This window comes from Rana temporaria, chromosome 4 (genome assembly GCF_905171775.1).
Source record: "Rana temporaria chromosome 4, aRanTem1.1, whole genome shotgun sequence".
Taxonomy (NCBI): Eukaryota; Metazoa; Chordata; class Amphibia; order Anura; family Ranidae; genus Rana; species Rana temporaria.
This window is the reverse complement of record NC_053492.1, coordinates 468,649,891-468,938,248: the sequence shown is the minus strand read 5'-3', so window position 1 is coordinate 468,938,248 and position 288,358 is coordinate 468,649,891. Positions and strand designations below refer to the sequence as shown.

The window sequence follows — 288,358 nt, the reverse complement described above, 5'->3', positions numbered from 1 at the left end:
GTCAGACCCGTCATCCCGCGATACTTGTACGTCACACGGAGAAGGAGAGACAGACGGCGCGAATTACAAGCTTGAAATCTATTAACTAGTGCGCTTGCGCGGGATTATCGGTACAAGGACGTTCTGTGGGCGGAAATACAGAGCGATGCAGACGCGGAAGACCACAGTGGAGATGGCGCCGGCGAATATGCTGCAAAAACTTTTGGATGATGAAGAATATATGCAGTAAGATAACAAATTTATATACATACAAAGTGGTCATTCGATTCATATTTAATTTGCCTTTCAGAAGGTTCTGAATATTGTATTGATGTGGGTGGGTTTACAACCACTTTAAGCCCCGGACCATTATGTGGGTTAAAGTGGAGTTCCGGCCACAATTTCACTTTTTATATATAAATACCCCTGTAATACACAAGCTTAATGTATTCTAGTAAAGTTAGTCTGTAAACTAAGGTCCGTTTTGTTAGGTTGTTACAGCATTTAGACACTTTATAAAATAGAAATTTGACTGGGGCCATCTTAAGTGTGGGCATCATGAAGCCAGACTGTATGACTTCCTGGATTTCAGCCTTGCAGATCCCGCACATGCTCAGTGCTGCACAAGCAGTGTAATAGGTTTCAGATCAGGTTTCAGCACCTGTACTGTCCAAGTCACATGATTCTTTTCGAGACTGGGGAGTGCACAGACTCCTGGAAAGTTACACCCTCTACATTCCCAGGAGTCTGCGCGGTGTAGGTTAGGAAGCTTAAAGCGGAAGTAAACCCATCGATGTAACACTTAAAAAAACTGTTAACATTCCCGGCATGCCGGGAATGCTAACTGCACATTGGTTGTGCTCTCAACCAAACTGTCAAACCATCCAATGGCTGGTGTCATAACTGATCACATGTGCAGCTTCATGGCAGTTGAAGATTGAACAAAGGCCAAGATGGCAGCTTCCTTGGCTGAAAAAGATAGGAGGGTTTACTACCACTTTAAGCACCTAGGTGCAGGAAGAGGGAAGATTAACTATTCTGCCTAGCAACAACACTTTGAAGGCATCTAAAAAAAAAAAAAATTTTCTTAAAGGACTAATGACATTTTTTTTAAACTACTGATGTAATGTTATATTTACGGGTGGAACTCCACTTTAAGGACCTGGCCCCTTTTTGCGATTCGGCACTGCGTCGCTTTGACTGACAATTGCGCGGTCGTGCCTCCCAAACAAATATGGCGTCCTTTTCCCCCCACAAATAGAGATTTCTTTTGGTGGTATTTGATCACCTCTGCGGTTTTTATTTTTTGCGCTATAAACAAAAATACAGCGACAATTGTTTTAAAAAATTCAATATTTTTTTTACTTTTTGCTGTAATAAATATCCCCAAAAATATATATAAAAACTTTTTTTTTTTCCTAAGTTTAGGCCGATACGTATTCTTCTACCTATTTTTGGTAAAAAAAAGAAAAAAATCGCAGTAAGCATTTATTGATTGGTTTGCGCAAAAGTTATAGCGTCTACAAAATAGGGGGTACATTTATGGCATTTTTATTAATTTTTTTTTTTTTTTTTTACTACTAATGGAGGCGATCAGTAATTTTTTTCGTGACTGCGACATTATGGCGGACACTTCAGACAATTGACACATTTTTGGGACCATTGTCATTTTCACAGCGAAAAGTGCTATAAAAATGCACCGATTACTGTGAAAATGACACGGGCAGTGACGGGGTTAACCAGGAGGGGGCGCTGTAGGGGTTAAGTGCGCCCTATGGGAGTGTTTTTACTGTGGGGGGGGGGGGCGTGGCACGTCACTGATCGTCGTTCCCTAACACAGGGAACAGATGATCAGTGACAGCCACACTAGGAAGCACAGGGAGAGGTTTGTTTACACACAACTCTCCCCGTTCTTCCTTTCTGTGACCCGATCACAGGACACCGGCGGCGATCGGGTCTGCGGGTGCAGTCATGGAGGACAGGACCGGGGTCTCACGACCCACAGCTGGGCATCTTAAAGGGGACGTACATGTACGTCCATATGCCCAGCCGTGCCATTCTGCCGACGTAAATAGTCGTGAGGCGGTCCTTAACCACTTAAGGACCACCTCCTGCAGATATACGTCGGCAGAATGGCACGGCTGGGCACAATCACGTACAGGTACGTCCTCTTTAAGTGCCCGAAGCTCCGTGACCGCGGCACCCGCGAACCCGATCGCCGCCGGAGTCCCGAGATCGGTCCCTGGGGCTGAAGAACGGGGAGAGGTGAGTGTAAACACACCTTCCCCGTTCTTCACAGTGGCAGCTTAATTGATCGTGTGTTCCCTAATATAAGGAAACACGATCAATGACGTCACACGTCCAGCCCCGCCCCCCTACAGTTAGAAAAACATATGAGGTCACACATAAACCCTACAGCGCCCCCTAGTGGTTAACTCCTAAACTACAATTGCCATTTTCACAGTAATCAGTGCATTTTTATAACATTTTTTGCTGTGAAAATGACAATGGTCCCAAAAATGTGTCAAAATTGTCCGATGTGTCCGCCATAATGTCGCAGTCACGAGAAAAAAAAAAAAAAAAAAACGCTGATCGCCGCCATTAGTAGTAAAAAAGAAAAAAAAATTAATAAAAATGCAATAAAACCTCTCCTATTTTGTAAACGCTATAAATTTTGCGCAAACCAATCAATAAGCGCTCATTGCGATTTTTTTACGAAAAATACGAATCGGCCTAAACTGAGGAAAGAAAATGTTTTTTTTTTTTTATATATTTTTGGGGGATATTTATTATAGCAAAAAGGAAAAAATGCTGCATTTTTTTCAAAATTGTCGCTCTATTTTTGTTTATAGCGCAAAAAATAAAAACCGCAGAGGTGATCAAATACCACCAAAAGACATCTCTATTTGTGGGGGAAAAAAAGGACGCCAATTTTGTTTGGGAGCCACGTCGCACGACCGCGCAATTGTCAATTAAAGCGACGCAGTGCCGAATCGCAAAACCTGGCCGGGTCATTTACCTGCATAAAGGTCCGGGTCTTAAGTGGTTAAAAAAAAAAAAAAAAGATTGAGATCTCCCCAGAGCGGCTCGATGATATTAAAAGTGATACCAAAGTATTTTTTTTTTTTTGTTATAAACATGTTATATTTACCTGCTCTGTAATGGTTTTGCACAAAGCAGCCCCGATCCTCCTCTGCGCCTGTTCAGTGCCCCACACAGTAAGCAGCTTGCTATAGGTGGCTCCCTGTGTCCATTCAGACATGGAGCCACAGGCTAGCCCCGCCCTTTTTTTCTCCCCACTGGCTGACTGATTCTGATTGACAGCAGCGGGAGCCAATGGCGCTGCGCTGCTGTCTCAGCCATTGAGGAGGGGAGTCCCGTGAAGCGGAGACACTCCTGCAACATCGCTGGATAAAGACGGGGCTCAGGTAAGTATTAGGGGGGGGAGGCTGCTGCACACAGAACACGGGAGCGTGACCGCAAGGTAACCCCCACGGGAGAGCGCTTCTCCTAGGGGGGTTATCTGATGCGGGGAGGAGCTGCCGAGGGACCCCAGAACAGGTGGATCGGGGCCACACTGTGCAGAACGAACTGCACAGCGGAGGTACGTTTTTTTGTTTGAACCTTTAGTATCACTTTAATGCATCAAATGCATTAGGTAAAAAACCTTGAGAATTTAAAAACCCCTTTAACCACTTAAGGACCGCCTCCTGCAGATATACGTAGGTACGTCCTGTACTAGTACCCAGCCTTGGGTCGCGGGCGCACTCCTGCGGCGCACTCCCGCGTCCTGGTCCGAAGCTCCGTGAACGGGACCGCGGGTCCCGCGGACCCAATCGCCGCTGGAGAACGGCGATCGGTCCCGGAGCTGAAGAACGGGGAGAGCTGTGTGTAAACACGGCTTCCCCGTTCTTCACTGTGGCGGCTGCATCGATCGTGTGATCCCTTTTATAGGGAGACTCGATCGATGACGCCACACCTACAGCCACACCCCCCTACAGTTGTAAACACACACTAGGTGAAACTAAACTCCTTCAGCGCCCCCCTGTGGTTAACTCCCAAACTGCAACTGTCATTTTCACAATAAAGAATGCAATTTAAATGCATTTTTTGCTGTGAAAATGACAATGGTCCCAAAAATGTGTCAAAATTGTCCGAAGTGTCCGCCATAATGTCGCAGTCACGAAAAAAATTGCTGATCGACGCCATAAGTAGTAAAAAAAAAAAATTATAAAAATGTAATAAAACTATCACCTATTTTGTAAACGCTATAAATTTTGCGCAAACCAACCGACAAACGCTTATTGCGATTTTTTTAACCAAAAATAGGTAGAAGAATACGTATCGGCCTAAACTGAGGAAAAAAAACTTTTTTTTATATACTTTTGGGGGATATTTATTATAGCAAAAAGTAAAAAATATTGCATTTTTTTCAAATATGTCGCTCTATTTTTGTTTATAGCGCAAAAAATAAAAACCGCAGAGGTGATCAAATACCACCAAAAGAAAGCTCTATTTGTGGGAAAAAAATGACGCCAATTTTGTTTGGGAGCCACGTCGCACGACCGCGCAATTGTCTGTTAAAGCGACGCAGTGCCGAATTGTAAAAACCCCTTGGGTCATTTAGCAGCATATTGGTCCGGTCCTCAAGTGGTTAAAGCTGAACTCCGGCCAAAAACGTCTGCACTGCAAAAATAAACCAACGCCAATGAAATGTGAGCAATGCGCGTTTTTTTTTTGTGATCGGAGGAGGGGAGATCGTGATGTTCATCTGCGTCCCCTCCAAATCACAGAATGCCTTCAATTCATTAACTACTTAACCCCCGGACCATATTGCTGCCCAAAGACCAGAGGACTTTTTGCGATTCGGGACTGCGCCGCTTTAACTGACAATTGCGCGGTCGTGCGACGTGGCTCCCAAACAAAATTGGCGTCCTTTTTTTCCCACAAATAGAGCTTTCTTTTGGTGGTATTTGATCACCTCTGCGGTTTTTATTTTTTGCGCTATAAACAAAAATAGAGCGACAATTTAAAAAAATAATAATATTTTTTACTTTTTGCTGTAATAAATATCCCCCAAAAATATATAAAAAAACATTTTTTTTCCTCAGTTTAGGCCGATACGTATTCTTCTACATATTTTTCGTAAAAAAAAATCGCAATAAGCGTTTATTGATTGGTTTGCGCAAAAGTTATAGCGTTTACAAAATAGGGGGTATTTTTATGATATTTTAATTAATATATTTTTTTTACTAGTAATGGCGGCGATCAGCGATTTTTTTTTCGGTATTGCGACATTATGGCGGACACTTCGGACACTTTTGACACATTTTTGGGACCATTGGCATTTTTATAGCGATCCGTGCTATAAAAATGCATTGGATTACTATAAAAATGCCACTGGCAGTGAAGGGGTTAACACTAGGGGGCGGGGAAGGGGTTAAGTATGCCTGGGTGTGTTCTTACTGTGGGGGGGGGGGGGGGCCTCACTAGGGGAAACACTGATCCACTGTTCATACATTGTATGAACAGAAAATCAGCATTTCCCCCCCTGACAGGAACGAGAGCTGTGTGTTTACACACACAGCTCCCGTTCCCCGCTCTGTAACGAGCGATCGCGTGTGCCCGGCGGCGATCGCACACGCACGGAAGTCGGGGGCGAGCGGGGGCGCGCACGCGCCCCCTAGTGGCGGCTCAAAGAGCCGCCGTATAGCTACGGGCTCTCGCCCAGGAGAGCCGACCTGCCGCCGTATAATGACGGTGCGCGGTCGGCTAGTGGTTAAAAAAAAAAGCGAACTGGAGTCGCTACAGAGTGAGCGACCCGCTGTGATCTGTCGGCGTTCGACGTTCGGTGCTGGCTGTACTGCACAGGCGAACGAAAGCATTACGTACCGCACACTTCATTTGCATTCATTTATTTTTTCAGGTGCTGAATATTTTTGTCCGGAGTTCAGCTTTAAACTTTTCCTGCCAATGACGGGGTTAATGTCCAGGTGCCGTGAAGAGCTCTTGGCCCCTGGTGAGGGTAAATATTGGCCCCTGGTGAGGGTAAATATTGGCCCCGAGCTTCAAGCACCCTCCTGCCAGGAAGAGAGGAGAAAGTAAACAGTGGATGAGAATGTACAGAGCCTCCTGTCCTCCCGAGAGCCTCGGGACTCCCCCCCCCCCCCCCCCCCCCCCCCCCCCCCCCCCCCCCCAATGCCGTGTTCTTCTGATCACATCAGGATGGAACGAGCCCATCTAGTAAAAAATTAGGAGCTCTATGGTGGAGCTCTGGTGGCCCAGTCTGCAGCCGTGGGCCTTTGGCACTTACTGTGTGGCCCCTGGCTCCCCCCCCCCATCAGCTATTTCCCTGCAGAGGTACTTTCTCAAGGCCAAGGAAAATACTAATACAGTGGAACCTTGGATTACAAGCACTCGCATATCAAAGCAAGTTTCCCCATAGAAGTCAATGGAAACAAAGATAATTTGTTCTGCATCGACTTCTATTGCATGCAATACCGCATGTGGCCAGGGGTGGTGGGGGGCACCGGAGAGCCTAGGAAAGGCTCGGGGACAGCTTGGCTGAACTCAGAAAACCTCGGGAATGAACCAGCACAGACCCCCCCCTGTCAGGAGAGCAGCCGGTTGGCTCTCCTCTAGTCATGTCTGTCAGACACGAGTGGAGGAAAAGCAGATAAATGACTCTTCCTGTTTACATCGTGATCAGCTGTGATTGGACACGGCTGATCATGTGGTAAAGAGTCTCTGTCAGAGGCCCTTTACCCAGATCGGAGATGCGGTGTGTCAGACTGACACACCACACCATTGATCGCTGCGCGGCCCCCACGGGTTATCCTGATCACGTCATATGATGTCAAGATAACAGAACCACTTCCTGGCCATTATTTCTGCATACGGCGGGCGGGAAGTGGTTAACCACTTCAATACCGGGCACTTTCTCGTGGGGGGGGGGGCGCGCATCGCATGATCGCTGGTGCGGCGTTTCAGTCTGACACAAACCGCTACACCGATCTTGGTAAAGAGTCTCTGACGGAGGCTCTACACCATGTGATCAGCCGCGTCCAATCACGATGTAAACAGGAAGAGCCGTTGATTGGCATTTTCTCACTCGCGTCTGAGGAGAGCCGATCTGCTGCTCTCCTGACAGGGGGGGGGTCCGTGCTGATTGTTTATCAGCACAGCTCCGCCTCAGATGCCCACCCAGGACCACCAGGATGCTGCCAGGACCACCAGGGATGGCCACCACACTGGACCACCAGGGAAATGCCAATCTAAGCCCAGGCAGCTGCCAATCAATGCACATCAGCAATACCTGCCAGTGATGCCTATCAGTGCCACCTATCAGTGCTAGTGGTGCAACGGATCACAGTGATCCGTGATCCGAACAGGTCACCCCCCTTCGGATCGGCACACACTGTGATCCGCGGATTGCCGCTGCTCCGGAGCTAGGCTGAAGCTGCGGCCTTTCCAAATGTTATGGCCGCGGCTTCGGCCTAGCTCCAGAGCGGCCATCTTGGTACACCCGGCGGCGGCCCTCCTCTCTGTTTACACCCACAGAGGAGGAGGAGGAGCCCGCACTCGTGGGACACACCGCTGGGAGTCATACTACTGGGGGTGTCTGTCTGTACTACCTGGGGGGGGGGGGGGGGGGGAGTGTGTCTGTCTGTACTACCTGGGGGGGATTGTCCGTCTGTACTACCTGGGGGGGATTGTCCGTCTGTACTACCTGGGGGGGATTGTCCGTCTGTACTACCTGGGGGGGATTGTCCGTCTGTACTACCTGGGGGGGGATTGTCCGTCTGTACTACCTGGGGGGGATTGTCCGTCTGTACTACCTGGGGGGGATTGTCCGTCTGTACTACCTGGGGGGGATTGTCCGTCTGTACTACCTGGGGGGGATTGTCCGTCTGTACTACCTGGGGGGGATTGTCCGTCTGTACTACCTGGGGGGGTGTCTGTACTGAGTGGGGGGTGTCTGCACTGAGGGGGTTCTTTACTGAGGGGGGACTATAGTTGGTGGGGGGGGGGGGGTGACACCATTTTTTTCTGCACCGGGTGACACAAACCCTAGTGACGCCACTGCAGTGGGGGAGATGTGGATATTACAGTGGGGGGGGGGGGGGATGTGGATATTACAGGGGGGGGGGGGGGATGTGGATATTACAGTGGGGGGGGGGGGATGTGGATATTACAGTGGGGGAGAATTTTTATTTTATGCCGATCCGAAAATTGATCCGATCCCTGACTTCTGATCCGAGGAACGATCCGAACCGTGAGTTTTTTGATGCGTTGCCATTAGTGCCCACCAGTGCCACCCATGAGTGCTGCATATCAGTGCCGCCTACCAGTGCCCATCAGTGGCACCTCATTGGTGCAACCCCATTAGTGCCGCCTAATCAGCTGCCATCAGTGAAGGAGAAAGGTTACTTATTTACAAAATTTTATAACAGAAACAAGAGAAAAACTTTATTTTTTTTCAACATTTTCAGACTTTTTTCTCGATTTGTGGGGGGAAAAAAATGAAAAAAATTCTGTTTGGGTACAACGTTGCATGACTGCGCAATTGTCATTTAAACAGCGACAGCACAGAAAGCTAAAAATTGGCCTGGGCAGGAAGGGGGTGCAAGTGCCCGGTATTGAAGTGGGTTTTTGTTTTGGGTCCTCCCCACCCCCACCTCCACTTGCTGACCTATATACATACGTTGCGGTTTGCAAGTTATCTATTGGGGTTTTAGCTAAAGCCATCTATCAGCCATAACCTTGGTAACCTTCCCGCCGGCGTTTCTCTTACCATTTTTACCGGCGCAATCCAATGGTGCGGCCGGCTGGTTCACAGAGGCAATGAGAGACTAGACAGCCTCCGATCACCTCTATGGCCTTGGAGGACTGGAGCAACGTCATGACATCACTTCCGGTCTATTTTTTTTTTTTTTTTTTTTTTTATCTTTTGTTTTTAAAAAGGTAAAAGGAGAGATTTGGGGGCTTTTTGACCTCCAGATCTCTCCATAACGAGGACCTGCCATCCCTTATTTCTATTACAATGGAAGTTTACATTTCTTGTATTAGGAATAAAAGTGATAAAAAAAAATTAAATGAACAGTGTAAAAAAGGAAATGAAATAATAATAAAAAAATAAAAATAATCTTTTATAGGGCCCCTATCCCACCGAGCTCGCGCACAGAAGCGAACGCATACACAAGTCGCACGCGTACATGAAAACGGTGTTCGCACCCCACATGTGAGGTATCGGCGCGATCGTCAGAGCGAGAGCAATAATTCTAGCCCTAGACCTTCTCTGTAACTCTAAACTGGTCACTGTAAAAAAAAAAAAAAAAATAAGAGTATGGAGAGTACGGGCTAGATTCATAGAGAGTTACGCCGGCGTATCAGTAGATACGCCGTCGTAACTCTGAATCTACGCCGTCGTAAATGTCAGCGTATTCTGGAAACCAGATACGCGCAGCGTAAGTCTCCTACACCGTCGTATCTTAGGGTGCATATTTACGCTGGCCGCTAGGTGGCGCTTCCGCCGATTTCAGCGTAGAATATGCAAATGAGCTGGATACGCCGATTCAGAAACGTACGTGCGCCCGGCTGATTTTTTTTACGTCGTTTACGTAAGGCTTTTTCCGGCGTAATGTTACTCCTGCTATATGAGGCATAGCCAATGATAAGTATGGACGTCGTTCCCGCATCGAATTTTGGAAATTTTACGTCGTTTGCGCAAGTCGTTCGCGAATAGGGCTTTGCGTAAATTACGTTCACGTCGAAAGCATTGACTATTTGCGACGTGATTAGGAGCATGCGCACTGGGATACGTTCACAGCCGTTCGTTAGAGACGTCATTTACGTTGGGGTCATGTTTTATTTACATAAAACACGCCCACCTCTTGACAATTTGAATTCTGCGCGCTTACGCCGGCAGATTTACGCTACGCCACGGCAACTTACGGAGGAAGTGCTTTGCCTCTCTAAATTGCAGCGGCGTAGCGTAAATAACATATGTTAAGCCCGCACAATTTTACGTCGCCCTACCTGAATCTAGTCCTATCTTTTTAAGCGGTGGGCGGCCCTCTTTCAGATAAAAGTGGTCTCTGCGGCGCATTCAATGTTGACGTAGGCGCACGGCGCGGCTCTTGAATGGGAGCCTGCCGGAAAAGAGCGCATGCGCGGGGATCGTGCCGTTCCGCGCGCATTGCCCGGGAGTGACGTCATCGCCGCTCCGGCCAAGTCACAGCGCCGGAGCGGCGATACCCGTAAGTCACTCCGGGTATCATGGCGGCGACGGAGGACGTGTCCGAGGACCGCTGTGGGGGCTTCGATCTAAGGTAAGTAATTGATAATGAGCTAGTATGCTAGTCATACTAACTCATTATTGCCTTGCAGGTTGTAAAAAAAACATATGGGGGAAAAAAAAATGTTTTTGTGCTTTTAACCACTTCCGTACCGCGCTATAGCCGAATGACGGCTTCAGCGCGGTACTGAAAACTCAGGAGGACGTCAGCGGGGAAATTCTGTTTTGGCCGTGTCCCCTGGACACAGCCAATTACAGATCGCCGCAAACGGCCAATCAGAGTGGCTGTTTGCTAGGCGATCTGTGCGGCCAATGGGAGATGATCTCAAATGTAAACATATGAGATCATCTCTCATTTCCGCCTCTCCCTCCTCACACAGACAGCGCGTGTGAGGAGAGAGAAGGTCTGTGATCGAACTAGCTACATTGTTGCAAACGTTTGCACCATACAGTGCCCATACAGTGCCCATACAGTAAAGTACAGTGCCATCCCTGTGCCACCTCATCCGTGCCATCCCTGTGCCACCTCATCCGTGCCATCCCTGTGCCACCTCATTCGTGCCATCCCTGTGCTGCCAATCAGTGCCCACCTGTGCCGCCACCTCAGTGCCCACCTGTGCCGCCACCTCAGTGCCCACCTGTGCCGCCACCTCAGTGCCCACCTGTGCCGCCACCTCAGTGCCCACCTGTGCCGCCACCTCAGTGCCCACCTGTGCAGCATCATCAGTGCACATCTGTGCAGCATCATCAGTGCCCATCTGCTCCGCCAATCAGTGCCCATCTGCTCCGCCAATCAGTGCCCATCTGCTCCGCCAATCAGTGCCCATCTGCTCCGCCAATCAGTGCCCATCTGCTCCGCCAATCAGTGCCCATCAGTGAAGGCTTAGCACACACACCTGTGTAGTTGCACCAGCAACCATGTCCAAAAGGTCCTATTCCCTTGAGGAGGCATTCCAAATCATTTCTGCCCCCGACGAGAGCAACGGGGAGCTCTCTCTTTCAGAGTCCCTTTCCAATTCAAATTCTGAGTTAGACGTCAATTATGAGCCCGCCCTCAGTAGCGGAACACTGAGTGACTCAGAGGAGGAAGATAGCCGGCCGGCTAAACGAAGGCGTTCTAGTGAGGATGCAGTGCCATCCGCCAGCACTGCAGGGCCATCCGCCAGCACTGCAGGGCCATCCGCCAGCACCGCAGGGCCATCCGCCAGCACCGCAGGGCCATCCGCCAGCACCGCAGGGCCATCCGCCAGCACCGCAGGGCCATCCGCCAGCACCGCAGTGCCTCGGCAACAAACTTCCAGGACCCATGCCAGCCTTCCCTATGCCCTTCAGAACCCCTTGTGGCTTCCTGCTACTTCAGGAGAAGCCAACATTCCCCCTTTCACGGCCCAGCCAGGAATCCAAGTGAACACAGAGAATTTCACTCCAATTGATTATTTCAATCTAATGTTCACAGAGGACATGCTATCTGGAATTGTGGCCCAGTGCAATCTATTTGCACAGCAATTTATTGCAAATAATCCCACGTCCTACCATGCCCGTCTCTTCCAGTGGAGAGACCTTACGGTGGAGGAGTTGAAAACTTTTTTAGGCCTCACATTGTGCATGGGACTCAACCCAAAAAACGCTTCCCATTCCTTTTGGTCCAAAAATCCCATTTACCACATGCCCATCTTCTCCACCATAATGCCCAGAGCCCGATACTTCACCATCATGAGATTCCTACATTTTAATGATAATGCCCAGTGCCACCCCCGAAATCACCCAGATCATGACAGGCTCTTCAAAATCCGGCCCTTACTCAATTATTTTTCCGAGAAATTACCCCAATTGTATACCCCGGACCAACACATCTGTGTAGATGAGTCCCTTATAAAATTTAGTGGCAGACTCCAAATAAAACAATTCATCCCCAGCAAAAGAGCCCGCTATGGTGTGAAGGTGTACAAATTGTGTGACCGAGTCACAGGATACCTGTATGCCTACAGAGTATACGAAGGCAAGGACACCCAGCTGAATCCCCCTAATTGCCCAGACTACTTGGGATCAAGTGGCAAAATTGTTTGGGAACTAATCAACCCCCTATTAGACAAAGGATACCATCTATACGTAGATAATTTCTACACCTCGCTTCCCTTGTTCCACAACCTGCACCGGAAGCAGACGCCAGCATGTGGCACCATCAGAAACAACAGGAAAGGCTTTCCTCAAAGCCTGGTGAACAAAAAGTTGAAAAAAGGAGAATCAGCAAGTCTAAGAAACAATGCGGTTCTGGCGGTGAAGTGGAAGGACAGAAGGGATGTCTATATGCTATCTACTATCCACAATGACACCATTGTTGAAACCCGCAGAAGGCGTGGCACCACCATCCGAAAGCCCACTTGCATCCAGGACTATAATTTGTTTATGGGGGGGGGGGGTCGACTTCAATGACCAGATGCTTGAACCCTATCTTGCTACAAGAAGAACGTACCATTGGTACAAAAAAGTTGCCATTTATTTTTTTCAATTGGCCATATACAATTCTTATGTAATTTACAGCAACTCCACCCAAAACCCCAAACGCTTCCTTGGCTACCAAGAGGACCTTATCACTGCCCTTATTTTCCCGAACGATGCACCCCAAACCATCCGATCTGATGTATTAAGTCGTCTCGGCGAGCGTCATTTTCCCGATAAAATCCCTCCCACAGAAACAGGCCGACGACGTCAAAAACGATGCAAGGTATGCGCCAGTGAAGGAGTCAGACGAGACACATCTTTCCATTGTGCTGATTGCCCTTCCAAACCAGGCCTCTGTGTAACTGAATGTTTTCGTCGTTACCACACCAAACTAAATTATTAATCTCCTCCATTCCTGCCTTCACACCCCTTATGCCACTGCCTGCTCTGTAACTGACCCCGGCTTGTTTTTTGACCACGATTCTGCCTAACGATTTTGTAATGCCTCTGCCTGATCTGGAACTGACCCCGGCTTGTTTTTTGACCACGATTCTGCCTAACGATTTTGTAATGCCTCTGCCTGATCTGGAACTGACCCCGGCTTGTTTTTTGACCACGATTCTGCCTAACGATTCTGTACTGCCTCTGCCTGATCTGGAACTGACCTCGGACTGTTTGACCATGTTTTTGCCTGCCTCTTGGACTGATCTTGTACCCTGCTACTGGACTAGTGGGAACACAGGGGTCTCACATATGTGAGGGGCTCCAGAAAAGTTTTTCTGGATGAAGAAAACATTTTTTTGTTTTCTCATCCTAGATTAGGGTCTGGTTGCCCGGAGGCTTCAAAGAGATTTGGGTGGGAGAAGCCTCTACCCCTGTCCCCATTCTGTCCTGAACGAGGCCCTACTTCTGCCTGCTGCCTGTAGGACCTATGCCATCATGCCTCTGCCTGTTGCATGAACTGACCACCTGCACCAACACTGACAGGATAGTATCCCTGCCTGGACGTTGCTGACCAAGTCCCTGCCTGCTGCCTGGACCAGTGCTATCCTGCTGTGTAGAACTGCGCTACTATTACAGGTAATCTTTTGTTTACGTTTTGCTCAGCATAATGTATTTTAGGGTGTAATTCTTGGTATGTGCATGCTATGTGTCTCTGGAACACCTGACGGTGTTCCTTGCATGTTGGATCTCTGTATGTGGTCAGGCTGTGTAGAAGTCTCACACATGTGGTATCGTTGTACTCAGGAGGAGTAGCAGAATTTATTTTGGGGTTTAATTTTTGCTATGTACATGCTATGTGTTGGAAATATCTTATCAATGGACAACTTTGTGTAAAAAAAATGCGTTTTCATTTTTTTTTCCACATGTTCCAAAAACTTCTGGAAAAAAATGAATCGTTCAAAAGACTCATTATGCCTCATAGATTATACGTTGGGGTGTTAGCTTTCCAAAATGGGGTCATTTTGTGGGTAATTCCATTGTCCTGGTGTTCCAGGGCCTTCAAAAGTGTAATAGGTAGTCAACTAGTTAGATGTGCAATTTATGCTCCTAAAACCCCTGATGGCGCTCCCTGCATGTTGGGCCTCTGTATGTGGCCAGGCAGTGTAGAAGTCTCACACATGTGGTATCGTTTTACTCAGGAGGAGTAGCAGAATGTATTTTGGGGTGTCATTTTTGCCATGTACATGCTATGTGTTGGAAATATCTTATCAACGGACAACTTTGTGTAAAAAAAATGCGTTTTCATTTTTTTTTCCACATGTTCCAAAAACTTCTGGAAAAAAATGAATCGTTCAAAAGACTCATTATGCCTCATAGATTATACGTTGGGGTGTTAGCTTTCCAAAATGGGGTCATTTTGTGGGTAATTCCATTGTCCTGGTGTTCCAGGGCCTTCAAAAGTGTAATAGGTAGTCAACTAGTTAGATGTGCAATTTATGCTCCTAAAACCCCTGATGGCGCTTCCTGCATGTTGGGCCTCCGTATGTGGCCAGGCAGTGAAAAAGTCTCACACATGGGGTATCGTTTTACTCAGGAGGAGTAGCAGAATGTATTTTGGGGTGTCATTTTTGCCATGTACATGCTATGTCAGAGAAATAAGCTAATACAATGACAATTTTGAGAAAATTTTGAAATAAAAAATAAAAATCTTAATTTTGCAAAGTATTGTGGGAAAAAAACAACTTCAAATAACTCACCATGCCTCTTAATAAATACCTTGGAATGTCTACTTTCCAAAAAGGGGTTATTTGGGGGGCATTTGTACTTTCCTGGCTTGTTAGGGTCTCAGGAAATGAGATAGGCCTTCAGTACATCAGGTGTGATCAGATGTGATAATTTTTTATGATTTGCACTATAGTTTGTAGACTCTAAAACTTTCACACAGACCAAATAATTTCCAAAAAATGTGGGTTATTTTTATCAAAGACATGTAGCAGTATAAATTGTGGCCAAAATTTATGAAGAAATATTAATAATTTGCAAAATGTTATCACAGAAACTAAGAAAAAAACATTTTTTTTTTTAAAAATTCGGTCTTTTTTCATTAATAGCGCAAAAAATAAAAAACCCAGAGGTGATCAAATACCACCAAAAGAAAGCTCTATTTGTATGAAAAAAAAAAAAAAATCATTTGGGTACAGTGTTGCATGACTGAGTAATTGTCATTCAAAGTGTGAGAGTGCTGAAAGCTGAAAATTGCTCTGGTTAAGTGCCAATATGAGATTTGAGGTCTTTTTGATCTTGTATTTAACCACTTAAGCCCCGGACCAAAATGCTGCCTAAAGACCCAAGGGGTTTTTACAGTTCGGGACTGCGTCGCTTTAACAGACAATTGCGCGGTCGTGCGACGTGGCTCCCAAACAAAATTGGCGTCCTTTTTTCCCCACAAATAGAGCTTTCTTTTGGTGGTATTTGATCACCTCTGCGGTTTTTATTTTTTGCGCTATAAACAAAAATAGAGCGACAATTTTGAAAAGAATGCAATATTTTTTACTTTTTGCTATAATAAATATCCCCCAAAAACATATATAAAAAAAAAATTTTTCCTCAGTTTAGGCCGATACGTATTCTTCTACCTATTTTTAGTAAAAAAAATCGCAATAAGCGTTTATCGATTGGTTTGCGCAAAATTTATAGTGTTTACAAAATAGGGGATAGTTTTATTGCATTTTTATTAATTTTTTTTTTTACTACTAATGGCGGCGATCAGCAATTTTTTTCGTGACTGCGACATTATGGCGGACACTTCGGACAATTTTGACACATTTTTGGGACCATTGTCATTTTCACAGCAAAAAATGCATTTAAATTGCATTGTTTATTGTGAAAATGACAGTTGCAGTTTGGGAGTTAACCACAAGGGGGCGCTGAAGGAGTTAGGGTTCACCTAGTATGTGTTTACAACTGTTTGGGGGTGTGGCTGTAGGAATGACGTCATCGATCGTGTCTTCCCTATAAAGGGAATGACGCGATCGATGCGCCGCCATAGTGAAGGACGGGGAAGCCGTGTTTACACACGGCTCTCCCCGTTCTTCAGCTCCGGGGAGCGGCTATAAACAAATAGCCGCGCCGTGGTCCCGGATCGCTCCCCGAGCGGACCCGACCTCCGCATGTAGCGGGGGGGGGTCCCGATCGGACCCCCCACCCGCTAATAGGCGAGGACGTACGTGTACGCCCATGTGCCTGTACGTGCCATATTGTGGACGTATATGTACATGCGGGGGTCGGGAACTGGTTAAAGAGGAGTTCCACCCAAATTTGGAACTTCCTCTTAACCCACTCCTCTCCCCCTTACATGCCACATTTGGCATGTAATTTTTTTGGGGGGGGAGTGGGGGCTTCAGCACGAGTGGGACTTCCTGTCCCACTTCCTCCTTCCTGTAGGCGACTAAGCTTAATCGCCTTCAGGAAGTGGCTGCTGTAGGCGATCGCCTAGGACACGTCACAGGTCCTAGGCGATCTCCTGGCCAATTACACAGCGCGGCGCCGGGCCACGCGCGCATGCGCAGTGGGTGCCCGGCCGTGAAGCCGAAAGCTGTCACGGCCGGGTGCCCACACTGAGAATGAAGACGCCGGCCGGAGAGGGGGGGAGAGGAGCGGAGCCCCGGCCGGCGCGTCGCTGGAGCAGGTAAGTGTCTGTTTATTAAAAGCCAGCAGCTACACTTTTTGTAGCTGCTGACTTTTAATAAAGATAAAAAAAGCCTGGAACTCCCCTTTAAGAGGACCTGTCATGTTTTTTTTTTTTATTATTACAAGGGATGTTTACATTCCTTGTAATAGAAATAAAAGTGACCCAATTCATTTTTTTTTTTTAAAGGACAGTTTAAAAATAAAAAGCAAAATAAGAAAAATAAATAATTTTAAGCGCCCGGCTCGCGTGCAGAAGCGAACGCCTACGTAAGTTGCGGCCGCATATGAAAGCGGTGTTCAAACCACACATGTGAGGTATCGGCGCGATCGGTAGAGCGAGAGCAATAATTCTAGCCCTGGACCTCCTCTGTAACTCAAAACACGCAACCTGTAGAATTTTTTTAAATGTGCCTATGAAAGTTTTTTTTTGCCTTCCTCTGGATTAAGGATGAGCTCCGGCGTGTTCGCATTGAACACGTGCAGAGCCCGCCAGGAAGTCGGCACCCGCGCTGCGCTAATCACAGCCAGGCAGACATTGTCCGATGCTCGGCTGCAGAGATCGGGAAATGTCTGCCTGGCTGTGATTAGCGCAGCGCGGGTGCCGACTTCCTGGCGGGCTCTGCACGTGTTCTATGCGAACACGCCGGAGCTCATCCTTACTCTGGATCAACTGTGGGTATAGAATAGAGTATATGGGATTGTATGATATTTTTTTTTTTTTTTTTTTTTTTGTGGTTGAACTGGATGGACTTGTGTCTTTTTTTCAATCTGACTAACTATGCAACCTATGGAGCTTTTTAAGGATCAAAATTTGTCCCCCCCCCCCCCACGTGCGGGCGCAATTTTGAAGCGTGACATGTTGAGTATCAATTTACTCGGCGTAACATTATCTTTTACAATATGAAAAAAATAAAAATATTGGGCTAACTTTACTGTTTTCTTAATTGTTTTAATTTAAAAAAAAAAAGTGGATTTTTTCCAAAACAAAATTGTGCTTGTAAGACCGCTGCGCAAATACGGTGTGACAGAAAGTATTGCAACGGCCGCCATTTTATTCTCTAGGGCGTCGAAAAAAAACTTCTGGGGCTGAAGCTGTTAATAATAATAATAATGATAAATATGAATGATCAATAGTAATGATAAAATAATAATGGTTAAAAATAATAAATAATGATAAATATTAATAATAAATAATAATAATAATAATAATAATAATAATAATAATAAATAATGATGATGATTATTATTATTAATAGTAACAAGAATGATAAATAATAATAATAATAATAATAAATATTCATAATAAATATTAATAATAAATAGTAATGTTAAAATAATAATGATGATGATTAATAGTAACAAGAATGATAAATAATAATAATAATATTAATAATAATAATAAATATTCATAATAAATATTAATGATAAAATAATAATAATAATAAATATTAATGATAAAATAATAAATACTAATGATAAAATAATAATAAATATTAATGATAAAATAATAATAATAAATATTAATGATAACATAATAATAATAATAATAATAATAATAATAATAATAAATATTAATGATAAAATAATAATAATAATAATAAATATTATTGATAAAATAATAATAAATAGCAATGATAAAATAATAATAATAAATATTAATGATAAAATAATAATAATAAAAAAGTAGAACTAAAGACAAAACTATTTTCTCCACTTTGGATAATAATAGGGGGGGGGGGGGGGGGTTATAACCCCTGTCTGAATTTGTGTTTGCCCTCTGTGTCCCCATTGGGGAGATCTCCTGTCACTTCCTGTCTGGGGTCACTCTGGACAGACCCGCCTCCCCCCTCTAACACTGACATATGACAAGGACTGGACAGCTCTCAGGCTCCTCCCTCTCCCGGGTGTGTTGTATGTGTAACCCGCCCGGTATAGAAGGTTCCCTCGGGCTCCCCGGGGTCACCCTCCTCCATCTTACTCTACTCACCGACCGGTGGCGTCAGCGCTCAGTACGTACACTCACGTGGGCGCCCACAAGACGGGCTCGTCCCCGCCGCCCGGATCTTTTCTGCCCAGACGCAGTGCGCGCCCTCCTTCCTCTACTCCGAGCGCGTTCTCGGGACTCCCCACTGACAACGCGCGACCCCGGTGTGTTCTATCGGATAGCCGCGCTGCTCATCAGAAAGCCTCTACCCGGCCTACTGCGCATGCGCGATGCGCAGCCGAAGTGACGTTGCCTTGTGGCCATCTTGGTACACCCTCACTCGTCCGCAGTAGGCCTAAAACTAGAAGTCGGCCAGCGGACATCTTTATACACCCACCGGAGTCTTGCTTTTCACAGTTAGTTTTAACATTAAACTCAGCTTATATAGTGAAATGCAATATGTAGAAGTCCCTGACAATGTTTTGATGTTGAATTTTAAAAATCTTTTAAAAATTAAACATCAAAACAGTGTCTCCGACTTCTAAATACTGCATTTCACTATGTAAGCTGAGTTTTCTGTTAAAGCGGGAGTTCACCCATTTCTAAAAAATTTTTTTTTCTTCCCCTAGATTCCTGCTCGTTCGGTCTAGGGGAATCGGCTATTTGTATTAAAATAGGTGCAGTACTTACCCGTTTTCGAGCTGCATCTTCTTCCGTCGCTTCCGGGTATGGTCTTCGGGAGCGGGCGTTCCTTCTTGATTGACAGTCTTCCGAGAGGCTTCCGACGGTCGCATCCATCGCGTCACTCGTAGCCGAAAGAAGCCGAACGTCGGTGCGGCTCTATACTGCGCCTGCGCACCGACGTTCGGCTTCTTTCGGAAAATCGTGACGCGATGGATGCGACCGTCGGAAGCCTCTCGGAAACCTGTCAATCAAGAAGGAACGCCCATTCCCGAAGCCCATACCCGGAAGCGACGGAGAGGATGCGTCTCGTAAACGGGTAAGTACTGCACCTATTTTTAAATAAATAGCCGATTCCCCTAGTAATAACGAGCAGGAATCTAAGGGGGAAAAGTGCCCTCTAAGGGTGAACCCCCGCTTTAATAACTGTGAAAAGCAAGACTCCGGTGGGTGTAAAAAGATGTCCGTTTGCCGCCTTCTAACTCTAGGCTTACTGCGGACGAGTGCAGGTGTACCAAGATGGCAGCGAGGCAACATTACTTTGCGGATGCGCAGTAGGCTGGTTAGAAAGAATATAACTTCTGAAATTCGAATTTTGAATAAAATAGAAAAGAATAGAATAGAAAAAAATAAAAATAGAAAAGAACACTAGAATAGTGTCAAATAGAAAGAATATAACCTTCTTTCGAAATTAGCATTTTCGAATAGAGAAAATTTGAATTGGAATAGAAAAGAATAGAATAGAAAAGAATAGAATACAATACAATAGAAAAAAAACAATAGCATAGAATAGAATGAATATAACCAGTTCCCCAAATTTGAATAGAATAGAAAAGAATAGATTAGAATAGAAAATAAAATAATAGAATTGAATAAAATAGAAAGAATATAACTATCTTCTGAAATTCGAATTTGGAATAGAAGAAATTAGAATAGAATAGCAAAGAATAGCATAGTATTACATTACACATCCCCCGCACCTCTAGCCCCCCTTACATTACACATCCCCCGCACCTCTAGCCCCCCTTACATTACACATCCCCCGCACCTCTAGCCCCCCTTACATTACACAGCCCCCACACCTCTGACCCCTTACATTACACAGCCCCCACACCTCTGACCCCTTTACATTACACAGCCCCCACACCTCTGACCCCTTTACATTACACAGCCCCCGCACCTCTGACCCCTTTACATTACACAGCCCCCACACCTCTGACCCCTTTACATTACACAGCCCCCGCACCTCTGACCCCTTTACATTACACAGCCCCCGCACCTCTGACCCCTTTACATTACACAGCCCCCACACCTCTGACCCCTTTACATTACACAGCCCCCGCACCTCTGACCCCTTTACATTACACAGCCCCCACACCTCTGACCCCTTTACATTACACAGCCCCCACACCTCTGGACCCCTTTACATTACACAACCCCCACCCTGCATATTACACAGCTCCCCCTGCACATCACATGCCCCCCTACCCAGCCCCCCTGCATATTATACAGCCCCCCCCCAGCTGTGTAAGAACAAAGGGATGGGGCGCTTTACATTTTATTTGTTTTCTTATTTATTTTTTTACACTGTCCCTTTGAAAAATAAATTCTGATCACTTTTATTGCTGTCACATCCCTTGTGACAGTAATAGGCACCTATTTAGACCCCTCATTTAGGCCAATATATATCTACATATTTTTGGTAAAAAAAAATCTCAATAATCTATATTGATTGGTTTGTGCAAAAGATCATGATTATGATCATCAGTGCAGCCCCAGCAGTGCCCATCAGTGCCACCAATCAGTGCCCATCAGTGCTGCCTATCCGTGCCGCCTATCAGTGTTCATCAGTGCCATCTATGAGTGCTCATCAGTGCCACCTGATCGGAGATGCGGGTGCGCGCACGAGCGGCTTGTTCTGAAGGACGTCATATGATGTCCACTCAGAACAATGAAACCCCCTGCCCCGGCCGTCATTTTGCTAAAGGCCGGGCGCAAAGTGGTTAAGATGGTGGTGCGCAGTGACGGTGCGTCCATAGTGGGCGCAGGAGTGCCGCCCCCTCTCTCTCCTGCACCGCCACTGAAAACAATACACAGATTCATGCATTGCATGAATTTATGTATTGTCGCCGGCGCCGCTGCCGCCCACTATTCAGATGTCCGGCCCCCTGGCGAGCGACGGCCATCTGAGTAACGACTGCTGGTTGGCTATGGAAGTGTCTATCAGAGCCAGAAGCTCTGATAGGCTTTCCGATTACACCCTGAGGGCTCTAATCGGCTTCCAAATAGTTAACCAGGGGACGCACGGGGTGTGTGTTCCCTGGTTAACACTGACACGCATCTCAGCCAATCAGGTTCACCGGATCTGGTTACCGGTCACCTGATTGGCTGAAGCAACATCGAGGGCGGGAGAAGACATGGAGGGATCGTGGATGAGGATGGCTGACCGAGAAAGCTAAGTGCTGGCCGGGGGGGGGGGGGGGGGGGGGGTCAATCTGGCGATATTTTGGGGCAATCTGGGGGTATTTTACGGGGAAAACTGGAGGCAATTGATGGGCACAGTGGCGACAGTGGCATGGCACAGTGGCTGCGTTGGCATGGCACAGTGACACCAATTGATGGGCACAGTGGCGACAATGGCATGGCACAGTGGCGACAATTAATGGCACAGTGGCTGCGTTTGGCATGGCACAGTGGCGACAATTGATGGCACAGTGGTGACAATTGATGGGCACAGTGGTGACAATTGATGGGCACAGTGGTGACAATTGATGGCACAGTGGCGACAATTGATGGGCACAGTGGTGACAATTGATGGCACAGTGGCTGCGTTTGGCATGGTACATTGGCGACAAATGATGGGCACAGTGGCGACAATGGCATGGCACAGTGGCGACAATTGATGGCATGGCACAGTGGCGACAATTGATGGCATGGCACAGTGGCGACAATTGATGGGCACAGTGGTGGCAATTGATGGCACAGTGGCTGCATTTGGCATGGCACAGTGGCGACAAATGATGGGCACAGTGGCGACAATGACATGGCACAGTGGCGACGACAATTGATGGCATGGCACAGCGGCGACAATTGATGGGCACAGTGGTGACAATTGATGGCACAGTGGCTGCGTTTGATGGAATGACACAGTGGCGACAATTGATGGGCACAGTGGCTGCGTTTGGCATGGCACAGTGGCGACAAATGATGGGCACAGTGGCGACAATGGCATGGCACAGTGGCGACAATTGATGGCATGGCACAGTGGCGACAATTAATGGGCACAGTGGCTGTGTTTGATGGCATGGCACAGTGGCTGCGTTTGATGGCATAGCACAGTGGTGACAATTTTATGGCACAGTGTCTGCGTTTGAAGGGCACAGTGGCTGCGTTTGATGGGCACAGTGGCGGCAATTGATGGGCACAGTGAGGCTGCAATTGATGTTTTTTTTCCGTTTGTTTGTGCCCCCCCAAAAAAATTGCGCACCCGCCGCCACTGGTGGTGCGTTTTGAGGTTGCGGGCCGAATTGCAGCGATTCTACCATGATCACAATACACCCAGGTTTGAATGGAGGCTTAGTTGGGGACGGAGAGCTGTGTGTGACGGCTTGGTCTCTGTGTTGGGCGCTCGCACTCACTCAGCACAGAAATATTGGCGCCCAGTGACGTATATGAGCGGCGTGCGGGCATTAAAGTTTAAGCTTTATCCACTGCGCATATGTGATATGTGGGCGACGACAGGTTTGGGCAGGAATTAGGAACTCCAACGGTGTTATTACCACTGTGTGTGTCTTCTGTGACAACTTCTCCCCTCCCTCCTCCCACTAAAGCTTGTTGTCACCTGGACAGGAAGTGAGGTCTCCCTAGACAACATAAACACTTTGTGGATATTAATATATAATATTCCCCCCAAAGAGCGGGAGTTGGGCTATATTGTGTCTATAATTATAACAGACAACAGGGCCCCGTAGGTATAATTGTCTGTTATGCCCACAGGGGGTCAGTATCGGGTCAACCAGTAGCCATGGGAACAGAAATCTTCCCCCACTGGCTGTACTGTCAGCCTGACCCGGCTGTCCGCGTGCCAATAAAGTTATTGAATGATGGAAGGAGGGGCGCCCCGGCGATCTGACGTCGCGCCGCCGGAGCGTCCCCGCCCTGCGTACTGGGCCGCAGTGGGGAGGAGGGAGGAGCCGGTTCGGTGACGTCAGTTGCTCCGCCTCCCAGCTGCATTGTGTTTCTCCCCGGGGCTGTGAGGTGCGGGACCGGCGGGAGGCGGAGGGGGCCACACAACCGGCACGGAGGGCCACACTCTGCGGGTGAGTCCGGGGTGGTTACCCCCCTTTTAGTTGCTGTAACACCGGGGAGACTGGGGGGAGGGGGCACACAGCTGGGGCATCCCTGGAGTGTCAGCTCTGCGGCCCAGAGAGGGGGAGGGGTCTGTCTTCTGTATAATAACCTCTGTACAGTATATAGAGTGTCAGCTCTGCGGCCCAGAGAGGGGGAGGGGTCTGTCTTCTGTATAATAACCTCTGTACAGTATATAGAGTGTCAGCTCTGGGGCCCAGAGAGGGGGAGGGGTCTGTCTTCTGTATAATAACCTCTGTACAGTATATAGAGTGTCAGCTCTGGGGCCCAGAGAGGGGAGGGGCCTGTCTTCTGTATAATAACCTCTGTACGGTGTATAGAGTGTCAGCTCTGCGGCCCAGAGAGGGGAGGGGCCTGTCTTCTGTATAATAACCTCTGTACAGTATATAGAGTGTCAGCTCTGGGGCCCAGAGAGGGGAGGGGCCTGTCTTCTGTATAATAACCTCTGTACGGTGTATAGAGTGTCAGCTCTGGGGCCCAGAGAGGGGGAGGGGCCTGTCTTCTGTATAATAACCTATGTACAGTGTATAGAGTGTCAGCTCTGGGGCCCAGAGAGGGGAGGGGCCTGTCTTCTGTATAATAACCTCTGTACAGTGTATAGAGTGTCAGCTCTGGGACCCAGAGAGGGGAGGGGCCTGTCTTCTGTATAATAACCTCTGTACAGTGTATAGAGTGTCAGCTCTGGGGCCCAGAGAGGGGGAGGGGCTTGTCTTCTGTATAATAACCTCTGTACAGTGTATAGAGTGTCAGCTCTGGGGCCCAGAGAGGGGAGGGGCCTGTCTTCTGTATAATAACCTCTGTACAGTGTATAGAGTGTCAGCTCTGCGGCCCAGAGGGCGGAGGGCCCTGTCTTCTGTATAATAACCTCTGTACGGTGTATAGAGTGTCAGCTCTGGGGCCCAGAGAGGGGGAGGGGCCTGTCTTCTGTATAATAACCTCTGTACAGTGTATAGAGTGTCAGCTCTGTGGCTCATAGAGAGGGGGAGGGCCCTGTCTTCTGTATAATAACCTCTGTACGGTGTATAGAGTGTCAGCTCTGGGGCCCAGAGAGGGGGAGGGGCCTGTCTTCTGTATAATAACCTCTGTACAGTGTATAGAGTGTCAGCTCTGTGGCTCATAGAGAGGAGGGGTCTTTTCTCTGTATAATCACCGCTGTACAGTGGTTGGAGTGTCAGCTCTGATGCCCAGAGAGGGGCCTGTCTTCTCTGTCTATGCCCCCTGTACAGTGTATGGAGTGTCAGCTCTCTGACCCGGAGATGGGGGGGGGGGGCAGGGGCGGACTGACCATTGGGGCTCTCGGGCACTGCCCGAGGGCCCCATGCCGCTAGGGGGCCCCATCAGGGTTGCCAGGCTTAATAAAACCAGGGACAGTATGTAAAAATCTGTGTTTTTTTTACATCTGTCCCTGATATGTCTGAAACCGACATGCTTTTGATGTGAAAATCCAGAGATTTTAACTGTCCTGCCTCTGCACTGCCTCCTGGCGTGGTGGCGATCTGTAAGCCTGGGGTCCCCATAATCTTCTATTGCCCGGGGGCCCCATGAGTTGTCAGTCCGCCCCTGGGGGGGGGGTGGGGTGTACATGGCCAGTGTACAGTATATGGAGTGTCAGCTCTGTGGCCCAGAGATGGGGGGGGGGGGGGGGGAAAGGCCATTGTACAGTATATGGAGTGTCAGCTTTGTGGCCCAGGGATGGGGACAGGTCTGTATCCTCTGTATATGACCCATGTACGGTGTATAGAGTGCCAGCTCTGTGGCCCAGAGAGGAGGAAAGACTTGTCTCCTTTGTATATGGAACCTGTACAGTGTATAGAGTGTCAGCTCTGTTGCCTAGAAAAGAGGAGGGGTCTGTCCCTTCTGTATATGACCCCTGTACAGCGTATGAAGTGTCAGCTCTGTGGCCCAGAGATAGAGGAAGAGGCCTGTCTTCTTTGTATATGACCCCCCTGTACGAGTGTCAGCTCTGTGGTCCAGAGAGAGGAGGGGGGTCTGTCCATTTTGTATATTGACCCTGTACAATGTATAGAGTGTCAGCTCTGTGGTTCAGAGAGGGGGGGGGGCTGTCTCCTCTGTATATGACCCCTGTACAGTGTATAGAGTGTCAGCTGTGTGGCCCGGGGAGGGTCCTGTCTTCTGTATAATAACCCCTGTACAGTGTATAGAGTGTCAGCTCTGTGGCCCACAGAGGGAGAGGGGCCTGTCTTCTGTATAATAACCTCTGTACCATGTATAGAGTGTCAGCTCTGTGGCCCAGAGAGGGGGAGGTTCCTTTAATCTGTATAAATCACCCCTGTATGGTGTATGGAGTGTCAGCTCTGTGGTCTAGAGAGGAGCCTGTCTTCTCTGTCTATGCCCCCTGCACAGTGTATAGAGTGTCAGCTCTATGGCCCAGACTGGGGGAGGGGGGTCTGTCTCCCATGTCACCCATGTACGGTGTATAGAGTGCCTGCTCTGTGCTCCAGAGAGGAGGAAGGACTTGTCTCCTTTGTATATGGACCTGTATAGAGTGTCAGCTCTGTTGCCTAGAGAAGAGGAGGGGCCTGTCCCTTCTGTATATTGACTCCTGTACAATGTATAGAGTGTCAGCTCTGTGGCCCAGAGATACAGGGAGGGGCCTGTCTCCTCTGTATATAACCCCCTGTGCAATGTAGAGTGTCAGCTCTGTGACCCAGAGATAAAGGTCGGGGACTGTCTCCTCTGTATATGACCCCCTGTACAATGTAGAGTGTCAGCTCTGTGACCCAGAGATAAAGGGAGGGGCCTGTCTCCTCTGTATATGACCCCCTGTACAATGTAGAGTGTCAGCTCTGTGACCCAGAGATAAAGGGAGGGGCCTGTCTCCTCTGTATATGACCCCCTGTACAATGTAGAGTGTCAGCTCTGTGGCCCAGAGATAAAGGGAGGGGCCTGTCTCCTCTGTATATGACCCCCTGTACAATGTAGAGTGTCAGCTCTGTGGACCAGAGATACAGGGAGGGGCCTGTCTCCTCTGTATATGACCCCCTGTACAATGTAGAGTGTCAGCTCTGTGGCCCAGAGATAAAGGGAGGGGACTGTCTCCTCTGTATATGACCCCCCTGTACAATGTAGAGTGTCAGCTCTGTGGCCCAGAGATAAAAGGAGGGGCCTGTCTCCTCTGTATATGACCCCTGTACAATGTAGAGTGTCAGCTCTGTTGCCCAGACAGGGGGGGGGGGGGTGAGGTCTGATAAAATCTCCATCAGGTGACTGTTTTATGTTTCGTGTGTCTTTGGAATTTTATTCTGTTTTCAGGTAAATCAAAAGACAAAACATTTTGGAGGAAGTTGGGAAAGGCCACGCCCCCTGGCAGGGGAGATTCTCCCTCACGTCCTGTCCCTGTGACACAACAGGAAGTGAGAGGAAATCTCTGTGAAGTGGGGGGAATCCCACCGTTCTTGTTTTCATAGAAGATTCCCCCTTTCTCTTCTTTTCTTCTGGATTTTTGATACATTTCTGTGTAAATTGTTACATTTATAATTCTCGATGTATCGGATTTTCATCTATTTTTATTCCTCTTGTATCTCTTTATTTGCCTTCCCTGGGGGCTCAGCAGCCTTGTCCCTGGCCTCTATTGTATAATTGATGTGGCGTGAGGGGGCAGGGCAGTGTCTGACACCAAGCGGCCCCTCTGCCTGTCCAGGGGGGGCCGGATCACCGGTCAGTAGATCAGTCTCGGTCTGTTCCTGGGAGTCCAGCAATGTCTTGTTCTGGATCGCCCTCTTCCTGGCTCCTGAAGTACTACAAGTCTCAGCATGTCTTCCCGGTCTAGGGGGTGACCACACATTGTACAATCTCCTTTTAGATCCACTGTGTAGTACAAAGGCCCCCTGATTGGATACAAAGCGGTGTTTGGGATTGGAGGAGATTGTACAATCGGATTGTTTAGTGTATGGCAAGCTCAGGTTCCATTCACAGATGCACGTTCCTGGAGGGTGTGCGTCTCGGTGCCATTAATTGTTAATGTCGCCTTGACGCATGTTGTGTCTGGTGGGAAAAATTGCATGGTAAAAAAAAAACGGGGAAACTGGAACGCTTCAAAATGCCCAAATGGGCGACTTTTCCACGTTTATCGCACGTAGGGAGGTCCAGTAGAGTGGGCGGGCCTGACCTGTGCTGTCCGACAAACACGTTAGTGCGGCGCACAGGTGTGACTGGTGGTCTGTTGATCGGTTTCAGGTCCCAGCATGCCCTGCTGTTGTTGTTTTTTTTTTTTGCATGCCGTGGCAGCCTGGGACTTCTAGTTTGTCGCCGTCAGGTCTACAGGATGTCAAGGCATGCTGGGAGTTCTAGTTCCTCCATGCCTGGAGGGCTTCATGATGGTGGGGTATGCTGGGAGTTATAGTTCCTCCATGCCTGGGGGGCTTCATGGTGACGGGGTATGCTGGGAGTTATAGTTCCTTAATTCCTGGAGGGCTTCATGGTGGCAGGGTATGCTGGGAGTTATAGTTCCTCCATGCTTGGAGAGCTTCATGGTGGCGGGGTATGCTGGGAGTTATAGTTCCTCCATGCCTGGAGGGCTTCATGGTGGCTGGGTATGCTGGGAATTATAGTTCCTCCATGCCTGGAGGGCTTCATGGTGGCGGGGTATGCTGGGAGTTATAGTTCCTTAATTCCTGGAGGGCTTCATGGTGGCGGGGTATGCTGGGAATTATAGTTCCTCCATGCCTGGAGGGCTTCATGGTGGCGGGGTATGCTGGGAATTATAGTTCCTTAATTGATGGAGGGCTTCATGGTGGCGGGGTATGCTGGGAATTATAGTTCCTCCATGCCTGGAGGGCTTCATGGTGGCGGGGTATGCTGGGAATTATAGTTCCTCCGTGCCTGGAGGGCTTTTTGGTGGCGGGGTATGCTGGGAGTTATAGTTCCTTAATTCCTGGAGGGCTTCAGGATCACACGGCATGCTGGGAAATATAGTTTATGGATGCCTGGAGGTATTCAGAATGGCAGTGTATGCTGGGAGTTATAGTTCCTCCATGCCTGGAGGACTTCAGGATGGCAGTGCATGCTGGAAGTTATAATTCCTCAGTTATTGCACGGCTTCTGGATCACAAGGCATGCTGGGAGTTATGGTTTCTTTTATGCCTGGAGGATGTCAGGATGGCAGTGCATGCTGGGAATTCATTTTTTTCCATGCCTGAAATGGGGAAAGGTTTTTGTCGCCACTAGGGGGGTTTCATGATGGCAGGGTATGCTGAGCGTTATAGTTCCTCCATGCTTGCAGGGCTTCTGAATCACAGGGCATGCTGGGAGTTGTAGTTCCTTCATGCCTGCAGGGCTTTGGGATGGCAGTACATGCTGGGAGTTATAGTTCCTCCACACCTGAAGGGCTTCTAGATCTCCTGGCCTGCTGAGAGTCCTAGATCCTCCATTCCTGGAGGGCTTTAGGATGACAGTGCATGCTGAAAGTTATAGTTCCTCCATGCTTGCAGGGCTTCAGGATGGCAGTGCATGCTGGGAGTTATAATTCCTCAATTATTGCACAGCTTCTGGATCACAAGGCATGCTGGGAGTTATAGTTCTTTTATGCCTGGAGGACTTCAGGATGGCAGTGCATGTGGGAGTTATAGTTTTTGTCACCACTAGGGGGGCTTCAGGATGGCAGTGCACGTGGGAGTTATAGTTCCTCCACACCTAAAAGGCTTCTGGATCACCGGGCTTGCTGAGTTATAGTTCCTTCATGCCTTGAGGCCTTCAGGATGGCAGTGCATGCTGGGAGTTATAATTCCTCAATTCTTGCAGGACTTCTGGATCACAAGGCATGCTGGGAGTTATAGTTCCTTCATGCCGGGAAGGCTTTGGGATGGCAGGGCATGCTGTGTGTTATAGTTCCTCCACACTCCACACCTGTAGGGCTTCTGGCTCACCAGGCCTGCTAAGAGCTATAGTTCCTCCATGCCTAGAGGACTTTAGGATGGCAGTGCATGCTGGGAGTTATAGTTCCTCCATGCCTAGAGGACTTCAGGATGGCAGTGCATGCTAGGAGTTATAGTTCCTCCATGCCTGAAAGGGGGAAAGGTTGTTTTATTTCCCAATAATTTGTATTACTTTTCAAGATATAATGGGGCATAAGGCAAAAAAATTGCTTTGGGAAATGTTGTTGTTTTCACCACCAGGAGGGCTTAAGGATGGCAAAGCATGCTGGGAGTTATAGTTCCTCCATGCCTGGAGGGGTTCAGCCTGTTGAGCTTTGCCGTGAATTTATAGTTCCTCCATACCTGAAAGAACAAAGGTTGTTGTTGTTGTTGTTGTATTCACTGCCTGGAGGGGGCTCAGGATGACAGGGCATGCTGGAAGTTGTAGTTCTTCCATGGGTGATAGCGGGAAGGTAGGTGTTTTTTTGCTGGCACACGTAGATTCCCGGGATGCCCAGGTCACCCCATTGTGACCTCCTATGATTTCTCCCTGGGGTGGATGTAGGGCAGAAGTCAGGACTCCTGTGTGTCATGTGACTGCGCAGACACTTCCTCTGTCCCCATGTGACAGGTATGTGGCGTCTCTATGGCACAGTGACTACTCTGCACAATTCCAGCCGCTCTCAGGCATCCGTCTGAACTTTGTTCCTTTATCACCGATTCTCAGTGACAGAAATAAAGAGCAACTGCAGACAATTATTTTTGGATGGAGTGGAGAGGGGTTAGAACACCCGCCGGGTCATTATTGCGGTCTGTGGCCCCCGGGAAAATGTAGCTTCTATTTGGCCCGGTGACGTGAAAGTAAAGAGCAATCCTAAATTTTGGCTTGTCTCCATAAAAATTCTGGTAACCCAGGGATCCCCTCACTTTGGGAACTCTGATGGGCACTCCTATGTAGGGGGGGGGCTCTGATTGGACTCTCATGTAAAGGGGGGGGGGACTCTGATTGGGACCCTTGCGTAAGAGGGGACTTTCTTGTAAAGGGGGACTCTGATGGGCTCTCCTATGTAAGGGCTCTGATGTAGTTACTCTCATGCTAGGGAGGACTGTTAAGGGGACTCATGTAAGGGGGGATTCTTAAGGGGACTCTCATATAAGGGAGTGGGGATTCTCATGTAAGATGGGACTCTGATGGGCGCTCTCATAAAATAGGGGTGCTCTGATGGGGACTCTCATGTAAAGGGGAGGCTTTGATGGTCACTCTTATGTAAGGGGGCTCTCTAAAGGGGACTTTCAAGTTAGAGGGGACTGTGATAGGGACTTTAATGGGGATTCTAATGTAAGAGGGGACTCTGATGGGGACTTTAATGGGGGATTCTCATGTAACAGGGGACTTTGATATGGATATTAATGGGACTATGATGGGGATTCTAATGTAAGAGGGACTCTGATAGGGGCATTAATGGGGATTCTCATGTAAGAGGGGACTCTGATATGGATATTAATGGGGATTCTCATGTAAGAGGGACTCTGATGGGGACATTAATGGGGATTCTTATGTAAGAGGGGGACTCTGATGGGGACCCTGATAGGGACATTTATGGGGATTCTCATGTAAGAGGGGACTCTGATATGGATATTAATAGGGATTGTCATGTATAAGGGGACTATGATGGGGATTCTAATGTAAGAGGGACTCTGATATGGATATTAATGGGGATTCTCATGTAAGAGGGGACTCTGATATGGATATTAATGGGATTCTCATGTAAGAGGGGGACCCTGATAGGGACATTAATGGGGACCCTGATAGGGACATTTATGGGGATTCTCGTGTAAGAGGGGACTCTGATATGGATATTAATGGGATTCTCATGTAAGAGGGGGACTCTGATGGGGACATTAATGGGGATTCTCATGTAAGAGGGACTTTGATATGGATATTAATGGGATTCTCATGTAAGAGGGGGACTCTGATGGGGACATTAATGGGGATTCTCATGTAAGAGGGACTTTGATATGGATATTAATGGGATTCTCATGTAAGAGGGGACTCTGATGGGGATATCAATGGGGACCCTGATGGGGACATTAATGGGGATTCTCATGTAAGAGGGGGACTCTGATGGGGACATTAATGGGGACCCTGATGGGGACATTTATGGGGATTCTCATATAAGAGGGGGACTCTGATGGGGACATTAATGGGGACCCTGATAGGGACATTTATAGGGATTCTCATGTGAGAGGGGGACTCTGATGGGCGCTCTTATGTAAGGTGGGGGGGGTGTTGGGGTCCCCCATGCTCCAGAATAGAAGTCCTCTGTGTCGGTTTCTGAGCTCACCCCCCTGAACTTGTCATTCCTCGGGACTCTCTGATTGTGATCTTCTCATCGATAATATAATGGGAATGATCAGAGAGTTCTTGGAGCGGCCCCCGGGGGCCCCACAGGCACTCTCTGCTCCTGGAATTTCCTCCAAGTGCCTCGTACCGTAATCCTGATTTATTTATATAGCTGAGTGTCTGCCACACGCCATTTCACAAGCAATTGACCAAAACTCTCCAGTGAAAGTAAATTTGCTCATTCTCCGGCTGGCATCTCGAGAACGTTCTTCAGCACAAGTCCTCTCGGGTCACCTTCAGGTGGGCGCAGTACACAGGAGCGCACCCCCCACACACACTATACAGGTGAGTGTAGAGGAGGGCCCTTCAGTCTTGCACAGTTGTACCGGCTCCTCTCCTGGACTGAAATGGCTTTCTCTGATTTCACTGCACACTGTGAGCTTCTCATAATGTGCATTAGAAGCTGCAGCAAGTCACATAGAGCCCCGTCTCATTTCCTGGCATCATCTAGCCCATGGGTGCTCACCTGTGTCCCTCCAGCTGTTGCAGAACTACAAGTCCCATGAGGCATTGCAAGGCTGACCGTTACAAGCATGACTCCCAAAGGCAGAGGCATGATGGGACTTGTAGTTCCGCAACAGCTGGGGGTTCACAGGTTGAGCACCCCGTGATTCTAGCACTTTCCTCCTCAGTCTGACTGTTGCTGGCCCGCCCCTTTCATTCATTGTATTTCAGTTCTAACAATCGTAGAGGCTCCGCGTGGGTGCTACCGAGGGCGGTCTGCATGCAAATACAGCCTGCTTGGGAAACGCCCACTTCTCCAGACTAACCTCCAATCAAGGCGTTTTTGATATTTGCATAACTCCTCCCAAGTTGCAGCACGCTGACTCAGGACTAAGGATGAGCTCTGGCGTGTTCGCATAGCACACGCACAGAGCCCGCCAGGAAGTGTGCACGGCGCTGCGCTAATAACAGCCAGGGAGACATTTCACGATCCCTGCAGCCGAGCATCGGGACAATGTCTCCCTGGCTGTTATTAGCGCAGCGCCGTGCACACTTCCTGGCGGGCTCTTCACGTGTGCTATGCGAACACGCCAGAGCTCATCCTTACTCAGGACCGAGGGCTCTTTAGAGGAGGGCTGGGGTGGGGTGCTGTGATTTTTTCATGAAGCTCTCCACTGCTGGCCCCTCCTAGAGCAGCGCAGAAACCCAACTATGACATCACTGAGTCCACAATAAGGTATTTGATGAAAATGGAAAGGATTTATAAAAAAATGTCATTGGCATGGTGATTTGGGGGGGGGGGGGATATATAAGCAGTTCTTAAAGTGAATGTAAATTTTTATTTTTTAGTGTAGCTGCTGACTTTTATAAGGACACTTACCTGTCCTAGGCGCCAGCGATGATGGGCCCCCGACGGCGATCGCTCGGTCCTGGCGCTTTCAGCCTTACGGCTTCACTGCCCGTTTCCTACTGCGCATGCGCGACTCGCACTCGGACCGTTTTCATCGAATGGACCGATTGTGTGTATGAGGCCTAAGACAGGTATTTTGCTCCCACTTCCGGGCATAGATACCCAAGTTATCCGCAGGTTTCTACGCCACTTCCAGCGCCTTCTAACGCCCCCCCCCCCCCGTGATCTTCCTGGAGACTCACAGGTCCCAGAAGACAGCAGGGACCAGTGGGATCACTCAGCGCGAGTCACGCATGCGTAGTAGGGAACCAGGCTGTGAAGCCGCAAGGCTTCCTGATTCCCTTACCAAAGATGGCGGCGGCGGTGGTACCCGAGAGCCGAGGGACAGATCAGCCTCAGGTGCCAACATCGCGGGCACCCTGGACAGGTAAGTTTCCTTATTTTAAAAGTCAGCAGCTGCAGTATTTGTAGCTGCTGACTTTTTAAAAAATTTGGCGGAACTCCGCTTTAAGGTAGCGATGCACTGATATATCGGCCAATGAAAACGATCCGATGAAAATAGGGCTTGCGGCGTTTTGCCAATTGGAAAAAAAATAAAAATAAATGTGACCACCAAATAACGCACGCGATTATGCTGAGATTTTTATAGGTCATGTGACTCAAAAACGCAACACGTTTTTGCCATGTTTTCAATGGGGAGGTGCATCACACTGCAACAGACCAATGTGTGAAGACCTACATAGAATTTAAAGGGATGCATTTCTCTTTCGTTTTTGTGCTAAAAAAAAAAAAAAGCTTAAAAAACGATTCATTAAAAAGTCAAATAATATAAAATTTTATATAAAATATAATTTTTATTTTTATTTTTTTAAACTGTTTTCGGCCAAGTGCAACCTGAATTCTTGGTTTCAGTCCACCACTACCTTAAGGATTAGCCACAGGGTAGATTTTTACTTCAAAAGCATTTTTTTCACCACTTGCTTACTGGGCACATAAACCCCCTTCGTGCCCATGCGAAATTTCAGCTTCCGGCATTGCGTCGCTTTAACTGACATTTGCGCGGTCGTGCGACGTGGCTCCCAAACAAAATTGACGTCCTTTTTTTCCCACAAATAGAGCTTTATTTTTTTTTTTACTTGTTGCTATAATAAATATCCCAATTTTTTTTAAAAAAACTATTTTTTTTCTCAGTTAAGGCCGATACGTATTTTTCTAAAAAAAAAAAAAAATCGCAATAAGCGACTGGTTTGCGCAAAAGTTATAGCGCCTACAAAATGGGGGACAGATTTATGATTTTTTTTTTTTTTTTTTTTGTCAGGGCTGCAATATTGCGCCGGATGTATCGGACACTTTTGACACAATTTTGGGACCATTCACATTTATACAGCGATCAGTGCTATAAAAATGCACTAATTACTGTATAAATGTGACTGGCAGTGAAGGGGTTAACACTAGGGGGTGAGGAAGGGGTTAAATGTATTCCCTGGGTGTGTTCTAACTGTGTGGGGGGAGGGGGGGTGACTGGGGGAGGTGACCGATGCTGTGTCCCTATGTACAAGAGACACAGATCGGTCTCTTCTCTCCCTGACAGGACGTGGAGCTCTGTGTTTACACCCCATCATTACACACAGAGCTCCACGTCCCTGCTGTCACTGACGATCACGGGTGCCTGGCGGACATCACGGCCGCCAGGCACACGCATCGGCTCCCGAACGATGCGCCGGGCACGTTGTTTCCCCGCTGCGCGCCCCCAGCGGCGCGCACAGGGAACAACAACAGGACGTCCAGGGACGTCCACCCGGCACTTGAGAGCCGCGCTGTGGATGTCTTTCGACCATAGAGTGGATCTCAAGTGGTTAAATATAAAGAATAAATAAATCAAAATTAAAAAAAAAAAAAAAAACTTTTTTTATTTATTTTTTATCGATTTATTTATTCTTTATATTTAAAAAAAATGCTTTTGGAGTAAAAATCTATCTAAAGAAAGTTTTCTATTTAAGATACATTAATAGTGTCGTTTATTCAGCATGAAGTGGAGCTTAGTTGTGTAGCATGAGGCTGTATATTCTGCAATATTTACATTTTTAGTAAACTAATTCAATGAATCCAAGCTGAGACAACCTGCACTGCATCGATGCATTCGCACAATTTCACAGTAACCGTAAGATAAACCAAAGTTCAGGAATATTCCTTTATCCCACGGGGTGCGCCTCCTGTGGCCCTCCAGCTGTCACTGAACCACAAGTCCCATCATGCCTCTGCCTTTGGGGAGTCACGCTTGTAACTGTCAGCCTTGCGATGCCTCAGGGTACTTATAGTTTAGTTTTTTTAACAAATGTTTGCAGATTCAGCGGTATCGGTATTCCTGCCAAATATGCCGTGCTGACCAAATACGTCTTTTTTTTCCTACTAAACGTCGCAGTGTGATCGCAGTTACTTCCTCACCAGAAACATCAACCACCTGAAAATTCCCATTGCTTGGCTGACACACTTCCATACATTCTGAGCCACTAAGAACTATGCAGGAGTTGAGGGCTGACTGAAGCCAGGGGACTATCATTTGCCGGGGGCGGCGGTGACCGGCTCCAAAGAGATGGTGGCTGAGGTCATGATGGGATGTGATGTCATCGTGAACCCGCACCAAGGGTTCCGCTCACAGTTCTTCTGTCCAAATCGGGTAATTCACATTGTAGGTGCTGGCCTGGGAAGAGCCCGTCCCAGCTCCATGCATGCAGTATAGGAAGGAGAGAAACTCCTGAACAGGCCTCACATCGAATTCCTGGTGTACCACCTCCGAGGAACAGGCCATGCGTAATGTGACATCCCATATAGGAAAGAGAGAAACTCCTGAACAGCCCTCGTGTTGATTTCCTGGTGTACCACCCCTGAGGAACAGGCCATGCGTAATGTGACATCCCATCCCATATAGGAAGGAGTAAAAACTTCTGAACAATCCTGATTTTGAACTCCTGGTGTACCACCCCTGAGGAACAGGCCATGTGTAATATGACTTCACATCCCATATAGAAAGGAGTAAAAACTTCTGAACAATCCTGATTTTGAACTCCTGGTGTACCACCCACGAGGAACAGGCCATGTGTAATATGACTTCACATCCCATATAGGAAGGAGAGAAACTTCCGAACAGCCCCTCATGTTGATTTCCTGGTGTACCACCCCCGAGGAACAGGCCCTACATGACATCACATCCCATATAGGAAGAGGGGAAACTTCCAAACAGGCATCACGTCAAATTCCTGTTGTACCACCCCCCCGAGGAACAGACCATACTTAATATGACATTGCATCCCATATAGGAAAGAAAGAAACTTCCAAACAGGCCTCACACTTAATTCCTGGTGTACCACCCCTGAGGAACAGGCCGTACGTAATGACATCACATCCCATATAGGAAAAAGAGAAACTTCCAAACAAGCCTCATTTTGAATTCCTGGTGTACGCCTCCCGAGGAACAGGCCATGCGTAATATGACCTCACATCCCGTATAGTAAGGAAACAAACGCCTGAATGCCAGGCAAGTCCTGACAATCGTAGAGTAAAAGCAACCTCAGCCCAGCTCCGGCCCCGACATGTTTCACCCCGCCCACTGGGCCTTATCAAGGAGATGATGAAACACGTTGGAGGCGTGGCCTGGGTGTTGCTGGGCTGAGGCTTCTTTTATTTTGATTGTCAGGTCTTGCTGGTGTGCGGAGTTTGAGAGTTTTTTTCCCCATACAGGATGTGATGTCATATTAAGCAATGTCTGTTCCTCGGGGGGATGGTACACCAGGAAATCAATGTCAGGCCTGCAGTGATTGTTTCCTGACACCGCCGGTCTTCCTGGACAGATTGCGCTCCACAACCCCGTGCATTGCATGTGATAGCAGGGTGCTTGCAGACGATTGATAGCGTCAGGGGGTATAATTCTTACTGGCATGTGTGTGTATACCCCCGGCCACGGCCTTTGCAGCGAAATGGGGTAGTGGTTGGCTTGGGGGGGGGGGGGGGGGTTTAAAGCACGGCTGAACCCCAAGGTTTTATCACCCCCAACCACTAATCACTAGTGTGAACAAGCCTTCAATGGGCTCTTCCAGTTTGCCTTCATGCTGTGATGGCAGCGGACACCCTAAAATCTGGGAAGACCGTCCTGTCTAATGACTGCTGTGTCCTCTTCCTGGGCAGATCCCCGGGGGGGGGGGGGGGATCACACAACAGACAGCTGGGCACACACACACCTCAGCACACAGGAGATGCAAAGCATTCATATGGCTGAGAACAATTGTGTCCACACTGAGCCGGCATCTCAGTCTGTAGATGGTGACCCCGGATGATGCCTGAACAAGGATGGCACCTTCCTTGGCAAAGGCATTGTCAGGGGGGATGGTGCTGTGATCTCCTGCAAGGTAATGAATACCTGGAAGTGTTACTGACACATTACTAAGAATTCTGTACCCAACATTAAATAAAATATCTGATCATAGGTCTGTTACTGTATTATTATGGGGGGGGGGGGTCTGTGACTGGATCAGCTCATCCATTCACAAGTGTCTACACCTCTTCTGTGACAGTCTGGAATAATGTTCAGAGCCGAGACAACTTCCCCCTCCGGGGTAATCCTATGAATCATTTACATTCCAAGAGCAGAATCTACCTCTCCCTCGCCTGGAGATAATGACTGAGTCACTGCGGAGAGGCCTCTGCTTCCACTGAAGACCAGAAACTCTCACTTTTCTCTCTTTCTCTCCGTCCTCTCTTTTTTTTCTTTCTTTCTCCTCCTCTTAGAAAGAAAACAAAGAGGAGAAAGAAAGAAAACAATCTCTCTCCTCTTTCTTTTCGTTCATTCTTTCTCTCTCCTCTTTCTTTTCGTTCATTCTTTCTCTCTCCTCTTTCTTTTCGTTCATTCTTTCTCTCTCCTCTTTCTTTTTTTCTCACTCACACACACACCATTTGGGTGAGGTGCTCATGTTCTTGGACCCAACAATAGAACGGGCACAGACACTTTGCTGTCAGAACTTTATTAACCAACAATCTCCATACATTAACCACTTGCTTACTGGGCACATATAACCCCCTCCTGCCCAGGTGAAATTTCAGCTTCCGCACTGCGTCGCTTTAACTGACAATTGCGCGATCGTGCGACGTGGCTCCCAAACAAAATTGACGTCCCTTTTTCCCCACAAATAGAGCTTTCTTTTGGTGGTATTTGATCACCTCTGCAGATTTTATTTTTTGCGCTATAAACAAAAAAGAGCGACAATTTTGAAAAAAAAATACAATATTTTTTACTTGTTGCTAAAATAAATAGCCCAATTTAAAAAAAAAAAAAAAAAAAAAAAATTTTTCCTCAGTTTAGGCCGATACGTATTCTTCTACATATTTTTGGTTAAAAAAAAAAAATCGCAATAAGCGACTGGTTTGCGCAAAAGTTATATCGCCTACAAAATAGGGGACAGAATTATTATTATTTTTTTTTTTTTTTTTAATAGTAATGCGATTTTTATTGGGACTGCGACATTATGGCGGACACATCGGACACTTTTGATACATTTTTGGCACCATTCACATTTATACTGCGATCAGTGCTATAAATATGCACTAATTACTGTATAAATGTGACTGGCATTGAAGGGGTTAACACTAGGGGGTGAGGAAGGGGTTAAATGTATTCCCTGCATTGTGTTCTAACTGTGTGGGGGAGGGGGGTGACTGGGGGAGGTGACGGATCTGTGTCTCTATGTACAAGAGACACAGATCGGTCTCCTCTCCAGAGACAGGACGCTGTCTCTGAGAGCTGGCAATGAGAGATGATCTCCTATGTTTACATATGAGATCATCTCTCATTGGCCGCACAGATTGCATAGCAAACGGCCACTCCGATTGGCCGTTCACTGCGATCTGTGATTGGCTGTGTCCAAGGGACACGGCCAACACAGAAGTTCCCCGATGCGCGCTCGAGGAATGAGCAAAGTGGCGGACGTCAATTGACGTTGTCCTGTTTTTTTTAGGTCCGCGATGAAGCCGTCATTGGGATATAGTGCGGGTCTCAAGCGGTTAAATAACTTGCTACACCATAGAACTAATGCCAGAACTTTTACTTTCACTGTGGATCAAGTAGGACATAGTTGCATCCCAGTCAGGTTTTTAAAAAATGTTACTGTAGAAGTTTATACATTTTTATTTTTAATGTTGGTCACATTTTTGTTATTGAAATGTATTACATTCTACAAGTATGCTCATTTTGTATTCCTTTTTGTTCTTTAGTTTGTATTCAACCTTTTATTATAGAAATTTATACATTTAGTGTGTGTGTCTAATATATATATATATATATATATATATATATATATATATATATATATATATATATATACACACAGGGAGTGCAGAATTATTAGGCAAGTTGTATTTTTGAGGATTAATTTTATTATTGAACAACAACCATGTTCTCAATGAACCCAAAAAACTCATTAATATCAAAGCTGAATATTTTTGGAAGTAGTTTTTAGTTTGTTTTTAGTGTTAGCTATTTTAGGGGGATATCTGTGTGTGCAGGTGACTATTACTGTGCATAATTATTAGGCAACTTAACAAAAAACAAATATATACCCATTTCAATTATTTATTTTTACCAGTGAAACCAATATAACATCTCAACATTCACAAATATACATTTCTGACATTCAAAAACAAAACAAAAACAAATCAGTGACAATATAGCCACCTTTCTTTGCAAGGACACTCAAAAGCCTGCCATCCATAGATTCTGTCAGTGTTTTGATCTGTTCACCATCAACATTGCGTGCAGCAGCAACCACAGCCTCCCAGACACTGTTCACAGAGGTGTACTGTTTTCCCTCCTTGTAAATCTCACATTTGATGATGGACCACAGGTTCTCAATGGGGTTCAGATCAGGTGAACAAGGAGGCCATGTCATTAGTTTTTCTTCTTTTATACCCTTTCTTGCCAGCCACGCTGTGGAGTACTTGGACGCGTGTGATGGAGCATTGTCCTGCATGAAAATCATGTTTTTCTTGAAGGATGCAGACTTCTTCCTGTACCACTGCTTGAAGAAGGTGTCTTCCAGAAACTGGCAGTAGGACTGGGAGTTGAGCTTGACTCCATCCTCAACCCGAAAAGGCCCCACAAGCTCATCTTTGATGATACCAGCCCAAACCAGTACTCCACCTCCACCTTGCTGGCGTCTGAGTCGGACTGGAGCTCTCTGCCCTTTACCAATCCAGCCACGGGCTCTTCCATCTGGCCCATCAAGACTCACTCTCATTTCATCAGTCCATAAAACCTTAGAAAAATCAGTCTTGAGATATTTCTTGGCCCAGTCTTGACGTTTCAGCTTGTGTGTCTTGTTCAGTGGTCGTCGTCTTTCAGCCTTTCTTACCTTGGCCATGTCTCTGAGTATTGCACACCTTGTGCTTTTGGGCACTCCAGTGATGTTGCAGCTCTGAAATATGGCCAAACTGGTGGCAAGTGGCATCTTGGCAGCTGCACGCTTGACTTTTCTCAGTTCATGGGCAGTTATTTTGCGCCTTGGTTTTTCCACACGCTTCTTGTGACCCTGTTGAATATTTTGAATGAAACGCTTGATTGTTCGATGATCACGCTTCAGAAGCTTTGCAATTTTAAGAGTGCTGCATCCCTCTGCAAGATATCTCACTATTTTTGACTTTTCTGAGCCTGTCAAGTCCTTCTTTTGACCCATTTTGCAAAAGGAAAGGAAGTTGACTAATAATTATGCACACCTGATATAGGGTGTTGATGTCATTAGACCACACCCCTTCTCATTACAGAGATGCACATCACCTAATATGCCTAATCTGTAGTAGGCTTTCGAGCCTATACAGCTTGGAGTAAGACAACATGCATAAAGAGAATGATGTGGTCAAAATACTCATTTGCCTAATAATTCTGCACTGCCTGTGTATGTGTGTGTGTGTGTGTGTATGTATGTATGTATGTATGTATGTATGTATGTATGTATGTATGTATGTATGTATGTATGTATGTATGTATGTATGTATGTATGTATGTATGTATGTATGTATGTATGTATATATATATATATATATATATATATATATATATATATATATATATATATATATATAATTACACACAAATACTATTTTTTTTATTATTTGATTTTTTTTTATTCGGGTTTCCTTCTCATTTGTGACACTAGAAGAGCCTGTATAGTTGGCAATGTATGCTGTGTATAGATGACCACTATCCTCCCTCACACGGGTCACCAGGATGCCACAATAAGCATTGTTCTGAGTACAATCTGGGGGGGGGGGGGGGGGGGTTATAGATGTCAGGCGATGGTGATGTTGGGATGGAGGTTCCAGTTAGTGGGGCTCAAGCTGCTATTTATTCCCCCCCCCCCCGGGGCCATGTCCTGTCACTGAGCCTCCAGCCATTGATTTCCGATATTGTCATGGACAGCCGTCTGCTGCCGGTTGGGGGGGCATCACCCGCTGGGTCAGCGCGTCCTCCTCGCAGTTCAGTCTGGGTGGCAATAAGCCAACAAAACTTGCTGTGAACTCTTTACCAATTCATCATCATGTTTGCGTTTTTCACAGAAGGAAAAAATTTTCTTTATAGCGATTTTCTCTTTGCATTTCCATCATTCCTTCTGCTTTTTCCATATTCGTTATCGGTTCTTCCGGCGGTCTTTTGGGCCAAAGTAAATTGTCAGTACAGGGAAGACTGTGTGGGGGAGATTTACTAAAGCTGGTGCAGCTCTGCATAGTAATCAACAGGGCGGTTTTATAAATCAATGATATTTTTAATTTTTTTTAACAAAATTTAATTATTTTTATTTAAATTGGATTCTTTGGATTTTCGATACGTATTCTTCTACCTATTTTTGGTAAAAAAAAAAAAATCGCAATAAGCGTTTATTGATTGGTTTGTGCAAAAGTTATAGTGTCTACAAAATAGGGGATAGTTTTATGGCATTTTTATTAATACTTTTTTTTTTTTTTTACTAGTAATGGCGGCGATCAGTGATTTTATTATTTTTTTTTTTTTCTCGTGACTACGACATTATGACGGACACATCGGACACTTTTGACACATTTTTGGGACCATTGTCATTTTCACAGTGAAAAGTGCTATAAAAATGCACTGATTACTGTGAGAATGACACTGGCAGTGAAGGGGTTAACCAGGAGGGGGCGCTGTAGAGGTTAAGTGTTCTTACTGTGGGGGGGCGTGTGACATCACTGATCGTCGTTCCCTAACTCAGGAAACAGACGATCACTGACAGCCACACTAGGAAGCACAGGGAGAGGTGTGTTTACACTCACCTCTCCCCGTTCTTCCTCACTGTGTAAACGGCTATTGCGGGACACGGCGGCGATCGGGTCCGCTGTTCCTGCGGGGACGGTCACAGAGGGGAGGACCGGGTCGCGAGCGCGCCTTACGACTTGGGCTCTTAAAGGGGACGTACATGTACGCCCTTGTGCCCAGCCGTGTAATTTTGTCGACGTATAGCGTCGTGCGGCGGTCCTCAAGTGGTTAAAAATTATGATTTAAATCGAGACTTTTTACTAGTCGTATAAATCCAATCCACTCTGGTAACCAATCCGCTTCCAGGTTTTATTGTCAAAGCTTAATTGAACAAGTTGAAGTCAAAAGCTGATTGGTAACTAATGTGCAGCTGCACCAGATTCCGTGTGCTCCAGTTTTAGTAAATCTCCCCCATGTGACTTTTGGGAACTTTGATACATTGTTTCTGTGAGATCTTTAACCACTTAAGGACCGCCTCCTGCACATATACGTCGGCAGACTGGCACGGCTGGGCACAAGCACGTACAGGTACGTCCTCTTTAAGTGCCCAGCCGCGGGCGCGCGGCCAACACGACCCAGTCCGAAGCTGCGGGACCCGCTGACCGGAGCTGAAGAACGGGGAGAGGTGAGTGTAAACACAGCTTCCCCGTTCTTTACTGTGGCGCCGTCATTGATCGTGTGATCCCTTTTTTATAGGGAAACACAATCAATGACGTCACACCTACAGCCACACCCCCCTACAGTTAGAAACACAGATGAGGTCACACTTAACCCCTTCAGCGCCCTCTTGTAGTTAACTCCCAAACTGCAATTGTCATTTTCACAATAAACAATGTATTTTTGATGCATTTTTTGCTGTGAAAATGACAATGGTCCCAAAAATGTGTCAAAATTGTCCGAAGTGTCCGCCATAATGTCGCAGTCACGAAAAAAATTGCTGATCGCCGCCATTAGTAGTAAAAAAAAAAAAAAAATTATAAATGCAATCTATTCCCCGATTTTGTAAATGCTATACATTTTGCGCAAACCAATCGATAAACGCTTATTCCATTTTTTTTTTTTTTTTTTTTTTTTTACCAAAAATATGTAGAAGAATATGTATCGGCCTAATATGAGGAAATTTTTTTTTTATGTATATTTTGGGGGGATATTTATTATAGCAAAAAGTAAAAAATATTGAATTTTTTTTCAAAATTGTCGCTCTATTTTTGTTTATAGCGCAAAAAATAAAAACCGCAGAGGTGATCAAATACCACCAAAAGAAAGCTCTATTTGTGATAAAAAAAAGGACGCCAATTTTGTTTGGGAGCCACGTCGCACGGCCGCGCAATTGTCTGTTAAAGCGACGCAGTCCCGAACTGTAAAAACCCCTTGGGTCTTTAGCCAGCATATTGGTCCGGGGCTTAAGTGGTTAAAGGGGACGTACATGTACGCCCTTGTGCCCAGCCGTGTCATTTTGTCGACGTATATCGTCGTGCGGCGGTCCTCAAGTGGTTAAAAATTATGATTTAAATCGAGACTTTTTACTAGTGGTATAAATCCAATCCACCCTGGTAACCAATCCGCTTCCAGGTTTTATTGTCAAAGCTTAATTGAACAAGTTGAAGTCAGAAGCTGATTGGTGCAGCTGCACCAGATTCCGTGCGCTCCAGTTTTAGTAAATCTCCCCCTGTGTGACTTTTGGGAACTTTGATACATTGTTTCTGTGAGATCTTTACCATTTCCTCCTCTGTACTGATCTGATCTGTGTATCCTCCGGGGTCCCTCACATTTGGTGTCCCCGGTGATGGGGTTAGTAGCCATGTTTTCTGGTGTCCTGGTCCCTACACTCTCTGGCAGCATGCGCGGTATGGGGGACAATGACTCCTTCATACAGGCACATCTTTCCAGTCCTGTTGCATTATATATGAAGGGGCAGCTGGTCCCCCCCCCCCCCCCCTCCATAGACGCCATTGTTTATTTATGAGCTGGAACATATTGTGAAGAGTCGCGGGAGAGTCTACCGCAGAGCGCCCGTCTGTCCCGTGTCCTCCATACCTTGTGTGATAGACGAGGGAGACATGGAGAGGATGATCAGAGGTCACATGACTTTTCTGGGGCCTTGGCCTCAACTATCGGACATTAGAGTGTAAGCTCCTCTGGTGCAGACACTGGTGAGAATGGCTCAGTGTTCTCTGTACAGCACTGTAGTATATGTCAGCACTATATAAATGTATAATAACAGCGTGTGACTGTGGGGAGGGGGGGGGGGTATTGGAGTGCAAGCTCTTCTTCTTATACAGAGACTGATGTGACTGGCTCAGTGTTCTCTGTACAGCGCTGCGGTATACGTCGGAGCTATATAAATTTACAATAATAGAAGTGCAACTGCTGGGAATATTGGATTGTAAGCTCCTCTGGTGCAATAACTAATGCCCCCTGACCGACCCGCCGATTCCCCACCCCCCGCCAGTGTTCCTTTGGGTTGTGCCAGTTCACCAGAGAGCACTGTATGTTCTCTGATGAGCTCTATGGTATAGGCAACCAGAAGCGACTAGTATGGTCGTCACTCCTGGTATTCCACGGAAGTAAACGGCGCCATTTTTAAATCTTGTAAGCATTTTTTTGATCACCCCGATCTTGGTGTGATCAAATGCTTTTCAGGCAGAGGAGACATCTGAGGCTTAATAGACCCCAGATATCTCCATAAAGAGTACCTGTCACTGCCTAATGCTGTCACAAGTTTTGTTACATACAATAAAAGTGATCAAGAAACTGTAAAAAAAATAAATAATTAATGCAACCCATCCCTGTACTGAGTTCCCGGGTCTGCACACCTGCTGTGCCCATTATGAGGGGTTCCCACCATCCCTGTGCTGAGTTCCCGGGACTGTACACCTGCTGTGCCCATTATGAAGGGTTCCCACCATCCCTGTGCTGAGTTCCCGGGTCTGTACACCTGCTGTGCCCATTATGAAGGGTTCCCACCATCCCTGTGCTGAGTTCCCGGGTCTGTACACCTGCTGTGCCCATTATGAAGGGTTCTCACCATCCCTGTGCTGAGTTCCCGGGTCTGTACACCTGCTGTGCCCATTATGAGGGGTTCTCACCATCCCTGTGCTGAGTTCCCGGGTCTGTACACCTGCTGTGCCCATTATGAGGGGTTCCCACCATCCCTGTGCTGAGTTCCCGGGTCTGTACACCTGCTGTGCCCATTATGAAGGGTTCTCACCATCCCTGTGCTGAGTTCCCGGGTCTGTACACCTGCTGTGCCCATTATGAAGGGTTCTCACCATCCCTGTGCTGAGTTCCCGGGTCTGTACACCTGCTGTGCCCATTATGAGGGGTTCTCACCATCCCTGCTGGATTCTCATGCACATAGTGGCCGGTAACTGGCAGAGGAATCTCACTGCTGTAAGAGATATGGGAGGCCCAGGTATGATGCAGCCTACCAAACATGTAACTGAAAGACACCTTTGATTGGATTTTTACTTTGGGGGGGGGGGGTGACTCCTCATGTCTTCGCCACCCAGATAACTGTAGCAGCAGCTCTTATATCTTCTAGAAACATAAGTCTGAGATCTGGAGAGTCGTTCCTGTTTATGAAATATTACATTTCTCAGGATGGTTATTTGGTGCGTTTTGCTGGGAGATTTGCCGCCGAGCTGAGTCAGCGCGGGGATTTGGAGAAAAATGTGGTTGTTCCGGATCTGCAGACAGAGAAGCCGTCTGCCTGGGGTGAGTGTGGGGCAGAGGTCACCTACCCGCCGTCACTGCCAGCCTTTGCTACCTTTCTTAAAGGGAATGTGAACCTCAACTGGATGACGTTTAGTTTGCTACTATTTTCCCCTTTTTTTTTTTTGTGTGATTTCAGTACTGCCCATCCCCGACAGCAAATGTCCGATGGAACCTACACACGGTCGTAATTTCCGACAACAAGCTCACATCGAACTTTTGTTGTCGGAAATTCCGACCGTGTGTACGCGGCATAAAAGTTGGATTCTCCTGCCCACCCTGAGGTCCAGTGCTCAACCAACACATATCTTCGTAGGGGATACAGGATGGCAGGAAGTGACTCTGTCCACCAGGCTATAGGATTTTTCGCTGTAAAACCGCTTTAACCGCTTAACGACCGCCGCATGTATGAATGGCACGTACAGGCAGATGGGCGTACCCGTACGTCCCTGCCTTTCCGCGGGTAGGGGGTCCGCCCCCCCCCACCCCCCCGTGCGCTACATGCAGCGGTCGTAAATCCCTGGGGAGCGATCCGGGACGACGGCGCGGCTATTCGTTTCTAGCCACCCCCTCGCGATCGCTCCCCGGAGCTGAAGAACGGGGAGAGCCGTATGTAAACACAGCTTCCCCGTGCTTCACTGTGGCGCTGCATCGATCGAGTGATCCCTTTTATAGGGAGACTCGATCGATGACGTCAGACCTACAGCCACACCCCCTACAGTTGTAAACACATACTAGGTGCACCCTAACTCCTACAGCGCCCCCTGTGGTTAACTCCCGAACTGCAACTGTCATTTTCACAATAAACAATGCAATTTAAATGCATTTTTTCTGTGAAAATTACAATGGTCCCAAAAATGTGTCAAAATTGTCCGAAGTGTCCGCCATAATGTCGCAGTCACAAAAAAAATCGCTGATCGCTGCCATTAGTAGTAAAAAAAATAAAAATGCAATAAAACTATCCCCTATTTTGTAAACGCTATAAATTTTGCGCAAACCAATCGATAAACGATTATTGCGATTTTTTTTTTTTTTTTTTTTTTTTACCAAAAATAGGTAGAAGGATACGTATCGGCCTAAACTGAGGAAAAAATAAATGTATATATGTTTTTGAGGGATATTTATTATAGCAAAAAGTAAAAAATATTGCATTTTTTTTTCAAAATTGTTGCTCTATTTTTGTTTATAGCGCAAAAACTAAAAACCGCAGAGGTGATCAAATACCACCCAAAAGAAAGCTCTATTTGTGGGGGAAAAAGGACGCCAATTTTGTTTGGGAGCCACGTCGCACGATCGCGCAATTGTCTGTTAAAGCGACGCAGTGCCAAACTGCAAAACCTGGCCTGGGCATTTAGCTGCCTCTCCATGCTTAAGTGGAGTTCCCTTTTAACTACTTGCCGACCTGCCGCCGTCATTTTGGCGGCAGGTTGGCTCCCCGTAGCTATAAGTCGGCTCTCGCGCAGGCCACTAGGGGCGCGCGCGTGCCCCCCCCCCCCCCCGCTTGCCCCCGACTCCCGTGCGTGTGCCCGGCGGGCACGATCGCCGCTGGGCACACGCAATCGCTCCCGGTTCTGTCAGAGAGAGAAATTCTGATCTTCTGTTCATACAATGCATTAACAGAAGATCAGTCATTTCCCCATGTCAGTCCCACCCCCCCTACAGTTAGAACACACCCAGGGAACATACTTAACCCCTTCCCCGCCCCCTAGTGTTAACCCCTTCACTGCCAGTGGCATTTTTATAGTAATCCAATGCATTTTTATAGCACTGGTCGCTATATAAATGCCGATGGTCCCAAAAATGTGTTAAAAGTGTCCGAAGTGTCCGCTGTAATGTCGCAGTACCGAAAAAAAATCGCTGATCGCCGCCATTACTAGTAAGAAAAAAATATTAATAAAAATGCCATAAAAATACCCCCTATTTTGTAAACGCTATAACTTTTACGCAAACCAATCATTGATTTTTTTTACGGAAAATAGGTAGAATACGTATCGCCCTAAACTGAGGAAAAAAAACTTTTTTTATATATTTTTGGGGGATATTTATTATAGCGAAAAGTAAAAAATATTCATTTTTTTTTTCAAAATTGTCGCTCTATTTTTGTTTATCGCAAAAACTAAAAACCGCAGATGTGATCAAATACCACCAAAAGAAAGCTCTATTTGTGGGGAAACAAAAGATGCCGATTTTGTTTGGAAGCCACGTCGCACGACCGCGCAATTGTCGGTTAAATCGACGCAGTGCCGAATCGCAAAAAGTGCTCTGGTCTTTGACCAGTAATATGGTCCGGGGGGTAAGTGGTTAAGTAAAGTGCTCAGAAGAGTGAGGGGGGTCGGGGCTCTGCGCTGGAAACGGCTGAACTCCATCATTTGGAGGGAAGTCCACATACGTCTGGCCATATAGTGTATCCTTGTACCCTCTGCAGATGTCTTTAATTCCAGTTCTGAAAACATCACAGCTGCCATTTTTTTATTTTATGGATTTTCAGAGGCCCTAGTTCCAGGGGTCTCAAACTGGTGGCCCTCCAGCTGTTGCAAAACTACAAGTCCCATGAGGCTTTGCAAGACTGACTGTTACAAGCTTGACTCCCTCAGGCAGAGGCATGATGGGACTTGTAGTTCGGCAACAGCGTGAGACCCCCCCCCCCCCGTCCTAGAGTAAAATGTTCCAGGGGGAACTAAATGGTCCAGCTGAGGACAGGACTGACCGTCGTACTCGGCTCTATATTTCCAATGTAAATATTAGACAAGGCAGCACATGCAGTTCTTGTTGCGCTCCCTGTAGATAAGCGAACTGGCAATATGGCAGTTGGCTGTGGCTCATGTGATGGCGTTATCTGAGTGTTATCATAGCCGGTTATATAGATTATGAGATGACCTCCGGGTCACACAACAAAGGATCGGCCCGTGGTAGGACTCGCATGACTCTGTGTACTCTGCTGAACGGAGGGCAGGTATGTGAAAGCTCCGTGGCTGCAGAACATTACTTCCGGTCCATGTACTCTGGATGCAACCATTCCCATCAGTCTGCACCAGAGGAGCTTACATTCCAATATCCCCACCATATTCACACACTAATACTATATATTTATATAGCTCTGACATGTACTGCAGTGCTGTACAGAGAACTTTGAGCCAGTCATATTAGTCCAGGGCTCGACAAATCCCGGGTGCCAGGTCGCCAATGGCGACTAGAAATGGTGTCCTGGCGACTTGGCTTGTGAGCTGGCGCCATCTGGTGGTGGCCGCTGGTATTACAAGTTAAACAGCAATCCTAATGTCATTTTTCACTATTTTCACTGCCATCTTCTTCCCTCTAATTAAAACCCCCAAACATTATATATATATATTTTATCCTAACACCCTAGAGAATAAAATGGCGATCGTTGCAATACTTTCTGTCACGCCGTATTTGCGCAGCGGTCTTACAAGCGCACATTTTTGGGAAAAAATTATACTTTTTTTAATTAAAAAATAAGACAACAGTAAAGTTATCCCCATTTTTTTTAATACTATGAAAGATAATGTTACGCCGAGTAAATTGATACCCAACATGTCACGCTTCAAAATTGCGTCCGCTCGTGGAATGCCGACAAACTTTTACCCTTTAAAATCTCCATAGGCGACGTTTAAAAAAACTCTACAGGTTGCATGTTTTGAGTTAGAGGAGGTCTAGGGCTAGAATTATTGCTCTCGCTCTACCAATCGCGGCGATACCTCACATGTGGTTTGAGCACCGTTTACATATGCAGGCGCTGCACACGTCCGTGTTCGTTTCTGCGCGCAAGCTTGGCGGGACGGGGCGCGTTTTCTGGCTCCTAACTTTTCTACCTGGCTCCTAGATTCCAAGCAAATTTGTCAAACCCTGTATTAGTCTCTACCAGAGGAGCTTACACTCTAATGCCCCCCCCCCCCCATAGTCACACTCTATTATTATTAGTATACATTTGTATAGCTCTAACATATACCGCAGTGCTGTACAGAGATCACTGAACCAGTCACATCAGTCTCTGTACCAGAGGAGCTTACACTCAAATGTCCCCCCCAATAGTCACACACTATTATTATTATTATTATTATTATTATTATTATTATTATTATTATTATTATTATTATACATTTCAATAGCAATAGAGTGTAAGCTCCTCTGGTACAGTCACTATTGTTATCCGCTTTATGACCGCCCACTATTACTGGTGGCAGATCGGTAAGTGATCCACGTGCCGGGGTAGAGAGCGCCCCCCTGGCTGTGCTCCGATTTTACTGCAGCAACAACCAATCAGCGGGTGCCGGCTGTTGATTGGTCGCTGGCGATCGGCTCCAGACATTACAGAAGAGATTCTCTTCCTGCAAAGCATATACATTTATATAGCTCTGGCATTTTCTGTAGCGCAGTACACATTCATCTCTGCACCAGAGGAGCTTGCATTCCAATGTTCCACCACAGTTGCACGCTAGTATTATACATTTTTATATATCTCTGACATATACCGCAGTGCTGTACAGAGAACACTGAGCCTGTCACATCCGTCTATCTAGGGGAACATTAGAGTGTAAGCTCCTCTGGTGCAGTCTTGATAATAATATTTATTATACATTTTTATATAGCTCCGACATATACCACAGTGCTGTACAGAGAACACTGAGCCAGCCACATCAGTCTCTGCACCAGAGGAGCTTACACTCTAATGCACTGCCACACTGAGGCTGTACACCGGCCTCTATGTATATTCATTCATTGACTTTTCACCCTGTGGGCCGCGTTGAGGATCCCCGGAGGTTCTGATTTTCCTCTCTGGTGCGATAGTCGGGTCCTGTAAGGCGATAATCCCGACCCAGGCCATTGGGTGTGGATTTGCTGGCTCAGCAGATTTCACCTTCTTATCCTTCTAAATCTCCTCTTCCTATTCGGAGTGAGAGCATCTGCCGCTCTTCTCTGCCAAGGTGACCCATCTGTGGCGTGAAGTGGACATATGGTGGGGGCGGAGCTATGACACACCTATGTTCTGTAGCTCCTCCCTCCGCACAGCTTAGGAGAGACAGTTGGCGTTGTAGGAGTAGAGCCCCCCCTGTCCTCTGTATTAGAAGGACTGTAACACATACACCTTGGTCTATGTAATATCATTTGAATAACAACTATGGATAATTAAATACCAGTTTCAGGAACTTTTTATTTTATGTATTTAACCACTTGTCCACCGGGCCTATTTTGGCACTTCTCTCCTTTATGTAAAAATCAAAATTTTTTTGCTAGAAAATTAATCAGAACCCCCAAACATTATATATATATATATATATATATATATATATATATATATATAATGTATATAAAATATATATTTTTTTTTTTAGCAGACAGGCCTAGGGAATAAAATGGTGGTCATTGCAACTTTTTTTTCTCGCACGGTATTTGCACAATAATTTTTCAAACGCCTTTTTTTGGGGGGGAAAAAAACGGTTTCATGAATTGACCTCTTTCCCACCGGGCTTGTTTTTCAGATTCCGTGTTTACGAGACTAAAACAGTTTTTTTTGCTAGAAAATTACTTAAAACCCCCAAACATTATATATATTTTTTTCTAACACCCTAGAGAATAAAATGGCGGTCATTGCAATACTTTTTGTCACACCGTATTTGCGCAGCGGTCTTACAAGCGCACTTTTTTTGGAAAAAAATCACTTTTTTGAATAAAAAAATAAGACAATAAATTTTGCCCAATTTTTTTTATATATTGTGAACCATAATGTTACGCTGAGTAAAATGATACCCAACATGTCACGCTTCAAAATTGCGCCCGCTCGTGGCATGGCGTCAAACTTTTACCCTTAAAAATCTCGATATGCGACGTTTAAAAAATTCGACAGGTTGCATTTTTTGAGTTGCAGAGGAGGTCTAGGGCTAGAATTATTGCTCTCGCTCTAACGATTGCGGCGATACCTCACTTGTGTTGTTTGAACACCGTTTTCATATGCGGGCGCTACTCGCGTATGCGTTCGCTTCTGTGCGCGAGCTCGTCGGGTTGGGGCGCTTTAAACATTTTTTTTTTTGTTTTCTTATTTATTTTTATTTAGTAAACATCCCTTGTAATAGAAAAAAGCATGACAGGTCCTCTTAAATATGAGATCTGGGGTCAAAAAGACATCAGGTCTCATATTTAGACTTAAATGCAAAAAAAAACTTTAAACTGTCATTTTTTTCAAATGACAAAAAAAATTTTTTTCTTTAAGACGCTGGGCGTGAGGGCGCAGGAGAGCGGCGGGAGGGGGGGGCCCTCTCCCACCACCGATAACGGCGATCTCGCAGCGAATCTGCTGCGGAGACCGCCGTTATCGTGTACAGGACCGGCCACTGAAGAGATGGATATCTCGGGTTGTGGCAGCAGCTGCTGCCGTTACCGAGATATCCATCTTTAAAAAGAGGACGTCTTTTTGACATGGGGCGGTGGTCAAGAGGTTAAAAAATAACAAAACAGTAAAGTTAGCCCAATTTTTTTCTATAATGTGAAAGATGATGTTACGCCGAGTAAAAAGATACCCAACATGTCACGCTTTAAAATTGCGCACACTCATGGAATGGGTGCCAAACTTCGGTACTTAAAAATCTCCATAGGTGACGCTTTTAAAATTTTTTACAGGTTGCAATTTTCGAGTTACAGAGGAGGTCTAGTGCTAGAATTGTTGCACACGCTCTAACGTACGCGACGATACATGTGGGGTTTATATATGTGGGCGGGACTTGCATGCGTGTTGGCTTCTGCGCGCAAGATAACGGGGACGTTTTGAAAAAAACAAAGTTTTATTTTTATTTTACTTAATTTTTTTTATTTTTTATTTTTATTTTTTTATCACTTTTATTCCTATTACAAGGAATGTAAACATCCCTTGTAATAGGAATCAGTGTGACAGGTCCTCTTTATGGAGAGAGGCGGGGTCAATAAGACCCCACATCTCTCTTCCAGGCTTACAAGCATGAAATCGGTTAAAAAAAAATCACTGATCAAATGCCGACAGCCGCGATTGCGGCTTTGTTTACTTCCGGGTTTCCCGGGCGTGACATCATAACGTCGCGCCCGGGCCTCCGCCAGTCAAAGAGATGAGTGGTGACCATCTGGTCACCAGTCATCTCTATGCTTTCCAGGCAGCGCTGACCGATTCGCTCTCCGGGCCCCCGATGGCACAGGAGAGCCCGGAGAAGCACCGGATGGCGGCGGGAGGGGGGGGGGGGACGTCCCCTCCCGCTGCCTATAAGAACGTCCCCTCCCGCTCTGATCGTTCTTATTGTGCAGAGAATCGGCGGATGAAGACGGCGATATCTGAATGATGCCTGTAGCTGCCCCCATCATTCAGATATCACCGCACAAAGTGGAGGACGTCATATGAGGTCCTCCCGTGGACAAGTGGTTAATTGGAGAATAACAAAAGTTATTGTAGTAAAGTTTTAACCACTTGCCTCCCAAGGTACGTTTTTATAAATATTTTTATATTTATTGTTTTTTTCCACAAATAGAGCTTTCTTTTGGTGGTATTTGATCACCTCTGTGTTTTTTTATTTTTTTGCGCTATAAACAAAAATTGAACGACAATTTTGAAAAAAATTCAATATTTTTTACTTTTTGCTATAATATATATATATTTGTTTTCCTCAGTTTAGGCCGATACGTATTCTTCTACATATTTTTGGTAAAAAAAACACAATAAACGTTTATTGATTGGTTTGAGCAAAAGTTATAGCGTTTACAAAATAGGGGATAGTTTTATGGCATTTGGCACACATATGGCCTATGAGTGCCCATCAGTGCCGCATACCAGCGCCGCCTCATCAGTGCCGCCAAAAAAAACACCTGTGTGCTGCTCGCCCCCCCCCCCCCAATACTTGACCGATAACGATCCCGCTGTCCCGCTGGGGGGGGGGCTGATTACAGGGGGAAAATGGCTATACACACAGTGTTGCTGTTTACTAGTGTGGGGGCAATGTTGGCTATGACTATTATTACAGTGGCAAAAATGGTAATTACAGTGTTACTGTTTTACTAGACCGAGTACATTAGTACAGTGAGTTGGCTAATGGCTATTAAGCCATTAGCCAACTCACTGTACTGATGTACTCGGTCCGTCTCACTGTACTCGGGTTGCATGCAGAGTCAGCGGAGCAGCGCTCTCTTGCAAAATAGAAAAAATCCACGAGCAGAGGGAGGGGTGATGACGTCAGCACGCACCGCCGCCGAGTGTACCAAGATGGCCGACCGCTCTGGAGCTAGGTCGAAGCCGCGGTCTTTCCTAAGGCCACAGCGGCGGTACGTTCCGCGGATCGCATACTGTGCCGATCCGAACAGGTCGACCCGTTCGGATCGCGGATCGGGCACGATCCGTTGCACCCCTACTTATAACTAATATCCTCCAGACCCTTTTATTAGCTTTGTTGCTCTTCTCTGCACTCTCTCCATTTCCAGTACATCCTTCCTGAGGACTGGTGCCCAGAACTGGACAGTATACTCCAGATGCGGCTGAACCAGAGTCTTGTAAAGCGGGAGAATTATCGTTTTATGTCTGGAGTTGATCCCCTTTTTAATGCTAATATTCTGTTTGCTTTGCTTGGCATTGCTGAGCCTTTCATCTACTAGGACCCCCAGGTCCTTTTCCATCCTAGATAATAGCGTCTTGTGTTTAGTACAGCCCTTGTATTTTAACTTATTGTTTGCTCTAGTTTTGCATCAGTTGATTCTGTATTCTGTATTCAGCCCTGAAGAAGTGGAAGCCGAAACGCGTTGGCTTCTCCTGGTGTTTTTATGGACTTTTTTTTTTTTTATAGAATCGCCCCTTCAATTCTTTACCGTTTCTATTCTTTATCGTGTCTCCATGCCAAATACATCCGGTCAACTTAGGAATGCAGGGAATACGGTTGGAATGGGAAACTCTTTTCCCCAGATACAGAAAGCCTGGAGAGGCAAATAAATCCTTGAGGCTGCCGGGGCGGGCGGGCGACGTGTCTCCCATTCCTGAGACCGGAGAGGTGTCACCAAGGAGATGGGAAGAGGGTGACTCATCCAACGCGGGCTGATTAACCCCGCCGCCCTCACCCTGTACATGTGTGGCATTGTGTGTCTTTGTCGGCACGCGCGTCCTCCGCTTTTATCTTTCATTTTCTTTTTTAATGTTTTTGTTTTTTTAATTACACTTCCTTTCTAAGATCTGTGAGGAATCTGCAGGAATCTGGCCATTCTTCCCTTTTTAGCCTTTTTATTCTTCTGTTTTCTTTTATTTATTTATTTTAAACGGTTGCATTTTTCTCTTTTGGTATTGCTGCTTTGTGTTGTGCTACATTGTACACCCGTAGAAATTAGGATTTTTTTTTTATTATTTGGTTTTGGAATATCAGTCACGTAGCAAAGACTTTATTAACCACTTAAGCCCCGGACCTTTAGGCAGCTAAATGCCCAGGCCAGGTTTTGCGATTCGGCACTGCGTCGCTTCAACAGACAATTGCGCGGTCGTGCGACGTGGCTCCCAAACAAAATTGGCATCCTTTTTCCCCCCACAAATAGAGCTTTCTTTTGGTGGTATTTGATCACCTCTGCGGTTTTTATTTTTTGCGCTATAAACAAAAATAGAGCGACAATTTTGAAAAATGCAATATTTTTTACTTTTTGTTATAATAAATATCCCCCAAAAACATATATAACATTTTTTTTGTCCCTCAGTTTAGGCCGATACGTATTCTTCTACCTATTTTTAGTAAAAAAAATCGCAATAAGCGTTTATCGATTGGTTTGCGCAAAATTTATAGCGTTTACAAAATAGGGGATAGTTTTATTGCATTTTTATAAAAAAAAATTTTTTTACTACTAATGGCGGCGATCAGCGATTTTTTTTCGTGACTGCGACATTATGGCGGACACTTCGGCCAATTTTGACACATTTTTGGGACCATTGTCATTTTCACAGCAAAAAATGCATTTAAATTGCATTGTTTATTGTGAAAATGACAGTTGCAGTTTGGGAGATAACCACAGGGGGCGCTGTAGGAGTTAGGGTTTACTTTGTGTGTGTTTACAACTGTAGGGGGGTGTGGCTGTAGGACTGACGTCATCGATCGAGTCTCCCTTATATAAGGGATCACTCGATCGATGCAGCCGCCACAGTGAAGCACGGGGAAGCCGTGTTTACATAAGGCTCGCCCCGTTCTTCAGCTCCAGCGAGCGATCGCGACGGAGCGGCTAGAAACGAATAGCCGCGCCGTCGTCCCGGATCGCTCCCCGAGGGAATCCGCCCGCCGCATGTAGGGGGGGGTTCCCGCTAGAAGGCAAGGACGTACATGTACGCCCATTTGCCTGTACGTGCCATTCTGTGGACGTACATATACATGCAGTGGTCGGGAAGGGGTTAAAGGGGTTGTAATGGTTCATGTTTTTTTCACCTTAATGCATTCTATGCATTAAGGCAGGGCTCAAAATTTCAAGTCCTGAGCTACTAGCCAGGCCTCAAGGGTTACTCGCCACCAGTTGCCCCACCCAACCCCTACCATGCCCCGCCCCGAATCCCACCCTCGTAAATTATCTCATGAAATGACACTTAAATGTTTTCTGCAGAATTAAGTTATAAAAATACCGGGACCGCGGGAACCCTCGGACCCGATCGCTGCTGGAGTCCCGCGATCAGTCCCCGGAGCTGAAGAACGGGGAGAGCCGTATGTAAACACAGCTTCCCCGTTCTTCACTGTGGCGGCGTCATCGATCATGTGATCCCTTTTATAGGAATACACAATCAATGACGTCACACCTACAGCCACACCCCTCTACAGTTAGAAACGCATATTAGGCCATACATAACCCCTTCAGCGCCCCCCTTGTGGTTAACTCCCAAGGACGCCAATTTTGTTTGGGAGCCACGTCGCACGACCGCGCAATTGTCTGTTAAAGCGACGCAGTGCCGAATCACAAAACCTGGCCAGGTCCTTTAGCTGCCTAAAGGTCCGGGTCTTAAGTGGTTAACAACTTTATCTGTGTCCGCCAGTGCGGCCACGTGTCCCCCAGTGCGGCCACGTGTCCCCCAGTGCGGCCACGTGTCCCCCAGTGCGGCCACGTGTCCCCCAGTGTAGCCTACCTGTGTACTGTGTAGGCCCGTAGGGGAAGAGAAAGGAGAGGCGAGATGCTGCCGCCTGGTTGATCAGCGCGCAGGGAACAGCTATCATTTCAATAGCTGTGTTCCCCGCCGCGCGTCGAGATATACAGCCCCTCCCCCTTGTCCGGGTACTTTGATAGACAGATCACCCGTCCAATCCTGGGACGGGTGATCTGTCTATCAAAGTGCACGGACAGGGGAGGGGGCTGTATATGACGGCGCGCGGCGGGGAACACAGCTATTGAAATGAAAGCTGTTCCCTGCGCGCTGATCAACCAGGCGGCAACGCCTCTCCTCTACTTTCTCTTCCCCTACTATTGCTCGACAAACCCAGGTTGCCGGCAGTGCCGATTTATTTATGCAAATTCGTCCGATTCAACGTTCCCCGTCGACCCACAAGTGTTCCTCCACACACTCCATTGGTAGAGTGCCTCTTGACACTTGCCAGAGCCGCTGAGTGTATGAAACTGACGTTTGTAGCTGAATGCAGAGAGAGGGAGGAGCTGTTAGAATGCAATGATGTCGGGGTGGGCGGGACCAAGCGGCTATCAAACACAAGCCAATGTGGTGGGAGGCCCTTTTCACACTGGGCTCGAGGGTTGCGGTGTCGGTATAGCGACACGATTTTTAGTGCCGCTATACCGTCGTATTTACCGCTATATTCGGCCGCTAGCAGTTCGGTTTTAAACCCCCCCCCCCCCCACGCTAGCGGGCGAAACAGGGTTAATACCGCCGGCAATGTGCCTCTGCATTGCCGTCGTATTACCGCGGTTTCCCATTGATTTTAATGGGATGGAGCGGTGTAGGAGCAGTAAAACACCCCGCTCCTGTACCGCTCCAAAGATGCGGCTAGCAGGACTTTTGGAGCGGTCCTGCTAGCGCACCGCTTCAGTGCGAAAGACTTCGGGCTTTCACACTAAAGACTGCAGGGCACGATTTTTTTTTCAGGCTAGCAGCGATATTTTTAGCGCTATACCGGCTGAAAAACGTGTCGGTGTGAAAGTAGCCTGAGTTTTTTTTCTTTATTTTTAGCACTATAAAACAAAAAAAGAGCGACAAATAAAAAATAAATTAAAAAAATCGTTAAAATATAGATAGATACTTTTATTTTTCTTCTACAAAAATATGTAGAAGAATATTTATCAGCCTAAACTAATGAAGGCATTTTTTTTTTTTTTTTTTTTTAGTAATTTTATCTTTTTTATGAGCTATGTTTTAGAGCAGAAAGTAAAAAAAAAAAAGTTATTTATTTATATATAACTTTTTTATTTATTTACTTTTTACTTTCTGCTATAAAACATAATATATATAATGTAATGTGTGTGTGTGTGTGTGTGTGTGTGTGTGTGTGTGTGTGTATTCAGAAAGAGTTCAGAATCTACGCCGACTTATGTTTATGTGTATGCTCAAACAGAGATACGCTTAAACATATCTAAGATACGACGGCTTGCGCCGTCCTATCTTAGATTGCAATATTTTGGATGGCCGCTAGGTGGCGCTTCCATTGCAGTTGGCGTAGAATATGTTTAATGAGTTGATACGCCGATTCACGAACGTACGCCCGGCCGACGCAGTACTTTTACGCCGTTTACGTAAGAGATAGGCCGCCAAAAAGTTAGAGCCTAGCCCTAGTGGAATAGTAATGTCAAGTATGGCTGCCGTTCCCGCCGCGAGATTCGAATTTTTTACGTCGTTTGCGTAAGTCGTCCGCGAATCGGGATTTATGTCGTTTACGTCCACGTCAAAATCAATAGGCCCGTGCGGCGTACTTAGCCGCAATGCACACTGGGAAGTGTAGGCGCCCGGCACATGCGCATTATGAAAAAACTTCAAAAACGTGAGGTCAAGCCTCATTACCATAAAACACGCCCCCCTCCAACACATTTGAATTTAGGCTACGCCGCCGTAACTTAGCAGGCAAGTACATTGAGAATCATGTACTTGCCTAGCTAACTTACGGCGGCGTAGCCTAAACACGCTAAGCTACGCCGCCGCAAGTTTGCACCGTCGTACCTGAATCTACCTAATAATGTTTTATAGTAAAAAGTAAAAAAAATATATACATATTATTCTACATATTTTTGTTTTAAAAAAAAAAATTATATATTTTTTTTATTTGTCGCTCCTTTTTTTGTTTTCTAGCGCTAAAAATAAAAAACGCAGAGGTGGTCAAATACCACCTAAAGAAAGCTCTACTTCTAGACTGTAAACCTCTAAGGAGCAGAGCCCTCTGATTCCTCCCATATTGAATTATATTGTAAGTGTACTGTCTCCCGTTGTAAAGTGCTGTGCCAACTGTCGGTGCTATATAAATCCTGTATAATAATAATTTGGGGGGGGGGGAAGGACACCAATTTTATTTGGGTACAGCGTTGCATGACCACGCATTTGTCTCACAAATTTCCTGGTCGTTAAGGGGGGTAAAAACTTCCGGGGGTGAAGTGGTTAAGAGGGGTGCGGTTGTACTCCTTTTCCCGGTGTTGGCAGAGGTGTAGCCGTGGACTGTTGGATGTCGGTCTGATCTGGATATCGGCAGCCGTCCTCGGTAGTACGAATGTCGGCCTGTGCCGATGGAGATTTGTGGCGGCGTGGATGTGAATAGTTTCTATAGAATGCCGGCAAGGTGTGTCAGGTGCGACATATATTTGTGCCGTTCCTCCTGAAGATTGTGTTTACCGACACCGAGGAGACGGCAGCGTCTTACATGGTGAGATCGTTTTGGCGGCACGTGACCTATAATAATATAACGTATATCATTGCTGTACGAGCCGCGCTGTAATTATGTCATTTAACCCCTCGCCACCTGACATTTCTCTCCTACATGTAAAAATCATCATTTATTTTTTTTTGCTAGAAAATATAGAACCCCCGAATATTATATATGTATATTAACCACTTCAGCCCCGGATCATATTGCTGGTCAAAGACCAGAGCACTTTTTGCGATTCGGCACTGCGTCGCTTTAACTGACAATTGCGTGGTCGTGCGACGTGGCTCGCAAACAAAATTGGCGTCCTTTTTTCCCACAAATAGAGCTTTCTTTTGGTGGTATTTGATCACCTCTGCGGTTTTTCGTTTTTGCGCTATAAACAAAAATAGAGCGACAATTTTGAAAAAAAATAATATTTTTTACTTTTTGCTATAATAAATATCCCCCAAAAATATATAAAAAGGCATTTTTTTTCCCTCAGTTTAGGCCGATACGTATTCTTCTACATATTTTTCGTAAAAAAAAATCGCAATAAGCGTTTATTAATTGGTTTGCGCAAACGTTATAGCGTTTACAAAATAGGGGATAGTTTTATGAAATTTTTTTTATTTTTTTTGCTAGTAATGGCGGCGATCAGCGTTTTTTTTTTTTTCCGGTACTGCGACATTATGGCGGACACTTTTGACACATTTTTGGGACCATTGGCATTTTTATAGCGATCAGTGCTATAAAAATGCATTGATTACTATAAAAATGTCACTGGCAGGGAAGGGGTTAACATTAGGTGTCGGGGAAGGGGTTAGGTATGTTCGAACTTCTAACTGTAGGGGGGTGGACTCACTAGGGGAAATGACTGATCGCTGTTCATACATTGTATGAACAGACGTCTGGTCAGGCATTTCTCTCCCTGACAGGACCGGGAGCTGTGGGTTTACACACACAGCTCCCGGTCCTCGCTCTGTAACGAGCAATCGCGGGTGCCCGGCGGCGATCGCGCCCGCCGGGCACGGGAGTAGGGACGAGCGGGGGGGGCACGCGCCCCTAGTGACCGCTTCGAGAGCCCGACGTATAGCTACGGGCTCTCGCGCAGGGGAACCGACCTCGGCGGCTGGTCAGCAAGTAGTTAAGCAAAGACCCTAGAGAATACAATGGCAGTCGTTGCAACTTTTTATCTTGCACGGTATTGGCGCAGCAATTTTTCGAACGCTTTTTTTGTGTAAAAAAAAAAAAAAAAAAAAGTTTTGGGCTAAGAAAAAAAAAAAAAAAAAAAAAAAGTACAGTTCGCCCAATGTTTTTGCATAATGTGAAAAATGAAGTTACGCCGAGTAAATAGATACCCAACATGTCACACTTCAAAATTGCGCACACTCGTGGAATGGCGCCAAACTTCGCTACTTAAAAATCCCCGTAGGCGATGCTTTACATGTGTGTTTTTTTTTTGGTTTTTTTTTTTACTGGTTACATGTTTTGAGTTGCAGAGAAGGTCTAGGGCTAGAATTATTGCTCTCACTCTAACGTTCATGGCGATACCTCACGTGTGTGGTTTGAACACTGTTTGTTTTTCATGTGTGGGCCGGACTTGCGTATGCGTTCGCTTCTGCGTGCGATTTCACATCCGTGACGGGTTAAAGCTTGTAGGAGGAGTTTTTCTTTCTATTCCGACTGTCCTATGAGGCTGCAGGATCCCTGACCCTCTGCACAGTTCTGATTGGCCATGTGCTGATCACATGCACTCTCAAGAGAAAAAAAAAAAATCCTCTCTAGCTATACATGCCAAACTGAGCATGTGCAGCTTGACTCCATAGGCTCTGTTTTATCAGGAAATGATCAGGGGGACAGTAGAAGAAGTGGAGGATCTGTGCATACAGGATCAAACAGCCTTTTTACACAATGCAGAGTATTAACCCCTTGGGCTCTACAGTGAGCATAACAAGCATGCTTTGTTGCATATACAAACTGATTTCACTGTTGTGTGTTTAGTAACATTTTAACCACTTAAGGACCGCCTATTGCAGATATACGTCGGCAGAATGGCACGGCTGGGCACAAGCACGTACCTGTACGTCCTCTTTAAGTGCCCAACTGTGGGCACGCACACGACCCGGTCCGAAGCTCCGTGGCCACGGGACCCGCAGACCCGATCGCCGCTGGAGTCCCGCGATCGCTCCCCGGAGCTGAAGAACGGGCAGAGGTGTGTGTAAACACAGCTTCCCCATTCTTCACTGTGGTGCTGTCATTGATCGTGTGTTCCCTAGTATAGGGAAACGCGATCAATGACGTCACGCGTCCAGCCCCGCCCCCTACAGTTAGTAACACAGATGAGGTCACACTTAACCCCTTTAGCGCCCCCTTGTGGTTAACTCCCAAACTGCAATTGTCATTTTCACAGTGAACAATGCATTTTTAATGCATTTTTTTGCTGTGAAAATGACAATGGTCCCAAAAATGTGTCAAAATTGTCCGAAGTGTCCGCCATAATGTGATCGCCGCCATTAGTAGTAAAAAAAATAAAAAAAATTATAAAAATGCACCAAAACTATCCCCTATTTGGTAAACGCTATACATTTTGCGCAAAGCAATCGATAAACACTTATTGCGATTTTTTTTATTTTTTTACCAAAAATATATAGAAGAATACGTATCGGCCTAAACTGAGAAAAAAACATTGTTTTATATATTTTTGGGGGATATTTATTATAGCAAAAAGTAAAAAATATTGCTTTTTTTTTTTTTTTTTTTTTCAAAATTGTCGCTCTATTTTAGTTTATAGCGCAAAAAATAAAAACCGCAGAGGTGATCAAATACCACCAAAAGAAAGCTCTATTTGTGGGGAAAAAAGGACGCCAATTTTGTTTGGGAGCCACGTCGCACGACCGCGCAATTGTCCGTTAAAGCGACGCAGTGCCGAATCGCAAAAACTGTCCGGGTCCTTTACCTGCCTAAAGGTCCGGGTCTTAAGTGGTTAAAGCGTTCCGCCCCCCCTCGAAAAAAAATAATTAAAACCCAATGGCCGCGCTGCTATCAATCTATCCAATGAAGAGCCGAGAGCGACGCGTTAACAGAATTTTTTTTTTTTTTTTAATGCACCTATAAACATTTCATAACATTTTGAGAGACGGGTATACACTACATTTATATAAAAACGGATCTATCCTACAAGGCACTCCTCCACTAGCCCATCATTTTAGGCCCCTTTCAGACGGACGGCTGTTTTGCCGCAGTTAAAAGCACTACAAATGTTTTGTGAAATTCAAGGCTCCAGGCACTGCGATTAGCTGCATTTGCACATTGCGATTACATGCGTTTACGTGCGTTTAACTGCGGCTGCGTTTAGCTGCGGTATTCATTTCCATAGCAACCATTTGTTTCTTTTTTTTTGTTTGGGTCCCTTGAATTCTAAAACGCTGCTATCCGCAGTTGACAAAAAAGACTGCGATTACCTGCGGTTATGTGCATATAGCTGCGCTACATCGCACCTGGACGCATTCAATTCTATTTTTTCTATTCGCACCAAACCGCATGTAACGTAATCGTGCGTAAACGCTGTGTGTGAATGGGGCCATAGGAAAACATTGTGTGCTTTTAGCTGCGGTAGAAAAATAGAAAATCCGCAGCTAAAAGCACCATTCTATCCGTCCGTCTGAAAGGGGCCTTAAAGTATAAGGCCCCTTTCAGACGGACGGATAGAATGGTGCTTTTAGCTGCGGATTTTCTATTTTTCTACCGCAGCTAAAAGCACACAATGTTTTCCTATGGCCCCATTCACACACAGCGTTTACGCACGATTACGTTACATGCGGTTTGGTGCGAATAGAAAAAATAGAATTGAATGCGTCCAGGTGCGATGTAGCGCAGCTATATGCACATAACCGCAGGTAATCGCAGTCTTTTTTGTCAACTGCGGATAGCAGCGTTTTAGAATTCAAGGGACCCAAACAAAAAAAAAGAAACAAATGGTTGCTATGGAAATGAATACCGCAGCTGAACGCAGCCGCACGTAAACGCACGTAAACGCATGTAATCGCAATGTGCAAATGCAGCTAATCGCAGTGCCTGGAGCCTTGAATTTCACAAAACATTTGTAGTGCTTTTAACTGCGGCAAAACAGCCGTCCGTCTGAAAGGGGCCTAACATGTTGGGTATCTATTTACTCGGGGTAACATCATTTATCTTTCATATTATACAAACAAATTGGGTTATATATTTTAAGCAATTACTTTTGTATTTTTTTCCAAACAAGTTGCATCTTTGTAAAACCACTGCGCAAAAACCGTGTGATTATAAAAAATGTAAACAACATTTTATTCTCTAGGGTCTCTGCGAATTTTTTTTTTTAATAAAAAAAATATATATATATATAGTGTGTGTGTGTGTGTGTGTGTGTGTGTGTGTGTGTAATATATATATATATATATATATATATATATATATATAATGTGTTTGGGGGTTCTAAGTAATTTTCTAGCAAAAAATACAAATTTTAACTTGTAAGCACCAAATGTCAGAAAAAGGCTGCGTCAGCAAGTGGTTAACGAGGATCTTTACCCTAGGAAATTTAAAAATGAGAAATTCTGTACAAATCCTGTAGCTGCTGACTTTTTCATAAAAGGAAACGTACCTGTCCAGGGATCCAGCGACGTTGTCACCGCTCTTTGGGTCCCCAGCGCCGGTATGTTTACTAAGGGAAACCTGCTGTGACGGCTTCCCAGCTGGCTTCCCGCTGTGCATGCATGAGTTGCAAGATAGGAAGGAAGAAAGAGAGAAGGAGGGAAGAAAGGAGAGCGTCAGGAGGAAAGGAAGAAAGGGGAGAGCGAGAGGGAGGAAGGGGAGAGCAAGAGGGAGAGAGGGAGCAAGGGAAGAAAGTGGAGAGCGAGAGGGAAGAAAGGGGAGAGCGAGAGGGAGGAAGGGAAGAAAGGGGAGCGCGAGAGGAGGAAGGGAAGAAAGGGGAGAGGGAGGAAGGGAAGAAAGGGGAGCGAGAGGAGGAAGGGAAGAAAGGGGAGAGGGAGGAAGGGAAGAAAGGGGAGAAAGGGGAGAGGGAGGAAGGGAAGAAAGGGGAGCGAGAGGAGGAAGGGAAGAAAGGGGAGCGCGAGATGAGGAAGGGAAGAAAGGGGAGCGCGAGATGAGGAAGGGAAGAAAGGGGAGCGCGAGATGAGGAAGGGAAGAAAGGGGAGAGCGAGAGGAGGAAGGGAAGAAAGGGGAGAGGGAGGAAGGGAAGAAAGGGGAGCGCGAGATGAGGAAGGGAAGAAAGGGGAGAGCGAGAGGAGGAAGGGGAGAGCGAGAGGAGGAAGGGAAGAAAGGGGAGAGCGAGAGGAGGAAGGGAAGAAAGGGGAGAGCGAGAGGAGGAAGGGAAGAAAGGGGAGAGCGAGAGGAGGAAGGGGAGAGCGAGAGGAGGAAGGGGAGAGCGAGAGGAGGAAGGGAAGAAAGGGGAGAGCGAGAGGAGGAAGGGAAGAAAGGGGAGAGCGAGAGGAGAAAGGGGAGAGCGAGAGGAGGAAGGGAAGAAAGGGGAGAGCGAGAGGAGGAAGGGAAGAAAGGGGAGAGCGAGAGGAGGAAGGGAAGAAAGGGGAGAGCGAGAGGAGGAAGGGAAGAAAGGGGAGAGCGAGATGAGGAAGGGAAGAAAGGGGAGAGCGAGATGAGGAAGGGAAGAAAGGGGAGAGCGAGAGGAGGAAGGGAAGAAAGGGGAGAGCGAGAGGAGGAAGGGAAGAAAGGGGAGAGCGAGAGGAGGAAGGGAAGAAAGGGGAGAGCGAGAGGAGGAAGGGAAGAAAGGGGAGAGCGAGAGGAGGAAGGGAAGAAAGGGGAGAGCGAGAGGAGGAAGGGAAGAAAGGGGAGAGCGAGATGAGGAAGGGAAGAAAGGGGAGAGCGAGATGAGGAAGGGAAGAAAGGGGAGAGCGAGAGGAGGAAGGGAAGAAAGGGGAGAGCGAGAGGAGGAAGGGAAGAAAGGGGAGAGCGAGAGGAGGAAGGGAAGTAAGGGGAGAGCGAGAGGAGGAAGGGAAGTAAGGAGGGAAGAGAGGAGAGGGAGGAGGGAAGAGAGGAGAGGGAGGAGGGAAGAGAGGAGAGGGAGGAGGGAAGAGAGGAGAGGGAGGAGGGAAGAGAGGAGAGGGAGGAGGGAAGAGAGGAGAGGGAGGAGGGAAGGGAGGAGGGAAGAAAGGAGAGCGAGAGGAAGGTGGGAATAAAGGAGAGCGAGAGGAAGGTGGGAAGAAAGGAGAGCGAGAGGAAGGTGGGAAGAAAGGAGAGCGAGAGGAAGGTGGGAAGAAAGGAGAGCGAGAGGAAGGTGGGAAGAAAGGAGAGCGAGAGGAAGGTGGGAAGAAAGGAGAGCGAGAGGAAGGTGGGAAGAAAGGAGAGCGAGAGGAAGGTGGGAAGAAAGGAGAGCGAGAGGAAGGTGGGAAGAAAGGAGAGCGAGAGGAAGGTGGGAAGAAAGGAGAGCGAGAGGAAGGAGGGAAGAAAGGAGAACGTGAGGAGGAGAGCGTGAGGAGGAGAGTGATAGGAGGGAAGAAAGGAGAGCGAGAGGAGGAAGGGAAGAAAGGAGAGCGAGAGGGAAGAAAGGGGAGCGAGAGGGAGGAGGGAAGAAAGGGGAGCGAGAAGGAAAAGGAAAGAAAGGGGAGCGAGAAGGAAAAGGAAAGGAGAGAGGGAGGGAAAGGAAGAAATGAGAGAGGGAGGAGAAGGAAAGGAAGAAAAGAGAGAGTGAGGGAAGGCGGAGAATCCATTCTTCCTCCCTCTCTTCCTTCCTTCCTTCCTTCCTTCCTTTCTCTTATTCTCGTTCTCTCTGATTTCTTCCTTCTCTCTGACTCTCCTCCCGGGCCTGTCCTGTACATTCAGTGATGATGTGGGGTGATGGTGACACAGGTCTGGCTGATGATGGTGGCACAGGTCTGGCTGCTGATGGTGGCACAGGTCTGGCTGATGATGGTGACACAGGTTTGGCTGATGATGGTGGCACAGGTTTGGCTGATGATGGTGGCACATTCTCAGGAGGCGAGTCTTGTGATGGGAATATGGTGTCACCCGGGGTGGGTTGGGGGTCACAGGCAGACCTGTGTATATCAGAGACATGGAACTATCATTACATCTCATATTACTGAGTTCAATGAACTTCCACATGGAGATGTCACATGATCTCCGCCCGCCGATTGCTGGCGCTCACCGTACTATGACCAGCGCCAGGTGAAGAGTCGTATTCCGAGGTTTTATTATAGATCACTGGGAGCCGAGAGAAGAAAATTCTACCAGAAACACCGCAAGAGAGAAGATCTTCTTCACCCTCATCATCATCACCCTCATCATCCTCATCACCCTCATCATCCTCATCACCCTCATCATCGCTGTGCCATCTGTTATCGGCTAAAGAAGGCTCATCAGTGACTGCAGATCACCGGACAGGAAGTCTTCTGTGCGCTGGAAATTATCACCCCAGTTTTGTTGCTGATTCCTTCACATAGGTGTGACTTGTTTATTTTATCATGTGATCACAGCGGAGCATTAGAGTGTAAGCTCCTCTGGTACCTGGTGAACGCTCCATACCAGAGAACTGTGGCTGCAGAAGATCACTTCCAGTCCATGTACCCATCAGTCTGCACCACAGGAGCTTACATTCTAATATCCCCACCATATTAACATGCTAGGACTATATATGTATATAGCTCTGACATATTCTGCAGTGCTGTACAGAGAACACCGAGCCAATCGCATCTGTCTCTGTGGGTGAGGTTAAGAGTGTAATCTCCTCTGGTGCAGAGACTGATGTGCCTGGCTCAGTGTTCTCTGTACAGCACTGCGGTATATGTCAGAGCTATATAAATGTATAATAGTGTGTGGCTGTGGGGGGGGACATTAGAGTGTAAGCTCCTCTGGTGCAGAGACTGATGTGCCTGGCTCAGTGTTCTCTGTACAGCACTGCGAAATATGTCAGAGCTATATAAATGTATAATAGTGTGTGGCTGTGGGGGGGACATTAGAGTGTAAGCTTCTCTGGTGCAGAGGAATATGTCGGAGCTTTATAAATGTATCATAATACTGGTGTGTGTATGTGGTCGGGCATTAGAGTGTGAGCTCCTCTGGTGCGGAGACTGATGAAAATGGCTCGGTGCCGTCTGTACTGCACTGTAGTATATGTCGGTGCTATATAAATGTATACTGATAATGGGGTGTGACTGGCGGAGGGGGACGGCAGCATTAGAGTGTAAGCTTTTCTGGTGCAGAGAATGGCTTGGTGCTCTCTGTACAGCACTGTAGTATATGTTGAAGCTACAATGTATGATAAGTGATAATTTGTGACTGTACGGGGGACATTGGAGTGTAAGCTCCTCTGGTGCAGATACTGATGTTACCTGACTATTATAATGTGTGACTGTGGGGAGGGGGCGGGGTCATTAGAGTGTAAGCTTCTCTGGTGCAGAGACTGGTGAGAATGGCTCAGTTCTGAATGTACTGTGCCATGGTATATGTTGGTGCTATACAATTGTATAGGGAAGATGATAATGGTGTGTGGGTGGAGGAGGGGGGGGGGGGCATTAGAGTGTAAGCTTCTCTGGTGCAGAGACTGGTGAGAATGGCTCAGTGCTGCGGTATATATGTCAGAGCTATATAAATGTATAATAATCATGGTGTCTGACGAGGGTGGGTTGGAGGTATTGGAGTGTAAGCTCCTCTGGTAGAGAGGAATATGAGAGCTATATAAATGTATAATCATACTGTGTATGTGATCAGGCATTAGAGTGTAAGCTCTTCTGGTGCAGAGACTGCTGGAAATGGCTCGGTTCTGAATGTACTGTGCCATGGTATATGTTAGTGCTATACAAATGTATAGGGATGATGATAATACTGTGTGGGTGGAGGAGGGGGGGGGGGGCATTAGAGTTGTAGCTTCTCTGGTACAGAGACTGGTGAGAATGACTGACTTGGTGTTCTCTGTACAACACTGTGGTACATGTCAGAGCTATATAAATGTATAATAAAAGTGCCTGAGGAGGGGGGCATTGGAATGTAAGCTCCTCTGGTACATTAGAGCAGGGCTCGACAAATCCCGGTCGCCATGGCGACTAGAAATAGCCTCCTGGCAACTTGGCTTGGAAGGTGGGCAAAAAAAAAAACATTTTTTTTTTTTTTTGTGAAGTCCTCAACTCTTCCTGGTGGTGGCCGTTGGTATTACAAGTTATTACCACCAGATGTGTGAGCTGGCGCCATCTGGCGGTGGCCGTTGGTATTACAAGTTAAGCATTACAAGTTAAACAGCAATTCTAATGTCATTTTTCACTATTTTCACTGCCATCTTCTTCCCTCTAATTAGAACCCCCAAACATTATATATATATATATATATATATATATATATATATTTTATCCTAACACCCTAGAGAATAAAATGGCGATCGTTGCAATACTTTCTGTCACGCCGTATTTGCGCAGCGGTCTTACAAGCGCACTTTTTTGGGAAAAAATTACACTTTTTTTTTATTAAAAAAATAAGACAACAGTAATGTTATCCCCACTTTTTTTAATACTATGAAAGATAATGTTACGCCGAGTAAATTGATACCCAACATGTCGCGCTTCAAAATTGCGTCCACTCGTGGAATGGCGACAAACTTTTACCCTTTAAAATCTTCATAGGCGACGTTTAAAAAAATCGTCCGGTTGCATGTTTTGAGTTACAAAGGAAGTCTAGGGCTAGAATTATTGCTCTCGCTCACATGTGTGGTTTGAACACCGTTTACATATGCGGGCGCTGCTCACGTATGCGTTCGCTTCTGCGCGCAAGCTCGTCGGCACGGGGCGCGTTTTCTGGCTCCTAACTTTTTTAGCTGGCTCCTAGATTCCAAGCAAATTTGTCAAACCCTGCATTAGAGTGTAAGCTCCTGTGGTGCTGAGGTGACTGTCTCAGGGAGACATTCCTGTGTGCATTGGTGGGGGTTTATCTGTAGGGAGGTGGATGACGAGGTTTCATGTTGGGTGGTCAGTCTGGAGGGTGTAGTTGGCCCGTTATCAGCGTGGAGCAGATGCCACCCCCGGGAGCCACATGTGACCCGCTGACCCCCGTCATTTATTGTCATCTCAGTCCCGTAATCTTCTCCTTTCTGCCGGATTCTGAGCGCCTGCAGCAAATTGGCGATTAAAATTTGCACAGAAAATGTAAATCCGGTGCCAGTGGTTTTGTGGATAGAGCCGCATCGGTCATGTTGGGTAACTCGGCTTCAACGGCACTAATACTCGTTGGTAAATGGTTATTCAATCCTCATTTATTTCATTCATTTTATTTATCTTAAAGGAGAATTATGGGCAAAACATTTTTTATTTCATTTTTTCATTCTGGATAGAGTAAGGAAGATTTTATTTTATTTTTTTCCGCCATTTCTGTCCCATTGCGGAGATTTTCCTTCACTTCCTGTCCCATAGGCAAACAGGAAGTGAGGGTAAATCCCTGAAAATTAAGGGAATTCCTTGGGGGATCCCCCAGGTCACCAGAACTAGTGTCCCCATTGGAAGATCCCAAAGCGTGGGATTTTCTTTTACTTTCACTTTCAATGATAATGGTAAACAGGACGAATAGAGATGGGGGAATCTCCCTAATGGGGGCCACAGAGAGCAATAAAAACTGACAGGGGGGATCTAATCCCTTCCCACTCCATCCAAAACTAAAATGGATGGGCTAGATTCACGTAGCTCGGCGTATAGTTTGGCCGGCGTAGTGCATCTCATATGCGCTATGCCGACGTAAAATAGTGAGCCCAGACCAGTATTCAGAAAGATCTGGCGCCGGCGTAGTGTAACTAGGCCGGCGTAAGCCCGCCTAATTCAAATGTGGAAGAGGTGGGCGTGTTTTATGTAAATTAATCGTGACCTCGCGTAAATGACGCTTCGAACGAACGGCGCATGCGCCGTCCGTGAACGTGTTCCAGTGTGCATGCTCCAAATCACGTTGCAAATAGTCAATGCTTTCGACGTGAACGTAACTTACGCACAGCCCTATTCGCGTACGACTTACGCAAACAACGTAAACTTCGACGCTGTCCCGACGTCCATACTTCACATTGGCTACGCCTCATATAACAGGGGTAACTTTAGCCTTATGTAAACGACGTAAAAAAATCCGCCTGGCGCACGTACGTTTCTGAATCGGCGTATCTAGCTCATTTGCATATTCTACGCGGAAATCAACAGAAGCGCCACTTGGCGGCCAGCGGAAATATGCACCCTAAGATACGACGGCGTAGGAGACTTACGCCGGTCGTATCTTAGCAACATTTAAGCCAGGGGTCGACAAATCCCAGGCGCCAGGTCGCCATGGCGACTAGAAATGGGGTCCTGGCGACTTGGCTTGGAAGGGGGGGCAAAAAAAAAAAAATGTTTTCTTTTTTTTTGAGCTGGGGCCATCTGGTGGGGAGCCGTTGGTATTACAAGTTATTACCACCAGATGTGTAAGCTGGCGCCATCTGGTGGTGGCCGTTGGTATAACAAGTTAAGCATTACAAGTTAAACAGCAATTCTAATGTAATTTTTCACTATTTTCACTGCCATCTTCTTCCCTCTAATTAGAACCCCCAAACATTATATATATTTTTTATCCTAACACCCTAGAGAATAAAATGGCGATCGTTGCAATACTTTCTGTCATGCCGTATTTGCGCAGCGGTCTTGCAAGCGCACTTTTTTGGGAAAAAATTACACTTTTTTAAATTAAAAAATAAGACAACAGTAAAATTATCCCCATTTTTTTTAATATTATGAAAGAAAATGTTACGCCGAGTAAATTGATACCCAACATGTCATGCTTCAAAATTGCGTCCGCTCGTGGAATGGCGTCAAACTTTTACCCTTTAAAATCTCCATAGGCGACGTTTAAAAAACTCTACAGGTTGCATGTTTTGAGTTACAGAGGAGGTCTAGGGCTAGAATTATTGCTCTCGCTCTACCAATCGCGGCGATACCTCACATGTGTGGTTTGAACACCGTTTACATATGCGGGCGCTGCTCACGTATGTGTTCGCTTCTGCGCGCAAGCTCGTCGCGACGGGGCGCGTTTTCTGGCTCCTACCTTTTTTAGCTGGCTCCTAGATTCCAAGCAAATTTGTCAACCCCTGATTTAAGCGTATCTGAATTTGAGCATACGCTTAAAGATACGACGGTGCGGATTCGGACTTACGACGGCGTATCTACTGATACGCCCGTCGTAAGTCTTTCTGAATCTAGCCCTATGATTTAGTTATACTTTAAAGCGGCATTCCACCCAAAAATGGAACTTCCACTTTTTGGAATCCCCCCCCCCCCCCCTCCGGTGTCACATTTGGCCCGGTCCCAGGCCCTTACCACACGATCAGCTGTCAGCCAATGACAGCTGATCACATGATGTAAACAAAGGATCGGCAATCATTTTTTTCTTTTTTCTTTTTCTTCTCTCGCTGACGGCGCGAGGAGAAAAAAAAGCCGATCACCGGCTTGTGTATAAGGGACATCGGTCCCGAAGAGGACTTGCATGCCTTACATTAGTATTTCCGTACATATTATCAGTCTCTCCCCCACGTTCGCTGTCCACCCGTCCGTCTTCTCTACTACCGTCCGGTCATCACTTTTTTATCTCTTGGCTCTGTTCCCTCCTTTTAAAAAAAAAAAATAATATATAAAAGTTGAGCTATTACTTTTGTATACATTTTTAATATCTCGCTTTTGATAATTGCTTTTATAGTTGTTCTAGGACCGGTCATTTCAGCAACAATCTTCCCATAAGATTATAGAAGCATATTATTTATTATTTACGAGTACTTATTTAGCGCCATAAATCTACGCGGGGCTTTACGTATATATTATACTGTCACATCAGGCCCCGCCCTCAAGGAGCTTACAATCCGAGGTCCCTATCTCAAATTCATACACACATACTGGGGACACATTAGACAGGAGCTTATCAACTTCCCAGCATGTCTTTATTGTATATTAGACATGTGTTTTCACAAGTGAAAGGTTTCCTCGTGTAGACCGGGGGGGGGGGGGACCTCTGATGTGATGGGGGGGGGGGGAGACCTCTGATGTGATGGGGGGGACCTCTGATGTGATGGGGGGGACCTCTGATGTGATGGGGGGGACCTCTGATGTGATGGGGGAGACCTCTGATGTGATGGGGGGGACCTCTGATGTGAGGGGGGGGACCTCTGATGTGATGGGGGGGGGGGGGGAGAACCTCTGATGTGATGGGGGGGGGACCTCTGATGTGATGGGGGGGGGGGAGAACCTCTGATGTGATGGGGGGGGGACCTCTGATGTGATGGGGGGGATAATCTTATGTGATGGGGGGGACCTCTGATGTCATGCGGGTATAATCTGATGCAGCAGTGGGGGGGGGGGGGGGACATGTGATAGGTGGACCTCTGATGTTAGGGAGGTAATCTCATGTGATTGAGGGGGGGACCTCTGATGTGATGGTGGGGGGGGATCTCTGATGTGATGGGGGGACCTCTGGTGTGATGCGGGTATAATCTGATGCGGGGGGGGGGGGAGACATGTGATAGGGGGACCTCTGATGTTAGGGAGGTAATCTCATGTGATTGGGGGGTACCTCTGATGTGATACAGGGGATGATCTGATGCAAGAGGGGACCTCTGATGTGATGGGGGGGGGGGCTCTGATGTGATGGGGAGGACCTCTGATGTGATGGGGGAGACCTCTGATGTGATGGGGGAGACCTCTGATGTGATGGGGGGGGGGGGGCTCTGATGTGATGGGGAGGACCTCTGATGTGATGGGGGAGACCTCTGATGTGATGGGAGGACCTGTGATGGGGAGACCTCTGATGTGATGGGGGGGGGTAATCTCATGTGATGGGGGGACCTCTGATGTGATGCGGGTATAATCCGATGCGGCAGTGGGGGGGGGACGGGACATATGTGATAGGTGGACCTCTGACGTTAGGGAGGTAATCTCATGTGATTGAGGGGGGGACCTTTGATGTGATGCGGGTATAATCTGATGCGGGGGGGGGAGACATGTGATAGGGGGACCTCTGTTGTTAGGGAGGTAATCTCATGTGATTGGGAGGGTACCTCTGATGTGATACAGGGGATGATCTGATGCAAGAGGGGACCTCTGATGTGATGGGGGGGGGGGGGTGTTACCTCTGATGTGATGGGGAAGATAATCTGATGTTACAGGGGGACCTCCTAATGTTAGGGAGGTAAACCTCTGATGTGATGGGGGGGGGGGGCTTGTCTGATGTAAGGGCATTTATCTGAGATGATAGAAGACTCTATTGTGACGGGGGCTCTCATGTATCGGGGGGGGGGGGGTGTGTGCTCTGATGTTTTGGGAGGACTCTGATGTGATTGGGGCTCTTGTTTAACGCGGGGGGGGGGGGGGGGGAATGCGATTTTTTTGCACAGTAAAAGGATGCAAAAAAATGTTGAGAAAATACCTCTGCAGACATCGGACCAATCACAAGATCCGAACAAGTTGATCTTTGATGTGTGGCTTTGATTGAAGCTGATCTCTGGTATAAAACGATATCCTCTAAATCCATTCCTCGTGGATCTTCTCCTGGAATCTCGGTGTGATTTGTGTATTTCCTCCAGATCTGCGCAGTAATTCAGTGTGAGACTTCCTGTAATAAAGACCGCTCACTGCTGCTCTCTCTCCTTGTGCAGGGAGACTGGTCTTGTCTCCGCCCCCCTCCTGTAGTTTTCTGCAGGACAGCCTGTAGTGTCTCACGCGCAGCGCTCTCGTCATATTTTATTTCCAATTGCTGATTTTCTTCTTTTTGTGTTTCTCTCACAGGGTGGATAATGATAAAGGAACCATGACCCCCTTCTTCCTGGGCACGCTGGCCTCCATGGGCACTACCTCTGCCTCCTCCTGTGCCGGAGGCGGGTGCAATGAAACCAATACAGAAGCCAGAGACTACTGCTACAGCGCGCGTATCCGCAGCACCGTGCTGCAGGGCCTGCCGTTCGGCGGGGTGCCGACTGTCCTCGCTCTGGACTTCATGTGCTTTCTGGTAAGTTGGCAGCACTGCGCTGTATGCGGATCGGGTGAGTTTATCATGAAAACCAGTGACTTGTCAATGTGATCCGAGGAACGCCGACACTCGACTCTCAGAATGTCTGCTAAGTTTTGTTTTATATGTTAGATAATCTGCTTCAGAGAGAGAGGTTGGGAGATATTCAGGGCTTCTGTGCAGAACTGGACACTCTTGTCACATGATTCTGTGTTGTGCAACCTCCCTCTCATTCTTTGAGACACTTCCCTTCTCACAGCTCCACGACTGACACCTCCCCTAAATGCTTTCAATTGCAAAGTGACTCTCCATCCGATACACCCACACAGAGATTCCCCCCTGCTGACGCGCCCGCGCTGAGATTCCCCCCTCCCCTGCTGATGCGCCGGCGCTGAGATTCCCCCCTCCCCTGCTGACACGCCAGCGCTGAGATTCCCCCTCCCGCTGACGCGCCTGCGCTGAGATTCTCCCCCCCTGCTGATGCGCCGGCGCTGAGATCCCCCCCCCCCCGACGTGCCGGCGCTGAGATCCCCCCCCCACCTGCTGACGCGCCGGCACTGAGATCCCCCCCCCCCCCCTGCTGACGGCAACCGGCGCTGAGATCCCCCCCCTGCTGACGCCAACCGGCGTGGAGATGTGACCCCTGGAGAATCCCTTGTTATTTAGTGATCCCAGAGAATGCTGTGTCCCTGAAACATCCTGTGTTACCCAGTGTCCCTATAGTATCCTCTGAAACTCCCTGACTGTCCCGTGTCACTCGGTGACCCCTGACTGTCCCGTGTCACTCGGTGACCCCTGACTGTCCCGTGTCACTCGGTGACCCCTGACTGTCCCGTGTCACTCGGTGACCCCTGACTGTCCCGTGTCACTCGGTGACCCCTGGCTGTCCCGTGTCACTCGGTGACCCCTGGCTGTCCCGTGTCACCCGGTGACCCCTGGCTGTCCCGTGCCACCCGGTGACCCCTGGCTGTCCCGTGCCACCCGGTGACCCCTGGCTGTCCCGTGCCACCCGGTGACCCCTGGCTGTCCCGTGCCACCCGGTGACCCCTGGCTGTCCCGTGCCACCCGGTGACCCCTGGCTGTCCCGTGCCACCCGGTGACCCCTGGCTGTCCCGTGCCACCCGGTGACCCCTGGCCGCCCCGTGCCACCCGGTGACCCCTGGCTGTCCCGTGCCACCCGGTGACCCCTGGCTGTCCCGTGCCACCCGGTGACCCCTGGCTGTCCCGTGCCACCCGGTGACCCCTGGCTGTCCCGTGCCACCCGGTGACCCCTGGCTATCTTGTATCCCTGGAGCATCCCGAGTTACGCAGTGACCCGCCCGGTAAGAGACCAGCTGTACAGCTGTGATTATCAATGAAGTGCATTATTTTTGATCTGGAGATTTTTTCATTGATTGGTGGATTCTTCTAGATCTTGGATGGGGGAGGTGCAGGGTAGTGTGGTTACCCAGTGTAGTGCCCAGTCTGTAATGTACCCAACTTTCGGTTTCCTCTGGCAGAACCTGAGTCACTGTTCTGCAGCAGCTGCTGCTCATTACTCAGCCTGGTCATCTCTCCTTCAGCTGATTCAGGTGTCATCACCGTCCCCCCATCATACTCTGACATCAGAAGGATCAGCATGACTCGCCCATTGGAGAACGAAGAATATCACTTTCATCCATTTATTATAATAATGGGAGTTTAAATCTGACCTCCGGCCTTCCCTTCAGTCTTGCACAGTTGTACCGGTTCCTCTCCTGGACTGAAATTGCTTACCTGGATTTCACTGCACACTGTGAGCTCCTCACAATGTGCATTAGAAACTGCAGCAGGTCAGATGGAGCCCCGCCTCATTTACTAACTGGAGGACATGCAGCAACATCTAGCACTTTTTCTTCCCCCAGCCTGACTGTCCCTCACCCCCCTCCCCTTTTATTCATTGGATTTCAGTTCTTTCATTCATGGAGGCTCAGCATCGGGTATGGATGTTACCTAAGGTTGTCGGACTTACCATTGGGCTTGACCGGGCCAATAGGGGGCCCCGGGAGGAGGAAGCAGGAAGAGCCATGCCGCTGCTGATGAAGAGGTAAGAAGTCGTCGTCGTCGTCCCCCCCCCCCCCCCCCAAAAACGTCGATCTCGGCGGCACCCCCCGCTCAACAACTTCGATCAGCTTCGATCTCGGCGGCACCCCCCCCGCTCAACAACTTCGATCAGCTTCGATCTCGGCGGCCCCCACCCCCCTGCTCAACAACTTCGATCAGCTTCGATCTCGGCGGCCCCCACCCCCCCGCTCAACAACTTCGATCAGCTTTGATCTCAGCGGCACCCCCCCTCCCCCCCTTCGCTCAATAACTTTGACCCCCCCCGCGCGCTTCTCGGCTCCAGGGGGCCCCTCAATCAACACTCAAGCCCAGGGGCCCCCACCACCCTAAGTCCTGTCCTGGTTGTCTGCATGCAAATACAGCCCACTCCTCCAGACTGACATCCACCAATCCAAGGCATTCTGATGTTTGCATAGCTCCTCCCAAAATCCCACCCACTGCTTGCATCAGGACTGAGGGCTCGTGGGAGGAGTACTGAGGCCGGGTGCTGTGATGTTTTCAGAAAGTTATGGTCAGCCTCCTGCCAGTTGGATGAAGATTAGTGTTATGGGGGGGACACCCCTGGCAGGTGACGTCGGCTCCTCCTGGGTGTGGCGTCTAAGTGACAGCTTGGTCTTTACAAGAGGACTCTGCAAGGAGAGATGGAGATCTGAACTATTTTTGCTTGTAGCTGTCATCAGGCTGCAGCCGTTGGGTTTGCCCTAGCAAGGGGGTCGTTGGAGCAAGAGATGGAATAAGGCAGCAGTTTGGTGCCTGCGAAAGAGGTCAGGGCAGATGACTGGCATGAAAGTAGTTAATATCCAGGCGGTGGGTAAGGCAAGTGGCAGGCATGAGAGTATTCAGGGTCCAAGCAGAGGAAAAGACAAGCAGCAGAGGAGCGCACAGGTTACAACAAAGGCTAGAGAGGACAGTAAGGTGATCTGGGTAATCGGAACAACAGTCTTGTGAACAAAAAAAAGCTAGTAAGATGACACAGCGCCAGCTGCCAGAAAGTCGGGGTCCAACTAGAGGTCGAGGCTAGCGGCAGACAACAAAGCAGTTAATGTCCAAGTGGAGGTCAAGGCAGGCAGCAAGCGAGATTATTCATGGATAGAGCTTGAGGCTAGATGCAGACGAAAGCAGCCAGGGTCCAAGTAGAATTTGAGGCTGGAAGCAGACAAAAAAAACAATTGGGTCCAAGTAGAGGTCGAACATGGTGGCAGACAAGAGAGCAATTTGGGTCCAATTGGAGGTCGAGGCTGGCAGCAGACCAAAAAGAAATCTGGATCCAAGTAGAGCTCGAGGCTGGAGTCAGACAAAAAAACAATTGGGTCCAAGTAGAAGTCGAGGCTGGCAGAAGACAAAAGGGCAATCGGGGTCCATGTAGAGATCGAGCATGGTGGCAGACAAGAGACCAATCTGGGTCCAAGTAGTGATCGAGCCTGGTGGCGGAAAAGAGAGCAATCTGAATCCAAGTAGAGGTTGAGCCTGGCGGCAGACAAAATACCAATCTGGGTCCAAGTAGCGATTGAGCCTGATGGCGGCAGAGGAGATCAATCTGGGTCCAAGTAGAGGTGGAGCCTGGTGGCAGACAAAAGATCAATCTGGGTCCAAGTAGCGATTGAGCCTGGTGGCGCCAGAGAAGATTAATCTGGGTCCAAGTGGAGGTCGAGGCTGGCAGTAGACCAAAAAGCAATCGGGGGGTCCAAGTAGTGATCGAGCCTGGTGGCGGAAAAGAGAGCAATCTGAATCCAAGTAGAGGTTGAGCCTGGCGGCAGACAAAAGACCAATCTGGGTCCAAGTAGAGGTTGAGCCTGGCGGCGGCAGAGGAGATCAATCTGGGTCTAAGTAATGGTCGAGCCTGGTGGCAGTAGAGAGCAATCGGGGTCCAAGTAGAGGTCGAGGGTAGTAGCAGACTAGAGCAGTTGGGTGTCGGTCAGGTTTGAAGCAGGTAATAGATTAGCGGTGATCCGAGTAGAGGTTGAAGCCGACGTCGGGCAAGAGAGCATTAAGGGTCCAAGCAGAGGTCTAGGCAGGCAAAGCCAACAAAGGCTTTAGAGAAGACGAGGTGACTAGGGTCAGCAATGGGCATTTAGAACAGCAACCTAATGCACAAGGTAGCTGGTAAGATGGCACAACACCAACTACCCTCAAAGCCAATGGCCCGGATTCACAGAGAGCGGGGCGCACATTACGCCGCCGTAGCGCAAACAATGTAAGCTATGCCAACGCAGCGCAGAGAGGCAAGCATGAAATTTACCAAGCCAGTGCTCCCAACGCTGCGCTGGGTTTCGAAGGCGTACGCCGGCGTAGGTGGAAGTGGGCGTGAGCCATACAAATGAGGCGTGACCCCATGCAAATGATGGGCCGAGCGCCAGACAGATACGTATCACGAACTGCGCATGCGCCGAGACGTGGACGCATCCCCCTGCGCATGCTCACAACCACGTCTGAACAACTGCCTAAACTACGCCGGATCACTGCGTACGACGTGAACGTAATCTACGCACAGCCAGACACGCGTCCAACGTAAACTATGCCGGCTTGTGTTTCCTGGTGCAGACCTGTGCATGTCTGCTGCTGGGTTGTACCTCCTTTATGGGGCATAACTTTACGCTGGACGTGCAACTTGCACGCACCTCGCGTAGCCTGCGCCGGGCGCACGTACGCTCATGAATCGCCGTATTTATCTCATTTCCCTCATTTCCCTAGCTAATCAATGGGAGCGCCACCATGCGTCCAGCCTAAATGTGCGCCCATCCTACGCCGGCGTAGGCAAGTTATGTTGGCGGGGGTGAAGCCTATTTTTAGGCATATCTTAGTTTGTGGGTCTGGCGCACAGATACGACGGCGCACATTTGCACTTACGTCGGCGTAAGTGCTTTGTGAATCTGGGCCAATGTGACCAGCCATAGTGAGAAGACCACAAGCCGGCATGTGCACACGTAACCTGCTGTAGATTGACAGCACAGGCCATGTGCCTGGCTGTGTATACACAACACCTAGAGTCATTGTAACCGTCATGTTTTCAAAGACATTTATGTAGAAACTTTAATGAGGTGACTGTAAGCTGGTTGCAAGTTCTATACACGGCTACGCTTGCTGGTTGCAAGCAATAATGCTGCCCTCTTGTGGCCAAAGAGAGAGGAATGGCAGTGACTTGTCTTATATATGTATTCTATGGATAGCTGGAGACGGCTGATTGTACATTCTTAATTTTAGCACAACATTTTAAAAATTTAGCAGTACAGAAAGAGTATTTAAGAGCCTTTATAAACAGAAGTGAGGTGTGTAGTGGATATTAAATAAGTTTTACTGTCCTGGTATTCTGTTTATTCCTTGATTGATCTCCTGCAAGTATCTGTTGCCAGAGAAAGGTGATAATTCTTTGAGCTTCATTCATCCCTCACTGTGGGGCTCCTAAAAGGGATGACAGAGATGAGTCGCAGAGCTGCATTGTGTGTCGTCTCTGGGTCCTCTCCATGTACAGAGCCATGCTGAGAAGCTTCATATTGTCTCCTTACAATCCCATCTTGTGTCTCTCCAGGCTCTTCTCTTCGTCTTCTCCTTCTTGAGGAAAGTGGCCTGGGACTATGGGCGATTGGCGCTCGTCACCGATGCCGACAGGTAAGTCACGTGACCGTCGCCACATTGCGGTCTGACTACTTGTGTTGTATGTTTGCTGTTTTTGTTGTTCCTTATTGCTTCCATCTGCAAACAACGTTGGGCCGGTGAGTTTTGCAGACAAGATTGAGAGAGGTTCTCCTTGTTCCATCTCGTATAAAACACGCAACAGCCGGTGAGGGACCCAGCTGGAGAAAATCTCTGGCTGAAGAGCAGGGGAGATCAGCTTACACGGCAGCAGTTCATTAGAACACGCCCCTCCCCTTCTGTGGTAACAGTAGTTTGAAATTCTTGCGTTGCCCCCCGCCACGCATGCCGGCCACGCAAGACTGATCGGAAATCTCATCGACTTTTGGCAAATCAACATTACAATTTTTAGAGGCGATTCAGTTCGCATGTGCCGCGCTATATAAGTTTTTCATTCATTCATTCATTCATTCAAATGTAGAATTTGTTAGGAAAGGAGGACACTATTTATTTATTACAGATATAAACTTTAGAAACGGTTCTATAAAATTCACCCAAAAAAAAGTTTCTCTCATAGGCGGGTCATTCTCCCAAAACTGAGATTTCAATGTTTGAGGCTACTTCAGGCAGAATAACTTTATACACTATTAGGTAGATTCAGGTAGAGTTAGGCCGGCTTATCAGTAGATAAGTCGACCTACCTCAGAATCTACGCCGACTTATGTTTAAGCGTATGCTCAAACAGAGATACGCTTAAACATATCTAAGATAAGACAGTTGGGCCGTCCTATCTTAAGTTGCAATTTTTCGGATTGGCCGCTAGGTGGCGCTTCCATTGCGGTCGGCGTAGAATATGTAAATGAGTTGATACGCCAATTCACGAACGTACGCCCGGCCGCCGCAGTAGATTTACGCCATTTCCGTAAGGCATTAGCAGGCCTAAAGTTATTCCATCTATTAGGTGGAATAACAATGTTAAAGTATGGCTGCCGTTCCCGCCGCGAGATTCGAATTTTTTACGTCGTTTGCGTAAGTCGTCCGCGAATCGGGATTTACGTCCACGTCGAAATCAATAGGCCCGTGCGGCGTACTTAGCCGCAATGCACACTGGGAAATGTAGGCGCCTGGCGCATGCGCAGTAAAGAAAAAACGTCAAAAACGTGAGGTCAAGCCTCATTACCATAAAACACGCCCCCCTCCAACACATTTGAATTAGGCGCCCTTACGCCCGCCGCATTTACGCTACGCCGCCCTAAGTAAGGAGGCAAGTACTTTGAGAATACAGTACTTGCCTCTCTTACTTAAGGCGGCGTAGTGTAAACGCGCTAGGCTACGCTGCCTTAGATTTGCGCGCCCCTACCTGAATCTACCTATATATGGGCAAAAGTCTGTGAGCACCTGACCATCAATACCTATATGAGCTTGTTGGGCATCCCATTCCAAATCCATGGCTATTTAATATGGTGTGCCCCCCCCCCCCCTCCCACACACCCACTTCCACCCACAATCTCTCAATGGCTATTTGTAGTTGCCCCCCCAAGCTCCCTCCATGGCCATTAATTTGGAGTTGCCCCTCTTCCCCCATGGCCATTAATATGGTGCTATCCCTCTTCCCCCCCATGGCCATTAAGATAATGCTGCCCCTCTTCCCCCCCATGGCCATTAATATGGTGCTGCCCTCTCTTCCCCCATGGCCATTAATATGGTGCTGCCCCTCTTCCCCCATGGCCATTAATATGGTGCTGCCCCCCTCTTCCCCCATGGCCATTAATATGGTGCTGCCCCCTCTTCCCCCATGGCCATTAATATGGTGCTGCCCCCCTCTTCCCCCATGGCCATTAATATGGTGCTGCCCCCTCTTCCCCCATGGCCATTAATATGGTGCTGCCCCCCTCTTCCCCCATGGCCATTAATATGGTGCTGCCCCCTCTTCCCCCATGGCCATTAATATGGTGCTGCTCCCTCTTCCCCCATGGCCATTAATATGGTGCTGCTCCCTCTTCCCCCATGGGCATTAATATGGTGCTATTTCTAGTAAAGAAAAAAACACTGCGCAGAATAAACAAATAATAATAAACCATAAAATAAAATAAAAAAAGTGCTGCCAAGTACCAAAAAATTGTAGATACAAAATTTTAAAAGATGAGTGAATAAGAAAAAGGTACAGCGCAATGAGATAAATAAAAATAAATAAATATAAATAAACAAATGTGAATGGAAAACCTGCACATGAAGTGCCAGGTTTAAGTGGGGGGTAATAAGATAATTGAATAGATAATGAAAACCAATCAATAAATTGTGATCAATGATAAAAATAATATATGAAAATTAGACCAATAGATTTTGACATATCATTGGAAATTCTTAAAGGAGTGCCAAGGTAAATTCCACAAACCAATGTGCAAAAAAGTGAAATTTTAAAGACAAAAATCAAAACAGGAACTATAGTGTTAAAATAGTCTTTTGTGATGCTAGAAAAGAAAAAAGTCCATAAGTGATAATCCAATGCAGCGCTGTTTCTATGATACTCTAGACGTGACACCAAACATATCCTGAACAGACTCTCCACCAGAAAAAAGGACACCCAGGTGTTGAGGTAATGTAGTCTCCTTACCACACTAAATGACCGCTGCAGCGATCGGGATAAGCTCAGATAGAAAAGTCTCCCACTGAGACTAAATGGGAAGGAATCCTGAATGGGTCCTATACTGTTGCCTCCAGAATCCAGCTCAAAGGGAAAAGATACAAAAAACATCCCCCATAGTGTAATAAAGTTTCAACTGACAATATTTATTATAGCTGTAAACTGTATACACTCACAATTAGGGTAAAATGACATGCGAATAGGAACCAGAGCGACTGGCTGTAACATCAGATCTCGGCGTCTCTTCCACACGTTCTCCCGCACAGTATTTGCACAGCGGTCTTTCAAACGCAATTTTTTTTTTTAAATACACATCGAGTCCGGACGAAATTCCGGACTCGATGTGTATTTAAAAAAAAAATTGCTCAATCTTTTCCCTTTGAGCTGGATTCTGGAGGCAACAGTATAGGACCCATTCAGGATTCCTTCCTTCCCATCTAGTCTCAGTGGGAGACTTTTCTATCTGAGCTTATCCCGATCGCTGCAGCGGTCATTTAGTGTGGTAAGGAGACTACATTACCTCAACACCTGGGTGTCCTTTTTTCTGGTGGAGAGTCTGTTCAGGATATGTTTGGTGTCACGTCTAGAGTATCATAGAAACAGCGCTGCATTGGATTATCACTTATGGACTTTTTTCTTTTCTAGCATCGCAAAAGACTATTTTAACACTATAGTTCCTGTTTTGATTTTTGTCTTTAAAATTTCACTTTTTTGCACATTGGTTTGTGGAATTTACCTTGGCACTCCTTTAAGAATTTCCAATGATATGTCAAAATCTATTGGTCTAATTTTCATATATTATTTTTATCATTGATCATAATTTATTGATTGGTTTTCATTATCTATTCAATTATCTTATTACCCCCCACTTAAACCTGGCACTTCATGTGCAGGTTTTCCATTCACATTTGTTTATTTATATTTATTTATTTTTATTTATCTCATTGCGCTGTACCTTTTTCTTATTCATTAATATGGTGCTGCTCCCTCTTCCCCCATGGGTATTAATATGGTGCTGCTCCCTCTTCCCCCATGGGTATTAATATGGTGCTGCTCCCTCTTCCCCCATGGGTATTAATATGGTGCTGCTCCCTCTTCCCCCATGGGCATTAATATGGTGCTGCTCCCCTTCCCCCATGGGCATTCATATGGTGCTGCTCCCCTTACCCCATGGCCATTAATATGGTGCTGCCCCTCTTCCCCCATGGCCATTAATATGGTGCTGCCCCTCTTCCCCCATGGCCATTAATATGGTGCTGCCCCTCTTCCCCCACGGTCATTAAAATGGTGCTGCCCCTCTTCCCCCATGGCCATTAATATGGTGCTGCCCCCTCTTCCCCCATGGCCGTTCATTTTGGTGCTGGCCCTCTTCCCCCCATGGCCGTTCATTTTGGTGCTGGCCCTCTTCCCCCATGGCCATTAATTTTGGTGCTGGCCCTCTTCCCCCATGGCCATTCATTTTGGTGCTGGCCCTCTTCCCCCATGGCCAATAATTTGGCGCTGGCCCTCTTCCACCATGGCCATTTTAGATAGTTGCATTTCCCCCATGGTCATTAATATATGTTTACCTCCCAACCCCCTCATGACATTAGTATTAGTATTTTGCTCCCCTCCATGGCAACCAATAAGGCATTGCTCCCCTTCCCCAGGACCATTCATTTGGAGCCCCACTCTTTCCCCCATAGTTATTACTATGGAGCTTCCTTTTCCCCATGGCCATTAAAATAGTTGCCTACCAGCCCCATGTCTATTAATGTGGAGTTGCATCCCCACCATGCCCCTTAATATGGAGTTGCCTTTCCCCCCATGGCATTATTATAGTTGCCTCTCAACAGAGAGTTTCTGTGGGATTTTATCCCCATGTGTGAGGTCCGGTACTGAAATTGGATGACAAGACCTGGCTCACCATCAGCATTCCAATTTCTCCCAAAGGTGCTCAGGGATGAGGTCAGGGCTCTGTGCAGGCCAGTCAAGTTCCTCCACACCAAATTGGTCACAGCATGTTTTTATAGAGCTGGATTTGTAGCACAGTCATGGTAGAACAGAAAAGGGTCTTCACCAAACTGTAGACAATTGTGCTCTTCCAACTTTGTGGTAACAATGTCTTTGCATTAACCATACACTTCACTGGAAACTCCTGAACTCCATCATATGGGGAAAAAGAGAGATCCCCCGAGGTGGGGCTTTAACGCTAACAGCTCATTAAATCAAAAGCGTAGTAATAAAAGTTTATTATACAATAAATACAAAAATATAAATGTTAAAAATCAAGGTTCATGGATAGGTGTCTGACTTGTCCACAGGGGTTCATTCAGGCCCAATCATATGGGGGTTCACATACTTTTGGCCATATAGTGTATGTATTTTATGCCCCAACCACATGATTTATCCTCCTCCTCTTGCGGTCAGGGTGACACCCCCCCCCCCCCCAGTTAGGGACGTGCCATGTATCGGTTATTGTGCCATGTAACGTATTTTTGTGTTTTTTGTGTTCCTGTACCCAGGCAGAGACGGATGCGAATTTCCCGGGTGGAGCGAGAATAGTATGTTCCCTGTCTGTGTGTCGCTTTTCCTCACTAATCAGAACTTGATTTTTCCGCAGCTGCGGTTCTCTCTAACCCGATCTCTGGCTGCATGCAGTGTGTCCCTCTCCCTCTCTCTGTCCTTCCCTCTCACCTATTGTATATATTGTATTATGACATCATACAGGGGTCCTCCTTCCTGCACACGGTTCTGGTTAATCTGCAGTTTTCTGAGTGATTTAACTCATTCCTCTCTGCACACACATTAGTATTTTTGCTGATGTCTCTTTTTGTTCTTTGTTGTAGTGTGGCCTCCGCCATGCACTCCGAGAGCCATGACCGATACGAGCGACTGACCTCCGTGTCCAGCTCAGTGGACTTTGACCAAAGAGACAATGTGAGTACGGCGTCCCCTCCTCTCTCCTCCCTCCTCTCTCCTCCCTCCTCCCTTCTTCTACTCCTCCCTTCTTCTACACCTCCTCCCTTCTTCTACACCTCCTCCCTTCTTCTACACCTCCTCCCTTCTTCTACTCCTTCTCCCTTCTTCTACTCCTCCTCCCTCCTTCTCCCTTCTTCTCCCTTCTCCCTTCTTCTACTCCTTCTCCCTTCTTCTACTCCTTCTCCCTTCTTCTACTCCTTCTCCCTTCTTCTACTCCTTCTCCCTCCTCCCTTCTTCCCACTCCTTCTCCCTCCTCCCTTCTTCTCACTCCTCATTTCTTCCCACTCCTTCTCCCTCCTCCCTTCTTCTCACTCCTTCCTCCTCCTCCTCCTCCTCCTCCTCCTCCTCCTCCTCCTCCTTCTTGTTCTTCTTGTTCTTCTTGTTCTTCTTCCTTCTCTTCTTCCTTCTTCTCCCTCTTCTTCCTTCTCCCTTCTCCCTTCTTCCTTCTTCCTTCTTCCTTCTTCCTTCTTCCTTCTTCCTTCTTCTTTCTCCCTTCTTCCTTCTTCTTCCTTCTTCCTTCTCCCTTCTCCCTTCTTCCTTCTTCTTTCTCCCTTCTTCCTTCTTCTTTCTCCCTTCTTCCTTCTTCCTTCTCCCTTCTTCCTTCTCCCTTCTTCCTTCTTCCTTCTCCCTTCTTCCTTCTTCCTTCTTCTTCCTTCTCCCTTCTTCCTTCTTCTCCCTCCTTCTCCCTCCTTCCTTCTTCTTCCTTCTTCCTTCTTCTTCCTTCTCCCTCCTTCTCCCTCCTTCCTTTTTCTCCCTTCTTCCTTCTTCTCCCTCCTTCCTTCTTCTTCCTTCTTCTCCCTCCTTCTCAACTTTGGTTTCATCTGTCCACAGAATATTTTACCAGCACTGCTGTGGAACATCCAGGTTCTCTTGTGCAAACTGTAAACGTGCAGCAATGTTTTTTTGTGGTATCTCCAGGTTCTCTGTGGTATCCTCCCATAAAATTAATTCTTGTTTAGTGTTTTACGTATCGTAGATTCGCTAACAGGGATGTTGGCATATGCCAGAGACTTTTGTAAGTCTTTAGCTGACACTCTAGGATTCTTCTTCGCCTCATTGAGCAGTCCGCGCTGTGCTCTTGCAGTCATCTTTACAGGACGGCTACTCCTAGGGAGAGTAGCAGCAGTGCTGAACTTTCTCCATTTATAGACAATTTGTCTTACCGTGGACTGATGAACAACAAGGCTTTTGGAAATACTTTTATAATCCTTTCCAGCTTTATGCAAGTCAACAATTCTTAATCGTAGGTCTTCTGAGAGCTCTTTTGTGCAAGGCATCATTCACATCAGGCAATGCTTCTTGTGAAAAGCAAACCCAGAACTGGTGTGTGTTTTTTATAGGGCAGAGCAGCTGTAACCGACGACACCAATCTCATCTCATTGATTGGACTCCATTTGGCTGACACCTCACTCCAATTAGCTCTTGGAGATGTCATTGGTCTATGGGTTCACATACTTTTTTCCATCTGCACTGTGAATGTTTACATGGTGTGTTCAATAAAAACATGGTTTAATTTAATTCTTTGTGTGTTATTAGTTTAGGCAGACTGTGATCTATTGTTGTGACTTATGAATTTCAGATCACATTTTATGACCAATTTGTGCAGAAATCCATATCATTCCAAAAGGGTTCACATACTTTTTCTTGCAACTGTAAGTGTTTTTTTCATTAAGCTGGAGCCACCTGTTAGGTTTGGTTCACTGTTCCTGCCAGCTAGGCTCTACGGGCTCCCCTGATTTCTAACAGTCCTGAATTCAAGAGTTCCAGTGGCTGCAAACTGTGACGAGGACCTGGCCTTGGATCCCAGTATAGGTGTGAGGGTTACATCGGGTCTTATGACATCCAGCGATAACGATAGTTGTGCGGTCCAGTTGTGACTCTGGGTGATGATAACCTTTTGTGTGTTTTTTTTCTAGGGTTTCTGCTCCTGGCTGACTGCAATCTTCCGGATAAAGTGAGTTTCTGTCCTGTCACCTAGACTGCCATAATAATTGGGGGCGGGGGTAGGGGGGTGGGTTGAGTGTTTATACTCGTGGCTTTACTTACGATCAGAAAAGGGGGCTTTTGAAATTAAAATTTTTGTAACAGATCAGAGCCTGACCTACATATCCAACCAAATATCTCTCTACTACCCCCTATATTTATCATAGACCTTTCAAAATGCAAGAAATAAAGCTACAAGGCTCATTCAGGTCACAGATATCGTGTAACCACTTGCCAACCAGCAATACACACACACACATATATATATATATATATATACACACAGTGGTGGTTTACCGGGATTATGGCTGAAGCTATCAGCCATACCTCTGGTATTTTATTTTATTTATTTTTAACCGGTGATTGGCTTTCTTATGAAAGCCGTCCAAGCGGCTCATTAGCCTCTGGAACGCTTTCAGAAGCAACGGAAGGGGTTAATGTTTTTGATCACTTTTATTCCTATTACAGGGCATGTAACTATCAAAAGGTCTTTTGTTTTTAAAAAAAAAAAAAAGATCTTTTTAAAAGTAGAGGATCTCTCCATAAAGAGGACCTGTCATTGCTTATTCCTATTACAAGGGACATTTACATTCCTTGTAATAGGAATAAAAGTGATCAAAAACATTAAAATTAAAGTGACATAGGGATAGGAATATATATCTCTCTCTATTTTTTACTTGTCAAAAAGTACCAGAAAAGGCCTGGAGCTGAAGTGGGTAAAGCAACGTAATCCTCTCCTATACCACCCTCCGATGTACTTATTACACACTTTGTTTAAAGAAAACAAATAAAAAAAAAAAGTTGCACAACCGCGTGTATCCACTCGTACAAAAGACCTTCATTGTCAGCGGTTGCACAACTTTTTTTTTATTTTTTATTATTTGCTTTCTTTGGATAAAATATGTATTGACACTTGCGTAATAAGTTAAGGTCTGTGGTAGTCCCCATAACGAGGACGGTGTAGTAGAGGATTCTGGTTTTATTATATTATACAGAATTTATAGCTGGTGATAGAAGTTTACTGTAAAAGGGGATAGTATAGATACAGATTAAAGGGCAATGACAATTTTGGAACAAAATTAATAATAATTGTTTCATTATTAGTTTTTGTGGGAGCATGGTGAACGTTAAAATAAACTGGTTATTTTTTTTTTTCTTACACGTGAACCTGTCACTTTGCCCTAACAGAAAACAAATATCTTTAATGAAAACTATCGATTTACTTTTTTTGTTTCTGTTCTGTCCACCTATGAGGCAAATTACAGGTACTTTTCTCCATGTTACGGAGTGCTTCCTAACTCTAGCTATAAGATATGAGCTGCATCCCTCACCACCTGCCACACCTGATTTGACAACAGCTAGGAAGGAGATGGACTCCTCCATAAGGGCAGCTTTTCTTGGGTGCAGTTTGGACCTCATAGCTAGCGTTGGGCAATACCTAGCAAGGACCTCCATAGCTAGGGTTGGGAAGTACCTAGCAAGGACCTCATAGAGATAGTTAGGAAGTACCTAGAAAGGACCTCATAGCTAGGGTTAGGAAGCATCTAGAAAGGACCTCATAGCTAGAGGGTTAGTAAGCACCTTGCAAGGACCTGCTATTGAGTAGTAGGAAGTGCCTAGCAAGGACCTTACAGCTAGGGTTAGGAAGCACCTAGCAAGGACCTCATAGCTTGGGTTAGGTAGCACCTAGCAAGGACCTCATAGCTTGGGTTAGGAAGCACCTAGCAAGGACCTCATAGCTTGGGTTAGGAAGCATCTAGCAAGGACCTCATAGCAAGGGTTAGGTTAGGAAGTACCTAGAAAAGACCTCATAGCTAGAGGGTTAGTAAGCACCTCAAAAGGACATTCTATCAAGTAGTAGGAAGTGCCTAGCGAGGACCTTACAGCTAGGGTTAGGAAGCACCTAGAAAGGACCTCATAGCTAGGGTCAGGAAGTACCTAGAAAGGACCTCATATCTTGGGCTAGTAAGCACCTAGCAAGGACCTTCTAGCTAGGGTTAAGAAGTACCTAGAAAGAACCTCATAGCTAGGGTCAGGAAGCACCTAGCATGGACCTCCATAGCTAGGGTCAGGAAGTACCTAGAAAGGACCTCCATAGCTAGGGTCAGGAAGTACCTAGAAAGGACCTCATATCTTGGGCTAGGAAGAACCTAGAAAGGACCTCATAGCTTGGGTTAATAAGCACCTAGCAAGGACCTTCTAGTGAGGAGTAGGAAGTGCCTAGCAAGGACCTTACAGCTAAGGTTAGGAACATGGGACAAAGTACTGCATATACTTTGTTCCATAGGAGACAGAACAGTACAAATTGTGTATATATACCTGCATTTTTATTTGGTTGATGGGTCGGTGGACTTTAACACCAATCGGCCATATAAATGCATCCATGGGTAATGACTTTTCTGTGTAAGGGCTTTCGAAAACAAAATTAGCTGACTTAATCTTCCCCAGAAAGAATGTTCTTGTTAATGATTTTTCAGTTCGGTGTATATGTTGTCTTCAGGTGATTTGGGGGGGTTTCTATCTCCATCCTTCCTCATCAGTAATAGCGGAATGTGTTTTCTCTGCAGAGATGATGAAATCCTTGATAAATGTGGTGCAGATGCTGTCCATTACCTGTCCTTCCAACGCCACATCATCGGTCTGTTGGTGGTAGTCGGCGTACTCTCTGTTGGCATTGTGCTCCCGGTCAACTTCTCAGGAGACCTGCTGGGTAAGATAGAAGCCTGTTTATTGGTATTGTTTCTGCATAAATACACATTGGCAAAGCTTCCTGCACCATTGTATGGGTGCAAGTGGCATGTGCCACAGTTTGCAAAGCAGATCAACCTCTTTCAAAGCTGGAGCTGCTTGCTTGGGAGTTGGGCCACCAGCTCCAGTTCTCCTGCTCCCTATGTCTTTGTTAATTAGAAGCAAGATCTGATCTATTTTCTCAGTTCAGAAGAGCGGCACAGGCTTCATGGCTCCACCACTCTTTTTGTTAATTTCCCCTTTGTGATCACTGGATAGAGGATGGGGAATCGCGTCTTCGACAACTGGGGATGACATGTGTATTGTATATATCACTGACCAGCTGGACTCTCTCTCTTATTCCACAGAAAACAATGCGTACAGCTTCGGGAGGACAACCATAGCCAACCTGGACTCCAGGTAAGACTCTGCTTGTTTATGAGCACATGGATGTGTGTATAGATGTGTGTACTCAGCAGGATCGGTCTACAACAGGTGTAAAGTGTCTCCTCTTCTCTGCTGCTTGTTGGATCTCTTTGCTGGTTCTGTATGACCAGGTATGGTTCTGTGGCCTCAGTTCTGGATCCATGTCTCTTTCTGATTTTGTGCTGCTTCTGCCTTTTTTTTTTTTTTTTTTTATGTTTTTAATACCGTAAGGATAGGACTTTTTCTGTATTTTTGTGTATGGATAGGACTCTTTGTATTGTGGTGCATGTATAGGCCTCTCTCTGTATTGAGGTGTATGTATAGGGCTCTCTCTGTATTGGGGTGTATGTATAGGATTCTCTCTGTATTGGGGTGTATGTATAGATTCTCTCTGTATTGGGGTGTATGTATAGGATTCTCTCTGTATTGGGGTGTATGTATTGGATTTTCTCTGTATTGGGGTGTATGTATTGGATTCTCTCTGTATTGGGGTGTATGTATAGGATTCTCTCTGTATTGGGGTGTCTGTATAGGATTCTCTCTCTGTATTGGGGTGTATGTCTAGGGCTCTCTCTGTATTGAGGTGTATGTCTAGGGCTCTCTCTGTATTGGGGTGTATGTATAGGATTCTCTCTGTATTGGGGTGTATGTATAGGGCTCTCTCTGTATTGGGGTGTATGTCTAGGGCTCTCTCTGTATTGAGGTGTATGTCTAGGGCTCTCTCTGTATTGGGGTGTATGTATAGGATTCTCTCTGTATTGGGGTGTATGTATAGGGCTCTCTCTGTATTGGGGTGTATGTATAGGATTCTCTCTGTATTGGGGTGTATGTATAGGATTCTCTCTGTATTGGGGTGTATGTATAGGGCTCTCTCTGTATTGGGGTGTATGTCTAGGGCTCTCTCTGTATTGGGGTGTATGTCTAGGGCTCTCTCTGTATTGAGGTGTATGTCTAGGGCTCTCTCTGTATTGGGGTGTATGTATAGGATTCTCTCTGTATTGGGGTGTATGTATAGGGCTCTCTCTGTATTGGGGTGTATGTATAGGATTCTCTCTGTATTGGGGTGTATGTATAGGATTCTCTCTGTATTGGGGTGTATGTATAGGGCTCTCTCTGTATTGGGGTGTATGTCTAGGGCTCTCTCTGTATTGGGGTGTATGTCTAGGGCTCTCTCTGTATTGAGGTGTATGTCTAGGGCTCTCTCTGTATTGGGGTGTATGTATAGGATTCTCTCTGTATTGGGGTGTATGTATAGGGCTCTCTCTGTATTGGGGTGTATGTATAGGATTCTCTCTGTATTGGGGTGTATGTATAGGGCTCTCTCTGTATTGGGGTGTATGTACAGGATTCTCTTTGTATTGGGGTATATGTATAGGATTCTCTCTGTATTGGGGTGTATGTATAGGATTCTCTCTGTATTGGGGTGTATGTATAGGATTCTCTCTGTATTGGGGTGTATGTATATGACTCCTCTTCTTTACCTTCCCAGGAACAATCTCCTTTGGCTTCACACCACCTTCGCCTTCTTCTACCTCTTGCTCACGGTGTACAGTATGCGACGTCACACGTCCAAAATGCGCTACAAGGAGGATGAGCTGGTAATGTGCCATAATGTAGTCTGAGACTTTAATATATGTCGTCCTATAGGGAGCTGACATGTTCCAGGCATAGCTTGGTCACCCAATGATGATCCTCCATTAATATCCTGTGTTCCTCCGTCTCACAAATGTCCTTTTTTTCTTCTGATTTTCCCAGGTGAAGAGAACTCTGTTTATTAATGGAATTTCCAAATATGCAGAGGCAGGAAAAATTAAGAAGCATTTTGAGTAAGTTGCAATCTTTTATTAACTACTGAACCCTTTGTGCGCTCTTAACCTGTTCCCATCCGCGCTATAGCCAAAAGACGGCCACAGCGTGGGCTTACCTTGCCAGGAGGGCATTCATATACTTCCTCCCATGATCGTGCTGCCCACTCACCCACTGTGGCGCACAAGCAGCACGCTCTGTGAACTCTGCGTCCTTAGGAGCAGGCTTGATTACTCCTCGTACTACCACACCACACCATACGGAAACTCTGGTGTCTTTCTGTATAAAGAGCTCTTATCTGGGGACAATCTTTCTCCCATGGGCCGGCGAGACTGTACCTCAATGGATCTTCCACCAGTATATTTCTGTATACTGTGTGGTTTAGTTACAAGTTGCATGAAAAGTATATAAATTGAAATCTTCCAGAAAAAGAAATTACTTTTTGTGATCATATACATTTAATAAGAAGTCCTGAAGAGGTGGTCATTTCCCACGAAACGCGTTGACCCTAGTTCCTCATTTCGATAAACAGCTATACATGTTTATAGTGGATAAGGTTTTGCTGGTATGTAAGCCATGACAATTTAGAGTGTTTTTAATATTTTATTGTTAAAATTAAGATTTTGTACATATTTTTTTTCCTACATAAGTGTACTTGTGTGATCACTGGAGGGGTATTTCAAATCCTACTACCTACCTTTTTGCTGCAGTCTATGATCTCTAGAGCAGGGGTCCCCAAACTTTTCACTTCAAGGGCCACATCGTATATTTTGCACATACTGGTGTAATTTTGTAAATAAATTTGCAGCGGCATCATCTGTGTCCCCGTCACTCATCGGCATTTCCCTGCAAATAGGTGTCCCCATCAGTGTCCCCCTGCACATTTGTGTGACCATCAGTACCTCCCGGCACGTTTTTTTCCCCCTCAGAGCCATTACCCCCCCATAACTGTGCCCCTCCATCAGGGCCATCACCCCCTTTCCCCCGTACACGCACACAATCGTCCGTCCCCCCCCCTCCATCAGTGCCATTACCACCCCCTCACCTGTGTCTCCATCAGTTCCATCACCCCCCCCCCCAAAACACTGTTTCCCCCTCAGAGCCAGTACCCCCCCATAACTGTGCCCCTCCATCAGGGCCATCACCCCCTTTCCCCCATACACGCACACAATTAGTCCCCCCCTCCATCAGTGCCATTACCACCCCCTCACCTGTGTCTCCATCAGTTCCATCACCCCCCCCAAACAACTGTTTCCCCCTCAGAGCCATCACCCCCACCGTAAATGTGTCCCTTCATCAGGGCTGTCATCCTCCTTCCCCCCAAAACTGTGCCCACACACACAACTTTGCACCCCCATCAGTGCCATTACCACCCCCTCACCTGTGTCTCCATCTGAGCCATCACCCCCACCGTAAATGTGTCCCTTCATCAGGGCTGTCATCCACCCCCCCCCCCCCCCCAAAAAAACTGTGCCCACACACACAACTTTACACCCCCATCAGTGCCATTACCACCCCCTCACCTGTGTCTCCATCTGAGCCATCACCCCCACCGTAAATGTGTCCCTTCATCAGGGCTGTCATCCCCCCCCCCCCCCCCAAAAACTGTGCCCCCACACACAACTTTGCACCCCCATAAGTGCCATGAACACCCCCCCCCACCACCACCTGTGTCCCCATCAGTTCCATCACCCCCCCCCCCCCCAAACAACTGTTTCCCCCAACAAAACCACAACCCTCCCACACAACTGTGTCTCCATCACTGCCAATCCCTCCCCACCCCGCACATTTGTTTCCTCCCCATCAGTCTCTTCAAACATTTTGTACTTTACCGCTGTACAGTGTGTGACCTTCTACACCTCCCGACCTGCTGTTACACAGACACGCTGTATGCAATATGACAGCACTAAAGGACACCAATGTTAACAGTGAGGTGGGAGCCAGGAGGTGCAGATGGTCTGCACTAAAATACTTCATTGGTTGATGCTGGTGGTCCTAGCTACCAACACTTGGGGGCACCGGGAGTAGTTGCAGGACCTGCGCTGTATACCCCTGGGGTTGGGGGTGAGTATGTGTCTCAGGTTCCGCAATCCCAGCAGTATACAGCGCAGGTCCTGCAACTATTCCCAGCACCCCCTTCCCCATGTGTTGGTAGCTAGGACCAACCAATGAAGTATTTTAGATCGGTTCATCTGCACCCCCTGGCTCCCACCTCGCTGTTCACATCAGTGTCCTTTTAGTGCTGTCATTTTGCATACAGCGTGCCAGGTCCTAGCTACCAACACATGGGGGGCACCGGGAGAAGTTGCAGGATCTGCGCTGCATACTGCTGGGTGTTGGGGTGAGTATGCGTCGCAGGTTCCGCATCCCCCAAAAAGCTTTCGCACAGAGGCCGTCTCTGCAGTGAGTCTGAGGACTGGTAAAAACATCCCAATGACCGTATGTCTGGTAGGAGGTCCGTGGGCTCAGGAGAACTGTGTCCACTGTGATCGGACATCTGAACTCTAGAGAACTGTGTCTGGTGTGTGAGATCTGTTGGCTCTGGAGAAGTGTCTGGCGTGTGAAGTCTGTTGGCTCTGGTGAAGTGTCTGTTGGCTCTGGTAAAGTGTCTGGTGTCTGTTGGCTCTGTAGAAGTGTCTGTTGGCTCTGGAAAAGTGTCTGAAGTCTGTTGGCTCTGTAGAAGTGTCTGGTGTCTGTTGGCTCTGTAGAAGTGTCTGGTGTCTGTTGGCTCTGTAGAAGTGTCTGGTGTCTGTTGGCTCTGGAGAAGTGTCTGGTGTCTGTTGGCTCTGGAGAAGTGTCTGGTGTCTGTTGGCTCTGGAGAAGTGTCTGGCGTGTGAAGTCTGTTGGCTCTGGTAAAGTGTCTGGCGTGTGAAGTCTGTTGGCTCTGGTGAAATGTCTGATGTCTGTTGGCTCTGGTGAAGTGTCTGGTGTCTGTTGGCTCTGTAGAAGTGTCTGGTGTCTGTTGGCTCTGTAGAAGTGTCTGAAGTCTGTTGGCTCTGTAGAAGTGTCTGGTGTCTGTTGGCTCTGGAGAAGTGTCTGGTGTCTGTTGGCTCTGTAGAAGTGTCTGAAGTCTGTTGGCTCTGGAGAAGTGTCTGGTGGCTCTGTAGAAGTGTCTGGTGTATTTTGGCTCTGGAGAAGTGTCTGGTGTCTGTTGGCTCTGTAGAAGTGTCTGGTGTCTGTTGGCTCTGTAGAAGTGTGTGAAGTCTGTTGGCTCTGTAGAAGTGTGTGAAGTCTGTTGGCTCTGTAGAAGTGTCTTTTGGCTCTGTAGAAGTGTGTGAAGTCTGTTGGCTCTGGAGAAGTGTCTGAAGTCTGTTGGCTCTGTAGAAGTGTCTGTTGGCTCTGGAGAAGTGTCTGGTGTCTGTTGTCTCTGTAGAAGTGTCTGTTGGCTCTGGAGAAGTGTCTGAAGTCTGTTGGCTCTGGAGAAGTGTCTGAAGTCTGTTGGCTCTGGAGAAGTGGCCGGATATATGGGCTCTGAGATATTGCTAAATGCTTTTCTTTTGTTGCAGGGAGGCCTATGACCACTGCACAGTGCTGGAAGCTCGGCCATGCTATAACGTGGCCAGGCTCATGTCTCTGGATACAGAAAGGTAAGAGCGGAGCCTCTACAAGCTGCATTCATCATATTCATTTTCATAGCGTAACAATGGGGTAGATTCAGGTAGCTTTGCGCTTTTCTTACAGAGGCGCAGCATACCGTTTTGCCGCTGCGCCTCCGTAAATTACCTGCGCTACGCTTGATTCACGGAGCAGTAGCTCCGTAATTTGCGTGAGCGCTCCAGAAAACTGCCCGGCGTAAGCGCGCGTAATTTAAATGATCCCATAGGGGGCGTGGATCATTTAAATTAGGCGCGTTCCCGCGCCGAGCGTAGTGCGCATCCTCCGTCGGGAAACTTTCCCGACGTGCATTGCGGCAAATGACGTCGCAAGGACGTCATTTGCTTCAAAGTGAACGTAAATGGCGTCCAGCGCCATTCACGATTCACTTGCGCAAACAACGTTAAATTTAAAATTCGCAACGCGGGAACGACGGGTATACGTAGCATTGGCTGCCCCTGCTAATGGCAGGAGCAGCCTTACGCGGAACCCGACGAACGGAAACAACGGAAACTGCGTACGCAGGGCGCGCGTACGGTTGTGAATCGGCGTTGGTATGCAGTTTGCATACTCTACGCTGACCACTACGGGAACGCCCCCTAGCGGCCATCGTAAGAATGCAGCCTACGATACGACGGCATAAGGAGCCTTATGCCAGTCATTTCTTAGGCTGCAGTCGGCGTATCGAGGTTCCTGAATCGGGAGCATTCGAGACGCCGGCGCAAGTAAGCAATTGCGCTGCGTAACTATGGTTACGCAGACGCAATTGCTACCTGAATCTACCCCAATGTCTTATTCTGGATACTAACAAAACACTAGATAACTGGCGCACACAATGGAGCCCCGTAGTGACTTGTCAACTGTCATTTTTCCCGGGCACTTTAACCACTTAAGCCCCGGACCTTTAGGCAGCTAAAGGACCCGGCCAGGTTTTGCGATTCGGCACTGCGTCGCTTTAACAGACAATTGCGCGGTCGTGCGACGTGGCTCCCAAACAAAATTGGCGTCCTTTTTTTCCCCACAAATAGAGCTTTCTTTTGGTGGTATTTGATCGCCTCTGCGGTTTTTATTTTTTGCGCTATAAACAGCGACAATTTTGAAAAAAAATCGATATTTTTTACTATAATACATATCCCCAAAAAATATATAAAAAAACAAAGGCCCGGATTCAGAAAGAATTGCGCTCTATTTGCGAAGGCGCAGGGCAACGATTTTGCCCTGCGCCCCCGCAAATATTTTGCGCTGCCCTCGATTCACAGAGCAGTAGCTCCGTAAATTGCGAGGGCCGCGCCGGCAAAATTGCCCGGCATAAGCGCGCGCAATGTAAATGATCCCGCCGGGGGTGGGAATCATTTAAATTAGGCACGCTCCCGCGCCGAGCGTAGAGCGCGTGCTCCGTCGGGAAACTTTCCCGACGTGCATTGCGGCAAATGACGTCGCAAGGACGTCATTTGCTTCAAAGTGAACGTGAATGGCGTCCAGCGCCATTCACGATTCACTTACACAAACGACGTAAAATTCGAACGTCGCGACGCGGGAACGCCGGGTATAGTTTAGCATTGGCTGCCCCTGCCATTAGAAGGGGCAGCCTTACGCTAAACACGCCGTACGGAAACGACGTAACTTGCGTACGCAGGGGGCGCGCAACATTGTGAATCGGCGTAAGTATGCAATTTGCATACTATACGCTGACCACAATGGGAACGCCCCCTAGCGGTCATCGCAAGAATGCAGCCTAAAATCTGCGTGGCATAAGAGCCTTATGCCACGCAGATTTTAGGTTGTAGTCGGCGTAACGAGTTCTCTGAATCAGGAGAACTCGTTAGGCCGGCGCAAGTCAGCAATTGCGCTGCGTAACTATGGTTACGCAGGCGCAATTGCTTACTGAATCTGGGCCAATGAGCAAAAGTGGTACTAGATGAGGAGCCACAAAGATGGTTTGATTGCTATACAGTACGCCACACTAGGAGGTATAAACGGCCTTGAGATGCACATTGCACTTGATAGAACCATGTAAACCAAGGGGTGCTCAACCTGCAGCCCTCCAGCTGTTGCAGAACTACAAGTGATGCATTGCAAGGCTGACGGTTATAAGCATGACCGGACTTGTAGTTTAGGACTAGCTGGAGGGCCACAGGTTGAGCACCCATGATGTAAACAGAAAAAAATGATCCTTCCTTCCAGAGTGCGAGTGAAAGTTGATTCAGTTTCAGTGTTGGGGGGAGGGGAACCCGAGGGTAATCCCAAGTCGGACTTTGGCGGCACAGTTAACAATAGAGATCTAAAGAAGTAATTTTAATAGAAAACGGACACATAGGCCCGGATTCACAAAGCACTTACGCCGACGTATCTCGAGATACGCCGCGTAAGTGTAAATATGCGCCGTCGTATCTATGCGCCGGACTCTGAAACCAAGATACGCCTGAAAATAGGCTTCATCCGACCGACGTAACTTTCCTACGCCGGCGTATCGTGGGCGCATATTTAAGCTGGACGTAAGTGGCACTCCCATTGATTTCCTATTCACATATGCAAATGAGGGAGATACGCCGATTCACGAACGTACTTGCGCCCGGCGCATAATATACGCGGTTTGCGTAAGTCGTACGTCCGGCGTAAAGTTATTCCCCATATATGAGGCGCAACTCATGCAAAAGGTATGGACCAGCCGTCGTATTTTATGTCGTTTACGTAGGACGTGAATAGGGCTGGGCGTAGATTACGTTCACGTCGTAGGCAGTGATCCGTCGTATCTTAGGGAGTAGTTCCGACGTGATTCTGAGCATGCGCACTGGAAACGTCAACGGGACGGCGCACGCGCCGTTCATTATACGTATCTGTCTGAGACTCAGCCCATCATTTGCATGGGGTCACGCCTCATTTGCATGGCTCACGCCCACTTCCAGATACGCAGAGGAAACCCAGCGCAGATTTGGCAGCACTGGCTTTGTGAATCCAGTGCTTGCCTCTCTGTGTCGGCGTAGCGTATATTAGATACGCTACGCTAGCATAAATATGCGCCGATGTGTGTGAATCCGGGCCATACATGGTATACAAAAGAACATAAAATGTATTTAAAAACCATACACATGGAATACATAGTATATATGATATGAGCCCGTTTTTTTTTAAATCATTGTTCTGTCCAGTCAGAGACCCAGACCCATTTCTCTGGCTCTCTGACTGGACAGAACAATGATTTCAAAAAATATGTTCGTTATGATTTCAATTATAAATATGTTCTTTTGTTTTTAGATAGTGACAGGGATGAACCGGCCATTGGGACTACAGGGAGTTTCCCGGTGGGCCGATGGCTCAGTGGGCCGGCTTCAGTGACAGCGGACCGCCGCCCCCCCTCCGCTCCTCTGTCTCTCTCTTCCCGCAGCGCTCACCTCCTCTCCCTCCCCGCAGCACTCACCTGGGGGGGAACAAAGAAGCAGGGGGAGGACAAGAGGAGCAGGGGGGAGGGGACAGACAGCTGACTCAACAGCTATGGCCTGGGAGTTTCTCACTTCTGCCTAATCTTGTCCCAAACTGATTCTTTGCCCCGGGTGAAATGTCTAGCTTCCCCACTGGTACTGCCTATAAGAGTACCAGTACCAGCCGTTCTACTCTAATAAAGTACAACAGCTAGTGAAGGGGGAGAAGAGGGCTTGGGTGGCAGGGGGGGGGGGGTGCGGGAGTTATCCGGCAGCCATAGGAGAGACCTGTCAAAGTGGGCCAGTCTGGATGAGGTCCAGGGCCAAGTTTTTGTCCCAGTCCAGCCCTGGATAGTGAGACCCTTTCTTTGCTCCTGCAATTATTGAATCCTGAATTGCGCCCTGAAGAAGCCTAAAGGTGAAACGCGTTATGCACTCGGGCGCATATCATATACTATGTTTTCCATGTGTATAATTTTTTTAAATACATTTTATGTCCTTTTTGTATACCATGTATGTGTCAGTTTTCTATTAAAATTACTTATTTATATCTCTATTGTTTACTGTGCCGCCAAAGTCCGTCTTGGGATTACCCTCGGGTCCCCCTTCTCATTTTTCTCAATATATGATTATTTACGGATGTGGCAATGTGAGTGCTGTTCTTTCATCATTTCAGTGTTCTCCTTACATCTGACGCCTCTTTTCTCTGTTCTGTTTAGGAAAAAAGCTGAGCGCGGCCGCCTCTACTTCACCCACTTGAAGAGTAAAGACAACCTCACGTCCTTCATCAACCCGAAGCCATGCGGTCACTTATGCTGCTGCGTGATCAAAGGGTGTGAGCGGGTAAGAGAACAAGGCAGTGCGCAGAATTAATTTATTCCATCATGAAAAGCTGAAAGCGGCCAATAAATGATTCATTCTGTACACAGATTTACCTTCTGTAAGCTAGATTCTGATTGGTCGCTAAGGATTTACAGCCGTTTGTGCAGCCTTGTTGACAAAGCCCATGTTGGGGCAATGGTGGGAGTCATCTGTGTGAGTTTAATAGAAACGGCTTAACCCTAAAGCCAGTAGCAGTACCTGCATTAACCACTTCAGCCCCGAACCATTATGCAGCTAAAGGACCTTGCCCCTTTTTTGCGATTCGGCACTGCGTTGCTTTAACTGACAATTGCGCGGTCGTGCGATGTGGCTCCCAAACAAAATTGGCGTCCTTTTTTTCCCACAGATAGCGCTTTCTTTTGGTGGTATTTGATCACCTCTGCGTTTTTTTTTTTTGCGCTATAAACAAAAATAGAGCGACAATTTTGAAAAAAAAACAATATTTTTTACTTTTTGCTATAATATCCCTAAAAAAGATATAAAAAAACTTTTTTTTATTCCTCAGTTTAGGCGATGCGTTTTCTTCTACCTATTTTTGGTAGAAGAAACGCAATAAGCTTTTAATCGATTGGTTTGCGCAAAATTTATAGCGTTTACAAAATAGGGGATATTTTTATGGCTTTTTTTTTTTTTTTTTTTTTTTTTTTTTTTTTACTACTAATGGCGGCGATCAGCGTTTTTTTTTTTTTTTTTTTTTTTTTTTTTCGTGACTGCGACATTATGGCGGACACATCGGACAAATTTGACACATTTTTGGGACCATTGTCATTTTCACAGCAAAAAGTGCTATAAAAATGCATTGATTACTGTGAAAATGGCAATTGCAGTTTAGGAGTTAACCACTAGGGGGCGCTGTAGGGGTCAAGTGTGACCTCGTATGTGTTTCTAACTGTAGGGGGGCGGGGCTGGACGTCACTGATCGTCGTTCCCTATATTAGGGAACAGACGATCGGTGACACTGCCACAGAGAAGAACGGGGAAGGTTTGTTTACACTCACCTCTCCCTGTTCTTCAGCTCCTGTGACCGATGGCGGGACACCGGCGGCGAACGGGTCCCGCGGGTAGGAACACCCCAGGATGGGCGAGAACACCCAGTAGACCAAGGTCACGGAGCTTCGGACCGGGTCGCATGCGCACGTGCGACCCACGCGCACTGTACATGCCTGTGCCATTCTGCCGACGTATATGTGCATGAGGCGGTCCTTAAGTGGTTAAAGTATGATACCTACCTACCGCCAGAGGTCAGTGGCACGTGTACATGGGAATTGTGTTTATGCCTTGGTGCATTCTGGGGAGTAAAGGATTGTGTACATGGGTGTTGTATTCTTATGTTTGACAACATCGGGCCCCATATACTTCAGTGATGGAGAACAGATGACCATTCTGAGGCTGCATTTGACCCACTTTATGTTGGACCAGGCAGGTCCTATTGAGATGCGTTTAACCGCTTCCCACCCACCCGTCATATGACGTTTTCGACTTTGAGCCGTGATAGCTGAATGAAGGGATCCTTCAGATATCTTCTTTTACAGACGGCAATTCCCTTGACCATAAGAACAATCACAGCAGCTTGATGGTCCTTACAGGCAGCGGGAGGGGATGTCATCGTCCCCTCCTGACGCCCTCCGGTGCTTCTTCCGGCTCACTCCTGCAATCGGCGAGCCGAAAAAGGAAGCGACTGGCGCCGGATGATGACCATAGAGATTTTTGGTGGGCCGGATGGTCCCTGAAAAAAGCTGTTCAAACCTGCCTGGCCCTATGTGAAAAAGTAATTGCCCCCTCCCGTGCTAAATCGTGAATGAACTGTGATTAACCACTTAAGACCCGGACCTTTAGGGCTCTTTCACACGGAGCGGACCGTTTCTGGGTCCGCTCCGTGTGTCTCCGTCGGCTCAGCGGGGATCCCCGCTGAGCTGTCGGCGGATAGGGCGGTCCCCGCACACAGTGCAGGGACCGCCCTGTCTCAGCTCCGCTCTGCCCTATGGTGAACCGGATGCAGACGGACCGTGTGTCAGTCTGCATCAGTTCCGTTCCGCCGGATGGAAGAAAAATAGGGTTTTCTTCCGTCCGAAAACCGGATCCCGACGGACGCTAGCGGATGCTCCATCCGCTAACGGACGCGATCCCATAGGGATGTATTACAAGTCCATTAACGGACTTGTAATAACGGACAGGCGGAGCGGACGTCTGAAAGGGGCCTTAGGCAGCTAAAGGACCGGGCCAGTTTTTACAATTCGGCACTGCGTCGCTTTAACTGACAATTGCGCGGTCGTGCGACGTGGCTCCCAAACAAAATTGGCGTCCTTTTTTTCCCACAAATAGAGCTTTCTTTTGGTGGTATTTGATCACCTCTGCGGTTTTTATTTTTTGCGCTATAAACAAAAATAGAGCGACAATTTTGAAAAAAAAACAATATTTTTTTACTTTTTGCTATAATAAATATCCCCCAAAAATATATAAAAACATTTGTTTTTCCTCAATTTAGGCTGATACGTATCCTTCTACATATTTTTGGTTAAAAAAAATCGCAATAAGCATTTATATCGGTTGGTTTGCGCAAAATTTATAGCATTTACAAAATAGGGGATAGTTTTATTGCATTTTTATTATTTATATATATATATATATATATATATATATATATATATATATATATATATATTTTTTTTTTACTACTAATGCCGGCGATCAGTGTTTTTTTTGACTGCGACATTATGGCGGACACTTCGGACAATTTTGACACATTTTTGGGACCATACCTTCTGTATTGCTATGTTGACAATCTGAAAATTTTACTTTGTGCCATTAATGCGTCTGTTCATATTGGAATTTGTTCCTTTTTTTCAATAAAAAATATTGAAATAAAAAATTGCTGTAGAACTCTGTTCACTGGTACCGCTGTCATGTAATGTGGATCTTCCTTTACCACTCCAGGTGGAGGCCATTGAGTATTACACACGGCTAGAGCACCGTCTAAAAGAAGATTACAAGAAAGAAAAGGAAAAGGTCAATGAGAAACAACTTTCAATGGCCTTCGTCACCTTCCAGAACGAGGCCACCACCGCCATGTAAGTGTTCAATAGGACCCGGCAATGTCTAGGTTTTGTTGGCTTCTTATGCTCCAACACCGGAGACTTAAAGCGGGAGTTCACACGAAAAAAAAATGTAACATTAGATTGAGGCTCATTTTGTGAAGGGGAATCGGGTAGTTTTTTTAAAAACGAAGCCGTACTTACCGTTTTAGAGAGCGATCTTCTCCGCCGCTTCCGGGTATGGTCTTCGGGACTGGGCGTTCCTATTTGATTGACAGGCTTCCGATAGGCTTCAGATGGTCGCATACATCGCGTCACGAGTATCTGAAAGAAGCCGAACGTTGGTGCGGCTCTATACGGCGCCTGCGCACCGACGTTCGGCTACTTTCGGAAAATCGTGACGCGATAGATGCGACCGTCGGAAGCCTGTCAATCAAATAGGAACGTCCAGTCCCGCAGCCCATACCCGGAAGCGGCGGAGAAGATCGCTCTCTAAAACGGTAAGTACGGCTTCGATTTAAAAAAAAACTACCCGATTCCCCTAGACAAAATGAGCCTCAATCTAATGTTAAAAATTAACATTTTCGGGTGAACCTCCACTTTAAAGGGGTTGTAAAGGTACAATTCCCCCCCCCCCCCTAAATATCTTCCTTTACCTTAGTGCAGTCCTCCTTCACTTACCTCATCCTTCCATTTTGCTTTTAAATGTCCTTATTTCTTCTGAGAAATCCTCACTTCCTGTTCTTCTGTCTGCAACTCCACACAGTGGAGCCAACAGTTTGCGCAGCGCTTTACAACATCAGGGAAGACCGTACAGATACAATTCAATATAGGAGGGATCAAATGGCCCTGCTCGTTAGAGCTTACAGTCTAGAAGGGAGGGTCAAGTGGAACAAAGGGTAGTAGATGTGGGGGGTGATCAGATGGACAAAATTAAAGTACAGTTGTTAGATGTGGGAAGGGTAGGCTTCTCTGAAAAGGAGGGTTTTCAGGGATCCTCTAAAAGCTAATAGAGAAGGAGATATACGGACAGATTGGGGTAAGGAGTTCCATAGGCTTGGAGAGGCTCTGGAAAAGTCCTGGAGACGAGCATGAGAGGAGGTGATGAGAGAGCTAGAGAGCAGGAGGTCTTGAGAAGAACGAAGAGAACGATTAGGTTGGTATTTAGAGACTAGGTCAGTGATGTAGCTGGGGGCAGAGTTGTGGATGGCTTTGTAGGTAGTAGTTAGTATTTAGAATTTAATTTGTTGGGCTACTCCCTTGGACTACAGGAGAGTCAGGACGCTCTCTACGTTGCAGATAGAGAAAGGAGCAGTGTGTTAGTGGGCGTCCTGACTCTCCTGTAGTCCAAGGGAGGGGGCGAGCACGACACTCCACACCAGGGAGAAAGCCTCACATTACTGTGTGGAGTTGCAGACAGAAGAACAGGAAGTGAGGATTTCTCAGAAGAAATAAGGACATTTAAAAGCAAAATGGAAGGATGAGGTAAGTGAAGGAGGATGGCACTAAGGTAAAGGAAGATATTTAGGAACAAAAAATTACCTTTACAACCCCTTTAACACTGTAGCCGTTTGACATTTCACACCTAGGCATTGGCGTGCGCAGCCTATTGCATTATGGTGTGCACCCCAGAGCACAAACATATTTGTGTATATGGGCAGAGCAGTGGATGGTGTCAGTAGAGCAAAGATTGGTGTCAGTTGGACAGGGGACGGCGTCGGTAGTTTTTTCAATTATCTTTTACAATATAATTGTATTACTTTTTTTTTTAAATGTTAGAAGCACCATTATGGGGCTTTGGTGAAATATTAAGGGTCTAAACAGACTTTAGTTTTTTTTTCCAGTAAGCTTTTATTCCATATTTTTTGTCTCTCACTCTCTGCCCAGTCTAGAAATCGCCAGGCAAGCTACCAGCCTCATTGTGTTTTTTTTTTTTATAGCGAGAACCTTATAATTTTTAAGTTTTGTTTTTTTCCCTTCCAGGATTTTGAAAGATTTCAATGCATGTAAATGTCATGGCTGCAGTTGTCGAGGGGAGCCCAAAAATTCATCCTGCAGTGAAACTCTTCACATCCCCAACTGGACTGTCAGCTACGCTCCGGATCCTCAGAATATCTACTGGTGAGAGAAGGTTCCTCTCGGGTTGGGGAGGGAAGGGCATGAATATTCCTAGGGGTGTGCCTCCAGGGCAGAGGAAAAAGGGGGAAATGGTCATTCTTAAAGGCTTGCTTTTAGGTGTGGGACAAGGGCCCTTGTCATTCCCGAGGTGTGCCTTCAGGACAGGGTACAGCGGGGCATGGTCATTCCTGAGGTGTGCCTTCAGGACCGAGTACAGCTGGGCATAGTAATTCCTAAGGTGTGCCTCCAGGACAGGGTACAGCGGGGCATGGCCTTTCCTGAGGTGTACCTCCAGGACAGGGTACAGCAGGGCATGGCCTTTCCTGAGGTGTACCTCCAGGACAGGGTACAGCGGGGCATGGCCTTTCCTGAAGTTTACCTCCAGGACAGGGTACAGCGGGGCATGGCCTTTCCTGAGGTGTACCTCCAGGACAGGGTACAGCGGGGCATGGTAATTCCTAAGGTGTGCCTCCAGGATAGGGTACAGCGGGGCATGGTCATTCCTGAGGTGTACCCCCAGGACAGGGTATGGCAGGGCATGGCCTTTCCTGAGGTGTAACTCCAGGACAGAGTACAGCAGGGCATGGCCTTTCCTGAGGTGTAACTCCAGGACAGGGTACAGCAGGGCATGGCCTTTCCTGAGGTGTACCTCCAGGACAGGGTACAGCGGGGCATGGCCTTTCCTGAAGTTTACCTCCAGGACAGGGTACAGCGGGGCATGGCCTTTCCTGAGGTGTACCTCCAGGACAGGGTACAGCGGGGCATGGTAATTCCTAAGGTGTGCCTCCAGGATAGGGTACAGCGGGGCATGGTCATTCCTGAGGTGTACCCCCAGGACAGGGTATGGCAGGGCATGGCCTTTCCTGAGGTGTAACTCCAGGACAGAGTACAGCAGGGCATGGCCTTTCCTGAGGTGTAACTCCAGGACAGGGTATGGCATGGCATTTCATGAGGTGTACCTCCAGGACAGGGTATGGCATGGACTTTCATGAGGTGTACCTCCCAGGACAGGGTACAGCAGGGCATGGCCTTTCATGAGGTGTACCTCCCAGGACAGGGTACAGCGGGGCATGGTCATTCCTGAGGTGTGCCTTCAGGACCGAGTACAGCAAGGCATAGTAATTCCTAAGGTGTGCCTCCAGGATAGGGTACAGCTGGGCATGGCCTTTCCTGAGGTGTACCTCCAGGACGGGGTACAGCGGGGCATGGCCTTTCCTGAGGTGTACCTCCAGGACGGGGTACAGCGGGGCATGGTCATTCCTGAGTTGGGTCAGAAGCAGATGCATGCCGAGCAGAGTTCAGAGTGTTGGCAGCATTTTGTGCTGGGTATTGAGTTAGAGCTGACCCATGATAGAAGGGCAGCGTGTGCCTCTGGGGTAGACAGTACTCCTATTCAGGGCACTGCAGGAATGCAGCTGCCCAAATCTGTGCTCTCTATAACAGATAAATGTGTCCTTGTCACCCCTAGGGAGAACCTGCATACACGTGGCATTGTCTGGTGGTTCCGCTGCCTGATCATCAACATCATTCTCTTCCTCCTCCTCTTCTTCCTCACAACGCCGGCTATTATCATCACCACCATGGACAAGTTCAACGTTACCAAACCTGTGGAGTACCTGAATGTAAGTTTGGGTAAAGGCGGGGGGAGGGGCAATCCAGTTTTCACATGGATGTCCGAAGAATGTTTTCAGGCACTTTGGCATTAAAAAAAAGCCTGTAAAGCACCTGAAAGAAGCCTCATCTGCAATCCCAATGTGAAAGCCAGAGTGTTTTCAGAGCCCTTTCACACCGCCAGCGCCCGAAAAACGCTGGTAAAGCTCCGCTAAGACCCCTTTCACACTGGGGCGTTTTTCAGGTGCTTTGCCATTAAAAAAAAGCTCCCTCAATGGGAAGGGGGAACTTTAGTAGCGGTTGTATTCCTTCCACGCTCCTAAAGCACTGCAAAGAAGCTGCTTGCAGGACTTTTTTTTGACACCCTGCCAGCGCAGCGCCTCAGTGTGAAAGCACTCGGGCTTTTGCATTGGGATTGCAGATGAGGCTTCTTTCAGGCGATTTACAGGCGCTTTTTTTTTTAATGCTAAAGTACCTGAAAAATGCCCCAGTGTGAAAGGACCCTAAGGCCCCTTTCACACTGGGGCCGGAGGTGCGGTGGCGGTATAGCGCCGCTAAAAGTAGCGGCGCTATACCGTCGGAATTGCCGCGGTATTAACCCCCACTAGCGGCCGCAATGCGCCTCTGCAGAGGCTTCCCATTGTTTTTTTTTTCTCTCCTGCCTGCGCATTGCCTCAGTGTGAAAGCCCTCGGGCTTTAACATTGAGAATGCTGGGCAACAGTTTTTCAGGCGGTATTTAGGCGCTATTTTTAGTTCTATACCGCTTGCAAAACTTCTCAGTGTGAAAGGGGCCTAATTATATAGAATTTTAGCCGGATTCGGGTAGAGCGGCGCTTCTTTGTTCCGGCGTAGCGCAGGTCATTTACGCTACGCCGCCGCAAGTTAGAGAGGCAAGTGCTCTATTCACAAAGCACTTGCGTCCTAAGTTATGGCGGCGTAGCGTAAATGTGCCGGCGTAAGCGCACCTAATTCAAATTGGGAAGAGGTGGGCGTGTTTTATGATAATAAGGCATGACCCCACGTAATTGAGGTTTTGAACGTACGGCCCATGCGCCGTCCGTGGACGTGTCCCAGTGCGCATGCGTCGGATAGAATGCCTAAGATACGTCGAACACCGCCTACGACGTCAACGTAACTTACGCACAGCCCTATTCGCGTACGACTTACGCAAACGACGTAAAAAGATACGCTTGTTCCGACATCCATACTTTGCATGGGCTGCGCCACCTAGAGAGCAGCTTTATCTTTACGCCGGCGTATGTCTTACGTAAACGGCGTAACTAATTGTGACGGGCGTACGTACGTTCGTGAATCGGCGTATTTTGCTCATTTGCATATTCAACGCGGAAAACAGAAGCGCCACCTAGCGGCCAGCGTAAATAAACACCCCAAGATACGACGGTGTAGGAGACTTACGCCGCTCGTATCTTAGCCTAATTTAAGCGTATCTGGTTTCCAGAATACGCTTAAATATACGACGGCGCAGATTCGGAGTTACGACGGCGTATCTACTGATACCCCGGCGTAACTCTACGTAAATCTGGCCATTTATTTTTTCGTACATCATAGGACATAGAGCAGGCTTAATAATCCTGACCATCTGGGTTATGAGCCACCTTCAGGTGAATGGACACGGGCAATCAAAGACAAGAAGTCCTCCTCTAAATGGGAGAAAAAGAAACTGGCGCATTTGAACTGCATTCAGACATAGTCCAGCCAACTGAAAAAACAAATGTCTCTTTAACCACTTAAGGACCGCTGCACGACGATATACGTCGGCAGAATGGCACGGCTGGGCACGTACAGGTACGTGCTGTGCTATTGTCCAGTCGCGGGCGCGCACCCGCGTCCCAGTCCGAAGCTCCGGGACCCGATCGCCGATGGAGTCCCGCGATCGGTCACCGGAGCTGAAGAACGGGGAGAGCTGTGTGTAAACACAGCTTCCCCGTTCTTCACTGTGGCGGCGTCATCGATGGTGTGATCCCTTTTATAGGGGGACACAATCGATGACGTCACACCTACAGCCACACCCCCCTACAGTTGTAAATACACTTTAGGTCATACATAACCACATCAGCGCCCCCCTGTGGTTAACTCCCAAACTGCAATTGTAATTTTCACAATAAACAATGCATTTTTTGCTGTGAAAATGACAATGGTCCCAAAAATGTGTCAGAAGTGTCCGCCATAATGTCGCAGTCACGAAAAAAATCGCTGATAGTAGTAAAAAAAAAAAATGAATAAAAATGCAATAAAACTATCCCCTATTTTTGTAAACGCTATAAATTTTGCGCAAACCAACCGATAAACGCTTATTGCAATTTTTTTTTTTTTTTTTAACAAAAATAGGTAGAAGAATACGTATCGGCCTAAACTTAGGAAAAAAAAATGTATATATATTTTTGGGGGATATTTATTATAGCAAAAGGTAAAAAATATTGAATTTTTTTCAAAATTGTCGCTCTATTTTTGTTTATAGCGCAAAAAATAAAAACCGCAGAGGTGATCAAATACCACCAAAAGAAAGCTCTATTTGTGGGAAAAAAGGACGCCAATTTTGTTTGGGAGTCACGTCACACAACCGCGCAATTGTCAGTTAAAGCGACGCAGTGCCGAATCGCAAAAAGGGGCCAGGTCCTTTTAGCTGCATTTTGGTCCGGGTCTTAAGTGGTTAAAAGACACAATAGTACGGGATTGGAGGCAGTCTTTAAATATCACTGGTCTGTGATATGGGGTATACTGAATAAAGGCTCAACTGCGGCTTTTGCATTTGTTTTTTCGGTTTGCTGGACTATGTCTTAATACAGTTCTAATGCGCCAGTTTTTTTCCCCCCTTTATTTAAATGGAGGACTGACTTCCTGTCTTTGATTGGCAGTGTCTGTTCACCGGAAGGTGGCTCATAACCCAGGTGGTCATGATTATTAAGCCTGCTCTGTGTCCTCCGACACCCAGAACATACAGTTAAAGCGGTGGTTCCCCCTTAAAAACAACTTTTTTTTATTCCACTGGCCCCCCACATTACAATCGAATTAAGGCTCTTATTATTTTTTTGCTGCTGTACATACCTTGATACAGCATCTTCACCCGTGCATCCGGGTTGCGAGTCCCGCGGGAGTGGGCGTTCCTCACATGTGTTTGATTGACATTTTTCCCAAAAACGAGCTCCCCCCTGTCGCGTAAGCCGCGTCACGGTTGGCGAAAGGAGCCGAACGGCGAGTCGGCGCTATACTGCGCATGCGCATCGCCGTTCGGCTCCTTTCGCCAATCGTGACGCGGCTTACGCGACGGGGGGAGAGCTCGTTTTTGGGAAAAATGTCAATCAAACACATGTGAGGAACGCCCACTCCCGCGGGACTCGCAACCCGGATGCACGGGTGAAGATGCTGTATCAAGGTATGTACAGCAGCCAAAAAAAAATAATAGCCTTAATTCGATTGTAATGTGGGGGGCCAGTGGAATAAAAAAAAGTTGTTTTTAAGGGCGGTAAGTTGTGGGGGAATCCGCTCACTCGTTAACAAGTGTTTGCGGCGATGTCGCCAAAATCACTTGTAAAATGTGTGCTCCTCTCTCTGTTGGCTCTGTCTTCGGGACTCCGTCCTCCAACCCCCCCCCCCCAGCCGCCGAGCCTGTCTCCTGTTCCTTGCCGGCGATGTACACAGTGAGCTGTGCTCTTCCCATCTCAGCTGTGACTCTAGTGCTAGGACTCCTGTTTTGGAGGTGATGGGGTCAATAAAGAGAACATGTCACCTCCAATTGCAATCACACAGGGAATTGTTTTCTCCTGTGTGATAGCAATAAAGTTAAGTGAAAAAAAATTATTAATAAGAAATAATTAAATTAATAAAATAAAGTAATTAAAAAGTAAAGAATAAGAAAAATAATATTAACAATAATAAGTCGATCAATTATAAAAAAAAATAAAAAGTAAACCACATAGCTACAAATAAAAATTAAAAAAGTAAAACAAAAAATATTTAAACCAACCGTGCCGCCCTGCCATCCCGTTGCCATTATCCGTTTATTTTGGGGGGTGGTTCGGTTTGCGGGGAGGGGGTACAGTGCGGAACCTGGCCTTGGGGCGGCAGGGAGAGCAAATCCAGCCCTGCTCACTAGGGATGAGCTCCGGCGTGTTCGCACAGTCCATGTGCAGAGACCGCCAGGAATTCTGCACGGCGCTGCGCTAATCACAGTCAGGGAGACCTTGTCCCAGATGCTCAGCTTCAGAGAACTGCCTGTGATTAGCGCAGCGCCGCGCAGACTTCATGGCGGGCTCTGCACGTGGACTGTGCGAACACGCCGGAGCTCATCCCTACTCCTCACCAAAGTGAGTTGGCTTAGATGGTCATTGTGCTCTTATTGGTCTTCACACAGTGCAGGCATTCACTCATTCTATTCTGGTTACAATACAAAAACTTCTATGGGTGACCTTGTAGGATATTGTTTGAGTGACGATTGGACATGAAGCGCCAGAGAGGAGCTCAGATGTGTTCTGATTGACTGACATGCTTGTATATTTCTATACACAGAATCCAATCATCACCCAGTTCTTCCCCACTCTGTTACTATGGGCCTTCTCTGCTCTGCTGCCAACCATCGTCTATTATTCGGCGTTCTTCGAGGCACACTGGACCAGGTAAAGTCAAATCTCTTGCTGTATGTCCTTGGCACCCCAGTGGCTGTAATACAGCAATATGCTGATAAAGGGTTTGATGTGGCAATACATCATTAATAAGGCATATGTTATCCCTGAATTGAATTGGAAATACCTGTATATGAGTGGGGTTTTCCATGTAGGTATGTCTAAATGTAGCCTGTTCTCTCTTTATTTATTAGTTTCTTGTAAAAAAAAATACCTGGTGATCCTGCCAGTCTCCCTTCTGTCCTGTTGCAATCTGACCATGCCCAAGCATAGCATGCTTCTTTCTTGGAGTCACAGGACACCATGTCGACGTACGGCATGCCTGTAACTCCTACAGTCAGTTTAGCTGCCACGCTGCCCTCCCAGCCCTGCTGAGTTGATTGACAGCGGCTCCCAGCAAGATCCTCACTGTCAAATTGCAGCGGTTTCGTAGAGAGTACAGCAGCGGTGTTGGCTGAGGGAAGGTCGGTAGCAATATATTTAAGTTTCAAGTGTGTGCATTTGTGGTGGCATAGTGTGTGGGTCCTACTGAACACAACTGAAGGTTTTACTGAACCTACTGAAGACCTGAAGGTCCTTTTGACCAATTGACAGGCCTACTGAAGGTTCTGCTGAACCTACTGAAGGTTCTGCTGAACCTACTGAAGGTTCTGCTGAACCTACTGAAGGTTCTGCTGAACCTACTGAAGGTTCTGCTGAACCTACTGAAGGTTCTGCTGAACCTACTGAAGATCTGGAGGTCCTATTGAACAAATGACAGGCCTACTGAACCTACTGCAGGTTCTACTGAACCTACTGAAGGTTCTACTGAAGGTTCTACTGAACCTACTGAAGGTTCTACTGAACCTACTGAAGATCTGAAGGTCCTATTGAACAAAGAAAAGGCCTACTGAAGGTTCTACTGAAGGAATTGAAGGTCTCACTGAACCTACTGAATAAACTGAAAGTCCTACTGGAACACAGTAAAGGCCCCCCCCTACTGAAGCTCCAGATTTTGACTGAAGGTCCTACTGAACAAATTGGTGGTCCTAATGAACCTACAGAAGGCTTCTGACAGATTCTCTTACAATTGGCTGTAGATATCTCATTCACGCAGACAGAATGGGATGCACCAGTAACACTGGGGACTCTGATATCCAGTCTTATGATTGCTCTCTGATTCCAGGTCGGGGGAGAATCGCACCACCATGCACAAGTGCTACACATTCCTGATCTTCATGGTTCTGCTGCTGCCTTCTCTGGGACTAAGCAGGTGAGATGAGCTGTATGATTTATACCATGAAATGTGTTCCCGTATTCCCTGCCTCTTCACACTGTTATTCTTTCTTTGTTAGCCTGGACCTGTTCTTCAGATGGCTCTTCGACAAGAAGTTTCTGGAACAGGCCTCGGTCAGATTTGAGTAAGTACAACTCTCGGCCCATAACTGGGTCATTGAATTTTGTGTCTTCTGATTGACAGGAAAATGGAGATATGTAGGAATAAGAGACGTAGCTTGAAGCTTGTGGGTCCCGATGCATAAGCTGACCTGGCCCCCCCCCCCCCCCCCCCCCCCCCCCCCCCCATTACCATCCACCACACGCCAAGATACTCAAAGTGGCTTAAGAGTTCCCAGAGTTCCTCTTTACATCCGAGGACAGGGACCCCTGGCAGGTTACTTGGCAGAGCTCCTTTCACGTCCAGCACTGTGTACAGCAACACCCCCCCCCCCCCCCCCCCCACACACACACACACACACACGGCTGAAATCAAATTCCTTTACACACAGCCTGTCAGTCTTCACAGGGTGTATCTGGGGGGGGGGGTGCAACTTATATCTGGGACAGCAAAGCTATGTGACACAAACTCTGGGCCCTGCAGCCCCTCAGGGGCCCCCTGAAGAGGTGTTCGACAAAATCCGGACGCCTGGTCGCAATTGCGACAAGAAATAGCAACCTGACGCCCGTAGAAGCTTAGGCCTGCAGAAGACCGCAAAGCCGCGGCCTCAATTACCGGCCGGTGCAGCCCGACGCGATCGCGCGCAGGGGGAGGTGGGGGCGCACGGAGACACAGGATACCCCATCCTGTGTCTCCGTGTAATTGAGGTCGCAGCTTTGCGGCCTTCTTCAGGCCTAAGCTTCCTTCTGTGATCTGGCGCCATCTTGTGGTGACCGTTGGCATGACAAGTAAACCAGCAATTCTAATGTGTTTTTACTGCCATCTCCTTCCCTCTAATTAGAGCCCCCAAACATTATATATTTTATTCTAACACCCTAGAGAATAAAATGGCGGTCATTGCAATACTTTCTGTCACGCCGTATTTGCGCAGTGGTCTTAAAAGCGCACTTTTTTTGGGAAAAAAATAGAGTTAGTCCAATTTTTTTTTTATATTGTGAAAGATAATGTTACGCCGAGTAAATTGATACCCAACATGTCACGCTGCAAAATTGCGTGCGCTCGTGGAATGGCGACAAACTTTTATCCTTTAAAATCTCCATAGGCGAGGTTTAAAAAAATTCTACAGGTTGCATGTGTTGAGTTACAGAGGAGGTCTAGGGCTAGAATTATTGCTCTCGCTCTACCAATCGCGGCGATACCTCACATGTGCGTTTTGAACACCGTTTACATATGCGGACACTACTCGCGTATGCTTCTGCGCGCGAGCTCGGCGGGACGAGGCGCGTTTTCTGGCTCCTAACTTTTTTAGCTGGCTCCTAGATTCCGAGAAAATTTGTCAAACCCTGTGTTAAGGGATTTGTTCTAGCAATTTCTGAAGGTTTCTCTGTCTGTGTTGGCAGGTTTTGGGTGAAGGTCACCTCCCGGAAATGTGTGTCTTTTCCCTAGTTGTCAGGGAAGTGGGGGAAGCGGACATCCCCGGGGGGGGGTACAGAGAATCCCAGCTGGTGACTAGGAGACACTGAGCGGTGTCTTACCTCACCAGTGACATCGGTCCCATCGTGGCTATAGGAGGGCACTCTTCTCTTCCCTCGACCAACTTGAATACCATTCCATGTTGCCAGCACAGACACTTCCCCCATCCTGGGCTGTTCTCACCCTGTGCTCCTCTCCATTCAGGCACAGCTTCTCCCCAGCCAATGAGAATGGAGGGGTTTGGACTGTGGAAGGCAAAGTAGAAGCCCAGTACTGGAGCATGGCTGTGGGGCCCTAGGGAGGATCAGAGCTGGACTTTGTGGAGGATATGATAATATGACAGGGAGGCTGCTGGAGCTAGGGGTGGGGTTGCGATTGTGACCCTGCAACTCCTTATGCTACCTACGCCCATTGAAGGAATAAATACTAAGGCACCAATTCTAATTCTATGCCAGGCTAAAACATTTAAAGCTGAATTCCAGGAATTCAGCCACTTTGTTAAACATTGAGGGCACACTATGAGTTCAGTCCAAGAAGCTGCATGACATCTCCTGGGCTTATCCCTATTATTTACATTAAAAAGGTTTATTGCTCTAATGGAGAGACACTTCAGGGGATATGAGAGGAGAGAGAAACACAAAGAGCAGCTATGTCTGCCCCTCCCTTCTGCTGCCCATTCACAGAAGCCTTTGTATTTTGTGTTCACATAATATGAAGACTTCTGTGATTGGGCAGCAGGAGGGGGAGGGGGTCAGCGTTGCAACTGCAGTGGCTCTCCTGTTCAAGATACAGCGCTCAGAAGGATCAGCATCGCTCTTCCGGAACTACAGGGATGGCTGTCTTTCTGGAGTAATATAAAGCTGTCAGATATAAATAGAGCTTAGCCCAGGAGATGTCATGCGCCTCGCTGGACTTAAAGTGGTTGGTAAACCCTTACAGACCACTTTTACTTACAGGCAAGCCTTACCTGTAGGTACTGGAAATATCTCCTAAACCTGCACCGTTTAAAAGATATTTGCCATATATACACTTGCGCCGACCTCATCGGCGCATGCGCACTGAAAAAAAGGGCACAATCGTACATTTTTGGCCTCAATTTATGTAGGTCATAGAGGGAGAAGGGCAATAAAAACGATTTATATGAAAAATAAACGTAATGCAAACTGTAAACACAGAAAATACCCAAAGGATTAAAAATAAATGTAAATTGTGCAGGGGGAGGGGCATTAAAGGTCTCTAACTTTATTTCCTTTTTGTGTCCTTCAGGTGTGTGTTCCTTCCCGACAATGGCGCTTTCTTCGTCAACTATGTTATCGCCTCCGCCTTTATCGGTAATGCCATGGATCTGCTACGTATCCCCGGTCTGCTGATGTACATGATTCGGCTCTGTCTGGCTCGATCTGCGGCAGAGCGCAAAAGCGTTAAGCGGGTACGAAGGGCTGACTGGGGGGTTTAAACTTTATAAATATTAGGCTGGCTGTCTGTCATTATATCAGCCTTATTTATTTAACATCACTTATTGAAAGATAGATTGTGGATAATTGACCTCCCATCTGATGGTGCAGCGCCACTTGATCGGTCTTTTTAGCTGTCTGTAAGGAACATTCTTCTCACTGATCACCAATGTAAGGGACATTCTTCTCACTGATCACCAATGTAAGGGACATTCTTCTCACTGATCACCAATGTAAGGAACATTCTTCTCACTGATCACCAATGTAAGGAACATTCTTCCCACTGATCACCAATGTAAGGAACATTCTTCTCACTGATCACCAATGTAAGGGACATTCTTCCCACTGATCACCAATGTAAGGGACATTCTTCTCACTGATCACCAATGTAAGGGACATTCTTCCCACTGATCACCAATGTAAGGAACATTCTTCTCACTGATCACCAATGTAAGGAACATTCTTCCCACTGATCACCAATGTAAGGAACATTCTTCTCACTGATCACCAATGTAAGGGACATTCTTCCCACTGATCACCAATGTAAGGGACATTCTTCTCACTGATCACCAATGTAAGGGACATTCTTCCCACTGATCACCAATGTAAGGAACATTCTTCTCACTGATCCCCAATGTAAGGGACATTCTTCTCACTGATCACCAATGTAAGGAACATTCTTCCCACTGATCACCAATGTAAGGAACATTCTTCTCACTGATCACCAATGTAAGGAACATTCTTCCCACTGATCACCAATGTAAGGGACATTCTTCTCACTGATCACCAATGTAAGGGTCATTCTTCTCACTGATCACCAATGTAAGGAACATTCTTCTCACTGATCACCAATGTAAGGGGCATTCTTCCCACTGATCACCAATGTAAGGGACATTCTTCTCACTGATCACCAATGTAAGGAACATTCTTCTCACTGATCACCAATGTAAGGAACATTCTTCTCACTGATCACCAATGTAAGGGACATTCTTCCCACTGATCACCAATGTAAGAGACATTCTTCTCACTGATCACCAATGTAAGGATCATTCTTCCCACTGATCACCAATGTAAAGGACATTCTTCTCACTGATCACCAATGTAAGGGTCATTCTTCCCACTGATCACCAATGTAAGGATCATTCTTCTCACTGATCACCAATGTAAGGATCATTCTTCTCACTGATCACCAATGTAAGAGACATTCTTCTCACTGATCACCAATGTAAGGATCATTCTTCCCACTGATCACCAATGTAAAGGACATTCTTCTCACTGATCACCAATGTAAGGGACATTCTTCCCACTGATCACCAATGTAAGGAACATTCTTCCCACTGATCACCAATGTAAGGGACATTCTTCCCACTGATCACCAATGTAAGGGACATTCTTCTCACTGATCACCAATGTAAGGAACATTCTTCCCACTGATCACCAATGTAAGGGACATTCTTCCCCCCACCACCAATGTAAGGGACATTCTTCTCACTGATCACCAATGTAAGGGACATTCTTCTCACTGATCACCAATGTAAGGGACATTCTTCTCACTGATCACCAATGTAAGGGACATTCTTCCCACTGATCACCAATGTAAGGAACATTCTTCTCACTGATCACCAATGTAAGGGACATTCTTCCCACTGATCACCAATGTAAGGAACATTCTTCTCACTGATCACCAATGTAAGGGACATTCTTCCCACTGATCACCAATGTAAGGGACATTCTTCTCACTGATCACCAATGTAAGGGGCATTCTTCTCACTGATCACCAATGTAAGGGACATTCTTCTCACTGATCACCAATGTAAGGAACATTCTTCCCACTGATCACCAATGTAAGGGACATTCTTCCCCCCCCCACCAATGTAAGGGACATTCTTCTCACTGATCACCAATGTAAGGGACATTCTTCCCACTGATCACCAATGTAAGGGACATTCTTCCCACTGATCACCAATGTAAGGAACATTCTTCTCACTGATCACCAATGTAAGGGACATTTTTCCCACTGATCACCAATGTAAGGGACATTCTTCCCACTGATCACCAATGTAAGGAACATTCTTCTCACTGATCACCAATGTAAGGGACAGTCTTCCCACTGATCACCAATGTAAGGGACATTCTTCTCACTGATCACCAATGTAAGGGGCATTCTTCTCACTGATCACCAATGTAAGGGACATTCTTCTCACTGATCACCAATGTAAGGGACATTCTTCTCACTGATCACCAATGTAAGGGGCATTCTTCTCACTGATCACCAATGTAAGGGACATTCTTCTCACTGATCACCAATGTAAGGGACATTCTTCTCACTGATCACCAATGTAAGGGACATTCTTCCCACTGATCACCAATGTAAGGACATTCTTCCCACTGATCACCAATGTAAGGACATTCTTCCCACTGATCACCAATGTAAGGAACATTCTTCTCACTGATCACCAATGTAAGGACATTCTTCCCACTGATCACCAATGTAAGGAACATTCTTCTCTCTGATCACCAATGTAAGGAACATGCTTTTCACTGATCACCAATGTAAGGAACTTTCTTCCCACTGACCACCAATGTAAGGGACATTCTTCCCACTGATCACCAATGTAAGGGATATTCTTCTCACTGATCACCAATGTAAGGGACATTCTTCTCACTGATCACCAATGTAAGGGACATTCTTCCCACTGATCACCAATGTAAGGAACATTCTTCTCACTGATCACCAATGTAAGGGACATTCTTCCCACTGATCACCAATGTAAGGGACATTCTTCCCACTGATCACCAATGTAAGGAACATTCTTCTCACTGATCATCAATGTAAGGAACATTCTTCCCACTGATCACCAATGTAAGGAACATTCTTCTCACTGACCACCAATGTAAGGGACATTCTTCCCACTGATCACCAATGTAAGGGACATTTTTCTCACTGATCACCAATGTAAGGGACATTCTTTTCACTGATCACCAATGTAAGGGATAATAATACTATAACTAACATGCAAACCTCTCCTCAGTATCATTTGTAGCACAGCTGCAGAGATTTGCACAATTAGTTCACAGATGATCTTCATTATTTTTTTAGCTGGACATGTTCTCTACTATTGACCAGCAATTATGGTGCAGATGGTAAATGTTCCTCTTGTTTGTTTTGCAGCATCAGGCCTATGAGTTCCAGTTTGGTGCGGCGTATGCGTGGATGATGTGCATTTTTACAGTGGTGATGACCTACAGCATAACTTGTCCCATTATCGTCCCGTTTGGTGAGTGATCTTTTCCCTGACACTGTTCTGGACAAGGGGGGGGGGGGGGGTAAGGCTCAGTTTAGAGGTCGGTAGAGGGATCATGAATGAGAGAGGGGGGTCACACATCTGACACAGTGCTGGACACAGGGGGGTAAGGGTCAGTAGAGGGATCATGAATGAGAAGGGGGGGTCACACATCATCTGACACTGTGCTGGACACGGGGGGTAAGGCTCAGTTTAGAGGTCGGTAGATGGATCATGAATGAGAGAGGGGGGGTCACACATCTGACACTGTGCTGGACACTGGGGGGTAAGGCTCAGTTTAGCGGTCGGTAGAGGGATCATGAATGAGAGAGGGGGGTCTCACATCTGACACTGTGCTGGACACGGGTGGGTAAGGCTCAGTTTAGAGGTCTGTAGAGGGATCATGAATGAGAAAGGGGGGGGTCACACATCATCTGACACTGTGCTGGACACGGGGGGGTAAGGCTCAGTTTAGCGGTCGGTAGAGGGATCATGAATGAGAGAGGGGGGGGGTCACACATCTGACACTGTGCTGGACACGGGGGGTAAGGCTCAGTTTGGAGGTCGGTAGAGGGATCATGAATGAGAGAGGGGGGGGGGGGGTCACACATCTGACACTGTTCTGTACACTGTTTAGCGTTTGGTTAGGAGGTTTGTGAACCCCAAAGGGGCTCACACATCAGACATCGAGCCCATTGTTCTGGATAAGGCCCCATTTACACCTGAGTGGCATTGGCTGGTTGCATCTTCAGTGCGTTTTTTGGAGTGTCATTGTTCATTTAAATGGGACTCCCTCCGCTCCACAAACGCACTAAACAATCGAATGTACCAAATTGCGGCACTGAGCCCAGCACGTTTTTTTTTTTTTCTTGCCATGTACAGTGGAACCTTGGATTACGAGTGTAACGAAATGGCCCGTGATACCCAGAGACTTTTGAAGGATGTGGGGTACTCCTGTGCCAGCTTCACTAATGACTCTTGGGTCTAGGGTCATCCTATGTCCCTTTTGGGCATAGGATGAGTGAGAAATGATAATTCATGTATTGAAGGATATATTGACATATTACAGGTGGTTTATTCTGACCACAACGGGTCAATAGAGTCTCATTCAATGTGTAACATAGACTGTTGAGCTGCTAATTAAGTCCACCTGGGTGTAGTGATGAAAGCTGTGATTGCATTCTGTTATCCATTGTGCTAATTAGGTCTGCTCCTAAGATCTTTCATTGTGTATGCTAATGACACTGTTTTGTGTGAAAATGCTATTAATAATAGATATGGAATGTGACTTGTCAGCTGTAGTAATTAACTCCTCTAGATTCGGTGCCAGAATGTCTGTCTGTGATGTGGATTGGGGGGGGGGGACTCGTTATGCACCCATTGTGTGATGTTTTGGGTGGAGAGTGTCATTGTCCCTGTGATTACTGTAGCATGCTTGTAACTGTATATAACAAGGCTGAGTTACTATTAAAGCGTTCATTTGTTTTGGAACCAGAGACAGAGCTGTGTGTGTCTCGTTTCTGGGGAAAATCCAATGGATCGTGTCTGCTGGATTGTTGGAGTGTCGGATAAGCTGTCTTGGGATGGTGGAATGGAATATCGTAAACTGTGTTAACCCCTGACCGTTACAACGAGCATAATCCGTTTCAGGAGAATGCTCGTAATCCAAAATACTCGCATATCAAAGAGAGTTTCCCCATAGAAGTCAATGGAAACGAAAATAATTTTTTCCGCATTGACTTCTATGGCATGCACATGTGGCCAGAGGTGGGGGTGCCGGAGAGCCTCGGAAACACTCGGACAGATCGGCTGAACTCGGACAGGCTCGGGAACAGAGTGTTTCTGAGTATTTCCGCTCGGCTTTGGCGCCCCCGCACCTCTGGCCAAATGTGGTACTGCACACCGCAGAGGCTTGAGTCCTGCTCGTTTTGTGAGACAACACTCGCAAACAGAGTCAGGATTTAAAAAATATAATGCTCGTATTGCAAAACGCTCGGTAACCGCGTTACTCGCAATCCGAGGTTTCACTGTATTTCACACGTTTTGTCGTGTAGCAGATGCGCAACCCCTACCTGCATTTGGGGTGCCAGCGCCTTTGGTGCATGTTTTGCAGAAACGCGTGTTTTTGCTTCGCCAAGGTGGGAACGGGGCCTAAAGCGTTTTCCTGGTGCCTCCATGGCGGCATACCTATGGTTGGAGGCGGAGCAACCAACCAACCATAGGTATGTTGCCATGGGTAGGCACCAGGAAAGGAAAATTGCACAAAGGTAAGTATTCAATATTCCTTTATTTGGACAAAAGATATTTGTAAAGGGTGTCATGGGTTTCATCTCATGTTCTGGTGGTTATAGGGCTGATTATTGGTCTTTCCGCCATGCTTAACCTTGTTACAGCCTAATTCCAGGCAAAAAAAAAGTTTAGAACCTTTGTCGGCTTTTATTGCTGTCTGTGCCCCTGTTGGGGAGATTCACACTCACTATTTGTCCTGTTTACCATTATCACTGAAAAAAATTGGGTTGTCCCCAGAAAAGTAATTAAGGGGAAATATTTCAATGGGGACACAAGTTCTGATGTCCTGGGGGATTCCCAATAAATTCCCTTATTTGCAGAGATTTTATCCCACTTCCTGTTTTGGCTACGGGACAGGAAGTGAAGGAAAATCTCTAATAGGACACAGATTGTGAAAAAAAGAAAAAAATCTGACACGGGTTATAACTTTCCCTTTCCCTTCTACTTTAAAGCGGAGTTCCACCAATATAAAAGTGACTGGCATCGTGACTGTGGGTGCCTGGCTGTGGCTTCACAGCCGGGCATGCATTGAGCATGCGCGAGCCGTGCTGCGCGCTGTGATTGGCCGGGCAATCATCTGGGACCTGTGACGAGTCCCAGACGATTGGGGGGGGGGGAGAGGTGAACTTCCTTCTGGTGCTGCGGTGCCCGGGGAGGAAGTGGGAGCTGGAACCCTCTAAAAAGATGCTAAGGCCGCCGAATGGAATGACTTAAGAGCGCGCCTGCAAGGTAACCCCTCAGAAGAGAGCTTTCAAGAGGGGGGTTATCTAATGCGGGGAGGAGCCACGAGAGCTGCCGTGGGATCCCAGAACAAGAGGATTAGGGCCACTCTGTGCAAAACGAACTGCACAGTGGAGGTAAGTATGGTATGTTTGTTATTTAAAAAAAAAAACACAAACCTTTTAGTGTCACTTGAAGTTCCACTTTTTAAATAAAATGTATCATCACAACTTAAAAAAAATATATTGTTTTTGTACTTTCTGATCCATGGCTGTGTTGTGCAATAGTATCACTTTTATATCTGTCTGTTCTGGCTGTCAGCTCCACCCCAGACTGAAGCCCAATTTACGGAGTTTCCACGGGGAGCTATAGCACAGCACTCCCCTCTATTCCATAGCTGGCAGTTGGTGTTGTGATCTGAGCTGACCCCTCCCCCTGTTGTGATTGACAGCACTGTAGTCACCTCCCTCTCTCTTCTGCTTGTGTTGTGATCCAAGCTGACCCCTTTTCCCCACTGAAGTGAATGATAGCACTGTAGCCTCCAGTGGCGGAAGGGGGGGCGGAAGGGGGGGGGGGTGCTGTCATCCGCACAAGCTCAGGAACTGTTTGTTTTTAAGTTGTGGTGATACTTATTTACTACCATCAGAGATTTGGGATGGGTGGGGGGGGGGGGGGGGGTGAGTAATTTTTTTGAAACTGTATGAACAATGATTACCCCTCACTTCTGTGTCTGCCCAATCACAGGTCTGATGTATATGCTCCTCAAACATCTGGTGGATCGCTACAACCTCTACTATGCCTACCTACCTGCCAAACTGGACAAGAAGATCCATTCGGCGGCGGTGAGCCAGGTGGTGGCGGCTCCAATCCTCTGCCTCTTCTGGCTTCTCTTTTTCTCGACTGTGAGGACCGGTGAGTGCCAGGCAACCTTCACGGTGTTACTTGCAATGGGGAACACTGAAATCTGCATATTCCTTGTGTTCTACATGTAAACCCCTGATCACTATATGGAAAAATGTGATCATCTTTCCTTTAAAAGGATAATTACTCTTTCAGTATATGCTATACTTGCCACAGCCACAACCCTGGGCAGCACAGTGGCTAAGAGTCGTCGTTTGAATACCAACCACGGCACTACCTGCCTGTGCCTGCGTGGGGTTTTCTCCCACACTCCAAAGACTGGTAGGTTAATTGTCTCCTGTCTAAATTGGCCCTAATGTGTATGAATGTGAGCAGACCCGTGGAATTAAAGCGGTAGTAAACTCTCATTTTAATGTTGTGCCTACAGCCAGTGGTGTATTTTGGTTTTGTACTGTGCTAAGCAAGACTAAAATTGGGCCCCCCCCATCTAAAATTTGTCCCACCCCAGCCACAGTGTACCGTTCTTGTCTCAGGGTCTGATGAAGAAGCTACAGCCATTTCCAGTGAACAGCTGTGGCTTCCTCATCAGATCCTGAGACATGATTCGTCCAAGTGACACATATGTGGTCAGTGGAGCAGAGAATGGGGTCAGCGGGAGAGGGAATGAAGCGGCACTGATGGGGTGGCACTGATGGGGTGGTCAGTGCCACTGATGGGGTGGCAGGGTGGCACTGATGGGGCGGCACTGATCAGTGCGTTTAGTGTAGATATTCTTTTTTGCACTTGCCGGTTACCAGCTCTCTCCTCTTCTCACGCTGTGACAGCGTGAGGAAAGGAATGCCAATATCCAGCAAGTGTGTTTTTAGATTGTGAGCAGCTGTGATTGGACACCATGGGCCAGATTCTCGTATCCTGGCGTAAAAAAAAAAAAGGGCGTAACGTATCTCGTTTACGCTACGCGGCCGCAAGTTTTACGAGCAAGTGCTTGATTCACAAAGCACTTGCCTGTAAAGTTGCGGCGGCGTAGCGTAAATCCTCCGGCGCAAGCCCGCCTAATTCAAATGAGCCGGGTAGTGGGCGTGGATCATTTAAATTGGGCGCGTTCCCGCGCCGATCATACTGCGCATGCGCCGTCCCTAAAATTTCCCGACGTGCATTGCGCTAAATGACGTCGCAAGGACGTCATTGGTTTCGACGTTAACGTAAATGGCGTCACGCCATTCACAGACGACTTACGCAAACGACGTACAAATTTTTTAAATTTCGACGCGGGAACGACGGCCATACTTAACATTGGTTGCCCCTCATATAGCAGGGGCAACTTTACGCGTCGCAAATGCTACGGAAACATCGTAAAATCACTGCGTCGACCGCGCGTACGTTTGGGAATCTCGCGTAAATAGCTAATTTGCATAGGCGACGGGGAAAACGACGTCGGCGACACCTAGCGGCGGGAAAAAAAATTGCATCTAAGGTCTGACAGCGTAAGAGCCGTAAATTACGCCTGTCGGATCTAATGGATATCTATGCGTGACTGATTCTAAGAATCAGTCGCATAGATACGCCGGGCCAGATTAGGACTTACGACGGCGCAAATGGCGTTGCGCCTTCGTAAGCCCTTTGAGAATCTGGCCCCATGACTCCATACCTTCCCTCCTGACAAAATCGCAATCTGCCTTGTTTACATAGGCAGACCGCCATTCTGTTTATGTACCAAAGAATCGGCGAGTGGTGGCAGTCATCGAGTCTAGGGTACCCTACCATTCAGTTCCCGCTGTGTATAATCACAGCGGGAGTGGGCAGCATGCGTGTGCACTACCTGGAAGTGTTGGACTACATACTAGGTACGTGATTCAGCACAGTAGTGCCATCTTGCCGCTGTATATCAAAGTTATATGGACGGCAAGCGGTTAATTGGAATTTACCCACTTCAGCCCTGGAGGATTTGGCTGCCCAATGACCGGGCCCTTTTTTTTGCTATACAGCGCTGCGTTGCTTTAATTGACTATTGCGTGGTCGTGCGACATGGCACCCAAATTGACGTCCTTTTTTCCCCCACAAATAGAGCTTTCTTTTGGTGGTATTTCATCACCTCAGCGGGTTTAATTTTTTGCGCTATAAACAAAAATAGAGCGACAATTTTGGAAAAAAAAAAGCAATATTTTTTACTTTTTGCTATAATAAATATCCCCAAAAAATATATAATTTTTTTTTTTTATCAGTTTAGGCCGATACGTATTCTTCTACCTATTTTTGGTAAAATAAATTGCAATAAGCGTTTATTGATTGGTTTGTGCAAAAGTTATAGGCCCAGATTCACAAAGACTTACGATGGCGTATCTCCAGATACGACGGCGCAAGTCTGAATGGCCGCCGTCGTATCTATGTGCCTGATTCTCTATGAATCAGTTACGCATAGATTTGGCCTAGATACGAGCGGCATAAGTCTCCTACGCCGTCGTATCTTGGGGTGCATATTTACGCTGGCCGCTAGGTGGCGCTTCCATTGATTTCCGCGTCGAATATGTAAATGAGCAAGATACGCCGATTCACGAACGTACGTACGCATGTTGCAATTAGTTACACCGTTTACGTAAGACATACGCTGGCGTAAAGATAAAGCAGGTCTCTAGGTGGCGCAGCCCATGCAAGGTATGGACGTCGGAACAAGCGTATGTTTTTACGTCGTTTGTGAATGGGGCTGTGCGTAGGCTACTTTCACGTCACAGGCATTGAGCCGGCGTATCTTTGGGCGTAAATACGACGTGATACTGAGCATGTGCGCGCATGCGCCGTTCGTTCGGCCATGCATCCACATGGGGTCACGCTTAATTTAAATACAACACGCCCACGACCTACCTACTTTGAATTACGTGCGCTTACGCCGGCCGATTTACGCTACACCGCCGTAACTTAGGACGCAAGTGCTTTGTGAATACAGCACTTGCCTCTCTAAGTAGCGGCGGCGTAAATAAGATACGCTATGCCCGCACAACGTAAAGCCGCCCTACGTGAATCTAGGCCATAGTGTCTACAAAATAGGGGATAGTTTTATGGCATTTTTTTATTTTTTATTTTTTTACTAGCAATGGCGTTTTTTTATCGTGACTGAGATATTGCAGCGGACACATCAGACACTTTTGACACTGTTTTGGGACCATTGTCATTTATACAGCGATCAGTGCTATAAAAATACACTGATTACTGTGTAAATGACACTGGCAGGGAAGGGGTTAACCACTAGGGGGCGAGGAAGGGGTTAAGTGTGCCTAGGTAGTGATTCTAACTGTGGGGGGGATGGGCTACAAGTGATATGATACTGATCACTGTTCCCGATGACAGGGAGCAGTAGATCAGTGTCCTGTCACAAGGCAGAACAGGGAAATGCCTTGTTTACACAGGCCTCTGCCCGTTCTGCCGCTCCGTGACACGATCACGGGGGACTGTACGCCCATTTGCGCAGATGTGCCATTGTGCCCATGTAAATCTTCGTGCGCTGGACGGCAAGCAGTTAAAGTGTTTTTACACTAGTCCAAAGCATCACTTTCCATTCTGCTTTAGGCCCCGTTCACACCTGGGGGTTTTGGAATTGTAGCAGAATTGTTGCAATTCTGCCTGCAATCTTCAAAAATGCACTACAATCAGAAACTGCAGCTTCAGGTGCCATTATCGTGGTTTTGCTGCAAGTGCCACGTGTCAAATCGCATGGGGTGAAGCCTGACACACAAGAAGGAGCGGGAGCTTCTTTCGGGCGGCAAACTTCACACGTTGCAAATTTGGCGGAATAAATCGTGCAACAATCGTGGCAAAAACCGCACAGCATAATGTACAGTGAGCTGTTCCTATTGAAATGCATTGCTTTTACAATATATATGTGCTGGCATGCGTTGATGAACGCATGCCAGTGGATCTGGTGTAAATGGTCCCTTTTATTATTTTAATGGCACAGATTATTTACACGATTTTCGTTTCTTTTGTCTGCAGGTTTCCTGGCTCCCACCTCCATGTTCACCTTTGTGGTCCTGGTAATCACCATCGTTATCTGCCTGTCTCACGTCTGCTTCGGCCACTTCAAGTACCTGAGTGCCCACAACTACCGGGTGAGCCGATTCTCCGCCCCCTTCTGCTCCTCCATCTTTAAAGCAATTCTGTATTTTAACCCTTTTATGCCTAAGCCTTTTTTGTATAATGTGAAAGATGATGTTACGCCGAGTAAATAGATACCTAACATGTCACGCTTTGAAATTTCGCACACTCGTGGAATGGCGACAAACTATGGTACCTCAAAAAAATCTCCATAGGCGACGCTTTAAAAAAAACTTAAAGGAGTTTTAAAGGAAACTTTTTTTTTTCACCTTAATGCAATCTATGCATTAACCACTTAAGGACAGAAGGTGTTTTTCAGATTCGGCGTTTACAAGACTAAAACAGTTTTTTTGCTAGAAAATTACTTAAAACCCCCAAAAATTATATATATTTTTTTTCTAACACCCTAGAGAATAAAATGGCGGTCATTGCAATACTTTTTGTCACACCGTATTTGCGCAGCGGTCTTACAAGCGCACTTTTTTTGGAAAAAATTCACTTTTTTTGAATTAAAAAATAAGACAACAATAAATTTGGCCCAATTTTTTTATATATTGTGAAAGATAATGTTACGCCGAGTAAAATGATACCCAACATGTCACGCTTAAAAATTGCGCCCGCTCGTGGCATGGCGTCAAACTTTTACCCATAAAAATCTCGATAGGCGACGTTTAAAAAATTCTACAGGTTGCATTTTTTGAGGTCTAGGTCTAGAATTATTGCTCTCGCTCCAACGATTGCGGCGATACCTCACTTGTGTGGTTTAAACGCCGTTTTCATATGCGGGCGCTACTCGCGTATGCGTTCGCTTCTGCACGCGAGCTCTTCGGGATGGGGCGCTTTAAAAAATGTTTTTTGTTTTCTTATTTATTATTATTGATTTTATATTTTTTTACACTGAAATAATAAAAAATAAAAAAATTATCACTTTTATTCCTATTACAAGGAATGTAAACATCCCTTGTAATAGAAAAAAGCATGACAGGTCCTCCTAAATATGAGATCTGGGGTCAAAAAGACCTCACATCTCATATTTAGACTAAAATGCAAAAAAAAAGGAAAATTTGTCTTTAAGACGCTGGGCGGGACTGACGTTTTGACGTCACTTCCGCCCAGCGAAGCTATGAGGACGGGTGGGGGCCATCTTGCCGCTACCGACGGCTCCGGTAAGCAGCGGAGGGCGCGGAAGAGCGGCGGGAGGCCCTCTCCTGCCACCGATAACGGTGATCTTGCGGCAAATCCGCCGCGGAGACTGCCGTTATTGTTTACACGCCCGCCCACAGAAGAGATGGATACCTCGGTTGTGGCAGCAGCTGCTGCCGTTACCGAGATATCCATCTTTAAAAAGAGGACGTATATATACAGTGGGCGGGCGTTAGGTGGTTAAAGCAGGGGGTTCACCCTAAAAAAAATTCTAACATTACATTCAGCTCACTACTGACATTGACAGTATGCAGATCTTTTTTTTTTTTTGCTGTACATACCTCGTATAGCTATTTTCTTAGCCGGCTTCCGGGTAGTGAATCCCACGGGAGTGGGGGCGTTCCTATGCAGCAGTTAGTGATTGACGTGATGATAAAAACTCCCCCCACCCGTCGCATAAGGAGCGTCACGAGTTGCCGAACGAAGGCGGAACGTCGAGTCTGTGCTATACTGCGCACCGACGTTCCGCTTCTTTCGGCAACTCGTGATGCTCCTTATGCGACAGGTGGGGGAGTTTTTGTCATAGATTCCTAAAAATGGACACTTTTCAGCCTCCTGCATAGGCCTTAGTCGTAATTATGACTAAGGCTTATGTAGAAGGCTGAAACTTTGTTAATTTTTGAGGAAGCTGATTGGAGGTTAGGGACACCCCCTCCCCATTCACACAGCACATAGGAACAGAGCTGCGGCTGTCAATCACAGGCTGTATACTGGAAATCCTTCACCTTTTTTTTTTTCTTGCTGTCAGGGAAAACTTGTCAGTCGCTCATGCTGATGGCACAGGAACAAAGCAGCAGCCCGAAATTGGCTTTAGTGCTCCTGATTGAGTAAACACTATAGGGCAGGGGTAGGCAACCTTGTTGCAGAACTACAAGTCCCTTCATGCCACTGGGAGTAATTGTAACTGCCAGCCTTGCAATGCCTCATGGGAAATGTAGTTCCACAACAGCTGGAGGGTTACTGGTTGCCTACCCCTGTTATAGAGGATAGGCTTTGTTCATATTTCATGCCTGAGGTTTACAACCTCCTTTTAAAGTTGGCGTTCCTTTTGTAAACATATAAAAAAGAGGAATATATAAAAAAAATAAAGGCTTTCATCTAAAAAATATTCTGTGCATTGGGGCTGAAGTGGGCGGGGTCGCTGGGTTCAGCTTTATGCTTCAATGTCCCCTACATTTTCTTTTTATGCTGTACCGTCCCAATAAGTCACATGACCTGCGCTGAACAGGTCTCTCATCAATCCCTGTTCTCTCCTTCAGATTGATCACACAGAGGTGAACGCCGTGGACGGAACGCAAAACGGACGCCCATCATCCACCACAGCTTCTCAGAAGTCGGCGGTAAGTCTTGCGTCAGCATCCTCAGTAAAAACTTTTGGTGAACTAAGGAAGTAGTTGAACAGTAGACCACATTAAAGCGTTTAACCCCCCAAAAAAAATAAAAATTAAAATTGATCCTGTTTCTTTAAAGCAGTTTATACAGCACAGTACTTGTGATGTGTGATTAGGCACCCTGTAATACCTGGTTGATCCTGCCCTCCCCTATGTAAACTGACCACGGTGTATCATGGCTGCTGAGCCCTAGCAACGTGGTCAGTTTAAGTGCCTCATCCGCAGCCTGCTATCTGCAGCTCTCCTCTCTACTCCTATGTCCTCCTCCCCCCTCCTCTCTCTGCCTGTCATCTCTGTGTGTGAGCCGCCCATCCCCTCCCCTTCTATCACCGTTCCCAGCAGCTCGCACATTACTGCTCCCAATCACTGCCAGCCCCTCTGCTATATACTATATGCCATTTTCTAAAAATTCCTCTTATAAATACCCTCCCCTGCTCCTCCTCCAGGCCAGAGATAGAGCAAGGGCTCAGGAGAATAAATAGGACAGAGCTACTGTCAATCACTGGCTTAAGAGAGAAACCTGGAGTAAGGGCTCAGGAGGATAGATGGAGCAGAGCTCCTGTCAATGATTGGCCTGTGAGAGGAGCCAGGGGGGAGGGGCTTGGAGCAATTGCTCAGGAGGATAGATGGAGCAGAGCTCAAGGGCTCAGGAGGATAGATGGAGCAGAGCTCAAGGGCTCAGGAGGATAGATGGAGCAGAGCTCAAGGGCTCAGGAGGATAGATGGAGCAGAGCTCAAGGGCTCAGGAGGATAGATGGAGCAGAGCTCAAGGGCTCAGGAGGATAGATGGAGCAGAGCTCAAGGGCTCAGGAGGATAGATGGAGCAGAGCTCAAGGGCTCAGGAGGATAGATGGAGCAGAGCTCAAGGGCTCAGGAGGATAGATGGAGCAGAGCTCAAGGGCTCAGGAGGATAGATGGAGCAGAGCTCAAGGGCTCAGGAGGATAGATGGAGCAGAGCTCAAGGGCTCAGGAGGATAGATGGAGCAGAGCTCAAGGGCTCAGGAGGATAGATGGAGCAGAGCTCAAGGGCTCAGGAGGATAGATGGAGCAGAGCTCAAGGGCTCAGGAGGATAGATGGAGCAGAGCTCAAGGGCTCAGGAGGATAGATGGAGCAGAGCTCAAGGGCTCAGGAGGATAGATGGAGCAGAGCTCAAGGGCTCAGGAGGATAGATGGAGCAGAGCTCAAGGGCTCAGGAGGATAGATGGAGCAGAGCTCAAGGGCTCAGGATGATAGATAGAGCAGAGCTCCTGTCAATGATTGGCCTGTGAGAGGAGCCAGGGGAGGGGCTTGGAGCAAGGGCTCAGGAGGATAGATGGGGAACAGAGCTGCTGTTTATCTGGGAATGCATTTAGATCAGGGTTTTCGGGGGTTTCTCATGTGTGAGCCTGGCCAGGAGCATGTATGTTAGGATGGCTATATTGGTTCTGCAGTAGACCCCAAATGGCAGTGTAGCCAGCCTATAGGAGTAAGCATGGTAGGTATCAATTTGGATGTAATATTCTGCTAAAAAGAGAGGATGTACAGAAAAAAAAGTCACAACAATATGAGAAGTATGTGAATTATGCTTTTAAACATATACTTTGTCTTTTGAAGTATTAATTACACTTTAGCAAAGCTAGATTTTAATTTTCAGGATGTGAAAACACTCCAGATGCCAGAGCTGATGTTCTCTGCCATGTGGAGTGATTCTTGTGTTCTTCACATGGCATTTGTACAGAGGTTATGGAAATGGTTGGTAAGTTTTGGGACTCTCAGAAGACGACGTTTTATCTGACTGTGTCCTTTTCTCCTTCTAGAAGTACATCGCTCAGGTCCTGCAAGACTCTTCAGCAGACAGCGAACCAGCAGGGGACAGCGAGGAGCCCGGCTCTCAGGACGAGGATATGATCAATGCAGACAACACACAGGATGCCGAGTTCCAGTCTTGTGAGGACAGTCTCATCGAGAACGAGATACACCAGTGACATCAAGCGGAGGAGAGAGGGGCGTAACACTGCACATACTATAAACACTCCATCTCCTCTGCCCTGTACGCGGGGACCTGGCCCCTCCATCTTCTAAGGGGCCCCCTCTCAGCCTTTGCGCTAGGAAGCTGTCCCCATGTAGACTGACGTCTCGGGCTGTCTGCTCGCCTGCTGCTCTCTGTACAGTATACGGACGAATATTTGGTGTTTGCACAGACGCTGCCTGCTGTCTATGTTATGTGTTAGAGGAATTCATTGCACTCCTGCTGTCTGCTCTGTTTTTTGTGATTTAAGCTATTGTGGAAAACTACTGCTGCTCCGTGGGGGCAGGCACTATCATCCAGAGAGGCTGGCATTATGGCTAAGCACGGTGACCGCATGTTGGAGGCTGGTTCTTCAAGTGGGGCACACACTAGAGCCTGGCACTGCTGTGGCAGTGTATACACACATGTAGTATGACATTGTTAGTCTCACTGGGATGACATACAAATCAAATGTATATCATGGCTGCTCTAAGGTTTCAAAATAGGACTATGGCACTTTTGTTTCAGCCAATCTGCTGTTGCACTCACTGTAAGTTCTCAGACTGACATTCCTGGGAGTCCAGGCATGCTTGTAGTTCAGTGTTCCAGCATGAGGATTCCCAGCAAGGTCCCAAAATCAGTCCTTATTTCTTTTACTCCCGGCAGACACTGAAGCTCCCTCCAGGCTTCCCCCAGATACTGGTGAGGCCCATGAGAAAGTCAGCTGATGAAATTAATCGGATGTGCTACTGGGCTTCTCCTGATACCCGTGAGACCCATGGTAGACTTGGGTATGTTTCTTAGCAACCCTGGATACCTGAGAGCGAGTCATGTGTATGGCAGGGCTTCCCCCAAGTACCAGTGAGACCTGTGAGTATGTTTCTGGGCTACCTTAAGATACCAGTGAGACCTTTGAGAGAGTCAGGTATGCTGCAAGGCTCCCCTAGAGACCTGTGGTAGAGCCAGGTATACTGCAGGGCTCCCCTGGATTCTTGTGAGACCTGTAAGTCAACTGCCGAAACGCGTTGGAACGCTACTGGGCACCCCGTTACCAGTAAGGCTTCTGAGTGAGTTGGGTATGCCACAGGGCTCCCAAGGATGATTGTAGTACCTGTAAATCAGCTGCTGAAATGCGTTGGCAATGCTCTTGGGCTCCTGCAGTGATAAGTGAGACCTGTGGGAGAGCCGAGTATGCTGAAGGGCTCCCCTAAATACTTGTGTGACCTGTGAGACTTGGGGTATGTTTCTTAGCAGCCCTGGATACCTGAGTCATGTGTGATGCAGGGCTTCCCCAAATAACAACAGCGAGACCTGTGAGGGCTTCTGGTATGCTTCTGCCCCCCCCCCCCCCCCCCGATACCAGCAAGACTTGTGTGTTTCTGGTCTTCCCCAAGATATCAGTGAGACTTATGGTAGAGCCAGGTATGCTGCAGGGCTCCCCTGCATACTTGAGACCCATGAGAGACTTGGGGTATGTTTCTTAGCAGGCCTGGATACCTTCTGGGCTCCCCTGGATTCCAGCAAGACTTGTGAGAAGTGTATGTTTCTGGTCTTCCCCAAGATATTAGTGAGACTTATGGTAGAGCCAGGTATGCTGCAGGGCTCCCCTGCATACGTGAGACCCATGAGAGACTTGGGGTATGTTTCTTAGCAGGCCTGGATACCTTCTGGGCTCCCCTGGATACCAGCAAGACTTGTGAGAAGTGTATGTTTCTGGTCTTCCCCAAGATATCGGTGAGACCTATGGTAGAGACAGGTATGCTGCAAAACGCGTTGGCATTCTGCTGTGCACCCCGTTACCAGTTAGGCTTGTGAGAAAGTCTGGTTTGCCGTAGGGCTCCCAAGGATTGTATTGTCTGCTGCCAGTGTAAGGAGAGAGGGCGCGAGACACACAATTCTGACACTCCTCAAGTTGAAAAGTTGATTTACAAGCATGTTTAGTCCCACAGGAAAGTCTGAAAACTTATGGTGAGCATAACAGCCAGTAGGCGGAAACAAAATGCCATAGAGTAATAATGGACAACACTGACGCAGCCAGGCTATAGACTTGATTTGCATGTTATCCGAACCCAGGAGTGAGTGTGAAGGCTGCGGCCATAATTAAGCGTGCAAGGGCTGATGAAGTCACTGAGATAAGCTGTGGTGTGTGCATGTTCTGGGGTAGAAGTGTGTGATGAAGGACAAAATCAGAAGTACAAATGGTATTTCAGTTGTGTGTCAAAAGATGGCCAGTGCAGTGTGTGTGGTGAAAACTACAAGTTGTGTGGGTAACGTCGGTGGCCATGGCCGTGTGGGTGTAGACCTTGCGGTGTAGACGTGAGTGCACATTACATGGAAAAGGTCACGTACTGGCTACGTTTCATGGTGTCCTAGCGTATGATGTGGTGAATGCTTCAGTGTGTCAATATTAGAGCCAGTGTATGGTGTGGTGGATGGCCAATGGGGCAAAAAAAATTAAAATTAGTCAAACAAAATCTCCTGCACTCAACAGTGGTGCGATGGCAATGGAAGAAGCCTGGAATGCCTATGGCTCCCAATACATGCACAGGTCTTGCTGTCCTCCAAGGGTCAGGGGATACCCAACGAGAACAGTGTAAAAGAATGAAGAGAGGGCGCACCAACCTTGCGCATTACCCAAGTAATTATTAAAATCAAAAAGAAGGAAATCTACTCACAAACAAGTGGATAGTAAAACCCTTTTAGAGTCCACAAAATGCAACCAGGTCACCAGGACGCTGGTCCAACACGCTGGATGACCTTCCAGATGGATGACGCGTTTCAAGGGGGATCTATATCTCGATATCTCTCTCTCTCTCTCTCTCTCTCTCTATCTCTCTCTCTCGATCTCTCTCTCTCTCGATCTCTCTCTCTCTTGATCTCTCTCTCTCTCTCGATCTCTCTCCTTCGAAATGTGTCGGCCATATGGAAGGTCCTCCAGCGTGTTGGAAACTGTCCTGGTTGCTTTTTGTGGACTCAAAAAGGGGTTTCACTATCCACTTGTTTGTGAATAGGTTTCCTTCTTTTTGATTTTAATAAATATTACTTGGGAAATGCACAAGGTTGGTGCGCCCTCTCTTTCATTCTTTTACGCCAAAAAATAAATTAAAAATTGCATAGCTGTATGTCCATTGAATTGGCACGAAAAGTAGTTCTATGCGAATAGGTCAAAATCGAATGTTCTCAGGCTATATTCCCTACAATTCAAATGTGTAAAGGGACAGGACGGGATTTATGGGACTATGCATTGATGGAAGAGCAGTATAGGAATACATGGCCATGTGGCGGGAAGAAGGGTCTCTACAGGATAGACGGCTATTGCCAGAATAGTGGAGGGACTGTATGGGCTACATGGACGAGATGGCGGAGGGGCTGTATAGGAATACACAGACATGCAACGAGATGGTGGAGGGGCTCTACAGGCATACAGGACCATGTGGGGAGATGGAGGGGTGCCTTATTGGAATACATGGCCATGTGATGGGGCTGTATAGAAATACACAGCCATCTGACCAGTAGTGGAGGGGCTCTATAGGCATACATGACCATGTGGGGAGATGGAGGGGTGCCTTATTGGAATACATGGCCATGTGGTGGGGCAATGGGGCTGTATAGAAATACACAGCCATCTGACCAGTAGTGGAGGGGCTCTATAGGCATACATGACCATGTGGGGAGATGGAGGGGTGCCTTATTGGAATACATGGCCATGTGATGGGGCTGTATAGAAATACACAGCCATCTGACCAGTAGTGGAGGGGCTCTATAGGCATACATGACCATGTGGGGAGATGGAGGGGTGCCTTATTGGAATACATGGCCATGTGGTGGGGCAATGGGGCTGTATAGAAATACACAGCCATCTGACCAGTAGTGGAGGGGCTCTATAGGCATACATGACCATGTGGGGAGATGGAGGGTGGAGGAGGAGCTGTATGGGAATACATGGGCATGCTGCATGATGGAGGGGCTGTATGGGAATGCATGGCCATGCTGCGTGACGGAGGGGCTATATGAGGGTACACAATCATGTGGTGGGGCGGAGAGGCTGTATGGGAATACATGGCCATGCTGCATGATGGAGGGGCTATATGAGGGTACACAATCATGTGGTGGGGCGGAGAGGCTGTATGGGAATACATGGTCATGCTGCATGATGGAGGGGCTATTTGGGAATACACGGCCATGCTGCGTGACGGAGGGGCTATATGAGGGTACACAATCATGTGGTGGGGCGGAGAGGCTGTATGGGAATACATGGCCATGCTGCATGATGGAGGGGCTATTTGGGAATACACGGCCATGCTGTGTGACGGAGGGGCTATATGAGGGTACACAATCATGTGGTGGGGCGGAGAGGCTGTATGGGAATACACGGCCATGTGGCGGGATGTAGGGGGGGGGGGGGTGTACTGGAAAACGCAACAATGTGTTGAGAGAGAGGTGTACACAGCGATGAATGATGTACATGTGTGGTGATGAGATATGGAGTGTATGCATTACAATGTAGTAGAGCTGCAAGATTAACTATTAAAAAAAATCGCAATCTCGATTCAACCCCCCCTCACGATCTAAATCCAGCATTTCCACGATTCATGTAACAAGCGCAGAGCCGTTCTATAAATACAGCTGTCGATAAAAAAAAGCCGGCAATGTTTATCAACAACATTGCTCTGTGCTGAAAGATAGAGAAAAAGAAACATTGTATCCTTCTGTTCTTTTAGAGCTCAAAGGGATGAACTTCGGTCTGCAAATGAAGTCAGATTAACCGGTTAAGCCCCGGACCTTTAGGCAGCTAAATGCCCAAGCCAGGTTTTGCGATTCAGCACTGCGTCGCTTTAACAGACAATTGCGCGGTCGTGCGACGTGGCTCCCAAACAAAATTGGCGTCCTTTTTTCCCCACAAATAGAGCTTTCTTTTGGTGGTATTTGATCACCTCTGCGGTTTTTATTTTTTGCGCTATAAACAAAAATAGAGCGACAATTTTGAAAAAAATGCAATATTTTTAACTTTTTGCTATAATAAATATCCCCCAAAAACATATATAATTTATTTATTTTCCCTCAGTTTAGGCCGATACGTATTCTTCTACATATTTTTGGTAAAAAAATCGCAATAATCGTTTATCGATTGGTTTGCGCAAAATTTATAGCATTTACAAAATAGGGGATATTTTTATTGCATTTTTATTAATTTTTTTTTTACTACTAATGGCGGCGATCAGCGATTTTTTTTTTTCGTGACTGCGACATTATGGCGGACACTTCGGACAATTTTGACACATTTTTGGGACCATTGTCATTTTCACAGCAAAAAATGCATTTAAATTGCATTCTTTATTGTGAAAATGACAGTTGCAGTTTGGGAGTTAACCACAGGGGGCGCTGTAGGAGTTAGGCTTCACCTAGTGTGTGTTTACAACTGTAGGGGGGTGTGGCTGTAGGTCTGACATCATTGATCGAGTCTCCCTATAAAAGGGATCACACGATCGATGCGCCGCCACAGTGAAGCACGGGGAAGCCGCGTTTACATACAGCTCTCCCCGTTCTTCAGCTCCGGGGAGCGATCGCGAGGGGGCGGCTAGAAACGAATAGCTGCGCCATCGTCCCGGATCGCTCCCCGCGGGTTTCCGACCGCCGCATGTACTGGGGGGGGGGGGTCCGATCGGACCCCCGTCCCACGGAAAGGCGGGGACGTACATGTACGCCCATATGCCTGTACGTGCCTTTCTGTGGACGTACATGTACATGCGGCGGTCGGCAACCGGTTAACCACCTAAAGACTAAGCCTTTTTCTGACATTTGTTGCTTACAAGTTCAAATTTGTATTTTTTTCCCAGGAAATTTACCTGCCACCCCCAAACTATATATATATATATATAATTATATCTTTTTTTTTTTTTTTTTTGCAGAGACCCTAGAGATTAAATAAAATGGCGGTCATTGCAATATTTTGTCACACGGTATTTGCACAGCGGTCTTTCAAACGCAATTTTTTGGGAAGAAATACACTTTAATCAATTAAAAAAAAAAGATAAACGGTAAAGTTAGCCCAATTTTTTTTGTATAATGGTAAAGATGTTCTGCCGAGAATCGTGATCTTTATTCTAAGCAGAAAAATCGCGATTCTCATTTTATCCCGAATCATGCAGCTCTACAATGTAGTGTTTGAATTCAGATGTGTGTGTTTTTTTGCTGTTTTTGTCTCCCCCCCTCCCCCTCTGCTGTACTGTAGTATACACTTTGCCAGCCTCTGAGATGTTACAGCGCCCCCCTCTGGTGACACTAACCCTACCCCGACAGAGCGGGACTCTACTATCTATTCAGCGATGGATGCCGCATTGCACACACCTGGAGCCGCTATCCTCTCCTCGCGCCGTCACTTACCCAGAATGCTCCCACCACGATGAAACTCTCGGGGGGGGGGGGGGGCGATGGTTCTTCTATCTCCGCCAGCATTTTCAAAATGAACCACTACAAACGCCACCCAGGGCGTCTTCGGAGATGGCAACCAATCTGGGGGACAATGGGGCCTGGGAGGCATTTCGGCCATATTGGAAGGGAACGTGTGTAGCAATGATTTTTTTTTTTGATTTTTTTTTTGTGTGTTGATGTCACAGCAGCATCAAGACTGTGTCAGACTGAGCGTCTTTTTTTCTTAGAGGCTTTTTTGAGAGTAACTTCTAAGACATTTAGCGGAATAAGCTATAATGAGGACTGACCCCTCCCCCCCCCCCCTGGGTGGAGCTTCATGTACTGGTCGCGGTGTTTTTCCAAGAGACGTACATAGCTCTCTATGTTTACTTGTAGATTATATATTTGTCACCTGGCATCATCCTCTCCATGCGATTTTTTTTTTTCATCCGCCATCACTCCGACCGATCTCGCCACATCGGTTTGTGGAATCCGCAGGGGATAACGCAGCCTAACCCGCGCTCTGCACCATCTAATGTCATTCCTACACTGGCGTGTCCCCCCTGTACTGACGTGACCTTCTGCACTACTGCGAATTAAACAAGAGATTGGTTTCTTTTCTTTTTTTTTTCTTTTAGTAGGATTGATTCTTTTATTGCTGGGAATTTTTTGTCTTTCTCATTTCGGATTGGTCGCACCTCGGGGCGCCCGATTTTTTCTGGGGCCCAGGTTTTCTTTTTTTTTTTTTAACTTATTTTAAAATGTGTATTTATTGAGTTTTCAATTATGTTGTAAGAGCAAATAAAACGCAGATCCGTAACGATAAAGTGGCGGGAACGGCGAGGTAACATCTCCGCTTCTAAACTGTTACCGATTATAGGTAGAGGAGGGACTAAAGAAAAAAAAAATAATGTTTGTTTTTTCCGTCATTCTATAGAAGCACGTCTCGGAAATGCGGATTCTCCTGCCGGGAAGGGTTCTTTATTCATTTGTATGATACATAGGTTTAACAAAGAAATGTGTCCAACACTTGTAACCAATAAAAACTTTGATAGACAACTAAAAAAAAAAAAAAGTGCCATCGTCAGAATTTTTACTAGCTTGTTCCAGCCGAACTCTGCTCAAATGATTTAACCACTTAAGACCCGGACCTTTAGGCAGCTAAAGGACCCGGCCAGTTTTTGCGATTCGGCACGGCGTCGCTTTAACTGACAATTGCGCGGTCGTGCGACGTGGCTCCCAAAACAAAATTGGCGTCCTTTTTTTCACACAAATAGAGATTTCTTTTGGTGGTATTTGATCACCTCTGCGGTTTTTATTATTTGCGCTATAAACAAAAATAGAGCGACAATTTTGAAAAAAAATCTATATTTTTAACTTTTATGCTATAATAAATATCCCCCCAAAAATATATATATAATATATAAATCCTCAGTTTAGGCCGATACGTATTCTTCTACCTATTTTTGGTATAAAAAAAAATCGCAATAAGCGTTTATCGATTTGGTTTGCGCAAAATTTATAGCGTTTACAAAATAGGGGATAGTTTTATTGCATTTTTATTTTTTTTACTACTAATGGCGGCGATCAGTGGTTTTTTTTTTTTTTGTGACTGCGACATTATGGCGGACACTTCGGACAATTTTGACACATTTTTGGGACCATTGTCATTTTCACAGCAAAAAATGCATTAAAAATGCACTGATTACTGTGAAAATGACAATTGCAGTTTGGGAGTTAACCACAAGGGGGCGCTGAAGGCGTTAAGTGTGACCTCATTTGTGTTTGTGTGGCTGTAGGCGTGACGTCATCGATTGTGTTTCCCTATAAAAGGGAACACACGATCAATGACGGCGCCACAGTGAACAACGGGGAAGCTGTGTTTACACACACTCTCCCCGTTCTTCAGCTCCGGGGACCAATCGCGGGACTCCAGCGGCGATCGGGTCCGCGGGTCCCGCGGCCGCGGAGCTTCGGGTCGCGTGCGTGCGGCTGGGCTTAAAGGGCCACGTACAGGTACATTGATGTGCCCAGCCGTGCCATTCTGCCGACGTATATTGCTGTGAAGGGGACCTTAAGTGGTTAAAGGGGCTGTACACCCCTGAAATGAAAAGTGAACAAAGCATATTATTATTATTATTATACCTGATTTTATTATAGCGCCAACAGTTTGTGCAGCGCTTTACAACATGAGGGCAGACAGTTCAGTTACAATACAATTCCCTCTATAGCAGTGATGGTGAACCTTGGCACCCCAGATATTTTGGAACTACATTTCCCATGATGCTCTTGCACTCTGCAGTGTAGTTCAGCAAGATGCCAAATGTAGTTCCAAAACATCTGGGGTGCCAAGGTTTGCCATCACTGCTCTATAGTGTGTACCTACCTTAATCCATAGCACCTAGTGTGATTCCTGTCTCCTCTCTTCCTCTGATATCTGCATGAGTCACTTCTGAAAGCCTATGCCAGAGATATGCAATTAGCGGACCTCCAGCTGTTGCAGAACTACAAGTCCTATGAGGCATAGCAAAACTCTGACAGCCACAAGCATGACACCCAGAGGCATGATGGGACTTGTAGTTTTGCAACAGCTGGAGGTCCACTAATTGCATATCCCTGGCCTATGCCATGGGTGCTCAACCTGTGGCCCTCCAGCTGTTCCAGAACTACAAGTCCTATCATGCCTTAGCCTTTGGAAGTCATGCTTGTAACTGTCAGCCTTGCATTGCCTCATGGGATTTGTAGTTCTGTAACAGGATGGCCACAAGGTGAACACCCATGGCCTATGCCAGAAATAAGCAATAAGCGGACCTCCAGCTGTTGCAAAACTACACGTCCCATCATGCCTCTGCCTCTGGGTGTCATGCTTGTGGCTGTCAGTCTTGCTATGCCTCATGGGACTTGTAGTTCTGCAACAGCTGGAGGTCTGCTAATTGCATATCCCTGGCCTATGCCAATACTAAGGATGAGCTATGGCGTTTTCACATGCTACACGTGCAGAGCCCGCCAGGAAGTGTGCACGGCGCTGCGCTAATCACAGCCAGGGAGACATTGTCCCAATGCTCGGCTGCAGAGATCGGAAAATGTCTCCCTGGCTGTGATTAGCGCAGCACCGTGCACACTTCCTGGCGGGCTCTGCATGTGCAGCATGTGAACGCGCCAGAGCTCATCCTTAGCCAATACCAAGCAATCCCACCACCTGGGTCTCGGATTATGCTCAGCTTCAGGCTGGAAAGATCCCTGCCCTCTGCTTCGTGAAGGTAAGAAGTGTTGTCTAAATTCTGCGCTTTGCATGGTTTTTGTTAAGAGAGGGCCGCAGTTAAACAGGTACAACTTATGTAGGAGGATTTGTTTCATTTCTGTGTATCGCCTGAGGCCGGTCACTTTACTGGGTATATGAAAGGGTTTCCAGACACTTTAAACACTAATAGCAGGGTGAGGTCCTTATGCATAAATTTACGTACTCTACATTCACATCAGTCCCTGCCCTCAAGGAGGTTATAATCTAAGGCCAGGGGTCTCTAAACATGGGGCCAGTTTATCGTGCTTCCGACTTTAGGGGGACCTGGACTGTCGCCATTGGGAGTATTAAGTGTCCTGGAGTCAGTGGGAGTAAACAGTGCATCTTTAGCATTAGAGGGAGGAATAGTGCCCCATCGTTGGTGTCAGAGGGGGGGGATAGTGCCCCATCATTGGTGTCAGAGGGGGGTAGTGCCCCATCGTTGGTGCCCATGGGAGAATCGTGCTTGTAACTGAACGCCCCACGCTCCGCTTGAGTACTTCCGTCATATACCGCTTCCTCCAGTCTGAATATAGATATTCAATATTATAGCCTCATATTACAACCAAGAACTAGGCAGGACTCATTTGGCTGCAAAGCTGGAACTTTTTATTTGAACGGGAATACAGGCTTTTATACACTTGAGAAGGGGGTTCTCCCTCCTGATCATATTACCCCAACAATACATACTGTAACCAGAAACATAAATTAACATGAGCTAGTTAACTTGGTCATTTACCAGCCTAGGTGGCTTTAGAGGCAGTGGCGGTGCATCGATAGTGGGCGCAGGAGCGCCGCCCCCTTTCTCCTGCACCGCCACTGAAACGATAGGGGCTGTAATGTGGGCTGTAATCGGCTTCCAAATAGTTAACCAGGGGAAGCAGGGGGTGTGCGTTCCCTGGCTAACACTTACAGGCGTCTCACCCAATCAGGTTCACCGGGGCTGGTTACCGGTAACCTGATTGGCTGATGCGTCATCGAGGGCAGGAGAAGACATCGAGGGACAGTGGAAGGAGGATGGCTGACCCGAGAAAGGTAAATGGCGGGGGGGAGGGGGCAATCGGGCAGCATTTTACAGGGCACAGTAGTGGCAATTGATGAGCACAGTGGCTTCATTTGGCATGGCACAGTGGTGACAATTGATGGGCACAGTGGTGACAATTGATGGGCACAGTGGTGACAATTGATGGCACAGTGGCTGCATTTGATGGCATGGCACAGTGGCGACAATTGATGGCACAGTGGCAACAATGGATGGCACAGTGGCGACAATTGATGGCATGGCACAGTGGCTGCATTGGATGGCACAGTGGCGACAATTGATGGGCACAGTGGCAGCAAATGATGGGCACAGTGAGGCTGCAATTGTGTTTTTGTTTTTTCGTTTGTTTGCGCCCCCTCAAAAATTTGGAGCACCAGCCGCCACTGCTCAGAGGTTTGACCTTTTCAGGTCAGACTTGCTGTCTTTTAGCTCAGAAGACACAATCTACATTACCATTAAAGGGGAGGTTCACCCTAAAAACGACTTTTTCTTATTACACTGGCCGCCCACATTACAATACGATTATGCCTATGAGGTTTTTTTTTTGATGCTGTACATACCTTCGTACAGCTAATTCACCCGTGGCTTCCGGGTTGCGAGTCCCGCGGGAGTGGGCGTTCCTAACATGCTGGTGATTGACGTTTTGACAAAAAACTAGCTCCCCCCCGTCGCGTAAGCCGCGTCACGATTGGCGAAAGGAGCCGAACGGCGATGCGCAGGCGCAGTATAGCGCCGACTCGCCGTTCGGCTCCTTTCGCCAATCGTGACGCGGCTTACGCAACGGGGGGGAGCTTGTTTTTTGTCAAAACGTCAATCACCAGCATGTTAGGCACGCCCACTCCCGCGGGACTCGCAACCCGGAAGCCACGGGTGAATTAGTTGTACGAAGGTATGTACAGCATCAAAAAAAACCTAATAGGCATAATCGTATTGTAATGTGGGGGGCCAGTGTATAAAGAAAAAGTCGTTTTTAGGGTGAACCTCCCCTTTAAGTATAAACACAGAACGCCTTTACACAATAGCAGGAGACCACCAGTAGCAGACTACTCGTCTCCTACATTGTACAGGGGCCAATGTGATCAGCTCTTTCAATTTAACTTGTATAGTTCAGAATCAAATAAACCAGGAATAGTCTTTGTATATTTCCTGGGAGACATTGTGGATAAACATAGACACACCACAAGCCAGACATGTTTGGTAGGTTATTTAGCCCCCCCTGTTCAATTTGGCCATAGTATGTGTACATATGTGAGATGAAGATCTTAGATCAGTGGTCTCCAAACTGCGGCCTGGGAGATGAATGTGGCCCTTTGTTTGACTTTACCTGACCCTTGGGCCACTTTTCCTTCCACTGATGCAAGGCGCTATTCCTCCCACTGACATCAACAATAGGGCATAATTCCTGGTACTGACAGGGCACTGTGATAGACTCACCCGGGACAGAGGCTTTTGGAGGGCCTGTGGTGTTGAGGGAAACCTTTGTTTCAGCTCCCCACACCCTTAGACATAAGAGGGCATGGGGAGCCGAAGCAAAGGTTTCCCTTAAAGCGGGAGTTCACCCGAAAAATTTTTTTTAACATTAGGTTGGGCCTAATTACGGGAAGCAGAATTGGGTGTTTTGTTTAAAATCAATGCATTACTTACTGTTTTAGAGATAGATGTTCTCCGCCGCTTCTGGGTATGGTCTTCGGGACTGGGCGTTCCTATTTGATTGACAGCCTTCCGACGGTCGCATACAGCGCGTCACGAGTTGCCGAACGTCGGTGCGGCTCTATACGGCGCCTGAGCACAGACGTTCGGCTACTTTCGGAAACTGGTGACACGCTGTATGCGACGGTCGGAAGGCTGTCAATCAAATAGGAACACCCAGTCCCGCAGCCCATACCCGGAAGCGGCGGAGAACATCTATCTCTAAGCCTAGGTTCACACTGCTGCGAATTAAAAATCGCGGTAAAATGCGCGATTTTACCGCGATTTCGCGGCTGCGATTTTGCCGCGATTTCGGCCGCAATTTAATGTAAATCGCGGCCCGAAATCGCAAAAAGTAGTACAGGAACTACTTTTTGAAATCGCAGATGCGGTGTCGCACTGATTAGGACAGTGCCATTGCCGACAATTGCCGCCGATTTGAGATGCGATTTGACATGTCAAATCGCATCTCGAATCGTTCCAAATCGTACCCAGTGTGAACCAGGGCTTAAACGGTAAGTAATGCATTGATTTTAAACAAAACACCCGATTCTGCTTCCTGTAATTAGGCCCAATCTAGTGTTAAATTGATTTTTTGGGTGAACCTCCACAATACAGGGCCCATAGTCTGTAGGAAAGAGGCTAGCATTCAGTCCTCTCCAAAGGCCTCTGTCCCGGGTGAGTCTATCACGATGCCCTGTTGTCAGCACCAGGAATTACGCCCTATTGTTGGTTTCAATGGGAGGAAAAGTGTCCCAAGGGTCGGGTAAAGTCAAACAAAGGGCCTCATGCGGCCCCCAGTCTGTAGTTTGGAGACCACTGATCTAAGGTCTTTGTCTCACATATGTACACATACTATGGCTAAATAACCTACCCAACATGTCTTTGGCTTGTGGTAGGAAACAAAGAATGAAAACTGCAGACACCGTCCTGGTTGAGATTGGAACCAAGGCCTTCCAGTGCTGCTGCGGTTCACTAAAACCACAAAGTTTCCCTTCATAACACCGTAAAAAGGTAGAAGTTTCCAGCCGTGAAGGTCGGCCACTGCTGGTCCCTCTCCATAAGACCGGTTGTGTTATGGCCACCTTGCCGATTTAGTAAGGCAGCACTGGTATTCTTGTCTTCCATCAATGCTTTCTGGTGTGGATCCCTCCTGAAATCAGTTCTAGTTTTAACTACATTTGCGGCCTAGTCAAAAAAAATAAAATCTCTTGGACTTGGGGGTCTGGTGTTGGCCTCTGATAGTGGCCGGATTACACAATGATCTGATCTCGGGTGGCCTTGTTTGTCCTGATGATCCCATAAATCCTCAGATCTACTCTCTGCAATGCACTATAATTCCTCCTTTTAATAGAAAGGCCTCATTTACATTCCGTTTTAAAGACCCAGACTGATTTAGACTTTAGAACAGGGGTCTCCAGTCTGCGGCCCGAGGGCCAGATGTGGCCCTTTGCTAGTCTTTATGCGGCCCTTGGGGCACTATTCCTCCCACTGATATGGGGAACTATTTATTCTACTAATATCAATGATGGGATACTGTTCCTTCTACTGATAGGGGTCCTACTCCTCCTCCTGACCACCAACTGAGGCCACATTTATTCTCACTGGAGCTGGGTCTGGGACATTTTCTGGCCACAATCCAGCCCTCCTAAAGTCTGAAGGACAATAAAGTGGCCCTTTGTTTGAAAAGTTTGGAGACCCCTGCTTTAGAAGATGCCCTAGAGCTGAACAAATCCCTGTCAGCCGGTGACAATTCATTTTTTGGGGGTGGTGGCAAACAGTAACCCCCCCCCTTCACCCCGGTTGGTCGGTTAGGTGGGTCTGGTTGTACCTACCCCATCTATGGTGGGCAGCGCTTCTCCCGAGCTTCACCAGCGTCTTCCCTTCCCTTGCTCTCCACGGGCATCACGGCAGCTTCCGTTTTCTCCCACCTCGGTGGCAAAATTGGGACTCTTCTCTTTTCGGACAATCGGACAACAGGTCTTAGACCTGATTGGCCGGACTCAGGATCGGTGTTTCAATAGCGAATATATTCATTCACTGTTGTAACACCTGGGTGGGCTCCTAGCGCAATGCTCTGTGCCAGGAGCCCATCCTATTTTGAAGCCTATCAGGTGCTTAAAAAAAGAAACACTCTAGATATGTGCAAATCGTTTAGTTCCGAATAAAGGGCCAGATCCACATAGCGAGTACGCCGGCGTATCTACTGATACGCCGGCGTACTTTCAAATTTCCCACGTCGTATCTTTAGTTTGAATCCTCAAACCAAGATACGACGGCATCTGGGTTCGATCCGACAGGCGTACGGCTTTGTACGCCTTCGGATCGTAGGTGCAATACTTTGGCGCCCGCTGGATGGAGGTTGCGTCGTTTTCCGCGTCGGGTATGCAAATTTGCTTTTTCCGACGATCCACGAGCGTTCGCGCGGCCGTCGCATTCTCTTACGTCGTCTGTAGTCGGCTTTTTCTGGCGTATAGATAGACTTGCCATGTTAAATATGGCCGTCGTTCCCGCGTCGAAATTTTAATTTTTTTTTTTTTTTTTTTTTTGCGCAAGTCGTCCGTGAATAGGAAAGGACGTAACGCACGTCTAAGTTAAAAAAATTACGTCGTTGCGACATCATTTCGCGCAAAGCACGACGGGAAATTTCGAAGTTCAATCGGCGCGGGGACGCGCTTCATTTAAATGAATCGCGCACCCTAATCGCCGATTTGAATTCCGCCGCCAGAAATACACTACGCCGCCGTAACTTACGGCGCAAAATCTTCCTGGAATCGACTTAAAGCCAGGCAAGATACGGCGGCGTAGCGTATCTCTGATTTCTATGTGGATATGGCCTAAATTTTTTAACGAATTTTGACAAATTTGTTCATTCCGAAATTTCCAAATCTTTGAATTTCGATTTATTTATTTATTTTTATTTCAATATTTTTTTTTATTTCGATCTGTTTAAAAATATATATATATATATATAATTTTAAACAGATCGAAATAAAAAAAAATATTGAAATAAGAATAAAAAAAAAAATCGAAAAATAAATAAATCGAAATTCAAAGATTTGGAAATTTCGGAATTAACTAATTTGTCAAAATTCGTTAAAAAATGAATTCGAAACTAAACGATTTGCACATGTCTAGTGTTTTCTGTTTAAAAAAAAAACAAAAAAAACACTAGACATGTGAAAATCGTTTAGTTTCTAATTCATTTTTTAACGAATTTTGACAAATTAGTTAATTCCGAAATTTCCGAATCTTTGAATTTCTATTTATTTATTTATTTTTATTTCGATTTATTTTTATTTCAATATTTTTTTTAATTTCGATCTGTTTTATATATATATATATATTCAAAATAAAAAAAATTGAAATAAAAAAAAAAAAAAATCGAAATCGAAATTCAAAGATTCGGAAATTTCGGAATTAACTATTTTGTCAAAATTCGTTAAAAAATGAATTCGGAACTAAACGATTTGCACATGTCTAGTGTTTTATTTTATTTTTAAACAGAAGTAAAAAAATTTTTATTTTTATTTTTATTTCCCATCGCTAAATTTGAAAATAAGAATGAAAATCTGGACATTCAAAAGAACGAAAATTTTAAATAATAACTTAACTATTACTAAACTATTAAATGATAAATATTGGAATTTCCTTTCAAATTTGGCTGTTGGTGAACGTAACAAATATGAATTTATCCGAAATTACGAATTATCCGATATAACGAATGCTTTAGAACGTAACAAATTAATAATACAAATGTTTTATCATTACTTATTAAAAATATGTTCCATTTGTTTAGATGCGGCATTCATTATTATGGACAATTCGTAACTTCGGATAAATTCGTATTCGTTTTGTTCACTAACAGCCAAACTTGAAAGGAAATTCCTATACGTATAATTTAAAGGAGTTGTAAAGTAAAATGTTTTTTCACCTTAATGCAAATAGATTGCATTAAGGTGAAAAAACATCATTGAGGTGAAAAAAACATCTACTTGGATTGTGAACAAAAAAAGAAAAAACATCTGAAGACGCTGCCCCCCCCCCCCCCGAGCCCCCGTTTTACTTACCTGACCCGTCGAAAGTCCCGAGATCCTCTTCGCCGCTCAGCCTGGCCGCTGATTGGCTAGAGCGGATGGATTGAGAGCAGTGCAGCCAATTACTCTCCACCATGCGCGCTCTCTCGCATGAATGTGGCAAGTTCTTGCGAGGAGGACCAGAGACAGCCGCCGAGGGACCCCAGAAGACGTGGATCGGGGACACTCTGTGCAAAACGAACTGCACAGTGGAGGCAAGTATAAGATGATTGTTATTTTAAAGAATTTTTTTTTCTTTTATTAACCCTTTAATAGTTATTATTAGTTTGTTAGTTATTATTTAGATTTTTTTTTTTTTTTAACTATGGACACCGCCACCCCCTCTTCATGCGTCCGACCCGTTTCAGGACACCGCGTGCGTGGAATTACAGTGGCGTCGGTGGTTTTTAGACACGTGCGCTGCCGAAAAATGTGTTTGTTTAATTTGCTTTTTTTCAGAAATTCTAAAATCCAAATTTTGGAAATCCACATTTTTGGAAATTTAAAAATAAGAATTTTTAAATTTCCAAAAATGTGGATTTCCAAAATTTGGATTTTTGAATTTCTGAAAAAAAGCAAATTAAACAAACACATTTTTCGGCAGCGCACGTGTCTAAAAACCACCGACGCCACTGTAATTCCACGCACGCGGTGTCCTGAAACGGGCCGGACGCATGAAGAGGGGGTGGCGGTGTCCCGTCCACATAATGGCCATGGATAGCGGGGGGGGGGGGGGGGGTGCTCCAAATGGACCGGCCGCCACTGGAACAAATGCACACATTAATTGTAAAGATTTGGGAGGTTGACCTTTCGCCCCCAAGGGGGCGGTATGATTGGAAGATGAATTTACTTTCAGTGCAGGAAAGGGGTCTTTATATTGCTGTATTTAGGGGACCCCTGCTTAACCACTTCCCGCCCGGCCTATAGCCGATTTACGTCCGGGAAGTGGTTGTGAAATCCTGACAGGACGTCCATGGACGTCCTGCAGGATTTCATGCCCCGCGCGCCCGTGGGGGCGCGCAGCGCGGCGATCGGTGATGCGGGGTGTCAGTCTGACACCCCGCAACACCGATCTCGGTAAAGAGCCTCCGGCGGAGACTCTTTACCACGTGATCAGCCGTGTCCAATCACAGCTGATCACGATGTAAACAGGAAGAGCCGTTGATGGCTCTTCCTCACTCGCGTCTGACAGACGTGAGTAAAGGAGAGCCGATCGGCGGCTCTCCTGACAGGGGGGGTTCGCGCTGATTGTTTATCAGTGCAGCCCCCCCTCGGATCGCCACACTGGACCACCAGGAAAGCCCACCCTGGACCACCAGGGTGGGCAAAAAAAAAAAGTATGCAAAAAAAAAAAAGCATTAAAAAAAAGATGCCAATCAGTGCCCACAAATGGGCACTGACTGGCAATATGACTAAATCAGTGCTGCCACCCCAGTGTCCATCAGTGCCACCCCACAGTGTCCATCAGTGCCACCCCACAGTGCCCATCCATGCCCAGTGCCCACCTATCAGTGCCCATCTGTGCCACTCATAAGTATCCATCAGTGCCACCCATCTGTGCCGCCTATGTGTGCCCATCTGTGCCACCTATGTGTGCCCATCAGTGCCGCCTATGTGTGCCCATCAGTGCCACCTATGACTGCCCATCAGTGCCGCATACCAGCGCCACCAATATCAGTGCCACCTCATCTGTGCCCGTCAGTACTACCTCATCGATGTCCATCAGTGCCATCTCATCAGTGCCGCCATATCAGTGCCCGTAATTGAAAGAGAAAACGTACTTATTTACAAAAAAATTAACAGAAAAAAATAAACTTATTTTTTTTTTCAACATTTTCAGTCTTTTTTTAGTTGTTGCGCAAAAAAAATAAAAATCGCAGAGGTGATCAAATACCACCAAAAGAAAGCTCTGTTTGTGGGGAAAAAAGGATGCCGATTTTGTTTGGGTACAGTGTAGCATGACCGCGCAATTTCCATTCAAAGTGCGACAGTGCTGAAAGCTGAAAATTGGCTTGGGCGGGAAGGTGCGTAAGTGCCCGGTATGGAAGTGGTTAAAGGAAATGTAGTCATTGCGGATCTCTATATGAAGAACCCTTGTCAGTTTTTATTGCGGTCTGTGCCCCCGTCAGGGCCGCCATCGGGGGGGGTACAGGTAGTGCACCTGTAAGGGGCCTGGATGACAATTTTTTTTTTTTTAATAATTTTTTTTTTTGGTTCATCAGCACCCAAAGCCCCCCCCAACCTCTAAGGGACCCAGTGGTCCCCAGGGCACCCCCCTTTTTTTTTCTTTTTTACATTTTTTTTTCGTCAGCACCCAAAGCTCCCCCCTATCTTAATTTGTGGCGGCGCCCCCCCCCCCCTTCTCAACTTGCGACATCCCCCCTGCTTCTAAATTTGCGACATTTGAAGCGTCAGGCAGGCACCCCCTCCAGCTTTTCTGTTTGCCAGTGTCCCATCCTTCTGAAGATGGCAGTATAACCCAACTGTTCCTGAATTCCTGTGCCCTCCATGAATAGATTTATACGGTAAGCACATCAATCTTATTTTCTGTATCTTTGGACTCCTCTGCAGCTTCTATTGGAGGTTTTTCTTTTTGAATCGGATACTTTCTGCTTCCTTCCACCCCCGCCTGGAGAATGACACCGGCGTGTGCACAGTAGCTGGAAGGAATTAGTATCGGGATTCCTGAAAACTCAAATTTCACACAAATATTTACAGGGTGGGGCCCCGACACACAGGAACCCCCCCTCCCCCCACCTGGGGAAATGTCAGCCACGGTGCTATTTTTGTATAAAAAGCTGAGAAACCGGTTCTGTACAACACCGTCCTGAGCTGGAGGCTGTCTGAGTGTGTGGCGGCCTGAGGACGCCCTCCCCGGCCTGAAGACGCCCTCCCCGGCCTGAAGACGCCCTCCCCGGCCTGAAGACGCCCTCCCCGGCCTGAAGACACCCACCCCGGCCTGAAGACGCCCTCCCCGGCCTGAAGACGCCCTCCCTGGCCTGAAGACACCCACCCCGGCCTGAAGACGCCCTCCCCGGCCTGAAGACGCCCACCCCGGCCTGAAGACGCCCTCCAACGCCTGGTCTGTGTAATGCTCATTCATATCCCGTAAATGTTATCTTCATTATAATCCTGACCCACTCCGTATAAATCTTCCCATCATACCCCATCACCCCGCTCTGTGTAACCCCTTCATCATACCCCACCACCCTGCTCTGTGTAACCCCTTAATCATACCCCCACCACCCCGTTCTGTGTAACCCCTTCATCATACCCCACCACCCCGCTCTGTGTAACCCCTTCATCATACCCCACCACCCCGCTCTGTGTAACCCCTTCATCATACCCCACCACCCTGCTCTGTGTAACCCCTTAATCATACCCCCACCACCCCGTTCTGTGTAACCCCTTCATCATACCCCACCACCCCGCTCTGTGTAACCCCTTCATTATACCCCACCACCCCGCTCTGTGTAACCCCTTCATTATACCCCACCACCCCACTCTGTGTAACCCCTTCATCATACTTGACCACCCGCTCTGTGTAACCCCTTTATCATACCCCAGCACCCCGCTCTGTGTAACCACTTCATCATACCCCACAAACTCGCTCTGTGTAACCCCTTCATCATCCCCCACCACCCCGCTCTGTGTAACCCCTTTATCATACCCCACCCCCCGCTCTTTGTAACCCCTTCATCATACCCCACCACCCCGCTCTGTGTAACCTCTTCATCATACCCCACCACCCCGCTCTGTGTAACCCCTTTATCATACCCCACCCCTGCTCTTTGTAACCCCTTCATCATACCCCACCACCCCGCTCTGTGTAACCACTTCATCATACCCCACCACCCCGCTCCATGCAACCCCTTTATCATACTCCACCACCCCGCTCTGTGTAACCCCTTCATCATACCCCACCACCCCGCTCTGTGTATCCCCTTCATCATACCCTACAACCACCCCGCTCTGTGTAACCCCTTCATCATACCCCACCACCCCGCTCTGTGTATCCCCTTCATCATACCCTACAACCACCCCGCTCTGTGTAACCCCTTCATCATACCCTACCACCCCGCTCTGTGTAACCCTCTCCTTTATACTCCACTGCCCCCCTCCATGTAACCCTTCATCATACCCCACTCCATGTAACCCCTTCATCATACTAAACCGCCCCACTCCATGTAACCCTTCATCATACCCCCCCCCCCACTCCATTTTACACCTTCTTCATACTACTCCACCACCCTCACTCCATGTAACCCTTCATCATACCCCACTCCATGTAAGCCCTTCATCTTACTAAACCGCCCCACTCCATGTAACCCTTCATCATACCCCCCCCCCTCCACTCCATGTAACCCCTTCTTCATACTACTCCACCACCCCCACTCTGTAACCCCTTCATCATACTCTAACCCCCACTCCATGTAACCCCTTCATCATACTTCACCACCCCGCTCTGTGTAACCTCTTCATCATTTTGCTCCCACTTCCAGGCATAGATAGCCAAACCAACCCGCGGCTATCTACGCCATGTCCGCCGCCTCCTCCGTCCGTCCCCCCCTTCTGGGAGACACACAGGTCCCAGAAGTCAGCAGGGACCAGTGAGAGCGTGCAGCGCGAGTCGCGCATGTGCAGTAGGGAACCAGGCTTATTCCCTTACCAAAGATGGGCGACCCCTCCACCTGAGAGCCGAGGGACAGATCGGCTTCGGGTGCCGACATCGCGGGCGCCCTAGACAGGTGAGTGTCCTTATTTTAAAAGTCAGCAGCTGCAGTATTTGTAGCTGCTGACTTTATAAAAATAAAAAAAAGCGGCGGAACTCGGCTTTAAAGTGAACCTAAGCTTCATTCATTAAAGTGGCTGTAAACCTCAGACATAAAATTTGAACAAAGACTGTCCCTCTATGGTGTGTACTGGTTGGTTGGGCTTCAGCAGAGAAAGTCATGGAGTGGGGGGGGGGGATATGTTTTTAGTTCTCGGAGTTCCAGAATCGGCTTCCGTGGGACCAGCCGGAGACACCCCCCCCTGAGGACAATTGTAGGAAACGTCTCTGGGGAGACACCAAACATAAAGGCGTCAGGACAATGCTGCTGGAAATGTAAAGGGGGGGGGGGCTTTATACCTTCCACAGAGGAGGGGCAGGTTCTGCCATGGGGGGGGGGCTTTATACCTTCCACAGAGGAGGGGCAGGTTCTGCCATGGGGGGGGGGGGGGTGCTTTATACCTTCCACAGAGGAGGGGCAGGTTCTGCCATGGGGGGGGGGGCTTTATACCTTCCACAGAGGAGGGGCAGGTTCTGCCATGGGGGGGGGTGCTTTATACCTTCCACAGAGGAGGGGCAGGTTCTGCCATGGGGGGGGGGTGCTTTATACCTTCCACAGAGGAGGGGCAGGTTCTGCCATGGGGGGGGCGGGGTGCTTTATACCTTCCACAGAGGAGGGGCAGGTTCTGCCATGGGGGGGGGGGGTGCTTTATACCTTCCACAGAGGAGGGGCAGGTTCTGCCATGGGGGGGGTGCTTTATACCTTCCACAGAGGAGGGGCAGGTTCTGCCATGGGGGGGGGGGTGCTTTATACCTTCCACAGAGGAGGGCAGGTTCTGCCATGGGGGGGGGGCGGGTGCTTTATACCTTCCACAGAGGAGGGGCAGGTTCTGCCATGGGGGGGGGGGTGCTTTATACCTTCCACAGAGGAGGGGCAGGTTCTGCCATGGGGGGGGGGTGCTTTATACCTTCCACAGAGGAGGGGCAGGTTCTGCCATGGGGGGGGGGTGCTTTATACCTTCCACAGAGGAGGGGCAGGTTCTGCCATGGGGGGGGTGCTTTATACCTTCCACAGAGGAGGGGCAGGTTCTGCCATGGGGGGGGGGCGGGGTGCTTTATACCTTCCACAGAGGAGGGGCAGGTTCTGCCATGGGGGGGGGTGCTTTATACCTTCCACAGAGGAGGGGCAGGTTCTGCCATGGGGGGGGGTGCTTTATACCTTCCACAGAGGAGGGGCAGGTTCTGCCATGGGGGGGGGGGGTGCTTTATACCTTCCACAGAGGAGGGGCAGGTTCTGCCATGGGGGGGGGGGGGTGCTTTATACCTTCCACAGAGGAGGGGCAGGTTCTGCCATGGGGGGGGGGTGCTTTATACCTTCCACAGAGGAGGGGCAGGTTCTGCCATGGGGGGGGGGTGCTTTATACCTTCCACAGAGGAGGGGCAGGTTCTGCCATTGGGGGGGGGGGGCTTTATACCTTCCACAGAGGAGGGGCAGGTTCTGCCATGGGGGGGGTGCTTTATACCTTCCACAGAGGAGGGGCAGGTTCTGCCAAAGGCGGGGGGGGGGGGTGATAATAAATGATATCCAGTCCAGAGAAACCCTTCCGAGGCCCAACCAGCTGATGATAGATGGGAATAAATACAGGAGAGAAGTTCTGTACAGAATGCAATGTGAATGCTCTGCTGTCTGAGTGAAGAATACCGACTGGGATAGAGATTTCTTTTTATAAACAGGAATTATGTGTCAATTTAAACGGGGTTAGGGGAGGGGTCAGGGGAGGGGTTAGGGGAGGGGGCGGGGACGGGGGAGGGACATATTCCAATTGTGGACTTGCCCTTTAACAGAGACATGCAGAGACAATCCTTGTTAGTCAAAGAGAAGAGAAAATCCTGATACCGATCCCTATCACCGATCCCTATCACCGATTCCTATCACAGATCCCTATCATGATTCCTATCACCGATCCCTATCATGATTCCTAACACAGATCCCTATCATGATTCCTAACACCGATCCCTATAATGATCCCTATCACCGATCCCTATCACCGATCCCTATCACGATCCCTAACACAGATCCCTATCACCGGTCCCTATCACAGATTCCTATCACAGATATCACCGGTCACTATCACTGATCCCTATTATTGATCCCTGTCACCGATCCTTATCACAGACCCCTAGCACTGACGTCTCCACCAATCTTCATATCCACTGTTTGCGGCTCCTATGCTGCTGTACAAGTGTGTGACCTCCCCCAGGACAGGAAACATGTGACACTGAGAATGAGCCGTGATGGGACCACAGGAACCGCAAACTGATGGAGAAGAACTTCTCACAGATCTCATCCTCCAACAAACTGACATTCATGTGATACAATGTAACATCGTCTGATACCACAGAGGAGGAGGAGTCACCACACTACCGAGGGCCACACCCACAGAGAACGCCGACTAGAGGAGGCGGAGTCACCACACCACCGAGGGCCACACCCACAGAGAACGCCGACTAGAGGAGGCGGAGTCACCACACCACCGAGGGCCACACCCACAGAGAGAACGCCGACTAGAGGAGGCGGAGTCACCACACCACCGAGGGCCACACCCACAGAGAACACCGACTAGAGGAGGCGGAGTCACCACACCACCGAGGGCCACACCCACAGAGAGAACGCCGACTAGAGGAGGCGGAGTCACCAATCCACCGAGGGCCACACCCACAGAGAACGCCGACTAGAGGAGGCGGAGTCACCACACCACCGAGGGCCACACCCACAGAGAGAACGCCGACTAGAGGAGGCGGAGTCACCACACCACCGAGGGCCACACCCACAGAGAACACCGACTAGAGAAGGAGGAGTCACCACACCACCGAGGGCCACACCCACAGAGAACACCGACTAGAGGAGGCGGAGTCACCACACCACCGAGGGCCACACCCACAGAGAGAACGCCGACTAGAGGAGGCGGAGTCACCAATCCACCGAGGGCCACACCCACAGAGAACGCCGACTAGAGGAGGCGGAGTCACCACACCACCGAGGGCCACACCCACAGAGAGAACGCCGACTAGAGGAGGCGGAGTCACCACACCACCGAGGGCCACACCCACAGAGAACACCGACTAGAGAAGGAGGAGTCACCACACCACCGAGGGCCACACCCACAGAGAACACCGACTAGAGGAGGCGGAGTCACCACACCACCGAGGGCCACACCCACAGAGAGAACGCCGACTAGAGGAGGCGGAGTCACCACACCACCGAGGGCCACACCCACAGAGAGAACGCCGACTAGAGGAGGCGGAGTCACCAATCCACCGAGGGCCACACCCACAGAGAACGCCGACTAGAGGGGGAGGAGTCACCACACCACCGAGGGCCACACCCACAGAAAGGGGAAGTAGTACTGTGCAGAGTCCATACATACAGAATGAGAAGAGATACCGAGAATTACACCCGACATACAGGACAAGAGAAGTAGTACTGAGCAGAGTCCATACATACAGAATAAGAAGAGATACCGAGAATTACACCCGGCATACAGGACAGGAGAAGTAGTACTGTGCAGAGTCCATACATACAGAATGAGAAGAGATACCGAGAATTACACCCGACATACAGGACAGGAGAAGTAGTACTGTGCAGAGTCCATACATACAGAATAAGAAGAGATACCGAGAATTACACCCGGCATACAGGACAGGAGAAGTAGTACTGTGCAGAGTCCATACATACAGAATGAGAAGAGATACCGAGAATTACACCCGGCATACAGGACAGGAGAAGTAGTACTGTGCAGAGTCCATACATACAGAATGAGAAGAGATACCGAGAATTACACCCGACATACAGGACAGGAGAAGTAGTACTGTGCAGAGTCCATACATACAGAATGAGAAGAGATACCGAGAATTACACCCGGCATACAGGACAAGAGAAGTAGTACTGTGCAGAGTCCATACATACAGAATAAGAACAGATACCGAGAATTACACCCGACATACAGGACAAGAGAAGTAGTACTGTGCAGAGTCCATACATACAGAATAGGAACAGATACCGAGAATTACACCCGACATACAGGACAAGAGAAGTGGTACTGTGCAGAGTCCATACATACAGAATAAGAACAGATACCGAGAATTACACCCAACATACAGGACAAGAGAAGTAGTACTGTGCAGAGTCCATACATACAGAATAGGAACAGATACCGAGAATTACACCCGGCATACAGGACAAGAGAAGTGGAGCCCACCTAGTTGTGTGACAATAACGAATGAATATTCATCCCGGGCCAATGAGGAAGCGGGTCCTGAGATCTGTTTCCCGATTGGCCGAGCAGAGAAGCCATCCTATTGGCCAAGGAGGAGGAGGGAGAAGCATGGCCGTCTGAGATTCCGAGGAGACGCAGAGGAAGCCCAAATGACAGAGGGGGGGACATGGAGGCGGGGACATGGAGGGGGGGACATGGAGGCGGGGACGGGGACATGGAGGGGGGACACGGAGGGGGGGACATGGAGGGGAGACATGGAGGCGGGGACGGGGACATGGAGGGGGGACATGGAGGGGGGACACGGAGGGGGGACACAGAGGGGGGGACACGGAGGCGGGGACACGGAGGGGGGGACACGGAGGGGGGGGACATGGAGGGGGGGACATGGAGGCGGGGACATGGAGGGGGGACACGGAGGGGGGGGACACGGAGGGGGGGACACGGAGGGGGGGACATGGAGGGGGGGACATGGAGGCGGGGACACGGAGGGGGGGACACGAAGGGGGGGACATGGAGGCGGGGACATGGAGGCGGGGACATGGAGAAGACTGAGGGGGGGACATGGAGGCGGGGACATGGAGAAGACTGAGGGGGGGACATGGAGGCGGGGACATGGAGGCGGGGACATGGAGAAGACTGAGGGGGGGACATGGAGGCGGGGACATGGAGAAGACTGAGGGGGAAGCCGCCGCCCCTACATGTCAGTCCCGGGGGCCACACAGGGTGAGTGAGCCAGTGACGGGGGGGGGGGGGGTATGGTGTGTGATGTGAGCTGGAGCGATGGTGAGGGGGGTATGGGGCCCGTGGTCAGGTACGCCTCTTGCCCCCCCCCCCATGGCGCATCAGCCGCTCCTGGTTATAACCCCCCCTGTTGTTGCATTTATATTCATTTGCACTGCGTTGGTCTGGTGTGTGGAGAAAGCAGCGCGCTGTACTTTGTGTTCTGCACAGGAAAGCTCTGCAATGGTGGAAAGTTGGATCCTCCAAATCCATTCATTTTCCTTCCATAGACATTCATGGGGCATTTTTCCCTGCATTTAACCATTTGCCAACCGTGATGTAGCTGAATGACGGCTACAGTGTGCCCGGCTAGTTCTGGGCGGGCGTCACATGACGGGCGGCGCGCTCTGTGATCACAGTGTCCGGAGGAAACTTCTGAGTAAGGATGAGCTCTGGCGTGTTTGCATAGAACACGTGCAGAGCCCGCCAGGAAGTGTGCACGGCGCTGCGCTAATCACAGCCAGGGAGACATTGTCCCGATGCTCGGCTGCAGGGATCGTGAAATGTCTCCCTGGCTGTGATTAGCGCAGCGCCGTGCACACTTCCTGGCGGGCTCTGCACGTGTTCCATGCGAACACGCCGGAGCTCATCCTTACTGCTGATCAAAGATTGAGGTAAAGAGCCAATCAGCATCTCTTCACCATGTGATCAGCTGTGTCCAATCACAGATGACCCCGGATGGAAACAGAAACCGATTATCGGCACTTCTTTCCTCATAAAAGGGACACCTACTCTGATAATCAGTGCAGTCCCAACAGTGCCTACCTGTGCTGCCAATCAGTGCCACCTATCAGTGCCCACCAGTGCCCCCTCATTAGTGCCCACCAGTGCTGCCAATCAGTGCCCCCTCATCAGTGCCCACCAGTGCCCCCTCATTAGTGCCCACCAGTGCTGCCAATCAGTGCCCCCTCATCAGTGCCACCTATCAGTGCCCACCAGTGCTGCCTCTTCAGTGCCTCAACATCAGTGCCACCTATCAGTGCTTTTCAGTGCCACCTATCAGTGCCCATCAGTGCTGCCTATTAGTGCTACCTCAGCAGTGCCCACCAGTGCGGCCTCATGAGTGCCACCTATCAGTGCCCATCAGTGCCTCAACATCAGTGCCACTGATCAGTGCTGCCTATCAGTGCCCATTATTATAGTAAAAAAAATTGTGTTTTTTTTTTCAAACTTGTCCCTCTTCTTTTGTTTATAGCGCAAAAAATAAAAACCGCAGAGATGATCAAATACCACCAAAAGAAATCTCTATTTGTGGGGGGGAAATTATAAACATTTTGTTTGGGTACAGTGTAGCACGACCGCGCAATTGTCATTCAAAGTGTGACAGCGCTGAAAGCTGAAAATTGGCCTGGGCAGGAAGGGGGTGAAAGTTCCCGGGAATTAAGTGGTTAAGCACTTTATTGCTCTGATCGTTTACACTTTTAGTACTTCACTGAATATCTGTGTATATATATATATAACACTAGCTGAATACCCGGCGTTGCCCGGTCTTCCTATCTTAACCTTTTGGGGAGGAAAATCATAGTAATATAAAATATACCCATCTTTTATATAAGGGTGTAGGTAAGGGTTAATTTAACTGTCATATATTTTTATTTGGCATATAAGTAATATGTGTACCAGGTATTATTGAAATATCTCCAGGCGTACAGAAGTTATGTGGGAACATACATTTCCCATTGATTTGCATGGGACTTTAAACAAAAACCCCGACCCTCACAAATGGGGATAGTTAAGGGATAAATTAACTATCCTATAGTGTAAGAGGACATATAAGTAACATGTGACCAAGTGTTATCGAAATATCTACAGCCGTTTGGAAGTTATGAAGTAACATGTATTTCCCATAGAGTTGAATGGGACTTTAAAGGAAAACCCCGACCATGGCAAATGGGGGTGGGTAAGGGTTAAACCACCTATCCTATGTTTGTTGCTGACATATAAGTAACATGTGTGCCAAGTTTCATGTTAATATCTTTAGCCGTTTGGACGTGATGCTGGAACATACATACATACACACACACACACGTTGAGTTTTATATATATAGATAGATTGTGCAATAGATGATACACACCGATACAATGTATCACCCTGCACTCTCACACTGGTTACAATGTTTTTCTCTGATTTAAAGGGTGAGCAGTCAGGACATTACAGACATATAGAGGACAGACTGAAGGGGCTGCTTTCCCTTTAATTGGGGGTGTGGCTCCTCTTGTGGCTCCGCCCCCTGTCAGGCTGCAGTCAGGGAGGGGTGTTTGTAGATCAGCCGCCGCCTCTCTGCTGCTGGGAAAGCCTCTCCCCTCCCTGCTCGGTCTCTCTATACACACACACATATATATATATATATACACACACACACACATATATATATACAATCGTATATCGGGGTGTGGGGGACGCAGCGTCAGATCCGGGCTCGGAGGTCTCACGTCGGGTGGAGGGCGAGGCACCAATCAGGACTCCGCACAATGTGAGTATCTCTGTCTCTTCCAGCCACGCCCAGATTGGGGTCACCCCTGCAGGGATTACAGGGTGGTGGGGTGAGCCGTTAACTCTTCTCTGCCTGGCTCCGTGGCCCCCACCCAATGTTTTCCGGCCAGGCCCTGCAGGGGCCCCTCCAGCTGACATTGATTACAGGAGGGGGGTGGGGTGTGCTGTCGGGGGGCATTAACCCCTTTTATTGAATGGGGTGTCGGCGGTTACCCAGAGCGCCCCCCGGTGTGATGTCTGAGACCCCGGAGAGGGAAGACATGAAATTCTACAAACTTTTCTCTGGGGGGAGGGGAGGGGAGGGGGTGTATACTGTATATAATATACGGAACATCCGCAGTGCTGGGATAGAGAGATGTGCTGGGTGCAGATACTGCTGGGTGCATGGGGTGTTCTCTGACATGGGGGTGTATATGGGGGGGGGGGGTGTTCTCTGACATGGGGTGTATATGGGGGGGGTGTTCTCTGACATGGGGTGTATATGGGGGGGGTTTTCTCTGACATGGGGTGTATACGGTACATACAGCTCTCTGACATGGGGTGTATACGGTACATACAGCTCTCTGACATGGGGTGTATTTGGGTTCTTCTCAGACTTGGGGTGTGTGTGTGATATATATACTGTTACCACACATGTGGGGGTGTATATGGGGTACATATGAGTTTTCCTGACACGTGGGATGTTTATGAGCTGTTGTCAGACATGGGGGGGGGGGGTGCATGTGGGCCGCTCTTAGACATGGAGTGTATATGGGGGGGTGCACATGGGTTGCTCTTAGACATGGAGTGTATCTGGGGGGGTGCATGTGGGTTGCTCTCAGACATGGAGTGTATCTGGGGGGGTTGCATGTGGGTTGCTCTCAGACATGGAGTGTATCTGGGGGGGTTGCATGTGGGTTGCTCTCAGACATGGAGTGTATCTGGGGGGGTTGCATGTGGGTTGCTCTCAGACATGGAGTGTATCTGGGGGGGTTGCATGTGGGTTGCTCTCAGACATGGAGTGTATATGGGGGGGGTGTACATGTGGGCCGCTCTCAGACATGGGGTGTATCTGGGGGGGTGTACATGTGGGTTGCTCTCAGACATGGGGGTGTATCTGGGGGGGGGGTGCATGTGGGCCGCTCTCAGGCATGGGGTGTATATGGGGGGTGCATGTGGGCTGCTCTCAGACATGGGGCGTATCTGGGGAGGTGCATGTGGGCCGCTCTCAGACATGGGGGGTGCATGTGGGCCGCTCTCAGACATGGGGGGTATCTGGGGGGGGGGGGCATGTGGGCTGCTCTCAGACATGGGGTGTATCTGGGGGGGGGGGGTGCATGTGGGCTGCTCTCAGACATGGGGTGTATCTGGGGGGGGGGGGGGGCATGTGGGCCGCTCTCAGACATGGGGGGTATCTGGGGGGGTGCATGTGGGCCGCTCTCAGACATGGGGGGTATCTGGGGGGGGTGCATGTGGGCTGCTCTCAGACATGGGGTGTATCTGGGGGGGGGGGGGTGCATGTGGGCTGCTCTCAGACATGGGGTGTATCTGGGGGGGGGGGGGTGCATGTGGGCTGCTCTCAGACATGGGGGGGGGGGTGCATGTGGTCCGCTCTCAGACATGGGTATCTGGGGGGGTGCATGTGGGCTGCTCTCAGACATGGGGGGGGTGCATGTGGGCCGCTCTCAGACATGGGTATCTGGGGGGGTGCATGTGGGCTGCTCTCAGACATGGGGGGGGGGGGTGCATGTGGGCTGCTCTCAGACATGGGGGGGGGGTGCATGTGGGCCGCTCTCAGACATGGGGGGGGGGGTGCATGTGGGCTGCTCTCAGACATGGGTATCTGGGGGGGGTGCATGTGGACTGCTCTCAGAAATGAAGTGTATATAGGGGTGTGTGCATGTGGGTTGCTTTCAGATATGGGGTGTACATGGGCTGCTTTTAGATATGGGGGGGGGGGCACATGGGTTGCTCTCAGACATGGGGTGTATATGGGGGGTGCATGTGGTCCGCTCTGACATGGGGTGTATATATATATATATATATATATATATATATATATATATATATATATATATATATACACACCCCATATCAGGTTCTTGGACATGGAGTGTATATGGCTGGTTCTCTGACATGAGGTATGTAGATCGATCGATCAGGTTCTTGGACATGGGGTGTATATAGGGGGGGTTCTCTCAGACAGGGGGTGTATATTGGGGGGTTGTGTGAATGTGGGCCGCTCTCAGGCATAGGGTGTATCTGGGGGGGTGCATGTGGGCCCCTCTCAGACATGGGGTGTATCTGGGGGGGGGGGGGGGGTGAATGTGGGCCGCTCTCAGGCATAGGGTGTATCTGGGGGGGTGCATGTGGGCCCCTTTCAGACATGGGGTGTATATGGGGGGGGGGGGTTTCTCTCAGACATGGGGTGTATATGGGGGTGGGCCGGGTTGCCCCCCCATCCCTTTAAACCTGAACACATAATAATCACACGGGTTCTGAGGCGGATAAAAGTGATAATTAAAGTCACTTGGTGCCTCCGTGTGATTGGAGAGAAGATCACTTGATGGATTTATTGCAGATTCCTGTCCTGCAGGTTCTGTATTGATGATGAATCGGATTTCCTCCTCTCAGGTGACGCTCTGCCGTGTATTGTATTGTATTGATTCCAGAGGGGGAGATCAATAGCCAGGCAACACACATTTTCATAAGTTAGCCAGCCTTAGCAATGGCGGCCCAATCCTAGGTTGGTAATTGGAGTTGGCCTGGGAGTCGAGCAATTATCACTTATTACAGATACAGAAGTCGCCCCGGGGGAGATTTCTTCTAAAGACCTGCTGAGCCGGAAACTCCCCATCCCCCATCTTCACTTCACTAGTTTTTCTTCTTTTTTTTTTAAATGTTGTAATTATAAGATAATACTTTTGTGTGAGCTGGTCTCTGATTGGACGGTGTGTCTGGGAAGTTGTACATAGGAGCTGGTCTCTGATTGGACGGTGTGTCTGGGAAGTTGTACATAGGAGCTGGTCTCTGATTGGACGGTGTGTTTTGGAAGTTGTACATAGGAGCTGACGCTTTTTGTGGATGACCTCAGCATGGTTAATTTCCACAAACCACACCTCCAAACTTTCTGAGATGGAAATGAGGGACACCTATCAGCAAAAGTATGCAGGCATAGGACACACCCCTGTCACGCCCCCTTAAAGGAGAATTGTACAAAAAAAAAAGTTGGTTAAACCCACAAGTGTTTTTTTTTTTTTTTTTTTTTTTTTTCGCTGCTATTCCTTTATATTGGCTTTTGGAATTTACAAATACAACAATTTAGAGATCAGATGAAAAGTTTTGGGTCTGGAAAACACTTTTTAAGAGATAAAGTGCATTTTATATGGATCAGACCAAAATGAGGGACAAATGAGGAGGACAGAGGGACAGTCCCTCCAAATCAGGGACAGTCCCTCCAAATCAGGGACAGTCCCTCCAAATCAGGGACAGTCCCTCCAAATCAGGGACAGTTGGGAGGTGTGACCTACAGCTAACCCTTTAATTGCCGGTGCACAGTCCCCAGACACACCCAGGTAACTCTTTGATTGCTGACAGCAGTGTACTAAAAATACAAACCGATTGGTGGATGCGCAATGCCAGTCTCCTCCTTCTTACTGGTTGGGAAGTTGTACTGGGCAGGAGGGTGAAGGGTGTGTATTTGGCTTGTGGAAACAATTATAACTCGTAGAGATGTACTTGTAAATGATTTGCATGGGCGTTCATCCTAATAAAGGGCGTGTAAATGCGAATGGAGCAAAATTACATGTTCTCAGGCTATATTTCCTGAATATCGAATGTTATTCACGTGTAGCGCTCACCCCCGAATGGGCCGCTGGTTGATTTGGGATCGGCGTATTAAGTTACCAAATTCTTCTGTCTAGGCCTAGGGGTAGTACTTGTGAGTGTGGATGAAAGAACAAGTGCCCAGCCGGTAGCGTGAGTTTCCAATGCTTTATTCCAAAGCCAACAATGCCAACATCAACGGGACACACAGTAGAGCAAGAGGTTGATGAGTAGGAAGGACTTGTAGCGTCAGGCCTTGGATATCAAAAAGCATAGCGAGCAAGCCTGCTCTCGGCTCAGATAATTCAAACGTCGCCACCCTCGCCAGGGTGGGTAAGTGCCCCTTGGACAGGCAATTAACTTGGACCTGGCAGCCAAAGGGTCACTCGCAATAATCAGATCTCTGGGAGGAAACCATGCCTCTGCCACAGGCGTAGTAAATTTTCTTGGTATAATTGGAGTGTAAAGTTAGCGAATCCTCCCAGTAAGTCTTGTTCTGTAGGATCACCCACTGACAGCAAATATAAGGTACCTGTCACTAGAGGTCGACCGATATATCGGCCGATATTTGGCCGTTTTGGAGAAATCGTCATCGGCCGATTTTCATCCAAATCGGGCCGATATTTTACAATTCCCGCTAGCGATGCCACGGCTCCGGAGCTAGGCCGGAGCCGCGGCCTTTCCTGATGTGGATTGCGGTCGCAGCATCAGGAAAGACCGCGGCTTCGGCCTAGCTCCGGAGCCGCGGCCATCTTGGTACACCCAGCGCGGCGTCCCTCCTCTGTTTACGCCCACAGAGGAGGAGGGGCCCGCGCTCGTGGGACACACACCGCCCTGGTGTCTGTACTACGGGGCTCAGTGGGGGGTGTCTATATTGGAGGGAGAGGGGGTCTGTACTGAGGGGGGGTGACACAATTTTTTTGCACCAGTGCCACCTGCCAGTGCCAATTAGTGCCACTTGCCATCCAGTGCCATCTGCCAGTAACAATACCAGTGCCACCTTCCATCCAGTGCCATCTGCCAATGCCACCTGCCAGTGCCAATACCAGTGCCACCATCCAGTGCCAATTAGTGCCACCTTCCATCCAGTGCCATCCGCCAATGCCACCTGCCAGTGCCAATACCAGTGGCACCATGCTGTGCCAGTAAGTGCCACCTTCCATCCAGTGCCACCTGCCAGTGTGATCCAGTGCCACCTGCCAATGCCAACCAGTGCTAACTATTGCCACCTGCCAGTGCCAACCAGTGCCATATGCCAATCAGTGCCACCTGCTAGTACCATCTTTCAGTGCCATCCAGTGCAACCTGCCAGTGCCAATAAGTGCCTTCTGCTAGTGCCATCTTCCTTCCAGTGCCAATTAGTGCCATCCAGTGCCACGAGTCAGTGCCACCAATAAAAAATAAAAATCGACCTAAAATATCGGCCGCAAAAATTGGCATCATATATCGGCCGCCCAGATTTCTAAATATCGGCATCGGCCAGAGAAAAACCCATATCGGTCGACCTCTACCTGTCACGTAGCGCGGTGATCGGATCCCCGGTGGTTCGTCCAGGTCTCACAGACAACCTCTGCACTTAGGTTCTCCCGAGCCAAACCCCCACCGTTCAGCCTCCAGCTTAGGATCTGGAACCCAGCAAGCCGCTGGGGTCCCTCTCTTCATCAACAGAAGGCTCCGCGAGGTGCATAGCTTCAGCCAGGCAGGCCATGAGGATGGGGCCCGTGGATGCGCGCACCCTGAAGGTGGATGCCGCACCTGGATCTCGGGCCCCACAGATTAACCAAGTAAAATGGCCGGTGCTCCAGATTTACCCCCCCCCCCCGCCAGCATGCCCAAAGAGGGAAACTCCTCTAATTGGCTGCTGGGGAAGGATGGTTCTGTCAGAACCCCTATAGCGCCAACTGTCGCCCAGGGGTGGCAGCGCACCCCTGAACACACAGTCTGACCCAGGAGGCAGTTCTGAACTGGCACCAGCACAAACTGACAGATAGTGAATGGGAGCGAGTGAAATCTCCCATGCCCCACTAATTTTAAAGGGGGGGGCGCTACACACAAAAATAAAAAAAGTCAACAGGAAAAAATACCACAATGTGGCCATTAGATTTGGTGAAATATCTGGGGTCTAAACCATTCCTCCCAACAGTCCCGGATTCGCTCAGCTGAGCTGTGTCCTGCATTGCATCCGCTGCCACTCCTTCTTCTAAAACAGACCCCTGACATCTCTCACCTTTTTGAGACAAAGAAAGGAACTTTCAATTCCTTTCTTTGCAGCCTCAGCACACGGTTAAATAACCGTTTACTATGCTTCTGTTATGAATGAACACAGTGAGCGATCGGTACTGATCACTCGCTGCGTTCGTTCACTGAAGGAAGGGGCTGGTAAAAAAAAAAACGTATTTACCAGCCCTTCCCCTGCTCTCCATCCTGAACATCTCCCTGTGTACCCGCAGCAGCTGGTGGGAGAGGTAAGCTGGCAGTGCTAAGGGGCAGGGCCGTCTTAATAGCATCTTGGGCCCCTGGACAAAGTAATGCTCTGGGGCCCCTACAATGATGACAGTGCAGGTAAACAGACATCAAGTAGGTAGGAGGCAGACTGCCTCCCCTGTGTATCTATCACTCTCAGTGCCATCATGGGGGGGCCCCCAATTATGGGCAGCGTGGGCTCAAGGACCAGCTGCTTTTGGGGAAAGTGCAGGGGCCCCCCATGCAGCTAGGGCCCCTGGGCAGTGCCCAGGTGTGCCCTCTCATTAAGACAGCCCTGCTGAGGGGGGCACCAGATGTGGGCAGGAAAGGGAGGGGGATTGGTATGGTAAGGGGGGGGGACAACAATTACAGACCTGATTCCGTGTCTCTCCCACTGCGGCAGCTAAAATTCGTCAGAGGTGGGAGAAACTAGATTTTAACTGATGCACAGGGCGTGGCTTCTGTAATTGACCCCCGCCTTGCACTGATCCCCCCCCCCCCTGTTCTGCCCACATTTGATTCTCCCTGCTGTTCAGGCCCCCTACAGAAGGACCGGTGGTGCCTCGTTATCCGCAGGCCTGCTCGTTGGGTCCCAAGCCCCACTCCATAGAAGCCAATGGTTTCCATGCAATGCACTGATGGCCAAAAGGCCTGAAACAGCCGTCTGCACTTTGGCTCTCTAATGGGGAATATTTTCACTCTACACCAGCGGTTCTGGATGTGAATCTGGCGTGATTTGCATGGCTCCGCCCACTGTCCCACAATGGGGAATACATTTTTTGGGGACATGTGATGGAATGAGACTTGTGAACACCTTTCTGTTCTAAGAAGACTTCACTGCGCCGGTCCAGATAAGATTTATAACACGTTTATTATACCTGCTGGACGGATTATACAGCTTTGTAGGTTTACAATCTCCGCCTTTCACTGAATGGATTGTTATCACCTCTTCTGTCTTTTGTGTACATTTGTATGAACTTGTGGCTCCAGATATCCAGAAATGAGTGCTAGAGAAAAAGACTGCAGGCAAGCTGCGGGAGGTGGTCAGAGACTGCAGGCACGCTGCGGGAGAGGGTCAGAGACTGCAGGCACGCTGCGGGAGAGGGTCAGAGACTGCAGGCACGCTGCGGGAGAGGGTCAGAGACTGCAGGAGAGGGTCAGAGACTGCAGGCACGCTGCGGGAGAGGGTCAGAGACTGCGGGAGAGGGTCAGAGACTGCAGGCACGCTGCGGGAGAGGGTCAGAGACTGCAGGAGAGGGTCAGAGACTGCAGGCACGCTGCGGGAGAGGGTCAGAGACTGCAGGCACGACGCGGGAGAGGGTCAGAGACTGCAGGCACGACGCGGGAGAGGGTCAGAGACTGCAGGCACGACGCGGGAGAGGGTCAGAGACTGCAGGCACGACGCGGGAGAGGGTCAGAGACTGCAGGCACGACGCGGGAGAGGGTCAGAGACTGCAGGCACGACGCGGGAGAGGGTCAGAGACTGCAGGCACGACGCGGGAGAGGGTCAGAGACTGCAGGCACGACGCGGGAGAGGGTCAGAGACTGCAGGCACGACGCGGGAGAGGGTCAGAGACTGCAGGCACGACGCGGGAGAGGGTCAGAGACTGCAGGCACGACGCGGGAGAGGGTCAGAGACTGCAGGCACGCCGCGGGAGAGGGTCAGAGACTGCAGGCACGCCGCGGGAGAGGGTCAGAGACTGCAGGCACGCCGCGGGAGAGGGTCAGAGACTGCAGGCACGCCGCGGGAGAGGGTCAGAGACTGCAGGCACGCCGCGGGAGAGGGTCAGAGACTGCAGGAGAGGGTCAGAGACTGCAGGCACGCTGCGGGAGAGGGTCAGAGACTGCAGGAGAGGGTCAGAGACTGCAGGCACGCTGCGGGAGAGGGTCAGAGACTGCAGGAGAGGGTCAGAGACTGCAGGCACGCTGCGGGAGAGGGTCAGAGACTGCAGGCACGACGCGGGAGAGGGTCAGAGACTGCAGGCACGCCGCGGGAGAGGGTCAGAGACTGCAGGCACGACGCGGGAGAGGGTCAGAGACTGCAGGCACGACGCGGGAGAGGGTCAGAGACTGCAGGCACGACGCGGGAGAGGGTCAGAGACTGCAGGCACGACGCGGGAGAGGGTCAGAGACTGCAGGCACGACGCGGGAGAGGGTCAGAGACTGCAGGCACGACGCGGGAGAGGGTCAGAGACTGCAGGCACGACGCGGGAGAGGGTCAGAGACTGCAGGCACGACGCGGGAGAGGGTCAGAGACTGCAGGCACGACGCGGGAGAGGGTCAGAGACTGCAGGCACGCCGCGGGAGAGGGTCAGAGACTGCAGGCACGCCGCGGGAGAGGGTCAGAGACTGCAGGCACGCCGCGGGGGAGGGTCAGAGACTGCAGGCACGCCGCGGGAGAGGGTCAGAGACTGCAGGCACGCCGCGGGAGAGGGTCAGAGACTGCAGGCACGCCGCGGGAGAGGGTCAGAGACTGCAGGCACGCCGCGGGCGAGGGTCAGAGACTGCAGGCACGCCGCGGGCGAGGGTCAGAGACTGCAGGCACGCCGCGGGCGAGGGTCAGAGACTGCAGGCACGCCGCGGGCGAGGGTCAGAGACTGCAGGCACGCCGCGGGCGAGGGTCAGAGACTGCAGGCACGCCGCGGGCGAGGGTCAGAGACTGCAGGCATTGACTCTGCACAGTACCACTTCTCTTGTCCTGTATGCCGGGTGTAATTCTCGGTATCTCTTCTTATTTTGTGAAGAGTCCATACATACTGAACGATATCAAATTATGGGCAATTTATTACTGTAGATTGCTCGGCAATATTCCAGGCTGGTTGTACAGCGATCTCCTCTTATGTAATATGTTCTGTGCGGTTGGCGCAGTGATTGCTGGGATGGTTGTGGTATTTGTGGTGATTTCTCTTGAGAAACATGTTCTATGGAATGCCGGCAATGTGAGCTGACAGCGGGGGAGTTTGTTTACTGCAGTGTAGATGGAAGGCCCGATCCTCACCTTCATAACGAGATTCATCCACCCTGGGCCTGCACACTGATAACTGCAGGTCAGAACTAACTGGCTGTATTCATTTCAGTGACAGAATGGGGGTTGTGGTACAGTGGGGGGGACGGAGGGGGAGATTGGGGTACAGTGGGAGGGGGGGGGGACTGGGGTATAATAGAGGGGATTGGGGTAAAATGAAGGAACAGAAGAGGTTTTGGGACAGTAGCGGGGGTGGGGTGTTTTAATAAGGGGGGGGGGCGTCTGAGGTATAATGGAGGCACACAAAAGGGATTGGGGTACAGGGACAAAGGGCATACTGAATGAAGGTGGGTTTGAGCATATTAGATAATAATTTGGAAAGTATTGTTAATCAATAGAGGTGAGATTGTTCATCCAATGGAGGGGGTATTGGGGGTACAATGGAGGGGCAGAGGGGGTATTGGGGGTACAATGGAGGGACAGAGGGGGTATTGGGGTACAATAGAGGGGGTACAATGGAGGGACAGAGGGGGTATTGGGGTACAATGGAGGGGCAGAGGGGGTATTGGGGGTACAATGGAGGGACAGAGGGGGTATTGGGGGTACAATGGAGGGACAGAGGGGGTATTGGGGGTACAACGGAGGGACAGAGGGGTATTGGGGGTACAATAGAGGGGGTATTGGGGGTACAATGGAGGGACAGAGGGGGTATTGGGGGTACAATGGAGGGGCACAGGGGGTATTGGGGGTACAATGAAGGGGCAGAGGGGGTATTGGGGTAAAATGGAGGGGCAGAGGGGGTATTGGGGTACAATGGAGGGGCAGAGGGGGTATTGGGGGTACAATGTAGGGGCAGAGGGGGTATTGGGGGTACAATAGAGGGGGTACTGGGGGTACAATGGAGGGGCAGAGGGGGTACTGGGGGTACAATGGAGGGGCAGAGGGGGTATTGGGGGTACAATGGAGGGGCAGAGGGGGTATTGGGGGTACAATGGAGGGGCAGAGGGGGTATTGGGGTACAATGGAGGGGGTATTGGGGGTACAATGGACAGACAGAGGGGGTATTGGGGCACAATTGAGGTGATTGGAATACATATATCACCAGCACCCCCATGTATCTTCAAATGACATGCATGATGCCGGTGACTCTGTACATTGGCAGAGATGTAACCACATCCCTAGGTGGGTGACATGTATAGACAGTGACACGGCTTCCTCTGCAGTCCTTTATTGTCCTTACATTGCAGATACATCCAGACTGATAGGTGTCTTCTCATCACCAAAGAGTTCCCCCTTAATAACAGTGCGACCCCCCCCCCCCCCAAATCAGAGTATCGCAGAGCCCCCTGAAACACTGGTCCTCCTCCCTGGCCAATCAGGAAGCGGGTTTTGAGACCCATCACCCGATTGTTTGAAAAGACAGGCAATCCTATTGGATGCCTAGCAGGAGGGGAGGAGACACACAGCAGAAGCGAGGAACTGCACCTAGATCGGGTCCTGTGTCGTCTCCTCCTCCTCCTTGCTTCTGCCGTGCATCTCCTCCCCCCTCCTCATAGGCAACCAATAGGATTGTCTGTCCTTTCAGCTAATCTGGTGACGCGTCAAAAGACCCGCTTCCTGATTGGCCAGGGAGGAGGATCAGTGTTGAGGAAAAGATGATCCGCACTCCGGTCGTTGCTCTTAAACAATTGACGTATTTATTGACAAGCCACAGTAGACAAACACAAATAGGAAAGGTTGACGCCTTTCAACCTATAAGGGCCTTAGTCATAAAAATGGTGGTTATGACTAAGGCCTTGAAGGCTGAAACACGTCAACCTTTCCTATTTGCGTTTGTCTACTGTGGCTTGTCAATAAATACGTCAATTGTTTAAGAGCAACGACCGGAGTGCGGATCATCTTTTCCTCATTTTTCTACGCAGCCAGCGACTGTGGATTGAGCACCCGGAAGCTCTGCTTTCCATGTGACGTATGGGTAGTAGCACTGACTTTTTTGTTTACATTCAGGAAGATCAGTGTTACAATAGTAAATATAAATTTTATATTGCAACACACTTGGGTGGGCTCTGTTTGCATTCTCTGTGCCCAGAGGCCACCCTTTTTTTGAAGCCTATTATAGCCTCTGGCTCTAATCAGGTGCTTCAAACCCCCCCCCTATTTGGGGTCCTGCAAGGGGCCAGACGAATGGATGGGCGCCTGTGTGCCCTTAATGGACAGGCTGCCACTGTATAAATGTGAGTTGGGGACTTTAGCTTGTAAGCTCCTCGAGGGTGGGGCCTGATGTGATCGTATAACATGTATATGAAGTGCTGCATAAATTGACGGCGCTATATAAGTACCCGTACTAAATATAGCCATATTGATCCTTGATTTTGCTATGTTAGTGGATACTGGACACAGATCTTGAAATTGCGACAAGCTATTTTCACACCTCCCAACTTTCTGAGATGGGAATGAGGGACACCTATCAGCAAAAGTATGCAGGCATAGGACACACCCCTTTCCACGCCCCCTTTAAAGGAGAATTGTACAAAAAAACAAGATTGGTTAAACCCACAAGTGCTTTTTTTTTTTTTTACCACCACTATTCCTTTATATTGGCTCTTGGAATTTACAAATGCAGCAATTTAGAAATCGGATGAAAGGTTTAGCGCTGGAAAACACTTTTTGATAGATAAAAAGTAAATTTTATATACAACTTTATAGATCAGACCAAAATGAGGGACTAATGAGGAGAATGAGGGACAGAGGGACATTGCTCGAAATCAGGGACAGTTGGGAGGTATGTATTTTGCGGTCTTGTAAAGCGCAATCCTCTATATACAGTAATAGGACATTATTCGGGGGATGGAAGTTGTACTTGGAGGGTGTATGAACTTGCGCTGTTCCTCCACATTCTAACGTCTCATTTCAGGATCCACATGTGGGATGTTTGTTTTGTAATCGGTCCGGTGACTCCGCTATTCAACATTGGAGGCCTGCCATTGATGTCCCAGGGTTTCCTGTTTGTTTTTTTGAATGGGAATTCATCAGGTGGCCCAATTATTTTGCACAATGCACAATGCATGCCGAAATATTGTCCCTCAACCCTTTCACTGCCAGCACTGTTTTTGTGCAATTTTTTTTTTTTTACACATTAAAATTAATTATTTTAGGCCTGAAGATTAAAGCGGTTGTATAGGCAAAAACATTTTTTTTTTTTCCTGGCACCTGTAAAGGAAAAAGCATAATGAGCTAGTATGCACCGCATACTAGCTCATTATGAAATACTTACCTTGGAACGAGGCGTCGTTACCACTGCCGGTCCACGCCGAGGGAGATGGGATTTCCCCTCGGCGTCTCTTCCGGGTATCGCGGCTCCAGCGCTGTGAGTGGCTGGAGCCGCGATGTCGTCACGCGCGGGAGACTTCTGTCCGGCAAGGTCCGGCGGCTGCCGGGCCTTAAGCCGAACATCCTCTGTGCGCATGCGCCGCTGCATTCAGCGGCTAGTTGCGAGGGGAATATCTCCTAAACCGTAAAGGTTTAGGAGATATTTTTTTTACCTACAGGTAAGCCTTGTTATAGGCCCTTATTATAGGCTTACCTGTAGGTAAAAGTAAAAGAAACACCCTATACAACCACTTCAAGTAAACCCAACAAAACATAATGTGTATTTGGAAGCCGAGACCCTGGAAAATAAAATGGCGTTGGTTCCAATTTTGTAATGTCACGTCATATTAGCGCAAGCAGTTTATCGCAAATGTTCAGTAAATAAATAAGTTGGTTAATTTTATTGCACACAAACCGAATATATTACCAATTAAAATCAAAAGATGGAGGAAATTGTATTGGACTAAATAGATACCCAACATGTGGAGCCTTAACCACCTAAGGGCCTACCCCCTTAAAGTGGAAGTAAACCCTACTATTGTTTTCAGCCAAGGAAGCTGCCATCTTGGCCTCTGTTTAATCTGCAACTGCCATAATGCTGCACATGTGATCCATTATGACACCGGTCATTGGATGGTTTGGTTGAGAGCACAACCAATGCACAACCAATGCAAATATCCCCCAAAAAACGATTTTAACTTTTTTCCTCAGTTTAGGCCGATACGTTATCTTCTACTTTTTTTTGTTAAAAAAAACGCAATAAGCGTTTATTGATTGGTTATCGCATCTACAAAATAGGGGATAGTTTTATGGCATTTAACTACTTGCCGACCAGCCGCCGTCATTTTACGGCGGCAGGTCGGCTCCCCTGCGCAGGCCACTAGTAGATCATGAACGGAAGATCAGTGATTTCCCCTAGTGAGGCCACCCCCCCCTACAGTTAGAACACACCCAGGGAACATACTTAACTCCTTCCCCGCCCCCTAGTGTTAACCCCTTCACTGCCAGTGGCATTTTTATAGCACTGATCGCTATAAAAATGTCAATGGTCCCAAAAATGTGTCAAAAGTGTTCGCCATAATGTCACAGTACCGATAAAAATCACTGATCGCCGCCATTACTAGTATAAATATAAATAAAAATGCCATAAAAATACCCCCTATTTTGTAAACGCTATAACTTTTGCGCAAACCAATCAATAAACGTTTATTGCGATTTTTTTTTTTTTTTACTAAAAATAGGTAGAAGAATACGTATCGGCCTAAACTGAGGGAAAAAAAAATTTTTTTTGGGCAAATTTATTATAGCAAAAAGTAAACAATATTCAATTTTTTTTTCAAAATTGTCGCTCTATTTTTGTTTATAGCGCAAAAACTAAACACCGCAGAGGTGATAGCATACCACCAAAAGAAAGCTCTGTTTGTGGGGGGGGGGAAAGGACGCTAATTTTGTTTGGGAGTTACGTCGCACGACCGCGCAATTGTCAGTTAAAGCGACAGTGCCGAATCGCAAAAAGTGCTCTGGTCTTTGACCAGCAATATGGTCCGGGGGTTAAGTGGTTAGAAAAAAAAACTTTGCGACCCACAGACCCGACACTTTTGACGTTTTTTTTGGGACCATTGACATTTCTACAGCGATCAGTGCTATAAAAAATAACCACTGATTACTGTATAAATGTCACTGGCAGGGAAGGGGGTTAACACTAGGGGGCGATTAAGGGGTTAAATGTTCCCTAGAGAGCGGCTTCTAACTGTGGGGGAAGGGGGACTGACAGGGAGTAGAGAGATCGCTGTTCCTGATCACTAGTAAGGATGAGCTCCGGCGTGTTCGCATAGTACACATGCAGAGCCCGCCAGGAAGTCGGCGCTGCGCTAATCACAGCCAGGGAGACATTTCCCGATCCCTGCAGCCGAGCATCGGGACAATGTCTCCCTGACTGTGATTAGCGCCGTGCAGAATTCCTGGCGGGCTCTGCACTTGTACTATGCGAACACGCCGGAGCTCATCCTTAATCACTAGGAACAGCAGATCTCTCTCTACTTCCCTGACAGAACGGGGATCTGTCTGTTTTACATTGACAGATCCCCGTTTTGGCTCTCTCTGGAACGATCGGCGTGCAGCCCTGCTGTAGCTCTTAAAGGGCCAGCCGTACTGGTACGGCGATTTGCGGGAACGAGCCAACCTGCCGCAGTATTATGATGGCGGCTGGTCTGAAAGAGTTTAAAGTGTCTGTAAACCTCAGACATGAAATATGAACAAAGCATATCCCTTTTATAGTGTGTATCATTCTATCTGCTGCCTCCTTCCTCTGCTATCTGCATGAATCGCTTCTGATCTGTTTTTCCTGACACCAAGAGAAAAATGGTGACAGGGGAAGGACCTCCAGCTGATTGACAGGCTGCGCTCTGTGTGAAAGGGGGCGTGTCCCTTCCCTCCAATCAGCTCGGGGGATCTGTCTGTTTACATTGACAGATCCCCGTTCTGGCTCTCTCTGGAACGATCATCTCTAATTTCCTGTTGGGACTGCTGGAATTTCTCAAACAAAAATTAAAGTGGAGTTCCACCCATAAATATAACATTACATCAGTAGTTTTAAAAGAATGTCATTAGTCCTTTAAGAATTTTTTTTTTTTTTTTTTTAGATGCCTTCAAAGTGTTGTTGCTAGGCAGAATAGTTAATCTTCCCACTTCCTGCACCTAGGTGCTTAATGCTTCCTAACCTACACCGCACAGACTCCTGGGAATGCAGTGGGTGTAACTTTGCAGGAGTCTGTGCACTCCCCAGTCTCGAAGAATCATGTGACTTGGACAGTACAGGTGCTGAAACCTGATCTGACACTGCTTGTGCTGCACTGAGCATGTGCGAGATCTGCAAGGCTGAAATCCAGGAAGTCATACAGTCTGGCTTCATGATGCCCACACTTAAGATGGCCCCAGTCAATTTCTATTTTATAAAGTGTCTAAATGCTGTAACAACCTAACAAAACGGACCTTAGTTTACAGACTAACTTTACTAGAATACATTACGCTTGTGTATTACAGGGGGATTTATATCTAAAAAGTGAAATTGTGGCCGGAACTCCGCTTTAAGTACTGTAATTTTTTCTGTGGTTTTGTATAATAATGACAGGTGCTGGTACCTACCTGAGAGGCAGTCCCGTGCCCCCCAGATATGTATCATCAGCTGGGCTATTCAATAGTCACCTCTGATTGGGCGGAACGCCACCTCCCGGGGCTATCCCTTGCACATCAGACAGTCGTCATAGGTCGGTGACAACAGCCGTGTCCCCCTTGTAGTCACATGACCCATATCTAGAAGTATTGCATAAGATGATGGGCGCTCCGGCCCGTCCTGCAGAGGAGAGATAAGCTGCAGAATACATTCCCAGAGCTTCCTCTCCTGCCGCACAGACAACTGAAGAGACCCAAATATCCTGCGGTGAGTATTAGAGAGAGACAGGCGGTGATCATTCTCTATATACAGGAGGGGGACTATACTGTACAGTAAGGGGATCATTCTCATACAGGAGGGGGACTATACTGTACAGTAAGGGGATCATTCTCTATATACAGGAGGGGGACTATACTGTACAGTAAGGGGATCATTTTTTATATACAGGAGGGGGACTATACTGTACAGTAAGGGGATCATTCTCTATATACAGGAGGGACTATACTGTACAGTAAGGGGATCGTTCTCTATACAGGAGGGGGGACTATACTGTACAGTAAGGGGATCATCCTCTATATACAGTAGGGGGACTATACTGTACAGTAAGGGGATCATGCTTTATATACAGGAGGGGGGACTATACTGTACAGTAAGGGGATCACTCTCTATATACAGGAGGGGGGACTATACTGTACAGTAAGGGGATCATTCTATTTACAGGATGGGGGACTATACTGTACAGTAAGGGGATCATTTTCTATATACAGGAGGGGGGACTATACTGTACAGTAAGGGGATCATTTTCTATATACAGGAGGGGGGACTATACTGTACAGTAAGGGGATCATTCTCTATATACAGGAGGGGGACTATACTGTACAGTAAGGGGATCATTCTCTATATACAGTAGGGGGGCTATACTGTACAGTAAGGGGATCATGCTTTATATACAGGAGGGGGACTATACTGTACAGTAAGGGAGACCATTCTCTACAGGAGGGGAGACTATACTGTACAGTAAGGGGATCATTCTCTATATACAGGAGGGGAGACTATACTGTATAGTAAGGGTATCATGCTTTATATACAGGAGGGGGACTATACTGTACAGTAAGGGGATCATTCTCTATATACAGGAGGGGGGCTATACTGTACAGTAAGGGGATCATTCTCTATATACAGAAGGGGGCTATACTGTACAGTAAGGGGATCATTCTCTATATACAGGAGGGGGGACTATACTGTACAGTAAGGGGATCATTCTCTATATACAGGAGGGGGACTATACTGTACAGTAAGGGGATCATTCTCTATATACAGGAGGGGGGACTATACTGTACAGTAAGGGGATCATTTTCTATATACAGGAGGGGGGACTATACTGTACAGTAAGGGGATCATTCTCTTATATACAGGAGGGGGACTATACTGTACAGTAAGGGGATCATTCTTTATATACAGGAGGGGGGATTGTACTGTACAGTAAGGGGGATCATTCTCTATATATAGGAGGGGGACTATACTGTACAGTAAGGGGATCATTCTCTATATACAGGAGGGGGACTATACTGTACAGTAAGGGGATCATTCTCTATATATAGGAGGGGGGACTATACTGTACAGTAAGGGGATTGTTCTCTATATACAGGAGAGGGGGACTATACTGTACAGTAAGGGAGATCATTCTCTATATACAGGAGGGGGACTATACTGTACAGTAAGGGGATCATTCTCTATATACAGGAGGGGGGACTATACTGTACAGTAAGGGGATTGTTCTCTATATACAGGAGGGGGGACTATACTGTACAGTAAGGGAGATCATTCTCTATATACAGGAGGGGGGACTATACTGTACAGTAAGGGGATCGTTCTCTATACAGGAGGGGGACTATACTGTACAGTAAGGGGATTGTTCTCTATATACAGGAGGGGGGACTATACTGTACAGTAAGGGAGATCATTCTCTATATACAGGAGGGGGGACTATACTGTACAGTAAGGGGATCGTTCTCTATACAGGAGGGGGACTATACTGTACAGTAAGGGGATCATTCTCTATATACAGGAGGGGGACTATACTGTACAGTAAGGGGATCATTTTTTATATACAGGAGGGGGGGGGGACTATACTGTACAGTAAGGGGATCATTCTCTATATACAGGAGGGACTATACTGTACAGTAAGGGAATTGTTCTCTATACAGGAGGGGGACTATACTGTACAGTAAGGGGATTATTCTCTATATACAGGAGGGGGGGCTATACTGTACAATAAGGGGATCATTATATACAGGAGGGGGGACTATACTGTACAGTAAAAGGATCATTCTCTATATACAGGAGGGGGGACTATACTGTACAGTAAGGGGATCATTCTCTATATACAGGAGGGGATCTATATAGGCTGGGGGGGGGGGACTATCCTGTACAGTAAGGGGATAATTCTCTATATACAGTAGGGGGGACTATCCTGTACAGTAAGGGGATCATGCTTTATATACAGTAGGGGGGACTATCCTGTACAGTAAGGGGATCATTCTCTATATACAGTAGGGGGGACTATCCTGTACAGTAAGGGGATCATTCTCTATATACAGGAGGGGGACTATACTGTACAGTAGGGGGATCATTCTCTACATACAGGAGGGGGGACTATACTGTACAGTAAGGGGATCATTCTCTATATACAGGAGGGGGACTATACTGTACAGTAAGGGGATCATTCTTTATATACAGGAGGGGGGACTATACTGTACAGTAAGGGGATCATTCTCTATATACAGAAAGGGGACTATACTGTACAGTAAGGGAGATCATTCTCTATATACAGGAGGGGGACTATACTATACAGTAAGGGGATCACTCTCTATATACAGGAGGGGGACTATACTGTACAGTAAGGGGATTATGCTTTATATATAGGAGGGGAGACTATACTGTACAGTAAGGGGAGCATTCTCTATATACAGGAGGGGAGACTATACTGTACAGTAAGGGGATCATTCTCTATATACAGGATGGGGGACTATTTTTTTTTTATGACCTAATGAATGCAGCAGGAGAAGGTGGAGCGCACAAAAGGTTTGAGGACACATAAAACTCCCAGGTGTGCAGGAGCAGAGCCAGGAGGAATTTTAGCGCACAAATTCCGACATATTTTCTGGTCGGGGTCATACCGGATTTCACAATCGCAAAGAAAAGACTTTCACTTGCCCTCATAGAATCGCTTCCTCACTGGTCTGGAATGCAGATCAAAATCTCGCGCTGGGGAGAAATCTCAGGACCCGCGATGGAGCGACTCCGTAGGATGTAAACGCTTCTCTCGTTGGCGAGTTGCCAGGCGAGAGGTAGAGTCGCTCGTGTGACATAATAAGGAAATGATAAATAATTCAAATATAAAGAATAGGAAAATTAATATTGAAAGTATAAATAGAACATAATTAACTGCATCCGGACCGCCCCGCGTTTACAGCAGCAGGGTGGCCCTTTGGCGCAAAATTGCGTACCTGTACGTGATTTCGATTGTTGGGTCTGGGGCAACCGCTACCGCTATGATTGGACACAGCCGGAGCCAATCGGCGGCCCCAATGTTCGTGTTGTCGAGAGGCAGAATGGTGATCTGCCTATGTAAGCAAGACAGATCGTCGTTCTGTCAGAGGGGAAGATGGAGATCTCGTGTTTCTGCTAAGCAGAAACACGGATCTCTGTCTTCCCACAGTCAAAGCCCACCAGTTAGCAAGCACTCCCAGGGGAACACATTTAACCCTTCGATCGCCCCTGATAACCCCTTACCTGTCTGTGTCATTAGTACAGTAACGGTGCTTTTTTTTTTTTCGCACTGATCACTGTACTGGTGTCACTGGTCCCCAAATAGCGTCGCTTAGTGTCAGATTTGTTCGCTGCCATGTCGCAGTCCCGCTAAAAATTGCTGAGCAGCGCCATAACTAGTAAAAAATAAAATAAACAACATTTAAATTCCATAAATATATTCCATAGTTTGTAGACGCTATGGCCCAGATTCACAAAGAGTTACGCCGGCGTATCAGTAGATACGCCGACATAACTCTGAATCTAAGCCCGTCGTATGTTTAAGTGTATGCTCAAACTGAGATGCACTTAAACATGCCTAAGATACGACAGCCTGCGCCGTCGCATCTTAGGGTGCAATATTTACGCTGGCCGCTAGGTGGCGCTTCTAATGAGGTCGGCGTAGAATATGCAAATGAGTCGTTACGCCGATTCGCGAACGTACGCTTGCCCGTCGCAGTAAAGATACGCCGTTTCCCTAAGAGATACGCGGCTTAAAGATAAACATGCCCCCTAGGTGGCGTATCCAATGTTGAGTATGGCCGTCGTTCTCGCGTCGCAATTTGAAAATTTGACGTCGTTTGCGTAACTCGTCCGTGAATGGGGCTGAACGCCATTTACGTTCACGTCGAAACTAATGACGTCCTTGCGACGTAATTTAGCGCAATGCACGACGCAAAATTTTTTGGGACGGCACATGCGCAGTACGTTCGGCGCGGGAACGCCCCTAATTTAAATGCTCTACGCCCCCTACCCAGCTCATTTGAATTAGGTGGGCTTGCGCCGGGGGATTTACGCTACGCCGCCGCAACTTTACAGGCAAGTTCTTTGTGAATAAAGCACTTGCCTGTAAAACTTGCGGCGGCGTAACGTAAATGACATGCGTTACGCCGCCGCAGTTTTACGCCCATCTACGAGAATCGGGGCCAATATCTTTTGAGCAAACCAATCAATCTATACGTATTGTGATTTATTTTTTTTGACCAAAAACATTTAGCAGAATACATATTGGCCTAAATTGATGAAGACATTTTAATTTTCTTTTTTTTTTTTTTTATTGAATATGTCTTATAGCAGAATGTAATATAATTTCGAAATTGTCTGTTTTTTTTGTTTTTGCTTATTGCGCACAAAAATAAAAGCCGCGGAGGTGATCAAATACCGCCAAAAGAAAACTCTATTTGTGGGGGGGGGAGGACATCAATTGTATTTGTGTACAGCGTCGCACGACCGCGCAATTGTCAGTTAAAGTAATGCAGTGCCGTATCGGGAAAAAAAAAGGCCTGGTCATGAAGGGAGGTAAATCTGGAGCGGTTAAAAAAAAAAATAATAATAATAAAAATAAGCCTTGCAAGATGAGCTCCATTTACTTTAAAATATAAAAAAAAAAGAAGAAAGCTAGTTGTGCATTAACCACTTGCCGCCCGCCAATGACAGATTGACGGCGGCAAAGTGGTTGTAGAATCCTGACTGGACGTCATATGACGTCCTCAGGATTCTGAGCCGCTGCACGCCCCCGGGGGCGCGCATCGCGGCGATCGTTGTTGCGGGGTGTCAGTCTGACACCCCGCAGCACCGATCTCGGTAAAGAGTCTCTCACGGAGACTCTTTACCACGTGATCAGCCGTGTCCAATCACGGCTGATTAAACAGGAAGAGCCGTTGACGGCTCTTCTTCACTCGCGTCTGACAGACGCGAGTAGAGGAGAGCCGATCGGCGGCTCTCCTGACAGGGGGGGTTCGCGCTGATTGTTTATCAGCGCAGCCCCCCCTCGGATCGCCACATGGACCACCAGGGAAGCCTACCCTGGACCAGGGAAGGGCAGATCCCAAAAAAAAGGCCCAAAAAAAAAAAAAGCTGTAAAAAAAAAAAAAGGGCAGATAAAAAAAAAAGGCAAAAAAAAAAAAAAAAAAGGCTGTAAAAAAAAAAAACCATTAAAAAAAAAAAGATGCCACTCAGTGCCCACAAATGGCCACTGACTGGCAACATAGGTTAATCAGTGCCACCCTACAGTGTCCATCAGTGCCACCCCACAGTGCCCATCCATGCCCAGTGCCCACCTATCAGTGCCCATCTGTGCCACCCATAAGTAGCCATCAGTGCCACCCATAAGTGCCACCGATGAGTGCCCATCTGTGCCGCCTATGAGTGCCCAGTGCCACCTATGTGTGCCCGTCAGTGCCGCCTATGTGTGCCCATCAGTGCCGCCTATGTGTGCCCGTCAGTGCCGCCTATGTGTGCCCGTCAGTGCCGCCTATGTGTGCCCATTAGTGCCGCCTATGTGTGCCCATTAGTGCCGCCTATGTGTGCCCATTAGTGCCGCCTATGTGTGCCCATCAGTGCCGCCTATGTGTTCCCATCAGTGCCGCATACAAGCGCCGCCAATCAGTGCCACCTATGTGTGCCCATCAGTGCCGCATACAAGCGCCGCCAATCAGTGCCACCTCATCTGTGCCCGTCAGTACTACCTCATCGATGTCCATCAGTGCCATCTCATCGGTGCCCATCAGTGCCGCCATATCAGTGCCCGTAATTGAAAGAGAAAACTTACTTATTTACAAAAAATTTAACAGAAAAAAAATAAAAACGTATTTTTTTTCAAAATTTTCAGTCTTTTTTTCGTTGTTGCGCAAAAAAAAAAAAATCGCAGAGGTGATCAAATACCACCAAAAGAAAGCTCTATTTGTGGGGAAAAAAGGACGCCAATTTTGTTTGGGTACAGTGTAGCATGACCGCGCAATTGCCATTCAAAGTGTGACAGTGCTGAAAGCTGAAAATTGGCTTGGGCGGGAAGCTGCGTAAGTGCCCGGTATGGAAGTGGTTAAACATGACATGCATGTAACAAATTGATCTAGTGTGTGAGTTTTGATACATTCTAGTTAACCCAATAATCCATTTTCTATTCTAATCCGTAAGTAACACAGTAATGAATGCATGTCTTGTGCCCCTGTGTGTGTGTGTGTATTGTGTATTGTGTGTGTGTATTGTGTGTGTGTGTATTGTGTATAGTGATATGTGATGACGACGTGTCAAAATTTGTTTAGATTTGCTTATGCCATAAAGCAAAGACTTGTCCTCACCGTCTTTTTCTCTCTCTCTCTTACCTGCACTTCTGCAATCAATGACACTCCATGCAGACACTTGCGCACAATTCTGCTTCTGCGAATTAAGTTCTGATGGCGACCTTCTCCACAGGTATGTTAGGGGATGGGTAGAACCATAGGTGTGCGCAGCCTATTGCATTGGTGGGGTGCACCCCAAAGTTCATGCACAGCAGTGGACGGTGTCAGTAGAGATGAGGTTGGTGACGGGTGTCAGTAGTTTTTTGTTTTTAATTATATATACTTTTTTTTTTTTTTCACACACAAACATACATAGTAAAAAAAAAATAAAAAAAAAATAAAGTATATATAATGGCCCGGATTCACATACATCGGCGCATATTTATGCAGACGTAGCGTATCTAATATACGCTACGCCGACGCAGCGCACAGAGGCAAGCACTGGATTCACAAAGCACTTGCCTCCAAATGTACGCTGGGTTTCTTAGTCGTAACTCGTCGTAAGTGGAAGTGGGCGTGAGCCATGCAAATGAGGCGTGACCCCATGTAAATGATGGATTGAGCGTCATAAAGATACGAATAACGTACGGCGCATGCGCCGTCCCGTGGACGCATCCCAGTGCGCACGCTCAGAATCGCGTCGAAACAACTGCCTAAGATACGTCGCATCACTGCCTACGACATGAACAAAACCTACGCCTAGTCATATTCACGAACTACGTAAACGACGTAAAATACGACGGCTGTGTTCCCTGGTCCCTACCTTTTGCATGAGTTGCGCCTCCTATATGGGGAATAACTTTACGTTGGACGTAAGTTTTACGCAAACCGCGTATATTATGCGCCGGGCGCAACTACGTTCATGAATCGCCGTATTTCACTCATTTGCATCTTTGAATCGAAAATCAATGGGAGCGCCAGAGTAAATATGCACCCACGATACGCCGGCGTAGGAAAGTTACGTCGGTCGGATGCAGCCTATTTTCAGGTGTATCTTGGTTTCTGGTTCGGCGCACATTTGTACTTACGACAGCGTATCTCAAGATATGTCGGTGTAAGTGCTTTGTGAATCCGGGTCAATGTATGTGTTAGTGTGTGATATATATATATAATTTTTTTTTTTTTTTTTACACAATCTATCTACACACATATAGTAAAAAATATATATATTTACGTTTATTTTTGTATGTATGTGTGTATATATATATATATATATAATTTTTTTTTTGTAAAAATAATAAAAGTAAAAAACTTTTTTTTTTTTTATACATCTCTCTAATCTCATACATACACTTTTATTTTTTATTTTTTTACAAATTTGTTAGGAGCCCCATTTGAGTGGCTTTTGTGAAATGGCAGAGAAAGGGACTGAGGACAGGGATTCCCCAGTCCCTTTCTCTGTTGTCTCAGCTGCCACGGCGGTAGGGGCGTTTAGCAGAGGGAATCTGCATCACTTAGGGTGTGCCCAGGCATACCCAGTGTGCAAGAATATTGGTATAACACAGATGCCCTCCTACGTGGTAACACTGGGGGGGTAAGACCTACTGTGTGCCATGTCCACCGTGGAGGGAAGGTGACCCCCCCCCCCTATTGCAAATGCCATTGCCAGGGATGTGCATGACATTAGGGTGTAATGGCCAGGGATGAGGATGACCTAATCAAAGTGTAATGGAAGAAGATGATGCAATTATGGTGTAATAGGGATGAGGATGATATAATCTGGGTATAATGGGGGGGGGGGATAAGGATGGCGTAATTATGGTTAATTATAGTATAATTGTATACAAAGGGCATTATCGGTATAATGGTATTGATCTCTGTAATTGTGCACGATCACTATCCGGGTAATCTGGGTGTTGGTGAAAAGAGGATTATTTCTTAGGAACTGTAGAACTGAAAACAAGAAGATCGGTGGAGTTGCTGCCCATTGTGACCAATCCGAATCCTTGTTTTCAGCTGAACTCCCGGCCTACAGCTCAATAAATTCCGGTAAGTGACCTTGTTCTGCTCTGCTGCAGCAAGGAAGCACAGCCTGGTCTCCTTTTGCGGTTTGTCGGTGAGGAATCAGCAGCAGACTGATGAGCTCATCTCTCTGCTCTCTCCTCCTGTTTCTTGTAAGCACATGTGCATACAGGACAGCTGATTGGCTCCCAGCACTGCGCATTTCTCTCCGATCTACAAATGATTTAAGGATGCTGATGCCAAGTCAGGTACTTGCGTTGGTTGTATGTGAAAAAACATTCATGATTTTTCTGTGAGTAGAAACCCTGCGTTCATTGTTGTGATGGTGGTCTTATTTTTTTTTTTTTAAATCTACCTGGTGATGGTGTTGGTGGCACAGTCCCCTGTGGTGGGTGTTGGTGGTACAGTTCAGCTTGGTGGGGGTTTATGATGCCCTGCAGTTGTTGTTGATGGAGCAATCTTCTGTGGTGGTTGTTGTAGTGTCCCTTGTAATGGGCATAGGTGGCACCATCTCCTGTGGCAGGGCGTGGGTGGCACTGTCTCCAGGAGGCGTGGGTGGCACCATCCATTGTAATGGGGGTGGGTGGTGCCTTTGTTCCCTGTGGTGGTTTTTGGAGGAACAGTCCCTTGTATTGGGTGTGGGCAGGGGTGGACTGACAACTCATGGGGCACCCAGGCAATAGATTATGGGGCCACACACACACGCACACACTATACATACACAGTAGAAACCAGGGGTGGACTGACAACTCATGGGGCCCCCTGGCAATATAAGATTATGGGGCCCCCGGGCTTACAGATGGCCACCACGCCAGGAGGCAGTGCAGAGGCGGGGCAGCTAAAATCTCGGGATTTTCACATCAAAAGCATGTCGGTTTCGGACATATCAGGGACAGATGTAAAAAAAACATAGATTTTTACATACTGTCCCTGGTTTTACTGAGCCTGGCAACCCGAATGGTCAGTCCGCCCCTGGGTGTGGGTGATGCTGTCCCCTGTGGCAAATGTTGGTGGATCTGTCCCATGTGGCAGGTGATGGTGGTGCAGTCCCTTCCGGTAGGGGCTGGTATCACATCTCAAAGTGGTGGAAGGTCTGAGCAGCAGTGGCAGTGCTCCCAATCCGGAAAGCAGTGGGCAGGACTAGGTGTGGCCAGGTGCTGATTGATTTATATTTTTGTGACTCAGCCGTGACAATGCAGATGGCCACGCCCCCTCCTTCCCCTCCGCAACATCTTCTTCTCCTTCTCTGCATAGTGCAGGCAGGCACATCCTGGACAAGAGGAGCAACTCTGCTTTGATTTCAGGAGCAGTGCAGCATCGTTGTCACCCCATCACAGGAAGCCATATTAAGTGAATTTCTCTGGCAGGATCATCAGGTATTTGTGAGACTTTGCAGGGGACTGTAAAGGGGAAGAGAAAACTGTAAAAGCAGACTTTGTTATATTTAAAAGTTGCAGCACATTTGTTTGTAATAGGAAGCCGGAGTTCTACTAAATCTTCTGCTAATAATTTTTACTTTAAGACTGCATTCACACCTGAGCGTCGGTCGTTCGGTTGTTTTTTCGGGCGTTTTTTTCCGGCGTTTTGTCGCACGTATTCATGCTTATTTGCATACAGCGTCGTCCGACGTTTTTGTACTTCAACGTTTTTTATTTTAGCCAATAGGAAAAATTATCATCAAAAAGAAAAAAGTTGTACTACATTGGGTAGCGACATGGCGGACTTTAAAGGGCAATCACAGGGACGTATATCGTTATAAAAATAAAGTTTAATTACAAAATAGTACATATACAAATAAATTTCATATAAAAAATGTTATCAAGAGAGAGAACATAGATACATATTTGAGCAATAGAACGTCTCGCCGACGCGTTTCGCCTTACGGCTTCTTCTGGACGAGTTGTATGGTTTTATAACACGGAAGTATTGCTACTTGTATGTGTCAATAGAGTTGGTGGTCATCCGCATCCATCAAGGATCATTGAGTTAGTACCAAAAATAAGTACGTGAGCCGGTTAGCAAGGAAGACACGATTTCCTGATGGTATGGGGAGCCACAATAGTAATAGGTTCTCGAAGATAGTATAAAAAGGCAACAACCGGGACCAGCAAGGCAGAAGACAGGTGAGAAAGACCTGGAGGGAAAATAGATTCCGTCGCTAGGTGACTACACTGCGTGTGTGTGTCCCGGGGAGGTAGCAGCCTGTGCTCCACTCCTGTCGTGGAGCACAGGCTGCTACCTCCCCGGGACACACACCACTCCATAGGCGTTAAGGTTCTAAAGCCTTTGATCTGCCCTCTACTGTGGACAGTGCAGTGTAGTCACCTAGCGACGGAATCTATTTTCCCTCCAGGTCTTTCTCACCTGTCTTCTGCCTTGCTGGTCCCGGTTGTTGCCTTTTTATACTATCTTCGAGAACCTATTACTATTGTGGCTCCCCATACCATCAGGAAATCGTGTCTTCCTTGCTAACCGGCTCACGTACTTATTTTTGGTACTAACTCAATGATCCTTGATGGATGCGGATGACCACCAACTCTATTGACACATACAAGTAGCAATACTTCCGTGTTATAAAACCATACAACTCGTCCAGAAGAAGCCATAAGGCGAAACGCGTCGGCGAGACGTTCTATTGCTCAAATATGTATCTATGTTCTCTCTCTTGATAACATTTTTTATATGAAATTTATTTGTATATGTACTATTTTGTAATTAAACTTTATTTTTATAACGATATACGTCCCTGTGATTGCCCTTTAAAGTCCGCCATGTCGCTACCCAATGTAGTACAACTTTTTTCTTTTTGAACCTAAACTTCGGATGTGGGCCAACGTGAGTGCCTTATTGTTATTTCCCCCCTTACCCTTTTTTGAAAAATTATCATCTTTTCATCACTTGTTGCTATGTTGGTAGATTTTTTTTTAATCTTCTGCCTGGGTGAAAAGTTCTATTGATTAAAGCGACGAAACGCCCGTAGCAAACGCTCGTTGTCACGCAAGTCGCTTGAATCGAGTGTTTCCATTACTTTCTATGGGTAATAGAAACGCTCAAATACGCCCGTTACGCGTGACAAAAAAGGGTCCGGAACTTGTTTGAGATTCAGTCGTTCGGCGTCAGGCTCCTTGGAGTGGAGATGTGAACCATCTCCATAGGCTATAATGTATTTTTTCCCCTCTAGCGTATTTGAGCGTCGCGCTTCAGGCGACAAAACGCTCAGGTGTGAATGCAGCCTAAACATCGAGTCATTGAAAACATACAAAATATAAACATTGTTTCCATTTCATGTCAGTATTTTGTATTCTGTTGCTTTTACATTTCTTTCTGGTCAGCATTTGTGTACAAAAAACGGAATCCCAAACCGTGTGAAAATAATGTAGCGCTGGTGGGTGTTATACCCGGGTGGTATGTACTATGAAATGCCGGGGAGGCACGGGGGGGTATGGTTCAGCCTGGGGGGGTGACATCAGGATTTACACACTGCTCTGGTTGTTTGTCGGGGCTGTAGGGGAATTGTTGAGAGGGGTCACGAGGCTCTTTATAGCTCACATGACCGGAAACCTCCACTTTCCTTGTGTAGTGGTCTATATGATAGTCTGGCATATAAAGCAGGCGGCTTGTTGCTTTATTGTTTTTGCAAAATCGTACTCGTGCGACAAGGGAGAAGGCGGTAGGTGGGTGCCGTACAAAGAGAACCAACCTGACCAAAGGCTTGTAATGGGAATAATCCTGCGTTATGTCTGTAGTTCCATCCTAGTTTGGACAGGTGTCCTCTGTTTTTACACTAAGGGGATCTACAGTAGACAATTCAAATTTGTTTTTTAACGAATTTCGACAAATTCATTAATTCAAATATGGGGAAATTTAAAAAAAACGGAAATTAAAAAAATTTGGAAATTCGAAAATCTGAAATAATAACTAATTTTTAACTATTACTAAATATTAAATTATAGGTATTGGAATTTCCTTTCAAATTTGGCTGTTGGCGAACGTTACGAATTATCCGAAAATAACGAATGCCGCATCTAAGCGAATGGAACGTAAAAAAATTAACCGCTTAAGGACCGCCTCCTGCACATATACGTCGGCAGAATGGCACGGATAGGCATATCGACATACCTGTACGTCCTCTTTAAATGCATGTCCGTGTGGTCGCGCACCGTGAGTCGGACCGCGAGTCACGCGGACTTGATCGCCGCGGGGATCCCTGCGATCGTCTCACAAATATATAGAGCGGGGAGATGCTTGTGTGTGTGTAAACAAGCCTCTCCCCGCTCTGACTAGTGACAATGACACTGATCTCGGCTCCATGTATTCGGAGCAAAGATCAGTGTCATGTGACACACAGCCCATCCCCCGTACAGTAAGAAACACTATGCAGGGAACACTTAACCCCTACAGCGCCACTTAGTGGTTAACCCCTTCACTGCCAGTGCAATTTTCACAGTAAACCGTGCAATTTTTATAGCGCTGATTGCTGTGAAAATGACAATGGTCCCAAAAATGTGTCAAAAGTGTCCAATGTGTCCTCCATAATGTCGCAGTCAGGAAAAAAATCGCTGATTTTTTTTTTTTTTTTTTTACCAAAAATAGGTAGAAGAATACATATCGGCCTTAACTGAGGGGGGAAAAAAAAAGTTTTTAGATATTTTTGGGGAATATTTATTATGGCAAAAAGTTATATATATATATATATATATATATATATATATATATATATATATATATATATATATATATATATATATATATAATATTTTTTTCAAAATTGTCGCTCTATTTTTGTTTTATAGCACAAAAAATAAAAACCACAGAGGTGATCAAATACCACCAAAACAAAAGCTCTATTTGTGGGGGAAAAAAAGATGTAAATTTTGTTTGGGAGCCACGTCTCACAACCGCGCAATTGTGAGTTAAAGCGACGCAGTGGCGAATCGCAAAAAGTGGCCATGTACTTTAGCTGCAAAATGGTTCGGGGCTGAAGTGGTTAATAATAAGTTACTATAATAATAATAATAAAAACATGTTATTAATTTGTTCCGTTCCATTCGTTTAGATGCGACATGCGTTATTTCGGATAATTCGTAAATTCAGATAAATTTGTATTAGTTACATTCACTAACAGCCAAATTTAAAAGGAAATTCCAATACCTATAATGTAATAGTTAAAGCGGTGGTTCCCCTAAAAATAAAGTTTTGACATTGCATTTGCTATAATAATTACAGTTAGAATCGGCTGGTTTTATGTAAAAAATACCTCCGTACGTAGCGTTTGTATTATTCGTTCCCACCGTCACTTCCGGGTACGATGCTGGCGGTGGGCTTTCCTTATTGATGGACAGGCATCCGACCGACGCATCCATCGCGTCACGAGATGCCGAAAGAAGCCGAACGTCGGTGCGGCTCTATACGGCGCATGCGCAACGACGTTCGGCTTATTTCGGTCGGATGCCTGTCCATCAATAAGGAACGCCCACCGCCAGCATCGTACCCGGAAGTGGCGGTGGGAACGAATAATACAAACGCTACGTACGGAGGTATTTTTTACATAAAACCAGCCGATTCTAACTGTAATTATTATAGCAAATGCAATGTCAAAACGTTATTTTCAGGGGAACCACCGCTTTAAGTTGTTGTTTCAGATTTTGGGGTTTAGAATTTCCAATTTAAATATTATTATTAATAATAATAATAATAATAATAATATTTGAATTGGAAATTCTAAACCCAAAAATCTAAAACAACAACTTTACTATTCCATTATAGGTATTGGAATTTCCTTTCAAAGTTGGCTGTTGGTGAACGTTACGAATTATCCGAAATAACGAATGCCGCATCTAAACAAATGGAACGTAACAAATTAATAATAATGATAAAATTTGATAATAACGTAGTATTTATTTATTCCGTTCCATTCGTTATTTCGGACACTTCATAACTTTGGATAAATTCGTATTTGTTGCGTTCACTAACAGCCAAATTTGAAAGGAAATTCCAATAACTATTACTAACTATTAAATTGTAGGTACGTTATTAGTTGGTTGTTGTTTCAGAATTCCCCTGTTTTTTTTTGTTTTTTTTTTTACGAATTGCGATCATAACCCGAAAAAACACCCAAAAAAACTAATGAATGAAAACAAACACATTTTTCGGCAGTGCACATGTCTAATCTACAGAGCTGCTATGAACTACAAGTCCTCTGTCCAAGGCTTAAACTGGCCACCAATAATGTTTTATAAACCCAGAGAGTAAAATAAGTATTGAACACGTCACCATTTTTCTAGGTAAATCTATTTCTAAAGGTGCTTTTGCCATGAAATGTTCACCACGTGTCGGTAACAATCCATACATACAAAGACACCACAACAAGTTCAGAAATGAAGTTCTGTGTAATAAAATGGAAGGACACCGAGAAAAAAGTATTAAACCCTCTACCTGAAATGTATTTAATACTTGGCACAAAATCCTTTGTTGGTGATGACCGCTTCATGACACCTCCTGTATGGAGAGACGAGTCGCATGTGTTTCTCAGGTGCGATTTTGGACCATTCTTCCACACAAAATAGTCTTCAAATCTTGAAGGTTTTGTGGGCCTCTTCTATAAACCTTTTGTTCTTTCCATAGATTTTTCTATTGCCGGGTAGCTGAGTGCGGTGCCAGTTGCCGGGTAGCTGAGTGCGGTGCCAGTTGCCGGGTAGCTGAGTGCGGTGCCAGTTGCCGGGTAGCTGAGTGCGGTGCCAGTTGCCGGGTAGCTGAGTGCGGTGCCAGTTGCCGGGTAGCTGAGTGCGGTGCCAGTTGCCGGGTAGCTGAGTGCGGTGCCAGTTGCCGGGTAGCTGAGTGCGGTGCCAGTTGCCGGGTAGCTGAGTGCGGTGCCAGTTGCCGGGTAGCTGAGGGCGGTGCCAGTTGCCGGGTAGCTAAGGGCGGTGCCAGTTGCCGGGTAGCTGAGGGCGGTGCCAGTTTTCGGTCAGGTAGCAGAGTGCAGTGTGTAATGTGTGTTTGGAATGTGTGAATCATGTCTGTGAATGTAACTGTTGATGCTGCCAGTTGCCGGGTAGAAAGCATGGTGCCAGTTGCCGGATAGCAAAGCACGGTGCCAGTTGGGTAGCTGAGCACAGTGCCAGTTTTCAGTCGGGTAGCAGAGTGCAGTGTGTAATGTAAATGGGTGTGTCTGGAATGTGTGAATCATGTCTGTGAATGTAACTGTTGGCGCAGAATGGGTATTGATGGTGGGTGACGATGTTCCTGGGAGTGCAGGGAGGAAATCCTGTGTAGATATGGATACAGAGAAGATCAGAGGAGGCCTAAGGGGATGAAATAGGGACCAATCCATGGACATTACACAAGAGCTTGCCATCTAATATACCATTGATGTGCGGTACTTGCTCTGAAAGCCCCCACATCTCCTATTGTGCGGTGCGTGGGCTCCGGGGCCCATCTGATATCTTCTATGCAGACAATGGACCCAGCACAGCGCCGGCTGTATAAACCAGAACTGGGAGCGACTGAGCAAATATTGACTTCATTAACGATTCTTATCAGGCCGGTGGAATATTTCCTGGGACAATAAAAGCTGAGCCGCTCACACTGAGGGATTCTGGGTAATGTCAACACAACGGCTGCCCAGAATCAATCATGGACCGTAGAGGAATCAATATATGGATCCCTCATTTCCTTCTTATAGAGGGAAGATCACGCTGACATCCCATGACCAATCACCGATCTCCTCATTGGTTGCCAACCACACTGTTCTGCGATATGGGCTGCTCAGATGTGATAGGGAGGAAATGCTCAGCATAGAAACTCACTGAAAACTGAGCATGTGCAGAGCTGCCAACACTGCTCTGCAAAATCCCTAGCTGAATTGGGGACATGGACAGAGAGGGGGGGGGGGGTAGAGAGCAGCAGGATCAACCAGGTTTTTACAGAATACAGATAATGTCCCTCTCTAGATGTGCAAAGCTGGTAGAGACATCCCCCAGAAAGACTCACAGCTGTGATTGCAGAGAAAGGGGGTTCTACAAAGTATTGACTCCGGGGGGCGCCATACAAATGTACCCCCCACACTTTTCACATATTTATTTGTAAACAATTTTTGAAAATCCTTTTCCTTTACAATTATGTGACACTTTGTGTTGGTCCATCACATAAAATCCCAAATAAAATACATTATGTTTCTGGTTGTAAGATGACAAAATATGGAAAATTTCAAGGGGTATGAATACTTTTTCAAGGCACCAATGGTATATTGGATGGCAAGCTCCTGTGTCCATGGTCTGGTTCTATATCATCCCCTTTGGCCTCCTCTGATCTTCTTCTCTGTATCTTCATTATATGCACACAGGATTTCCTCCCAGCACTTCCACTCGGACATTGCGCTTCTTGATTTTCTGCATGAGCCGAGCGTCCTGAGTGGGACTGGCTTACGATGCGTACTCTGGAATATGCAGTTCAGTTTTGGGCCCCAGTTCTCAAAAAGGATATCGGGGAACTGGAGAAAGTGCAGAGAAGGGCAACCAAACTGATAAGAGGCATGGAGGAGCTCAGCTATGAGGAAAGATTAGAGGAACTGAATTTATTCTCTCCTGAGAAGAAGAGAATAAGGGGGGATATGATCAACATGTACAAATATATAAGAGGTCCATACAGTGAACTTGGTTTTGAGTTATTCATAATTCTTTACGTTTTGGGGGGGTTTCTTCACAGTAAGAGCTGTGAAAATGTGGAATAGACTCCCTCCAGAGGTGGTTCTGGCCAGATCAGTAAAGTACTTTAAGAAAGGTCTGGATACTTTCCTACATGTACACAATATAACTGGGTACTGACATTTATAGGTAAAGTTGATCCAGGGAAAATCCGATTGCCTCTCGGGGGATCAGGACAGATTTTTCCCCCTGCCGTAGCAAATTGGATCATGCTTTGCTGGGGATTTTTGTCTTGCTCTGGATCAACTCTGCGTGAAGGTGGGTGTTGTCACAGACGGGACATACATTTCTGCCTTGTTTAGACAATACACCAATTGCTATTAGGCGTCGGCTGAAAAGTAGCCAGAAATGGTCTAAGGGCGTTGGAAGACTTCAGCTGTTCAGAATGAGGCAATTAAGGTCTCTATAAGTAATCCAGAGGATTGCCACTGAATTGCTGCATCCTGAGGCTTTGTGAGGAAGGAGAGCAGTGTACTGAAAGTCTTCTGAGGAGGTGAGGTGGTGATTTGATTTTTCTGTGTGAAAAAAATCAAGACTATTTTTTTTCTGCTGTATGACCAGCAGTGTCTGCCCAGCACTAGGCTGTGCCAGACTTCATTAGATAGGTTCCCGTGTGGTGAAGATAGACGCCCCAAGTGGCCAGGGTTTATTTTATGTTTGATTTTGTTTATGCTGTTTGGATGCTTGCACTTGTTTCCAGCAAGATGGAAGAATAAACCAAAATCGTTGTTTTCAACCGTCTTCGACTGCCTGTCTGTATAAATTCAGTGTGTAGTGAACCCATCCAAGGGGCCCCCCCCCCCCCCCGCTACCGAGCTAACCCCTTACAATATATATACACACACACACACACACACGCATATATATAATTTGGTTGAACTTGATGGACTTGTCTTTTTTTCAACCTGACTTACTATGAACATCGTCACTCACCATTAACACCTGTTCTGCTACAACAGTTCCATTCACTGACATTATTCACACATTCCAGACACACCTATTTAAATTACACACCGCAGTCTGCTACCCGACGGACCACTGACACCATGCTCCAGTGGCGGTGCATCCATAAGGGGCTCTTGGGCGCTGCCCCCTCTCTCCTGGCACCGCTCTATCACCATAGATTCATGCATTGCATGAATCTATCTATGGTCGCCGCTAACACCCCCTCTTCAGCCTCCGGGCCCCTGAATTAAAGTGGCAGGGGTGTTTTTATGGAAGCACCTGATTAGAGTGGTAGGCTCTAATAGGCACCCAAAAAGGTGAACACCGGGTGCCATGCTAGGCGCTCGTTCATTCAGCGTTGTGTTAGCAAAGCAAATTTCTTTGCTTTGCTAACGCTGAACCGCCTATCAGCTAATCAGGTGCTTGGGTCTGTTACCGGTCACCTGATTGGCTGAAATGTCAGGCACTGTGGTTGGACGCCTGATGGAGAGGATGGCAGAAGACATCGAGCGTGCAGGACACCGCCGCTGACCCGCTGCAGGCAAGTGCCAGGCGATGCACAGTGGCTGCGTTTGATGGGGGCACAGTGGCTGCGTTTGATGTTGGTGTTTTTTTTAGTTTGTTTGCCCCCTTACACAAATTTTGAGCACCAGCCACCACTTCCATGCTCTGCTACCCGACCGACAACGGAAAATGGGCAAAAATATCCCTCTCTAGATGGGCAAAGCTGGTAGAGACATCCCCAAAAAGACTTGCAGCTGTAATTGCAGAGAAAGGGTGTTCTACAAAGTATTGACTCCGGGGGGCGCCATACAAATGAACCCCCCCACACTTTTCACATATTTATTTGTAAACAATTTTTGAAAACCATTTATCATTTTCCTTCCACTTCACAATTATGTGACACTGATAGGTAGATTCAGGGAGGGGCGCGAAAATCTAGGTCGGCGTAGCCTAGCGTGTTTACACTACGCCGCCTTAAGTAAGAGAGGCAAGTACATGATTCACAAAGTACTTGCCGCCTTACTTAGGGCGGCGTAGTGTAAATGCGGCGGGCGTAAGGGCACCTAATTCAAATGGGTTGGGGGGGGCGTGTTTAATGGTAATGAGGCTTGACCTCACGTTTTTGACGTTTTTTGTCACTGCGCATGCGCCGGGCGACTACATTTCCCAGTGTGCATTGCGGTTACGTACGCCGCACGGGCCTATTGATTTAGACGTGGACGTAAACGACGTAAATGCGATTCGCGGACGACTTGCGCAAACGACGTTAAAATTTCGAATCTCGTGGCGGGAACTGCGGCCATACTTTAACATTGTTATTCCACCTAATAGGTGGAATAACTTTAGGCCTCCTAAGGCCTTACGGAAACGGCGTAAATCGACTGCGGCGGCCGGGAGTATGTTCGTGAATCGGCGTACAAACTCATTTACATAATCTACGCCGACCGCAATGGAAGCACCACCTAGCGGCCATCCGAAAAATTGCAATCTAAGATAGGACGGCGCAAGCCGTTGTATCTTAGATATGTTTAAGCGTATCTCTGTTTGAGCATACGCCTAAACATACGTCGGCGTAGATTCTGAGTTAGGCCGGCTTATCTACTGATAAGCCGGCCTAACTCTTACTGAATCTACCTATTTGTGTTGGTCTCTCACATGAAATCACAATAAAATACATTTACGTTTTGATGACAAAATGATGGGGAAAGGGGTATGAATACTTTTTCAAGGCACTGTAACCACCCATGTATAGATGTGAACTTGGCCTAATCAAGGCAGAACTCTAATCAAACATTTTGTTTAATTTGCTAAGTGACCTTGTTGACTGAAGGAGGCATGGAACGTTCCTTAGGTTTGTCCCTGTTGGGGAGATTTGCCCTTCTCATACAGTGAAAAAGTAAAATTGAGGGGAACTTTCAGACAAAACAAAAACCTGTTGGATTGGATTGCCTCCACAGTATGATGTCTTTTGCCAAAAACAAGTAAGACTTTACAGGCAGCATTGAATGCCGGGATCACACCATTCCGGAGCATTCAGTCTAATGAGCTCCACACCCGGCATAGTAAACTGCGTGTAAAGTGACACACTATCAATACAACCTCCAATCCTGGATTATAGAATAGGAAGGTGATATTTGCTCATTTCACGCTGTGTGTGGGGAGTGTACGGGAGAGCGTGGGAATGTGTAATGTGGGAAGAATAACAAGTATTAGGTGACCTGGCCTCTTCTGTCCCCATTAATGTCCCCCAACCTTGGTCAGTGTCCCAGTAAACGTCGTAGTAGATGAAGGGGAGAGAGAACAGCGCCCTCTAAGTGCAGTAATTACGGTTTAATAAGACACAATTGAAGTGATTGCACTCACAGGAATGTGGTGGAAACGGGCATAGTGAAGATCATCCGATCTGACTTCTGGGTGCAAAGAGAAGGGGGAAGGTAAGTCCAGTGTCGCTGTTGTGGACGGGTGTCCGCAGTCGGGTCTGTCCTCTGGACATTTCTGTGAGTGCCATCACTTCAATTGTGTCTTATTAAAATGTAATTACTGCACTTAGAGGGCGCTGTTCTTTCTCCCCTTCTATTACAGAGTTCTTTTTCTTTCTCTTCTTTCTCTTTTTCTTTTTCTTCTCTCTCTTTTTCTTCTTCTCTTTTTCTTTTTCTTCTCTCTCTTTTTCTTTTTCTTCTCTCTCTTCTTTTTTTTTTTTTCTTCTCTCTCTCTTCTCTCTTTTTCTTTTTCTTCTAACAGTTATCCTTTTACCTTACATGGATTAATTGCCCCAAAAAAACTATTAAAAAAAAAAAAACTACCACCACCACCCTGTTCTCCCTCCCCTTCCCCATATGGTCTCCTTTCACCATTGAATCATAACCAGAGTGCGCCATATCACCCAATATTTTTTTGTTAACGTTAACTAGTGCAGTGGTTCTCAACCTTTCTAGTGCCGTGACCCCTTGATAATATTTCCCAAGTTGTGGGGACCCTAACAATTTTTGTAGCATGGGTCGTCAACACCTAAGGCAAAACAAGTAATTTGCGCACCTAACCCTTATATTTGTGAAGTATTAAAACCCCTTATGGTACATTTTTAGTATGTACTACTCTTTGTTCTCCTTTCTCTCTATCCTAATTTCTTCTTTTTTCCCCCATCCCTCAATCTAGCCATCTTTCTTGCTCTCTCTCAATCTCTCTCCCTTTTTTATTTGTTGTTCCTCCTCTTTTCCTTTCCACGTATTCTCTATTTTTATTCCTTCTCTTACTCCTTGGGGGTGGGAGAGTTGGGATGAGTGGCCTTGGGGGTGGGAGAGTTGGGATGAGTGGCCTTGGGGGTGGGAGAGTTGGGATGAGTGGCAGTGCGGGTGGGAGAGTTGGGATGAGTGGCAGTGCGGGTGGGAGAGTTGGGATGAGTGGCAGTGCGGGTGGGAGAGTTGGGGTGAGTGGCAGTGCGGGTGGGAGAGTTGGGATGAGTGGCAGTGCGGGTGGGAGAGTTGGGATGAGTGGCAGTGCGGGTGGGAGAGTTGGGATGAGTGGCAGTGCGGGTGGGAGAGTTGGGATGAGTGGCAGTGCGGGTGGGAGAGTTGGGATGAGTGGCAGTGCGGGTGGGAGAGTTGGGATGAGTGGCAGTGCGGGTGGGAGAGTTGGGATGAGTGGCAGTGCGGGTGGGAGAGTTGGGATGAGTGGCAGTGCTGGTGGGAGAGTTGGGATGAGTGGCAGTGCTGGTGGGAGAGTTGGGATGAGTGGCAGTGCTGGTGGGAGAGTTGGGATGAGTGGCAGTGCGGGTGGGAGAGTTGGGATGAGTGGCAGTGCGTAACACAGGTTACGATGCTCGGTTATATGAATGGACAGAGTCAGTGATCACTGACTCTGTTCATTCTGAAAAGGTAGGAGCCGGGTTTAGCGGCTCCTACCTCCGCTCTCCATCCTGACAGATTGAGGGGGGAGAGAAGCCGGGCATGGAGTGGGGGGAGAGAAGCCGGGCACGGAGTGGGGGGAGAGAAGCCGGGCACGGAGTGGGGGGGAGAGAAGCCGGGCACGGAGTGGGGGGAGAGAAGCCGGGCACAGAGCGGGGGGAGAGAAGCCGGGCACGGAGCGGGGGGGGAGAGAAGGCGGTCACGGAGCGGGGGGGAGAGAAGGCGGTCACGGAGCGGGGGGGAGAGAAGGCGGTCACGGAGCGGGGGGGAGAGAAGGCGGTGACGGAGCAGGGGGGAGAGAAGGCGGTGACGGAGCGGGGGGAGAGAAGGCGGTGACGGAGCGGGGGGAGAGAAGGCGGTCACAGAGCAGGGGGAGAGAAGGCGGTCACGGAGCAGGGGGGAGAGAAGGCGGTCACGGAGCAGGGGGGAGAGAAGGCGGTCACGGAGCAGGGGGGAGAGAAGGCGGTCACGGAGCAGGGGGGAGAGAAGGCGGTCACGGAGCAGAGGGGAGAGAAGGCGGTCACAGAGCAGAGGGGAGAGAAGGCGGTGACGGAGCGGGGGGAGAGAAGGCGGTGACGGAGCGGGGGGAGAGAAGACGAGCATGGGGGAAAGACGAGCACGGGGGGAAAAGACTTGCAACTCCCCTGCCTGCCCAGGTATCGGGTGAGGCATCGGAGCATTTTCTCCCGAGTACAAGTACTCGGGGAAATGCTCGGTATCGGTACCGATACTAGTATCGGTATCAGGACATCCCTAGTACTAATCATGCTGGTACTTGTGGTGGATGTGCTGCCTGTGTCTCTGTGGGCAGATCGGAGGTTGTTGGTTGTATACTGCAGATATTCTATGTTCTCTTAGGCCAGGACAGTGTCATTGAAATGAGTTGGAATCCTCTCTCCGCTCGCACAGGGATGGGACTTGGCCCAGAACCAGCGCTGACTCAGGGCCAAGCTATGGGAGGGGGAGGGGGGAGATCGGGGGTGAGTCTGCTGCGTCTTTATATTTCCCCACATGCTCTGCGGTGCCTTGTCACTCTCTTTATAGGATGTTGTGTATGCAAATCCTATTCTGCGGAAGAGAAGCGTGTTGGCGCTCGTTGTGAGTTTTAATGGTTTCTAGAGAAATGTGTGTTCTGGGATGTAATCAGCAACTATATATATATATGTGTGTGTGTGTGTGTGTGTGTGTGTGTGTATATATGTATATATATATATATATATATATATATATATATATATTATCCCCCCCCCCATCAGACCTGATATGGACTGTGTCCAAGCATTGGTGTCGCGCCCTGTGATTGGTCATGTAGGGTGTCGGATCAAACAGGAGTAACATTAATCCCAACTGAGCTACAAAGATACTGCATGTGTAATCCCAGATGACTGATGCACTTTGTTAGCTTGTATCCTCTGCATTATGTGCTGGATCTCATTCACACCAGATGCAGAGCTGGAATGCATGCAATATCGCTTGTTTCACCGAAAAAAAAAAAAAAATGCCTTTTGCGTTGTTTCTTAATGGCACCCTCAAGTATCTAGCAAAAGCACATGGGTTTGCCTAGTTGGTGAGGTTAAAAAAAGACACAAATCCATCCAGTTCAAACTGTGTGTGCGCAAATGTGCGTCTAGGGACTGCCAAAAGCACAGTGCGTTTTTTGCGTGGCGCGGATTTTAGCTACTTCCCACCCATAAGACGTCGCGTGACGTCCTTGGGTTTAAGTGATAATATCTGAATGATGCCTACAGCTACAGGCATCATTGAGATATTCTCTTTGTTTTTTTTTTTGTTTTTTTTTCACCTGGTGATTTCCTTTAATATAAAAGCTGTCCTAGTGTCTGTCCAGCCTCTGGATTGCTTTTACAAGCAGTGGGAGGGCATGCAACCCCACCCGCCCCTCCAGCCACCCTCTGATGTCTTTCTGGTCTCTCCTGTGCGATCGGGAGCCCAGATTACAAATCCGGTCTTTTCACTAACCACCAATGTAAGGGACATTCTTCCCACTGATCACCAATGTAAGGGACATTCTTCCCACTGATCACCAATGTAAGGGTCATTCTTCTCACTGATCACCAATGTAAGGAACATTCTTCTCACTGATCACCAATGTAAGGAACATTCTTCTCACTGATCACCAATGTAAGGAATATTCTTCCCACTGATCACCAATGTAAGGATCATTCTTCCCACTGATCACCAATGTAAGGGACATTCTTCTCACTGATCACCAATGTAAGGAACATTCTTCCCACTGATCACCAATGTAAGGAACATTCTTCTCACTGATCACCAATGTAAGGAATATTCTTCCCACTGATCACCAATGTAAGGATCATTCTTCTCACTGATCACCAATGTAAGGGACATTCTTCCCACTGATCACCAATGTAAGGGACATTCTTCCCACTGATCACCAATGTAAGGAGCATTCTTCTCACTGATCACCAATGTAAGGAACATTCTTCTCACTGATCACCAATGTAAGGAATATTCTTCCCACTGATCACCAATGTAAGGATCATTCTTCCCACTGATCACCAATGTAAGGGACATTCTTCTCACTGATCACCAATGTAAGGAACATTCTTCCCACTGATCACCAATGTAAGGATCATTCTTCCCACTGATCACCAATGTAAGGATCATTCTTCCCACTGATCACCAATGTAAGGATCATTCTTCCCACTGATCACCAATGTAAGGAACATTCTTCCCACTGATCACCAATGTAAGGAACATTCTTCCCACTGATCACCAATGTAAGGAACATTCTTCCCACTGATCACCAATGTAAGGAACATTCTTCCCACTGATCACCAATGTAAGGAACATTCTTCTCACTGATCACCAATGTAAGGAGCATTCTTCCCACTGATCACCAATATAAGGAACATTCTTCTCACTGATCACCAATGTAAGGAGCATTCTTCCCACTGATCACCAATGTAAGGAACATTCTTCTCACTGATCACCAATGTAAGGAACATTCTTCCCACTGATCACCAATATAAGGAACATTCTTCTCACTGATCACCAATGTAAGGAACATTCTTCCCACTGATCATCAATGTAAGGGACATTCTTCCCACTGATCACCAATGTAAGGAACATTCTTCTCACTGATCACCAATGTAAGGAACATTCTTCTCACTGATCACCAATGTAAGGAACATTCTTCCCACTGATCACCAATGTAAGGGACATTCTTCTCACTGATCACCAATGTAAGGAACATTCTTCTCACTGATCACCAATGTAAGGAACATTCTTCCCACTGATCACCAATGTAAGGGACATTCTTCCCACTGACCTCTACATTAATGTACAGTGATCTGGGGGTTAGTAACTATTAGGAGTTTCCTGAGAGCTGAAAGTTGTTTCAAGGGTTCCTCCATGTAAAGAAGGGTGAGAAAGGCTAATCTGCTAATGTTGGTGAACTCAGGAAATAAGAATTGGAAAGCAGAAATAATTTTTGGCAAATTAAGTGTAGCGCCCCCCTACTTTCAGTATGGGCATTACACCAAAGTTAGTGGGGAATGGGAGAGTTACCTTGCTCCCATTCACTAATTGTTTAAATTTCTGGGACTTCTGTCATTCCAGAAATGTCCGCTGGGTCAGTCTGTGGTCCAGGGAAGCAATATCATCCCTGACCAGCAGTTGGCGTCAGAGGGACTCTGGCAGAGCAAGTTTTCCCCAGCAGCCAATTAGAGAAGTTTTTTCCTTGCAAGGCATGCTGGGGAGAGTATATCTGTGACTGGTGTCATGTGTTCTAAAATCTTCGCGGGGTCCCGTTCCAGGTGCTGCATCCACCTTCAGGGTGCGCGCATCCATGGACCCTGCCCACCTGGCCAAAGTTGCAGTCTACGAAAACCCTTATCCGGAGGTACAAGGGGACCCCAGTAACTTTCTGGGTTCCCGGTTCTATTGAGAGGATCCCAGACTGGGTGCCGTACGATTGGGGAGTCGGTTTGAGGAGGGCCCGGAGGCTAGGGTGACCACATTTCCAAACTACCATTCAGGGACACCTCCCTTCCCAAAAATCAGCTTGTGCTGTAACGAATCACAGCACAGTGATTGGACACAAGAGGCGGGATTTATGGTTTCTCCAATCACAAGCAGGGGGCAGGACTGTGCTCCTCCAGGCATTCCCGACCAGGACAAGTACTGTCAGTCAGTAAAGCAGTGATGTGGCGGCCTTTTTTGGGGGGCATCAGATTGGCCCTGGGGGGTGGCTGTGTCAGTTTCATTCCAGGACACTGTATTGTCCTGGAATGAAGGTGCCCGGGACAGACCTGCAAAATGCGGCACTGTCCCGGGCAATTCAGGACACGTGGTCACCCTACCGGAGGAAGGTCGTCCAACAGAGCCTGGACAAACCAATTGGGGATCCGGTGACCAGAGTACTGACAGGTATGTTTGCTGTCATCTGGTGACAAACGCAGAAATCTACTGGGAGGATTGCTTTATTTATCTACCTAGCTCAGTTATTGTATTTGGCCCGTGAGACAGGCCCGCATCCTCCCAGGAATCCTAAGTGACACCTTGGCTGCCAGACTTGTGAAAAAGGAGTCTGTCCGGGGGCACTTTACCCACTCAGATGGAGTGGCGACGAGTTACAAATTGGTACTATACAGAGCAGTACTGGCTGCTCCATTTAATATCCAGGCCTGATACTGCAAAGTTCTCTCTCTCTTTCTTCATCAACCTTAACCTTCCCACCTGATGTTGATGTTGGCCGTGTTTGGCCTGGAAAATAAAGCATTGAGAAAACCTTTATTCACTGTCTGGACTTTCGCTCACTGCTTTTGCTCTCACTATTACACCCCTAGACAACGCCAGGGTAAGCAGGCCGGTCCCAAAACAAACCAGCGGCTCCTTCGGGGGTGAGCGCTACATACGTTTCTAACCTTGTCCCTACGCTCCGTTCCTAAGAAGTGTTTTGTGGTTTTCAGTTGCGTTATTATGCAAGTTCTTTATTTCTGAATTCTGACATAGATACATGTGGTATTGGATAAATGTTCTTCTTGTGCCATGGTGCCCACTTCTTCTGATTGTCTATTCACCCCTCGCTGTTCTCTTTCAGATAAGAAGATGATGCCATTTGGCGGAATCGCGTCGAAGCTAAAGATCGATCGGCTGAAGGCAGACGGGGTGGGGTCACATGAGCAAGCTGTGAAATACCTCAAACAGGATTATGAGAGCCTGCGGCAGTCTTGTCTGGAGAATGGAACGCTATTTGAGGACCAGCACTTCCCCACCATCACCTCTTCCCTGGGCTTCAAAGAACTGGGACCCGGCTCTAGCAAAGTCCAGGGGGTGCGGTGGAAGCGTCCCGGGGTGAGTGACACTGTGTACACCCCAACTTTCTAAGATAAGAAAGAAGGGAGGGGCATCTACAAGACCCATAGTGTGTAGTCAGAAGGCCCATCCCGGACAAGCCCCCAATATTTTTGTAGGTTTGAATAATGTAGAGCCCTGTCAGGTTTTTGTTAACCACTTAAGACCCGGACCAAAATGCAGGTAAAAGACCAGGCCCCTTTTTGCGATTCGGCACTGCGTCGCTTTAACTGACAATTGTGCGGTCGTGCGACGTGGATCCCAAACAAAATTGGCGTCCTTTTTTTCCCACAAATAGAGCTTTCTTTTGGTGGTATTTGATCACCTCTGCGTTTTTTTTATTTTTTGCGCTATAAACAAAAATAGAGCGACAATTTTGAAAAAAATGCAATATTTTTTACTTTTTGCTATAATAAATATCCCCCAAAAACATAATATATATAAAAAAAAATTTTTCTCAGTTTAGGCCGATACGTATTCTTCTTCTACCTATTTTTGGTAAAAAAAAATGGCAATAAGCGTTTATCGATTTGGTTTGTGCAAAATTTGTAGCGTTTACAAAATAGGGGATAGTTTTATTGCATTTTTTTTTTTTTTTTTTTTTTTTTTTTTACTCCTAATGGCGACGAACAGAGGTTTTTGTTTTTTTTTCGTGACTGCGACATTATGGCGGACACTTCGGACAATTTTGACACATTTTTGGGACCATTGTCATTTTCAGGGAACACACAATCTATGACGGCACCACAGTGAAGAACGGGGAAGCAGTGTTTACACACGGCTCTCCCCGTTCTTCAGCTCCGGGGACCGATCGCGGGACTGTAGCGGCCGAGGTCACAGAGCTTTGGACCGGGTCGCGGGCGCGCACCGCTGGGCTTTATACAATCGCGTACAGGTACGTGATTGTGCCCAGTGGTGCCATTCTGCCGACGTATATCGTGGTCAGGCGGTCCTTAAGTGGTTAAAGCGCATACAGGTTTATGCTCAAAATATTACGAGATGCAGGTCTAATTTATACAGTTTCTTACAATGCAAGCCTATTGGGTACAACATGATTGGTTGCTAAGATATAAGTCAATGTAACTAACCCATAGGTGTGCGCAGCCTATTGCATTAGGGTGTGCACCCCAAAGCTCAAACATATTTGCATGTGTATATACAGTATACTGATGGTGTTAGTAGGGCAGTGGACAGTGTCAGTAGTTTTTTATTTTTAGCTTTGGTGAAATATCAGGGGTCTATTTCTGTGCGTTACTGCACGCTTAACGCAGTATATTTCTGTGCATTACTGCATGTTTAACGCAGTATATTCCAGTGTGTTACTGCACGTTTAATGCAGCATATTTCTGTGCATTATTGCACGTTTAACGTTGTATATTTCAGTGTTATGTGCCGTTTAATGCTGTATTTTTCTGTGCGTTAGTGCAGGTTTAACTCAGTATAATTCGGGACAATCTGCACCACACAGGGTGATTAGGGTGTGCCCAGGCACACCTGGCACACCCTGTGCGCACGCCTATGAACTAACCATAAATCTGACATCTGTCATACAACCAGGCAAACGTATTCATTCCCAGAATTCATTAAAAGTTCATTAAAATGATTTATAACTGTTTTTTTTGCAATTAAAACACCTGTGTAGAGACAGTATGGCACCCAGCCACGTTAAATCAAACCCTCGTCCGGATAAGACTCCACCAACTCAAGGATAACAGATTTACGACTTTGGAAAAATGAACTTGCAATCACCCCAACTTATGTGTTACATATTGTTTGTTTTTCACTATATAATCCTATGTGTATGTTGGTTTCACAAATATCTCTATCTCTATCTCGCTGTAGTTCCACTGCTGTCAAAATCAGTGGCGGCTGGTGCTCAAACAAATGAAAACAAAAAATCAATTGCAGCCTCACTGTGCCCATCAATTGTCGCCATTGTGCCATGCCATCAAACGCAGTCACTGTGCCATGCCATTGTCGCCACTGTGCCCATCAATTGCCGCCAGTTTGTCCCTAAAATGCTGCCAGATTGTCCCCCCCCCCCTCGCCGGGCACTTACCTTTCTCGGTCAGCCATCCTCAGATCCTCCTCCACTATCCCTCGATGTAGTCCCGCCCTCGATGTCGCTTCAGCCAATCAGGTTACCGGTAACTAGATCCGGTGAACCTGATTGGCTGAGATGTGTGTCAGTGTTAACCAGGGAACGCACACCCTGTGCTTCCCCTGGTTAACTATTTGAAAGCCGATTACAGCCCTTAGGCTGGCTCTGTTAGACACTTCCACAGCCAACCAGCTTCCGTTATTCAGATGGCCGGCGCTCGCCAGGGGGCCGGCCATCTGAATAGTGGGCGGCAGTGGCAACAATACATAGATTCATGCAATGCATGAATCTATGTATTGTTTTTCAGTGGCGGTGCGGGAGAGAGAGGGGGCGGCGCTTCTGCGCCCTCTATGGACACACCACCACTGGTCAAAATGTTTTCTAATTGGTGAACTAAAAATTAACTATTCTAATACTTTCACCCAGTAAACTTGTAGGGGGCAAAGGATGCGCGGCGCCACTCCAGATGCAGCCAGAGCCAGAGATCCGCTGCCACTGGCCACATTATGGTGGAATTTGTGCCCGGGTTTCCGTAAGCTGTGATGGCCGCACGACGCCCCTGTTGCCCATGGCGCCCTGTGCGGTTGCACGGCTCGCACACCCCAAAGGCCGGCCCTGCTTGTGACTGTCTTATAAAAAATACCAGCATGAAGCAGAAAGGTCATCTAAACTTCAACATTTAAAACTGAAGGTTCTCTCTCTATTTATGGAATAACATAGTATACATTAATAAAGATTAATAACTATTGCTTTACTATTGAATAATATTGATAAGACCACTACTAAATAATAATTATATTATCACTAAAACATATGCAAATCAATATGAAATATATTGGCTAATATGAGATTCTACAACACGGTCAGTGAGCTAATTGGGGAGATCCATCCTATTGGTTATGAAGATTTGTTACGGGAGACGTAAAGTGACCGGAAGTCCAAAATTTTTACTGTGATCACCAAAGAGGTAGGCAAGGAGAAATCTTGCAATGGAGACACCTGTGTCTGATGACGCCTGTCTAAAAGGGGACTTCCTCTCATGTTCTTTTGGGCCTCCTGGTCAGGAAGTGAAAGGAAATCTCTTGAATGGGACACATTACAAAAAAAAACATATAGGGATTTTAACCTTTTATTTGCTCCATCCAAAAGTAAATTTTTTTTGTCCTTTTGGATTTCTTCAAGACTTCAGTGATAAACAGGTGACCTGTTATAATATTATCTCTTTCCAGGAAATCGTCGGTGACCCGCAGTTTATTGTAGGCGGAGCCACCAGGACTGATATCTGTCAAGGAGCACTGGGTGAGTAAAGTGCCCCATTTACCCTCCAATATTTCATGTGTTGGGGGCATTTCATGAGTCAATAGTTAAAGACCAAGTCTAACTATGGGATGCGGTGCTGCGGCAGGCCAGGTCCCGGCGGCTGCGGCAGGCCAGGCCTCGGCTGGGGGAGGGGGGGCAATTTTGCTCTTCACCTGCTCTGAGACATACAATAAATATCAGACTTAAAATCATTTTACTGTATCAGATCAGGCAGTGATTGCGATTGGTTGCTAGAGGTTACATCACATGATTTCTTCTTGTTTGGTTGCTAGAGATTACTGTACAGTAATACTGCACACTGGTTGCTAGAGGTTACAGCACACCATCTCTTGATATACATAAGAATTCTGCCTTAATTTATGTATTAATGCAGCCGGCCTCAGCTATTTACATATGAATCCTGACGCTATTTACATATGAATGCTCGCGTTATTTGCATATGAATGACAGTTATTTCCATGTGAACACAGGGTCTGCAGGTGAGTCATCTGTACACAACAATAGGGCAGAGCTGGGCAGCATTAGTAGCAGCACTTCACACTGAGATATCAGGACACAGGACTAAAACTTCAAGGGACAAGGGAATTTTAAACTGGGATAGTTGGTAAGTATGAGGCAGCTGCTTTGGGCCCCACAACAATGACAGGGCCCAGGGCAGCTGCCCCTTTTGCCTTGCCTTAAAGACGGCCCTGAGGATATCCACCTAGGAGCACAGCCTAACGCCATAGTGAAAATTCTGGCAGGGCAGCAAATCGGGCCTCATCCTTAACTTGTACCCAAGACTAGCAATATGCTACGGGAAACTTTTAGGCCTTGTTCATATGGGAGGCCAAGCAGTTGGTTAAAATAGTCAGCTGATCTGCGTTTTTACTACTCCCCTTACTGCCCAACTAAACTGTGCTTTGGAGGTGGTATACATTGCCACAATGCTTTGCAGCAAAACCTATACAGCGTGTCACATACAGCAGGCAAATCATGCAAGTGAATGGGTGAGGGTAGGGATGTCCCGATACCGATACTAGTCTCTGTATCGGTACCGATACCGAGCATTTCCTGAGTACTTGTACTCTGCTGAAATTCTCCGATGCTTCACCCGATACTTGTCCCCCTCCTCGCCGCTCTCCCCCGCGCTGTATTCTCCCTCTCCGTGCGGCTCTCCCCCCGTGATGTGTTCTCCCTCTCCGTGCGGCTCTCCCCCCGTGATGTGTTCTCCCTCTCCATGCGACTCTCCCCCCGTGATGTGTTCTCCCTCTCCGTGCGGCTCTCCCCCCGTGATGTGTTCTCCCTCTCCATGCGGCTCTCCCCCCGTGATGTGTTCTCCCTCTCCATGCGGCTCTCCCCCCGTGATGTGTTCTCCCTCTCCATGCGACTCTCCCCCCGTGAGGTGTTCTCCCTCTCCGTGCGGGTCTACCCCCGTGATGTGTTCTCCCTCTCCATGCGGCTCTCCCCCCGTGATGTGTTCTCCCTCTCCGTGCCGCTGTTTTGTCCCTTGTCTCACTCAGTCCGCTCTCCCCCCGTGCTGTCTTCTCCCCCCTCTATGCCGCTCTCCCCCCCTCAATTTGTCAGGATGGAGATCGGAGGTAGGAGCCGCTAAACCCGGCTCCTACCTTTTCCGAATGGACACTAACCTGTGTTTACAATTCTTCAGTTTATGAATGGAGAGGAGCTTCTCTCTATTCATTTCAGCTGAGGCTGCTGAGAAAGGGACTGGGGAATCTGTGTCCCTAGTCCCTTTCTCTGTCTTAAAGGGGAGATGTCAGAGGTATGTTAAGACCCCTGATATCTCACCAAAGCCCCCCCAACAGGGCTGATTAAAAAAAAAAATGCAATAAATAATGTAAAAAATAAAACGACGACGACGATCCACGATCCACTACCCCCTCTAAAAAAAAAAAAAAAAAAAAATAGTAAAAAAAATTGTGTAAAAATAAATAAAAAAAACGCCACTGTCACATTGCATTAAAAAAAAGTATCGGTATCGGCGAGTACTTGAAAAAAAGTATCGGTACTTGTACTCGGTCTCAAAAAAGTGGTATTGGGACAACCCTAGGTGAGGGCCACCCTGTGATTTTTGGGGTGATCAGTGGCCAATGTACGATAGACCCCCCCCCCCCCAAACATTTGTACATTGGGTTTCCCCTCCTGATCTGCCCACCATGTACGGTTGGCTCTGTCCTGGTTCTGGCAGAGAGTGCGGTCCCAGCTTAGAGGCCGCTGCTAATTATAGTGTCAGGGATTGTCCATAATCCTTAACCCCCTAACTGCCAGACTTTGTCCTGGTGTGAATACAGATATAAAGACGTATGTATGTGTGTGTGTATATAATATATATATTATACACAGCCCCCCCTCCCCCATCAGAGCCCCCAATCAGTAATTTGTTGAGTCACTACACCCCAAACCAATGACGAAGCTTTTGAGTGGATGTGGACTGGCTGACATCTTTATCTTTTTTCATCTCCAGTGCCGAAGTTTGAAATACACGTTATAGTTTATCAGATACATGCAAAGTGCTGAATCCATTTGCAAATCAAATATCGCATTAAAATATGTTGGCGGACATGAAGAAAGATAAAGTTGTATTCAATGTATGACCCCCTACAGGGGGAGAGGGAGTATGACAGACCAGGGGCAACCTAGGGAGGCTAGATACATGGATTTGTTATTTATTCACTTCTACAGTATGTATCAGTCCCTGCACCAGAGGAGCTTACATTCTAATGTCCCCTGACAGTCGTACATTATTATTATAATACATTTATATATCTCTGACATATACCGTAGTTCTGTACAGAGAACACTGAGCCAGTCATCTCATTGACTTCACCAGAGGAGCTTACATTTTAAATATACTTACATTTCTTCTTTAGGTTTACGGTCTGAGATATTAATGCACAAAATTGTTTACTGCCAGCTCTACATTAGTTCTCATCTGTGTGATCTGTGTAGTACCAGAAACATCCCCCAGAGGTTCCCCCCCCCCTCCAGTGTGCCCCTGCGTGCTCTCCCCTCCAGTGTGCCCCTGCGTGCTCTCCCCTCCAGTGTGCCCCTGCGTGCTCTCCCCTCCAGTGTGCCCCTGTGTGCTCTCCCCTCCAGTGTGCCCCCTGCGTGTTGCTCCCCTCCAGTGTGCCCCCTGCGTGTTGCTCCCCTCCAGTGTGCCCCTGCGTGCTCTCCCCTCCAGTGTGCCCCTGTGTGCTCTCCCCTCCAGTGTGCCCCCTGCGTGCTCTCCCCTCCAGTGTGCCCCCTGCGTGTTGCTCCCCTCCAGTGTGCCCCCTGCGTGCTCTCCCCTCCAGTGTGCCCCTGCGTGTTGCTCCCCTCCAGTGTGCCCCCTGCGTGTTGCTCCCCTCCAGTGTGCCCCCTGCGTGTTGCTCCCCTCCAGTGTGCCCCCTGCGTGTTGCTCCCCTCCAGTGTGCCCCCTGCGTGTTGCTCCCCTCCAGTGTGCCCCCTGCGTGTTGCTCCCCTCCAGTGTGCCCCCTGCGTGTTGCTCCCCTCCAGTGTGCCCCTGCGTACAGGGGACACTGGGGGAGAGCACACAGGAGGACACTGTGTGGGTGGGGGGACCAGGAGAATATCATGGGCCTGGGCCCCCACCTGTACTTGTCCCCCCCTCCCTCTGATGATGGCTCTGGTGTCTTGGCTTCACTCACCCAATGCCTCTAATAATACCGCTAATGGCGCGCTGCTCCCCGCCGGCCCTTCCTCTCTTTTTGTCCATCCCAGGAAGGAGAGCAGCGCGCCGCTAGCCGTATTATTTTCGCCATTATTACAGTTGCTTCAAGTGGCCTCTCATGAGGCGGGGTCTGGGCCCCTAATGGCTTCGGGCGGTGCCCGATGGGTCAGTCCGCCCCTGGAGGTGGGTAGGGGGTGGAACAAAAAGACGATGCTCAGAGGTGGATAGGGCGCAGAGATGAAGGGCTATTCAGAAGGGAGGATTTCCTGCACCTATTTTACTATAAAAAAAAAAAAAAGCCTTGCCTATGTGTAATTATTGGAATACAGAATTGTATTTTGTGTAACAAATGCTGTACATCTGTACTTGGTAGAGATATACATTTTTCAACCAATAGATGGCAATGTTTATAAGTTTTTGTAGCTGTGTCTATGGTATGTTCCATGTCTTTTTCCCTGAATAAAGTTCCTGTTTCCTGTCTGCAGTTAAAGCAGAGTTCCACCCAAAAGTGGAACTTCCGCTTAATCCACTCCTTGCCCCCTTACATGCCACATTTTGGCATGTAATTTTTTTTTTGGGGGGGGAGAGGGGGCTTCAGGAGGAGAGGGACATCCAGTCCCACTTCCTCTCTCCGCCGAGGGGCCGCTAAGGCGATACGTCATATCACCTTTTAGCGGCCCCTCCCTGTAGGCGATCGCCTGGGACACGTGACAGGTCCCAGGCGATCGCCTTTCCAATCAGACTGCGCAGCACCGCTCGCGCATGCGCAGTGAGTGCCCAGCCGTGAAGCCAAAAGCTGTCACGGCCAGGTGCCCACAGTAGCAATGAGGACGCCGGAGATGGGGGGAGAGGAACGGAGCTCCGGCCGGCGCGTCGCTGGAGCGTGGAGCAGGTGAGTGCATGTTTATTAAAAGCCAGCAGCTACACTTTTTGCAGCTGCTAACTTTTAATAAACATGAAAAATGCCTGGAACTCCCCTTTTTTTAAGTAGTAAAGCCCATGTGGACTGTGCTTTTGTCTGTCTGTACTGTAGAGCTATATACAGAATTTTTAACAGTAATGATTCTCCTCCCCACCAAAAACCGCCTGTACTTGTGAACTCTTGAGACCAGGGCTCAAGTCCTGCGGGAACGCGTGGGAACGGAGTTCCTGCACTTTTTTCACAGCAGGAACTCAGTTCCCTTTGCAGGACGAGATCAGCCGAGCCGCCCGAGCCAATCCTTCACTAAGCGGCGATGCCCAGCTGTCAGGGGCAGGCGAAACCATAGTAATCCTTCATGTTATTGGCCGCTACCTCTATTTGGATTTATCAGGTAGTGTGCGGGTATTCCGTCACTTCCTCGATGCCGCAATGTCTCCTGGGAGCAATTTATTTCTAAATCCCGCGATAATTCGCGGCAGACCACCGCAATGTCTCCTGGGAACAATGACAAAAGCTCCCAGGAGACATTGCGGCATCGAGGAAGTGACGGAATACCCGCAACCTACCCGATGAATACAAATAGAGGAAGCGGCCAATAACATAAAGGATTACTAAGGTACAGTGGATCGAAAAACAAAAAAAAATGCGGTTTAATAATTATGCATATGAGCGTATCATCTTTTTTTTTTTTTTTTTTTTTTTGGTGGGGGAGTGGATCTTGGGTGGGAGTTCCCACACTTTTTTCCCCAGGACTTGAGACCTTGGGGCAGATTTAGATAGAGATACGACGGCGTATCTCCTGATATGCCGTCGTATCTCTGAGTTACCTCGGTCGGATCTATGCGCCTGATTCATAGAATCAGGTTCCGCATAGATCTCCCTAAGATCCGACAGGTGTAAGTGACTTACACCGTCGGATCTTAGGCTGCAATCTCCCGCTGGCCGCTAGGTAGCGCTTCCGTTTTATATACGCGACGAATATGCAAATTAGGAGATCCGCCGATTCAGAAACGAACGCCCGCCCGTCGCTTTTTTTTTACGTCGTTTGCGTTCGGCTTTTTCCGGCGTATAGTTACCCCTGCTATATGCGGCGTATCCTATGTTAAGCATGGCCGTCGTTCCCGCGCCGAGTTTTGAATTTTTACGTCATTTGCGTAAGTCGATTCAGAATACGGCCGGACGCAATTTACGCTCACGCCGAAACCAATGACGTCCTAGTTACGTCATTTGGAGCAATGCACGCTGGGAAATTTAGCCGGTGGCGCATGCGCAGTTAGATCGGCGCGGGGACGCGCCTGATTTAAATAGTAAACTCCCCCTAGCCGCGGAATTTGAATTCCTCCAGGGGATTTACGATACGCCGCCGCAAGTTTTGAGTTAAGTGCTTTCTGAATACAGCACTAGCCTCTAAAACGTGCGCTGGCGGATCGTAAATAAGATAGATTACGCGAATCTAAAGATCAGCTGATCTATCTGAATCTACCCCTGTGTTCATCATAAGAAAATAATGTTGGGAGTTGAGCTTAGACTCAGACATGGCCGGCAACCTTGAAGCACAGTGACCCTCCCAATGAATAATTTGGGATTTCTGGGCAAACTTCTAGCAGTATTGCACGCTCCTGGCTGCACTGCACTTGCTTGGGAGGTCTAACCACCCCACAGTCCCTTCTCTGTGTAGTAGGACCAATTACTCACTCAGTCCCAGAATGGTTGGGCTTCCTCCCACCAACTCCCATCTGGCTCTGCTTAGTCTCTGGACAAAGTTTTCTTCCATAGGCCTTCCAGCTAAGCCTAGCTATGACCTTGATGTCTTCAAAGGTTCTCTTTTAGCTTCCTTTACCCCAGGGGCAGAGCCCCCTGCACAGGGGCCTTTTCCTGAAGGACTAGACCCAGGAACTCTACTGTCAGGTCTCAGAATACTTATGGGCTCTCCCTACACCTTCTGAGAGCACCGCTCCAGGGATTGGCCGGAGTTCCATAAATATTCAGGCTGCCTGCCCTGTTATGCCTTCCACTGTACTTCTAGAAGTCTCTAGAAGACAACGGCGAGAGTAGCAGAACAGAAGCTTGTGAGACGCTGAACAGCCCAAAGTAATCGACCCCTGCTCCAGGGCCGATCCTAGGCAGGGTGCACAGGGTGCATTGCACCCAGGCGCCTGCAGGGATGGGGGCGCCGAACATCCAACAGACTCTCTAACAGAAGCCCTCTCTGTGTCCATCACAGAGGCCCCCCTCCAGGTCCCAATAAAGTACTCTGCTTCTCTTCCTGTATTTTGTTTATTGTTAAGAGATCATGTAAGGATCCCAGGGTAATGAAGACTTCATGGGGGAGCATCTCTGTGGTTGAGTCATTGCCATAGAAACATTTGTAAAGGGGAGGAATTAGTAAAATGATGATGCCCATGTGGGGGCGCCAGAAATATTTCTGCACCCAGGCGCCTGTGACCCTAGGATCGCCCTGCCCTGCTCCATTGTTTAGAGAAGCCACACTAAATTTTACCTAGCAGCCTACTCCGAACTAGGAAGGTGCAACACAACTGCTTCCCTCCCAACATGGGGATATCTGAACAGTTCAGCCATTAGAAAAAGAAGACGTTCTGGTTTAGGGCGGAGTTGGGAACGTCATTTCAATGATTCTGTTGAATTTTTCCTAAGGTGACTGTTGGCTCCTGGCCGCTATCGGTTCCCTGACGCTGAACGAGGACCTCCTGCACAGGGTTGTCCCCCATGGACAAAGCTTCCAGGACGACTACGCCGGAATCTTCCACTTCCAGGTACGTGGAGCGAATGTGAATTCTTTCCGGCTTTATGAGACTTCCTGCATTTCATAAATATTCACTGAATTGATTTTCCTGCATTGTTTGTGGTTCACCGTATCGTCTTATTGCTGACCCACCTCTGTTTCCCTCCTCCAGATCTGGCAGTTTGGTGAATGGGTGGATGTGGTGGTGGATGATCGCCTGCCGGTGAAGGATGGAGAGTTGGTCTTCGTACACTCCGCTGAGGGCTCTGAATTCTGGAGTGCCCTGCTGGAGAAGGCCTATGCCAAGTGAGTATTACATGGGTATATGGTGCCAACCGGAGTACAGGAAAAGGTAGAATTTCTATCCTCAGAAAATGTCTATAGCACCCCTCTGACACCCCAAAGGGAGGGTAGTATCTCCAGAGGACAGGGGCGGGCTAGCATTTTTTAAAGTTTAATGGCAAAACGGTTGATGAGGAGAGTGTTAAGGGTCTCAGATACTGTAGCAGATCACTTGCAGACATGGGCGTCCACTCCATAGGGCAAGGGGGGTCTTTTGCTCCCCCCTGGAATCGGCAGGGAGAGCCAGGAGCAGGGCCAAACTGGCCCTGGGGCTGATTTAAGCGGTGACTGCAGCGCTCCCCTCCCCTCTAGTTGTCCCTTATTTAGAGTGCCTGTCCCTCTTCTGGAATCAAATCCATTTGTCCCTCATTCCAAAAGGTTCCTCTTTTACACCTGAAATAAATATTCTGTCAATATAGTGTAGTGTTTCAGTCAAGGGAAAGGGGTGCTGTGTCATGTAAAGAGGTCCAGTGATGCAGGGTGCTGTGTCATGTAAAGGGGTCCAGTGGTGCAGGGTGCAGTGTAATGTAAAGGGGGCCATTGGTGCAGGGTGCTGTGTAATGTAAAGGGGGCCATTGGTGCAGGGTGCTGTGTAATGTAAAGAGGGCCAGTGATGCAGGGTGCTGTGTAATGTAAAGGGGTCCAGAGCTGTGGGGTGCTGAGTAATGTAAAGGGGTCCAGTGATGCAGGGTGCTGTGTAATGTAAAGGGGGCCAGTGGTGCAGGGTGCTGTGTAATGTAAAGGGGGCCAGTGATGCAGGGTGCTGTGTAATGTAAAGGGGTCCAGTGATGCAGGGTGCTGTGTAATGTAAAGGGGTCCAGTTATGCAGGGTGCTGTGTAATGTAAAGGGGTCCAGTGATGCAGGGTGTTGTGTCATGTAAAGGGATCCAGTGGTGCAGGGTGCTGTGTAATGTAAAGGGGTCCAGTGGTGCAGGGTGCTGTGTAGTGTAAAGAGGTCTAGAGCTGTGGGGTGCTGTGTAATGTAAAGGGGTCCAGAGGTGCAGTTGTGGAGAGGGGGTACACAGTAGTGACAAAGAGATATTGAAAGATGCAGGGGGTACAGTAGGCTGTTTTTACATTTTAACGGGGGGGGGGGCGCTTTTAACCCCCGCTAGCTGTCAAAGAAAGGGTAATATGTGACTGTGTATCGCCGCTGCCAAAGCGCCCCCCTCTGAAAAAATGTCAGCGGATGCCCATGCTTACAGACTCTTCAGATCCATATCGGTGTCCAGCTTCACAGTGTCAGAACCTTTAAGCCGACCCGGCAACACTGGAAGCACGTTCCCAATGCGTCCTCCAAGCGAAGGCTGGTCTCTCCAGGCCTTTCTGAGAGACCAGCCTTCTTTCTGGCTCTCTCCAGCAAGGAGAGATCATGTGCTTAAAAAAAAAAAAAAAACCCATTAAAATCCATGCGTCTGGTGCCCTGCATTTAGATTCGGGGGCCAGGCGCATGGATCAGGGGGGCAGCGCATCATATGGACGGGCCGTCACTGGTCCAAGGAATGATAGGAGCCCATTTACACTCACCGGCCATTTTATTTGGTACACCTGTTCAATTGCTTGGTTAACAGCCAATCACATGGCAGCAACTCAATGCATTTAGGCATCTAGATGTTGTGAAGAAGACTTGCTGAAGTTCAAACCGAGCATCAGAATGGGGGGAAGAAAGGTGATTTAAGTGACTTTGAACGTGGCATGGTTGTTGGTGTCAGACGGGTTGGTCTGAGTATTATAAAAACTGCTGATCTACTGGGATTTTCACAGACAACCATCTCTCAGGGTTACAGAGAATGGTCCGAAAATAAGAAAATATCCAGTGAGCGGCAGTTGTGTGGAGGATAATGCCTTGATGTCAGAGGAGAATGGGCAGACTGGTTTCAGATGATAGAAAGGCAACAGTAACTCAAATAATCACTTGTTACACCCAAGGTATGCAGAATAGCATCTCTGAACGCACAACACATCCAACCTTGAAGCAGATGTGCTACAGCAGGATAAAACTACACCGGGTGCCACTCCTGTCAGCTAAAAACTGGAAACTGAGGCTACAATTCGCACAGGATCACCAAAATTGGACAAGTGAAGAAAACGTTGCCCTGTCTGATTCTCCATTTTCTGCTGCAAAATTCAGATGGTCGGGTCAGAATTTGGCGCATGGATCCATCCTGCCTTGTATCACCGGTTCAGGCTGGTGGTGGTGGTGGTGGTGTTATGATGATGGGGGGGGGGGGGGGGATATTTTCTTTGCACACTTTGGGCCCCTTATTACCAATTGGGCATCATTTAATCACCACGACCTACCTGAGTATTGTTGGTGACCATGTCCATCCCTTTATGACTACAGTGTCCCCATCTTCTGATGGCTCCTCCCAGCAGGATAATGTCACCATGTGACAAAGATCCAATCATCTCACCACTGGACAATGAGGTCCATGCAGAGGCGTTGCTAGGAGGGTGCGGGGGGTGCGGTCCGCACCCGGGTGACACCCGCTAGAGGGGTGACACCATCCCGACATTGAGGATTTAAAAAAAAAATAAAAAAAAAATTCTTTATCGTACATCACGGCACACAGAGAAGCATAGTAATTACTATGTGGGTTATAGAGAGTACCTTCAGGTGTGGACACTGGCACGCCCTTAAGGCAAGAAGTTCCCTCCCCTATATAACCCCTCCCATACCGGGAGTACCTCAGTTTTTTGCCAGTGTCTAAGGTGTTGGTCACGAGTGAACATGTGCTCCAAGGAGCTCCACTGGAGGGATCCATATTGGATGTAAAAAGCCTCCATGAAATCCGGATCCGTCCAAAGTGCTTCTGAGCCAAAGTGGACGGTACCCGGGCCCCGGTTAAGAAGAACGGGGTTTGGCCTGTAATGCTTCTCTTTGAGAGCTGGATCCTGGTTATTCAGTACTTTGGTCAATTTCCTAATACCAAAAGTCTACTGACAGGGTGCGATATGGGTCCAGGGGTGTGGTGTTCCTGTCCATGGACCCCGGTCCCTGAAGGTCTACAGATGCTGCTCTCCGTGATGGGTGAAGATTGGACTGTCTGTTTATGCAGAGTCCTGCAGCGTTGGATCAGGTAAGTGAAGGTGCTTCAGGACTTGGTCCTAGGAGTAACCTTCCTTTATTTGAGCCATTATGTTTGCCTAAGCTATCTGTCTGTGCTTCTCCTATATGGTCCTGTGTGTGTGGGGAGGAGGGGTATCTCTAGTCAGGTAGTTAGCCCCTCCTGTGCAGGTTAAAAGCAGAAAAAGTTGTCAAATGTGTGGCTTCACTTGGCTTACCTGGTCCTCACATGGAGCTGCGGTGTTCCATCCTCATGCATGAGCGTGTCGCGTCATGCGCGCGACATTGATGTGTCTTAGGCGCGCGCGAATGAACTTTTTTGTACGCTGCCTCGGTGAGCACGAATGTGCGCGGCGTGATCCGTGAGACGACATGTGCGCGCGTGCGGCTACATGTGCGCGCGTAGCCTCGTGGTGCACGCCTAACAGCGGCGCGCGCATGCGCGCAGGGGGTCTATCTCAGCTGTTCTCTGAGACTTGAGATTACAGGACAGAGCAGGTCAGGTGATTTACACCTAGTCCTTATATGCTCCAGTCCACCTAACTGGTTCTGGCTGACGGTGGACACAGAGATCTTGTGCACATACTTTCAGTATTTGGTACTGGTGGTGGACAGTGACATCTGCTTAAGGCGCATAGTGGGCTCTGCACCTTGCCAACCATCAAATAGCAGCGTCAGTGCTGGTCTATAGGTTCGCAAGTAGTTGCAACTATTGTGAGTACCTCAGCTTTATCATGGCTAAAGGCTCAGGGACTAGAAGCAAAAAAGCAAAGGGATCGCCATCTGGCTCAGAGGATCTCGGGCATGCTCCTGCGGCTTCTTCCTCTCCTGATAAATTGTAGGAGGCCCAGGGTGAACCATCAGGGCTGTCAGATGCCTGTTCTGCCCTTGTCCCACCTGCTCCAGTTTTTGTGACACAGGAGGCTCTGGCCTCAGCTATGGGGGGTCTGGAGCAGAGATTAGCGACCTTGATTGCATCCTCTCTCTCAAGGGAAATATGCACAAGGTCCCCCTCTCCCTCTGAGGAGTCCCTCGATTTGGGGCATGCATCCTCAGAAGAGGTTGATTTACCCTCTGGAGATCTGGCAGAAGGTCAGTTGGAAGTACTCTGAGGACTCTGAGGATTCCACTTTGGGAGAACCCTTTTCGGCGTCACAACCCGAAAAATTGTTGGTCCAGTCCCTCACTGAGATGGTCCGTTCGGCCTTCAAGTTGCCACTTTCAGAGCCAGCTTCAAGTGCAGTCTCATCTTTAGGCTCCTTAAAAGCTCTTCAAGCTAATTATTACTTCCCGGTTCACCCCCTGCTGGAAGGGCTTATCTACAAGGATTGGGAACATCCAGATAGATATTTTCTTCCTCCTAAGAAGTTTTCGGTTTTATACCCCATGGAGGAACAATTCACTAAAAAATGGGGCATCCCCAAGGTTGACGCAGCTGTGTCCTGCGTAAACAAATCTTTGACCTGTCCAGTAGACAACGTTCTGGTATTCAAAGATCCGACAGACAAGAGATTAGAGACTTTATTAAAAACCTCTTTTGCTTCAGCGAGAGGAATAACCCAGCCTGCAATTGCGGCTATTGGGATTTGCCAGGCCTTGAAAGAGGGTCTTAAAGGAATTGCCGGCACAACAGGCCCAGAATTTGGCTGAGTTTCCCAGAGCATTATGTTTTGCCATAGATGCTATCAAGGACTCCATTCAGCAGTCCTCACGTCTCACTCTCTCGCTAGTTCATATGCGCAGGTTACTCTGGCTGAAGAACTGGTCTGCTGAAGCCCTGTGTAAAAAATTACTGGCGGGGTTTCCCTTTCATGGAGAGTGTTTTTTGGGGAAGATCTGGATGCTTATATTCAGAAAATTTCCAGTGGCAAAAGTACACTGTTGCCTGTAAAGAAAAGGTTTAGGGGTTCCCCCTCCTTTAAGAGATCCTCCTCTCCTATCCCTGGTACTTCCGGTACCAGGCAGTTACGACGGCCTCCTGGACGATTCAATACAGGTGGGAAGCCACAGGGCCAGCCTCAGGCTTCCAAAAAGCCTTGGAACCATAAGCCACAGGCCAAGCCAGCATCTAAGTCAGCATTATGAAGGTTCTCCCCCACTCAGCCGGGTGGGGGGAAGGCTTCAGCTGTTTGCGGAGGCTTGGCTGGACAGGATCCAAGACAGGTGGGTCCTCTCTACGGTCTCCGGGGGCTACAAGCTGGAGTTGAGCGAATTTCCTCCACCGCGCTTCTTAACCTCGAACGTCCCAAAGGACCTCGGCAAAAGAAGGTCCTTAGCATTGGCCTTAGATCATCTGTTATCCCAAGGGGTATCCAGAGAACTGCCAGTGGAAGAACAAGGTTTGGGGTTTTATTCCAATCTCTTCACCGTCCCCAAACCAAACGGGGATGTAAGACCCATCCTGGACCTCAAGGCCTTAAACAAGTTCCTAAAGGTCCAATCATTCCGGATGGAATCGATCAGGTCAGTGGTGGCCTCCCTGCAAGGAGGGGAACTACTAGCGTCCATCGATATAAAGGACGCATACTTGCACGTTCCTATCTTTCTCGACCATCAGAAGCTGCTTCGCGGTAAATCAGCGCCACTTCCAATTCGTGGCCTTACCTTTTGGTCTGGCCACCGCTCCTCGTGTTTTCACGAAAGTATTGGCTCCACTGTTAGCCTATCTAAGGTCTCAAGGCATATCCATAGTAGCCTATCTAGACGACCTATTGGTGGTAGACCGGTCAGTGGCTGATCTAAACTCAGCGGTACACAGAACCGTAAAATTTCTGGAATCCATGGGTTGGGTTCTCAACCTGGAAAAGTCAGCCTTAATGCCTGTGCAAAGGCTCGAATATTTGGGTCTACTCATAGACACAAAGCTAAAAAGGGTCTTCCTGCCCCAAAGGAAGTTCGAGGCTTTAAGAGAACTAGTTCAACTAGTCAAAGCAAAGCGTCAGCCTCCCATTCGCCTCTGTATGAGGTTACTGGGAAAGATGGTAGCCTCGTTCGAGGCCGTTCCATTTGCGCAGTTCCACTCAAGGGAGCTTCAACATGCCATTCTGTCCGCTTGGAACAAAAAGGTTCAATCCTTGGATCTCCCTATGTGTCTCTCCCGGTCAGTCCGGCAGAGCCTTTGTTGGTGGCTGGTTCCCCGGAACCTGCTAAAGGGGGAAGTCCTTTGTTCCCGTGACATGGCAGGTTGTGACCACGGACGCCAGTCTGCTAGGCTGGGGTGCAGTCCTGGGAGGTTTGTCTCTCCAGGGGAAATGGTCAGCCTCCGAGAGGTCTCTACCCATAAATCTGCTGGAAATTCGAGCAGTCTATCTAGCCCTGTCACCTTGGTCAGACAGGTTGAAGGGTCTTCCGGTCAGGGTTCAATCAGACAATGTCACTGCCGTGGCATACATAAATCACCAGGGGGGCACAAGAAGTCGTGCAGCCCAAAGAGGTGAATCGAATCCTGACCTGGGCAGAGAAATATGTCCCATGCATATCTGCAGTGTTCATTCCGGGTATAGACAATTGGCGAGCAGACTACCTAAGCCGCCAACAGGTGCTTCCGGGGGAATGGACTCTTCACCCTGACATCTTCCAGAGCATTTGTCAGAGGTGGGGAACACCAGATGTCGATCTCTTTGCATCGAGGTTCAATGCAAGGGTGGGCAACTTTCTGTCCCGGACAAGGGATCCACTTGCTTACTGCACAGATGCACTGGTGTTCCCATGGGACCAGTTCTCCCTAATGTATGCGTTTCCTCCGCTGCAATTATTACCCAGTCTTCTTCGCAGGGTAAAGTCGGAAGGAAGACCAGTGATTCTGGTGGCTCTAGCGTGGCCCAGAAGGGCCTGGTTCGCGGACATTGTAAGGATGTCCGTGGGGCAACCGTGGTCCCTTCCGCTTCGGCCGGACCTATTGTCCCAGGGGCCAATATTCCATCCTTCCTTACCATCTCTCAATTTGACGGTTTGACTATTGAGTCCCATATCTTAAAGAAAAGGGGTCTCTCTAATGCGGTGGCATCTACTTTGATTAATGCCAGAAAACCGGCATCCAGACTCATTTATTACAGAGTCTGGAAATCTTATGTGGCCTGGTGCGAGACCAGGGGTTGGCATCCCCGGAGGTATCTCATTGGCAGAATTCTGGAGTTTCTGCAGTTAGGGGCAGACATGAAGTTGGCCCTAAGCACCATTAAGGGCCAGATCTCGGCCTTATCGATTTTTTTCCAAAGGCCACTAGCTACACATTCCCTGATCAAAACCTTTTTGCAAGGTGTGATCCGGCTTAGTCCACCAGTCAAGATTCCCTTGTGTCCATGGGATTTAAATCTGGTCCTTTCTGTCTTACAGAAACAACCGTTTGAGCCCTTGGCTCATATTCGTTTGGTCCTTCTGACCAGGAAGGTGAAATTTTTGGTAGCCATAACCTCCGCTAGGAGAGTTTCGGAGTTGGCGGCCTTATCTTGTAAGGAACCGTACCTTATATTCCATAAGGATAGAGTGGTCCTACGGCCCCACCCGGCTTTCCTACCTAAAGTTGTTTCAAAATTTCATTTGAATCAGGATCTTGTTCTCCCGTCTTTTTTCTCAGAACCTAGTTCTGCAAGGGAGAAGTCTTTGCATACGCTAGACGTATTAAGAGCAGTTAAGATCTATCTTAAGGCTACTGCTCAGGTCCAGAAAACTGATACATTGTTTATCCTGCCAGAAGGTCCCAGATGTGGGCAGGCAGCGTCGAAGTCCACTATCTCCAAATGGATTCGGCAGGTCATTACTCAAGCCTATGGCTTGAGGGGAAAGGTTCCCCCGTTTAAGGTTAAAGCACATTCCACTAGAGCGGTGGGTACTTCCTGGGCAGTACATCATCAAGCCTCCATGGCTCAAGTCTGCAAGGCCGCGACATGGTCGTCTGTCCATACTTTCACTAAATTTTATCAATTGGACATAAGAAAGAATGAGGAGAGCGCCTTTGGGCGCAGTGTGCTGCAGGCTGCAGTTTGATTCCTCATGTCTGATGGCGCCCGGCTTATTTCTTGGGGTCTCCCTCCCCTCATAGCATTGCTTTAGGACGTCCCACATAGTAATTACTATGCTTCTCTGTGTCCCGTGATGTACTATAAAGAAAATAGGATTTTTATAACAGTTTACCTGTAAAATCCTTTTCTTGAAGTACATCACGGGACACAGAGCACCCGCCCCTCTTTTGGGGTATTTGGGACACTTATTGCTTGCTACAAAACTGAGGTACTCCCGGTATGGGAGGGGTTATATAGGGGAGGGAACTTCTTGCCTTAAGGGCGTGCCAGTGTCCACACCTGAAGGTACTCTCTATAACCCACATAGTAATTACTATGCTTCTCTGTGTCCCGTGATGTACTTCAAGAAAAGGATTTTACAGGTAAACTGTTATAAAAATCCTATTTTTTTTTTTTTTGCCGACATGTCCAGCGCCGCCGCATGTGTGTCTTCCTCCGCTCCCCTACTGAGCCAGCCACCTGCGAGCGGCGAGCCTCAGCAGAGCTCAGCCTGTGCCTGTCACACTGCACTGTGTGATGATGTGACGTCAGTCACGTCACACACAGTACTTTCAGTTTCTCCACGCGGGCGGCGCGGCTCAACTTCTGCACGTGTGACCTGCTGCCTTGATGCCCACATCAGTCCTCGCTCTGTCTCCAGAATCGGGCATAGAAACAGCAAACAGGTGCGTGTCCACCGCCGACCGCGGCATAATAACAGGTGCGGGGGTGTCCATCGCCAGCTGCGGCAGGCATAATAGGAACAGGTGCGGGGGGGGGGGGGGGGCGCGGGTATCCACTGTGTGCCACCAGTGAGAAGAATGTCTCACCCCCACCCCCTCTCTCTGTCTCACCCCCACCCCCTCTCTCTGTCACCTCCCTCCTTCTCTGTCACCCCCCCCTTCTGTCACCCCCCCTTCTGTCACCCCCCCCTTCTGTCACCCCCCCTCCATCTCTGTCTCACCTCCTTCCTCTGTTACCCCCCTCTCTGTCACCCCCTCCCTTTCTGTCACCCCCCCCTCTGTCACACCCCCCCCCCCCTCCATCTCTGTCTCACCCCCACCCCCTCCATCTCTGTCTCACCCCCACCCCCTCCATCTCTGTCTTACCCCCACCCCCTCCCTTTCTGTCACCCCCCCTCTCTGTCTCACCCCACCCCCTCCATCTCTGTCTTACCCCCCCCCCCTCCCTGTCACCCCCCACCTCCTCCATCTCTGTCTCACCCCCACCTCCTCCATCTCTGTCTCACCCCCACCTCCTCCATCTCTGTCTCACCCCCACCTCCTCCATCTCTGTCTCACCCCCACCTCCTCCATCTCTGTCTCACCCCACCCCCCTCCATCTCTGTCTCACCCCCACCTCCTCCATCTCTGTCTCACCCCACCCCCTCACCTGCACTCTGTACCCACCTGCACCCCCCTGCATCTACAACCCACCTGCACTGTGCACCCATCCCTCTGTACCCCCCTGCACCCCCTTCACCCACCACCCACCTGCATCTACCACCCACCTGCACTGTGCACCCATCCCTCTGTACCCTCTGCACCCACCATTCACCTGCATCTACCACCCACCTGCACTGTGCACCCATCCCTCTGTACCCCCCTGCACCCACCTGCATTCTTCACCCTGCACTCTGCACCCACTTGCACCCTGCACCCACCACCCACCTGCACTCTGTACCCACCTGCACCCTGTACCCACCTGCACCCACCACCATCTACCACCCACCTGCACTCTGTACCCACCTGCACTCTGTATCCACCTGGACTCTGCACCCACCTGCACTCTGCACCCTGCACTCACCTGAACCCTGCCCTCTGTACCACACCTGCAACCTGCACCCTGTCCTCTGCACCTACCTGCACCCGGCACTCTGCACCCTGCACTCTGTACCCTGCACCCACCTGAACTCTGCACTCTGTATGTAGCACCCTCATGGTATTTAATGACCCTTTAGGACCCTGCCACACCCAGTTGCTGTGGCACGCTCACCCCCCCCCCCCCCCCCCCCCCCCTTTGGGGGAAGGTGTGGTGCAAGATTGAATTCCTGCACCTTTTCCCTGAGAAGAATGCCCTGGGTGACACTATCAAATAGCACTGCGGCAGGCTGGGGGACGACGGCATGAGAGGGGCATAATGCCCTACTGCCTATCCTGCTGGGGGGGGGGGGGGGGGGCACCATGTTTCACCGCACCGGGTGACACCAACCCTAGTGACGCCACTGGGTCCATGTCCTCCAATGGCCTCCACACTCACCACATCTCATAATTTAGATGTAGTGCTACCCCCGGAGGAGCCGCTGGTTAGATTTGGGATCGGCGTAATTATGTTACCTCTGTGATGTGTCTAGGGATGAGGATGATGAGAGTAGTGATGGAATGTCCAGACAACAGGGTGACGTTTTCAATGCTTTTATTTCTGGCCTAACACGACCAACAATCAACTTGAGGTAGATAGGATAGGTTGGTGAAAGAGAAACTTGCAGATTCAGGCCTATGGATAAGTCAAAGCAGTCCTGCTTCTACCCTATTTCCCCAAAAATAAGACCTACCCTGAAAATAAGACCTACCGTTATTTTCCAGGAGGGCTGCAATATAAGCCCTACCTCGAAAATAAGCCCTAGTTAAAAATGCTTGTAAAATCCTATAATCCACTCTATTACAGTAGTTTATAATGTACAATGTGTGTGTTTCTGTAATATAATTGCGGGGAAGAAAGCTCCGGCGGGTAACAGAAGCACAGAGCGGCGCTGTAACAGAGGTATTTGGCACATTTATATTACAGAAACACACACATTGTACATTATATAATACTGTAATAGAGTGGATTATAGGATTGTACAAGCATTTTAACTCGGTACACACTGGGGATTCCTGACAGGCAGGGAGGGAGAGGGGGAGAGAAGACGTCACATTACATGGTAAGCCCTATCCCGAAAATAAGCCCTACTGGATCCTTTGATGGCAAAATTAATATACGACCCAGGCTTATTTTCAGGGAAACACGGTAGTAGCAACCTTACTTCGTCGCTACTCGAACCGGAGTGGGTAAAGTGCCCCCGGACAGGTCTCTCTCACAGGCCTGGCAGCCGGAGCGTCACTGGAACTTCTGGGAAGGAACAAGTCTCTGCCACGACTTGGCTCTGATAGAATTAGGATTAGTAGTGAGACCTTTGCCACAGGCCCAGTACTCGGGAACATTAACGTTAGAGCGAATCCTCCCAGTAACACAATTTTGCCTGAATCTCCCTCAGGTAGACTTGATAGTTTGGGGTCACCGACTGACAGTTTGCAGCATACAACCTGCCAGTGTCCGGTCACCCAGATCCCCGATGGTTCGTCTAAGCCCTATTGGATCACCTGCCTCCGGGTTCACCTCAGACCGACTCCCCACCGAACAGCACAACTCGCTTGGGATCTTCTTGATGAGGGATGGGGGACCCAGTAAGTCACTGGGGTCCCTTTGCAGCATCAGTTGCTCCGGGCCATGAGGGCCCAGAGTCAGGAACTCCGCGTAGCACATGCGCCCCGGCCTGGTAGGCCATATCGCCGGGGCCTGTGATGTGCGCAAACCCTAAAGGTGGGTGCCGCACCTGGAACCCGCGAAGAACCCCGAGCAATCGCCTCCGCCACAGAAATACTGTGTGATGTCATAATGTCACTATGAAGCAAAATCTCTGAGGAAAGTTTCCAACACCTTGTTGTATCTATGTCACCAAGAGTGATGGCCAAAGGGGGTCCAACCCGGGACTAGCAAGGTGTAATAAAGTGGCCGTTGAGTGTGTATCATAACACAGGCATCCTATGTGTCCTTTATCATAATACAACTACTCCACGCTGCCTCTGATATACCATTACACTGGTAACCCTATTTGACCCCCTAAGTAGCAATTGATAGGCATGAATGGTTATTCCAATGATCGTAATACATGGGGGAATGGTAATCTGGGGATTTGGGGTCAAAGTTGTCCAACATGGTGTTGTATGCTGTAGTACCCGTCATCGGTGACATCTAAACTCAATCAGTTGGAGGAAGGTCCACATACTACCCTGTTTCTCCGAAAATAAGCCCTACCCCAAAAATAAGACCTAGCGTGAGTTTCTGGGATGGCTGCAATATAAGCCCTACCCCAAAAATAAGCCCTAGTTAAAGTCCTTGTAAAAACATGTAATCCGTTCTGTAAAAAGATTATATAATGTGCAGTGTGTCTCCCTTTTGTAACTTTATTGTGGAAAATACCTTATTTACAGCACTGCTGAGTGCTCACGTGACCCGCCGGAGCTCTTCTCCTCTCCTCCTGGCTGATGTCGGCTGTTTTTTTTTTCAATAAAACTTTATTAAGCCCCTACCCACTGCAGTACTTAGAGTGGGGCTGACGTCATTGGGTATCTTGGCCCCTCCCTCTGCAGTATTTGGAGTAGGGAAGAAGAGCTCCAGCGGCTCACGTAAGCGGCACTGTAAATAAGGTATTTTCCACAATAATGTTACACAAGGAGACACACTGCACATGATATTATCTTTTTACAGAACGGATTACATCATTTTATGAGGTCTTTAAACAAAGGTTTATTTTTGGGATTACAGAATTTCACAATGCTGACTCCAGAGCTGACAGGGGGAGAAACTTTTTTGTACATACCATAAATAAATAAGACATCCCCTGAAAATAAGCCCTAGTGTGTTTTTTGTAGCCAGAATTAATATAAGACCCGGTCTTATTTTCGGGGAAACACGGTATTGGCCATATATGTTAAAAGCCTGTTCTGCATATTAATATGAGGTGTATACAGGGATTAGTGGGATCACCCTCAGCGTTGGTTTCACATTTTGTCCATGACTTGTGTTCTCAGGTCTCCTGGATGCCTGTTGTAACCCCCCCACAGACACAGGAGCTGACACTCTCTCTTCTTTTTCTCCTGCAGACTGAATGGCTCTTATGAGGCTCTGTCGGGTGGCAGTACCACTGAGGGGTTTGAGGATTTCACAGGTGGTGTAGCCATCAGTTATGATCTGAAGAAAGCCCCTCGAGACCTGGACAAAATCATCAGCCGGGCACTGGAGCGAGGGTCCTTAATTGGCTGCTCCATCGATGTAAGAAACCCTTTTATAGGGGGACACTGTACCTTGGGTGATACAAATAAGCAATACAGTAGTACCTTGAAACACGAGCATAATTCGTAATCCAACGCATTTGTATATCAAAGCGAGTTTCCCTAGGGAATCAATGGAAACCCGGATAATGCGTTCCAGTAGTACTGCTGGTGTATGTAGTACCGCATGTAGCCAGAGTGTCTCTGAGCATCACCGGCGCCCCCGCACCTCTTGCCACACGCGGTACTGCACACTTCAGAGGCTTGAATCTTTCTCGTCTTGTGAGACAACGCAGTCGGGATTTACTCGCAATCTGGGTTATTGCCGTATTCCTGGTATATAAGATACAATATTCCTTATACAGTGGAACCTTGGTTTACGAGTAACGCGGTTAACCACTTAACCCCCGGACCATATTGCTGGTCAAAGACCAAAGCACTTTTTGCGATTCGGCACTGCGTCGCTTTAACTGACAATTGCGCGGTCGTGCGACATGGCTCCCAAACAAAATTGGTGTCCTTTTTTTTCCCCCCCCACAAATGGAGCTTACTTTTGGTGGTATTTGATCACCTCTGCGGTTTTTAGTTTTTGCGCTATAAAAAAAAATAGTGACAGAATGGACATGTGTGACATACAAAAATCTAATACATATGTGTGTGGTGGAGGTCTTCAACTGCATGTCACACCAGTGTCAACCATTATCCCTTGAGATCGGACTGCACCTGGGTGGATGTCACTCTTTTTCTTGGACTTTATTACATGAACATTTATCTGTCACATTTTCTGGAATCCTGGTAGCCCTTCTGTGTCTAGTTGACAGGGGCTTTTTGTGTCTAAAGGACACTCATCAAGTGTTTTTCTTTTATTCACTGTGGATTGTGTTTTCACTATGTATTAGATTTTTGTATGTCACACATGTCCATTCTGTCACAATTTTATCATTTATTATCCATTGATCATTAGCGCGTTTTTTTTTCCTTTTCCATACATTGTTACTTTGTTTATATGACACAGTTCTAACCGCAGCTTCATTTGTTTGTAATATTTTGCATTTTCACATGCACTTTTGATTCATTTTTGCTTATGCAGATTAGCGCAATTTACACCAATTTTTTTTTTTTTTTTATAAACAAAAATAGAGCGACTATTTTGAAAAAAAATAATATTTTTTACTTTTTGCTATAATAAATATCCCCCAAAAATATATAAAAAAAACTTTTTTTCCCCCTCAGTTTAGGCCGATACGTATTCTTCTACATATTTTTCGTAAAAAAAATCTCAATAAGCGTTTATTGATTGGTTTGCGCAAAAGTTATAGCGTTTACAAAATAGGGGGTATTTTTATGGCATTTTTATTAATATTTTTTTTTACTAGTAATGGCGGCGATCAGCGATTTTTATCGGTACTGCGACATTATGGCGGACACTTCGGACACTTTTGACAAATTTTTGGGACCATTGGCATTTTTATAGCGATCAGTGCTACAAAAATGCATTGGATTACTATAAAAATGCCACTGGCAGTGTTAACACTAGGGGGCCGGGAAGGGGTTAAGTGTGTTCTAACTGAAGGGGGGGTGGCCTCACTAGGGGAAATGACTGATCGCTGTTCATACATTGTATGAACAGAAGATCAGCATTTCTCTCCCTGACAGGACCGGGAGCTGTGTGTTTACACACACAGCTCCCGATCCTCGCTCTGTAACGAGCGATCGCGTGTGCCCGGCGGCAAACGCGCCTGCCGGGCACACGCACGGGAGTCGGGGGCGCACGCGCCCCTAGTGGCCTGCGCGAGAGCCGACGTATAGCTACGGACTCTCGCGGCTGGTCGGCAAGCTGTTAACGAGCATTTTGAAAGACTAGCAACTTTTTTTGAGCCGTTCGGAAAAACTTGTAAATACACAGTTCCCAGGTGTTTCCGTGCCTTTCCAAGGGTTCGCGAGGTCAGCAGAGCTCTCCCTGATCATTTCCGAGGCTCTCCGGCATCCCCCATCTCTGGCCACATGCGGTATTGCATGCCATTGAAGTCGATGCGGAACAAATTATTTTCGTTTCCATTGACTTCAATGGGGAAACTGGCTTTGATATGCTTTGGATTAGGAGAATTCTCCTGGCACTAATTATGTTTGTAATACAAGGTTTCACTGTATATGTTATTTATCAAAGTAAATTAAAGTGGTTTGGGATAACTATAAATTAACTACAATTTCTAAAAAATATTTTTACTGTTATCCCAACAGAAATATTTCACAAAATCTGAAATTTCTGTTGCATTTAAAGCAGACCTGACCTGGGGTCTAATTGGTTTTCTTATTGTATCAATTTTGTTTTCAAGAATTTTATTGGGTTTTAGCTAGAGATGTAACATTTCCAGAAATGTGTGTGTGTGTATATATATATATATATATATTTTAATATATTTTCTTTATCGTACATCACGGGACACAGAGCAGCATAGCCATTACATATGGGTTATATAGTGTACCTTCAGGTGATGGACACTGGCACTCTCCGACAGGAAGTTCCCTCCCTATATAACCCCCACCCATAGTGGGAGTACCTCAGTTTTTTCGCCAGTGTCTTAGGTGTTGGTGCACGTTGAAGGTTGTGCCTGCAGTTTGTCCTTGGGACCAGGGCCAGCCGACCGGATCCGTCCAAGGTGCTTCATAGCCAAAGTGGACGGTACCCGGGCCCCAATTCGTGGATGGGGTTTTGCCTATAATGCCTCTCCTTGGAGGGCTGGACTCTGGGTTCCAGGACTGGGTTTTTTAACCTATGAATACCTGCTGCCAGTAGTGCTGTATAGGTCCAGGTGTGTGGTGTTCCTGACTTGGACCCCGGTCCCTGAAGGTCTATGACCATACCCACGGTGAAGGGGGAAGATTGGGCCTCTTGCATGAGCAATACCCTGCGGCGTGGAAAGGTAAGCGGGGGGCCTACGGAACTTGGTTTGTCAGTGGGCTCCCCACAGGGGACTCTGGGGAAAAGCCTTTTTTATGCCTCTGTGCATGGGCTAAAAGAGAAACCACAAAGTCTGCATGACTGGATGGCTCAAACACCCAGGTATACTGTTCCTCTGGCTGGGCTAATAGACTGCTGCTGCTGCTACAAGGTGTTTTGCTCCATGAAATGTAAAAGGGAGCATGTCAGGTTTAAATTACTTACTTCCTGATGTCTGTGTGTCTCCAGCAGCTCCCGGGCTCCTCTCCCCACATGGATTCTGCTTCCTGCTTCCTGAGAGCGGCGTCGGGAGCGCGCGCGCGCGCGTGCGCGCGCACTGTTATAGGCGCCGACGCTGCGTGGAGGGGCGGGGGACGCCCAGGGAGTTCCCTCCCCTCTGTACATCAGAGGGAAAAAACTCTATTTAGCCTGTCAGTTTGCTGAAGGCTGTGAAGGGACACGGAGCAGCGATGCTGAGCTGAGCAGGATAGGTTTGCCTATGTTATGCTGACACAGTGACACCTAGTGGCCGTTTTTTTGTACACACCTTGCTAAAGAGCTGTTTAAGCTCATATTTTCTCTGAAAAGCCGATGTACTAAGTAGCAGTCAGAGTACTTAGTATTTGGTACTCTCTTAGCCCAGCATTAAGGGAAGCAATATTAGGATATGATTAAGCCCTTGGGGCTCAATATTGCTATCTCTTGTTAGGTTTTGGGAAGTTTAGTTTCTGTCTAACATTACCCTAGCCTAAATTTTTTTCCTCATTTATTTAAATGTGTGTTTTTCTCCAGCTATTACAGTTAGTTGTTGATTAGCGGAGTATCTCAGATTTGTTATTATGGCTCCTAAGGGTGCAGGGAACGCTAAAAATGCTAAAGGTGTTAAACAGCCGAAGGGTTCCCCATCGGGCTCGGAGGATATTTCCCAGAATCCACCTGCCCCTACCTCCCCGGAGGATCCGGAGGTTGCTGCCCTGGGTGAGCCATCGGGGTTGCTAGGTGCTATGGCGGGCCCTATTCAACCAACTCCTTCCTATGTCACGGAAGAGATGTTAGCCTCCACCTTGGGTGGATTTGAAAAGAGGATGGCCGCTCTTATTACGGCCTCTTTATCCGGGAAGAAGCGGGCTAGGTCCCCGTCTCCCAGGTTGGAATCTCCTGAGGAAGATGTCCTTTCCACTGAGGAATTGGAAGATACAGGAGACCAGGCTGAGGATCATCTGGACCATTTGGGTTCTGAAGATTCTACTATAGAAGAACCTTTTTCAGCTTCTCACGCAGAAAAATTGTGGGTTCAGTCCTTAACGGATATGGTGCGGTCAGCTTTTAAAATGCCTTTGCCTCAGCCTCTGGCCTCCGCTGTGTCCTCATTGGGCTCCCTAAAAGCGCCCCAAGCCAACCTGGTGTTCCCGGTCCATCCTTTGTTAAAGGACCTGATATTTCAGGACTGGGTTAAGCCAGACAGGATTTTTTTGCCTCCTAAAAGGTTCGCAGTTATGTACCCTTTAGAGGAGGAGTTTTCAAAAAAATGGGCTGTCCCCACTGTTGACGCAGCCATATCATGTGTCAATAAAGCTTTAACATGTCCAGTGGACAATATTCACATGTTCAAAGATCCTGTGGATAAAAGGCTTGAGACCTTACTAAAGGCATCCTTTTCCACAGCGGGGGCAGTGGTCCAGCCAGCTGTAGCTGCCATTGGCGTCTGCCAGGCTTTAAAAGACCAGGCCAAGCAGGCCCTAAAGGACCTCCCGGCTCAACAGGCTCAGGACTTAGCCGATCTACCTAGAGCCTTATGTTTCGCGGTAGACGCTATCAAGGATTCAATCCAACAGGCGTCCCGCCTATCCCTGTATTTGGTCCACATGAGAAGATTACTTTGGTTAAAGAACTGGTCTGCAGAAACCCCCTGCAAAAAACTCCTTACAGGATTCTCCTTTCAAGGAGAGAGATTGTTTGGAGAAGATCTTGACAAATATATTCAAAAGATCTCTAGTGGTAAGAGCACCCTTTTGCCGGTTAAGAAAAGGTTCCGAGGTCCCTCTTTTAAGCGCCCAACCTCTCCAGTTCCAGGGCCCTCATTCTCTAGGCAGTATCGACGGCCTCCTGGACGCGCAGCTGCAAACAGGCCCCAGGGGCAAGCTGCAGGGAACAAGAGACCGTGGAACCGTAAGCCGGTTAAGGCTGCCCCTAAGGCAGCCTTGTGAAGGGGCGCCCCCACTCTCTCGAGTGGGGGGAAGACTCCGGTTGTTCTCGGAGTTGTGGGGGGCCCAAGTTACCGACCAATGGGTTCTGTCCTCAGTAACTCAGGGGTACAAGCTGGAGTTTCGGGAGTTCCCCCCTCCTCACTTTCAAATGTCAAGACTTCCAGGCGACCCTCAGAGACAGGCATCGCTTCTGTCCGCCCTAGAGCGACTCCTATCTCAAGGAGTGATTATGGAAGTACCAGCAGGGGAGCAAGGACAAGGGTTTTACTCAAACCTCTTCGTTGTCCCGAAGCCAAACGGCGACGTCAGGCCTATTCTGGACCTAAAGTTATTAAACCGCTTTTTAAGAGTCCGGTCTTTTCGAATGGAGTCCATTCGTTCGGTGGTGGCCGCCCTCCAAGGAAAGGAGTTCTTGGCCTCCATCGATATAAAGGACGCATACCTGCACGTTCCGATTTTCCCAGGCCATTACAGGTATCTGCGTTTTGCCCTAAACTATCGGCATTATCAGTTCGTGGCTCTTCCGTTCGGACTAGCCACGGCCCCTCGGGTTTTTACGAAGATCCTGGCCCCCGTATTAGCCATCCTAAGGGAACAGGGCATTCTGATCATGGCCTACCTAGACGATCTTCTGGTAGTCGACCACTCAGCGGCCGGTCTAAATCGGGCAGTGTTGCTAGCAGTAAACTGCCTAGAGTCCCTGGGTTGGGTTCTAAACCGGGACAAATCGGCTTTACAGCCCACAAGAAGGTTGGAGTATCTAGGTCTGATTTTAGATACAGACAACAACGGATCTTCCTGCCCCAGTCCAGAGTGGACTCGATAAGGGAGTTAATCCACATAGTCCTAAGCAGCACAAGGCCATCTATACGCCTCTGCATGCGCCTGTTGGGAAAGCTAGTGGCCACCTTCGAGGCAGTGCCCTATGCCCAGATCCATTCTCGGAGGCTACAGAGAGCAATTCTCGCGGCCTGGGACAAAAGACTCCAGGCCTTGGATCTTCCCATTTCCCTTCCCTATGCGGTAAGGCAGAGCCTGTGTTGGTGGCTAGTCACAAAAAATCTTCTGAAAGGAAGATCGTTCAATCCCCCCTCATGGAGGATAGTAACCACGGACGCCAGCCTATCAGGTTGGGGTGCAGTCCTAGACGATTTAACCCTACAGGGGAAATGGTCAAGGGCAGAATCAGCCCTACCCATAAATGTCTTAGAGATCCGAGCAGCTCGGTTGGCTCTTTTGGGCTGGACGGAGGTTCTGCAGGGCCCCCAGTAAGGGTACAATCCGACAATGCCACTGCCGTAGCTTATATAAACCACCAGGGTGGCACCAGGAGTCAGGCAGCCCAAAGGGAGGTAGATCGGATCTTTTCATGGGCAGAAGCCCATGTCCCCTGCATCTCAGCTATCTTTATCCCCGGGGTGGACAATTGGCAAGCGGACTTCCTCAGCCGCCAACAGATGTCCCCAGGGGAGTGGTCCCTCCATCCCGAAGTGTTCCAGGTCATTTGCCGGAAGTGGGGTACTCCGGAGGTGGACATTATGGCGTCCAGATTCAATGCCAAAGTAGCAAACTTTGTCTCTCGAACGAGGGATCCATTGGCCTGCGGGACAGATGCCTTGGTGTGTCCTTGGCATCAGTTTGCGCTAATCTATGCCTTCCCTCCAATACGGATGCTACCCCGTCTTCTTCACAGAATTCAAAGGGAACGCAAGCCAGCGATTCTAGTGGCCCCAGCGTGGCCCCGAAGACCTTGGTACTCCTTGATAAAAAGGATGACCGTAGAGGAGCCTTGGGTCCTCCCTCTACGTCCGGACCTCCTCTCACAAGGGCCATTCTACCACCCTGCCTTACAGGCCCTAAATTTAACGGCCTGGCGCTGAGTCCCTGATTCTCAGAAACAGAGGCCTTTCAGGGCAGGTCGTTTCTACCCTTATAAACGCAAGAAAACCAGTTTCCAGGTTAATATACTATAGGGTGTGGAAGGCCTATATTACCTGGTGTGAAACCAGGAAATGGGATCCCCGCAAATATACTATTGGGAGAATCCTGGAGTTTTTACAGTTGGGAGTGGAAAAAGGTTTGGCGGTCGGCACAATCAAGGGGCAGGTGTCTGCCTTGTCGGTCTTCTTCCAGAGATCGTTGGCTGCCCATTCCTTAATGAAATCCTTTTTACAAGGTGTTATTCGGGTGAATCCCCCGATTAAAGCTCCCCTGTATCCTTGGGATCTAAATTTGGTTCTATCGGCCTTGCAAAGGCAGCCCTTTGAGCCCTTGTCCGTGATTCCTTTAGTCCTTTTGACTAGGAAACTAGTGTTTCTGGTGGCCATGGCATCCGCCAGAAGGGTGTCGGAGTTGGCAGCCTTGTCATGTAAGGCACCTTATTTATTATTGCATAAGGACAGGGTCGTTTTGCGGCCGCTTCCGTCCTTCCTGCCTAAGGTGGTATCAAATTTTCACCTTAATCAAGATGTGATTCTTCCATCATTTTTTCCAAAGCCTTCTTCTAAGGAAGAGAGGTTACTACATTCCTTGGATGTAGTTAGAGCTGTAAAGATTTACTTGGAAGCTACAGCCCAGATTCGTAAGACGGACGTCTTATTCATTTCTGCCGGAAGGGCCCAAGAAGGGCCAGGCAGCGTCTAAGGCCACTATTGCTAAGTGGATTAGGCAGACGATTATTCAGGCCTATGGCCTGAAGGGGAAGAGTCCACCCTTATCGGTTAAGGCTCATTCCACTAGAGCTATAAGTGCCTCTTGGGCAGCGTATCACCAGGTCCCTATGGCTCAGGTCTGCAGGGCAGCAACCTGGTCATCTGTCCACACATTTGCAAAATTTTATCAAATGGACGTTAGGAGGAACGCTGATTCAGCCTTTGGGCAGGCGGTACTGCGGGCCGCAGTTTAATCTCCTCTTGTCCGGTGGCACCTCTTGTTTGGTTTTTTCTGGTTGTCTCCCTCCCCTCATGGAGCATTGCTTGGGGACATCCCATATGTAATGGCTATGCTGCTCTGTGTCCCGTGATGTACGATAAAGAAAAAGGGATTTTTATTAACAGCTTACCTGTAAAATCCTTTCTTGTAGTACATCACGGGACACAGAGCTCCCACCCCCTCTTATGGGGAATTTTGGGATGCATATTGCTTGCTACAAAACTGAGGTACTCCCACTATGGGTGGGGGTTATATAGGGAGGGAACTTCCTGTCGGAGAGTGCCAGTGTCCATCACCTGAAGGTACACTATATAACCCATATGTAATGGCTATGCTGCTCTGTGTCCCGTGATGTACTACAAGAAAAGGATTTTACAGGTAAGCTGTTAATAAAAATCCCTTTTTTATTACATTTTTTATGAAAGGGACAATTTTTTTTTTTTTTAGGGATCCGGGGGTCCCCAGGGCCCCGGATGACAACCCCCTCCCTTTTTTTTATATATATAAAAAAGGGGGGGTTGTCATCCGGGCCCTGGGGACCCCCGGATCCCTAAAAAAAAAATTGGCCCTTTAATAAAAAATAAAATCAAAATGTATTAAAAAAATATATATATATTTTTTTATAAATAAAATAAAAAGGGGGTGGGTGCCATCTGGGGCCCTGGGAACCTCCGGACCTCTAAAAAAAAAAAAAAAAAAATTTATAAAAAATATAAAAAGAATATATAAATATATATATATATATATATATATATATATATATATATATATATATATATATATATATATATATATATATATATATATATATATATATATATATATATATATATATATATATATATATATAAATATAATATATATTTTTTTTTTTATAAAAAAAAAAGGGGGTTGCCATCCAGGCCCCTGGGGACCTCCGGGCCCCTTACAGGTGTACTGCCTCTACCCCCCTGATTAATGTATCCCAACAATTACCCAACTGTAGGAGGTACAAGATGGAGCCCACAACCCAGCTAAACGGGAACTGTTGCCCTGTAGCACCCTCTAATGGCAGAAATGCATATTTCTCTTGTTTGAGAACTGCATTGAGAAGCGCAGTGTTACTTTAATTGTATTCCAGCATTTTCTTGTTTTCAACTGAGAGAATTTACTATAATTTAGGACTTTACATAAACTGCTCTTTTGAAGTGGAAATTATTCATATATAAAAAAGGAAAAAATAAATAGCCCCTAATGATTATATATTACAAAAATATCAGTTAATAACTAAATAGAGAAAAAGATAATGTATCGATAGTATTCTTTTGTATCAATAGTATTCTTTTGTATTAATTCTATTAGCAGTTAGCATTTTTTTTAATTATATTTGTGTTTCATTTTTATCTTCTTTGATGCCGAAAACTTTACAAAAAATAATAATCCAAAATATTTGTCAGAACAATTGGGACACCTGTTATAGTGACTAAGAGGGTATTTTCTCTCACTTCCTGTTCTGTGTCTGGGACAGTAACTGTAGTTTTACCTGATGGGAATATGAAGTACAGGCAGAAATATATCCAACGCAGCTCTCTGGGAAATGTAGCAATAAATGTCTCTGGAAGGAGAAGTGCCTTCTGGGTAAATTCTGCATGTACATGGTTTTGCCCATAAAGGGTATTTTTGCTACATATGGCTGACCACTTGTCCTCTTTCTCAGATCACCAGTTCCTTTGACATGGAAGCTGTAACCTTTAAGAAGCTGGTGAAGGGGCATGCGTACTCCGTGACGGGTCTAAAACAGGTGAGTTGGGTGTGTCGCGCTATGACCAGATGAAGGCAGAGCTCGCCTTCTGTGCATTCTTCTCTGTGGTCACCTGACATGACGCTGATTGCGATCTCCTCTGTATCTCTGGCAGGTCAACTACCGGGGACAGACGGAGAAGCTGATCCGAATTCGGAACCCCTGGGGACAGGTGGAGTGGACCGGAGCCTGGAGCGACAAGTGAGGATACAATACTTCTATGTCTTATTACCATGTGTCTGTTGAAGACCTTCAGCAAGAGGGAATGTATGGAAATCTGGATTCATTGAGCCTGTAGGCAAATCAAATTTTGCCAAAATTACTCTGGTCATCTCCTACCACTATGGCTTGGGCCAATCAACCCCACCCAGTTTTAATTGGTTTATAAATTGAGGGGGGTGGCCAATTATGGATTGGTTGAAGGTGGTCAGTTGTGGTTCTTTTGGCACCAAAAACAAAGGGGCCAAAGTGCAACCCCAACCCCATGAGCCGTGAACTACAGCATACCTGCATGGTTTGAAGGTCCTGGCCTATTTGCTCTCCTTCTGCCCATAGAAGTCGCCTACTCTGCCTCACCCAGACATTGAAAGACTTAAGAGATTAGTCAAATGGGTTTGCAAAGCTTAAAGCGGGGGTTCACCGTAAAAAAAAAAATTCTACCATGCTATCCAGCATACTAGTGCGAGCTACAGTATGCCTTTATTTATTTTTTTGGCGCCGTACTCACAGTTTAATCCCTTAGTTAAGTTTCAGACTCCCCGCGGGGAGTAGGCATTCCTAGGCAGAGGGGAAGAAGATTGACGACCAGCTATGGCGCGTCACGCTTCCCGAAAATAGCCAAAATAGGACTTGGCTCTTCACGGCGCCTGCGCAGTCAGCTCCTAGTCTGTGCGCAGGTGCCGTATAGCGCCGAGTCCTACTCCGGCTCTTCTCGGGAAGCGTGACGCGCCATAGCCGGCCGTCAATCATGTTCCCCTCTGCATAGGAACGCCCATTCCCCGCGGGTGTCTGAAATTTAACTAGGGGATTAAACTGTGAGTACGGCGCAAAAAATATTAAAATAAAGGCATACTTTAGCTGACGCTAGTATGCTGAATGGCAAGCTAGAAACTTGTTATTTAGGGTGAACCACCGCTTTAATGGGAAGGTGTAACGGTCACCACCTTTTACGATTTCCCTTCCATCAGTCACGACAGCTTATCTGACACTCCACAATCTAGCAGACATCAGACATCCCATTTCCCCAGAAATAACGAGACAAGCTCCGTTCTCTGAGTCAAAATGTATGAACACTTTTAATGGTAACTTAGCTTTCTTATATACAGTTTTAGAACCCAAGTGAACAAGGAATCAACTCCACCCACACGGCACTTCAATCACATTCTTTTACATAATGACAAGTTATTTATCCCCCAGACGTTGCGTCTCCGACAAGTTCCCCTCACCTGCATAATACACATTCCTTAAGTCAGACGTCCTTTAGACTGCTAACTCACAACACATATCTATCCTCAATAGCATCTTCACACAAAACGGTGGCATTAGCATCTCACAATGGACAATGGAATGCAATCACAGCTTTCATCACTACAGTAGCAGACTTGGCATATCAACAGCCTAGGTTAAACAGAGGAATTAGTCACTATTGACCGGTTGTGGGTCAGTATGAAATCACTTGAATATCTCAAGATATCCTGCAATATGAATTATCAGTCACATCTCATGTACTTTCTAATTAATATTTATCAGTCACCCTATGCCCAAAAGGGACACAGGGTGACCTAGACCCAAGAGTTATTAGTGGCGCTGGCCCAGGAGTACCCCTCATCTTTCAAAGGTCTCTGGGTGTCACGGGTCATTCCGTTACAGAAGTTTTTTTTTTATCTTTTTCAAGAAGATTTCACAAAGTTAGAGGCTTAGTTATCCTTAGTGAAAACTATTCTGCTGAAAAAGAAACGAATTAAAGCCAAACTGTACCCATAACAACTTGATAAAAAAAGTTTTTTTAGCATGGAACATACATTCCGCATTAATAATTATGCTATGTAAATTGCCTCCTAGCATCTTTCCTGTTTCTTTTTGCTGGAGGCTGCCATTTTGTTGAAGCCCAGAGCAGCAGCAAATCTTTAATCTGTCAGTGGCTCAGATTTTTTTTCAAATGACACCCTGATAAACCATGTCACCCATAAAAGGTGTCCAGATAACATTACACCAGCATTTATCTGAACACACTGGACATTATATTGATTTTTAGATTTAAAGCGGATGTCCGCTGAAAAAAAAAAAATATTAAAAGCCAGCAGCTACAAATACTGCAGCTGCTGACTTTTTTAATATTAGGACACTTGCCTGTCCTGGAGTCCAGCGCCGTCCGCAGCAGAGGACAAACAATCGCTCGTCACTCTGCTGCCCCCCCCCCTGCCGTCATCGGTGAGGGAACCAGGAAGTGAAGCGCTCCGGCTTCACTGCCCGGTTCCCTATGGTGCATGCGCGAGTCGCGCTGCGCCTGCTGATTGACTCCCGCTGTGCTCTGCCGAGTGGGCATATGGGACACAGAACCTAGATCAAAAAGACTTGGTTTAAAATTCAATAACTGAATGCTGATCCTCCCAGAGAAGAGTGCCTGGATAGGGAGGATAGAGAGGAACTCTCAGCCAGGAGGGGATTCTAATTCTGTCCATTCTGGTCAGGGCTGTGTAGAGCCACTCGGTACTGACAACGCAGTGTTGTTGTACATGGTAAGTACAGGTCCATGATTGGGCCTTAGGGGCAATATATAGGATCGGTTGTAACTGTGTGGTGGCCTATTACGGGGTCTGCTGGTTGGAAACGTTTCTCACTTCTGGGGGGAGCAGACTGTGATGTACAGTAACGATCTTCCTTTAAAATTACTTCTCTCTCCTCTGATCTCAGCTCCTCCGAGTGGAACGAGGTTGACCCTTCTGAGCGTGAAGACCTCTGCCTGAAGATGGAGGATGGAGAGTTCTGGTGAGTCAGTGCAGGGGATGTCTGAGACGACCGCAGATCTGTATTGGGGGGAGTGGGTGCAGATAACTTTTCTCCAACCAAAACTTTGTTTATCCCCCATCCTTGTCCTGTGCTACCTATCTATCCTCTCCCTGGGTCCTGTTCTGTCCTCCCCCTTGCCATGGGTCCTCTACTGTCGTCCTCCCCCTTTTCCTGGGTCCTCTACTGTCCTCCTCCCCCTTGCCCTGGGTCCTCTACTGTCCTCCTCCTCCCCCTTGCCCTGGGTCCTCTACTGTCCTCCTCCTCCCCCTTGCCCTGGGTCCTCTACTGTCCTCCTCCTCCCCCCTTGCCCTGGGTCCTCTACTGTCCTCCCCCCCCCCTTGCCCTGGGTCCTCTACTGTCCTCCTCCTCCCCCTTTGCCCTGGGTCCTCTACTGTCCTCCTCCTCCCCCCTTGCCCTGGGTCCTCTACTGTCCTCTCCTCCCCCTTGCCCTGGGTCCTCTACTGTCCTCCTCCTCCCCCCTTGCCCTGGGTCCTCTACTGTCCTCCTCCTCCCCCCTTGCCCTGGGTCCTCTACTGTCCTCCTCCTCCCCCCTTGCCCTGGGTCCTCTACTGTCCTCCTCCTCCCCCTTTGCCCTGGGTCCTCTACTGTCCTCCTCCTCCCCCCTTGCCCTGGGTCCTCTACTGTCCTCCTCCTCCCCCCTTGCCCTGGGTCCTCTACTGTCCTCCTCCTCCCCCCTTGCCCTGGGTCCTCTACTGTCCTCCTCCTCCTCCTCCCCCCTTGCCCTGGGTCCTCTACTGTCCTCCTCCTCCTCCCTTGCCCTGGGTGCTCTACTGTCCTCCTCCTCCCTTGCCCTGGGTCCTCTACTGTCCTCCTCCTCCTCCTCCTCCTCCCTTGCCCTGGGTCCTCTACTGTTCTCTCTCCCCCTTGCCCTGGGTCCTTTACTGTCCTCTCCTCCCCCTTGCCCTGGGTCCTCTACTGTCCTCTCCTCCCCCTTGCCCTGGGTCCTCTACTGTCCCCCTCCTCTCCCTTGCCCTGGGTGCTCTACTGTCCTCCTCCTCCTCCTCCCCCTTGCCCTGGGTCCTCTACTGTCCTCCTCCTCCCCCCTTGCCCTGGGTCCTCTACTTACCACCTCCTCCTCCCCCTTGCCCTGGGTCCTCTACTGTCCTCCTCCTCCCCCCTTGCCCTGGGTCCTCTACTGTCCACCTCCTCCCCCCTTGCCCTGGGTCCTCTACTGTCCACCTCCTCCCCCCTTGCCCTGGGTCCTCTACTGTCCTCCTCCTCCCCCTTGCCCTGGGTCCTCTACTGTCCTCCTCCTCCTCCCCCCTTGCCCTGGGTCCTCTACTTACCACCTCCTCCTCCCCCTTGCCCTGGGTCCTCTACTGTCCTCCTCCTCCCCCCTTGCCCTGGGTCCTCTACTGTCCTCCTCCTCCCCCCTTGCCCTGGGTCCTCTACTGTCCACCTCCTCCCCCCTTGCCCTGGGTCCTCTACTGTCCTCCTCCTCCTCCCCCTTGCCCTGGGTCCTCTACTGTTCTCCCCCCCCCCCCTTGCCCTGGGTCCTCTACTTACCACCTCCTCCTCCCCCTTGCCCTGGGTCCTCTACTGTTCTCCCCCCCCCCCCTTGCCCTGGGTCCTCTCCTCTCCTCCCCCTTGCCCTGGGTCCTCTACTGTTCTCTCTCCCCCCTTGCCCTGGGTCCTTTACTGTCCTCTCCTCCCCCTTGCCCTGGGTCCTCTACTGTCCTCTCCTCCCCCTTGCCCTGGGTCCTCTACTGTCCTCCTCCTCTCCCTTGCCCTGGGTGCTCTACTGCCCTCCTCCTCCTCCTCCCCCTTGCCCTGGGTCCTCTACTGTCCTCCTCCTCCCCCTTGCCCTGGGTCCTCTACTGTCCTCCTCCTCCTCCCGCTTGCCCTGGGTCCTCTCTTAACCACCGCCCCCCCCCCCTGGCCTTCCTCTGTCCTCTCCTTGTATTGCCCCACCATCCATTCTCTCCTAATTGTGTACCCCCCCCTCTCTGTCCTTCGTTCTCCTTCCCCACCAGGATGTCTTTCCAGGAATTCTTGCGCCAATTCTCTCGGTTGGAGGTCTGTAACCTCACCCCCGATGCACTCAACAAAGATGACCTCAGCAAGTGGCACACAACGCTGTACGATGGCACATGGCGGAGGGGCAGCACAGCCGGTGGCTGCAGGAACAATGCAGGTAGGTGTACTCCTTCTTCTGGAATTAAAGGAGGAGGGAATGGCTGCAGCTGCTGGGACATGTTACATGTTCCACACTAAATACAGGTGGAACATCCAAGATTGCAAGTGATAACTTGCCACAAATTTTGTCTGTTGACTTGCTGCAGATTTCCCTAATTTCAGTTGACACTTTTTTCCCCAATTTGTTGTAAATTTACATGGCAAGTCTCTAGCAAGTGCAAAGTTGCAGTGTTGAGTCTACAGTAAGAGCTCTGCAAGCCTCCAACATGAAAATTCTGCCACAGTGACCCCTTGTGGTGTGATGACTATTGCACCCAGATTTTTGTTTCAACATTTCTAGGTGGCTTAGTCAGGCCATCGTTCAAGGTTATAGTCTTTAGAATTGGGTTCCTCCTTGTCTTGTTAAGGTGTTTTCTACTACAGTAGATCTGTGAGAACCTCTTGGACTCCGGCTACTATTTCCTAGATTTGCAAGGCTGCCACCTGTTCTTCTGTTAAAATGTCCTCAAAGTTCTACCAAACGGATGTCTCTGCTTCATTTGAGTCCCAAGTGTTGCATCTTTTGCTACTCTTGGATCCCTCACCTCCTTGTCACGTTTCTGCTTTCAGCCACATTCTGGATCAATCCTCAGTTTAAGGTTACTCTGCTGGAGGAGGACGATGACCCAGAAGATAATGAGTTGGCCTGCAGCTTCCTTGTTGCACTCATGCAGAAAAACCGCAGGAAAGAGCGGAAGGCCGGAGGAGACATGCACACAATTGGCTTTGCCGTGTATGAGGTGGGTATAAGAGTGGATCCCAGGTGATAGGGGAAGGGGGTAGGTGAGTTTTAAATGGTAAAAAAAAAAAAGGGGTAAATACTGCGCTAATGGTGCTTATGTGACAAAATTAAACTAAGTGAATAATGAGCTGCGACATAAAACATGTGATAATCATGTGGAAACAACTGAGCAAAGGAAATGGTGGCGCTAAAATAACAACCGCTGACGGAAACAGGCTTTTTTCAAATCTCACTGTGTCATTACATTACATGCCCCCACTGTGCCATCACTCGCCCCCACTGTGCCATCACTCGCCCCCACTGTGCCATCACTTGCCCCCACTGTGCCATCACTTGCCCCCACTGTGCCATCACTTGCCCCCACTGTGCCATCACTTGCCCCCACTGTGCCATCACTTGCCCCCACTGTGCCATCACTTTGCCCCCACTGTGCCATCACTTTGCCCCCACTGTGCCATCACTTTGCCCCCACTGTGCCATCACTTTGCCCCCACTGTGCCATCACTTTGCCCCCACTGTGCCATCACTTTGCCCCCACTGTGCCATCACTTTGCCCCCACTGTGCCATCACTTTGCCCCCACTGTGCCATCACTTTGCCCCCACTGTGCCATCACTTTGCCCCCACTGTGCCATCACTTTGCCCCCACTGTGCCATCACTTTGCCCCCACTGTGCCATCACTTTGCCCCCACTGTGCCATCACTTTCCCCCCACTGTGCCATCACTTTCCCCCCACTGTGCCGGCCAAGACGATCTCCCTATTCAGTTACTTGGGGAGACACAGCCCTGTCTAAATAATGTGTCCGGGTTTCAGACGGACTGAAACCCGGACACATAATTCAAAACTCGAACTGTCCGGGTGAATCCTGGACAGGTGGCAACCCTAAGTACTAAGACCCCCGCAAAGGTTCATCTGCAAGCTTCTGTGACCTTGCCCCAGGAAGGTCCACCTTATCTGGTAAGGTTCCATTTTTCACCTTTACAACTCCTTTAATGTACATGGATTTTCCATTGTGGGACTGGAATTCCTTTTTCTTTTTAGACACATTGGACTATTTATTACGATTACTTAAAGCGGATGTCCACTGAAAAAAAAATAATTAAAAGCCAGCAGCTACAAATACTGCAGCTGCTGACTTTTAATATTAGGACACTTGCCTGTCCTGGAGTCCAGCGCCGTCCGCAGCAGAGACGTCCTGCCCGCAGTCTGCCCAAGACTGTGTGGCCGGAAGTGGGTGCAAATACCTGTCTTTAGACAGGTATCTGCACCCCTCCCTCCTGAAAGGTGTCAAATGTGACACCGGAGGGGGGAGGGTTCCGATCAGCGGGAGTTCCACTTTAGGGTGGAGATCCGCTTTAATATTTTTTTTTATTCAATAGATTTTTGCCATTTATTATTTCATTTTTATATACGCATGAACATTTGCTAGTTTCACTCACGGATTTTTTTTTCATGCAGAAGGGATCTGTGTGATGGTTTGCGTCTCAATTTCATTATATTTAGCGTTTTATATACCTTTGGTGCCCTTCACTGTATGCTACTTACTTATTTTTGTATTAGTCACATGCACTTGTTTAACCTACTTTTTATTAGAATGGTTTTCCATTACATATTTCAATAAGTACTTGGATTTTTCTACATACACCCTTAGGGCTCTTTCACACGGGCGGCCCGTTCAGGTCCGCCTTTTTTTTTTTTTTTGCGGACCTGAACGGTCGCTCCGTGCTCCTCTATGGAACCGCGGATGTCAGCGGTGACATGCCCGCTGACATCCGACCCGCTCCTATCCGCCAAAGTGTGACGGAGGAAAAACCTACTTTTCCATCCGTCTATCGGATCAGGTGAACACGGACAGACGGTCCGTGTTCATCCGATTCCCCATAGGGTAGGGTGACCAGACGTCCCCAGTTTCAGGGGAAAGTCCCCTGATTGAGGACACTGTCCCCGGACCAAGTCTGTCCCTGGTTTTGTCCCCAGATTGGATTTAAAGTGGAGTTCCACCCATAAATATAACATTACATCAGTAGTTTTAAAAAAATGTCATTAGTCCTTTACGAATTTTTTTTTTTTTTTTTTTAGATGCCTTCAAAGTGTTGTTGCTAGGCAGAATAGTTAATCTTCCCTCTTCCTGCACCTAGGTGCTTAATGCTTCCTAACCTACACCGCACAGACTCCTGGGAATGTAGTGGGTGTAACTTTCCAGGAGTCTGTGCACTCCCCAGTCTCAAAGAATCATGTGACTTGGACAGCACAGGTGCTGAAACCTGATCTGACACTGCTTGTGCAGCACTGAGCATGTGCGAGATTTGCAAGGCTGAAATCCAGGAAGTCATACAGTCTGGCTTCATGATGCCCACACTTAAGATGGCCCCAGTCAATTTCTATTTTATAAAGTGTCTAAATGCTGTAACAACCTAACAAAACGGACCTTAGTTTACAGACTAACTTTACTAGAATACATTAAGCTTGTGTATTACAGGGGTATTTATATTTAAAAAGTGAAATTGTGGCCGGAACTCCGCTTTATTAGGGGGCAGGGGCAATTTCAAGGACAGTCAGTGCAGAATAAAAAAATAAAATAAAAATTAGAATTACACCCCCCCGCTCCGCCTACTAGCTTAAGGGTCGTATTTCTTCCATTATCTGTGCCCCTTTCTGATGATCATGTGCTGGTTGGAGCGGAGGGAATATTTCTTCAGTCTCGGGCGCATGCCCATTCAGCTCCGCTCGCATGTTCTTCTGCCTTGGCTCAAATCCTGACCAGCCGCCTGCCTATCTCCTTGCCTTCCCTGGTGTGGTGATCTTCCTCCGCTCCCCATCCAGTAGTAGCCGGGGCCCGAAGAGTAAGACTTGAGAGGCTGTGAGGCAGTGGTGGGCGGCGACGGGCAGAGAGTCGCTGATTGCCGCCATTACTAGTAAAAAAAAAATATGTCCCCGGATTTCATTTTAAAAATCTGGTCACCTTACCATAGGGGAGAGCGGAGTTCTGACAGGGCGGTCCCTGCACAGTGTGCGGGGACCGCCCTGTCATCCGCCGGCTCAGCGGGGATCAACGGAGCGATCCCCGCTGAGCAAGCGGAGGTGCATGGGGCGGATCATCAATGATCCGCCCCATGTGAAAGGGGCCTTAATGTTATTTTAGCGCCACTATTTCCTTTGCACAGGTGAGTGGGGGGAAAAAACTCCTATTTTAAGGCTAATACTCTGTGTATAAGGTGGGGTCTGTTAAGGGTTGGTTCCAGTTGTGGGAGAGGGGGCGGTGAGGAGCATAACACTTTGTATAAGGTGGGGATGTGAAGGCCCGTACAGTGTCCCAGGGGTGGATATTACTCTGTATATGAGGTAGGTGGGTGTTCAAGTGTCTGCAGAGCATTCCTAGGGATTGTGTGAACTCATAATGTGAACAGACCTTTTACTTCTGTAACATTCTCTTCTCTTTCTCTTCATTTCAGGTGCCAGACGAGGTAGGTACACAATTTTTTTTTAAAGTGGATATAAACTTGACTTCAGAGTTTTCTTATGGCATTCGGATACGGGGTGCCTAATTTAGTAGGTGGCGAGGTAGTCCTGGGGAAGAGTACACAAGTAGGTGGATGGACAAAAGAGGTAGGTATCAGTGGGTAAGCACATGTAGGTTGGTCTGCAGAGGGTGAAGAGACATAAAATTTAGGTAAGGGATCGGTGGGCACACAGGTCTAACAGGGAAAACGGACAGTGGGTCTAGGGATGGCAGACAGGTGGGGATGTGGGTCTGGGTAAGGTAGATGGTAAGAAGAGCAAGTCTGGGTAAGGCAGACAGGAGGGCAGGCAGGTCTGGGGAAGGTGGGGACAGGAGGTGAGACTGCTCTGGGGAAGGTGGACAGGAGGCGAGACTGCTCTGGGGAAGGTGGACAGGAGGCGAGACTGCTCTGGGGGAGGTGGACAGGAGGCGAGACTGCTCTGGGGAAGGTGGACAGGAGGCGAGACTGCTCTGGGGGAGGTGGACAGGAGGCGAGACTGCTCTGGGGAGGTGGAAAAGGAAGGTAGTTGGGTCAAAAGAAACTATACAGATGGGGAGGTGTGTCTGTAAAAGGTCGACAGGGGTGGATGCTGGTCTAGGGAAGGCATATAGGGGGGTAGGTGGGTTCTGGGAAGGCAGAAAGGAGAAGTGGGTGGGCCTGGGGAAGGTCGACGGAAGGGGAAAAATGTCTGGGGAAAGGCTGACGGGAGGACAGGCTCTTCTGGTAAAGGTGATGAGAGGGAAGGCAGGTTTGGGGAAGGTGGACAGAATGGGAGACTCCTCTGGGGTAGGTGGATGAGAGGGTAGACTACTTTGGAGAAACTAGACAGGAGAGGAGTTGTGTCAAGAGAAAGCAGGCAGGAGGGGAGGTAGATTTGTAAAAGGCTGACTGGAATGGCAGCTGGTCTAGGGAAGGCAAATAGGAGGGTAGACGCATCTGGGGAAGGTGAGCACAAGGGGAAGCTGTCTGAGGAAAGTGAGACAGGGGGACAGGCTCACCTGGGGAAGGTGACAGGAGGGCAGGCAGGTTTGTGGAAGGTGGGACAGGAAACCAGGCAGGTCAGGGGAAGGCAGCAGGAGGGCAGGTTCATCTGAAGAAGGTGGCAGGCAGGTCAGGGGAAGGCGGCAGCAGGGGGCAGGCAGGCCGGGGAAAGGCAGAAGGGGGCAGGCAGGTCAGGGGAAGGCAGCAGCAGGGGGCAGTCAGGTCGGGGAAAGGCAGCAGGGGGCAGGCAGGTCAGGGGAAGGCAGCAAGGGTGAAGGCAGGTCAGGGGAAGGCGGCACAAGGGCCTGCAGGTCTGAAGAAGGAGACAGGAGGGCAGGCAGGTCAGGGGAAGGCGGCAGAAGGGCAGGCAGGTCATTATCTGAAGAAGGCAGAAGAAGTGCCTGCAGGCCAGATGAAGGAGGCAGGGGGGCAGGCTTATCTGAAGAAGGTGGCAGGGGAGCAGGCAGGTTAGGGGAAGGCAGCAGAAGGGCCTGCAGGTTAGGGGAAGACGGGAAGAGGGCAGGCTTATCTGAAGAAGGCGACAGAAGGGCCTGCAGGCCAGATGAAGGAGGCAAGAGGGCAGGCTCATCTGAAGGAGGCAGGAGGGCAGGCAGGTCAGGGGAAGGCGGCAAAAGGACAGGCAGGTCAGGGGAAGGCGGCAAGAGGCCAGGCAGGTCAGGGGAAGGCGGCAGAAGGGCCTGCAGGTCAGGGGAAGGTGGGCAGGCTCATCTGGAGTAAGGGAAAGGCAGATGGGATGGAATGTGAATTTTGAGAAAGCGGACAAGGTATGAGATAGGTCTGTGACGGAAGGGACAAGAGGAGAGGTGGGTCTCGAAAAGAGGGGTGGGAGCATAGGCCCGTCTGGGAGGGCAGGCGGGTGTTACAGACAAGGGTAATACACTGTCGGCAATAAGTTGGTGTTAAGCTTTTGTTGGCGGGACTGTATCCTATATGATCTCTGGACCTTGCTTGGACACTTCTAGGTTAGTTCAGATCTCGCACGTCATTCCACCATTCTATTAATCAAAGTAAGCTGAATAAGTCAATCAGATCCAAGCTGTTGGAATGGGGGACTCTGATTGGTAACTGGGATAAACTGATACCGTTTTATTTTCGGATTAATTACCTGTTCTTATCTCTTCCTCTTCCACAGTTTAAAGGTTGCCAGAACGTCCACCTCAAGAAGGATTTCTTTCTCCGTCACCAGTCCTGCGCCCGCTCAGAAACTTTCATCAACCTGCGAGAAGTCAGCAGCCCCATCCGCCTGCCCCCCGGAGAGTATATCATTGTCCCATCAACATTCGAGCCACACAAAGAAGGCGACTTTGTGATTCGAATATTCACAGAGAAGCATTCAGACATCCAGTGAGTGTGCAGAGTGCTATGTATCATCATCTCCTCTGTTCTGCCAGGTGACACTCTGCGAAGGGCAATGATCCAATGGCTCCAATTATATGCCAGCATGCTACTGATAATAGATCAATGGCCAATGTGATTCGCTAGTATGACTTAGTGTATTAGAGACAGGAATGTGGACAGTGGCGATGTGTCCATAAAGGGCGCAGGAGCTCCGCCCCCCCCCCCTTCTCCTGCACCGATCTAATCCCCATAGATAGATTCGGGCATTGCACGAATCTATCTATGGTCGCTGCTGACACCCCCCATTCAGGGTTCCAGGCTCTTTTCGGTCACCTGAATTACAGCGGTGGGGGTGTGTTTTGGAAGCATAGGGCTGGATTCACAAAGAGTTACGCGGGCGTATCAGTAGATACGCCGACGTAACTCGGAATCTGCGCCGTCGTAAGTTTAAGTGTATGCTCAAACTGAGATACACTTAAACCTAGCTAAGATACGACGGCTTGCCCCGTCGTATTTTAGGGTGCAATTTTTCCGTTGAGTTCGGCGTAGAATATGTAAATGACTAGATACGCCGATTCACGAACGTACGCTTGCCCGTCGCAGTAAAGATACGCAGTTTCCGTAAGAGATACGCCGCGTAAAGATAAAGCTGCCCCCTAGGTGGCGTAGCCAATGTTAAGTATGGCCGTCGTTCCCGCGTCGAAATTTGAAAATTTTACGTCGTTTGCGTAACTCGTATGTGAATGGGGCTGGACGTAATTTACATTCACGTCGAAACCAATGACGTCCTTGCGGCGTACTTTGGAGCAATGCACACTGGGAAATTCCACGGACGGCGCATGCGCCGTTCGGGAAAAACGTTAATCACGTCGGGTCACCAATAATTAACATAAAACACGCCCCTCATCCTCATTTGAATTAGGCGCGCTTACACCGGCCCCGTTTACGCTACGCCGCCGTAACTTAGGAGGCAAGTGCTTTGTGAATACAGCACTTGCCTCTCTGACTTACAGCGGAGTAGCGTAAATACGATGCGCTGTGCCACCGTAAAAATGCGCGGATCTACCTGAATCCAGCCCATAGACTCTAAAAGGCATCCAAAAATGTCAGAAGCGGGCGCAGCGCTGTGCGTTCGCTTCTCACTCAGCTGTATGTTAGCAAAGCTAAGGAATCCGCTTTGCTAACATTGAACCCCCTTTCAGCCAATCGGGTGCGCCGGGTCTGTGTTACCTGTCACCTGATTGGCTGAAATGACAGGCGCTGTGATTGGACGCCTATCGGTGTCCAATCATAGCAGGGGACGAGAGGAGGAGCGGGCGGGAGAAGACATCGGGGTTGGGGAAGAAATCGAGGACAGCGCCTGCCACCGTCACCCGCTGCCCAAGTACCGGGCAGATAGGGGGGGGGGCACAGTGGCAGCGTTTGATGGGCACGTTTATTTTTTTACATTTTTTTAGGGGGTTGACATTTTGAGACTTCCCCTAACCTATCTGTTCTTCTCTTTAGGGAGCTCGATGAGGAAGTCACTGCAGATATACCTGACCAGGTAAGATTATATTTTTTAATAATTTTATTTTTTATTCATTTGTATAGCATATAGACAAATATCACCGCAATATACAACACACATCAGACTCTGTGCCAAAAGAGCTTACACTCCAATGTCCCCAACATAGTCGCACACTATTATATATTTATATAGTGCTGACATATTCTGCAGTGCTGTACAGAGAACACTGAGCCAGTCTCTGCACCAGAGGAGCTTACACTTTTAATGGCCAACCAGAGCCACCTATTACTATACATATATGTAGAGTTCAAGTGTCTGAAATATTTTTCCATTTTTATTTTTTTTTATTTTAGTATTGTCCCTCTGGGCTCTTAGCGGCTCTGTCCATTTGTTTCTTCAAGTTTAATATTGTCAGAAAGTATATCCCTTGCTGCACTGACACAGAGTGACAGATAGGGGGCAGCAGACCTCAGTGTCTCTACACTGGGGTAGAATATGGAGGTGGCTTCACACGTGACATCTATCTTGTGGCCTTGTGTCTTTTTAGGAAGAGATCTCAGAAGATGAAGTGGATGATTCCTTCAAGTCTATGTTTCGGCAGCTGGCGGGAGATGTGAGTTGACCGATTATCTGGCGATGGATCAGATATGCGCCGGATTTAGAACCATCATAACCTGTCTGCAACAATAATTAATTGTGTCCGTTTTCTCCACTTAGGACATGGAGATCAGTGTTTTTGAGCTGAAGACCATCCTCAACAGAGTGGTGTCCAGACGTAAGTGAAAGATGGGCTCCTGGGAAGCAAAAATTGATCAGGTGTCTGGGGATCTGGTATTGGTGAGTCAGGTGTCCAGGGATCTGTTACAGTGAGTCGCTCTGCTATGCTGGAGTGCAGATCTCACTGGTGCCATGGGGAAGTGAGCTTTGTGTACCGGTAGGTAGATCTCACTGGTCATATGGATATATGGATACTGGGGAGTGAGCTGTGTGTATTGGAGAGCTGATCTCACTGGTCATATGGATATATGGATACTGGGGAGTGAGCTGTGTGTACTGGCCTGCAGATCTCACTGGTGGCATTGATACTGGGGAGCGAGCCATGTGCAGATCTGACTGGTGACATGGATACTGGGGGGTGAGCTGTGTCCTGGAGTGCTGATCTCACTGGTGACATGGATACTGGGGGGTGAGCTGTGTGTACTGGGTGTATATCTCGCTGGTGACATGGATACTGGGGAGTGAGCTGTGTGTACTGGGTGTAGATCTCACTGGTGACATGGATACTGGGGGTGAGCTGTGTGTACTGGGTGTAGATCACACTGGTGACATGGATACTGGGGGTGAGCTGTGTGTACTGGGTGTAGATCACACTGGTGACATGGATACTGGGGAGTGAGCTGTGTGTACTGGGTGTAGATCTCACTGGTGACATGGATACTGGGGGGTGAGCTGTGTGTACTGGGTGTAGATCACACTGGTGGCATGGATACTGGTGAGTGAGCTGTGTGTAATGGGTGTAGATCTCACTGGTGACATGGATACTGGGGGGTGAGCTGTGTGTACTGGATGTAGATCTCACTGGTGACATGGATACTGGGGGGTGAGCTGTGTGTACTGGATGTAGATCTCACTGGTGACATGGATACTGGGGGGTGAGCTGGGTGTAGATCTCACTGGTGACATGGATACTGGGGGGTGAGCTGTGTGTACTGGGTGTAGATCTCACTGGTGACATGGATACTGGGGAGTGAGCTGTGTGTACTGGGTGTAAAACTCACTGGTGACATGGATACTGGGGAGTGAGCTGTGTGTACTGGATGTAGATCTCACTGGTGACATGGATACTGGGGGGTGAGCTGTGTGTACTGGGTGTAGATCTCACTGGTGACATGGATTCTGGGGGGTGAGCTGTGTGTTCTGGGTGTAGATCTCACTGGTGACATGGATACTGGGGAGTGAGCTGTGTGTACTGGGTGTAGATCTCACTGGTGACATGGATACTGGGGAGTGAGCTGTGTGTACTGGGTGTAGATCTCACTGGTGACATGGATACTGGTGAGTGAGCTGTGTGTACTGGGTGTAGATCTCACTGGTGACATGAATACTGGGGGTGAGCTGTGTGTACTGGGTGTAGCTCTCACTGGTGACATGGATACTGGGGGTGAGCTGTGTGTACTGGGTGTAGATCTCACTGGTGACATGGATACTGGGGGGTGAGCTGTGTGTACTGGGTGTAAAACTCACTGGTGACATGGATACTGGGAGTGAGCTGTGTGTACTGGGTGTAGATCTCACTGGTGACATGGATACTGGGGGTGAGCTGTGTGTACTGGAGTGTAGATCTCACTGGTGACATGGATACTGGGGGTGAGCTGTGTGTATTGGAGTGCCGATCTCGCTAGTGACATGGATGCTGGGGAGTGAGCTGTGTGTATTGGAGTGCTGAGCTCACTGGTGACATGGATACTGGGGGGTGAGCTGTGTGTACTGGGTGTAGATCTCACTGGTGACATGGATACTGGGGGGTGAGCTGTGTGTACTGGGTGTAAAACTCACTGGTGACATGGATACTGGGGAGTGAGCTGTGTGTACTGGATGTAGATCTCACTGGTGACATGGATACTGGGGGGTGAGGTGTGTGTACTGGATGTAGATCTCACTGGTGACATGGATACTGGTGAGTGAGCTGTGTGTACTGGGTGTAGATCTCACTGGTGACATGGATACTGGGGGGTGAGCTGTGTGTACTGGGTGTAAAACTCACTGGTGACATGGATACTGGGAGTGAGCTGTGTGTACTGGGTGTAGATCTCACTGGTGACATGGATACTGGGAAGTGAGCTGTGTGTACTGGGTGTAGATCTCACTGGTGATATGGATACGGGTAGTGAGCTGTGTGTACTGAAGTGCAGATCTCCCTGGTGACATGGATACTGGGGGTGAGCTGTGTGTACTGGGTGTATATCTCACTGGTGACATGGATACTGGGAAGTGAGCTGTGTGTACTGGGTGTATATCTCACTGGTTACAAGTATACTGGGAAGTGAGCTGTGTGTACTGGAGGGTAGCTCTCACTGGTGACATGGATACTGGGGGGTGAGCTGTGTGTACTGGAGTGCAGATCTCACTGGTGACATGGATACTGGGGGTGAGCTGTGTGTACTGGGTGTAGATCTCACTGGTGACATGGATACTGGGGAGTGAGCTGTGTGTACTGGAGTGCTGATCTCGCTGGTGAGATGGATACTGGGGGGTGAGCTGTGTGTACTGGGTGTAGATCTCACTGGTGACATGGATACTGGGGGGTGAGCTGTGTGTACTGGGTGTAGATCTCACTGGTGACATGTATACTGGGGGGTGAGCTGTGTGTACTGGGTGTATATCTCACTGGTGACATGGATACTGGGGGGTGAGCTGTGTGTACTGGGTGTATATCTCACTGGTGACATGGATACTGGGGGGTGAGCTGTGTGTACTGGGTGTAGATCTCACTGGTGACATGGATACTGGGGAGTGAGCTGTGTGTACTGGAGTGCTGATCTCGCTGGTGACATGGATACTGGGGGGTGAGCTGTGTGTACTGGGTGTAGATCACACTGGTGACATGGATACTGGGGAGTGAGCTGTGTGTACTGGGTGTAGATCTCACTGGTGACATGGATACTGGGGGGGTGAGCTGTGTGTACTGGGTGTAGATCTCACTGGTGACATGGATACTGGGGGTGAGCTGTGTGTACTGGGTGTAGATCTCACTGGTGACATGGATACTGGGGGTGAGCTGTGTTTTCTAGAGTGCAGATCTCGCTGGTCTCTTCTCCTGCTCTTCAATATGTGGAGAAAATCTGTGAATTCTCAATATATAAGCACTATTGGTGATGGACAATGTGGAAATCTTAAGTCTCTGAGGGCTGTCTCTCACTATGTCTCCCTTCCTCCCCAGACAAAGACCTGAAGACCGATGGCTTCAGTACGGAGTCCTGCCGACAGATGGTCAACCTGATGGATGTATCCTTCTTCCGCCAGACTCTGACATTTCTGCCATTAGTTAATTCTTGCTTTAGCACCGGTCCGCGGCCCAGGGGTTGGGGACCCCCTATATGTTATAGGTTCAATCACACCTTTTAGTAACTTGCCACCACCATTTCCTGTTTTGGGGTTCCTGTTAAGATTTTTGTGGTATTTGCAGCGGATCCTTAACTCTTTCCTTACAGAAAGACGGCAGCGGGAAACTAGGTGTTGTGGAGTTTCAGATACTTTGGAATAAGATCCGAAATTGGCTGGTAAGAGCTGCTAGAGACCGTTCAGTAATTCTAGTCCATTTCTATGTTGTATGTTTCATAAGCCATAGGCCCCTTTCACACGGGGCGGATCAGTAATGATCCGCCTCCGTATGCTCAGCGGGGATTGCTCCGTTGATCCGGCGGATGACGGGGAGGTCCCCACACTGTGCAGGGACCGCCCTGTCTTTTCTCCGCTCCCCCTTATGAGGGGATCGGATGAACACGGACCGTATGTCCATGTTCATCCGATCCGCAGACGGAAGAAAAAGTAGGGTTTTCTTCCGTCTGCAGAATCGGATCATTGCGGAGGCGGATGAGATCGGGTGTCAGCGGATGTTCATCCGCTGACACCCGCAATCTCATAGGGACCAATGTATGTCCCGTTTTCATCCGCAAACGGATGGATGAAAAAGCGGACATACGGTCCGCAGGTCTGAAAGGGGCCTTACAAAGAAAACAAAGTGTTCTTGTGAGGCTGATACTTTGTGAGCTGGTGGTATGAAGGTGCACAGAGGGTTTTCCTGGCTTAATGGGTACACCAAGTAGCCTATATAGCCGGCCATAGACGTGCAATTCCTCCATCAACACAGTCAGTGTCTTGCAACCCGTCGTTGCAGGAAAGAAAATTGCTAGATTTCCTTCAACAACATAGTGCAGTGTCGATGAGGCAATCCCTCTCGCGGAGCTACTGGGCTGGATTCAGATAGGAGATACGACGGCGTATCTCCTGATACGCCGTTGTATCTCTGAGTGCGGCCGGTCGTATCTATGCGCCTGATTCAGAGAATCAGTTACGCATAGATTTTCCTAAGATCCGACCGGCGTAAGTGTCTTACATCGTCGTATCTTAGGCTGCATATTCATGCTGGCCGCTAGGTGGCGCTTCCGTATAGTTACGCAAGGAATATGCAAATGAGCTAGATACGCCAATTCAGAAACGTACATCCCGCCGGCGCATTTTTTTTACGTCGTTTACGTTAGGCTTTTTTCGGCGTATAGTTACCCCTGCTATATGAGGCGTAGCTAATGTTAAGTATGGCCGTCGTTCCCGCTGCCGAGTTTTGACATTTTTACGTTGTTTGCGTAAGTCTTTTGCGAATACGGCTGTACTTCGAATCCAATACGTCCTAGCGGCTTAATTTGGAGCAATGCACACTGGGATATTTTACGGACGGCGCATGCGCCGTTCAAAAAATACGTCAAAAACGCGGGGTCAAGTAAAATTTTAATAAAACACGCCCCCAACATCCCCATTTGAATTAGGCGGGCTTACGCCGCCACACATACGTTACGCCGCCATAACTAAGGGCGCAAGTTCTTTCTGAATACAGGTGAGGAGTTAGGAAGGTGTCCTTGCCAGGAGAACACACAGTGATTATTCCTAGTGGCTATAGCTGCTGGCAATAATCGCATGAAAAATCCGACATGCTGTCTCTGTACCCAAGTCGATCGATGGATCAACTTGGCTACAATCAGCCTGCCCATAGAATCTTGGCCAGTCCCTGTTGACACTGCTTTGATTCCAACTATTAGACCTGTGCACTGGCAAAGAACTTGTTCGTTTTCGTTTCATTCGTTTTTTTTTTTTTGCTGGATTTTGGAATTTCTGGGCCAGATTCACATAGAATTAGGTTACTCCACGGCGGCGTAACGTATCCTATTTACGTTACACCGCCGCAGGTTTACAGCGTAAGTGCCTGATTCTCAAAACTCTTACCTGTAAACTTGTGGCGGTGTAACGTAAATCCGATCGGCGCAAGGCCACCTAATTCAAATGGGGCGGGCACCATTTAAATTAGGCGCCAAACGTACTGCGCATGCTCCGTCGGGAAAATTACCCGATGTGCATTGCGCTAAATGATGTCGCACGGACGTCATTTGTTTAGACGTTAACGTAAATGGCGTCCAGCGCCATTCACGGACGACTTACGCAAACGACGTGATTTTTTAAATTTCGACGCGGGAACGACGGCCATACTTAAAATGGCTTAGAACACCTAGGGCTCAGCCCTAATTTTACGCGGCGTAACTCAACGGAAACAACGTAAAGTTAGATCGACGGGCAGCGCGGACGTTCGGGAATCGCTGTAACTAGTCATTTGCATATTCTACGCCGACAGCAATGGCCTCGCCACCTAGCGGCCGGCCTAGAATTGCATCCTTAAGATCCGACAGTGTAAGTCAATTGCACCTGTCGGATCTTTTGACTATCTATGCGTAACTGATTCTATGAATCAGCCGCATAGTTAGGACGGGCGGATCACAGAGATACGACGGCGTATCAGGAAATACGCCGTCGTATCTCTTCTGTGAATCTGGCCCTCTGGATTTTGGAATTTCTGGATTTTGGAATTTTCGAAAATCTGAAAAAAAAAAAAAGAACATCAGTAAAATTCGAAATAACTAACTAATAATAACTATTAAGTTGTAGGTATTGGAATTTCCTTTCAAATTTGGCTGTTAGTGAATGTAACAAATAAAAATGTATCTGAAGGTACGAATTATCCGAAATAACGAATACCGCATCTAAACAAATGGCATGGCACAAATGAATAATAATAAAACGTTATTATTACTAGATCGTTGCATTCCATTTGTTTAGATGCGGCATTAGTTATTTTGGATCATTCGTAACTTCGGATTAATTTGTATTCTTTTTGGGGCAGATCCACAGATCCATCTGAGATACGCTACGCCGCCGTAACTTACTTTTTTTGTTTTGAATCCTGGAAGAATTTGCGCCGTAAGTTACGGCGGCGTAGTGTATCTCTCGCGGCGTAACGGCGCCTAATTCAAATCGGCGAGTAGGGGGGCGTGTTTCATTTAAATGAAGCGCGTCCCCCGCTCCGAACGAACGGCGCATGCGCCTTCCCTAAATTTCCCACCGTGCATTGCGCTAAATGATGTCGCAAGGACGTCGTTGTTTTGATGTGGACGTAAATTACGTCCATCGTGATTCACGGACGACTTGCGCAAACGAAAAAATGTTTTTAAATTAAACGCGGGAATGACGGCCATACTTAACATAGCAGTTGTAACTATACGCCACCAAACAGCAGCTTTAACTATACGCCGGAAAAAGCCGACTAGAGACTGTAAAAGTACGTTCGTGGATCGTCGGAAATAGCTAATTTGCATATTGACGCCGATTACGACGGGAACGCCACCCATCGGACGCCGAAGAATTGCATCTTGGATCCGAAGACATACACCTGTCGGATCTAACCATGATGCCGTCTTATCTTGGTTTGAGGATTCAAAACAAAGATACGACGCGGGAAATTTGAAAGTACGCCGGCGTATCAGTAGATACGCCGGCGTACTTCCTTTGTGGATTTGCCCCTTTATGTTCACCAACAGCCAAATTTTAAATGAAACTTAAAATTTTCACATTTTCTATTTTTAGGAAATTCGAATTTCGATATTCCAAAATCCTGAATATTGAATTTCCTAAAAATCGAAAATTTTAAGTTAGGAAATTCGAAATTTGAAAATTCGAAAATCCAAAAATTCGGAAATTTGGGAATTTTCATTTAAAATGTGTCTGTTAGTGAATGTAACGAATACAAATTCATCCGAAGTTACGAATTATCCAAAGTAACGAATGCCGCATCTAAACGAATGGAACGTAACGATCTAATAATAATAAATACGTTTTATTATTATTATTTGTGTCATGCCATTTGTTTAGATGCGGCATTCGTTATTTCGGATAATTCGTAACTTCAGATACATTTTTATTCGTTACATTCACTAACAGCCAAATTCGAAATGAGATTCCAAATTTCTGAATTTTGGATTTTCAAATTTCCGCTTTTCGAATTTCCTAACTTTTTTTTTTTTTTTTTAGGAAATTCGAAATTTCGATATTCCAAAAATCTGAATATTGAATTTCCGAAATATCGAAAATTTGAAGTTAAGAAATTCGAAATTTCAAAATTAGAAAATCCAAATTTCCTAACTTCAAATTTTAGATTTTTAGGAAATTCAAAATTTCGAATTTTATAACTTTGAATTTCCGAAGTTTCGAAAATTTCAGAGATTTTCGGAATTGACAAATTGTTGTCAAAAATTCAGAACTAAACGAATTGCACATGTTTACCAACCATCTATGGCCGGCTCAAAGCTGATCAATGTGTTTGTAAAACTTTTTTTCCATCGCGTAATTTCAGTAAAAAATACAACTTGCATGAAGATGAATTTGAATGTGAACAATCGCAATACAATACCCATTTTTTTTTTTTGGTAAAATATAAGACTGGGCTGCGTTGAGTAAATGGAGAACATGTTAAATTGTGCATGTCGTTTTTATTTTTTGCGCTATAAAAAAAAAAAGGTAATAAAATACCACCAAAAGAAATCTCTGTGGGGGAAAAAAAGGACATACAATTTATTTGGGTACAGCGTCGCACAACCACACAACTTTCAGTTAAAGCGCCGCAGTGCCGTATGGAAAAAAAAAATGGCCCGGTCAGGAAGGGGAATAAAACCTTTTCGGTCTAGAAGTGTTTTTTTAAATGGATACATTTGAGTCCAATATGCTATTATTATAGTCAAATGTATCCACTTAATAAATATCTTGTTGATATTTACCGTATTTATCTGCCTATAGCGCGCACCGGCGTATAGCGCGCACCACTAATCTAGACGTGAAATTCCTGGACATTTTTTTTTATTACTTACAGTTTGGTGTCTTGCCCGGCGTCCATCGGCGGCCTTGTCTGGTCCGGCGGCCTTCGTGTTGTCCTCACCACTGCTCCCGCGCTGTCTCTGAGCAGATCCCCGCTTCCCGTGCTGTGTTTGAACGCCGCCGCCGACGACATATACCGAGCGCAGTACACTCGGCCATGCTCTGCTCCTCTCGGCTCCTTTTGCATAACCGCAAGGGGAGCCGAGCCTGGCCGAGTGTACACGAGTGTACTGCACTCGGTGTATGTCGGCGGCGGCATTCAAACACAGTGCGGGAAGCGAGTATCGGCGTATATCGCGCACCCACGATTTTGGGCAAAAAAATGCGCGGTATACGCCGATAAATACGGTATATGTTTTATTCTGTTTTATCATTTTATTTTTATGCTCAGCCATTCTGGTAACACAAACTTTATATACCGTATATACTCAAGTATAAGCCGAGGCACCTAATTTTACCACAAAAAAATTAGAAAACTTATTGACTCGAGTATAAGCCTAGGGTGTCCATCTGCATGCCTCACTGTGTCCATCTGCATGCCTCACTGTGTCCATCTGCATGCCTCACTGTGTCCATCTGCATGCCTCACTGTGTCCATCTGCATGCCTCACTGTGCCCATCTGCATGCCTCACTGTGCCCATGCCTCGACTGACGGTTAACATGGGAGTCTATGGGGCTACATGTGTGCCAAGCTGCGGGTCCAGGGGACCTATGACCGGCCGGTACCGGGTCCCCAAACTCACCAGAGAAATGACCGTTTAACATGGGAGTCAATGGAAGGACTTCCCCGGCCGTAGGTCCCCCGGACAACAAACTGTGCACACTTTTAGAGGAATAGCTGGGCTACATGTGTGCCGGTACCGGGTCCCCAAAGTCCGGGAGATCAGTCACAAGAAGGGGATTCGAGTATAAGCCGTGGGGGGCATTTTCGGCACAAAAAATGTGCTGAAAAAACTCGGCTTATACTCGAGTATATACGGTACTTGTTTGTTCAATGAAAAAATGTAATTAATAGAACGTGTTTTGTGTCTGATCTGCTTTTCTATAGACTCTCTTCCGGGAGCACGATATGGATAAATCTGGGACGATGAGCTCCTACGAGTTGCGTCTCGCCCTAGAAAATGCAGGTGAGCGCCGAATAAGTCAGAATGTATGCGATCTGCGATGGACGTGTCTGGGCTGAGATGTCTTCACCATCTGTCTGTCTCTGCTGATGACTTTCCTATTCTCTCTCCATCCCTTGTGACGTTTTCCTGTCTCAGTACTGACCTCTCTTTTATATCTCTGCAGGGTACAAGCTGAATAATAAGATCATGCAGGTGCTGGTGGCCCGTTATGCTGACAATGACCTGGGAATCGACTTTGACAATTTTGTGTGCTGTCTGCTGAAGCTGGAGGCCATGTTTAGTAAGTCCATGTGCCGATATTGTGCCACCATTGTCTGAAGACCGCGTAATACTTATTATCATAGGCGTGTGCACAGGGTGTGCCAGGTGTGCCCAGGCACACCCTAATCATCCTGTGAAGCACAGATTTCCCCTACTGCCCTAGCCCTTCCCCCCCACAGCACTTCCGAATTCCCGCCTCTCCTCTCCTGACTGCTGTTGCTGTGGGGATATTTCACAGTGAGTGAGGGAAGGGGCCCATAAATATTTAATTTACTGGCCCCTTCCCATTCTGAATTAACACAGTGAGTGATCGATAGTGTGTGTTTGAGCTTTGGGGTGCACACCCTAATGCATTTGGCTGCGCACACCTATGCTTATTATGCTACAGGGCAAGGCTCTGCTCCAAGTCTATGCAATTACAGTGGAACCCTCGGTTTACGAGTAACGCGGTTAACGAGTGTTTTGAAAGACAAGCAACTTTAACCACTTGCTTACTGGGCACATATACCCCCCTCCTGCCCAGGTGAAATTTCAGCTTCCGGCACTGCGTCGTTTTAACTGACAATTGCGCGGTCGTGCGACGTGGCTCCCAAACAAAATTGACGTCCTTTTTTTCCCCACAAGTAGAGCTTTCTTTTGCTGGTATTTGATCGCCTCTGTGGTTTTTATTTTTTGCGCTGTAAACCAAAAAGTACGACAATTTTGAAAAAAAATACAATATTTTTTACTTGTTGCTATAATAAATAGCCCAATTTAAAAAAAAAAAAAACTTTTTTTTTCTCAGTTTAGGCCAATACGTATTCTTCTACATATTTTTGGTAAAAAAAAAAAAAAAATCGCAATAAGCGCAAAAGTTAAATAGGGGACAGAATTATTTTTTTATTTTTTTTTACTAGAAATGGCGGCGATCTGCAATTTTTTTATTGGGACTGCGACGTTATGGCGGACACATCGGACACTTTTGACACATTTTTGGTGCCATTAATATTTATACTGCGATCAGTGCTATAAATATGCACTAATTACTGTATACATGTGACTGGCAGGGAAGGGGTTAACACTAGGGGGTGAGGAAGCGGTTAAATATGTTCCCTATATAGTGTTCTAACTGTAGGGGGGGGGGTGACCGATCTGTGTCTCTATGTACAAGAGACACAGATCGGTCTCCTCTCCAGAGACAGGACGCTGTCTCTGTGTGAGCCGGCAATGAGAGATGATCTCATATGTTTACATATGAGATCATCTCTCATTGGCCGCACAGATCGCATCGCAAACGGCCACTCTGATTGGCCGTTCGCGGCGATCTGTAATTGGCTGTGTCCAAGGGACACGGCCAACACAGAAGTTCCCCGCTGCGCGCTCTGGAGCGCGCGCGGGGAACGCCCAAAGGGGCGGACGTCAATTGACGTCTAGTTGGATTTTGAGATCCGCGCTGTAGTCGTCATTTGACTATAGCGTGTGTCTCAGGAGGTTAAAAAATAAAATAAAATTCTGACTCTGTTTGCGAGTGTTGTCTCACAAAACAAGCAGAATTCAAGCTAATGGGGTGTGCAGTACTGCACTGGCCAGAGGTGCGGGGGCGTCGGAGAGCCTCGGAAATACTCGGTGACACGCAGAACGGTTCAGAGCCGTTCAGAAATTGTGCAACAAACTTGTGAAGTCTGGCAAGTCTAGCAATAGATTAGCAAGTCATTTTATAAACGTGCAGCTCTTGCTTGCTTTCTCTGATACTATCTCTTTTTTTGTTTTTCTGCTCGATATGAATTGTGTGTTTGCATCTTGCAGGGTTTTTCAAGGCCATGGATGATGGAAGTGGCATAGCAGAGATGGAACTAGGATCGGTGAGTTGGTGGCTTCATGATACGCTTACCATGAGGGAGGGAAAAGGGGGTGTTGAGTGCATAGAAGTCGGGATCAGGGGTGACATTAGAAATTATGGAGTCTTGTACAGCCTACCTGGCAGGGCCCCATTGTCCTATATATACAGGATGAAATGTAAGTAAGGCACAGAGTCCAGGGGCCAGGAATAAATAAGGCACAGAGTGCAGGGGGGCAGGAGTGAGTAACACACAGTGTGTGTGTGTGGGGGGGATGCACAGAGTGCAGGGGCCTGGAGTGGCTAATGCACAGAGTGCAGGGGCCTGGAGTGGCTAATGCACAGAGTGCAGGGGCCTGGAGTGGCTAATGCACAGAGTGCAGGGGCCTGGAGTGGCTAATGCACAGAGTGCAGGGGCCTGGAGTGGCTAATGCACAGAGTGCAGGGGCCTGGAGTGGCTAATGCACAGAGTGCAGGGGCTTGGAGTGGCTAATGCACAGAGTGCAGGGGCCTGGAGTGGCTAATGCACAGTGTGCAGGGCTAGGCATATGTGATGCACAGAGAGCAGGGATCAGGACTCTTTTTTTTTGGCCTCCCATTACTCGCTATGTTCTGTTATATTGCAGCTTGTGCCCAACTCTACCAGCAATCCAGATTTCTCCCCATCCATAGATCATGCAATGGGAATTCTAGCTCTCTGTCATTGTGGGTGGAAATGTGACAGATCAGCAGTATCCTGGCCTGTCAGTCAAGATAAGATGTCATGGTGGGTGGGATAGACCGGAGTTCCCTGTCCTGCCGGTCTGTTTGAGGTCATGGTGGACAGGATAGACTGGGAGTTTGCTGACCTGTTCAGTTTATGAGGTCATGGTGGGTAGGGTAGACTGGGAATCTCCTGACCTGTTCAGTTTATGAGGTCATGGTGGGTGGAATAGGCCAGGAGACTCCCAGTCTATCAGTCAAGGTATGAGGTCACTGTGGGAGGGATAGACCTAGGAGTCTCCTGGCTTGTCATGGTGGACAGGATTGACTGGGAGCCTCCTGACCTGTTCAGTTTGAGGTCATGGTGGGTGGGATAGACTGGGAGTCTACTGACCTGTTAAGTTTATTAGGTCATGGTGGGTGGGATAGACTGGGAGTCTCCCGGCCTATCAGTCAAGTTATGAGGTCATAGAGGGCAGGATAGACTGGGAGTCTCCTGACCTGCCGGTCTGTTTGAGGTCATGGTGGGTGGGATAGGCCAGGAGACTCCCAGTCTATCAGTCAAGGTATGAGGTCATGGTGAGAAGGACAGACCTAGAGTCTCCTGGCTTGTCATGGTGGACAGGATAGACTGGGAGTCTCCTGACCTGTTCAGTTTATGAGGTCATGGTGGGTAGGGTAGACTGGGAATCTCCTGACCTGTTCAGTTTATGAGGTCGTGGTGGGTGGGATAAACCAGGAGACTCCCAGTCTATCAGTCAAGGTATGAGGTCATGGTGAGAAGGACAGACCTAGAGTCTCCTGGCTTGTCATGGTGGACAGGATAGACTGGGAGTCTCCTGACCTGTTCAGTTTATGAGGTCATGGTGGGTGGGATAGGCCAGGAGACTCCCAGTCTATCAGTCAAGGTATGAGGTCATGGTGGGAAGGACAGACCTAGAGTCTCCTGGCTTGTCATGGTGGGTGGGATAGACTGGGAGTCTCCTGACCTGTTCAGTTTATGAGGTCATGGTGGGTGGGATAGACTGGGAGTCTCCTGACCTGCTGCTCAGTTTATTAGGTCATGGTGGGTAGGGTTGACTGGGAATCTCCTGATTTGTTGCTCGGTTTATGAGGTCATGGTGGGTGGGATAGACTGGGAGTCTCCTGACCTGCTGCTCAGTTTATTAGGTCATGGTGGGTAGGGTTGACTGGGAATCTCCTGATTTGTTGCTCGGTTTATGAGGTCATGGTGGGTGGGATAGACTGGGAGTCTCCTGACCTCCTGCTCAGTTTATTAGGTCATGGTGGGTAGGGTTGACTGGGAATCTCCTGACCTGTTGCTCGGTTTATGAGGTCATGGTGGGTGGGACAGACTGGGAGTCTTCTGGCCTCTCAGTCAAGTTTTTGTAGCTGCTGACTTTAAATTTTTGAAAACCTGAATGAAGAACCTTTGCTAATATTGCTAAATGTGTTGTTGTTAATACTGTTGCCTATCATGATATCCTCTCAGTATTTTCACTCCAGCAAATTGTCAGAGGTGTTCTCATGTGCAATTACAGCTCTTCTTTATGTGTCCTGAAGGCCTGTGCACTCTTTTTGCCCCTGGGTGACAACGGTGCGCAGGAACAGCAAGTGGGTTTTCAGTAGAAAAAAAAATATTCTATATTAAAATAACATTTTTTTGTAAATTAGACCAGATATCCACCTATTTGGGGCATAGACAACAAAAATATTCAGAGTGTAGTTCTCCTTTAAGGCCTAAACGGTGTCATGTATAGAATGTCCACATGGGGGCAGAAGAGGACATGTGACCGACAGCTGTGTGTTTTAACCCTTTTATTGCTGGTTTGTCTCTTGCAGTGGTTGACGATGACAATGTGCGGATAGACAGACGGACGGCCATATTTCCCGCTCCGCCTGGATACAGACACTCCTGTGTATTTGCTCTCACTAACCTCCTCTTTTAGGGAACTAATCACTAGGACTCCACACACAATTTGCTCTGCACATCACCACCTGTGGCCATGCCACATCTTCCCAGAAGCCTCTGCACACAGGACTTTCTCTGACCACTCAGAACCAGCCAATCAGAACAGTGAATGTGACTCTCCGGTGCCTTACAACTCTACCATGCAATCACTTGCAGAGGCTGTTTATCCTTCTTCATTGGTACCCAGAAACCCGCATTTTGGGGCTGCAGAGATAATGGAGCCCTCCACTGAGCAGACAGAGGCCGCCGCATGCCCCCAGATCATTGGGAGTCCTGTAAAAAACATATCATGTATCCTATTGTATGGCTTTACCAAATATAAAGATTTCACTATGGAATTCCTGTTTAAAAAATAGTTGCTCCAGGGTTTTTCTAAATATAGGGCAAGTATGTGAGTCAAAAGACATGACTTTGTTAACCAGTGACCACCATAATAGCCAGACAGTTGGCATTTGTTGAAGGTGGTCACCAATGACATCCTACATAGTCCTCTTAGTGGAGTTTTTCTTTAAGGGCCATCTCAACCATCTGAATCTTGACTATGTAATGCACCAAAGATGCAGTGTACACAAAACGCAGAGATGTGAAATGGCGCCAAAGTTGGAGTCTGTGAACTGCAAGACTCCTACTATCTGTGGAATGGGGGAGGGAAGGTTGTCGGTGACCATTTCTCTGCTTTTGAAGGGGTCGGCTGTTCATGAGTTGTCTTCTGTTCTTTCATTGGGTGGATTAGCTGGTGTTTTTTGGGGGAATGGGACTTGCCTAAGTTTTTGGAAAGTTTGGCCGCATCTGTCCCTCGTGGGGTGCTCCTGTCTATCTTTGAGGGGTGAGTCGCCCCTCTTTTTTTTGGGGGGCATTGCTCCTTTTCTCTATATTTTGGAGATCAGCGAGGTGTCTCTGAATGTGAATGTTGCTAGACTGCATGTTAATAAAGAAAAAAGCCAATAAAAGGATTGTAAAGATTTTCCCTCAGTCTCTTTATCATTATTTTATTGAAGAATCTTCACTCAATAGATACGTTGACGACTATCAAAGCTGTTCATTGGCCCAAACCCAGCATAGCGGCAGATTCAGCCCCCGGGATTTTCTCCATATTGCTCAGAAGCTGCAATTTTTTTTTTAATTCCTACTTCTATGGATACGTTGTGCTAACTCAATCAATGGTCATATTAATACAGCCTTTCCCAAACCGCTTACCATGGAGGAATCTAGACAAAAATTTTCAGATCTCCTGAGGCCCCAGCTGATAATGACTATGCCTACATCTCATGAGACATTAGCATGCGGAGTAAGTTGTAGATATAAAAATAAATGAAGAAGGGGCCATACTGGGACTATTTGACACCCCAGGCCTGCTCTGTACGACTGGATTATTTTCAGTATTAATAGTAAAATGAAACATCATAATAATGGTCAGAAAATAAACAGACAATATAGCCCTTTTACAATTGATGCTCCGTGGAAAAGTGACCCTTTATGTTGATGGTGGTCAGGAAAAGTCTCTAGTACAGTGATGGTCAATGACAAGAGTCTGCCACCCCCCCCCCCCCCCACACACACACACTTGATTGGTGCTTAGTGACCCTAGTGCACTTGTGGTCAGTAGGAAGGACTATCCTTCTATTGGGGATCAGTGGGATGGGCTTTCCCTAGATTGGTGGTCAGTGGGAAGAACTCTTTACATTGTTGGTTAGTAAGAAGTACTCTCCCTTTAATAAATGGGCACTTAAGAACCCTAGTCCACTTAGAGGTCCATGAGAAGAACTCTCCTTTGGTGATTGGTGAAAGTTCCTACACAGTTGGTCAATGTAAAGAACTCTCTTTACATTGGTGGTCAGTGAGAAGAACTCTCCCGAAATGAAAGGTCACTGAATGACCCTAGTAAACTAGTGGTCAATATGAAGAACTCTCCTTACATTCAAGGTCAATGAAGGGTCCTAGTAACCTGATGGTCAATGGAAAGCACTCCTCCAACTTTGTGGTCAGTGAAGGGACCCTAGCATGTTGGTGGTCAATGGGAGGAAGTCTCCTTTCATTGGTGGTCAGTGGAAAGAATGTTCCTTTCATTGGTGGTCAGTGGGAAGAATGCCCCTTACATTGGTGATCAGTGGGAAGAATGCCCCTTACATTGGTGATCAGTGGGAAGAATGCCCCTTACATTGGTGATCAGTGGAAAGAATGCCCCTTACATTGGTGATCAGTGGGAAGAATGTTCCTTACATTGGTGATCAGTGGAAAGAATGTTCCTTTCATTGGTGGTCAGTGGGAAGAATGCCCCTTACATTGGTGATCAGTGGGAAGAATGCCCCTTACATTGGTGATCAGTGAGAAGAATGTCCCTTACATTGGTGATCAGTGGGAAGAATGTTCCTTACATTGGTGATCAGTGGGAAGAATGTCCCTTACATTGGTGATCAGTGGGAAGAATGTTCCTTACATTGGTGATCAGTGGGAAGAATGTTCCTTACATTGGTGATCAGTGGGAAGAATGTCACTTACATTGGTGATCAGTGGGAAGAATGTCCCTTACATTGGTGATCAGTGAGAAGAATGTCCCTTACATTGGTGATCAGTGAGAAGAATGTTCCTTACATTGGTGATCAGTGGGAAGAATGTCCCTTACATTGGTGATCAGTGAGAAGAATGTTCCTTACATTGGTGACCAGTGGGAAGAATGTTCCTTACATTGGTGATCAGTGAGAAGAATGTCCCTTACATTGGTGATCAGTGAGAAGAATGTTCCTTACATTGGTGATCAGTGGGAAGAATGTTCCTTACATTGGTGACCAGTGGGAAGAATGTTCCTTACATTGGTGATCAGTGAGAAGAATGTCCCTTACATTGGTGATCAGTGAGAAGAATGTCCCTTACATTGGTGATCAGTGGGAAGAATGTCCCTTACATTGGTGATCAGTGAGAAGAATGTTCCTTACATTGGTGACCAGTGGGAAGAATGTTCCTTACATTGGTGATCAGTGGGAAGAATGTTCCTTACATTGGTGATCAGTGGGAAGAATGTTCCTTACATTGGTGATCAGTGAGAAGAATGTTCCTTACATTGGTGATCAGTGAGAAGAATGTTCCTTACATTGGTGATCAGTGAGAAGAATGTTCCTTACATTGGTGATCAGTGGGAAGAATGTCCCTTACATTGGTGGTCAATGGGAGGAATGCCCCCTAATATGTATCGGAAATAATATTAACAACTTGCCAACCAGCGGCAGCAGTTGTACTGCGGCAGGTTGGCACGGCTGCGTGAACTAAAACAATATAAAGTAAAGCACTGGAAAAAATTAATAATAAACAAAGAAGAGATTGCTAGCCAGCACTCAGGACAAATTCAGATAAAACATCCCAAAGGCAAAATCAAAGTGAAACAGTGCAGCGCAAAAAATATAAATATAATCAATAAAATATTGGTTATACAAGGAAGAAGTCCATAAGTGAAGGTGAAAAAGAGAAATCCATAACGATTTTCAATAAGGTACTGTCGTTATGGATTTCTCTTTTTCACCTTCACTTATGCACTTCTTCCTTGTATAACCAATATTTTATTGATTATCTTTATATTTTTTGCGCTGCACTGTTTCACTTTGACGGCTGCGTGAACTGCCATCATTGTGCGTCGGCTGCTTTACTAGCTACCGTGTTTCCCCGAAAATAAGCCCGGGTCTTATAATTATTTTGGCAACAAAAGACACAGTAGGGCTTATTTTCAGGGTAGGTCTTACCATGTAATGTGATGTCTTCTCTCCCCCTCTCCCTGCCAGTCAGGAATCCCCAGTGTGAGTTAAAATGCTTGTAAAATCCTATAATCCACTCTATTACAGTAATATATAATGTACAATGTGTGTGTTTCTGTAATATAATTGTGCCAAATACCTCCGTTATAGCGCCACTCTGCGCTTCTGTGACCCGCTGGAGCTCTCCTCCCCGCAATTATATTACAGAAACACACACATTATACATTATATAATACTGTAATAGAGAGGATAATAGAATTTTACAAGCATTTTAAACTAGGGCTTATTTTCGGGGTAGGGCTTATATTGCAGCCATCCTGGAAAATGATGCTAGGGCTTATTTTCGGGGTAGGTCTTATTTTCGGGGAAACACGGTATTAGAGGTGTGATGCTGGAGCCGATGCTGGCCACCCAGGATCGCTCCACAGAGAGCCAGAATGGGCATCTGTCAATGTAAACAGACAGATCCCCTGTGCTAACAGGGGAGGAGAGAGAGATCGTCTGTTCCTAGTGATCAGGAACAGCGATCTCTCTACTTCACCAGTCAGCCCAGCCCCCCCCCACAGTTTGAAACACCTTCCAGGAAATGCATTTAACCCCTTGATTGCCCCCTAGTGTTAACCCCTTGCCTACCAGTGACATTTATACAGAATCTGTGTATTTTTATAGCACTGTTCGCAGTATAGGTGTCGCTGGTCCCAAAAATGGGTTTAAAAGTGTCTGATCTGTCCTCCGCAATGTCGCAGTCCCGCTAAAAATCGCAGATCACCGCCATTGCTAGTAATAATAATAATAATACAAATATCACCTATTTTGTAGATGCTATAACTTTTGCGCTAAGGCCCCTTTCACATTGGGGCGTTTTTTCATGCGGTACAGCGCTAAAAATAGCGCTGCTATACCGCATGAAAAATCATGCCCTGTAGTCTTCAATGTGAAAGCCCGAAGGCTTTCACATTGAAGCGGTGCGCTAGCAGGAGCGCACCAAAAGTCCTGCTAGCCGCATCTTTACCGCGGTATAGGAGCGGTGTGTCCACCGCTCCTATACCGCGCCTTCCCATTGAAATCAATGGGAAAGCGCGGTATTAACCCTTTTTCGGCCGCTAGCGGGGGTTAAAACCTCACCGCTAGCGCCCGAATATCGCGATAAACACGATGGTATAGCCGCGCTACAAATAGCGCGGCTATACCGTCACCGCGGCTCGACGCTGCAATGTGAAAGCAGCCTTACAAATCAATATACGCTTATTGAGATTTTTTTTTTGGGGGGGGTGTATTTATTGTAGTAAAAACATATATATAATATGTAATTTTTTTCAAAACTGTCGGTCGTTTTTGTGTTTATAGCGCAAACAATAAAAACCGCAGGGGTGATCAAATGCCACCAAAAGAAAGCTCTATTTGTGGGGGGGGGAAAGAACATCAATTTTGTTAGGTTACAGCTTTGCAATTTGTCAGTTAAAGCGACGCAGTGCCGTATCACAAAAAATGGCCTGGTCATTAAGGAGGAAAATCCTGCTGGTCCATAAGTGGTTAAACCTTCGTTCTGTCATTCTGAATTTATTATAACAAATTCCCCAGGAAGGTTCTGCACCCCGCCGCCGATCTCTCCGTACTACAATGTGACGGATGATTCTGCCTTGTTGTTATTTAGATTGTGGTGATAGTAGAATGTCGGTGACAACTGTTCTAATTCCCCCGGAGGTTGTCATTCAGTCCCCCGAGGCAGCTGCAGAGAACGCCGACTTCACAAGTGTTCACCTGCCGGGTCACATGACTGCGTAACAAGACGCCAAAACTTTAACTGGAAAGATCCGCAAGTTTACTACTCGGTCATTAAAAATGACACTTTTCTAGGAGTTCCTTTTTTTTCCCTTATAAACAAAAAAATGAATGTAACAAGGAAGGAGGAAAGGTTTGCGTTCTACCATAAGGTGGCTGAAGGTTTTAACCTTATCGCTGCCAGAGCCTTTTTTTTTTTTGCATTATGTTTTATATGAAAACGCACTTGGAAACATAATTTGCTGTGGATGAAATGCTCCTTACATTAGTGGTCAAATAAAAACATTAAATAAACGGATAGCAGCTGTCGTGTGTGTGTAATAAATATATATATATAAAAATTAAATATGTCACAGGATATCATTAGCGCAACTGTTTATCATATTTATATTGTGTATGTGTGTGTATGTGTGTATATATATATATATATATATATATATAAAATGTTATATATATATATAATTTTTTTTTTTTACACATTATTTTACACATTATATACATTTTACACACACACACATATATATATGTATATATATATATAAATGTGTAAAAAAAAAAATGTTATATGTGTGTGTGTGTAAAAAAAAAAAAAATTATATATATATAATATATAAATTTTTTTTACACACACACACATATTTATATATATATATATATATATATATATATATATATATATACATATATAGTGTAAAAAAAATATATATATATATATATATATTTTTTTTTACACTATATATATATATATATATATATATATAATGTGTGTGTGTGTGTAAAAAAAAAAAAATTATATAAAATATATATATATATTTTATATATAAAAAAAATTTTTTACACACACATTATATATATATATATATATATATATATATATATATATATGTGTGTGTAAAAAAAAATATATATATATAATGTGTGTGTGTGTGTAAAAAATTTTTTTTATATATAAAATATATATATATATATTTTATATAATTTTTTTTTTTTTTACACACACACACACATTTTATATATATATACATACATACACACACACACAATATAAATATGATAAACAGTTTAGCTAATGAAATTCTGTGACATATTTTTTTTTTTTACATATGTTGTGAGGGCATATCCACTGTTTGGCGTTTTCATGGATGTATACCAGTTTTCATAAAACTTTTTTTTTTTTTATATATACATCTATGTATTTTCTAAACTTTAGGCCGTATCTGTGGATTTTGCATAATCACATTTTGCATTTAAATAGCTAGTGCCAGTGGCCCGGATTCAAGTAGCAATTGCGCCTGTGTAACCATAGGTTACACAGCGCAATTGTGATGATTGGGGTATCAAAAAACTGCGCCCGAATGATAACCCACTACTGCGCCAGATGGAAAGAAGTTGAAGCGCCTAGCTGCTGCTTAAATAAATAGTATGTGAAATAAAGGAATATATTTGTACATAAAGTGTCAATATAAAACCACAGCGCTATGAGAATAAATTAATATTCAAATCTAAATATGCAAACACAAGTGTACAATGAGATATCACAATATTAAGTAAATAACTTATAAACTTGTAAACATGCAAAGTAAGTGAAAAAAAGTGTGAGAAAAAGTTCGTGACGCTACAGAATACGTAACGTATTCAAACAAGAAAATTCATGTGACTTCAAGAGTAGTTGATCCACTTTCCAGGACTTCCACCACACCTCAGTGTTCAGTGCTCCAATCCCCCTCACAGTGGACACTCACCACAATCATATGCCTCCCACTCTCGTGTTTGGCTAACGAGCTTGTAATAAGAGTATCTCCAGGGTATCACCAATATATATCCAAATGTTAATTCCGAGAAGTTTCCAAAGTGATAATGCAAAATAAGAGAAAAAATGCACAATAGTGTAAAAACGTAAGACCAGTTTATTAAAACACTCAAATGAACCTTCAAAAGTTGCACTCACAAATCAGAATCACAAAAACAGCTTTGTGTGATAGCAGATCACTGCACACTTCAAACTCCTTAACTGTAGATAATAGTGGTCACGGCGGACCCTCGATTACCCGAATGATCTCACCGCAATCCTTGGCACAGCACACCACCTCAAATGATAACTCCTTCACTCGATAACACAAAAACAGCTGAAAGATGGCTGCAAACACTCCTAGTTGTAACTTGGAACTTCTTTTCTCTCTTTCCTTTTCAAACATGGATTAGGCCACGCCCCGACATGTTTCGACTTCCTGTCTTATTCATGGGTATGGCCAAATCCCCACTTCCCTCTTTTATATATACCTGGGGTTATATAGCAGCGAATCAGAGCAGGGAGTGACGAGACGCCATCCTCTGCTTGTGTGTATCGCTCTATCTGGCAGCGAATACGTCACCGGGTCACGTGCAATGGCGCGTCCAATAGGGTGAAAGCATCGCCGTATCTATGGGCGGGAGCTGTGTATGACGTCTCACTTGTCAGTCCAGCAGCACTGAGCGCAGCCAATCATGCTGCGTATCTCTTGTGACACGTTACCTTGCCGGAAATGATGAGTGAGTGTTGTCTATCGTCAAGGTGCCGCGTTGTCCTAGCAACGGGGGACGCGACCAGCTGGTCACATGCACGTCGCAGCCAATAAACAATTGATCGCAGCAAAAGCCCAGACGGAAGTGCAATGTACATATGGCACATTGGCATATCACACAGCGGTTTACTAATTGTTAAAGAAGGACCTTACTAGCAGATCAGTATTATAATTATTACTTTTTTTGTGTGAGTGTAACAGTAATTTTTCAAAAACTAGGGGGATTTAATCATAAATCAGGGGACGGTCTCTCGAGAGTCCCCATGACCACCAATCCCCAGTTATTACACACTAAAAAAATATATATAAAATACAATCAATATTTAAAATCAAATATAAAAATTAGCACTATAACTTCGATCTGATATACAAATACCACTACTAGCATTATCTTTAATAAACTAATCTAGACTAAATCAATTCATCAAACACAATGTATACATATACTCACTATTATAAGAGTATTGGGTATCATGCATGTGTATAAGTACACAAACTAACTGCATATAGATTAAAAATACTACTTAATTTAATCAAGGAATGAATGGTTAATGGTGACTATTGATCACAAATGATCCAATAATTCATGGGTGGAACATTTCTGACATCACAATAGTGAAACCATTTAAATAAAAAAACATTTGAATAAACATACAAGATGTATGAAAATATAAACTAGATACCTGACCACATACTGACAATTGCAGAGACAAGGGTTTAACTGGTATCATCCATGCTATTTAGCTAATAGTCCTGCATATCAGTAATATGGTACAGTCCAGATACGAACTATACGACACATTGTATATTGAGGTCAGTGTTCACCTATAACATATATCAATAACACAATTATACAATAAGATCGAAAAAGGAAAAGAAAAAATTGGAGAAATTGAATCTGTCAAGAGTTGTTAATAAAACAATTGAGGTCAACCTCTATGTTTAAACCCCTAGGCTGAAGACATCTAAGCAGGTATATCCACTGGGTTTCGCGTTGTGAGAGGTCCCTAATTCTATTTGAACCCCTCCACCCGAAATATACCACATCAATACCACAGAATTGAATCAAAGATGGATCCTGCTTGTGTCTTTTCTTAAAATGCATTGAGACGCTATGATATTCAAAGCCCTTTTTAATGTTCGCCAAATGTTCAGCGATTCGCACCCTAAGCAATCTCTTTGTCCTCCCCACATAAAGTAGACCACATGGACACCATAATAGATACACCACGTAAGAGGAGTTACATGTGCTAAATTCTTTGATCTCAAACGGACTACCATCGCTTCCTCTTACTTGACATATTCCCCTGTTGTGTATCTTGACTGTTCGACAACATATACACCTTCCACAGGGAAAAAAACCTTTCAAGTCAATTTTAATGGAGGGAGTTGGGGGGTCCAGAATTTTCCGGACAACTTTATCTCCGAAATTTGGTGCCTTTCGGTAGATAAACCGAGGATGATCCGGTATTATAGTACCCAAATGTGTGTCTCTGGCTAGGATGTGCCAGTGTTTACGAAAAATCGTTTCAACATCCTTGTATTGGGAATGAAAGCCTGTTAAAAAACCCCATTGATGCTGGCTGTTAGACTCAACAGATGCCCTCTTCTTTAAACATTGTTCCCTCGGTACTTCTGCTACCTCTCTTATGATGTTATTCAATTTAGCTTCATTGTATCCCTTCTGTACAAATCTCTGTTTCAACAAAGTTGCTTGTTCTAAATAGTCTGATTCCTCAGTACAGTTTCTCCTTACTCTTAGGAACTGTCCTTTCGGGATATTGCTTATCCACGCCGGATGATGTCCACTCCGGATCGACAAGTAGCTGTTACGATCGGTTGTTTTGAAATGTACTTTCGTCTTCAATTTCCCATTTAGATGTTCAATGTTGACATCAAGAAAATCTACTGAATTCATACTAATATTGTATTCAAGCTTGATGTTATTCTTATTGTTGTTGAGATCTGTCAGGAACAATCTGAGATCCACCTCCGATCCCTCCCAAATTAGTAAGAGATCGTCGATGAATCTGCGATAGAAGATGAGCTGTTGTCTCTGATTGCAGAAGATATGTCTATCCTCCCACTCCGCCATAAAATGATTATTGGATCATTTGTGATCAATAGTCACCATTAACCATTCATTCCTTGATTAAATTAAGTAGCATTTTTAATCTATATGCAGTTAGTTTGTGTACTTATACACATGCATGATACCCAATACTCTTATAATAGTGAGTATATGTATACATTGTGTTTGATGAATTGATTTAGTCTAGATTAGTTTATTAAAGATAATGCTAGTAGTGGTATTTGTATATCAGATCGAAGTTATAGTGCTAATTTTTATATTTGATTTTAAATATTGATTGTATTTTATATATATTTTTTTAGTGTGTAATAACTGGGGATTGGTGGTCATGGGGACTCTCGAGAGACCGTCCCCTGATTTATGATTAAATCCCCCTAGTTTTTGAAAAATTACTGTTACACTCACACAAAAAAAGTAATAATTATAATACTGATCTGCTAGTAAGGTCCTTCTTTAACAATTAGTAAACCGCTGTGTGATATGCCAATGTGCCATATGTACATTGCACTTCCGTCTGGGCTTTTGCTGCGATCAATTGTTTATTGGCTGCGACGTGCATGTGACCAGCTGGTCGCGTCCCCCGTTGCTAGGACAACGCGGCACCTTGACGATAGACAACACTCACTCATCATTTCCGGCAAGGTAACGTGTCACAAGAGATACGCAGCATGATTGGCTGCGCTCAGTGCTGCTGGACTGACAAGTGAGACGTCATACACAGCTCCCGCCCATAGATACGGCGATGCTTTCACCCTATTGGACGCGCCATTGCACGTGACCCGGTGACGTATTCGCTGCCAGATAGAGCGATACACACAAGCAGAGGATGGCGTCTCGTCACTCCCTGCTCTGATTCGCTGCTATATAACCCCAGGTATATATAAAAGAGGGAAGTGGGGATTTGGCCATACCCATGAATAAGACAGGAAGTCGAAACATGTCGGGGCGTGGCCTAATCCATGTTTGAAAAGGAAAGAGAGAAAAGAAGTTCCAAGTTACAACTAGGAGTGTTTGCAGCCATCTTTCAGCTGTTTTTGTGTTATCGAGTGAAGGAGTTATCATTTGAGGTGGTGTGCTGTGCCAAGGATTGCGGTGAGATCATTCGGGTAATCGAGGGTCCGCCGTGACCACTATTATCTACAGTTAAGGAGTTTGAAGTGTGCAGTGATCTGCTATCACACAAAGCTGTTTTTGTGATTCTGATTTGTGAGTGCAACTTTTGAAGGTTCATTTGAGTGTTTTAATAAACTGGTCTTACGTTTTTACACTATTGTGCATTTTTTCTCTTATTTTGCATTATCACTTTGGAAACTTCTCGGAATTAACATTTGGATATATATTGGTGATACCCTGGAGATACTCTTATTACAAGCTCGTTAGCCAAACACGAGAGTGGGAGGCATATGATTGTGGTGAGTGTCCACTGTGAGGGGGATTGGAGCACTGAACACTGAGGTGTGGTGGAAGTCCTGGAAAGTGGATCAACTACTCTTGAAGTCACATGAATTTTCTTGTTTGAATACGTTACGTATTCTGTAGCGTCACGAACTTTTTCTCACACTTTTTTTCACTTACTTTGCATGTTTACAAGTTTATAAGTTATTTACTTAATATTGTGATATCTCATTGTACACTTGTGTTTGCATATTTAGATTTGAATATTAATTTATTCTCATAGCGCTGTGGTTTTATATTGACACTTTATGTACAAATATATTCCTTTATTTTACACAGCGCAATTGCTTACTTGCCCCGGCGTTACGAATGCTCCTGATTCAGGAACCTCGATACGCCGACTGCAGCCTAAGATATGACTGGCATAAGGCTCTTACGCCAGTCCTATCGTAGGCTGCATTCTTACGATGGCCGCTAGGGGGCGTTCCCGTAGTGGTCAGCGTATAGTATGCAAATTGCATACTAACGCCGATTCACTACCCTACGCGAGCCCTGCATACGCAGTTTACGTCGTTTCCGTTCGTCGGGTTTCGCGTAAAGCTGCTCCTGCTATTAGCAGGGGCAGCCAATGCTACGTATACCCGTCATTCCCGCGTTGCAAAGTTTAAATTTTACGTCGTTTGCGTAAGTGAATTGTGAATGGCGCTGGACGCCATTCACGTTCACTTTGAAGCAAATGACGTCTTTGCGACATCATTTGCCGCAATGCACGTCGGGAAAGTTTCCCGACGGAGCATGCGCTCTACGCTCGGCCTAATTTAAATGATCCACGCCCCCTACGGGATCATTTAAATTACGCGCCCTTACGCCGGCCATTTTTGAGGAGCGCCCACGCAAATTACGTGGCTACTGCTTCGTGAATGAAGCGTAGCGCAAATAATTTGCGGGGGCGCAGGGCAAAAACGGTACGCTGCGCCTCCGTAAGAAGTGCGCAGCGGTACCTGAATCTAGCCCAGTGTTTCTAGGCAATGGAGCTAGTATGTATGTATTTCTCTAGCGTCTTGATTCTGTGTTCAGGTCTAGCTATGTGTAACAACCCCCTCACACACACACACGTCCGACACAAAGATATATATAACGCCCACACCAGCCCTAATTGGCTGTTGCACAGAGCGGTGTTAGACACATAATAAATTTGTTGCTTTACAAATGCTTGCTAGATCTGGTTAATCCATGATCTCTCCTGTCACACAGGACGAGCATATAAGTGTTTTATACGTATTGGAATTTCTTTCAAGTTTGGCTGTCGGTTAACGTCACAAATTATGAACTCTTTATTATAGTTTTTTTATTATTATTTCTTAATAATTGATAATAAAAACTAATAATAATATATATAAAAATGTTTCTATTCAATAACATTTCTAATCATATGAACTTAAAGCGGGAGTTCACCGTAAAACATTTTTTTAACCTTAGATTGAGGCTCATTTTGTGAAGGGGAATCGGTTGTTTTTTTTTTTTTTAAATCGAAGCAGTACTTACTGTTTTAGAGAGCGATCTTCTCCGCCGCTACCGGGTATGGTCTTCGGGACTGGGCGTTCCTATTTTGATTGACAGTCTTCCGACGGTCGCATACATCACGTCACGAGTAGCCGAAAGAAGCAGAACGTCGGTGCGGCCCATACTGCGCCTGCGCGGCTCTATACTGCGCCTGCGCACCGACGTTCGGCTACTTTCGGAAAATCGTGACGCGATGGATGCGACCGTCGGAAGCCTTTCGGAAGACTGTCAATCAAAATAGGAACGCCCAGTCCCGCAGCGCATACCCGGAAGCGGCGGAGAAGATCGCTCTCTACAATGGTAAGTACAGCTTCGATTTTAAAAAAACACCCGATTCCCCTTCACAAAATGAGCATCAATCTAATGTTAAAAATAGCAATTTCGGGGTGAACCTCCACTTTAACCACTTGAGACCCGCGCTATTGACAAAAGACGTCAACAGCGCGGCTCTCAAGTGCCAACTGGACGTCATTTGAAAGCATTACCCCCGCGCGCCACTGGGGGGCGCGCAGCGGGTAAACACTGTCCCGGCGCATCGCTCGGGAGCCGATGCGTGGACCTGGCGGCCGCGATGTCCGCCGGGTACACGCGATCGTCGGTGACACAGCAGGGACGTGGAGCTCTGTGTGTAATGATGAGGTGTAAACACAGAGCTCCACGTCCTGTCAGGGAGAGAGGAGACCGATCTGTGTCCCTTTACATAGGGACACAGCATCGGTCACCTCCCCCAGTCACCCCCTCCCCCCACACAGTTAGAACACACCCAGGGTACACATTTAACCCCTTCCTCACCCCCTAGTGTTAACCCCTTTCCTGCCAGTCACATTTATACAGTAATTAGTGCATTTTTATAGCACTGATCGCTGTATAAATGTGAATGGCGCCAAATTTGTGTCAAAAGTGTCCGATGTGTCCGCCATAACGTCGCAGTCCCAATAAAAATCGCAGATCGCCGCCATTACTAGTAAAAAAAAAAATCATAAAAAAAAAAATCATAATTCTGTCCCCTATTTTGTAGGCGCTATAACTTTTGCGCAAACCAGTCGCTTATTGCGATTTTTTTTTTTTTTACAAAAACACGTCGAAAAATACGTATCGGCCTTAACTGAGAATTTTTTTTTATTTTTTTTAAAAAAAATTGGGATATTTATTATAGCAACAAGTAAAAAAAATATATATTTTTTTTAAATTGTCACTCTTTTTTTGTTTATAGCGCAAAAAATAAAAACCGCAGAGGTGATCAAATACCACCAAAATAAAGCTCTATTTGTGGGGGGAAAAGGACGTAAATTTTGTTTGGGAGCCACGTCGCACGACCGCGCAAATGTCAGTTAAAGCGACGCAGTGCCGTAAGCTGAAATTTCGCCTGGGAACGAAGGGGGTTTATGTGCCCAGTAAGCAAGTGGTTAATAATAAGAGTTCCCCTTTTATATCTGAACTCGCAAAGTTCCCTTACACTGTAAGGGGGGGGACTCTGCAGACTCTGATGTAAGGGAGAACTCTGGGGCCTCCATCATAAGGGATGCTCTGATTTAAAGCGGAGGTTCACCCTAATTTTAAACTCAACGTTAAACACACGGTCTGAGTGTCTATATTGAAACTTCGCTGTTTAAAAAAATGAAAATCAATTCCATACCGTGGCCCAGATTCAGGTACATTTGCGCTTTATTTGCGGAGGCACAGGGCAACGATTTTGCCCTGCGCCCCCTGCAAATATTTTGCGCTGCCCTCGATTCACGGAGCAGTAGCTCCGTAAATTGCGAGGGCGCGCCGGCAAAATTGCCCGGCGTAAGCACGCGCAATGTAAATGATCCCGCCGGGGGCGGGAATCATTTAAATTAGGCGCGCTCCCGCGCCGAGCGTAGAGCGTATGCTCCGTCGGGAAACTTTCCCGACGTGCATTGCGGCAAATGACTTCGCAAGGACGTCATTTGCTTCCAAGTGAACGTGAATGGCGTCCAGCGCCATTCACGAATCACTTACGCAAACGACGTGAAATTCAAATTTCGCGACGCGGGAACGACAGGTATACTTTAGCATTGGCTGCCCCTACTATTAGAAGGGGCAGCCTTACGCTAAACACGCCGTACGGAAACGACGTAACTTGCGTACGCAGGGCTCGCGTAACGTTGTGAATCGGAGTTAGTATGCAATTTGCATACTATACACTGAGCACAACGGGAACGCCACCTAGCGGTCATCGCAAGAATGCAGCCTAAAATATGCGTGGCATAAGAGCCTTATGCCGCGCAGATTATAGGCTGCAGTCGGCGTTACGATGTTCCTGAATCAGGAGCATTCGTAACGCCGGAGCAAGTAAGCAATTGCGCTGTGTAACCTATGGTTACACAGGCGCAATTGCTTCTTGAATCTGGGCCAATGTCTCCTGGGAGCACAGCGTGACGCTGCCCAGGAGACGATTCTCTAGCCCACCACAAGCACTCTCGCGTGATTTCACACGTCGCATGACTGTTGCAGCCGGTCACGTGACGATCACGTTCACCGCGTCCCGGATGGATTTGCTTGTGGGCTTCAGAGTGCCCACAAGCAAGATGGAAGCGTCCAGCAATTATTTTTATAAATTCTCTTTTGCGGCAGAATGACATTGCGGGGGTCTATGAAGTAAGGACACGTGAGTACCCTATTAACTATGTGAAGAGCGGCAGATGCATATAAAAAAAACTGTATTCCCGCGGAACCCCCGCTTTAAGAGGGGGACACTGAGAACTCTGATGTACGGAGAGGACTCTGATGTAAGCAGGAACACTATGGCCTCTGGTGTAAAGGGGAACTCTGGTGTACGGAAAGAACTCTGATGTAAGGGGGAACACTGTGGCCCCTGGCGTAAAGGGGAACTGTAATGTAAGGGGTGCTCTGAGAACCCTGATTTACCGTAGTGTATTTACTCAGAGGCAGGAGAGAGAAGGGGGGAGACTTCAGTCACAGACAGGGATGGATGGTGAGCTCACTCACCCCTTGGCAGTCAGCAGGGCCACCATCAGGAATTACACAGCTTCAGGCATGGGCCCCCTGGAGCAGAGAACTGGGGGGGGGGGGTGGCTGCCGCCACAAATTGAGAAGCGGGGGGGGCGGGGGGGTGACGCAATTTGAGAAGCAGGGGGGGAATATCGCAAGTTGAGAAGGGAGGGGGGCGACGCCGCAAGTTAAGATCGGGGGGGCTTTGGGTGCTTTTAAAAAAAAAAAAGGGGGGATGCCATCTTAAAGGTCTGGGAGGCTTTGGGTGCTGATGAACAAAAAAAAAAAATATTTATATAAAAAAAAGGGCGATGTCTGGCAGTCAGCACCTCTTATCTAGATGTAGCTGAGGCTGCTAGACCTTTTCTGAAGCACAGCCTTGGGCATTGAAGTGTAGACAGACACAGAGGGTGTGTGTTTGGGGGGGTGTTCGTGCCGGTGTTCTGCCGATGAGTGTCCCCCCGGTGGATAATGTCTTCCCCTGTACTGCGCAGGCGTAGCGCTTTAAACACTTGCCGACCGCTGCACGCCGATGTACGTCGGCAGAATGGCACAGCTGCGCATATTGGCATACAGATACGTCCCTTTTAATATGCACAGCCATGGGTCACGCACGCCGCCGGAAGCACGCTTGTGTGCTCCGTGACCGCGCCCACGGGACCCGTGGACCCGAATGCTGCCGGTGTCCCGCGATCGGGTCACAGAGAGGAAGAACGGGGAGAGGTGAGTGTCAACAAACCCGTGCTTCCTAGTCAGACTGTCACTGTTCGTCTGTTCCCTGTCATAGGGAACGTCGATCAGTGACGTGACACGCCAAGCCAAGCCCCCCACAGTAAGAATCACACATTAGGGCTCACTTAACCCCTTCAGCGCCCCCTACAGGTTAACCCTTTCACTGCCAGTGTCATTTTCACAGTAACCAGTGCATTTTTATAGCACTGATCGCTGTAAAAATGACAGTGGTCCCAAAATAGTATCAAAGGTGTCCCATATGTCCGCCATAATGTCGCAGTCACGATAAAAATCGCTGATCGCCGCCATTACTAGTAAAAAAAGATAATTATTAATAAAAATGCCATAAAACTACCCCCTATTTTGTAGACGCTATAACTTTTGCGCAAACCAATCAATAAACGCTTATTGCGATTTTTTTTTTTTTACCAAAAATATGTAGAAGAATACGTATCGGCCTAAACTGAGGGGAAAAATGTTTTTTAGATATTTTTGGGGATATTTATTATAGCAAAAGGTAAAAAATATTGGGGTAGATTCAGGAAGCAATTACGCCTGCGTATCCATAGATACGCCGCGTAATTGCTAAGTAGCGCCGACGTATCTACTTTCTGTATTCAGAAAGCTCGATACGCCGACTGTAGCCTAAGATACGACTGGCATAAGTCTCTTACGCCGTCGTCTCTTAGGGTGCATTCTGACGCTGGCCGCTAGGTGGCGCTCCCATAGATGTCAGCGTAGAGTATGCAAATTACATACTTACGCCGATTCACGAACGTACGTGCGCCCGGCGGTATTTTTTTACGTAGTTTGCGTACGTCGTTTTCGTCGTAAGGCTGCTCCTGCTATTAGGAGGCGCAGCCAATGTTAAGTATTTTAAAATTTTACGTCGTTTGCGTAAGTCATCTGTGAATGACGCTGGACGCCATTTACGTTCACGTCGATACCAATGACGTCCTTGCGACGTCAATTACCGCAATGCACATCGGGAAATTTTAGGGACGGCGCATGCGCAGTACGTTCGGCGCGGGAACGCGCCTCATTTAAATGATCCACACCCCCTATGGGATCATTTGAATTACGCGCGCTTACGCCGGCCCCTTTTACGCTATGCCGCCGCAACTTTACAGGCAAGTGCTTTGTGAATCAAGCACTTGCCAGTAAAACTTGCGGCCGCGTAACGTAAATGTCATACGTTACGCCACTGCAGTTTTGCGCGCCCCTACCTGAATCCACCCCATTGCTTTTTTTTCAAAATTGTCGCTCTATTTTTATTTATAGGGCAAAAAATAAAAACGGCAGAGGTGATCAAATACCACCAAAAGAAAGCTCTATTTGTGGGGGGAAAAAAAAGGTAAATTTTGTTTGGGAGCCACGTCGCACGACCGCGCAATTGTCAGTTAAAGCGACGCAGTGCCGAATCGCAAAAAGGGGCCTGGTCCTTTAGCAACAAAATGGTTCCGGGGCTGAAGCGGTTAAATGCCCTTTCTACCCGCTGCTGCTCCCCACCAATATGTACATCTTTTGAGCGGTATAATTGTATTGATGTGTGTATTTTTGACATATAACATGTGGTTCTGCTGATCTTCTGGATTTTTGTTTGTCAACTGTTTTTTATTCTTTAATAAAAATATATTGAACAAAAAAAAAAAAATGCCCTTTCTTCCCCATTCTGATGCTCGGTTTGAACTTCAGCAAGTCGTCTTCACCACTTGTAGATGCCCTAATGCATTAAGTTGCTGCCATGTGATTGGCTGATTATTAGCGATTGAAGAGGTGTACCTAATAAAGTGGCCGGTCAGTGTATATTTCGGCATTTTTTGTGCTGCTCTTCACTAAATAATACATTCGAATCCCGAGAGATCTAATAATACCGGCAGATAAATTGCTACAGATGGAGAAGAGGAATTTGATCAAAGAACCGATCAGCGCTGACAGACGGACACAACACTTCCCGGACAAATCATCAAAGTTCCGGACAGTTCCTGGCACATCTGTGTCCCTAGATGGCATTGGTCAGTATCGGGGCTCTCAGGGGCCCCACAGGTGGACAGAAGAGACAGCTGACACTCTCAGATGGATGAAGAAAGCGAGAGAGGGGCAGAGACAGCTGTCTGCAGATCTCTGGAGGACAATGGAGCAATTGTGAGTGTCAGCTGCTGCCACCCCCAACCTGTTCTCACTGCTGTGTGTATACACCATATATATATATATAGATAGAGAGAGATAGGATCATCTATGTATATATCACCACGAGAGCCTCCGTACATGGCCAACATCCTGGCATCCCACCCCCCTCCCCTCTGTGTTATTGTTATTGAGGGGAGCAATGAAATGGTTCTATAAGACGGGGGCCATCTAATAAATGATATCTGAAGATCTGTCACCCATGAACACGAACTTGGCGCAATCTGGCAACAGCTCCCGACTGTATGTGAAAACAGTGGCGGCTGGTGCTCAACATTTTTGGGGTGGCGCAAACAAACTGAAAAAAAAAAAAACATCAATTGCAGCCACTGTGCCCATCAAACGCAGCCACTGTGCCCATCAATTGCTGGCAGTTGGACCATCAAATTATGCCAGTTTGCCCCATCAAATGCCACTAGTTTGCCCCATCAAACGCTGCCAGTTTGCCCCTTCAAATGCCACCAGTTTGCCTCATCAAACGCAGCCAGTTTCCCCATCAAATGCCGCCAGTTTCCCCATCAAACGCAGCCAGTTTCCCCATCAAATGCCGCCAGTTTCCCCATCAAACGCAGCCAGTTTCCCCATCAAACGCAGCCAGTTTCCCCATAAAATGCCGCCTGTTTGCCCCATCAAATGCTGCCAGTTTCCCCATCAAAAGCAGCCAGTTTGCCCCATCAAATGCCGCCAGTTTCCCTCATCAAATGCCGCCAGTTTGCCCCTTCAAACGCCACCCGTTTGCCTCATCAAATGATGCCAGTTTGCCCCATCAAATACAGCCAGTTTCCACATCAAATGCCGCCAGTTTGCCCCCTCAAACGCCACCAGTTTGCCTCATCAAATGATGCCAGTTTTCCCATCAAATGCCGCCAGTTTCCCCATCAAATGCCACCAGTTTCCCCATCAAATGCTGCCAGTTTCCACATCAAATGCCGCCAGTTTCCACATCAAATGCCGCCAGTTTCCACATCAAAAGCAGCCAGTTTCCCCATCAAATGCCGCCAGTTTCCCCATCAAACGCAGCCAGTTTCCCCATCAAATGCCGCCAGTTTCCCCATCAAACGCAGCCAGTTTCCCCATCAAACGCAGCCAGTTTCCCCATAAAATGCCGCCTGTTTGCCCCATCAAATGCTGCCAGTTTCCCCATCAAAAGCAGCCAGTTTGCCCCATCAAATGCCGCCAGTATCCCTCATCAAATGCCGCCAGTTTGCCCCTTCAAACGCCACCCGTTTGCCTCATCAAATGATGCCAGTTTGCCCCATCAAATACAGCCAGTTTCCACATCAAATGCCGCCAGTTTGCCCCCTCAAACGCCACCAGTTTGCCTCATCAAATGATGCCAGTTTTCCCATCAAATGCCGCCAGTTTCCCCATCAAATGCCACCAGTTTCCCCATCAAATGCTGCCAGTTTCCACATCAAATGCCGCCAGTTTCCACATCAAATGCCGCCAGTTTCCACATCAAAAGCAGCCAGTTTCCCCATCAAATGCCGCCAGTTTCCCCATCAAATGCCGCATGTTTCCCCATCAAATGCCGCCAGTTTCCCCATCAAATGCCGCCAGTTTCCCCATCAAATGCCGCCAGTTTCCACATCAAATGCCGCCAGTTTGCCCCTTCAAATGCCACCAGTTTGCCTCATCAAATTATGCCAGTTTGCCCCGTCAAACGCATCCAGTTTGCCCCATCAAATGCAGCGAGTTTCCACATCAAATGCAGCCAGTTTCCCCATCAAAAGCAGCCAGTTTGCCTCATCAAATGATGCCAGTTTGCGCCATCAAACGCAGCCAGTTTCCCCATCAAATGCCACCAGTTTTCCCATCAAATGCAGCCAGTTTCCCTCATCAAATGAT

General features: G+C 47.4%; 3 protein-coding genes across 7 annotated transcripts in view; 2 read left to right on the top strand and 1 right to left on the bottom strand.

Annotated features, from left to right (window-relative positions):
• MRPL14 (mitochondrial ribosomal protein L14) overlaps positions 1–18,997 on the bottom strand; it is a 26,747-nt gene extending 7,750 nt beyond the window's left edge. The window contains exon 1 of one of the 2 annotated variants that reach the window (XM_040351771.1): positions 18,870–18,997. The gene's annotated coding sequence lies outside the window, so the exon portion shown is untranslated. Of the gene's footprint in view, positions 1–18,839 lie in introns of both variants that reach the window. The other variant, XM_040351770.1, reaches the window with a different exon arrangement.
• A 4,587-nt stretch (positions 18,998–23,584) lies between these two features.
• Positions 23,585–133,138, top strand: TMEM63B (transmembrane protein 63B). 2 transcript variants are annotated; one of them, XM_040351768.1, is made up of 24 exons: positions 23,644–23,776; positions 75,057–75,276; positions 80,885–80,964; positions 86,077–86,115; positions 86,401–86,491; positions 88,450–88,487; positions 91,084–91,226; positions 91,612–91,663; positions 93,159–93,267; positions 93,425–93,495; positions 96,982–97,062; positions 101,208–101,331; positions 104,305–104,438; positions 106,386–106,523; positions 107,989–108,142; positions 112,660–112,766; positions 113,938–114,024; positions 114,107–114,172; positions 116,887–117,049; positions 120,247–120,352; positions 124,112–124,279; positions 128,213–128,328; positions 130,777–130,857; positions 132,706–133,138. In XM_040351768.1, the coding sequence occupies exons 2-24, from the start codon at positions 75,079–75,081 to the stop codon at positions 132,871–132,873; spliced, it is 2,514 nt and encodes an 837-aa protein (XP_040207702.1). In that variant the 5' UTR covers positions 23,644–23,776; positions 75,057–75,078; the 3' UTR covers positions 132,874–133,138. The 2 variants fall into 2 exon arrangements, with proteins under 2 accessions (XP_040207703.1, XP_040207702.1); XM_040351769.1 differs by lacking the exon at positions 86,077–86,115 and having other exon boundaries at positions 23,585–23,776.
• A 28,374-nt stretch (positions 133,139–161,512) lies between these two features.
• CAPN11 (calpain 11) lies at positions 161,513–268,446 on the top strand. 3 transcript variants are annotated; one of them, XM_040351766.1, is made up of 23 exons: positions 161,634–161,696; positions 184,437–184,494; positions 204,962–205,215; positions 208,546–208,615; positions 215,884–216,002; positions 216,144–216,277; positions 229,306–229,474; positions 239,249–239,332; positions 239,448–239,533; positions 242,246–242,320; positions 244,336–244,496; positions 245,108–245,277; positions 248,733–248,744; positions 250,915–251,126; positions 252,627–252,666; positions 253,178–253,243; positions 253,348–253,405; positions 256,571–256,635; positions 256,842–256,910; positions 262,650–262,728; positions 262,892–263,008; positions 264,775–264,830; positions 267,350–268,446. In XM_040351766.1, the coding sequence occupies exons 2-23, from the start codon at positions 184,476–184,478 to the stop codon at positions 267,374–267,376; spliced, it is 2,142 nt and encodes a 713-aa protein (XP_040207700.1). In that variant the 5' UTR covers positions 161,634–161,696; positions 184,437–184,475; the 3' UTR covers positions 267,377–268,446. The 3 variants fall into 3 exon arrangements, with proteins under 3 accessions (XP_040207701.1, XP_040207700.1, XP_040207699.1); XM_040351767.1 differs by lacking the exon at positions 184,437–184,494 and having other exon boundaries at positions 161,513–161,696; XM_040351765.1 differs by lacking the exons at positions 161,634–161,696; positions 184,437–184,494 and adding an exon at positions 200,787–200,976.
• The last annotated feature ends 19,912 nt before the right edge of the window (positions 268,447–288,358 follow it).

Excerpts from the sequence above, each read along its gene's own strand:
- CAPN11 (XM_040351765.1), top strand. The coding sequence starts at position 200,790 with ATGGGACTTGGCCCAGAACCAGCGCTGACTCAGGGCCAAGCTATGGGA. Across the intron at positions 205,216-208,545 it reads TGCGGTGGAAGCGTCCCGGG|GAAATCGTCGGTGACCCGCA; the intron begins GTGAGTGACACT and ends ATCTCTTTCCAG. Across the intron at positions 216,278-229,305 it reads CTGGAGAAGGCCTATGCCAA|ACTGAATGGCTCTTATGAGG; the intron begins GTGAGTATTACA and ends TTTCTCCTGCAG.
- TMEM63B (XM_040351768.1), top strand. The coding sequence starts at position 75,079 with ATGACCCCCTTCTTCCTGGGCACGCTGGCCTCCATGGGCACTACCTCT. Across the intron at positions 75,277-80,884 it reads TGGACTTCATGTGCTTTCTG|GCTCTTCTCTTCGTCTTCTC; the intron begins GTAAGTTGGCAG and ends GTGTCTCTCCAG. Across the intron at positions 124,280-128,212 it reads TTTCTCGACTGTGAGGACCG|GTTTCCTGGCTCCCACCTCC; the intron begins GTGAGTGCCAGG and ends TTTTGTCTGCAG.